General features: G+C 40.5%; 9 protein-coding genes, 2 long non-coding RNA genes and 1 other non-coding gene across 14 annotated transcripts; 3 read left to right on the top strand and 9 right to left on the bottom strand.

Moving 5' to 3' along the window:
- Nucleotides 1-6062: 6062 nt before the first annotated feature.
- Nucleotides 6063-28240, bottom strand: fndc4a (fibronectin type III domain containing 4a). The gene is made up of 6 exons (XM_085431714.1): nucleotides 27305-28240; nucleotides 20130-20245; nucleotides 17833-18037; nucleotides 11005-11094; nucleotides 8294-8427; nucleotides 6063-7090 (listed from the first exon to the last, which is right to left on the bottom strand). Exons 1-6 carry the CDS (start codon nucleotides 27378-27380, stop codon nucleotides 7049-7051), a joined length of 663 nt encoding a protein of 220 aa, XP_085287840.1. The 5' UTR covers nucleotides 27381-28240; the 3' UTR covers nucleotides 6063-7048.
- Nucleotides 28241-40378: 12138 nt separating this feature from the next.
- On the bottom strand, nucleotides 40379-50557 carry blk (BLK proto-oncogene, Src family tyrosine kinase). The gene is made up of 14 exons (XM_085431713.1): nucleotides 50461-50557; nucleotides 49420-49506; nucleotides 49150-49246; nucleotides 48994-49024; nucleotides 48550-48643; nucleotides 48354-48452; nucleotides 48119-48222; nucleotides 47855-48004; nucleotides 47205-47357; nucleotides 46933-47112; nucleotides 45143-45219; nucleotides 44233-44383; nucleotides 42602-42733; nucleotides 40379-42475 (listed from the first exon to the last, which is right to left on the bottom strand). The coding sequence occupies exons 3-14, from the start codon at nucleotides 49243-49245 to the stop codon at nucleotides 42273-42275; spliced, it is 1470 nt and encodes a 489-aa protein (XP_085287839.1). The 5' UTR covers nucleotide 49246; nucleotides 49420-49506; nucleotides 50461-50557; the 3' UTR covers nucleotides 40379-42272.
- Nucleotides 50558-60581: 10024 nt separating this feature from the next.
- rp1l1b (rp1 like 1b) lies at nucleotides 60582-76940 on the bottom strand. The gene is made up of 3 exons (XM_085431711.1): nucleotides 76425-76940; nucleotides 73743-73908; nucleotides 60582-73552 (listed from the first exon to the last, which is right to left on the bottom strand). The coding sequence occupies exons 1-3, from the start codon at nucleotides 76911-76913 to the stop codon at nucleotides 61584-61586; spliced, it is 12624 nt and encodes a 4207-aa protein (XP_085287837.1). The 5' UTR covers nucleotides 76914-76940; the 3' UTR covers nucleotides 60582-61583.
- Nucleotides 76941-84196: 7256 nt separating this feature from the next.
- On the bottom strand, nucleotides 84197-84279 carry trnal-cag (transfer RNA leucine (anticodon CAG)). Its single transcript has one exon. It is a non-coding gene; the product is annotated as a tRNA-Leu (tRNA).
- A 7808-nt stretch (nucleotides 84280-92087) lies between these two features.
- Nucleotides 92088-95280, bottom strand: sox7 (SRY-box transcription factor 7). Its single transcript, XM_085431710.1, has 2 exons — nucleotides 94780-95280; nucleotides 92088-93824 (listed from the first exon to the last, which is right to left on the bottom strand). Exons 1-2 carry the CDS (start codon nucleotides 95009-95011, stop codon nucleotides 92833-92835), a joined length of 1224 nt encoding a protein of 407 aa, XP_085287836.1. The 5' UTR covers nucleotides 95012-95280; the 3' UTR covers nucleotides 92088-92832.
- Nucleotides 95281-98729: 3449 nt separating this feature from the next.
- Nucleotides 98730-120083, bottom strand: pinx1 (PIN2 (TERF1) interacting telomerase inhibitor 1). The gene is made up of 7 exons (XM_085431709.1): nucleotides 120000-120083; nucleotides 119306-119415; nucleotides 119062-119154; nucleotides 118768-118849; nucleotides 117723-117812; nucleotides 112532-112614; nucleotides 98730-100368 (listed from the first exon to the last, which is right to left on the bottom strand). The coding sequence occupies exons 1-7, from the start codon at nucleotides 120016-120018 to the stop codon at nucleotides 99709-99711; spliced, it is 1137 nt and encodes a 378-aa protein (XP_085287835.1). The 5' UTR covers nucleotides 120019-120083; the 3' UTR covers nucleotides 98730-99708.
- Nucleotides 120084-126066: 5983 nt separating this feature from the next.
- tdh (L-threonine dehydrogenase) lies at nucleotides 126067-131893 on the bottom strand. 2 transcript variants are annotated; one of them, XM_085431707.1, is made up of 9 exons: nucleotides 131755-131893; nucleotides 130027-130221; nucleotides 129630-129672; nucleotides 129439-129509; nucleotides 128615-128764; nucleotides 128336-128508; nucleotides 128028-128118; nucleotides 127347-127616; nucleotides 126067-127231 (listed from the first exon to the last, which is right to left on the bottom strand). In XM_085431707.1, the coding sequence occupies exons 2-9, from the start codon at nucleotides 130211-130213 to the stop codon at nucleotides 127092-127094; spliced, it is 1125 nt and encodes a 374-aa protein (XP_085287833.1). In that variant the 5' UTR covers nucleotides 130214-130221; nucleotides 131755-131893; the 3' UTR covers nucleotides 126067-127091. The 2 variants fall into 2 exon arrangements, with proteins under 2 accessions (XP_085287833.1, XP_085287834.1); XM_085431708.1 differs by lacking the exon at nucleotides 131755-131893 and adding an exon at nucleotides 130878-131255.
- A 264-nt stretch (nucleotides 131894-132157) lies between these two features.
- On the top strand, nucleotides 132158-134255 carry LOC146691749 (uncharacterized). The gene is made up of 2 exons (XR_014915093.1): nucleotides 132158-132530; nucleotides 133140-134255. It is a non-coding gene; the product is annotated as an uncharacterized LOC146691749 (long non-coding RNA).
- An 840-nt stretch (nucleotides 134256-135095) lies between these two features.
- On the bottom strand, nucleotides 135096-149287 carry mtmr9 (myotubularin related protein 9). The gene is made up of 11 exons (XM_085431706.1): nucleotides 149211-149287; nucleotides 148635-148819; nucleotides 145297-145405; nucleotides 145018-145143; nucleotides 144746-144919; nucleotides 143083-143300; nucleotides 142021-142182; nucleotides 141784-141925; nucleotides 141457-141677; nucleotides 141060-141211; nucleotides 135096-137020 (listed from the first exon to the last, which is right to left on the bottom strand). Exons 2-11 carry the CDS (start codon nucleotides 148814-148816, stop codon nucleotides 136857-136859), a joined length of 1650 nt encoding a protein of 549 aa, XP_085287832.1. The 5' UTR covers nucleotides 148817-148819; nucleotides 149211-149287; the 3' UTR covers nucleotides 135096-136856.
- Nucleotides 149288-155112: 5825 nt separating this feature from the next.
- Nucleotides 155113-226783, top strand: xkr6b (XK, Kell blood group complex subunit-related family, member 6b). The gene is made up of 3 exons (XM_085431703.1): nucleotides 155113-156009; nucleotides 223428-223624; nucleotides 224377-226783. The coding sequence occupies exons 1-3, from the start codon at nucleotides 155447-155449 to the stop codon at nucleotides 225345-225347; spliced, it is 1731 nt and encodes a 576-aa protein (XP_085287829.1). The 5' UTR covers nucleotides 155113-155446; the 3' UTR covers nucleotides 225348-226783.
- On the bottom strand, nucleotides 214855-219795 carry LOC146691747 (uncharacterized). The gene is made up of 3 exons (XR_014915092.1): nucleotides 219734-219795; nucleotides 217342-217381; nucleotides 214855-215066 (listed from the first exon to the last, which is right to left on the bottom strand). It is a non-coding gene; the product is annotated as an uncharacterized LOC146691747 (long non-coding RNA).
- Nucleotides 226784-233104: 6321 nt separating the features above from the next.
- Nucleotides 233105-247219, top strand: ccm2 (CCM2 scaffold protein). Of its 2 annotated transcripts, XM_085431702.1 has the most exons (11): nucleotides 233105-233536; nucleotides 240457-240715; nucleotides 241342-241515; nucleotides 241719-241802; nucleotides 242657-242840; nucleotides 242989-243125; nucleotides 243457-243592; nucleotides 243798-243855; nucleotides 243965-244091; nucleotides 244221-244359; nucleotides 246473-247219. In XM_085431702.1, exons 2-11 carry the CDS (start codon nucleotides 240704-240706, stop codon nucleotides 246775-246777), a joined length of 1356 nt encoding a protein of 451 aa, XP_085287828.1. In that variant the 5' UTR covers nucleotides 233105-233536; nucleotides 240457-240703; the 3' UTR covers nucleotides 246778-247219. The 2 variants fall into 2 exon arrangements, with proteins under 2 accessions (XP_085287828.1, XP_085287827.1); XM_085431701.1 differs by lacking the exon at nucleotides 240457-240715 and having other exon boundaries at nucleotides 233106-233536.
- The last annotated feature ends 534 nt before the right edge of the window (nucleotides 247220-247753 follow it).

Here is a 247753-nt window from a genome sequence, read left to right as displayed (position 1 = left end):
CGATCTGGGGCTCCACGCAAGATCTCATCCCGTGGGGTCAAAATGATCATGAGAACGGTGAGCAAAGATCCCAGAACCACACGGGGGGACCTGGTGAATGACCTGCAGAGAGCTGGGACCAAAGTAACAAAGGTCACCATCAGTAACACACTACAACGGCAGGGAATCAAATCCCGCAGTGCCAGACGTGTTCCGCTGCTGAAGCCAGTGCATGTCCAGGCCCGTCTGAAGTTTGCCAGAGAGCACATGGATGATACAGCAGAGGATTGGGAGAATGTCATGTGGTCAGATGAAACCAAAGTAGAACTTAAGGGGTATAAACTCAACTCGTCGTGTTTGGAGGAAGAAGAATACCGAGTTGCATCCCAAGAACACCATACCTACTGTGAAGCATGGGGGTGGAAACATCATGCTATGGGGCTGTTTTTCTGCCAAGGGGACAGGACGACTGATCCGTGTTAAGGACAGAATGAATGGGGCCATGTATCGTGAGATTTTGAGCCAAAACCTCCTTCCATCAGTGAGAACTTTGAAGATGAAACGAGGCTGGGTCTTCCAACATGACAATGATCCAAAACACACCGCCTGGGCAACAAAGGAGTGGCTCCGTAAGAAGCATTTGAAGGTCCTGGGGTGGCCTAGCCAGTCTCCAGACCTCAACCCCATAGAAAATCTGTGGCGGGAGTTGAAAGTCCGTGTTGCTCGGCGACAGCCCCAAAACATCACTGCTCTCGAGAAGATCTGCATGGAGGAATGGGCCAAAATACCAGCTACTGTGTGTGCAAACCTGGTAAAGACCTATAGTAAACGTTTGACCTCTGTTATTGCCAACAAAGGTTATGTTACAAAGTATTGAGTTGTATTTTTGTTATTGACCAAATACTTATTTTCCACCCTGATTTACGAATAAATTCTTTACAAATCCTACCATGTGGATTCATGGATTTTTTTTTTCACATTCTGTCTCTCACAGTTGAAGTGTACCTCTGGTGCAAATTACTGACCTCTGTCATCATTTTAGGTGGGGGAACTTGCACAATCGGTGGCTGACTAAATACTTTTTTGCCCCACTGTAACTGTAAAACCTCACCTTCTATTGATGTTGCTGGTTTTGATACTGTGTTCACAGACCTCTGCAGCTCTTTCACCTTAAGTTGTGTTGGATTTATAGATTATATGTTCCAAAATTGACATGAAAGTCATTTAAAATATTGCACCATACCCAACATAACACAAATACGGTGCCACCTATGTTTGATTGTCAGTGATGATAACGCAATATACAACATTATAAACAAAATCAGGTGAACTGCAGCACAAATGCTGTGAAATGTTAATAAAAGTATAGATTAGTATAGTAGATTTTATAAATGTAAGTGTAAACAATAATATACACTCCTCATTTATTTGCACCAGAAAGGTGAATAACAAAGAGTTATGTCCTTAAAAAATCGGTGGGGAAAATACAGCAAAGATTTGACACAGGACCCGAGAGATGCATCTGACCCTTCAGTTGATCCTTCTGCTCTTTTGTCTCAGCATAAATGCTTTCATTGGAACAGTGGCTGTCAAGGAGAAATTCATAAAGGAAGGGAAACAAGAAGAAAATGCAGAAGTATGCCATATTGCACAAGAACTGCACTGAAAATCAGTGGACCTCAATGTTATTGAAGCAATGTGGGATTGTCTGGATAAGATAAGATAAACTTTATTAGTCCAACACGTGGGAAATTTGTTGGAAAATGGATGAATTGATGGAGAATGGAATGTCCTTGAGAAGTCTGGAGAACTATTCCTGAAGACTACTTAAAGAAATTACAAGAAAGTTTGTCTAAAAGAGCTCAGGCTGTGTTGATGAATAAGGGTAGTCATGCCAAATATTGACTTTCAAGTTTATTAGAATTGTTCAAACACTTTATGGATTATTTCCCTTTGTGTTTGCGTATTTCAATAAATATTTTCCTATCAAAATATATAGAAATGAGGAGGTGGCTCAAGGCTTTTGCACATTACTGCAGATTTTTAACAATTTATTTCTTTTAATTGAATGAAGAATGATCACACTTCTGAGAAAGCCTTTAAAGAATGAATATTTCTGTACAAGCTCATCTGAACAGTTCACTGAAGTGTCAAGGGCTTTTATCACACGTTTAAAAATCCCAATCTGATCAGCTCTGTGGGCTTGTGTTTCTGTCAGCTATCTGAGTGTTTGTTTAGACCAATTAATTATGGTTGGCAAATATTTTCATTTCCAAGGATGCATCGCAGTAGGGTGCCTCCAATCTCATTATCAGACTGTGTGCAGAAGTGGGAATGAGAATCAGCTCTGACACAAAGTGGTTTAAAAAAATATGTGTTTAAGATAATAATCAATCACGTTTCGGGATTAAAATATTAGAGATTCATGGCAGAAGCTCTGACTCAGCCCTGACTCATCTAGGCATGGACTCTGCTAAACCCCTGAAGCTGTGCTGTGGTACCAAGATGTTAGCAACAGATTCTTTAAGTTCTAAAAGTTGCAAGGTGGGCCTCCCATGGATTGTACTTGTCTGTCCAGCACATCCCACAGATGTTCAATTGTATTGTAATCGGGGGAATTTGGAGGTCAAATCAACACCTCAAACTCACCGTTTTGCTCCTAAAACCATTCCTGAACCATTTTGCTTTGTGTCAGGGCTCATTATCCTGCTGAAAGAGGCCACCGCTATCAGGAAATAGCATTTCCACGAAAGGGTTTACATGGTCTGCAGCAATCCTCCAGTAGATGGTATGTGTCAAAGTAATGTGTGGTGCCAGGTGTTTCGCAGGTAAGTGACCTACATGCATCTGGCCATGCATGTAATGCAAGAGAAGACATGATTCATCCGACCACACCACTTCCTTCCATTGGTCCGTGGTCCAGTTCTGTTGCTCATGTGCTCATTATTGGCGTTTTCAGTTATGGACATGGGTCGGGAATTGTCAATTGTGAATTTCAGCTTCAGTAGCTCGCCTGCTGGATCTGGAAGCAGCAGGCGAGCCTACCTTCGTTCCTCAAGTACAGTACATCAGTGAGCCTTGGCCACCCATGACCCCATCGTAGGTTCACCACTGTTACTTCCTTGGACCACTTTTAATAGATCCTGACTACTGCAGATCAGGAAGATGGGAAAATCCCATCCAGTCATCTGATCATCAAACATTAATCCTTATACCTGCCCATTTTTCCTGCTTCTAACAAATCAGCTTTGGGGACAAAATGTTCAATTGATCCCTAATATATCCCACCCACTAACAAGTGCAATGATGAAGAGCGAATCAGTGTTATTCACTTCCCCTGTCAGTGGTCAGAATGTTATGTTTGATCAGTGTATAGAGAACTGACTAATCAGATTCATGAGATCAAAGAAGGCCTGTCTTCTACTTTAGATCAGAAGAGTTAAACATTTCAGAGAAAACTTCACTATGATGAAAATGCTGTATGACAGACCTGTTGTGTGAGAGAAATCACTGACTCTGTGAACAAAGAGTGTGGAGTACCCGGCCCACCCTCAGAAAGAAGATCAGCTTGTCACAAGTAACAAAGAAAAGTGACAGAAAATCTCCACTTTGATGTTTTCAGAGAACTCACTAGAGACTAAAAAGGCACACTGTGTTATTTCATTGTATTGTCACACTGACAACAACAGCATTGTTAGTGTGCTGCTTCTGCTTCCATTACATATGTGTAAACTGGGGTTGATGCAGCACAGGCCTTGTTTTGTTGATTATACTGGAGTGCATAAATCTTTCCACTTAAACTGCTCTCAGCTCACTGCGTGACGAAGCAGAGCTCACCTGCATGTCATGTCAGCAAAGTCTGCAGCAGTCAATTAAACCCTAGTGCATGAAAAGAAATCGCAAGAGTAAGAATATTCAGTACCATCACCAGTTATTTTTTTATAGCAGCAATAAATAGCTTTGTCATTGTTTTGCTTCACGAGTGGTAATCCAAATCACCTCTGGACATAGACATTAAATTAAGGTCACGTATGATGGGGAAAGAAAAAGGCTTATTTTCATTTAGCTCCGCGGGACAAAATATTACACTTGACGTAGTTAAACAGTCATTCTAAATTTGAAATTACTGTTTAACTTTCGAGGGATATGTTGATTACCAATGTCATATTTGTCCTTTGTGTCCCGGGATATGGCAATGAACAGCTCATTTAGTATTCATAAGTGTGTAATTGATTGCTAATAGCCTATTTAACACAATTTTGTGATGGCTAATTAGTGACTGATAAGGTGCTCTGCCCTGCTCTAATGGCTTAATATTGTGTATGTAATAGTTGTACCATTTGATACTGAGACTCCGGAGAGACCAGCTTGTGGAGGTCAGATAGGCTGACACTTCACTGCAGTTGAGATTGTTATCATAGGGAGGGCCATAACCTGCATTTCATTTTTAGCACATTTACTGATGTAGTTATATATATATGGATGTGCCGGCTCTTCAGTGCCTGTGAACCATCAGTCTTTTCATATTCACGTATATGCATGTGGGGCCAATATGAATATATTTATAAAACTGGAATTTTAGAACACACAATATAAACTGTAATAACTTGCAGTGAGCTTGCAATAAATGTCTTTCTATATATCTTCATTGCCTATCTATTTTGGCTCCAATACTGACAGACAGGAGAAAGCTAATATTGGAAAGATGGGGCCAAGCAATACAATAATGAAGGTAGACTCCAATGCAACCCCCTTTTTTTTTTTATAGATTTTATTTATTTATAGCTTCACCATATCCCTGGATCTCTGAATCACATCTAAAATCTAACCACTTGGCCCTAACAGCCCATAAATCACCTGGACAACTAATACAAATTGTCTGCTGTGCTGCACGGACAGTGAGTTAAGAGGGAATACAATATTACCTATTAATCCCCAGGACACTGTAATCTCTTTCTATTTTAAGATGCGCTGTATTCTTAGATACTTTAGTGTAATTACATTTTTGATTAGGAACATTCTAGTTTAAAGGCTAGATCAAATGGCTCATTGTTCTCTAAAGCACCGCAGCAGACAGTCTCATAACTAAAGGCTCATTATAAATGAATGCAGCAGCTGCTGGTGCACTAACCAACTGTTCTGAGCTATTTTAACGTGTAAATATTGACCATTTTAAGCAAGTAGATTGTTTATTATTAGCAGCAAATATAGGTATTTATGTGCATTCAGATGTTTGTACCATAGATTGAACAGGGCAATCATTCATTCATTGGTTTAGAAGCCTGAATTTTGAAGCCTCAGCTTTAGTCCTATGAAGTGACCATATTTTGATATCAGCTAATTCTGGCTAGCTTGGTAAGAAAGTTGCATAGACTACATGGACGCATGGCACAGGTGCTTGCTGAAAAAGTTATAAGTGAAAAATACCATGTTGTTTATCAAATATTTGCTAATAAACTTACTCTGAAATCCACCAACACCACCAGAGTCCAAGAAAAATTTAAGTCTAGCAGAAGCTAGCCTCGCAGAAACAGTTGCATGTGTTAGCATCGACGTGTCAGTAAAAGTGGTCACAGTGCTATTTATTTATTGATTCTTTTTTTAATGTTTTTTGTATTTGTTTTACTTCTCCAGCATATTCCAAAAGTTAGTAAGTAAAATTAAGTAAGTAAAATTTATTTATGTAGCGTTTTGGTAAGAAACCAGCCACAAAGAGCTTTTATGTTGTATCAGAAAAACTGCTGTGACAAGATAGAAATTAATCTGTCAATTTTTAAGCATTGTGCACATTTTATACCTGGAAGTGAAGAAACCTAGTTTAGATTTTGGCCACCACATCATTAACAGGCTAATTTGTAGCTCTTGGAGAGTATTACTTGGATTAAAACACGTTTTTGTGAGGGGGCTTGCCAAGCAATTTGTGCATGAAATGCACTTTCCTGGTGTAAGTCTCACTCCTGCTTAATGTACACCATGCACTTTTGTAACATTTGACGTTCTTTTTATATGTCAGAGTGCAATTTGTGCAACGTTAAAGTGATTTATGCCTTTCGGTGAGAGAAAGTTTATTACATTAGCTGCAATTTAGTAATGGGAGTTTCAAAAGAAGCTTTATTTTACACTTTAGAAAATACAATTTGCAGAAGATGTACAAGATGTGAAATAAAACACTGGATGATAAATGACAGTGCCTTTTTCTAAAAGCAGATAAAATAGAAGAATAAAAACATTAAGAGCTTAATTGTACTGCAATCATGTTTATTTCCCTATTTTGGGGCATCTAGCTTAGAATGCACATTGAAGGCTATTCTACACGCAAATAACTTGCATGCAACTTTATTAGGAAATGGATGAAGTATGTACAGAGATATCTGTTTTACATGATGTATGAAGAAAAACATCCAGACCAGGGCAGTTCAACTGTAATATTAGGTTAAAAAACAACAACTAAGAAATGTAGCAAATTAATTTTAGATTAATGTATTTGCTTTCACGCCTTATTAGTCTACTGACTGTATTCAGAAAATAATATACATTAGTGACCAGGCAGTTTTTAATACTATTTGCACTTGTCTATAACGTGTGAACGTGGTGTCTAATTGCACATGCCAATATCAAAAATACACTGCGTATTTAAAGTCACTAAGACAGGCTTCCCAGAGATTATACGTCGTATTGTGTGTATTGTATTGCAATAATATACCAAGCACCTGGCAAAGACATCAATGTTAACTGCACCATGGGTTAACATTAATCTATGTACAATAAACCCGCAGGAGTAGAATTCTGTTGTACTTACTCTCTGGTGTTTCTGTGTGTAGGCATTTGTGGATTTCTATAGGATTACTGGATGGCATTCGGAGTGTGTCTGTCGGTTTGTGTTGCATTTTCCTACAAATACTGGGTGCATGCAGGTATTTTGTCAACACTTTTTTTTTCTTTGCTGATGACCAACAGAAGCCTTGTATATTTCTCTCCTTTTCTCTACTTTCATCCCCCTCGTCAGGGAGAAAGGGCGAAACGCTTTGATGGTAGAAGAGATGGGATTTTAAGTTTGGCTTTCTTCTTCTCAAACTTCAATGATGTTGATTGATGGCACAGAAGGGTGAAACTGCAAAAACAAAATACAAATAAGTATTAGTCACTGCTCACATGGATGCCTTGATCTCAGAATTTAACAGAGCCATTAAACGTGGAGTGTGAAAGCCTTACTGTGCTTTAGGTGTAGTGGTTAATACATTTGCCATCAGCTATGGCAACACCTTAGGAAATAAAGTAGCAGCCATGAGGCTAAACAAACTTTTTATTCAGCTCTATCTTTTGTTGAACTTGATACTTTTGATACTTTTGTATTTTGTTTGGACAGTGTTGGCTCATATGTTGCAAGCCACTGCTAGCTTACTCAAGTTGCACCGTCTTATACAAAACAACTAATTTTAATAATATATAGTTATAGCTCCAATGATTGATCAATATCAAGAAATGTCAAAATTTATTTTGCATGTAAAATACTTTAAACATGTACTTCCAAGTTACATCAGTTGATGAATTGTTAATTTTCTGCTTTTTCAAAGAAATGACAAAATGTGGCCCCACTCTGTCTTTAAGGAGCAAACTGTATGCTGTCACTGTCTCAGTAATAAATGATTTAAGACATTTATTGGGTTCAAGGTAAACCAAGTGTGCTAGTCACCAAATCTAAGAAGAGAAAACTGATCCAAGGTGTCTGACAACTACCTAATAAGGATGAGAGAACTCAGTGTCTAGCAATGTTACATTTTTGCTTGAGGTCAAAATTCTCAGTGTAAGTGACCTTGATAATTGATTGGTCGTGGGCTCTGCATTAATCTATCCACTCCAGTCTGATGCTTCTTTAAGGCTCTGCCGGTGCTTTATCTACGTATTGTTCAAGACAAGGGACTTAATCTGCACTTTTAATGACCAGTATAGTCTCAGGTTTGTACATTTTTATATGTGTAAATATTGGACAGTTGCCTACTGAAAAATGGATGATTTTGTTCCTCCAGTGGAAATTTATTAGATTGGTGTGACTCAGATCAGATTTGTGATAGCGTACAGTGTATTACTTCAGCCATCAACTCAGGGAAAGTTTCAGCTCAACTAGTATGTCAAGAGAGTGAGAGAAAATAAACTTTTGTCATAGCAGTGGAATATGAAATAGCAATACATATGGTGTGTATAGAGAGACTTTACTTGGATGTATATATACAGCTGTTTGAGGCTGGTGTGAAGCTTAACAAGAACCGAATTCAAATATTTCCGTCTCTGTGTGGCCTCAGTCCTGAGACTTCACCTTGCTCCTTAGCAGTCCTCCACTGTGGTGCTCTGGCGTGCTTCTTTCTGACGACGGCTTGGCCTTCTCCTTATTGTTGCTGGAGTCGTTGTCCTTAATGATGTCATACTGCCGGCAGAATAGGGCAATAACAGCTGCCAGGAGGTGAGACAGGGGCACATTTGCAACAAAACACAAAAGAGGATAGGAATTCAGTCGTGAGGCAGCTGTCAATCACTGTCATGTCACCAATTCCTCTAACAGCACATGCTGAAATGCCATGTGGATAATGGAATTTTGTTCCCACGGGAGGGTGACGGCTGCGCCTTTATCTCAAAGCTTGGAGGAGAGTCATTCACTATACTCTTTGCTTTCTTTCACTGCTAAATCTGCCAGATGCAGATTTGCCTCCAATTTGGATAAGTACTGTATATTCTCAATTATCTTCCTTGCTTCACTGAGGTCATGAATTTTTATGGGGGCGCTTTTATTAAATATTCAGAAAGTGATATACAGTCCTGGTAATGAGAGTTACAGAGCTGTTCTGAGACGCATTCGTTAAATTATTATTCATGCATCATGTAAGTCGTCTCCTGCATTGCAGCCACGTCATTCCCTCTGCAGAAAGGTACGAGTGGGTACTTCTGCATCTATCCTCATTGTTTTGTCGTAGAATTACAAAGGCGTTTGCGGAAGTGGAGAATGAGAGTATCCACAAAAACTTCAGCTACACAGCTTTGTATGTCTGATTGCTGTTTTCTTTACACTTTAAGTATGGTTTAGTCAGGACTAAGTTAGTACATTGAAATCTTAAACAGAATAGCAGAAAAGATTAGCACTATATTAAAAATCACTTAGTTATACCACACTGCTCCAAAAATTAAAGAAGCACTTGATCATCACAATATAAGACAGACAGTTAAATGTTAGAACATTAATTTCTCCTTAGTAAGTTTAAACTGTTATGAATCCATCTCAGCTGCTTCGGTGCAAATGAAAGTGACAACAGGTGCACTGGAGAGGAAACCCCAAGACAGCCCCTAAAAAGGTTTTGCAGGTGGTGGTCACAGACCATTGCTCTCTCCTTCTCCTTCTTGACTGATTTTTCTCTAGTTTTTCTTTTTGTTAGTGTGCTTGTCACTTCTGGTAGCATGAGACAATCCCAGAAGCCCATTCAGGGTTGCACAGGTAGTCCAGAATCTCTAGGATCACACACCTACACATGCTGTCACAAGAAGCTTTGCTGTGCCTCCCAGCAGTCTCAAAAGTGTGTGAATGAGTTATCAAAACATGGATAGTTACATAAAGATTGATGCCCTTCTACAGTTACAGCGCTGTGGAAGGGCATCAACCCAACAGTGGGACTTATATCTGCTCCTCTGTGCAAGGAGGAGCTGGAGGAGCACTGCCAGAGCGCTTCAAAATGATCTCATGTGCAGGAATTTGACCAAACTGTCACGAATAGACTCCCACTAAAGGGCCCAGTGTCCTTTAGTGACCTGTGCTCACTGACCAGCACCATCCAGCTCAACTGGCATAACTGCCACTAGAACCCAGCTCACTCCACGAGCAAAAAGCAAAGCTAGAGAAAGATTGGTCAGGTTATATATCTGTGAAGGTTCTCAGTCATCCAGGTCATCGTAGTCTAAGGAGCTTAGAAAGAAAAGCGTCTGGACTTCTTTAAGTTGCTTGAAGACGTTTCAGCTTTCATCCGAGAAGCTTCTTCGGTCAGGTTGGATTCACGATGGTTTCCGCTCCAAACTGCACTGATTGATATTCCTAAAGTGTAGCTGACTTTGTGTTACACTGACAGAATCAATTATTCCCTATTATTTGATTTGATTTCTTTGAGCAGTGTCTTAAGTTTTAACTCTAAATGAATAAATTCAAAGAGGATCAGGTAAATCCGACATTAAGCTTGACGGATAACAAATGTGGAGTCCATTATGAATATGCCAAACGGGTTGCTTCTTGTCTTTCACTCCCGCTCTTCACAGCTTCCGCGTTACCTTGGTTTCTCTCATTAGTATTATTTAACATCTCACTCTGGTCCTCGTGGGTGGGAAGCCCTGCTCCTAGCTGCCTGACAGATACGCCACTTCTCATTGTGCCTCAACACTTCATTAATCATCGCACTACTTCAAAGGAGAACCCCAGAAGACGAAAATGCTCAGAAAAGTGTGATGTTGGTTTGACACTGCTGCGCAGTCGTCAGATTTAGTTTACAGACAGACCCACTTGCATTTTTTTGTACTTTAGCTTAAACTTGATTGCTGTGCCGCAGGTTTTACCTACTGTGAAAAAACTGTCCCATTATAGTTCTGACTTTTTTTTTTGCAGAGCTTTCATTTAACTTAAAACAACTGCTGTAACATTTGCATTTTAGACAGTACTCAATCTCCTGTCAGACTAATGATACCTGAATATAAGAAGTAGTCTCATACTAAATCAGCTGATCCTGAATCTGATTCAGGATTCTTTGTTTTATGTTTTTTCTTACTTCATCAGTGTCCCGCCAGTTTTTACTGATGCTCTGTTTTGTATGGTGGGTGCAAGGAGGAGTGATGTTGCTGTCATCGTACAAAGCACACATTAGAATTATTATTGTGACTAAAGTGATCCTGAGTGAGCTTCACACTGAATATTTATTCCCCCCTCTTCCTGCTTATTGGTCCTTCTTTCTTTTCTTCATTCTTTCTTTTTTTTTAATTGAATGAAATCTACAAACTTACCTGCCCACATGACCAAGACCACGACAATTATGATCATCTCTCCAGTTTGTAGATGTCGAGACTTGTCCAGTCCCTGCACAGTGGGGTCATCTTGGAGAGAGGACAGACAGAGCACATCAGAACACTAAATATGAAATCTAAGAGGCACTGCGCATTTAAATACAATCCACTGGGACATTTTATGGAGTAGAAATAATAGTCTGGCACAGTCTGAGAGAGTCTGTCTGCTTTATAATATGAATCAAACTCACTTTGTGTCTGCACGGATTGACAAAAATGTATACTTTCTCTACCCTTCATGACAGTTATGCCATTTAACAGAACTACAGTAGTTTTGGTGGGCATTCCCACACATCAATCTTGTAACATTAATCCTCCTTTAAGTGGATTGACTAGAAACTTTCCAAACTGCCTCTCAGCTCGTATGGATGGAACTCTTCCAGAGCCCCACTCTTCCCAATTGCCTCTTTTATGGAATCAAGTTGTCAAGAAACTGGCTTCAAATGCCAGACACTCAGCTCTCTTCGCATAAAAACAGTCAGATAGTTGGGTCAATTGGAGTGTCACATTTTCCCCCATCTTGATAGTGTGAGGATGTCAGCGGCGAGAGGGCAGAAGTAGGAGTACATCATCAAAATCAACCACAAATTAAAGAGAAAAGCAGGATGCTAATTTGCCAAAAAGACTTGGAACTACATGTAAAATTACAGATGACTGGATATTTGAAGGGATTAAAGCAAAAATCATGATAAATTAACTTTTTCCCCTTTTTTTTCTTCTTTTTTTTTCTTAGCATCAACTTCCATCATTTTGTTCCCATGGATACCAATATCTTGTTAAGTTGTGGTGGAAAAACTGTCATAGCACCCAGGATTGCTGCCAGCTCTGGTTGTAAACCTATGCCACAAAAAACAAAAACACTCATTCAGCTTTATCCAAACTTTAGTATGAGTGAAATATCGAGTGTATGTCCAGTACTGAGGCCTGTGTTACGCCTCCTCAAGACTACCCAATCAGCAACCTCGTGAGTGTGATGGTCTTTTGCTGTGTGCTATGTGAGAGAGATAGGAGTTGCAGCTGATATCCCAATCTGATGAAAAAGTTCTGAACCTTACTTTGGACTCAACATTTATATGTAGGAAGGCTTGGTGTCTACACTGCAAGATACTTCTGAAAACGTAGCCGGGTCTGTGCGTAGAGAGACTTCTGGTGGAAGCGTTGGGTTGATGACGGTACATCAAAGACCGGCTTCAGAGATGAATGCAATCTGTGAGACTTCTTACTTCTCCACTGAACTTCTCGTTCCTTTTAGAAGTTTTTTAGTTGATCTAATGATCAAACTTCACTTGCAAGAGCACACTGGTACAGGCTGTATAGTGTGCATATACTACACTGATAAACCTAACCATTATAACCTTGTATGTCTCCTTCTTCTGCCACCAAAACAACTCAGGTTACTAATGTATCTGACACCAAGATATTGGCACCAGATCTTTTAAGTGTTGTAAAATAAGACTTGTTTATTTGTTCGATGTGAGTGGTCATTACCCTTTGGATCATTGGCTTATATATGCAGAAACATGATGCTGTAATAACACAAAGATCTGAATAACATTTCCATGTGTTGTTTCATAAATTTTTTATGTTGGTGGCAGACTCATATATGCTGTGTGAATTTGTGCTAAAGAGGAATGAGTAGATTTCGCTGCCTCCTGTACACCAAATAATTTGTGCAGAGATAATTAGTCGACCCTGCTTCTGCTCGCCCCCTAATCCCGAGATGTTGGCTGTGGCTGTGAACTGCGACAACACACCAGGGATTCTGTGCTGATGCCACAATGGTGCATCATTGAAGTCTTTCATAATGTTTACTTTAGAATGAGCAATTTTATTTTAGGCTGCATTGCTCCTTTAAAAGTTTTTCCACTGAAAAAGTTTGCTTCAAGATCGGACTTATTAACTGATTATCACAATGAAAGTAAATACAATTTTTGTTGCAGCCATGTTTCCCAAAAAGTTCAAAAGTTGAATTGTCCCGCTTGTAGTTTGGACGTGTTGCCCAAACACATGAACATTGTAATATAGCAAATGTGACAAAGGATGCCCCATGCCGTTGAGCAGCTGAGTTATAGAAAACAGCCTCTTCAGTTCGCAATAACAGATGTAACATAGTGATAAACAAGCTTGTGCCCCAGCTTTTGTCATGCATGTTGCCCCCATGAAAGTCATAATAAGCATATACTTATAATGCTTATACTTACATAGTAATAATAATAATAATAAGAGTATTTCTTTGCAGCTATTTTGGTTGCATAATATTCTAGAGTAATAGCCTTTAACCTTATATAAATCACTGAATGCAGATAGAGATAAGCCCAAGTATGAATCATAATGAAGCTATTAGACAGTGTGTGGCATGCCTTTGTCTCACTGCTGTTAGTAGGAGACCCTATAGGTGTAGCTTCTGACTCAGCAGAGACAGCTAAGCTCTGCTTTGAAGCATCATGCAGTAATTGTGTCTAAGGGGACCACCTGCCTAGTTAGGTTAGACTGCTCAAAGTCTTCATCCTTTGAAAATACTCTTCCTTTTTGTTACACCGTGTGAAGTGGATTGGAAGTTACTTGGTGTCAGCGGTTTCTTCTCAGTTGCTGTGCTACGGAATGATTTTTGTGTTTGAATCAAAACGTGTTAGTTTACCCAACTTTGTCTGAAAGTTTGAATCTTTTGCGAACCAAATTCATGTGACTGGAATTTAAACTAAGCTTATCTAACTAAAATTAATTCCATTCAAGTGCAAGTAATTTTTTTAAATTTGCAATTGCATATGCATGTATAGTACTGTGTAAAAATTTGAATCATTCCTCATTTCTTCATTTCTTCTTATATATATATATATATATATATATATATATATATATATATATACATATATATATATATCTTCTTGGTATAGTTGAAATTTGACTGAAAGGGGAATCAAGTGAAAGGCAGAACTACAGCTTACTTCTCTTGAAGGACAGGTGACACACATAAACATACACTCACACAAGCTTTCTGTGAAACTAATGAAGCTGAAATAGACTTTGGAAAGTGACATCGATGCTATAAAAGGAGTGCTGCAGTCTATTCCAATGTATTTATTGAATCTTGCCAGGAAATACTTCATAGAAAATGGGAGGATGCAGAGTCTGGCCAGCCCAGGTAAATAATATACACCAATATGTAATCACATTATTAATAAAATTGCTTTGTTCACAAAAAAGAGAGAAAAAAACCCTCCTATTGATTCATATGTATCATAGCTCTGACTCTGGGTTGTCTGGTGTATACCACAAATCAATTTAGTTTCAATAGAAGGCACTTGGCTGTGACAAAGGACCTCTGAAATGGCTCTGTGGTGCTGGAGCCAGCTAGGATAAAATGACTTTTATGGAACAACAGTCAGCAGGAAGATCTCCAACAAAAAATATCACATGAACTCAGTGCGCATTAAGATTTCAAAAAATTATAAATTAAAAACATAACAGACACTGCGTTTTCTGTTTGTTTGTTTGTTTGTTGTTAATATGCAGAAATTTAGGGGAGTCTTTTTTGTTATTGATATTGTGATAAATAATAAGCTAGCTGAGTCTGCTGTCTTTTCATCTGCTTGATCCCTTGTAGTGTTCAGATATTTTTATATGCGTATTTTAACATTAAGACATTCACTCCTGAATGTGGAAAACTTTTTTATAACCCAGTTGTGGGCTGTGACCACCAGACAGCCTAGTTCTGTTTTTAACATGTGGGTGAATGCTTAGTGAAAAATGGGTCACATTGGATTCCTGTAGCTCAACCTGCAGATCTTATTATAAGAGTTAAGCTGGGACAGGTTTTCATGGGTGAAATGTAAGAATGGATGCTGTCATTGATTGGAGAATCACAATACTCTACACCCTCAATTGGTGTATGATGGTTTGTGTGAGTCACACCACGTGTGAATGTAATTCAGTCTGAATTAGCTTTGACAAGAAAATTGAAATCATAAATACTGATACAGGGTCAAACAAGAAAAGAGAAGTTGAGTAATGCGGTTCACAAAAGTTGCACCTAGAAACTTGATGTGATTGGACTTTAAAGCTTGGGCGTGAGGAGTCAGCAGTGTCGGCATTAGATTTATGGAAAGCTGACATTGATGTCTTTTACGCACCAAAACAAAATCCTACAAATGAGGAGCATCACTGAATGGGCTGTTTCTCTGACCCAGTTGGATGACTCGAGAGGCTACAAATCCTGATTAATGTTGCATAATAAATCTTTTCCAAGCGTCTGCACCGGCCGTGTCTTTGCTCTTGCTCAGCAATTTATTGAGATATATTGATGGTTATTTAGCTTTCCGAGGTCAATTTTTTTACTTAAAGAAAACTTAAGTTAAAAACACAAGTGCCAAAAAAATAATTTCCTGGACACTTAATGTAAAGCAACAGGAAAGGAATGCAATGTCAGTTCCTGCATGAGAGCAGACTCGTGTGCTGAGCAGGAATTAGTTTCTTCCTCTTTGCTTTGGCCAGGCTTGCCAGCTTAACTAATGATACTCAACCTGAGTCAGCCGAACAGAAACATTTATGATTCCCTTGCATCAGCACTTCCGTATATTCACGACTTTGACAAGACTATAAAAATTACAAAACAGTTTTTGAAGCATCAGGCGTGTTTCTAGAGCAATGTTGCCGTTATTCTATGAGTTAATGCATTTGGCTCATCCCACAATCGTGGCTGAAGTACTGCGGAGAAGATTACCAGAGGACTTTGCTCTGAAGTATATAACAAGCAAATAGCCTTTTCCACATCTGAGCTGTATGAAATTGAGAGATACTAAACTTATTCTCTTTAGGTCACGGTCTTCATTTTTTCTCCTGCCCGCGAGCTGATCCGACACATGGAATATGAGCTGTTCTAGAGTTTGAACAGGAACACCCAGAGTGATATAGAGCTGCATAAATTCAGAGCAGTTTGGCAGCAGACCTGCTTGAAGCTTCTGTCAACAATGTGTTGGTTTCTAGGAGAAATAAAACCCCTCACCTTGAAACCCACTCCCCCCACCTGCAAGAGAGCTGCTCTGAGAGGAAGCTTCTGGTTACTTGCTCTTGTCTAACCTTTACTGCATTTCATTCTCAGTGTTAGGGTGCTTAAAAGCATTCAGGAGTAAGAAGAGGCTTTAGCGCAACAGCGGGAAGAGTGCCTGTAATGGGTTGCTTCTGCCTGTGCCTCGGGGAAGAGGCCCGTGGCAAACCGTGTAAAATTAAAAGCAAATGTGTTACATAATGCACAAAACTGGTGCTGTGGCTTCTTGTGAACTTATCAATTCTACTGCACTTAGACAAATTTGACAGCATCTTGCCCACCCTAACTGAATCGTTTATAACGATTGTTTAAGCCAATCGCAGGAATCTGGCACTTAATTAGACTTCCACATGTCTTATCTGATAGATTGGTAGATTGTTCACTCTTCCTGAATGTATTTTGTCAGGTTGAATGTGTGATTTCTTATGGCTGAGTTAAGATTGGGACTCAGAGCTCACTTCTGAATCGTGTCAATATGATTTTTTTGTTTTATTGTACTCTGTACACATTTATGCCACCATGTGTCACCAATTGCAAAAAAACCCCATAAATAAATAAATAAATCGATTAAAAATGGTAAAGCACAGTAGGTGTTGCATCGACAATTCTGACACAATCACCCAGTGTAAGGTTTATGCCATAGCTACCCAAAATTTTGGTAATTACAAAAATCACATTTTATGTTTAGGAATGGTTAATCCAGCAGTATGTACGGAGTCTTTATTCTGAATTATGTTTTTAATGCCAAAAAATAATTGTTGTTTCTCATCTGTAAACGTTCAATTTTTCAGTTTTACAAAAAAAATGTAAGAAAACATATTATTTTTTAAATTAAGATGCTAAATTACAGTTATTCATTGGAATTTCTGAACAGTAAAATGAGTTTTAGTGAATGTTGAATGTTGCGCTTGATTAAGTTGCGACTTCTCAGAGTCCGGTTGAGTGTGCCGCCTCACATTTGGGTGTAAAAACATGAATTCAGTTTGTTATTTTCCCAATAAATGAGAAATATAATTTTTAGCTTTAAACAAGTTTTTGACAGATTTTGTAATCTCCAAAGGGACTTATTGTACTGTTTCAAAGTTTGGTTGTCTTCCCTTCTACACATTCTAAACTTCTATTCAGTCTTGTGTCAGTTTTTCTCTGCATCCATCTCCAGATAGGATGGCTGCAGTCCTGTGGCCCTCAAACTTATTAATTAGATTTAATCTCTGGTTACAGGATTCAAGCTGCTTGGAGATGTATTGTAGTCTTCACCTTCATCATGCCTTGGAATCCTTTCTTTCTTATCTCCTCAGACAACTTGCTGCTTTTGTTTTTCGTTTTCGCTGTTCTGTGTGGAGCACACAATAATACCAAACACCTAGCCGCGTACTTCTCTGTTTAATTCGTTTAATGACTGATTAGAAGATTGAAGGCTCCTCGGACACTAAATGAAGAGCGTATTCAGTTTGAAACACAATAGCAATCCACATATTTATCTCATTTTGAGAATCATTTTGTTCTCTTTGCAGAACTGTCAAGAATTCTGCTCTTGCCACATTTTGTTTTTCTTTCCACAGCATGTCGAAGACATGCAGGTCTCAATGATTTGTAAGCGTAGCAGTAATCTTGATCATGTCTGCCTACAGCTTCAATGACTCATAGCATGTTGTGAGACTCCCCCCCCCCCCCCCCCCCCCTTTTTTTAGAGGAATTTTGCTCAAGGTCTCAGAGTACCATACCTTGGTTGGAGCTGTTGGAAGGAAAGCGGTCTGACTTCTTAAGGGTATGAAAATGGACCTTCTTGCTGGCTTGACTCTCGCCATAGAGGCCAATAGACTGGACCTGAATGATATAGTTTGTATCCTCCTCCAGGTCCCAAAGAACGCAAGAACGGCTGGTTGTGTTGACCTCCCGGATGAATCGCTGCATGTGTCCATCCTGCCTCTGAATATTTGAATAGAAGAAAAACAAAGCGATAGTGAATTGAATCCAGTTCTCTATTATTTGGCGTGAATTCACAACAAATGTTTACATAGTGTTTGTATTGTAACGCAAGCACTATAGAATGAAGTCTTGAGCTAAGCATTTAGGCTGGCACCTTCTTGGTTCTTTTAAACCAGACATTACAAATGAGGGGTGTCTCTGCTGCCCACTCACCTTTAACAATTTATCAAAAGTTAGGTCCACCCTAAAGCATAACCTGCTCTATGATCTGTTTTCCTTGCACTATCACTTACAAACCAAACATCATGTTGTGCAAAATAAGACCAGCAACCCATTTGCTGATGGTTAGAAAGAATGCAGATTTTAGGTCGTTTTTATGTCACTCCTTAATATACACTCTGTGGTAAAGACCCACCATACATATATTCTAGAGCGAAACACAGTAATTCTCTTTGAACAAGACCTTGAGATTAGGACCAAAAAAAAGTACAATCTTTTTTAAAATATTCACTGTTTAAAAAATGCATTGGATCACCAGTCATAAAAATAAGATACCACAAATGTTTTAGAAATCTGCCAAAAACTAAAAATCTTTTATTTACTAGGCACATAACCAAATGTGACTACTCTGACAAGTCAGAAATTAATCGAGTTTAACATTTAACCACTAAAACTCATTTTTCTGTTCAGGATTGCAGGTATATAAATGTAATTAGCATCTTAATCAAAACATAATGAATAATAATGCGCTTTACTATTTTTCCAGCTTTTTGATAAAACAAAAAATAAGAAAATTCATGGATAAACACAATAATCATATTAAAGCGTTAAAAATAGAATTTGGATTAAGGAACTTGCAAGTACTGGTAGAATAACCATTACAGAAACATTAAAAAATGATTTGGATATTTAGCAATATTGTTAATGCGTGAAATCGCAGGGTTAAACAGAAAGCAAAGAGCAGAGTAGATTCAGTGATAGCATAAATACAACCTCAAAATGGCTCTAAAGGTAAGACAGTCTTTGTTTCACCTCATGAGGTTTTTTCTTTATGCTAGTGCTATAGTCAACAATGTATTTCTCTCCAGTGTCATTAAAAAAACAATCAGGGAACCAATGTGAGGTAGAGGTGACCAACCAGAAAATATTCCAGGTTCTGGTGAAAGTCATGCTGAGTATTTTATCATATTAGCAGTTGGCACTTTATTTTCACCATATGGGGTCTCGACTAGGAATTGATGTCTGATTAAGTTAGACCACAAGTGCCGGGAGACAAGTTTTCACAATCTCAAACTTTATCTTTGACTTCTCCGAACGCTATTGGAGCAATCAGGACCTAAAGCAAAAAAGAATTACTCCTCCAGTAACATGCAGGGATCTCAGCGCTCACAAACAATCTGCACTTAGAGTGACGTCAGGCCAAATGTCTTCTTATTTATTTCTATGGCCGCGCTTGACAGAGAGATTTTATTGTTGGGGGGAGAGAAAAAAGTCATGTAGCTGTCTGTAAACAATGAATAATCTTCTGATTAAACTGCCATAGACACTGAAGGCGAATGCTGATGGTGTTCAAATGCAGCTGCTATACAGGAGGAAGAAGGAGAGTGGGTGTCGTGTTCAGCCCATCAGTCACACTGAATGAAAAACAAAGTAAATGGGTGCATAATGTTTTCAGCTGCGTAAAGCGTAAACATGATTACAGCAGCGTATTGCATTCTGTCATTCGTTGTTAGCATTTACTGGCTTTCCTATTTTAAGCCTGAAATTTTTTCATTATGAAAAAAAAAATGCACTTTTGGCAGCGTCACATACTTCTGTGCATTCATGTTTTCTCTCTGCAAATTGGGCATACCAGGTTTTATTCTAGCTTCACGCTAAGAGCCATGCTCCATTCAGCCAGTACCAATTTTATGCAGGTTATTATTATGCACCACTTCACCAGTCTATCTGCTGGCATGTTGGCACCAAAAACAGGAAATGATGAAAGCTTATTTACAAATCAAAAGGGCTAAAACAACAAAAAAGAAAGAAAGAAGGAAACTTTGAATTTAATTTTCTTTCCTTTTTTTGCATTTGAAGTTTTAAGAATTACCTGCTGTGAGATGGAGAAACCAATTATTATGTCCCCCTCTGGAACTTCCCATGATATAGTTGCAGAGTCGGCTCGCAGGTGCATGACAGACACATTGACAGGAGCTGGTGGCCGGTCTGGAGGAGAGTAAACAGCAAGAGAGAGATCTGTTAATCCAGCAGCTTTTCCAGATATTTGAGTAGACCCACGCCATCTGTGTTCATGAGGGGTCTCTAAAATCGTGCTGGTACTCTGAAGTCTAAGATTCAGAGAACCCACATACTCACTTCTTTCAGTCTTACTTGTAAAATGTAATGTACTGTACTCAGGTCAGGAATAGATCTATTTCTACAGGCATCCACAAACCGTTAGTACACTCTGGACTTATTTTAATTATTTGTAATGTGTGTTTTTGAAGGGACCAGTATTTCCCTGCCTCTTTTAACCCAAAAGTTACAATAAATGACAAATAAATTCATTTAAATAACCTGTGTACTTGCATTTTAAATGAACCTGCAAATATATTTGCACTAGTCCTGACAAGCTTCTGGGTCAGCCTGACTGACTAGCCTTATAGTTGTCTATATCATGTTCACCTCTCTAGACAGGGTTATGCTTCTTCAGCCTGTCACTTTGCAGCCATCTATCATGATTTGGTTGCCAGTACACATGCTGATTGCAAAGTGGGAACAAAAGCGGGGGCAAGCGAAGAGCAGGAGAATTACAGAGTGACGGGGGGAGGCCTGAACAGCGATAAGCAATCACTCAGGTCAGATGAATAGGTAAGATGGGACAGGCTCGACAGTTTGGAACCTGGACACTATCTGTGAGCCTTTTGTTGCTACCATTATTTCTAATGGCCTCTTGGTAGCTGGTGATATGTGGAAAATGTCACATGAGTGGAAATTTTCTGCAATGACATCAAAGAAGACCTTGTAAAACATATACAACTGGCCCCTTTAAGTAATGCTTGCTCTAACGATTCACCTCAAAGTGAGCATTAATTGACAGCTATGAAGTAAATTTGTATTTCAGTCACTTTTGTAAAGTCATGCAGCATGGATTTAATAATACATAACACAGCTGTCTTGAGATCACAGCATGTGCTGTGCATGGACCATAAAAGATATTGCTTGAAAAAGAAAGATGAAAGCCGAAATGATGAAATTGAGAGGTTTTTCAGATGATGTGCGGTTTCCTGGCTCAGTCGCGCTTATCTACATACGTCTGTCTCTCTTCTTTTTTTTCTTTTTTTTAAAATCTCTGGTACTCCTGCCTCCTATTTTATCTTTGAGAGAATCAGCAACAGTCGCTCTGTTCTGTGCAAAAGGTGACACTGAGGTGGATCCATGGAGCCCGGGTCAGACAAGGTTATCAGTCTCCCTGCCCTAGCTCCCATGGCACTACGTGGCACATGGGGGTCAGGGTCAATCACGAGCATGATGCTCGGTTTCTCTGGCTCATGACACGCTCGGATTGGTTTGTGGAAGGGAGTGAATGAGCTGAACAAGGGACCGGGCTAATTCTTGTGATGGAAAGTGCGAGAGGAAATTAATGTTCTGTGGAGATAGTCGGGGGGAGGACGGGGGAGGTGGGAGGAGGGGGGTAACACAGGCATTAAGAGGTTTGGAGGTTATATCTTCCTCATTTTGTCCATGTAATGAGAACAACTTTATGTAAGAAGGGGCTATGCAGTGTTAAGACTGACAGAAAGTCTTGTATAGTTTTTGATTTTCTTTGAACTTTGGAAATCCTTTAGGACATTGTAGATATATATATGTACAATCATGTACGACCTTCTGTTGTGACAGTGTTTAATTGTCTTCTGACTGCGAATATGTCATATTTATGCTCAAATCTTTCATCACTCAAATTAAATCCCAACATCCTGGGACTGACTGACAGTAATGGCGCCTTTTTAACAGAGCTCCACAGAAGCTTCAGTTGTTGTTGCAGCAGAGTTACCCGTGCTCGTTGTTTAGCGAGGTCACACTTGACTCCGCTGTTAACAGAGCGACAGACCATTAAGGCTTGATTGCCATCAGCACGTGCCCTAAAGTGAGCCTTCGCCAGAAGCAGGGGGCAGCATTCATCCCAGATGGGACGTGTTCATTTCTCTTTAGCTCATTGTCCTTTAGGTAACGAAGGTCACACGAAGTCGCGCATGGGTAAAGAAACAGCTCATATCCATGATGCTCTGTCTGCGGATCATTTGGTGATGATGGAGCACGTGACAGTAAAGGGCAATCGGGCCTTGAATCATTGCTAATGTAATGCACTACGTGAAGCCCGCTTCCTATAAGGTGCCGTATCCATTACTTGCAAATTTGACTGGGACGCGCATATTTAAACCTGAAGCATGAGGCATTATAAATGAAGGATTTGCTGAAATGCTTACATTTAAAACTGCTATTCAATCATATGAAAGACTAAATAAACAAAATAGGTGTTTACATTTATAAAACTGAATCACAGCTGGCTTATTAGACAGCATTGTGTTTAATGTGCAGCCCAGAAGTTCAAATGATCCCCTCTAGCTTCTTTGATGTTCTCCACTGCAGTAATGATTGTCATGGCAGAGACTTCAGTACTTGTTATCTGCCATGTGGCTGGGGTAAGCCCCACTCAACGGAATGCATTATGTAAGATCTGAAATAAAAAGGCAATAGGTACATCCCTCTCGGGATGTGGGAGCACTGCTAGGATGAATCATAGCTTATAGCCAAAGCAGAGCACATTAGCTAGTGCCCCATATAACCAGAGTGCACACACAGACATGGAGAAAAGGCTGGTGGATCTTTGAATGGCTGATAAGCCATGTGGAAATGAGCCCAGGTTGAGTTTATCGGAGCCAGATAAAGGGGCAGCATCTCTTATTTTGACCTCTATGTTTGCTTGCGAAGCAGAACTGCCTGTTTTCTTATTGGCTGCTCATGCTTTACACCATAAGACTAATTGGATATGTTTTATGGTCAGAAAATAAAAGTTCAGATTTACTGTATGAAGACAGCTTATGATGCTTTTTATCCCAGCAATGCATAAGCATGACACGATGGTTAAACAGGAATTTGGAAGTGGAAAATGAGAGATTATGCTTTTACTTAGTCAACTTTAAAAAACAAAAAACAAAACAGTTTGATCGCTGTGAAAAATGAAAATAAAAACAAAATTCAGTGATTTTGAAGTATTTTAAACTGCATCTTTATGTGAAATTAATACAAAGACAAAATATTAAATGTTGAAATTAAAACATTTTATAGTTCAAATCTATAAGATTTGAGTCTGTCAACACAAGACAATATTTGGAATACAGGAATTTTTAAGGCTGGGAATAAGACATTATCCTATTATGCCTTGAAAAGGGATTTCATCTCCTCAACAGCGTTTTGTAGGTCTGTCCCCAGTCAGACCCCAGACTGTCTTATCACAGCGCTGTGATTGAATGTGTGCAAAATGAGATTTGTTGTTGTTTTGCTGAAATAAGCAATGCTTTCCCTGGGGAAAAAAAGAGTTGTCTGGTTGTGTTGCTTTGTGCTGTGTTGCTTCAAAATCTTTTTGTGCCACTCAACATTAATGGTTCCTTCATTGATAACTTGAGCTTCAGTTAAGTTATGTATGGCATCAACACAGTCATGGATGCTATCTTACATACTTTCACTAGCTGGGCCTTATTTTAGGTTGGGCAGCGTTTTTTTAGTAGATAAAGGTGAATGGCTTAATCAAGAATAGAGCTGCCGTTTGGGGAAGACCTCGATGGGGACTGGAGGCGGCTCCCGGGCCTGGCAGATCCCCATGTACTAATGAGAAGTGAAGAAGTGAAGGGAGTGGAAAACCAGGAGAGAGGGTGGGGCACAAAAATGAGAACAAACAGCTTGGGGGGGGGGGGGAAAGACCCAGAGGGGGCGTGTTTGAAGGCGTGGTCCTCCAAGTGTTCTGATAAGACTGATGCTCTCTCCGCTTTAGCTCGAAGTAGAATGTAAACAAATTCAAACCTAGTTTCACCTAAATGTAAATGAGCTCCTACACTGGACCATTTTTCTGATCTTTTTTTATATCTGATTTTCTTCACACACAAGAGTTTTAACTTCCATTTTTTGATGAATAGATGAATTGGGTAGTGATCGCGTGTGTTTTTGGAAGTGTTTCTGTGCCCATGCAGTGATGTCCACTACAGAGTTATAACTGCTTTTAACACACTGTCTGAGTGCCTGAAGACCACTGCCGCTCATTGTAGATATTCAGCTTTGTTCCCCATGTGTAGAGATTTTCTAAATCTATTAATGTTATTTTGTAAAAGGTTCATGAAATGACCATATATAAAAAAAATCTGCTACAGCTGGATATCACAATATCTGACCTATTTTATGGTGGTTTTCCATTCTTCCCACATTTTTTTTAAATGAATTCAATTGAACTGTATTGATGTTTTCTGCAGTCTTTCTATGTAAACGTCTACACTGCTGCTGCTGCTACTTTAAAAGCTGCCTAACATGAATTTGTGTTTAGTTAAGAGGGCATAAACGGTCCAGGGGGACTGATCTGTTTACTGGTAAAAATACATTTAAAGGCAGAACAATGGCTTTTTTTTAATGTTCCTTTATTATTAGTCACATTTCAATTACCTCTAAGATAGTGACAGTTTGAAGGACTACTTATAGTTTAATCCTTATCTAATACTTATAATGTCAACCTCCCTCGTAAAATTAAACTCTTGCTGACATAAATAAAGGGAAGAACTGAGCCTCCGATTTTGACGTGTTGTCCAGTCAATCTTCAAATGGCTTCATCAGGACATATTTCAGAGTCAGTCATGGGAAGTCTAAATGTTCTCCTCTGCACAACAGGAGGTTGTCACACATCTGCTTGTAAATTGCTTGCTATCGAGCTTTTAAGCAGTGCTGTGCTGCTTTTATTTCCGCTGCAGCACCGTGCATCCCTGTATTACCTGCGAATGCCTTTTCCCTCTTGTTTCACTCTCAATCCTCTTCTTTCATACATGATGTCATGCGGGAGCAGTGATTTGATGTGATCTTAAGTCTCTCGCTTCAATCCACTTCTCTATTTAGTTTTGCCACAGCAGTCTGAAGTGGTTATGTGTGTAAGCGGGCCTGGCTAGCTCCTGCGTCTTTTCCTCCACAATTCAGATCCCCTTGACTGTAGGACCACTTAGCGCCCCTTTCTTTACTGTAGGTACCCTCTGTGTTATTACTCGCAGATCCAGAGGCTGTGAAATGGCAGTGAGACCAGATGGGACACGGCACCGCTCTAAGGTTAATATAATCACTGGCCCAACCTTGAGCCTTTTCAGTTTCAAGCGGACATCACTTTATCCGCCTCAAAGTGTAATGTGCACCAACAGTGGGTGTTTACTGGTTTCTGCAGACATCTGAACAAGACAAGAGTGACACACAAAAACACGCTGAAAATCTACCTTGCGTTTCCCCCTCGTTATGTGTGTGTGTCTGTTTAAAATAAATACTGTGTCACGGCAGATAATTATGACAAGATGGGCAAATATTGGCTTTCATACTAATGAATTCATCTGTAACTGAGAACATCTATTTGTCATGAATGTGTCACCAGGTTTATGAACAGCATATTGCCAATTTGAAGGATGATATGAGCCCGGCAAGCCAGTAAATCCAATAAGTTTTCATTTACATTTGTTTAGTGTCTGACGCTCACGTGGGATCTATTTCCTAATGTGCTTGCTTTTAGCTTGTGTGTGAATGTTAACGTAGGTACTAGTATTCAAGTCTTTTATATCACCTAGAATGACAGAAATTGAGTGTGGATGCTTGTACTGATTGATTTAAGGAAGAACTGCATCTCACTTTTGGTTTTGTCTGGAAAGTGCTGGAATTTTCTCAAAAATTGGAAGAGCAGTGATGAGTTTGATGCGTTACTTTCAAGACCGGTTTTTAACAAGCTGCAGAAAAAGCTTTTGGCCCAGATGAAATAAGACATGAAAATGAAGGAAAAATAAATTTCAGAGCCTTTGTATTACACTAACATTTGCCATAAATACACATTTTCATTTGGACTTCCAAGTGACTTGAAATGATCCTTTTCCATACCTTCACCATGCACCGAATTATCATAAAATTAAGTCACACCTTCTTCTAAATGACTGAATCCAGCACTCTCCTAGCTTAGTCTGGACTGGCGGTAATGAATCCAGCATTTATTTCAATTTACTTTAAACCTCAGAGCAGCCGCCACATTTGTATCTGTGAGTGTAACATTTATGTGTTCAGCAGTGACAAGCTTACGCTCTGGGCAAACTCCACAGAGATCAGAGATGCCTTTTTGCGTCACATGTCAGCCACAAAACATTCGAAAAAAAAAAAAGAAGCTCTGAATAGGTGTCTGAGGCAGACAGAGCACACCCACCCACAGAAACCGTGAAGTGCCAATCTGATTCTCTCAAGGCGCTATCACATGTAGGACTCAGTTCCCTTGAGAGGCGAGGGGGAAAGTGATAGAGGTAGACAGATAAAGAGACAGAGATACTGTAGATGCATGCACACAGAGGCTCAGGAGACTTCTGTGGCAGAAATAGCAAGGATTCATACATTTTAAGCCTGAAGCGGACCTCGCAATGGAAAGAATGCAAACAAACCACAGTTTATGCACTGGTGATCTGTCTCTTTGCTGCATTGAACTTAAGGCGCCATTGGCTCTGCAACTAGTGTTGTTGTAGTGAAATTAAATGTATGGATTTGGATGTCTAATTAAAACAGGCTAAACTGAATTGTCTTTAGTAGAATTGCACATAATATTACCTTTAAATTGAGTAGAGGGGAAACAAGAATGTGCTCTTTTGATAGACTTGTTAAAATAGTTTTTGGTTTGATTTTTGTTTATCTGTAATCAGGCTATTCAAAACACCAAAGGTATATTTAAAACACTGCAAACACTACATCTGGTTTTATTAGTGATTTAGAGATAGTAAATAAGGTAAGAATAGTGATAATGTAAGGCCCAGATCATACAGCAGGTTAAACAGGTGTTATAAGCTGGATGCAACGGCATAATCGTATTTTAGCACGTATTTGATGTATATGAATGAGTTGTGGGATTGAGGTGCGTAAACCCTTCCAAAGGGCTGTAATAGTTTGAGTAATGGCGCATTTTACAAGGCTACAAGAAGGCACAATAATTAATTTGAGTCTGCTTGAGAGGCTCATACTTACTTGCTCCCACCAAGAACACATCGCTGCCAAAAAGCAACAGGACCACGGAGTTGACAAAAACAAGAAGACGAGCCATGCCTTGGTGGATGTATTTGCTCTTCTTAGATTAATGTTAATATTTTTTTAATGTAAATCTCCTATTATTGAAGGGTTACTAAATTACAGCAGTTCATCTTTTTTGCAACGTGTTGGAATTCCTCTCATGAATGGAGGGATGAGTGACTGAGATCCTGCTCCTCCTGCTGCTTCTAGCGGAATCGGGCTCGATCTGCTCAGTAAACAGATAACCTGTGAAAGTACGTAGCGAGCCGCCTCCTCAGAGACATGTTGTCTTCATTCGGGCTTTTAATCCCACAAGTCCTTCATCCATGTTCCCGTGCGAACCGAGACCGAGTCTGCTGTCCTTCTAAACCTGCCGGTTGGAATCGTACACCATCACCACCGACCTCCGGATCATCGATCATCCGGTGAGCTCAGGTACGAGCAGGTCGCCGAACAATGTGATGCTTCACAGCGGGGTCGCCGGTCCCCCCACGGCCCAAGGGGACGGCGAGGGGCTATTCAAATTCAGCACCATGGACAGCGCCTAAGTTTTCCAGTTTCCGCCGAGCCCTTAAGCTCTAAGGTTTTTTTCCCCCCTTTTCTTCTTTTTCTTTTTTCCTTTCTTTTCTTTTCTTTTTCTTTTCTTTCTTCTTCTTCTTCTTCTTCTTCTTCTTTCTTTCTTTCTTTTTTTTTTTTTAAAACTGTTTACAGCTTCGGACCTGTACGTGTTTATTCACGCACGGCACGCGGGGCTGGTCATCCTGCGGACCTTTTTTTTTTTTTTTTTTTTTTAAAAAAGCCTCCCCCCACCTCTCGCTCTCTCCAAGTAGCCAATGAGACCAGCGATGTTCCTAACACTTAGCTATTCTGCCAAAGCGCGCGCATTGCACTGATTAATCCTCCACGTGTCATCAGAGGAGAGGAGCAGCTGCACGCCTACCTGTGCGCGCACACCCTCCTCCAGATGCTTTAATATTTCAGCAGCAGTGCCAGGGGCTAATGTTTACCGCAATAGGCTGGCCTGTGCTGTGAGGGAAGCAACAGGGGAGTGAGTGAATGGCAGTACAATGGGACAGACAGCCTGTCCTCCCGTTCTTTCACATGCACTAAACCGCTGATCATAAATACCGGATGATTAGCATTTCGTTCCACCATCCAGCTGCAGCAGGTCGATGTGCCTCTCACCCACCGCACACTGCACAGCGCCCTAAGACACGCCAAACAATCAGGAAGATGAATCACGTTGATAAGCTGAGTGCATTGCCTCATGGGACGAGCGTTTCAAGGCAGATTGCTTATCTACGGGGAATCTGCCAGCCGCACGCAGGGCTACTGCGGTCTTTATTCAGACAAGAGGAAAGAAGTCATCAAATATTTGGGTTCTTGTTACTGTAAAGCAGGGGACGGGTGGCAAATCTTTCAATTACTAGGAATAAAGAAGTAAAATAACACTTACTCACGTACCCTCTCGAAACTTAATCGTGCGTTTAATTCTTTTTCATAACTCTGCCAACTAAATTAGCGCTCTTAACCTTTTAGTGTCCAGTTTTCTGTGAGTCTGAGCAGACGGATGCGACGTTTTAGATATTAGATATGGAGTTGCCATGACAGCTGTCTATTTGTGGCCGACATTTCTATGGCATTTATCTTCATGAGAGCTCAGAAAAGTGGGTCTATTGTGGTTAGCACTCACTGTATTGACTGTATTCTTTTGTGAATGTTCCCTCAGCATGAAAGTCAATATAAATACAGATGTTTGATGGTAAAATTGAGGACTCTGTGATGAGGCAGACGTGTGCTGTTGTTTTTCTTTTTCAGCTTCTGCATCAAGCTTAACTTCTTTTCTCTATAGTGTAATAAAAAGGTTTTTTTTATAGATGTAAAGATTAGTTTATTCAGACCAGTTCTATCTACTATTACAACTTCAGTGTAAGACTGGAAGTCAGGATAGTTTTGCAGTGATTTGTAAACAATGTACTAAACCTCCTTTGGCAATATTTCTTAAATGAAAGAAGCAGGAGTGGGTCACAGATTTATTATGAGAGTCAAAAGACAGAGATTGACCAAAGATTATCCCAAGATCAATCTCGAGCCACTGCTCGAGTCCACTAAAATGGATCTCAAATAAAATGATAAAATCCAGAGTGACATTCCAGCACAAGCTTCACTTAGATTCACTTTTAAACATCTAAAAATAGCCGCTTGGCATCTTTCTTGGCCTTCAGACAACATTTCTGATGGCTAAAGATCCAAATGGGACAGGCAAAAAAAAAAAAAAAAAAAAAAAAAACCCATCTGAAAACAGGAGACAATGAATAAAAGGAATTAGATCCCAAACAGTTGAATGTTTAATACTTGGTGATTTGGATTTTATTTAATCTATGGCAGTAGCTTCCTGCCTTTAAAAAATGTTACTGTCTCCTGTAGTGACTTTAACCCATCACAGGTGAAATGAAATCATGCTTTGTGACTTGTTTTATGTAACCAGTGCCAACTTGTGCAAACTAAGCCTGTTTTTGTGCGACTTGGGCCCCATCTACAGATCATGCCACCAAAAATGTTCACACTTCACTGTCATACTGTCCTTCCACTGGTGTAAATTCATTTTTCAGATGAGCAGTGTCAGTCAGAAAGGTGAAAATCAAACTGTGTTTTCATTAATCACTGTGGATTTCTGAAATGTGCAAGTATGAGTTTGACTTGCCATTTTCCAGGCAGTCAATCGTCATGGTTTAACAAGTAAATGAGACTCTTGTTAACCACAAAATATTTTTATATTTTTTAAAAATTACTTTCAAATTAGTTGTTTAAAATTGCAATTCTGACTAGACTTCACTAATGTTGGACTTAATATATTAAGTGCTCTAAACTGTTTTTATCTTCTTGCTTAAACTTGAAAAATTCACTATGAGTGCATTGTACACATTTCCAATGTAAATTAGAATTTACATTATACTGTGAATGATTACATTAGGAGGTGAAGATCAGTTTTGGCAACTCAGTTGGTGGAATGTATGTGCTGTACAATGAAACCGTACTTTGTAGTGATGATTCTTTTGCTTATAGGTTACAATGAAGATGAAAAAAACCCCTACAAAATCAGACCCAGGCAACCATTTTAATACTATTTGAGCTTTAATAACTAACTTCACAGTTCATTTGTCTTGTTGATCGTCATTCACACTGACTGCTTCTTAGTGTATATTTTCAAACTCATTATGAACTGTTGACTGTTTTCTGTCTACTCTCCGAACTTGTGGTAAACTCACTGAGATTCATTCCTTATACTCTGAAGAAAGAAAAAAATGGCTTTTACAAACCTCTGGCAGTATTTTTGTACCTTCACGTAACCAAAACATCTTTTTATGCAGGTGGTGTCTTAAAAGGCTCATTTTAATAAATGCATGAAATGCAGAGAACCTTTTAAAGGTAGAAGGTCACTTCACACCTTGGCTCCCTTTTGAAACCTATTTATCTCTCTCTCCTCCTCTTTACTTTGAATTCTTCTCTGTGCTATTAGGTCTACATTTAGTTGAATAAAACTTTCAGGAAGCATCTCTTTAGCATCCCGGGGTTTAAAGTCCCTAAAGGAAAGCATCACTTGACACGAGGAAGACTTAAAGTGTTAATTGCTTGGTGTTCAGTGGCCAGTAAAAGGACTTTATGAGTAATGAGATATCAGGGACTTAACAAATGACAGCAGACATAGACTCTTTATTGCTCCGCCAGGTTATTTTCAGATACTTGAAGTGTAATATTAGAAATATTGCTATGCATTAAAAGTTTTTTGGCTTGGGTATGAAGCAGTTCTAAAGTTAATGGTTATTTTGTAAAAGGACATTATAAAACACTCTATGTAGCTGTGGTAGTAAATTGCTGAATGCTATTAATAATACTTAATAGGAACACAACCCATAAATATTGCATGCAATTTCCGTCTTGTTGTTTTTTTCTTCACATTATTAGAGTATGTTCTTTGGGACGCCAGTCAAAACCAATTACACTGCTAAAATAAAATAAAACAAAATAAAATAAAATAAAATAAAATAAAATAAAGGAACACTATAATCAGAGTATAGCATGTCTGTTAAACCTATGGGTTGATCAGTTTCAGCTGTTTTAGTGTTTATGAAATGAACACCAGGACTAGAGTGGCAACAATGAGACAACCTCCAAAACACGAATGGTTTTACAGGTGGAGGCTGCTGACATTTTTTCTCTCTGCATCTTTTCTGTTTTGTCTTTAGTTTTGCGTTTGGCTAGTGTCAGTGTGCCTAGTGGTAGCAGGAGCCGATACCTGAACCCTACAGAGGTTGCACAGGTAGTTCAACTCCTCCAGGATGGCACATCAGTTTCTGTAGGAAAGCTGCACGGGGCAGTGGAAGGTCCTTAACCAATCAAGAGGACTGGTACCTGCTTCTTTGTGCAAGGAGGAACAGGATGAGTCCTGCCAGAGTTCTACAGAATGGCTTCCAGCAGGCCACAGATTTGAATGTCTCAGACAAAACAATCAGAAACAGACTTCATAATGATGGCCTGAGGACCCAAAAACCTCTTGTGGGCCTTGTAGGGACTGTGGAGCCCAATTGGCCCTAGAATACCAGACTTGGCAGGTCCTCCACCGGCACCCTATGCTTTTCACAGATGACATGATGACAGCAGGTTCACCCTGAGCACATGTGACAGACATGAAAGGGTCTGGAAGAAGATGTGGAGATGTCTGCAACATCATTTAACATGACCTTTTTGGTAGTGGGTCAGTGATGGTGTGGGTAGGCATGTCCATGGAAATTCTGACCTCCACAGGCGATGGCACCTCAACTGCCATTAGGTTGGGGAAATCCTTGGGCTGACTCATTGTCAGACCCTACACTAGTGCAGTGGGTCCTGGGTTCCTCCTGGTGAGTGACAATACCTGGCATCATGTGACGAGATTATGCAGGCAGTTCCTGGAGGATGAAGGAACTGATGCCACTGATTGGAACCAATGATCACCTGACCTAAGTCTAATAGAAGGACATTATGTTTCAGTCCATCCAACACTTTCTAAGTGTTTCTTTATTTCATTTTATTTTATTTTTTGAGCTGTCTATATACACTCAACAAAAATATAAACGCAACACCTTTGTTACTGCTCCCATTCCCCATGGGATGGACGTAGAGACCTAAAATTCATTCCAGATACACAATATAACCATCCCTCCCAAACAGTGGTCACAAATCAGTCCAAATGTGTGGTAGTGGGCACATCTGCTATATTGAGATAATCCATCCCACCTCACAGGTGTGCCACATCAGGATGCTGATCTGACATCATGAGTAGTGCACAGGTGTACCTCAGACTGCCCACAACAAAAGGCCACCCTGGAATGTGCAGTTTTGTCTCACAGCAAAATGCCACAGATGCCACAAGCAATGAGGGAGCGTGCAATTGGCATGCTGACAGCAGGAATGTCAACCAGATCTGTCGCCCGTGCATTGAATGTTCATTTCTCAACCATAAGCCGTCTCCACAGGCGTTTCAGAGAATATGGCAGCACATCCAACCGGCCTCACAACCGCAGACCTCGTGTAACCACACCAGCCCAGGACCTCCACATCCAGCAGGTTCACCTCCAAGATCGTCTGAGACCAGCCACCCAGACAGCTGCTGGAACAATTGGTTTGCACAACCAAACAATTTCTGCACAAACTGTCAGAAACCGTCTCAGGGACGCTCAACTGCATGCCCGTCGTCCTCATCTGGGTCTTGACCTGACTCCAGCTCGTCTTCGTAACAGACTTGTGTGGGCAAATGCTCACATTCGATGGCGTCTGGCACGTTGGAGAGGTGTGCGCTTCACGGATGAATCATGGTTCACATTGTTCAGGGCAGATGGCAGCTGAGAATGTCCCAGTTCTTGCATGGCCAGCATACTCACCGGACATGTCACCCATTGAGCATGTTCGGGATGTGCTTGACCGGCGTATACGACAGCGTGTACCAGTTCCCACGAATATCCAACAACCTCGCACAGCCATTGAAGTGGAGTGGACCAACATTCCACAGGCCACAATTGACAATCTGATAGACTCCATGCGACGATGTGTTGCACTGCATGAGGCAAATGGTGGTCACACCAGATACTGACTGGTTCTGGGTCCCCAGACCCCCAATAGCGCAAAAAACTGCACATTCCAGGGTGGCCTTTTGTTGTAGGCAGTCTGAGGTACACCTGTGCACTACTCATGATGTCAGATCAGCATCCTGATGTGGCACACCTGTGAGGTGGGATGGATTATCTCAATATAGCAGATGTGCCCACTACCACACATTTGGACTGATTTGTGACCACTGTTTGGGAGGGATGGTTATATTGTGTATCTGGAATGAATTTTAGGTCTCTACGTCCATCCCATGGGGAATGGGAGCAGTAACAAAGGTGTTGCGTTTATATTTTTGTTGAGTGTACATAAATAAAAACCATGCAATCCTTAAAGAGAACAGATATGGTGACAGCAGGGGTTTAAAGATGAACACTGGCATTGCACTGTATTTTGAATAAATTAAGATGCCATGCATCACATTACATACTGTAAGTTGACAGCAATGTGAGTGTTTTACGTTCCAGTAAAATGTGTATGTGCTTATTAGGAGTTAATTATTCTATCGATGCTCCCAGTCATACCTTCCGAGGTGATCGGTCTCTAGAATAATGCTCCTGTACAGGCAGAAAGTCTGCGAGAACATTCAGTGGCTACATTTCAGGCCAACATTATCCAGCATGATCCTTTACTACTTTTTATTGCACCAGTGCACATATAGTTACATTTCCCTGTAGTTACTGGTGCCCTTGAACACGTCCACAGCGCAGTTACCAAATACGTCTGTACATTTGTGTGGGTGGGGTTATATTTTTGCGTCATGGTTTTACTGTTTCCTACAGTAAATTAATTGACACAGACTCATATATCAGGAAAAATAATAAATCTAGCAGATGGTTTCCTAAATCCGTCCCAGTCAATCCAAAGAAAGGAAGCAGACAGTCATAAATTTTACCCCCTGTGTGCCCATTTCTTTTGTTTTTGGCTTCATCAAAGAAAATTCCATTAACAGCAGTGGTCTGTGCATAAGCCTTTATTTGAGTCAGCTTGTTGTATAGATCTTTAAAGCACAAGCTGCTCTCTTTTCTTCTCCCAACCCCTTTATAAAAATGTTTTTTGGTGCCCGATACTAGCTTCCAATTTAGACAGAAAAGGTGGATTTTTCTTCTCCAGATCATTGAAAATAGGAATAGAGTCCTTCTCAAGGACACTGACATCAGCAATAACAGTCGTATATGCCACATGGTTTTACTGTGCATGAAAGCAATCTCACTCACTCAGACACTCTGAAAAATGTGACACTTTTAAAAACTATACTGGCCAAATGGACTTTCAGCAGAGTTCATCAGAGCTGTTACATAATATATCGATTGTCTAGGTCATGAACAGTGCAGAAGACTGCTCGAGTGACTGAAATGTAATGGAAATAATGTGCATTTATGAGTGGAAGACTTAGATCACTTGCCTAGAAGTCATTTATGTCGATGTTGCAATACATAGAGTTTCCTGTACCTTTGCAGTTTCACAGTTGCCACTGCTATGGTTCTTACTTTAGCATACAACCTTATCATTGTTTTTAAAAACATTTTTTCTATGAAAATAATATAAAATTGGATTCTAAGAAGACAATTCTTTTATGATAATAATACTTTATCAATAAAGTCAATACAAGGGATTCTTGTGTGGGTGCAGTTCAAGAAGCGATGCATCACTGTTTCATTTACACAGGCAAGTCATCCAGTTTCAGCTTATATTAATAAGCTAGTTATATTTATACATTTAGTTATATTTATATTTAGAACACTGTCACGAGATAACAGCTGTGAATTATATTAACTGACACCACTCTTGGTAAGTAGGTGCTTTCTTGGTAAACACCACAAACATTTCCTGTATCTTCTTTTGAAAAGTACAGCTCCAAAAAAAGATACAGGATATAGAAGCTATTTGTGATAATAGTTTCTGACAGTTTGTCTCGTTTCTGATGAAACAGGAATCATTTAGAACTGCCTTTGTCCTTCATGGCAGTTCCACAAGGTGCTAGAAGCATTCCTCAGAGACTTTGGTCCATGTTGATGTGAGAGAATCGCACAGGTGCTGCAGATTTGTTGGCTATGCATTCATGATGTGAATATCCCATCACAGCACAACACAAAGGTGCTCTGGTGGATTGAGATCTGGTGACTGTGGAGGCTATTAGAGTGTAATGACATGTTTACCACTTTGAGATGATTTGAGCTTTATGATATGGTGCCTTATTGTAATGGAGCAGCCATCTGAAGATGTCTGCACTGAAGGCATAAAGAGATAAACAGGATCAATAGGCATCAGTGGGCTGCGGCATTTAAATGATCACCAGTTGGTACTAAAGGGCCCAAAGTGTGTCATATCCACCACACTATTACACCACTAGAGGCAAGATTGACCCATAGTTTCATCTTGTTTATACCAAATTCAGTGGCTAGATTTTGGGTGCTACTTTATAGAATCTGTCCATGATTGATAAGATGACTGCTTACCATTTTAGGCTGGTAAACTGGTGAAAAAATCCACCAAGATGAGAGCCAGTGAGGAACTGCTAGAGGCTGAAGCAGTTGCATGCTGCTCTTCCTGGCGTTTCAAGTGCAGACTGTGCAGGCTGCTACCTGAGACATCTTTCTCGACATCTTTCTTGAGTGTGTCTCACCAGAAATAGTCTGAGAAAACACATTCTACTTACCCCAGGGTGACTGGCAAAGTAGCAGTGAGCCCCCAGTGGATAACAGTGGAAAAGGCTGTGGTAGGAACATAGCGATGGGGTGTCAGTCAGGGTCGTCTGACAGGGCACGCTGGATGGTCTCCTCCAAATCCTAGGTTAGAGCTCCAACAGTACAGGATGCCGGCAGGATTTGTCCAGCTGATCCAGCTGACTGCATTTTCTGAGAACTGGCATGAGAGAGCATCTGGCTTGATATATATTGAACCTGGGCGATAGGAGATTTTAAAGAAGAAAAAACAGAGACCAGCAAGCCTGCTGAGGTGAACGGCTCCTTCAATTTGTAAAAGGCCGCTTCGGAATCTGGGGACCAAACTACCTGACTGTAGTTCCAGATGCAGGAGCAGAAATTGGTGAATCCAAGGAAGCATTGTAGCTTTTTTTGTGAAGTCAGCATGAGCCATTCTGTGACTGCGTGTCTGTCTTCATCTGCCCCCCTGCTAAGATATAGAGCGAAAATGTGATGGATGGTGAGTGAAACTTGCACTTTTCATCTTTGACACAGAGTCAATTCTCCAGAAGCTGCGGTAATACAATGTAGTTGTGAACTTGGTGCTCCTGCAAGGTCTTAGAAAAAAATCACAATGTTGTCAAGATATACGACGACTTAACAAATGATTTACCAGTGCCTGAAATACCGCAAGAGCATCTGTAAGTCCAAAAGGCATGACCAGGTACTCAAAGTGTCAGAGAGGTGTATTAAAAACTGTTTTTCATTCATCACCCTCTTGGATGAGGACCAAATGTTCCATGGAGGGGTTCAAAAGTGGAGCTAATTAGAGTGGATATTTATTTTTTACTGTGATGTCATTGATCCCGCAAAAGTCTACATGGTCTGAGAGTCTTATTGTTTATCACCACAAAGAAAAGAACAGCTCCTACTGGGGAAGAGGATGGGAAGAAGAGGACAGGTGGACGATTCCTGCAGCCAACGATTTCTAGCCGTATTTCTCCATCCTGCTCCAACCATGACAGGTTGTATAAGCAGCTGGAGAGAGCAGGTCACCAGGAAGAAGGTTGATGGTGTAGTCATGGCCTACAGGAGGTATTCAGCAAAGACAAAGTGTCATCTTTGTCCCCTATGACAGCACCATCGACCTTCTTCCTGGTGACCTGCTCTCTTCAGCTGCTTATACAACCTGTCATGGTTGGAGCAGGATGGAGAAATACAGCTAGGAATTGTTGGCTCCAGGAATCATCTGCCCATCCTCTTCCACCTGTCCTCTAGGAGCTGGTTATTTCTTTCTGATGATAAAAGATAAGACTCTCAGACCATGTAGACCAGGGGTGCCCAATCCCAGTCCTCGAGAGCTACTATCCTGCAGCTTTTAGATGCATCCCTACTCCAACACAGCTGAATCAAATGGTTTGATTACCTCTTCAGCATGCCATCATGTTTGGCAAAGGCCTGATAACAAGCCATTCATTTGATTCGGGTGTGTGGGAACAAGGATGCATCTAAAAGCTGCAGGACGGTAGCTCTCGAGGACCGGGATTGGGCACCCCTGATGTAGACTCATGGCAATGGGAAAATCCCTGTAGGTCAGCAGTTTCTGAAATACCTGTCATATGATTGACTCATTAGGTACCAGTCGAACAGTTGCACCTAACAAAATGACTGGTGAGTGTTTGAGTGCTTTGATTAAGTATTGATTTAATAATTTGGGGGAAGAAATTAGAAAAGTCTTAACACAACACTTGCGATTACATGAAAATTTAGGGCGATATCTCTACAGCACATAAGACACAACTTAATTAGGAGAAAGAGAAGCAAGCGTGTAACACATCACTTCCTTTTAAAGCGGTGGTGGTGAGCGTGATACTGTAGCATAGACTATCATACGTTTCCACACATATACCTGATAGACACCATGTAGGTCGCAAATCAGACTTATCAATGTAACATCAGGGCAGAGAAGCTATTATTTACATATACGTATACATGACTGGCACAAATGTGTTGCCTTATGTTTAAATGACTGTTAGTTACAACAGTTTACCAAAGTAGTTGGAATTGAACAATTTGTTTTGTTTATTGTAATAATGCGACGATATCACAATGTACATGGAAACAGCATCAACCTTTGTAGGCCTGTGCGCTCGTCTGCTGTCATAACACCCCCAGTTTTTACTGGGGAAATATTGTCTGTATTTGAACCTGTTTTGGCTGGGGTGTCTTGCTGTATAATGTTGCAGTCCCTTTAAAGCTTTAGTCTGATTTTCACCTACTTGTGAGGGGAAATGTCTGATCCTGGTTCCTTTATGTTCAACAGCTAGTCCCAGGCTTTGTCTTTCTGCCTCTGTGCTGACAGTTGAGTTCTTTTATAAGCTTCTCGTTTGCTGCGGTTGTAGTCGGTCATCTTCTTGCTTTGGGTCTGAAAGCAAAATTAATGTGAAAGCAAACAGTGCTCTCCAGAACTGAGAGGCTTTTAAGTTAACAGTTCTTCGAGCAACTGTGTTTGCTGTACATGCAACGATTTGATGGATTTAACATTTAAAAATTAGCTGGATTTGTGAGAAAACACAAATCCGAGCATCTTCACCATTGAGTGATGTTACGTGAATAAGCTCTTGAAATTGAGCTTCTGAGTGTTGTAAAAGGCATCGCAGAGATATAGTATAACATTAGACATATTTTTCTTCTGCGTACACGAGAAAATGGCCTGTTTATCTCACTTCTTGACCTCGTGCACAGCAAGTTTTTACAGATTCATTTCATACCGCACGCATGAAAAGAGCTGGGCTTCTTTTTCAAAGTATTACACATTAGTTGTTAAACAGCCCATAAAATTAGGTAATGTTTCAGGAGAGAGATGCAAGTCATTATTTTTTCATAGGTTTAATCAGAGAACACAAAATAGCTGCTATTGTGAGAGCAATTTCAGTGAAATTCATGACTACATCCGTTCACCTCTTTCCTTATCTGCACTTTCTTATCTATTCTGGTAAAATGTTCTGGAAACATCGTCTGTCACGGGTTCAAGAGCCCTCAATTCTATTAGAGCGAACACATTTGATTGATGGACTCCATCATTTTAATGACATCAAAGCCCAAGAGAGAGACCAAGAGAAAACATGTTTATGAGGAGCATAATGCCAACTAAACACCACTGAAGACATTATTGGAAGATGAAAGCACATCTCTTTTCATCTGTGGTGATGTGCTTGTTTTTTGTTTGTTTTTTTGTCCCAGAGGGCCATGCAGGGTTATCGCTATCAAATGCTAATGATGTGTTGCCTTCTGGGGGGATCACTCATTAATCTGTGTGCGAGCCACTGTTTCCCTTCATTATTACTCTAAGCCAGCAGTCATGCACAGGAGGAGGAGCGAGGATGATTTGGCCTTTAAACCTCTACCCCTCGCGTCTTGTCATCTTGCGTTAACATGAAGCTCTTTTCAGGGTGATGTTTCTTATCAATCATTCTCCAGTGTGAGATTTTCTTAATGGCGATCCTTTCAGTTGATTGGCTGACAGACTGCTGTGTCGATGTTTGGCTTTGCCTCATAACTTAATACGCTCATCCTCAGTTGATGAGTTTATTTGGATGTTGAATAGATAATTCATTCACGGTAAAGAGCGAAATTAACATAAAAAACAGCCTAAATAAATGTGTGTGTGTGTGTGTGTGTTGCCGTGTAAATGTCTTTCAACACGGCCTTCAGATGCAAAGAAAGCCAATTAGAGCGACAGAGACTAAATACATACAGATGACTGTGATAGGATCAGTGCGTGACAGAATGGTTAGCTGTGTGGATTTCTGTGTAATTGCTCAGACTGATATGTGATTTATGAAGAATTTGTGAGCACAGCTGTGAACAAGGTGGAGAACATACAGCATTTGTGAGTATATTATTTTTTGGCCATAGGCAGAGCGGCATGTTGCCTTCTTTTTATTTTATGAAAACAGTTTAGGGGAAGTTGGGAGAAACTAGCAGTATGCAAATAAACCCTTTTTACTTTAAATGCAACTTAAGACTCAGTGTTGACATTTTGTTATTAAGTACTTTGATATACACTACTGTTTCCGGTGAGTTCACCAGGACTATTCTCAAATACCTCTATGAAAAATTTCCAGAATTTTCAAAGCTATCATGCATTATACTGTAGATACATTACAGAATGCTATACTGTGTAACACTGACATCTGCAGGATGATAGGAGTATAAAAGAACTGCGGCACTGTGCCCTGTGGCCTTTCAGTTTTTCACTTCCCACTTTAATTTTTTAAAAATACACATGTATTTGCATTTTCATATTTGATTTGCATTGTCCACAAGGTGAAAAGAGTAATCTAATTACAGAGAATAAATAATCTATATAATTGATTTCCAAGACACTGCTGGTATTAACCAGTATGAACTGAAATTAAACTACTATTAACACATTCATGCTTGCAATCATTAAAAAAAACAACAGCAAGAAAATCTAAAACACTGATACACTGTCGCTGATGCTGACATAGCACCTGCCATATCTGATATTAGTATGCATGGGACAGAATTCATGGATCATATGAGAGATTAAAAATGTTGAAACGTCTTTGGGTCTTCTGCGAGGTTAAAGATTAATTTGTATTTATAAGGAAAAAGTCCAGTGGTCAGGCATATTAAAAACATTTCAACTGGCTTTACAGGCTATTTTAAAACATATTCAGTTTTATATTACAAATGTCAACATAAAATCACCTGCCATATTTCTTTTAAACAGACATGGCAGACATTTTTAGATATAATGCATGTTTATTCTCATGTGCTCTTATTGAATAAGATTAATAATAATGTTTTATATATTTTAAGAATACTTGAAGTTGTTTTGGTTTTTATTTACCATCACTATTATGTTAAATGACAATTTCCCTCTCCCTCAAAATTCAGAGGCGCTCAATCAGCAATAACAACAAAAAGTAAATTTCAAACGGATGTATTTCAGGAGGAAAAATGTGAAGACAACTACTAACTTGGTATGCGAGACTGTTCTAGCTTTGTGGCATTTTAGGAATGCTGACGCACACTTCCTGTTTCCTGTCCATTCAGGAAATGGCAGAGTTTCACCCCTTGGCTAACACAGCCATTCCAGTCTCTTATCACTAACTGTCTGTGCTCCCCCTGGGAAGGCTCAGTTGAAGACTGCTGTAATTTAGTAGTTAGCTGCTTTTAAAGGCTTCCTATGGGTTGCCGTTCAAAATGGGGGGTATGTTCGGGTCAGTCACCCCTTTCATCATTTTAACATGATCGAAACTAGAGTTAGTAACTCAGTCTACACATTGCTGCCATTTGTTTTCACGAGGGAGGTGATGTACTTTAAAGTTCTTTTTATTTTTGTTTCATCCAGAGTGTTAGCTTTACTTTCACACTTAAGATGTCAAACGTCTTTTTTAAAAAACAAAACAAAACACAAACGCTGTTATTTTCTCTAATGATCGGTGAACTGAGACACATCCTCGTTGTCTCAAACACCAAACTGTAAAAAGTGATAGTCACCACTAAAGCCCTACATGAGAAATGCTTTTACAGCATTGTAATTTCAAATTTTTGATTTAAATACAAGAAATACAAGTTCTTATTTACAAAAGACATAAATGCAAGAATAACGTCTCTTTGCTAAGCACTTAAAAAAAATCTGCTGAATTACTTATTTTTTTTAGAAAAATAAAAAAAAGTGCAAAGTATTGTGCATGTAATCTCAGGGTTCTAGTTTCTGTACCATGCAAATGTTTAATCTGCAACTTTACCTGTGCTGACTTCTCTGGGTCCAGATGTTGCTTTACAACATGAGTGAACTGTATTTGTATATCCATCGTCCTAATACGCATCATACATCAGTTCTAAGAATGCAACCTTATGCTCCATCGAGAAAAGGCGCTGACATGAAGCCGCGTTGCATATCTGACTGATATCCGCTACAGACAGAAGAAGCCATGAATATCTTTAACATTCACTTAGAAGGCAGGTGTGAAAAACGTATCCATCACTCTATTTAAAAGAAAAAGTATCATCAAAAAGCTATGTGGTCCTTTATCCATTCAAGTCATGGTTTTTTAAGAGATTTCATTGTCCACAACGAAAAACATTCTCTTTTTCTGTCATCACGGCTGCATCTCATATTGTCCTTCCGTGGCAATAAAAAAGTCGTTGAGAGTGTTCTGAAGATATTCAAAAGTCGGTCGGTCGTCAGGCTTCTGCTTCCAGCACACCATCATGATATCATACAGTTCCTCTGGACAGCCGTCTGGACATGGCATCCTGTATGACCTGTCTAGACTCCTGATCACCTCTGGGTTCGTCATACCTGATGAAGAGAGAAAAAAAGCATGCACTTTGACAGATACTTTGTAACTTTTTTTTTTTCATAAGATAGCAAAGCAATATTTGAGCTGTTTTCTGTGAATATGAAGTTATTTCAAATAACCCATACCTGGGTATGGTATTCTTCCGTAGGTGACTATTTCTGTCAGGAGGATCCCAAAGGACCAGACATCCGATTTGATGCTGAACGTCCCAAAGTTGATGGCCTCTGGAGCCGTCCATTTAATGGGAAACTTAGCACCTGATTATTAGACAAAAGTAAAAGGAAAAAAATGGAAGGAAGTTGTGTTACTTGTTGTTCACTGTGAAGGATATGTAGGTGTGTTCGCATTTGTGTAAATGTTTATTTTCCTTTTAATGTGGGATGATTAATGGGCAGGAAATACTCTGAAATAATGAGAAAGCTTTCCATTAGAGAATTTACAGATCATTCTGTCGCTCTGATAAATCTGTGGGTTCTATTTTCTTGATTTTTTTACAAGATTTTCAATCACTGTGACAGATTTATACGTTTTTAATTCACAGAGTTAGACAAAATGTAAATACAATTCCAAATATATATTGATATTAGAATATACACTTGTATACACCTGATTGAAAATTATGGGCATTGTACTCACACTTTTATAACATACTTTAAAAACACAATATGCTGTTTTAAAAATAATTGAAGCAATCACTCTTTACTAATTTTGGTAGGGGAGGAGGGTGAGTTTCTGCTAACAGAGGAAATGACCTTCAGCTCAAAAAAGGATTTCGGCAGCTGCGCTTACATGTGAAGTGGTGATTGAATGCTATATGTGCTATATGTGCCTTTTTCAATTAAAGTTAAGCTCAGATGATTAAATGAAATCACATTTTTTCTATTTTACACATTCGCCCTCACACGCGCACACACCAAGCAGTATATCGCTCCCGACGAGCATCAACAAGAGTGCTTTGAAACAATTTCAAAAATCTTCCTTATAATGAACGACGCATCGTGCTGCGTGCACTCCTGTGTGTACCACCGCAGTCATAGTCACAAACCCCGTAACTCAGTTCAAACATGGTTTTACTGCTTTGCTTTTTTTGAAACAAAAGTAAATATAACAAAATCTCAGCAACTATAAGCTACGGAAACCTGCCCACCAAAAATCAGCACATACCAACCAACTCATTGCAATAGAGCATGCATGCTGCTGCAAATCCAGAACTTGCCCGACACAATGAAACGAACGCTACAGTATTAATGCACAAGTGCAGGCTAGGAGAAGGACGCAATAGAAATAAGTAATGTGAAATTACCAATTTTAAGTGATGGTTTCTTAATCTGTGAAACAAATCAAGTTATTAAAAAAGAAAATCAGTATCTTAAACAAAAAAGGTCAAAATTTCTGTGTAGACATTTTTTTTTAAAGTTTCCACTACTTAATATGATTTAATTATCTGTTAATTATTGAGCACTTTGGTTTAAAGTTAAGAATTGAATTCTATATTCTGCTGTATATTAACTAAAGGCCCTCTTGAGACATTTATCAGACACTATTGATTGTCGTCCTTAATGTTGAAAACTACAGAAAAATACATTATATAAAAACAACCTATATTACTAATAGAAGAAGGAAAACTTGGGTCATAAATTTCTAAAGGAGATGGAAATGTGTCTTCAGACAAGACATCAGCGTTTCTTTGTGACGCGAGTGTTTCTAAAATCCTGTTTGTGGCACCGGAGGCGCGTTTACGTCAAAACTACTGCACCTTCTTGAGCCGTGTATTCTGACTCGATGATTCTGGCCAGGCCAAAGTCTGCTATCTTGCAATGCAGCGTCTCGCTGACCAGTATGTTAGCTGCACGCAGATCACGGTGGATGTAGTTCTTCTTCTCAATGTACGCCATGCCTTCAGCTATCTGGTATATCCAAAGAAATAGCAGATTTGTTAGATCAAATGTCAATTCAAGAAATGTTGGTTTTCCATCGTAAAAACACACAAGACAACAGCACATCAGTTTGATAGGAATCTGAATGTCTTATAAAAGCCGAGCACATGCAATGAGGCCTCTACAGCGAGCTGTATGTGTTAATACTTATGTTCACATTGTAAAAAAAAATGACAGTAGAGTGGGTTTAACAGGATGTGCCAACTCTCAGGAAGTCAAAAGTTTTTTGGAGGGCCAAAAGAGTTCTGGGGGAGCTCACTGTGGATGGAAAAATAGCATGATTTCCTGTCCGGATGTTAATAATTGACGTAGGGTGAGGCTTTCAAATCAGACAAGCAAAAGCACCACCACAGAAACCACATAGCATCTGCTGACAGTTTCCGTGTGTGTGATGCCAAAGCGCATAGTATATGGTACTTTCAAAATGTTACTGTAGAGCAGCAAGAATGTAAAAATAGACATTGAGGTCAGCCAGATGGCTAGTGTATTTGTTTTTTAACAAAGCATACACTCATCTTTTAATTAAAGATTAAAGTCACGCTGACTATCACAGTCAGAAGCAGCAGAAGAGACACAAATGAAAGAATTATGGAAACACTCAGAGCAAAAAGAAATGTTTTGGCATTTACAAGATTACAGTATCAGTGACTGTTATCGCTGAAAATGTCATGCACACACGATAGTTAACTGAAATCATGTAACTGAATTTCTTTATTAGAAGTTTCCTACCTGTGCTGACATGTCGATCAGCTTATTTAGCTTTAGCTTTTTCCCTTCGTCTGTTTTTAGAAAGTCTAGAAGACATCCTGCAAATAAAAAAAGAGAAGCACATATTATCTGAAACTACTGTGGTTTAATTGAAACTTCTACCTACATATCTCCTAACAGAAAAGCTCTGTAATGTTCCAGTTGTTGTTGGGGGCTTTTGGATTGGTGCACATTTTGAAAAATGAGGATACGGCAGAGTGTTTAATTGTCTAGCCGTTAGCCATAATAAGAGCCGTCTGTTCAGTCTAAAGTGAGTCAGTACAACAAGCACCAGTCTAATCAAAACCCAAACCAAAGATTTTAATATTCATTTCCTGGTGAAGTCAGTAGGTGTGATATTTAAATTAGCTTGCCTTTACTACAGAATCTCATTTAGCACACCAATACACCGAACATTAAGGCCTTAAGCAATAGCCATATAATCAAACAGTTGCAAAAGACGAATATTAAAAGAGTCACAAATATTGTTGTTAATGTGTTTAGATAATACATTATATTCCTCAACTTTGGGATGAATATAAAAAAGAAAAAGTGTAACATATATCTCATGTCATCTTATGTTATCTTAATGTCCACGTGTATATATTTTTATATATATTTTGGCGTAACAACTCTGCGATCGGCCCTGGCGCAGATGTTTTTTTACGCCCCCACCTTGTTGTTACCGTAGCGGCTATGACTGTGAACTTCTCTATAACATTTGCCAAAAAATGGTTGCATAGTTGACGTCAACAGGTTCGCACACATTTCCGCAAATGATAAAAGCAAAGTCAGGAAGAACAAGTAATATGCTTCAAAGCATGTTTCCCACCAGTGATACGCTTCAGAAAAGGAACCAACTTTTAATCAGTTGCAATTGGGTAAAATTCAGTTCATAAGTTAAATGCTTTCTGCATGAGTAAAGTTAGGCCTTGGGTGACAAACATCTGTAACTTGTGCTATGGTTTATTTTATCAGCGATATCAACTGGGCGCCTCCCACCTTCCAGGCGCTGTGGCGCTGTGGTACACCACCAGCTGCATCGTTAGAAGGTTTGCATTTTTGCTAAATTTTGTATGTTATCAACACTCTTTTTGGTTTAGTACTAATTGGGAAATGTCAGGTATTACTGTTTTATTGAATGATACAAGTTAGTTGCCAGTTTATCAGTACTGGAATTTGTAATGACGACTGAAAATTTAAAATGTAAAGAAGAGAGGGGAGAAAACACCCTTCAGCAGAGAGCACTCTGCAACTTCCCTGTTGACAAAAAACAACAATAAGCTGATCCAATCAGAGTGAAGAGTGTAAATGATTAAATAAATAACAAGTGTTACGCAAATCTGTTTGTATTTCGTGTCTCTGGAAGAAAAACAATATTGGCTGATATGTTGGAATATCAGATTTACAAATCACCAAATGTTGGTGTTTGTATCAATCTTAAAAATCTTATATTTGGTTGGCCTATAGAATTAAGACTAACCAAAAAATCACTCTTTGCCCACAGTTTCGAACTGCTTCCAAAAAGATATTTTTGTTTATTGGAAACACTTGTGTTGTTCGGACAATCAAGACAGCCCTTAATGCCACTGCGACTATGTTCTTTAATATTTTCAAGTAAATTGTTTTAAAAAACAATCATGAAAATCAGTACCAGATTACTTCTGTTTTAATTTATTGGTGAAAGTCCAATTTGTACTACATTATATATATATATTGTAGTTAATATTTAATTATTAGCAACTCTTAAAACTCTTCTTTGTTTCACTTACCATTGATCATAAATTCGGTGACAATAAGAATGGGCTCCTTAGTGACAACAGCATGAAGTCGTACCAGTCGGTCATGCCTCAACTGCTTCATCAGGTTGGCCTCCTGAAGGAAGGCCTCAGGCGCCATTGTCCCCTCCTTTAAGGTCTTAATAGCAACCTTCTGGGTGTTCTTGTAGTAACCTGCCAAATAATTCAAACAGAATGCTTTATTGACTTTGCCGTCTTGGTTTATTAGGTGTCTTCAAACAGTTTGATCGGTGGCTTTCCCTTACCCATCCACACTTCCCCAAACTGTCCGGCCCCCAATTTCTTCACCATTTTCACTGTCTCTCGAGGAATCTCCCATTCATCATGGGCCCATGGCTGCTGAGGGGCCATAGGCTTACAGGGAGCATACAGTCGCTGACATAACCCATCTGCCGTGTCTGCACCCAAATACGATACATTCAGATATAACAAACAAAAATCTTTTCCATCTTTCTTTGCACAAGTGATAAATATAGTTACAGAAACTATAAATCTCATCTTTCATTAGATAATTCTAAAAGCATGTTTGTTCGTGCATTTCTTTTTCATAAGTTGATCTTTGAGACAACCTTTCTCAAGATCTGGCCTGCTTATCTTGTGGTTTAGTCGCAGGAGTGGAAAGACTATCACTCCTCTCACTCAGGAAATGCACAACACATCACAAGGGTCGAACTTCCCCCTTTAATTCAAAGTCACTGCAGATGTTTTAGAATTCAAAGCAGCAAGCTTAATATGAGTCCAATTAATGCAAGATGCAGGTTTTACAATTATAAATGCTGAATTGGAAACATGGAAACAGAAAATCCTGTGCATAGATATGGTTTCTTAAATTATACATCTCTGAAAATACAAACTTTTTGAGGGTGGAGATGTTGTATTTGTAGTTGTTACTTACGGGTATAGTATTGAACCAATTCCTGTAGGGTCGGGAACGTGTTGGAAGGGGAGATGTAGTAGCCACCTTTGTCCAAACAACGGATTTTGTAATGTTTTACTACATCTCCTCTTTCTCCTTCACAATCTTTGACTGACAGCGAGAATGACCCTGAGAGGGGAAAAAAGGACATTTGGGTTTATTGACCACAATGAAAATAAATAGAGGTAGCTGCTAAAAATGTGAGTTGTGGCATGATCTCGGAAAGATACTGATGGTGGTCACCTTTACAGGTCTCACTCTCTCGAATTAGAAAGGACCCTGGTTTATTTCCGGGTGCTAAAAGTAGCCTCTCGGTTTCTCTTCTGCCCAAATCCTTGAAAAACCATCTGCAAGAGAGAGCACCACAAAACCACAGAAGTCACTCTTCCTGAATATAATAATACAAAAACCCCGTATAACAGCATTAATCAATCAATAGATGTGTGCTACATTTCATTTCATAATATTTCAAGCTTACTTTTCCACTTCCAGCGTATCTGCTCTGGCTACATAATTCGATGGTATCAAGCCTTCTTGTCCAGTCGTCAGCAGTCGGGCCAGCCACCATTCTCCGGTTCTGTACACCAGACAAACATGCCGAATTCATTTTATTTCTCTGTGCGCTTTCTTTATTGTCACTTTCACTACTGTGGGAACCATAGAACAAGACTTACTCTTGCAATACTTTAAGTTTGTCTCCCTTTCTGAAAGGCAGATCACTGTCGTTGGTCGCTTTGAAGTCGTGTTGTGCAATAAATATAGTGTCATCTAAAGGAAAGAAGAGCACAGAGTTTCTTTAAAAGTGTATTTTTAATCTAATTTTTACCTGACGTGATCCTGTGTTCTAACATGCGCAATTTGTGGCGATATTGTTTTCATTCTCCGAGCAACCGCTGTGTTATTTTACATCTGTGACATTAACATTACTTTCATGTGTTTGCAATCTCATCTATTCCCCAGAAGAGAACAGAGGAAATTCAACCAAGATTTTGATCACAAAACTGTAGCTCTTATTACTGCCACTAATGTCTCTTAACGCAGCAGCAGTTGGGTCCGTGAATGCAGGCCTGTCACTTTCCACTATGATGGTTGATATATGCAAGGAAGTTTGTGATTACCATTATTTGTATAGGCGTTTCCACTTCGTCCCTTGAAAGAATTGGGAGGAAAAAAAGAAGACTTTGATTATGTCCAGTGTGTCAAGTAAACCTTTTGAGGTAATTAGAGTAAAATTAGTTTCACATCCGAGTAAATCTTTTTAGTGTTTTACTTACTATATGGTTTGATGACGGGGAGGCGTGTGATTTGTGTTTTCCTTTGCGGAATCCTTCTTCTTTTTCTTGTTTCTCGCCACTGCAAGTGCAGCCCATCCTGCGTGTTTGGTGGAAACCTCTTTTAGCTACGTTACATGACGCTAACATTTACTAAAATCACATATCTAATTACAGAATGCACTGTTTAGTGTAGTATCAGTAAACAATGATCCAATACGTTTCTGGAAAGAGACTCACATAGCTACAATGTGCTTATTACTTTGCTGTTACCTGATCAAACAGATGAGCTTTACTGCTGCTGTTTTTAGTCTCCACTCCTCCCACTGCAGGGCCTGCTCTTTGACTTCATGCCCGGTGCTGGAAAATGACATCTAATGACTCAAAATTGCTAAAATGTATTTAGTGAGCGTCTCTTTAGGTGTATCGCTTGGTAACAGGTGACCCAAGAAAAATAATAAAATTGAAACAAGAAAACAAAAAAACTAAAACTGGCTCTCAAAAGAGGAAGTGAAAATGTGTTTACAGCTCTTTACCATTGCATTAGCATGTACAGTTTACGGTGGGGCTTCATTGTCATGTTCCAGTTAAAAATAGAGGAAAAGAAAACGGCTAAAAATAGCTAAAAACACACTGGTGTAGAAATGTCACCAAACTAAGTGATGGTGTTAAACAAGAACTGTTGTTTATCTGAAGCAAGTTGTATGAGGTGTTAATGTTAAAAGTTAAAAGTGTTTTTTAGATCACAAAGTCAAATATAGTTGATGTAATGTGTATTACAGAAGCTAAAGATAATGACTGCACATGCAAATACACAACACTGATAAAATAATGATGTAGCAGATTTGGACTGTGTGTGTTTTATACTGTAAGCGTAAGTACCGTATTATGAATATCGATGGTTTAATTACGTCTTAAAATGGAAAATTACACCTAAAACAGCAAGAGCAGTGCTTTAATATTCAGTGGTTTGTAATAACAAAATGTCATGTGAAGAAATGCATGACTTTAGGGAGGCTTTACACAAACCGTTGACTTATGGATTTCACCCAAAAGAAAGTGATAATTGGAATGAAAATTAATAATAATAATTAGTCTTGATACTTTTGCCAATTTTCTATCGCACATATTTTATCATCCACGTTATGCGTTATGTTTTGTTTAATTTGTGATGTGTTTTACCAACATTGTACAACATTATTTAAATAAAATAATACTTACACTATTATGTTCACCACTACCTCACAATATCTAGAAATTCTCAGTCCCTGTCACTGCTCTATAACGTCATATTTTCATTCAGCAGATAAATACCTTTAGCTTGTCTTTGGCTCGTGTCTTCAGAAGTACTCCAGATGCAAAATGTCTTCAATTTCCTCATTGAAAACTGAGTGCTTGTCAGTGTGTCACTCTCACTCACTCATTTTGGTTTGGAAAGTTTCTCTCTCTCTTTTGCTCTGCTCTAATTTCTCTCTCTCTCTTGCTCTCGCTCTCTCTCTCTCTCTAACAGTGAAGACCAGGACCTCCCCTTGGGGGTTACATTCAGTTTACTGGAAACAGACAGCAGTTTGCTTTTTTATCTGCTCTCTTATATTTCTCCCTTGATTCTCAGGCAGATGATCTACCTACAGAGTGCAAAAATAATCTTCTGATTAAACTTCACTTGCAGTAGTTACTCCGCCCCAGTCCTGCAATTAGTCAGTGAGCACAACTGATAACTGTATTTCATCTATTAAAACTCACAAATGTATGGTCCTCAAAGTTATTGGTCAAGAAGGACTTTAGGTTAGTTATCAGTAGAGCTCGTTGTACTTCAGAATGTGTAGATGCGGTCAATGATTTGCAAAATTTGTGCCTGTGATCTTTTTTTAAAAAATGCAAATGACCTTTGGTATCAAATCAACAATGCGATGGAAAAAAGAAACGTCTGCACTGTTTTGTATTGTGTGTCTGGGTGATTGGTGTTAAATGTAGGTGTGGTGGAGTGTTGTCTGCTCAAGTGTATAAGATGCAAGATAAAGAAACAGGGCATGGTTTCCATGACACACATTTCAGTTCCTCTGCTGGCCTCTGCTACTCATATCTTTACCTTTCAGTGTCAAGAAACATGTTTACAGTAATACTGTAAAACAATACACAATTCGAGCCACAAGAGGGAGTGTTTAGCTACTAGTGGGATGTGCAACCACCCTGGTAATATACCCCTTTTATAAATTTTATGCAAGTTTTAATGTCAATAATTGATTGCTATTGTGTTAATTAATATTTTTATTGCAGTAACAATAGCAACAAATGAGGGCCTTGCAGCTCTTCTTTTGCCTATATTGCCTGATGACCACAGAAAACAGTAAAGTGTGAATGTGTATATCCAAAAAATGCACCCAGTTTCAGTCTGTTTCCATGTAATAACAGAGCAAGATTTCACAATTCCCATTTACTGATTTACTGATACTTTTTCATTATAAAGGCTGTATGCAATAAGTTCTATTACACAGGAAACCCCAAAATAGTTAAATATAGTCATATGAAAATGTTATGCCAGCACTCTGTGCAGTACTGTAAAAAACAAACAACACTCATACGGCTTCCATAGCAATAAAGAAGGTAAAGGTAACCCAAGAGCCACATCTGAGAATCTAAATGCCTCATTCAGTGCAGCATGTTTACAAAACAACTGAATAAGTATGGCCGGTTTGAAAAGGTCACAAAGGGGAAACGCTCTTCTCTCTAAAATGAGCATTTTAGGCTTGCAAAGATGGATCTGAATAAACCTAGACTACTTAAATACTGTCTTTTCAACCAACACGACCAGCATGAACATGTTTGGCCATGATGCTTTTGCCAAACAAACCAAAACCAAACACAGCATGTTATCACAAACGCCTCATACCACTGTCTAGTATGGCGGTTGGGTACCTTGCAGGTATCGACTCCACCATGAACTCACCGTTAAACCAAAGTATTTTAGAGTCAAATGTGAGGTCATCTGTCCAACAGCTAAAGTTTGGCTGAAACTGGATCTTGTACAATAATAGCTGGACAATGCACAGCAGCAAACCTACAAGAGTATGTCTGAAAAAATCAAGATGTTTTAGTGACCCAGTCAAAGTCCAGACCTCAAATGCTGTTACAGGATATTAAGAGAGCTGTGCATACACAAATACCTTAATTTCAATTTCAATTTCAATTTTATTTCTATAGCACATTTAAAAGTCACAGGTACAACAAAGTGCTTCACAGACGAGCCATACTTGCAGGTTTACAGCAAAAGAAAACAATCAACAACAAAAAATACAGTTATAGGATGGTACTATTGCAACAAGCATGAACCGGGAAGAAATTAAGCTAAGTAGTTTGAAAGGCAAGCTTAAACAAATGGGTTTTTAACCGTGATTTGAAAGATTGAATAGTTTCCGACGCACGGACATCAACCGGCAGGCTGTTCCACAGTTTTGGTGCAGCAAAAGCAAAGGCACGATCCCCCTTCGTCTTTAGTCGAGACATTGGTTCCATTAGGAGCCCCTGATTAGAGGATCTGAGTGCCCTTGTAGGGATATATAAATTAAGAAGGTCAATCAAATAACTGGGTGCCAAGTTATTTAAGATTTTAAAAGTGTATAGAAGAATTTTAAAAACAATACGGTACTTGACAGGAAGCCAATGGAGGTTAGCTAGAATAGGAGTGATATGATCCTGTCTTCTAGTGCCGCTTAAAAGGCGTGCTGCGGCATTCTGGACTAATTGTAGGCGTTGGATGAGGGAGAGTTGGAGGCCTAAGTAAAGAGAATTACAATAGTCCAGTCTAGAGGTTATGAAAGCATGAATGAGCCTTTCAAGGTCCTTGTGTCGTAGGTAAGGCATTGCCTTCGAAATTTGGCGTAGTTGGTAGAAGCTGGTTTTTACCACTGCAGCCACTTGCTTATCTAATTTGAGGGAACTGTCCAGCACTACTCCCAGATTTCTGACAGTAGACGATAGATGACTGGCATAAGAACCTAAGGTCCCTTAAGAAGCTAGTGTTAACTAGTGTTTTTCATATAAATATTGCAATGTATGAAATGAGTGTTATGACAATGTTCTTTTTCACACGACTGTGTGTTGCTTATAATGACTTCTCAATGCAATACCACCAAATACTTAATAAAGATACACTTTAGGTTAGTGAGTCGAGCATCGATAGGACATCTTTCTGCTGGTATATAAAATGGTTACTGGGCAAAAATGTGGCCATAATTTAATCTTATGTTAGTTAGCTTACTTTTAATGGTTCTGATACTATTGTTGTTTATAGCACTAGTCAAAAGGAGACTTAGGTTTGGCAGTATATATTTTCTTTGGTTTTGTTTTAATGTTGCCTGCAAATAGAAGGGCATACAAGGAATTAATAGGCAGTTCTGAAATACATATAATGTCTGTTTATTTATTGCTTCCCGATGTTCCCCAGTGTTGACACTAGAGGGTGTAACCAGACTTATTCTAATCCCAGATTGTCCTTACAGTAGGTCAGTTCAAAGTTGGGGAATCATTTGTGACTAATTCTTGGCGTTTCTATGTATATATGACCTTTACAATGACATCACCTATAGAAGCATAGTGTTGAACCGTTGTGGATTCCTCTGTGTGTTGTATGTGGTGCAGGTGTGCAGATGTGAAATCGAATGCAAACGTGACTTATCTGGGGCAAAAATTTAGCAAGATGGTGTGCGGTCAGTCTATCAAAGTACAACAATGCTTTGGTTTTTCACACCATACAAAACAGTTAACCAGGTCTTTCCTTTTTTCACCACACAATGCACTGCCAAGGGAATTCACCCCTCTTCTTCAGAGTGAGACAATAAACACAAAACAATATGTCCTTGAGTTATCTAGCAGTAATTATGACCCTTTCATGTCTCCCGTGCATGCTAAATTGCTATTAAATATTGAGAATAAATCAAAGAACCGTATAAGGAAGATATCAGTCACAGTATACTGTAACCTATAAGTGCACCGAACAATAAATCTTGCAACACCGGAAGTGTTTGTTTCCTATGGGGGGGTTTATACAACACACAACGTGGGGATATTACTCTCTGGGCAACACTTCACAGGTTTTTGTTTGGACCACCTGTGCTGTGTGTGGGGATTGTGCTATGCTGTAGTTCACTGAAGGAACAACCTTGCTTCACTGTACACACATGTACACACATTTACACAAAGCAACACACACACACAGGCTGCAGGTGCATGGTGAGTGTTATTGAGTGCGTCCTGGTTACTAACTGCCGTTTCTCTTTATACTCTTTTCTTCTAGTTTTCCATCAGCCCTTGTTTTCTTCCCAGGGCTTGGCGGATGCTCGTGTACAGCTCTGTTGGGGTCCCCAGACATTGCATCCTGCCTGCAGAAGGGTCATAAGTGGCCCCACAGGATAACCTGAACAACAGTGGGAAAGAAAGGGAGCGTGGGTCTCCTTTAGTAAATGCACTTCTGACCACCTCTGTGCCAAAAGTATACATGCTGCCAATAGATACTTTCAACTCCCATTATTAATGTGAGTGTGCACTGCGTGTGACTGCAAATGTGCGTGTTTTATAATTGTGTGTTAGTGGGGGTGGGGGTGTTTTCAGAAAAGCTCTACAGTGATTTCTGTGCAGCAAGCTAGTGTTGTTTCAAATCTTACCAAAGGTTTTATTTATTTAGATACACAGACAGACACACATCCACTCACACGTGTACTTTTTGTCCATTTTTGATTGTGGTCCCCACAAGATGAGTAATACCTAGATCACGCACATTCACACGCACGCACTTTCCTCAATTTTGATCCCCCTCCGCATCAGAAGTGGCCCCGCTTTGACTTCCTCTCAGTGTGGGAACCTTTTTTATCCTCTGTCACACATAGACTGAGAGAAGGTCTTTCTGTTACATTTGCCATAAAAAGACAAAGTGATTGTCAATAAAGAAGGAACAATTGAGCTCCCCCGATGTATTGAAAACCTTTTGCTGTACCTCCAGGATGTTCATGAGTTTTAGTTGAGCTTCAGTTTTCCTTGTACTATTTTCCCATATTATGCTCTTTGTACTGCAGACATAACACACCACTGGTTCAGCTGTATTATAGCTTCATTTGTCAAATTCACTGTAATAGCACTTTTAATCAGACAGTATACTGTATATAAGATAGCAGCTATAATTTGCTGAATTCAGCATGTTTATCTAGCAGTTATTTCTTCCTTTGCATATTTAAGGTGAAAATAATGCATGACTATAAGATTCTAAGTTACCAGTAGCTGCACTGCCCTTAATTAAAGGCTGCTTATGAAACTTTCAAAAAACACATGCAGTAGGATTTTGCATTAATGTACTTGGGAGCAAATCTGTGCAGCTGTTCCAGGGGCAAGTTGCTCTGAGGTAAACATAGCTGCGGGAAAACCCCTTATTATTGTGCTCCGGATGACGTTCCTCACTCTTCCAGTGTTTACTGTGGAAATTATCCTGTGCCAGCGGGCAGGTGTTTCCTCAAAAGGTCTTTGCTTTTCCAGAAGATTTGAGGATTCAGTTCATCTCAGCAAATCAAACACTCCTGCAACATTCTTGCCAGACAGTAACAAATATTTTTATTCGATAGGATTAGAATTAAATGCTGATGACATTTCGAATTGAAAACAGATTCTGCTTTCAGTGAAACTCATTTTGAAAAACAGTTGATCACATTTCCTCCTCTGTAAACAAACTGGGACTGCCCTTATCGCAGACAGCTTCCATCTGTAATCTGGAGCATGTTTAAACACATAACTATGATTTAAATGAGCTCGTTTATATAAGACTATGCTTTGCTACATATTTTAAGAAAGAGTTATTTAGTGGGCACATTGACATATAATGTAAAAGATCTCTATTCTCATCCCTGCTTACTAAATGGACAAAAAATACCTGTTGGTTGCTGGACTAGACTAATTTTTTTGACTGGTGTGGTGACATCGCACGCTTCTTACGGTTGGCATTATTTCTGCTGTTTGGTACAGCCAAAAGGCCCAAACAACACAAATGAATTGTTGAAACACAGTAAGTCAAATAAGCTCAGGTGAAGCCTAGCAAATAGCTAGCTACTTAGTCAGCACAACTGGCCACACCTCTAATAATAGAAACTTTAAGCCTTAACAGAACTTGAATGGGTGACGTATAATAAAAACCTCCATGTTCTCTGATACACACCCACGTTGGAACAGTGTCTCGTACCAGGTTAAACGTTTTTTAATTTCAGCTATAATGCTACAGTCATGCTAGGGAAAATGACAGCTAGAGACCACAGAACAACAAAACATTTTTCTTGATGTATTCAGTGAGTGTGCGATCTTTGAAAAGGTTTGAAAAGGGGACCTTGCAGACAATTGTCGCCTTCAAAGCATCTCCGGTGCATGAAGATTGCGAAAAAGTCAGTAAGACTGAAACAGTCTGCCCAGAGCAGCTCGGAGAGCGAATTTGTTACATTACTCCTTAGATTACTTTCATGTTATTCTGTAACATGACTTTAAATGAACTATCACATAATTATCAATTAAGAACAATAAAGCTTAAGCTAACATGCGGTCACAAATCCCTATGCTAATGAGGGCACGCACAATCTTTCTTTGAGGGTTTTTAAGTTTTAACTAGTGCTGTCAGCGTTGATCTCGTTAAAATGACGTTAACGCCCATAACCGTATTAACCCCGCAAATCTCCGTTAGCGAGTTAGCGCGGATTGCCCTGTGCGTGGGGCTACACGGCGTCAACGTGCTACCGCGGTTAGCGCGTTAACGTCATTTTAACGAGATTAACGCTGACAGCACTAATTTTAACATAGAGTCGACAACACAAAGCAAAGCTGAAAACTACCCCCAAAGACACATCAAGTTGATCGCCACAGTGATTTTACAGTAGTAACATGTACAGTTAGAAATTGAGGCTGCAAGCCTGACTGCTCATCAACACCTTTATTAGCTGTTGAAGTTGAGGCTCTGGTTGCTGGGCTGGGGTCAGCATACACTGAGCTTCTAACCTAACTTCACTCTAGGTTCCTTGCTAGCTTTGCGTTAGCATGCTGTCTGTCCTTGATGCAGTTTAACATCATACTCTTGTCCTTTCTTGTCCTTTTATTGAATAGAAATAAAAACATTAGGCCCCTAAGCAATTGTTCTCATCTCCACACATGAATTGAAATTTTCTGATTGTTAAACAAGAAGAGAATGCACGTTTGATGTTTGTTTTTCTTTCTATCCCCATAAACTGAAGAACCTTTGCAACCCGAGTAGTTACATCATTTTAAGTGTACACACATTATTGAAAAATAAAAATGTGATTATAGTTGCACTTCATACCCAACAGTATGGGGTGCTGTTTGCAAATTGAAACATGCTGAAATTAACAGCAACATTTTTCCACAATTTAGCTGAAAACATTGGAAGATCTGTTTTGTTGGCCATCCAAAGGTTCAGCAGTAGTTCACCCTTCAGCAGCTGCAGTCTCCACTTCACAATCGCCGCAGCATATGTGCAGCTAAATTGCTGGACATGCTGGTATGCAAGAAGTGAAGCAGCTCATGGTGTTGAGAAGTGACCAACAGGGAAGAGCAGGCACACAACCTAACCACTACCAGCACACTTTAGCCCTGGAGGTTTTTGTAAAGCTTTTATTTTGGTATTTCCAACATATACAATAAATGTGCATGTTAGCTAAATATTTAGTTTCCCATAACATTTAGATTTAACACAAAATTGTGTTTTAAATATAAAAAGCTAAATATTTTAGTAAATTTTGTAAAAAGTGACTTGAAAAATATGGTTTAGTAAGGTTTTGAGCTAAATGTGGAAAAATGTTGCTGTTAATTTCAGCTTCAGTTTCAGTTTGCAAACAGCGCCCCATACAACAGTGACCATCAATGTGCAATCAGTCTGCCATCAGATTGCATTTGAATGGAGTCAAGTTGTCAATTACATAAAAGCTGTTTGTGATACTCAGCGATTAATTGTGATAAAACACTGACCTTTCAGTTTGCGATTGACTGTGGTTACCCAGAGGTTGAAGGTGTTACCTTCTTGGCTGATCCAGATTAGCTTCATTTTTCAGCCCCAGAGGATGAGACTTTGTTTTAGCTTGTTTAATTTTAGCTTAGTTGTATATGATGCGTCCACAGACCAACTTTACCATGCCACTGGAGATATTAAATAGATATTTAACTCCCTAGCAGCTAGCTATTTAATAAATTTGGCACACTGGTAAACCACCGGGTAAGCAATATCCTTTATTAATCATTTATTAATCAATCAAAAAATGAAAACCCTCTTTTAGGTTCAGTGACACAGTCAAATTTGCTAGACTAACTAAATGACTCAGCAGTGTCCTGGATAGGCAGAAGCTGTGCCAGCTTGTTAGCGACATGCTACACACTTGTCTGCACACTTGCCTGTCTCACTAAGGATGTGGTAAGACATGCATTTTCATAACAGTCCTACGCAGTAACCAGACTACTTGTGCTGGTCCATATTCATATTCCAGACCAGAATGTGAAAACACCCAAACACAGAAGAATTTTAAAAAAGTTGTTAAGATTTTATATGCCTATTTTTATAGCAGCTAGCTTGCTGTTTTATCTATAAGAGTGTAAGCTAGTCATGGAGGGACTTTTATGTTGCACCCATGGTTTTGTATGCGTGTATGTTGCACCCATATACCCATAAAATGAAGTTCCATTTTCAATTTTTGCATACTCAGTTATTTCCCAAAGGGTCACCATAGCTGATTGATATGCATGACTTCGCAAAGATTCAACACTGAATGTCCTTACTGATGCAGTCATCCCATTTATTTGGGCTTGCAACCAGCACTAGTAGTAGTTAGCTTGAGTGGGGTAGTATCTGAGATCTTTTGCAAGCAAGATGAATGTGTTAACCACTACACCACAGAAGCCCTCGTGTCTGTGCAAAGATAGAGGGGGAAAAAGCAAACAAACTGCACTCCACATAACTGCACTTGTGAGTGTTGCTTTGTAGAGCAAGGAACTCTTGGACACAGATGGCACGTGCACCTGGAATGACTTAAGAGAGTACAAGCTATATTCTTATTTCAATTAGCTAGATGGAAAAGAGTGCTGCAAGTGACAGCAATGATCGACTGCAAATGGAAACACTGAGAGAGGCACATCCATCCGCTCTGTTTATCAGCTATTGCCAGTTACCAAAAGTTTATTCTGTTCATCTGGATGTAGCGTTTTCAGTGGGAGAAACGTTTCGTCACTCATCCAAGTGACTTCTTCAATCTCAGCTGACTGCAAGTTTCCCCAAGCTTAACACAGAGCCATTCCCCAACTCTCTGTGAATGGTACTCATGGTCATTGATCAGTGGGCTTTGATTAGTGGTTGTTGATGAATGGTCATGAGAATTTGCATAATTATGATTAAGGAACTGACCTCCTAGCCCATTGTTCCTTCAGTGGGCTGATTTCAGTCATGATGCAAATGTACTATATAGGGCTGGATCAAGTGACCATGTAACCCTTAGTTACTCAGCAGTAGGCCTAGACTGCTGGGGCTTCCCATGATGCACAGAGTGTTTCTTGTTCACTCAACTCTTTCACTCTCACTACTTTGCATTTAATCATTAGTTATTATTAATCTCTGGCTCTCCTTTACAGCGTGTCTTCTGTCCTGTTTTTCCCCTCAACTAATCACAGCAGATGGCTGCCCCTCCCTGAGCCTGGTCCTGCTAGAGGTTTCTTCCTGTTAAAAGGGCGTTTTTCCTTCCCGCTGTCACCAGATGTTTGCTGATAGGAAGTTATTGGTTGTTGGGGTTCTGCATTAGAAATAGTCTTAACTTTACAATATAAAGTGATTTTGTGATTTTGTGCTGTGTAAATAAAATTTTATTTAATTTTATTTAATTCACAGTAAATTGTGATGACTTATTAGTATAAAGTATTTCAAACTGTACCATGCTTTATAAAAAATAGTCATAGCAAACAATGTATATATATTAAAAAAATAATAATAATTTTAATCTATCATAGGTAGTTCCATAGTGTAGTGGTTAACACACACACTTGGCAAGTGAAAATTTCCTGGTTCCATTCCAGCCAGACACAAATCCCCTTTGGAATGTGTCAGGAGCGACATCCACCATAAAACTCTGACAAATTAAACATGCAGCCCCACACACTGTGGTGACCCCTTGTGGTAAGGGAGTAACTGAAAGTAGTTGCGATCTATTATAGGTAGCGTGCTTATTATGTAGTGGAGATTTTTTTTTAAGTTAAACATTTTATTTGGAAGCCTTAATTTGTTGTGTGAAATCTCAGCTTATAAAAGAACAATAAAATTACTTTCAAGTATGTTTAATATCAATATGTGCAGTACACTGAGCAAAGGTAATTCCCTGTACCACAGAAAATCACATAGATTCTTCATGTAATTACAGCTGAATCATCTAAAATACATAAGGGCAGGATGTTGTGATACATAAAACCCAGCTCTGGCTTTCATTACCATCTGCTTACACTGATGGCGATCATCTTCAAGTTTTGCTTTGTATATGCAACACTAGAGTACAAGAGTATATTACATACACAGCAGTACACCAAACACATAAATAAATATAATTCGTTTTTTCCAGGTTGCTGAGAAAACTTATTTTACAAGCTTTCTTTCCAAAAGAGTGTGGGTGCTGTATAAGACAGGTAGAAGCCAGAATCCATATATAATTGATTAGAAAAGGTTCAAAGACAAAATATATTGAACCTGAGAATTATATATTTCAAAAATCTGATAAATAAATAAAGATCTCAATTGATTTTTAAAGAACTTTTTATACACAGCACCCAAACAGTTTTGGGGTTATGGAAAATTACATATTTTTTTTGCATGCTTATAGTAGAATCAAAACCTATTTGGTTAAATAGGATACATTCAAAACACCCACAGTCCTGCAGAAGATGTTAAGCAGCAAAACATGTAAAAGAACTGCAGCAATTCTGACAAAAATTGCAGTATGTGTGTGCATGTGTGACATTTGTAAGTTGTTCACAGGAACGGGACCATACTGTCAAGTTTTGGAAAGCATAGCTCATAAACAGTGCCGTGTTCTGTCTAAGGCTCAGAATTGCAGGTGATATGTAATAAAATACTCTATGATTTAGTTTAGATATGCATTATATACATTCAAGTTTTTCATATTGTTGCATGAGCAGTTTGTGTTCTACAGATACTAGAATTTGCTGTAGTATCTCATCTTGTGTGCTTGTCATGTTTAGTACTTGTTAAGTAGAGCCTAATAGTGCTACTTAAGATTTAGGATAATCTACATCAATCCTTTTGCTTTTTTTCATTTAGGAGACCTAACCTAAAATATTAAGAATACCCCTCGTTTTTTTCTCCCATGTCTCACTCTCTATCAGTCACCTTCAGCTTTGGCAGAGTCACGGTCAATTCAAAACAACTTCTTTTTCACACTCTTTGTCTCAAGGCTTTTAATGTCATCTTGGCTGTTTATTTCAGGCTCTGAATCTTCAATGTCAGCGTAAGTGCCGTCCTCAGATTCTGCGGTCTTTTTGATCAAAGTATCAAGTGGCTTTAGTGCTTCCTTAGGTACTATGTTAGCTACATCTTGATTGTCTATCTTGCTGGTAACCAAAGGAAGCTGTATGTCACCACTTTCTTCCCCTGGTTCATCTGAGTCTTCCTCTGCTTCGTCTTCTCCATCAGCTGAATCTCCCTGTTTTTCACTCCAGTCTTCATTGGGTGTCTCGGTTTCCTTTTCAGAAGCATTGGAATCCTCTTCATTATTATCATGACTTCCATCTGGGATGTTAATACATTCACATTGTGTAACATCATCCTCTGGGTTGTTTTCTCTGATTTCTTCTTTGGTTTCTGATTTTTCCTCCATCTCCTCATCCTCTTCTGGTTTAAGCTCCACTACATCATTAGTATCTTCTTGACAAGTGACATCACTTTCTGGGCATCCACTCTCTGGTTTGTTGGAATTATCCTCTGATTCACTGACAGCATTCTGTCCTTCATCTTGCTCGGATTCATCTTCTGTATCGTCTGTAGATTCCACCTTTCCCGTTTGAGTTTCTTCAGCCTCCTCTCCTGCAGATGTACCTTCTGCTCCAGATTCTTCCCTGCTGTCACTTTCATCAGTCTCATTTTCTCCTGCTTCAGGCTGTCCTGAGTCTTCCTCTGTGGTTTCATGCTTTTCAGTCTCGCCCTCTGTTGTTAAAGCCTCTGTGCAATCTTCACAAGTCAATTCATTTTCACCAGATTCCACCGCTTCCTTTCCAGGTTCTTCCGATTCATCTCCAGTTGTTTCACCTTCTACTAGCTTCTTACTGTTATCTTCATCATTTTCTTCTTCTTTACATTCTTCATTAGCACTGCTTTCTCCGATCTTTTCAGACGACTCTGTCTTGTCTGACTCATCACTGGTTTCATCTGCTTCCTCTGCCATTTCATTTTCGCTTGTGGCAGCAATTTCCTTTTGCTCAGCAATCTCACCCTCACTTAGTTTTTCATCCGTTCCCTTCACGTCCGACTCATCTGAACTGGTGTCTTTGTTAAATTCGTGCTCGGCATCTGTCACATCTTCTGCTGCCTCTTCCTGAGCGACCTCAACAGCAGCTTTCGTCAGCTCATCTTCACTTGTGACAGCACTCTCTTTTGCTTCAGAAACCTCATCTTCTGACTCAGATTCACTTGCGCTGGCGGTGTTCACCGCCACTGCTGTGTCTGAGTCATGTTCAGTTGTTGCAGCCTCTTCTGCTGCACCATAATCTTCAGCTTCATTGTCACTTGTGGTTCCTTCCACGTTTTCTTCAGCAGCAGCGCCTCTGTTAGGTTCATTCTCGGTTGAAACAGCAATCTCTGTTTCGATCACCCGCTCATCTTCGGTTGTTTCTTCAGCTGGTTCTGTGGTGTCATCCTCCTCTGTTGTCTCATCTTCATTTGTGGTGGCATCTAGGTCCTCTCCTGAATCATTTTCAGTGACAGCACCAATCTCTTCACTATTGTCAGCATCTTCTGCTTTAACAGCTTCCTCATTGTCAGTTGCTTCCACTGCAGTTTCATCCTTTGAGTCACCTTTTCCTGCTGAAGAAATCTCTTCACTTACAGCTGTCTTGTCTTCAGCTGATGCTGCTCGATCTGGTTCTTCTGACAATTTGTTCGTGTGATTGTTTTCACCCTCAGACTCCTCTGCACTGATAGCAGGGATCTTCTCTTCATCAGTGACTGTTCCTTTTTCCACAACCTCGTCTTCCTCAGATTCACGCTCACTTGTGGCCACCATGCTGCTCTCGACAGCTACATTTTCATCTTCAGCTGTGGATGCTTCGTAAGTGCCTTCCGTAAGTTCATGCTCACTTGTAGCGGCTGTCTCTCTTTCTACAAGAAACTCATCTTCAGTTGTTGCTATTTCAGATGGTTCATTTGACAGATCGTTACTTGTGACATCATTTTCCTCTTCTTCTTCATTTGTGGTGGCATTTAAATCTTCGTCAGAGTCATCTTCGCTGGTAGCATCAGTCTCTTCTCCATCATCAACCTTCAGTGATTCCACAGCTTCCTCACTCTCTGATTCATGATCAGTTGAGGATACCATAGCAGTATCTTTGTTTTCAATCTCATCTTCAGCATTTTCATGCTTTGATTCTGCTTTTCTTGTGAGACCAGTCTCTTTTTCTGCAGCTGTCTCATCCTCAGCTGTTGCCGGGTCACCTGGTTCTTCTGTAGATTCGTCACCTGTAGCTGTGTCAGTGCTTTCATCTGCAGACTCGTCTTCACTAACGGTAGACATTTTCTCTTCTTCAGGGAGTATTTTTTCTTCCCAGACTTCATCTTTCCCTTCTGTGGTGGCTTCTACTGCTGTATTTTCATCTTCAGTAGTAGTATCTTCAGCAGACTCCTCATCTGACTCATCTTCACTCAAACTGGCAGTCTCATTTTCTGCAGTAAGTTTACCTTTACACCATGCTTCTTCTTCTTCTTTTAAAAATTCATCAACTATAGCTAAGTCTTCATTCACTGCTTCCTCCTGCATCATATGCACTCTCTTCTTTACCTTAAACCTCCCTGATTTACTTTCTTCTGGCATCGGATTTTGTTCAGCTGTTGCTCCTGCAACGTGTGTGTCTTCATCTTGAACCATGGTACCTTCAGCAACATCTTCCTTAGACTTATCTTCACTTGAGGCTTCAGTGTCTTCACTTTCATCTTCTTCTGTTGGTCCATTTAGCGGTTCATCAGCTGTTGCATCACTTCCATCTGCTTTCATCAGCTGGTCTTTCCGAATTCTCATTTGCATGATCATCTGCATTGATGGCAGCAATGTATTCTTTACGGTTAACCATTCCTTCTTTGCTGCTTCTGCCTCAGGTTCATGTTTAGCATCAGATGTCAGAGTAGTCTCTTCTGTTGAAGTCTCTACTGTGTCTTCCTTAGGGTCATCTTCACTCGTAACCACAATATGTTTTATTAGAGCACTCTTATTATAATATACACCATCTTCTTGTTTTGGGAGTTCATCATTTGACCTGATAGCTTCAGCAAATTCTTCTCCATTTGTGGATACAATTTGCACAATTTTTCCTGATTCTTTTGGTTCATGTAACAATTCATCAGCTGTGGCATCCTTTTCATTAGCCCTCATCTTCTGCATGATCAGCTGCATTGATGGCAGTATTATGTTCTTTGCTATCAAACATTTATTCTTTGCTCCTCCTTTGTCATATTCCTGTTTAGCTGTTGATGCCAAAAACGACTCTTCCACTGACATTTCTTTCTGAGTCTTATCTTCGCTTGTTTTATCACCTTTTTGTTTTCGCAGTTCATCACCTATGTCATTGGCATCATTCTCCTCCTTATTTTCTTCAGCAACAGTTTTTTCAGGCATTTCTTTGGCAACATGTTCTTTTGCGTCATTCTTTTCAGAAACCTCATCACGAACTGCATCTTGACTCATATCATCTGCTTCCTTTTCATCTGCTGCAAATTCAGAGATATCTTCAGGGCCTGGATGTACTTCTCGCACTTCCCTTAAAGCTTTAACAATAACTTTTTCCACAAGGGTTTCTGCCGCTTGAGTTTCATGAATATTTCCAGGGTGAGATGCACACTTGATTGCCGTGGCAGCAGGTACAGGTGTCATCGAATCTCCCTGAAGAGGTGTCCTACACGTCATTTTTTTCTTAATGCACGATTCGCATTGACAGCATTCATCGCCGTTTTCACTGCGCTGGTCACTATAAGACGTTCCTGTTGCTGAATCGTCACTTTTTTCTGCATGTGAATCAGTCGATGGTTTGAGGTTGACCTTCAGTTTCCGTCTTCTCTCTTCTGCTTGTGTCGTTGAAACACGGGATTTTGTCTCTCTTGGAGGTCTCGGTTGGCCTTTTTGGGCTTGAATTTTCCACAGTTCTCTGTCAATACTTGCTTGGATTCTTTTGTGAACCTCAGCTCTAAGTTCATTAATCGTACTGTCAAGTTGCTCACTATCTCCCAGGTTCCATCGAGTTTTGAACTCATTCATCGCTTTGATATAATGAGTCATGAACTGTTTTTCAATTTTATTTAATAAGGTTAAGACCCAAGCAGGATCATCTTGTGAAATCATTTTAGCTAGCTCTTCTCTTTCTATGAGGAGAAGGCTCTCAGAGTTGCTGTTCTCTGAAGAATCGGTTTCAGCTTCTGGAAGTTTTTGGCCCTCGCTGAAATTTCTTGCACTCTCGTTTGAGGAATGTGGTGTTTCAGATTGTTCTCTTGGACTATCACTGCTTGCTGGATAATCTTCCTTTTGCTCATCTTCACACATTCCTTCTGCCTTTCTTACTGATGTGCTCTGAACATCTGCATCTGTTTCAACTTCACACCCTTGTTGTACCTTCTTAAACATATCCACAGTGGCGTGAGGCTCAGAAACATCACCATTCACGTCATTGCCACTCTTTACACCATCACTGCTGTTCCCGGAGCCTGTGGAGCCACTGTTGACATCCACGCCAGACGATGACGTAGGATTGAAATCATCATCTGCAAAATGGTGATCATCTTTCCGTAATGCATGTTCATTTTCAGGAGGATCACAAAGCCAAAGGGACTGAAGAATACCCATGAGTTCTTGATACCTTTCATTTTTTTCATTGGCATTTTTTGGATCATGGTCTATTAGCTGCAGCTTCACAAGGCAATCCAAAAAACCTCTAGCTGAGGAGCTCAGTTTACGTCCATAAGCTGGAGAAATTTCTGGTAAACTGTTGCATCTGTCTAGCTTCGGATTTAAAAGGACTTTCATCACTTGTATGGAAGAGTTAAATACTGTTGAGGCATTGTCTGCATCAGTAGAGGCGTTATCTTCCTTTGGTGTTTCTTTGCTTGTTTCGCAGTCATTATTAGGAAGACATTTCTTTGCCTCCCCTTCTACTGGGCCTTTTGAATTCTCAGTTGGATTGTTAACAGTATCCGCTGTGTTAATTTCTTCTGTTGTGGGGACAGTTTTTGGTCCATCGCAGTTTTCATTAAATTCCTCTACGTCCTCTAATTCACCCTCTGCTGGCAGTGATTTCAGCCATTCGTTTACAACCTCAGTAGGGGATGCGTTGGGTAGGCTGGATGGGACCAGGTCAAAATCATCAACTTCGGTGCTCTTATGCAGATATTTGCTGCTTCTGTCAGTTTTCTTGTCAGTGACACTTCCACCACTTTCCTTAGTATCCAGGTCACCATTTATCTTGTGAGGAACATTACGTTTTGAGTGACTGTGTGCTGGAGACTCACACATCTCTTTGATGATATCTGAACTAGACAGAGTTTGTGACAAGTTACTTTCATTTGACTCTGTGTGAGATATGACATGTTGTTCATTTTCTTTCTGCTGCTTTGCTCTCTGACTTGTTTCTGACATTGCTGAATGTCTTCCAGAGTTTGATTTGGCAGTAGATCGGCTCTTTTCCTTTGGCTTCATTACTTCTAAATTTAGTGGAGAAACACTGGTCCGCTCAGAAGAGACATCTGTAGTTGTGGCACTTTTCTTTCCACTGATCTCAGATGTTTTGGACTTTTTTGAAGATGATGAAGCCTTGGACTTCGTTGACATGGCTGTAGGTGCTCTGGTTTCATTTTCCCCAACGGTCACGATGGGGACATCTGATTTGCTTAAAATGTCAGATTTTGTTGATTTTACTGACCTTTTTGATTTTGCTGACACAGCACTCTGTGCTTTCTCAGATATCTCTTCAGTATTCTCTTCATTAGGATGGCCAGAACTGTTTGTAGTAGTGATTTCTGGACCTTGTAATTTATTTGACTTTGATGAACTAACTGATTTGGTTGACATGGCACTGTCATCAGCTTCTTCTTCATGTCCAACCGTTTCAGTGGTGGTTGTTCCAGATATATTTGATTTTTTTGTTCTTCCTGAGGTGTTTGACTTCACTGATAAAACACTTGGACTCCTCTGTGCTGGATCTGCCTTATCAGCTACCTGCTCCAGCACTTTTGATTTCCCTGATTTTTGAGAAGTTCTTGTTTTTGCAGATACTGATGTTGCATTTGACTCGGTAGACATTGAGGTCATTGCTCTGTTCTCTGAGTCTTCTGCTGTATTTTCATCAGTGTCATTTAAACAATTTTCAGTAGATATAATGGAGGGACCAGTTGTTTCTTTCTCCACATTGGCTTCATGATTTTCTTTGCCTACAGAGGGTTTTGACTTAGCAGTTTTTGAAGAAATGTTGGATTGCAGTGATTTGGTGGATCGGGCTGATTTTGCTGACAAGGAGCTTAGAGATCTCTGTACAGTCTCCAAATCATTGGCATTGTTGTATTCTGAAGATATTTCACAAGTTGTCGAGCTCCTTGATGACACAGAAACATTTGAATTGTTTAATTTGGCCGACACGCTGCTTGGTGACCTCTCCTCAGTTTCTTCTTCAGCATGTTCCTCGGCAGAATTTCCAGCAAAAGCTCGAGATCCTTTTGCAGATCTCCTTGAACCACTTGACTTTGCTGACATAGAACTTTGTGCTCGCTCTACATTTTCTTTGTTAGCTGATGTACAACTTGTTGTTGTCTTTGCGCTTTCTTCGTCAGCACTTCCTTCACCTGGAAATGTGCCTTTTGATTTCGTAGATCGTGTTGAGGCATGCGACTTTGCAGATCCAGCTGAAATGGCACTAACTGCTCTCACTACATCTTCTGCCACATGCTCTTCAGCAGACACATCAGTGACTTCATCAACGTCTTCAGTAATATCAGAGGCATTGGATCTTTCTGTAACATGGGAAATATTTGATTTGACTGACATTACACTTGGAGATCTTTCTTCAGTTTGTGATTTGTCATTATCTTCATTGGAGGTCTCACAATTTGGTACATGAGAACATTTTGACTTTTTGGATTTTGAAGAAATATTTGACCTTATCGTTTGTGTTGACAATGAGCTCGCTCTTCCCTCAGACTCTGCATCAGCAATCTCAGTGCTGTGTTCAGAAGGGATAGTAGTAGCTTTTGATTTCTTAGATTTCACAGAAACATTTGACTTGGTGGATTTTGCTGATCTCTGTGATTTACTGCTTACAGGTCTTTCAGTATGATCAGAATCATGAGATATTTCTTCTACTGGGGCAGCCAATAATTTTGACTTATTGGATTTGGCAGAAATAGAGGATTTTGCTGACATTGCACTTTCTGCTCTGTTTTGAGGTTCATCCTCATCATTTCCTTGCGCTGGTAATTTATGCTGTGAAGCAACTTTTGAAGCTTTAGATTTTAGAGATATAGTAGATACATGGGATTTAGGTGTGGCAACTCTCTCTTCAGCTGGAGGCTCTGCTGAACATTTTGATATACCTGATATTTCAGAAAAATTTGAATCAGCCGAATGGAGTGACATTGAACTCACTGATCTGCTTTCAGTGTGCTCCTCTTTATTTTCCTTTTCTGCAATGCGATCACATTGAATGGCAGAAGATTTAGATTTTTTTGAAACTTCTGAAGTCTTTGACTTTGCTGATTTTGCTGAGCTGGCAGACATATTGCTTGGAGACCGATCTTCATGGTCCTCCAGATCACAGATATCGTTTTCATCTGGACAATGAAATACTTTTGACACTGAGGATTTTTCAGAAATAGCTGACTTTTCAGTTTTGGTTGACACTGCACTCGGTGCTCTTTCCTCAGTTTCATCTTTAGGGTCTCCTACATCAGCAGTATGCGCAACTGTGCCAGACTGATCTTCAGAAGCATTTGATTTGACCGATATTACAGAAGCATGCGATTGAGTGGATTTAACTGACAAAACACTGGGTGATCTCTCTGCAGAATTTTTAGATCTCTCAGAAACATGTGACTTAACTGACTTGACTGATAAGCTGCTTTGTGCTCTTTCTTCCCTTTCATCATAGATCTTTCTGTCCTCTTTAATTGGAGCATCAACAGATCGTTTTGACTTATTTGATCTTGCAGAAATATTTGACTGGACAGACAATGAGCTCATTGCCCTCTCTTCAGTTTCACCCTTAACATCCTCTGTATTGTCAATGCAGTCTCCTAAAAGAGCTTCAGATATATCTGATGTTCCAGATGTTGCAGAGACATTTGACTTTGCTGATTTTCCTGATCTAACTGACAGATTGCTTGGAGCTCTCTCTGTGGGTTCCTCATGATCAACTTTATTTTCTTCCATTCTTGTTGATCTACTAGATTTTCCAGAAACTGTTGATTTTTCAGTTCTGGCTGAAATTGCGCTCTGTGATCTCTCTTGAGTTTGATCTTTGCCATCTATTTCATCAGTACCACTACACAGAACTTCAGAAATATTTGATTTCACAGATTTGTTTGAAGTATGTGACCTTGCTGATTTAGCTGATAAAGCACTGGGTGATCTGTCTGCAGACTTTTTAGATCTACCAGAAACATGTGACTTAACTGATTTGGCTGATAAGCTGCTTTGTGCTCTTTGTTCCGTTTGCTCTTTGTTATTTTCTTCATCAGCACTCTCTGACTTTTCTTTAGTTGATGCATCAGCAGACTGGTTTGACCTATTTGATCTGGCAGAAATATCTGACTGCGCAGATGCTGATCTCATTGTGCCATCTTCACTCTCACCTTCAATAATTCTTTCGTCAGAAGGGTCAACATTGTCTTCTAAGACAGCTACAGAAACATTTGATCTCTTTGATGCTGAAGAAACATTCGACTTTGCTGATCTTTCTGATCTGACCGACAGATTGCTTGGAGCTCTCTCTGTGTGTTCCCTAACTATATTATCTTCCAATATCGTTGATCTACTAGATTTTGCAGAAACTGTTGATTTTTCAGTTCTGGATGAAATTGTACTCTGTGGTCTCTCTTGAGTTTGATCTTCACCATCTATTTTATCAGTATCACTACACAGAACTTCAGAAATATTTGATTTCACAGATTTGTTTGAAGTATGTGACTTTGCTGATTTAGATGACAAAGCACTGGGTGATCTATCTGCAGACCTTTTAGATCTGTCGGAAATATGTGACTGACCTGATTTGGCTGATAGGCTACTTTGTGCTCTTTGTTCTGTTTGCTCTTTGTCATTTTCTTCATTAGAGTTCTCTGAGTTTTCGCTACCTGGACCATTAACAGAATGATTTGTTCTGTTTGATCTGGCAGAAATATCTGACTTAGCTGACTTGGAAGACATAGCACTCACTGCTCTCACTTCACTCTCACCTTCAACGATTCTTTCCTCGGGATGGTCAGCAAAGTCTTCCAAGCAAATTTCAGAAACCTTTGATCTTTTAGATGCTGCAGAAGCATTTGACTTTCCTGATTTTCCTGATCTGACTGACAGATTGCTTGGAGCTCTCTCTTCATTTTCCATATGAAGAGATATATTTTCCTCTTCGTGATCTTTTGACTTGGGAGATTTTGCAGAATTAGTTGACTTTCCAGATCTGTTTGATACTTCACTCTGTGCTCTTTCCTGAGTTTCCTCTTCGCCATATCTTTCATTGGCTTGGCAAGCACAAACTTCACAGGGTTTTGGTTTATTAGATGTGTTAGAAGCACGTGACTTTGCTGATTTAGCTGACAAAGCACTTGGTACTCGCTCTGCAGATATTTCAGAAACATGTGACTGAAGTGATTTAGCTGATAAGCAGCTTGGTGGTCTTTGTTCAGTTTCCTCTTCATCATTTGCTTCTTGAAGCATCTCAGTGCCTTCGTCTTTTGATTTAAACGATGTTGCAGAAATATCTGATGTAATTGACAATGAGCTCACTGATTCTCCTTCAGTCTCACCTTCAATATTAGTTTCTTCAGAAACATCACCACAGCTTTCAGGAGTAACTGCAGAAGCATTTGATTTTAAAGATTTAGCAGATGTGGTTGATGTATTGCTTGGAGGTCTTTCTTCATATTCATCATTAACTGCAGCCTGTTCTTCAGCTTCAATATCGGTGGGCACGGACATATTAGATTTGGCTGAAGTGTTTGACCCTTTTGATTTTCCTGACACATTGGACTGAACTGATTTTACTGACAAAGAACTTGGTCCCCTCTCCTCTCCCTGTTCTCCGTGTTTGGATCTGCTGGATTTTGCAGAAACACTGGACTTTACAGACTTTGCTGATTTGACTGACAGTATGCTTTGTGGTCTCTCTCCGCTTTGCTCTTCAGTATTTATGTCATCTGATGAACCAACACATTCAGTTGCATCAGGAGGATCGGGCCTCTTGGATCCTTTAGATCTTGCTGATGAATTAGAGTTAGCTGACATGGCATCAGTTGCCTCCCTTGTCTCTTCTGTCTCAACGTTTAACTTTCTAGATGTTGCAGATTCATTTGACTCGACAGACCTAGCTGACATTACACTTACTGTTCTTTCAGATCTTTCCTCTGCATTTCCTGTATGTGGATCTTCAGGTGCGCTTGACTCTGTAGATGTTGCTGAAGTGTTTGAATTCCCAGACATGGTGCTTTGTGTTCTCAGTTCAGTTTCATTCTCAGCTGGCTTTTGAATGCTTTTTTCTGCAGATGCCTCAGGTGACTCTACAGAAGAATCTGAAGCAGCTGATGTGACACTAGGTGTCCTCGGCTGAGCTTCCTCCTTTGTTTCTTTTTCACCTAGGAAAGAAGATGCCCTCGATCCTCTGGATTTAATAGACATCTCTGACTTTGCTGAGATGGGACTTATTGGTTTTTCTTCTTCAACATCTTCCTCTGATTTATGTTGTTGATGCTCAGACTTCACAGATTTTTCAGATTTGGAGGATTTAACAGACATGCTGCTCAGTGGTCTTTTGTGTGTTCCATTGTCATCACATGCTTGAGATCCTCCAACTGCAACATCCAAAACATCCGATTTGGATTTTGTCGAGGCATTTGAATGAACTGACATGGCACTTTTAGACCTGTTCTCCTCTTCATCCTTTGTCTCTGGGTCCTGTATTTTGCCAGACACAGTTGATCTGCAAGAGACATTAGATTTTAAAGACATGGCACTTGAACAATCTCTTTGTATTTTGCCTTCCTCTTCAGCTCGGGTGTAGATTTGTCCTTTTGTATTTTCTTCAGATACTCCACAATGACAAGCGTGTGAGGGTTTAGATTTTTTTGACTTGCTAGATTGTCCTGAAGCATTGGATGTTGTATCTTGAGGACTCTGGGGTTGATTTTGCCTAGTAATGGATCTTGTTTGTTCTGATTTCTCATTTAGACAGTTATACAAAGTGGAAGATTGCACGTTGCACTTTGGTGAGCAAGCCTCACTCCCGATGGTGCAATACTCTACAGTTTCAGCTGCCTCAATAGTCTGCTTCACACAAGTCTCTGTCTCCACCACTTGTTCAGTAAGCTCTTCGCTTGATCTAGATACTACTGTCTTTCTAGAGACCACTGTATGTGAAGATGCACTTGAGCTAGATGTTTGAATGCGGCGACTCGCCCCATGTGTTCTTGGTACATTTTTCCAGATTTCATAATCCTGGCAGTGACTGCAGCAGTGAGGACAATGAGGTTCTTCTTGATGTCTCTGATAGTGCTGACTCATGAAATGGTCATCTGGCTGAACAGCAGAGATGTTTTCAGATTCAAGATAGCTCGGAAAGTGTGGGTTATTGTTTCCTTGGTGGTAGTCACAGGTCCTGCCTGTGGTCTTTCTTACTTCCGTGGACCAGTGCACTGTTTCATCATTTTGCAGTCTAAAGCGCACTTTCATCTCCATTGATAAACTGCCATCTTTATTAACACGTACACATTTCTCTATATCATCTTCCCTCACCCCATCACCAGTGGGTGGGCAAGAGTTGACATTGTCTGGTGAATCAGTTCCATCTGGGCCTGACTTGTCAGATGACACTGACTGCCTGATAACTTTGTTTCCAGATTCCAGGTTTGGATGGATGACACTTTTCTTTGAAGGGAGTCCTTGATTTTTCATGCAGCAGTTAAAGAAAAAAGACAAATATTTCAAATTAGGCCTTTTGTTAAAGGTGTACGTTAACAAAAGTCATTTAATTTAGATGCTAGAGAACCATCCATAGCATATCTTTCAGTACTTCTACTTTGTAGTTACTACTTGTAAGAATGTAATTATCACTTTAAGAGTTTTTCCTACTCTCATGTCCGTCAGTGCAGCCACCGGAGCGTGACCTCACACTCAGCTTTGGAAGTTTATCGTCGGATGTTTTCCGAAAGTTCTCCACAATCGATGGGTGAGAAGGCTCCCGGCCGACACAGACAAGAACGCAGGGGCACTGCAGAAGACTCTGAACGCTGTCGATCTGAAACCAAATAACGAATACGTTTGTTTACAGTTTGCTGTTATCTTTAAAGGAACACAGGGAAGATGATTTAAAAAGAATGCCATCGTTAATTACAATTAATCAGCAAAAGTAAGAATTTAATGCCATCTGAAGAGTGAAATTAAGTTACCCTTATCAGTGTTGTCAGATTCTGATTGATCTCTAGCTGCCATTGTTTTGATCCAAAACAATCTAATAGCTTCTCGCTATATACTGTAGGGGAAACATCATTTCCCCCTTTAACAATCTGATCTGGCACACTAATTAGAGTCCCATATTTCAATCAGGACCAGTTAAAAGTTATACCTTTGGTTTTTGGGCTCTTTCTCACCTTCCCATCCGCACAGAAAGCTTAAGGTGAAGAGGACAATGATCAACTAATTTAATTTAAATTAAATCTAATTTAGAAACAGTATAACAGTGATGAGGTGAGATGAAGGTGGGCTATAGAGCGCCTTGCATCACCTGCAGAAACTCTAGGAAGGCTAAAATTACTTAAATAGCGCTCCCTGTACAAGACCTGGCGAAAGGATACCCAGATGGGCCGTGAGCTGAGCCATCAGCGGATGAGACCTGGATTTGACAGCAGCTGATGTACATATTGGGGTTACATAACAACATATTTGTGAAAATGGATGTCATACTAAGAATGGAAAATACTGCATGTTTTTGTTTCCTAACATTATGAATACATTTTAAAATATTTCAGTGTTATTTTGTTACGGTGATTTTAGTCAGGTGGGGTCTTTCTTTTATTGAGTAATGATGATAATAATAAATATCTTCATTGTGTCAGGACACTGCCACCTCTCGAGCACAGCGGCAGAGTTCTAAATCCCTGCCAAAGAAGGGTGTGAATCATGCAGTGAGTCAAGACAAAGCATCTATCCTAATCCCGGATGATCTCTGTGAAATGACGGTGCATTCGTGCGATGATGAACTGCCATTGTGAGCAGCATCAGCGTGGCTCAGCAGTACTGGCAGCTTGCTGAGTGTGCAAAAGAGTTTGACTAAATGTCTGCGTAATTCATCTATATTAATAAAGCTCAGACACAAAGATTTAGTTAGTTTTAGGGTACCTCCAGCTATTATCAAAAGTTTGATAATAAAACTGGACATCATGCAAGCTAATTATCAGCATTAGGATGACTTGTCTCCTGCGTCAGAGATGATTAACCTGAAACAATTCATATTAATCTCAGGGTACAGAGTGTGTACTAACCTTTCAAACAAAGGCCTAGCAGGAGTAACCTTCTTGGTTAATATATGTTTGTTGTTTGTGATCCTTTTTTTCAGATTTCAGAGAATGCAATCTTTTAAGGTTTAAGGACTTATTTTGTTAAGCATTAATAAATGAATTAATTAAATCCTCTTATAGGCATGTTAAATATGTCTATAACAGAATTAAATGACCAAAACACTCTTAGAATATTATGAATCTGTAATATTGTTCTTTCTATGTTTTTAATATTAAATACTCATGTTCTCTACTGTCAGTCATAAAATGCTGTGAAAGCATGTAGCCCCGAAGTATTGAGTGTTTTGTTGATTTTTATCTGGCTCGTGTATGGCTCGTTGTGATGACAGTGCAGTTCTGAATTTTAAAGCCACTGCTGTTAAAGGCAGATGAATGGCTTCATCTGTGGTCACACGAAGCCCAGGTGAAGATAATTAATTGCCATGGTGGAAGACACATTTCTGAGACACCTCTGGTATCAAAGTAGGGGAGTTTCAACGTTGACCTGTTTCTTCTCTCTCAAAAATAGCACTGATATGATCAAGATTAATGGGTTTTGGAGCAATCTCTACAATCTGAATGCATGGGTGAGGGAATATCCCCATTTCATTCCCTCACACCCTCATAGTATCTTATCTGGGATTATAACTATTTGCAAAGTTGATGAAATGATGCTATTTATTTATTGACTTATTATGAATGTGCCTGTTGTACAATAAAGAGGCTTATAGAGCAATTAAACACCAAGTAAAAATAGAAAATCTTGTAGATTTGAATGTATTAGTGTGCAGATTCCTGTTTTTACTGAAATGCTTTGTTGGAGGAGCAAAAAAATCTCCTGCAAGCGTTCGCTTCTTTTGAGATCTAATGGTTTTTATAATGTTTTATTATAGGAAAATCAATGCATGGCTTTGCAGGATTCACAAGCTTCGTGTGTACTGTGGACCAAAGAATTAGATTATATGCAAAAGAGTCTTGGTTTAAGACACGAATACAGTGTCAGGGATCACAATGGTCCCGGTTCCAAGTCAGGATAAACCAGAGGGTTTCATCAGGATAATCGACATGCAGTGTAAAAATTTGTGCCTAATTAACATATGGTCCTTGGTCCTAACCAAAACTTCTTCCTGAAAGTAGTAGGAAACCATTCCTGTCTAAAATCTTATCTAACTCCTTTTATTCAGAAGGTTTGTGAGAGAAAATCAGGAAACCAAAACTTAATATGTGAATTTCTAGCTCCAGCTGTTTATGACCTCACCTTGTGCCCGCCCACAGTGTACAGCTTCCTGATGTGGTACTGCATGAGCTCGGAAACCTCCTCTAAGAAAAGCCCCAAACTGCGTAGACCCCTGCGGTGCAAGATGATGGTCTTTCTGAATGAGGGGTCACTGTTCTTCACCAACACCAGCTTCTTACTGTATCGGTGATGATGACGTTCGTGGCCCAGAGGTGTTTCTTCAGGCCTGCTCGGCCCACTGAGAACATAGTGGTGTGGATTGTGGTGGTGACATGACGGGTGAGTGTGATAGAAAGGTGACAACTGAGTCTCTACTGCTTCCAAGGCATGGGCGTGTCTACACTCTGAGCAAACATAGCATTCGGCTGTGGGTTCATGATGGGCCACCATGCCATGCTGGGGGATTCTGGGTAAGCGGGTGCTGTGGCTCTTAAAAGGAATAGAAGACCTGTGGGTGCCTTCGCCTCCTACAGCGTCAAAACAGTGAAAGTGGCGTCTGTGGGAAGACATTTTGGACTGTGGTGACGTTGATGATTGGGTTTGTGCTCAGAATGGAGGAAGGATGAGCTCAGGTGAGCAGAAGAAGGGGCCAGGTCAGCTTTGGCAAACAGTCCTGAAAGGTTGCCATGTTTTTCTGCAGCTGCCTAGGGTGAGGTGTTGCACCGCACATCTGCATAACCTCCGCTCACTAGAAACAATGTGGAAAAAATACATGAAAATGCATGCGTTGAAAGGAGATTACATTAGAAACATCTTACAAACCAGTTTTTCTGTTTTCCATTTGATCAATCACATTTGAGCAAGTAAACAGCTGGTGTGGAGGGAAAAAAGGGCCACATTTGTTGAATCTAATTTAAATCCACTGACTACTGTCTGATGATGAAATATGAAAATCTGTTAGTACAGCGGTCCCCAACCCCCGGGCCGTGAGTCGAGAGTTGAGGCTCAGGTGTGAAATGTATGGTTTTCAGGGTTTTTATCGTTTTTCAGCGTTATTTTGTTATCGTTTTTATCGTTAACTCGGTTTTCCTGGGTCTTTTCACGTGTGTTATGAATAAATCTTCTTTTTTTCGGTACCATTACTAGTTTTATTTTGTTGTATTTATCCGCGACACCTTAAAGGCCGGTCCGTGAAAATATTGTCGGGCATAAACCGGTCCGTGGAGCAAAAAAGGTTGGGGACCGCTGTGTTAGTGTAATAAGTTTGATACTGCTCTACATTTATCTTGTCTTATTTGTAAAAAAAAATTAAAAATAGCTGTTGTGTCATTTTATCCTTTAATATGTTTAGCCAATGTTCCAGTAAGGCTTTCATTTCAGTATTTCTACATGTCCACATTTATGACTGAAAAACACAGACAAACATATTCCAGTTAAAATCGGATTCATTAAGAGATTTACACCCAAATCAATTACGCCCAAACAAAAAATGTGACATTCTATATTGTGACACACGCAGCATGCATGTGCCATATATACAGGCTGCTTTGAAGATCAAAGAGTGCATAAAGGCAGGGATAATGAGGCTACAGCCACAAATAAATCCTTAAGTGACTTTAAATAACAAGCTTAAGTCTCTGCTCACAGTCGAAGTGGACATTACCTCAGCGACTGCGCCTGTCACTGACAAAAATAGACTCTCGAACAGCTTCTCCTGCAATTAAAATTCAAGGATTACCTAAAAAAAGCAGAAATATCTGCAATAGGCACAATGCAGCCTTACTGTGACAATACTTGGACGTAAAGTCAATTCATTGTTGCCGGATGGAAAAGGGATGCATGCCCACTATGAAATGCACATAAAAATGCCACAGATTTTTTTTTTTAAATGGTAAAATAGGCTAAGCTTGACTGACACCTATAAAGAACAGGCTTGGCTGTTATCCTTGTTCTTGTATTAGTAATTTTTTTAGTCAAACAGCAAGTGTTTCCTGAAGCTGAACATTTCCAAAGAGAAGAAGAGCCAGTTATTTTGTATTCTCACATGTCATGTTGCCATTTTTAGTCGTTTAACTTTTAAGTCGTTTAACGTTTAAATATCCATTTATATCCCCCAAAAGGTTTTTGATTATTGAAGCCAAAACATGAGTCGAAAAGGGGTTTTTTGTTGCCCACAATCAGGATTATGAATGTCCATTTCACTTAGTTTATGTGTAAATGTTTATTTTGATTCTTTTATAAATGTATTTAATCTTAATTATATCGTCTGTGTTCTATACTAATAAGTACCTCAGTGTCCTGTTATGTGTGACACTGAATGCTGCCACTGTTTCGTGTCACACATTACAGGTGTCTCCTCTATCAGTGTGAACTGATAGTTTATATGTGCTTGTATAAACTGGATGGTTTATGGAAATAAACAATTTCCAAACATAATGCACATAATATTTTATTTTTAAAAATGCCTCAGTGTAATATTCAATTTAATAAATTAAATACCAGTTATCTACCCTACAAAATTTGTTTCTTTTTCACCAAACTGCAATATATAGAAGAGTTCGTGTATGCAGATGGGTCCACTGAGGTTGATACGTAATGTTACAACATGAAAAATAAAATTACCCAGCATATCTTAAATACTTAATGTGATCTCACACAACTGAAACTGCATTTCATCGTTGTGGTCATTGCATTTCTGCTGTGGAAATTATATTAATTTACCAGCAAGTTTAAGTGCAGCAGCTCAATCAAAATGTGTAGTAACTACAGTCAAAAGCATACACATAATCAGAGGCAGTATACTCACATGATCCACAGTTATAGTCCAGGCAATTAAAACAACTCCCAAAACTATAGAATGTGAGATGCAAACTCCCAGAGAAGCACCATGGCTATTGCAAGGAAAGAAAAGAGAAACCAATGAAAAGTCCTCCCTGAGGAAGCGGGCCTACCTGCTAATCAGATACATGGGATGCTAAGGATAGACTGAAAAGCCTTGCTAATCACCCTGAGATTGGACTGAAATCTGCTGAAGCTTTGGACACATGACTTGGACTTCACCATTGCATAAAGGGTGTTAAACACCCTAAGTTAAACACTTAGAAAGCAACTCCTGGCTCAGTAAAATTCAATGACTAAGCACGATACCCTGTTTTACCTTCATAGCAAACCCTTGTTTTCACTCAAGATAGGGACTGCACACACACACGTGTGTGTGTGTGTGTGTGTGTGTGTGTGTGTGTGTATAGAGGAAGAGAGAGAGCGATAGATAGATATATGAGCTGAATTGGCTCATGACAGAGCTCTGAAGCATTTTTCTATTTTGTTTTTCATCTTCCTTTTCCTCTTATTGCTTCCTTAATGCCCAGAATAGCTTTCAACGACATTGCCTGGTCTTGTTACTCAGGTTTTCTTATTATTTGTCACAGTGACAGTGGAGACAAGAAAAACCATCTCAGACCCATCACTGTCAAAACCAAATTTTTGGTCTTTTATATAATCGGGTCCATGGCAGATGAGAAACAACACATCCTGTCATTACGTATGTAACAAAAATACTGAAGCAGCGTGTGAAAAACAAAGTCCACCCATACTGCTTCCATAGGGGTTAGGAGGGTAAGTAGCAACTACACGTTCATGATAGCTCAATTAACTGATCATCAGCAAGCATGAGCGCCTCTTTTTGTCTTTCTCAGGAGCACAAAACCTGCCTGTTTATCTTTTCATGTTTCAGTCTTTATTGTAGTCTGCTGTGCTCACAATTTAAATATACAGTCTCGGCAAAAAGAAAGTACATGATCATCATCAATTCTAAGGTTTTAAATATCACAGATTAACAATGCAATAAAAAATATACAAAACACGACATATTACACCGAGTCCATTTTTTTTTTTAAACAAAATTCCATGAAAAAGCAGAAGCAGTGAGTGAAATGCTAAGTCTACCTTTTGATTCAGTCGCTTATAGAACCGCCTTGAGAGGTATTAACTTGTATTGATTGTTTTCTGTTTGACTTTATCTCTCACATTGTTGTCGAGGAGTTTTGGCCCACCCCTCTTTACAACATCACTTCAGAGGTCTTTAAACGTCAGTTTATGCAGAGCTGTCTTACGGCCACACCACAAGCACATTGTGGGCTGGATTTTGATTGGGTCACTGCAACACCTGGATTCTTGTCTTTTTCAGCCGTCCTGTTGTAGATTTGTGTCTTTGGAATCATTGTCCTGTTGCATGACTCAGTTTGCTGTCTGACAGATGGCCTTACATTTGACTCTAGTACGCTAATACTTTAGTTTTACAGATGAGTTCATAGTCTGATACAATTTCTTAATATACCTTAGTATATATGGCTGTGTAAAAAACAATGAAAAAAATATTATTATATTCAACCCTTTCTTGTAGTGCTTTGAAAGTAATTTTGTTACTGTAACAGAACTAAAGATAGACCTCCAAAAAGATGATTTGATTGGACTTGTAACTTAATCTCACTGTGATTTAGTTTGAAGTCAGCCTATTATTAGCTTCAGATTCTTATTATGAGAATCTGAAGCATTTATTTGTTGGGTTTTTGTACCTTATGACTAAACATCTCCACTTTGGTTTCATCCACCCATTTTTTTAAATTATCTCTGAGTACTGCGTTGTCTGACCTTGGGATGAATGCCAGGAAGTTCACTCCTGGGAAGACTGGCAGCTCTGTTTTTGTTTTCAATCTGTTAATAATCTTTCTCACTGTTTGGACTTGAATTTTTTTTTTTTGGACATATCGGACATATCCTTATAATCCTTCCCAGTTTGATGGTCACCAACAATTGCTTCTGTAAAATCATTGCTGATGTGTCTCCTCTTTAGCATCGTATTAGCAAACAGCTGAATGTTCCTTATATGTAAAACCTTATAATTTAAAGAGGGTGTTTACCTTTACCATGACTGTATCGCTCTGACATATTGTTTAAAATATGTAAGGATATCCACCAGGTTTTGCAGGTTTTCAAATGATTTACTGGCTGAACATCACCTGTTTCACACCTACTCTTCTAATTGCTGTCTCATGATATGTATTCATTGGTACCTCCCTACAAAGCAATTAAGACATGATGGCCAGCAGAAAGAATTGTCTCATGGGTCGTGTCATTGTAAATGGCAGCATTTAAATTTCCCATTTATTTTCTGGGGCCATGTCATAGAAATACTACAGGAACTGCCCCCCTAATTAGCCTACTTCATCCCAGACTGGCAGGCTGGCACAGTCTCCTCTGACAGATTGCTGTGGCGGTGCATGTAAAACAGTCACAAGGCTCAAAACATTTCAGCATATGTTCCACCTTGTTGTATGTGCTCCACAGCGTGTGACGCTAATTTAAAAAAAATGCACCTTTCTAGTCTAAATATCCTTCTGGGTCAGATCAATCTTTTCAAGGACAAGGAAACCGCCACAGGATGCACGGCAGTCTCTCCTTATCAGGGGCTCACAGACGGCATACCAGTCCCTCCCTGTCCTTATGATGTGGGGAGAATCAAGAAGTGCTTAGTCACATGAGCACCTGTGAAGACTACACGCACATCCACGGGGTGACCCTTTACACCATCTGCTCTTAGTCTTAACAAGCTTGACAGCTCACAGTGGGGTGGAGGTGACCATTTCATTATATCCTGACTCACAGAAGAAAATAAGAGAAAGACCTCCCCTCCACATCCCCTACTGAGTCATGAGGGGAAGGAGTGACTCAGAAGCTAACTGAGGCTAATATTTTAATCGTGGGCTTTCCTAGGGAGAGTCCTCTCCTTAATCAACTTCTGTCAGGCATGCTCTGCCAGCCTGATGGAGGTTTCTAAGAACTTTTAGTCCACATTAAATGGACTTTAAAATGACTCAAATTAGGTTTGCAGCCCCCACTGCATGCGGACGTAGTGTGGATCATAGTCACAGCAGGACTCCCCGAAGCACATCATCCTTCAAGCTTGCACGTGTGCAGTGATGCTCAGGCTTAGCACTCCCCCCCTCCTGGCTGCAGTTAAAATGTCAGGCCTAATTAGTGTGCAACCTGCTGTGCACCAGGACTCCTGCTATATTAAGTCACAGTCTTATTAATGAAGCATACGTAGAGGAAGGTGAAGCACCGATACATGGCTCCAGTTAAAGGGTGAGGCTTAGACGTTTAAATCAAAGGTTGCCTATAAGATGGGATAAACACTCTCACTTAAAAGGTACATCAGTGGTCACACATGGTCACACTGTCAAGAAACTGGATTCATTTTGGATTCACTGATTCTTCTGGCTTATAGAGTGGAAAAGCCAACAATCCATACAGCAACCACAAATGCTGGCAACTTAAATACTACTAGATTTAGAATGGTGTTTCTAAGGCAAACCAACCAACCAGTTTGCATGTCTATACTATCTTAACTTAAAAACACAAATGGAAAATCTTTCCACATGCTAATATAAAAGCTGCCCAACAACCTCTGCCTTCAACCTGTGAAAGTACTGGAAGACGCCCTAAATCGCCCTAAATCCCTGTTTAAGTCACCTGACCTGACCTTGCACATTAACCCTACGAGCTCTCTCCAGGTGTAAATGTTAAGATAAGCAAAATATTCATTTGCCTAAGTCCTAAGTCCTAAGTCCTAAGGGTATAAAACAATAATGATGATGGATTTGCTTTTACATGAAATGTTTAATATGTAGTTCATTGTATTTACATGTGCTGTATTGTGCAGTGAAACACTGAAGTGGTGTATAAGCGTGCTTATATGTTTGTGTCACTGTGTTGGGATTCATGTGCAGCAAATGTCCTCACATAACATTTCTATTTGGAGCAAAAAGGGGGAAAAAGTCACTATTTTTAGAGCAGTCGGCCTGTTAGGAATGAATCCTATTAGTGACAGCTAAAAGTACTCAAACACCTTCTTCTTTTTGCATGATTAAACCAAGCTGTGGCCCTATCTTTTTATTTGCTAAGCAATTTAGCCTTTTAGGATAAACTGAATATCTACTACTTTGTCTTAAGGGTACAAGACCTGCTCCTTTATTAACCATAAATTGTTGAGCCAAATGACCATATGCTACAAATCAATCAGTGGTTCTAATAGCTTTTGGATTCATGAAAGAAAAAGTTAAAGCCAATGATAACCCTCCTTTGTGTGCTATTGCATTTATAGCAATATACACACTTTGATATCTGGAATTACAAACTTACAAGAAAAAGTAAGTCAGCAAAAATCTCACAAAGGAATAGACAATCTATTTAAATATTAATTGAATTTTAAGAGGAGGAATCCTTCAGTAAGATTCATAGAAAGCCATACCTGTTCCTATACCGAGTTACCTCTAAAACAACCCCATTGTGGCATTAATGTGCGATTGCACAGCCTGTTGAGTAACAATTTTAAAAACCCTCGGTCCACGAAGGGCCTTCCCTTAAACCCTGGATCCTCATGTTAAACCCAGGATTTAAAATTTGTACCAAAGGTTGTGTGAAAACTCACTTCACTATTAAATATGCTGTATTACCGCATATGAACCCAGATACAAGCATAAATAACAGGTTTAGCACGTTGAGCCTGCCTTCTATTGAATGTTGGATTCCATACACAGGAAATGTAATCCCCACTACTTTCCTAATCTAAACTTTGACTGTTTTTAAAAAAAAAAATACATAACACTGTTTTGAGAATAGTTACAAATATGGTTGTTCAGCTTTTCTAATTTAAAGCTATACTGTGATGAAAAACCATGTTACACTGTGCTAAAAGGTTAGTGTGAAAAACTCAGACCACAGAGACTGGGAGGAGAAAATACCCTACCTTGTTTTTAACATTGTAGGGCACGAAGTTTGCGAAAAAGGAATGATGTCAGAAGTGGGATTCGAACCCACGCCTCCAGGGGAGACTGCGACCTGAACGCAGCGCCTTAGACCGCTCGGCCATCCTGACAACTACGTGCTGTACACTCGCAGTCTCATATGAATCATAAAAGCATACTGCCTAATGCCACAACTTTCAGTTATAAATGTTTGAATGTTAACACAAAACGCGTAATATGAATCTAACAATGGCGGGAGCGTTGATGATTTACCTCTCTTGCTTTATAAGATGATTAGGGCAGACGCAGCTACAGGAAACTGACGTCTCCTCTAAAATAACGCTGTTCTTGTGTAAGCAAACCTAAACACAAACCCGTTGTTCTCCCGAACAAGGGAATATAATCTACCATAAACGAATATAAACTGCAGCATAACCCACAGGATAGACATAAACACACGTAGCCGGGGCTTCGTAGTGCTGGGATGAGCAAATGGCTTAAGCCTGCAGTACCTCACATGTCCGCTAGAGGCTGACGCCGACAAAACTACACTTCGATTGGACGCCTAAACGTCTCTGTAAATTAGCAGGTAGGTCGTTTTTTATTTGGATTTCCTCAATGGGAAGGACAGAAGCTAAGCAGATAGAAGGTTGCTATTTGTTTCAAAAGAAGGGCAATTTATTTTTCACAAGGGGGAGTGTGCTGTGGTCCAACTCGCTGCAATGCAAACAATTAGCATTAAAACTGAAGAGCCACTAAATTGGTAGAGGGGGAAAATGAACTGAGTTTTGTATTCGCTGGCTGTGTTGGATGAATATAATGCAATGACATGACAGTAGCTGGGCAGAAAAGGTAACCGTTATTAATAGCCGCCTCATCCATTTAGCTGTTACTCACCGTAATTTGTGCACTCTCGTTATTTTTGTCTGCAAAACTATGGTCCAACTAATTTGTAAATTAATTTATTTAAGATTGCCATGGGCTACAATTATTTAGTCCTTTTAATCAAAGCTCCTAACCCTTTGGGAATTCTGCCCCTTCTGAGTGTAAATGGTGTGATATTAAAGTGTGTGCAATGTGCATAAAAGAGCTGTGATTCTGCAAAAACTAGATATAAATATTTGCAAACGTTTGTTGCTTTTCTGTGTTGTTAAGGAACTGAGAAACATTTTAAGTGTCCAAGGAGCCTGCTGCCAGTTTGCATGCCAAGCTCGGTAACAGAGTTACTTCTGCATTGGAAAAAACAAAACAAAAAACTGAACTATAGTGTAAGTTACTGTAAGACTATTAGCCTTAATGGTTTGTGACTTCCAGTCCAGCCTTTGTGTGGGCACTTGTAGCTCATAGTGGGTACGTGACTCTAGCTGCTTAATTTGCTTATCAGAGCTTTCAGCTATCACTGCTCTTTAAGTATTCTGCCATCTGTAATAAACATAGACCCATCCAGCTCATATCCTGTTTTGAACCTGTCAACATGGTACTTTAGCTCAAGTGTCTGAACTCCTGGGACAACTGTGTGACTCATTTCCATGTGTGTCATTTTTGATGTTGAGTCTTTAAGGAAACAGGGCCGAGCATCCAGCAGGAAGGGATTCCTTCAAGCTCAGACATCAACAACATCCCGAATATTAAAGCCATAGAGTAAAGTCAGAGGAATGGGAGCGAGGATGGAAATTATGCCAGACTTACCCTCTGCCAAGGTCAGTCACAAGCAGTCTTACCCAGAAATTTTGAGCGTAAACAGCACACATCAAGGCACGGGAAATGCTGTGTGTCAGAAATGACGTACTTCATCTCTGAATAAGCAGCGATACAGCGATGCTTGTTGTTCCTGTGTACAGGAACTTGCATCATTGATCAGCCACGCGAGACAAAGCTTTCCAGGCCTTGGGCGAAGGAGACTTTAAATATGATTCCAGAGATGTAGATTTGGCACATTTTATGATTTCGATGATAGTAAAGAATATTATAGATGTAACTGACCAGTTTTGGGGGGTTTTTTTGCTACTGAAAATTTTAATCCATTTAATCCAGAATCATCAAGTCCATAGGTTGTGCTGCAGGGTTGCAAACTATTTCTCTTGAATGCAAAATGTATGTGCTTGATAGAGCTTTAGACACATGAAATACACAAGTTTCTTGATTAATTTTAAAGAGTAAGAACTCTTTTTTGTGGTAGTGCATTGACAGTGATTTATACTGTTGAGTACTTATATCCTAATCCAGTGTGGGAATCTGGGAAGTCTGATGGCGATAGTGGAACTTCTTTATAGGATTATCCTGGTAGTTTTAAACATGGCTTTTATTTTTAATATTTTGTGGTGTCTTCCTTTTGTTGGAAAATAAGCCCAGACTTAACAGAATAATTACAAGACCCTCACCAGATACCATATTTTACTTCTTTTTTTTTTTACTATATTTTCTTTTTTTGCACACATTCATCATTAAAACAGCGCAAAATGCCTTTAAATTTTTTGATTGTTACATTGTAACCACTGCTATAATGTAACTGCATGCATCTTATGAATGATAAGTGCTGAAACATCAAACCTTAATGGCTGTCCTCGTGTCTCACTAGCTGTCATCAGACAGCCTGCTGGTTTGCTTTGTCTAGCCTCTCCAGTAGCTGTTAAAAGGGGCTCTCTCACACTGCTGAACTTATAACATCACTCATCTAAATCATTACTGCGTCTGCTTTTCAGGATGCATGCTGAGTAAACTCTGTTAGCGCAAGAGAACACAACCAAAGCTACAAATGGAGTATGTGGGCCTCCTAAAATGGAAAAGATGGGGCATGATTTAAGCTCAAAGGCATGCTGCCCTTTCACTTAAAAAGAGCTATGTTCCTATGTTTGGACAGCCCTTTATATTATTGTATATATATATATTTTTTACATAACTGTGTATAAAGGGAAAACAGAACCATAAAAATATATGCAACCAATTTCTAGGGTTTCCAAATTAGAAATTAGCCATTTACCTGGATATCACGAGTATCAATTAAGAATAGCTGTCAAAAAATTAAGCATTGCAATCCATATTGTAACTAGCACAATGAAAACATGGATCAGCACAGGTAACGTCGCCCCGTTTATTCCCACACACGGTTTCAGTTCACACACACAACAGATAAGTACCGTATGTTCTATCTCTTAAATGGAACAACCACATTGCAATTAGGAAGCACAATAGGAACATCCTCCTCCACATTTAGGTGAAGAGTTATACCACCCCAGGGAAAATCTGCAGCAGTCAAAAACAAGCCAGATAGCGCTGCAGCATACGTGCTATAGACCAGTGCAAGCCATGCTAGTAGAGAGAGAGGCACCAATGCAGGCCAGGCTGCAAAAATAGGACACGCTCTGCATTTTTGCAAACCTCATGTTAGGAAAAAAAAAATCCATCTGTAGTAGTATACATAAGTTTTCATACCTTTTTATTTCTCTGTGCTGTTTCTGCTTTGAGATATTAAATAAACATTTTGAAAGCGCTCATAAAAGTTTACTGAAATGCACAGAGGAGAAAAAAACGATTTTTCAGTCCCTTTTTTGTACATTCTGCAGTAGCGCGCAAGCTTTACCGCCTGTGCTGATTTGGTAATCAGGCCATGCTTATGGGTAAATGGAAATCTAGCCTTCTCCTTCCCCGGGTTGGCAGCCATGTGCTGGCCTCCCTCTGTGCTTTTGCTGGTCGTCTGTATCTGCTTAGAACAGGTGCCGGATCCCGTTCAGCTGCAGCATTCACAGCACAGGTACGGGTGGGAGGCCCTTGGCTGCTCGTTCAGTCCCCCAAGTTTTCCAGGGGTCCCCATCTGTGTCCCCGCACATCCTCTGCCACATGGCACCTGTCCCTCGACGAGTCTGGTCCATTCTTCGTCCGGCGACGTACACGCCTGCCTGCCACCCCACACTCTGCCTGTTGTTGAGCCACAATGAGATGAAGAATAGCTGCACCCATAATCCCTTGCTGTGAGATGTGTGTGTGTGTTTGTGTGTTTTCCCTTCTTTTTCCTCCTTTGGCCAGATCCGGGGCCAAGTACAAATTGTAAACAGGTTATAATGCTGCTGTAACACACTCCAACTGGAAATGCACTCCAACAACATTTAGCGTTTGCTGATGTAAATGTGTCTTTATCCGTCACATAGAGTAGTTTAATTTGGTGGAAAGTTCAGTGCATTTACCGCTGACGATGACGACAGCGTTGTAATGTGTTTGCTGTTTTGTGTGCTCGCAAAGCTTTGCGGGAAAATTCCATCAGAATTGCTCGGAACAATAAGTTTGCTCCATTGAGCAGCAAAAGCGAAATCTATTTTAAGGAGAGGTCAGTTGTGATCACACAGCATTCAGCAGGAGCAGCTAGATAATTCAAATGCACTATATTTTTGCACTATATTTTTACACAGGACGTAGGTTTAAACAGCGTCTTAGTCTCCATGGTATGCCTTAGTCACGTAAAACAAATCAGCCACATCCTCTTGGCCTATAGTTAATGCTAACAACGTCATATAGCGCAAATGTTCATCATCCAAATATGACGATACTGGACGCTCCCTCTCTAGCTACACTTTAGTCCAACCAGACAGACAGCCTCCTCAGTTCCTCCAGAGGACACAATATCCAAAGTGATCACTGATCACCTCGGTCCCAGCAGATGGATAATACTTTACACAGCTGCGAAAGCTCTGGGCTCCGTCCACCCACACCAAGCTTTTCTGTTACCTTGACAGTTAGTGTTGCATTGGACCAGTGAGTTGTTTGTTTGCCTAGGGAAGTGACATGACGGCAGAGGAGGAAATAGGAAACATAACAGACTACCTGACAGACTCATTCCATGGGCTTGACCTGAGACTGGAGCTGAGCCAGCCAGCAATCAGAGAGAAAAAACAAGAGGAGCCTTTTTTGTTTGTTCAGTCTGTATCCTTAAAATCATTGAAATTGTAAATTTGTGATCCTGCACATGTGTCAAAAATAAAATTAACCAAATTAAAGGTATTATTAAACTCAGCCGGGGTGGAGAAATCAGCTGTAAGAGAAAAAACTTAACTGCGCATGTGTGCATTAAATCTAAAATTTACATGGTTCACCACCGCTGGTTGACACGTCATTTTGTCTTTCCGTTCTTGATGACTTATTGCAGTTGGGAAAACAGCAATGGCCGTCTTTGGATTTCAGCAGATGGCTCTGACTAAAGGTTTAGAGTGCTGATGAGTCAACTTCGAGCAAGGACAAAAATTGAAGATGACAAACTGAGTGTTTCCCGTAACTTCCCAGAGCCTTAAAATCGCAGAATCCACAAATCTCAGCAAACAATCCAAATTATGTAGCTCCTGTGGGCATTTCACAGGAGTGACGCTGGCATGCCAATCACTTCATTATCAATGCAAAATTCAAACCAATTGGTGTGCAATAGTTTGGCGGTGGAGATGAGTTTAAGATTAAAAAAAATTGCTATTTATTACCTGGCTGCATGCGTTAGTCAAAAACAGCATGGCTTGGAATGTAATTTTAGCACGGTTATTTGCATATGTGTGGAGTTTGAACTTGTTGGTTTAAACCACTTTCATAAATGGAAGCTATGTATCTCTCAATTTATGAAAATTCAAATAAGCTGAACCTATAAATTAGGGGTGTCAAACATAAGGCCTGGGGCCCAGAATTGGCCCACCGAAGACACCAAACTGGTCCACTGGACAGTTCTGGAAATTTTGAAGGAGGGAATATATTTTAGACTTTATCTGTGTCTGCTTTGATACCTCTTTTATTTCCACTCGTCCTACTCCAAAGTGAAAGTAACAGATAATCAATTAAATGATGGGGAGTTCATGTTTTTTTCACCATTTACTATAGAAATGTATTATTTATGCAGTGGGTTCACAAGAAAAAAAACCCCAAAAAGGGCACATTCTGTCAAATAAAAAACAGTTTTTGTTTTATAACTGCTGGAGAGTAATTTTACACATGTATTTCTTACAAGTTAAGCCCAAAGCAGCACTTCTTTATCATGTGGAAAAAGACAGATGTTTTTCTTGAAATTGTTGTTCTTTTTCTTGAATTAAAATACCTCAATGATTAAACGTTTAGTTAAACTTCTCTGCACTGACAGAAACAGGAGTTTTACTGCTCTGGCTCACTTAAGATCAAAGTTGGCTGTACATGACCTACAATGTAAAATGAGTTTGACATTCCTGTTTTAAATGATAACAGCTAAATAAACTATTGAGAAAAAAATATTAATTAGAAAAATGTATTGTATAATAATAAAAAGCCAGGACTGTGTCTGTAATTTAGGAAAACTACTTCATGTATATTTATGTGTGTATATTATTAGGCCCTTTAGCTGTTGCTGAAATCTACTACCACTGAAAAAAAACAGCCTCCTTCATTCTGAACAAACTTCTGCTTTGTTCTGTAATTTATGTCAGATGATACTCGGTTGATGCTTGCATTTTTGTCCTTGTCACGGCGTCCTACCCTGAGGTGGTGGATTTGATTGTTGAGACATTGCTGGTCATCTTTACCAAGGGAGTCTGCACTAGCACCCTGAGCTGACCTTGACACTTGTGAGGCTGATGCCCCATCAGCGATTCCCTTCTCACCTTAAATGCCTGGGGCACCACCCGTCCGACAATCAGAATATGGTTGCGTGCATATTGACCCTCCACAGAGTTTTAAACCCTGCAGCTACAGAGGGTAATGATGTAACCTCAGAGAAATGAACACCAATACCAGCTGGCTGCAAAGACGAGTATATGATGAATGTTGTCATTCTGGCGCGTTTTATCACATCTGCCATGAGCTGTGTCAGAAAATACACAATTGTGGTTGACTGTGGGTAACTATAGGGGTCAGAGTTAGTGTGTGTGCTCACTACAACTGTTGTTTCAGGATAACAAGCCTGCTTTAAGCTCATTATTGTGTATGTTTGTGTGATGTGTCTTTATATTTGTGGTCAAGGTACAATAGGCCAGGTTGACAGAGACTTTCCCCGAAAAATAGTGGATAAGTAAAGACGGGTAAGTAAGATGCTAATCAACACGGCACCGTTTCCTCCCGCTGCTGAACAGCGGGTTCCCTTCCCTCACTCTGACTCTTTAATGCAGGGCCCAGCCAGGCCCAAACATCCTGACGGAGAGAGGCTTTTCCCTTATCAGTCAGGAAACACCGCTCCTCCGCCACATCCTCTTTACAAGAAGCACGACTCAACCATTCCCAAAAAATGCAGGAAGACCAGCCAGACTCCAGGATTTGTCAAAAGCCCCCTGAATTCCTTTTATCGAAAAAAGAAAAATTCAAGAGAACAGAGAGGTTGAGAAGGGGAGGAATGGAGAGTTTGGAGGTGGGGGGGAGGTAAAACAGTAATTTTTTTAACTTATTTTTTCCACAGATTACGAAAGGTCTGCATCAGCAAGATATAACGTGGGGTGAGGGGGTGGGTGTAGAAGGGGGGGGGGGTCCAGCGTGCCGAAGAATGGCACCCAGAATAAGACTATAGGAAAACAAAGGATGGTTGAGATGGAGGCGGGCGCCGACGAATGTGCCTGTTTTACACTAATCCTCTGAACCGGGATGAAATGAAAGCGAGAGGAGACGGATGGAGAAAGATGATGTAGGGTGGAAAAAGCCAGCAGGGGAGTGGGTGTGTAGAATGGGCCTCTCACAGCTAGACAGAGCCTGAAATAGAAGAATACACGGTGTGACACTCAATTCAAAGATGGATGTGATCTTTCTCCCCCCGCCTCCCCGATTTGTTCATGGAGACTAGCAGGACTCCTGCTATCCTCAGTTTTTATTTTATTTAGAAATCTAAATGTATTTATTAGGACTTAACTAGCACTGCCTGAACTTACCTTCCCCAGGTCAGATATGAATCTCCTGTTTATAAGAGATGCTCAAAATTGTGCCTTTTAAAAATCTGCAGGCTCATTATCCAAGCAGCAAATGCCTTAATATAAAAATTGACCTTTATTTTTAAATTATTGTCTTTCACAAACCTAAATCAGCATACAGTTACAGTTAGCATTATTATTTTTCATTGTAGAGGTCGATTATATATTATTAAGTACTTGAGAAGAAGTATAAACGCCTTTCTGTCATCATCATATACATCACTTTGTTAAATTGCATAAGAAATGTCCAAACTAAAACCTCATTCAATTACAACTACTGAGGTAAGACTCCCAAACTAATGAGAGCAGGAACATGATACAAACATTCGAATGGAAAGCGCTGATAAGAGCATTACAGTTAGCATTTATGCAAAACATCAAAGGACTTAAATTAGCTTCTAAATAGCATCTGTACATGACTCGCTGGCAACAGTAACTGGTGACATTTACAAGTGGACAAACAAGTCTTTTGTCTTTCTTTTTTTTCCGACTGTTTTACTGGTTTAGAGATTTCATGACAACTGGAGGTGGCATACTGTAAGTGTTTTGTGTCTGCATCCCTGAGGTGTCCATCTCCTTCTCTTCACAGTCCTCCAATTGCTCTTTGTTCTTTCCCTGGCTCCAGACAATCATATTGCTCTGTAATCAGTTCAGTTTTTAATCATGGTTGGATTCATTTGCCCTTAGATGCTAAGGGTTTCCCTTTTATCAGCACCCAAGTGCAACATCGTCCTAAATTTCTTCAACCTTTGTAGTGTCTTTGATCAGTCACACATTCAATAGGAGTTGTGACCACGCTTACGAGATGCCATAGTTGTTGTAGTAGGCCGCCGTCGCGTCTGCTAGCACGGAAATGAGGCTGGTTTCTGTGGAGCTGCTGGGACACGTAGTGGCAGAAGTGGTGGCGGCAGATGCCACCTGGATGTGTCCTGTAACGGTCATGCCGCTGCCCTGCTCCGGGTGGAAGCCGCTCGCGGTAGAGTTCAGGTACTGGTCAAACTCATTGCGGTCCACTTCACCGAGAAGCTCAGCTTGGCTCAGCTGGTCTAGAGTCTCCAGGTGACCTTGTGTCTCTGGTGGGGGGGACAGCTGACCCAGGTGGCCCTGGTGGACCCCGTGGTGAATCTGGGGGAAAGGTGGGGAGCTGTAAAAAGACAGGGGTGGGCCAGGGATCAGTCCACTGCCACCACCAGTTTGGGACATGTGAGAGATGTGACCTAAGTGTGAGCCCCCACAGTGAATCTGGGCGTGAGTGTAATCAGAGTGGTAAGGGGGCGGGCTGCCCATGTGTGTCTGATTCTGGTGGTGCTCGTCTGGACAGGAGACTGAGGAAGAACAGGAAACAGAGGAGCTACTAGATGTTGAGTAATAAGAGGGGGGTATTTGCTCGTGGTCCACCGCATCTAACGGGGACATCTCAGGAGGGGTGGGCAGGCCATAAGGGTAGGTGTCGAAGCTGCTGTTGGAGCCAGCCGGGTCTCTGAAGCTTCTGACGCTGGGCAGAGCAGGGCTGGAGCTGGAAAAGCTGGTGACGGCTCCATTAGGGCTGCCCTCGTCTTTGTCGAAGGGGTGGCAGAGGGCTCGTTGATCTGGCAGAGTGCTGTGGTCAGGAGCCAGCCCGCTCAGGAGGAACCCGGGGTCTACTCGCTTGCAGATGCGTTTCAGCTGTTTCTTCCGGCGAGGCCGGTACTTGTAGTTGGGGTAGTCCTGCATGTGCTGCACCCGAAGCCTCTCTGCTTCCTCAACATAGGGCCTCTTCTGAGGGGGAGTGAGGGCCTTCCATGACTTGCCTGAATGCAGAGGAAGAAGAAAAAAAATCTCAATCTGAATATGGTTCAACAAGTTATAAAATGCAATATATATGCACTAGTTTAGCAGTCTTTATTATTATAAAATAAATCAGCATCTTTTAACTTACAAACAATTTATAAATAACTGCAAAAAAATTATTTTTAAGTTACAGAATCACATTTCTTTTAATTCACAAGCAAAATATCCAGTTCTGAAAATAAGGCAATTAGAAACGTTGGCAGGCTACGGAAAAATTAAACCTCATTGTTTAGAAATCGCAGTCTAAATTAACGTCTCAGGTTTGTGATCATAAACAAGAAATAAAATCAGTGTTTAATTTCACCGCAACTTTCTGCGTCTTTTGTAGCTCTGAATTACATTTAAGAAACTTACCAACACGCATTAAATGTCCGCTTTCAAGCCGAACGTCAGTTTTTAAAGATAAATACAAAAATAGACACATGTGGGCCTCACAGATTATTTCCGATTTCCGCAAGTGCCAGATTTAAAGTTTAACCTTTACCAATAATCTAAGAAGCTGTTAAGAAGCAGAATAAAACGCTAATTTTTCTCCGCTTCTGTCTTCTGCCTCTTAACGAATTTACTGCAAACTAAACTAAACTAAATACACGCGGATTCTGGCGATGCGCTTTTGAAGGCAGCTCTAACTGCGGCGCAGTTTCATTTACTTTAAGAAAGACAATGGGCAATTTATTCCAATTAAATTTTAAAAAAGTTTTAACACGTTTTTTTTTATGTCATTTTAAATAAAGCAGCTCATTTGGCACTGCCGGATACGTGTATTAAAACGTGTTTTACTACAACCGAGGCCTAAGAGAGGAAAAGTAAGTAGAAGTGAAGTGTGTAATAAGTAGCTTAAAAATAATAATTATAATGATGATGATAATAATAATAATAACAAAACTCGTAACTTTAAATAACTTTTTTCCTCACCCAACATTTTGCTGAGCTCGGCATTGTGCAGGTCAGGATTTTGAATCGCCAGCCGTTTGCGCTCATCTTTGGCCCAAACCATGAACGCGTTCATGGGTCGTCTGATCCGCGGCTCCGGCGCCTTTTCCCCGGCATTCCTGTGAGGACCATGCCCGTCGGCTCCGTCTCCGTCTCCCGGAGGACACTCGAAGGACTCCGGCCACGACGAGTACGCGCTGATGAGAGCAGCCATCTGCGCGCTCTCCTCTGCAAACTTGCGATGCGCGTCTCTCAGAGAAGTTGTGTTCTCACTGTCGGCTAATTAAGCGACCGAGAAACTACACAGACATGCTTAAGTGATGATAATAATAATGAGAATAATAGTACAATTAAAACTCCACGGCTGCTTGACTCACTCACTGGATCGCTACGGATTTGGGAGAAAGCACAGATGTGCTCAGGCAGCGGCTCCTCTTCTGAGTTATGGTTCAGTCTTTCCTGGTGGATGGGAGGAAGCGCTTTATATTTGACTAGCAGGTTCCAAGAAAAAAAACCCGCAGGACTCTCGGCTCCTCCTTGATTGTAAGTTGCGCCCCGTGGAAGGGAAGAGAGAGAGAGAGAGCAACATTTCAACACTACCAACTCTTTAAACTCGCCTCTCTACAAAACAGCACTTTCATCCTCTGACAGATATCCCATTTAAGAGATAGGTCAACTCATAAAAGTAATTCATGATTCTTTCGAGCTATTGATCACCGTTTGATCATCATCAGCTGGATTTTCACACAGGAAAATAAATACTTTGTAAACCTCATTGTTGTTTCCTGTTACAGGTGCATTAATGCTCACGTGTAATGATGAAAAAGAGGGTTTTGCAATTTTAGAGTTTTTACGAGTTGACAAGGAAACCTTCATAGAAAACACACCTAACCTGCTTTTGCAGTCTACGCAAGGCTTTACTCACCAGACTAAACTGGTTAACTGGTGTTTCCAGATTTCCACTGGACTCCAAGAGCAAGCAGCGTGACAAGTAAAACGAACACATACCTTTTAAAACTGAGGGAGGACGAAAACAAAACAATTTTATTTAAATTACTGTACCTTGAAAAGTAATTTGGTCATGTTTTTGTAGTCCTTAATAGTTTTGAGTGATTTTTTCACAATTAATCTTCTCATGCTCCCACAAAGAATCGTGATGAGTCTTTTTCTGAAGTTGGGGCTGTAGATTAATTTCTGGAACCTGTAAAGAGACCACGTCACACACACACACACACACTACAAACAAATCAGTTTCCTCCTGTGGCAAGAAGCGGCTGCATATCAAATCCTGGAGTTCCTGTTGACAGGATACTCTTGGGCTGCAGCCATGGAGCAGCTCCCACTCTCTCACAAACACACTTGTCAAGTCCGGACGCTGATCACAGGTCAGATAGCGTCTTGATCTATATCACGCATGCAGACTACACACTGGAGGAACACTTCTTTTTTCCTTGCAGGTTGAGTTCACAGGCATCAATGTTAAGTTGCAATATGCATCTTTCGGTTGGGTGGCTGTGTCTGCTCCTTACACATCAAACTGAAGTGTCAGCTTTGTGTGAAACTTGCAGTGCACAGGAACAGGATACGGCACCTGAAGCCACAGATTGTGTGTGGAGCAGGCACATCGGTGATATATAGCGCCACACTTCCTCTTGCCTGTCTGACAGGGGTCACACATTGATGTGTAGTCAAAGTGCCAGTGAAAGTCAGCATGGAAGGAAAGTGAACGTGCGAGATCAAGAGCTAAACATCACATTTGCAATTTGGAATTAAAACACATGAGCGCTCAAAGTTGAGGGATACTGAAATGACTAATAGCTCCTGGTATTAACCGCTGTGTGGGTGAGAGCTGTATCAGCCTGCTGTTCACCCTCTAGAAGACATGTGGCTACTGAATACCTGGCGGGGTCTGCCTCCATACCAGACGACTGCATGTTTTTAAATCGAGCCTATATCCAAACCTATTTATTAATAGACTATTGTGTTATTATAAAAGTAAAAGCTTTGTCACCTGTCATGCATGGCCTACTGCTACACGTCCCAAGATCATCCTTTTACTTTCAAAATAAGTGAGGAAACGGAGGTAAGTGGACAATTGCATGGCATATTCTGTTAATGTTAAATAGTTTGTTTTTAATGAACACCTCCGTGCCCTTGCTGAAATTTAGGAGGAATAAAAATCTACGTTTCTAAAACCATTTACTCTTTGATAGTTTTATTTTGTATCTATCCACAAACTCATTGTGGTTTCTGTGTGTGGTAACTAACTGAATTGCATAATCCACAGCTATTGATTGCAGAGGAAAAGATACCCGGGACGTCTTTTCGTCACAGGATGACCAATCACCATCTTCACTTTCAGAAGTTTCCGTAAAACCTAAAATAGAGACGAGGAATACTACAGTGTTTTCATGTGCAAGACTGGACGTCTTAGTTTCCCTTTTCCTCCTTTGACTCATACCAGACGACTGCTGAACAAGACAGACTAGTTGTTAAGCTGTCATATTCGGAAGATTTCATAACATTGTGCGTCACATTTGAAGTGGAAAAGGTGAATCTTCCAGAAACCACCTGTGTTTGAATATACGTGTGTGAATTTCTTTTTACTTTTTGAAATCTCTACAACCAAGCAGATTTTTTACCTCATCTCTTTCTTAATGTTTTTTTTTAAGTGCTCTTACAGTGTGCCGTGCAAAAATCTTGACCCATCTGGCGTTTTAATCCCACATTGCTTCAATGATGTTGAGCCCTGGGGAGGCCAATCCATGAATGATAGAGTTCCACTGTGTGTTTTCTATCCAGTTATGCTTTTACTGCATTGGCAGTGGGTTTGCGATCATTGTCGTGCTGAAAAAATGAAGCTGTTGCCTCTAATACAGTGGTGTCCAAACCAGGCCTCAAGGGCCAGTGTCCTGCAGGTTTGAGACATGTCCTTGATCCATTACAGCTGATTTAAATGGCTAAATTACCTCCTCAACATTTCTTGAAGTTCTCCAGAAGCCTGGTAATTAACTAATCATTTGATTCAGGTGTGCAGAACTAGGGTGAGCTCTAAAACCTGCAGGACACCAGCCCTCGAAGCCTGGAGCCGGCCAAGCCTGCTCTAATAGGTTTTACACTCACTCTCTCCTGACCTCCTCCATAGATTAGTTGATTTTGATGACCAAAATTTTCTAATTTGGATTCATCATTCCCTAAGTTGCAGTTGATCTTCAGTCCAGTTCTTGGGTTTACTTCAGCCGCTTCCAGTAAAACCATTTCAACTTCAGTGTGGATCAAATGAAGGGCCAGATGCATCTTTCAGGTCTTTACTGTTTATCTGTTGTTCCTTCTTTTCTTTTCTTTTTTAAAGACTTCTTGTCCAGTTTTCTCACATGTTGAAGGACAGACTGCACACCATGCTCAGATATGTCAGGTTTTCAGGGAATCACCTTGTTGGTACAAAACTATTACTTTATGCTTGTCAAACAGTGTCATTTTTCATTAGATTCCACTAAAGAAATGGGAACAAAGTATGTTCTTACCACAAGCTGCCGGTAATCATCCAATTCAAAATTGGTTCTTTATCAAGTTATATCTTATGTGTAGAAGCTCTGGTTCACCATGCAAGTTTTTTTTTTATGGCTGAGTGATTCATAGGTCAGTAATAAGTGGTTAATAAATGGCCAGGGGAGGGGGTGAATTTACATACACATTATACATACACTAATAAATACAATCCTCTGAAAATGGTCAGGTACAAGTATTGGACTGAAACCAAGTGGAAGAGCAGCCAAAGAAAAGCTTTGCCTGGAGGACTATTGCTCAAGAGCACTTAAAAAAGTAAGAAGAAAAGAGTTTAACTCATTGGAAGCAAAACAAAGAAATCAGAGGTGTCTCAATACTTTTGCACAACATTTCTCTTGACCTATGGAGAAAAAAAAAGGGACACATTCAAAGGGTGATGGACATTTGGATTTATTTAAAAAAAAAAAAAAAAAAAAAAACTTCTGTAGAACTCAATAGTCAAGAATTCTTTCATATATCTGCCAAAGCATTATCAAAGTACATCAGCCATGTGACATCAAAGAGAAAACATGTTTCCGTTTCATTTTGTAAAGCTGACAGAAGCTGTCTGAGTCACTTTAATAAAATAAAGGGGCATCAAAAGTGGTGGGAAAAAAATAAACCACTGTGAAAATGGGCAAATAGTAATGCATTTACATATAAGATGGTAATATACAAAATTATATTTTCCAAAAAATGCATTTTTATCATAGGAAATGTGGGCGATTCTACTCATTTTAATTCATTGGGCAAGAGAATTCATAGAATGAAGCACGTGTATCATCTAAATATTATTTTTATTTTAAAAAGGGATTAGACGACAGTCATGTCAACTTCTCTCTATATTAAATACATTTTTAAACATAGCTGTATGTCTATCCCACTTTAATATCTGAGCAGTAAATATGAGGCTAACTTTGCTAAAGATTGGAAACAGGAAAATGGCTAGTCCAGGTGTACCCTTCTGACTTGAACACTGGTGGTAAAACATGTTGGGGGTTTTATGGGAAGCTCCAGACCTTTTTCCTAGTTTGTATTTCCTGTTGAGCCATGATAGTGGTGTTTTTATTCTCATCTCACTGTCAGCAAGATGTCCATACCATCTCCTCCTACAGCAGTGTGTTCCAGAGGCCACCAGTGCAAGGTTGAGGCTTTTTATAGGCTGCTTCAAGGTTTTTTCCAGTGACAAACACTCCCTATCAGTTTTTTCTACAGTCACTATCTAAAGAATAATAATAAGAAAAAACCAGCATCAATGGATGCTTTAACAGATTATTATGGTGTGTATATACAAGGCATTTAATTTCATAATACAAGTACCCCCTTAGGAGTCAGGAGAATAGTGCAGTACTGAGTCACCCTGCCCTAATGTAAACCCTGCTCTTGATGCTTCCTTTTCTTTTTCTTTTTGGATTTCTTTTCCACCAGCTCTTCCTTCCCGTCTTCTGTTGCTACACTGTCCACCTCATCTCTGCGCTTCTTCTTCTTTTTCTGCACTGTATTTAAATCTAGCGTTTCATCCTCTGCGGGCTCGTGTCCATTTAGTAGCTCACTTTGCTCACTGTGTTTTTTAAGCTTTTTCTTCTTGGTTTGTAATTCTTCACACTCAGTGCTACAGGTGGAGCTACAGTTTTCATTTACTACTTCTTCACTTTCTGCCATTTTTCTCTTTTTCTTTGAACGTTCTTTCTCTTGATCCTCTTTGTCCACTACTGCAGCGGGTGTGCTACACTGCTCTTCTGCAGCCTTTTTCTTCTTCTTCTTCTTCTTCTTCTTTTTGGGCTCTTCTGTATCATCATTGCTGTTGTGGTTGAGACCGACTTCCTCAGATGCATTTGATGTCTCAGGAGTATCTGCATTCTGGGCCCCACGAGCCTTTTTCAGCTGAGCCATACGCTGTGCAAAGTACTCCTGCATAGTGAGAGTACTCGTGACAGTCTTAGTGATGGCTTCTGGGTCCTGGTCAGAAGGATCAGGATTCACGCCATCCTCCGCCTCACCCTGCGAGTCACTGCTGTTGCTCTCCTAAACCACAAAGACACGAGTAAGAAGGCAGAGTCAGGCTTTGATGCATCACTTTGAGAATCTACACAGATAAAGACAACAACCAATGGTAGAGCGAGGGGGGGCTTAAGTGGTCGTCAATCAACATGTAAAAATTACCACGGCAGACTTCAGTGAGTGAAAAGAAAGAGCACACAACAGGATGCTAATTTAACAATAGTTGTTAAAGCCTTAAAATAAGCACTGAACCACATTTATCACCCAGTCATTAATAATCTTCATAAATCCATCAATCCAGCTGTGGGTGTTTGTCACAGTTAGCTTCTTAAACAGTCACCCATCATTGATGGCTCACAATAAAGAATTTCAGGTACTTCCATTATTTTCTAGTATGTTTCTAAATTCAACAGTCCAAAAATCATCTTCTATTTTGTAATTGTTGCATAATTTCCCTCCTAACATTGATCCTTTGCTCATACTGAGGCTGCGAGCTCGTGGCTGGCTCTGCGTAGCTTTAGCCACTTTCTCTTTGTTCGTTTCTTTAAAATGTCACTGATCGGCTGGCTGAGGGTGATTTAAGTGTCTGTTTAGGTTTATTGTTACAAATGTTTTCCTGGTGGTCTCCAGTGGTCTACTTTGACAAACTTTGTCTTTTCACTCACAATGTAACACTTCCACGCTAACAAAATGTTTGTGTGTTGCACAAGTGTGTACAAAGCTCTTTGTCAGCATCATGCGTGTTGCACACTTATTAATGCACAGAATAACTCATGCTTTGCGTTATTATTATTAACCTTTGTTTTACAAGTAAAGACTTTAAAAATTCTAGACCTTATACCCAATTAAGCCAACAATGCCAGCATATGATAAATATTTTTTTAAATCGCTGTATTGTGGTGTTGGAAAAACTGTCGATAAGAAGACTAAGTGAATGTAGATTTTTGCGTTTACTAAATGTCACAGTGGTATTTCAAAAAGATTCAAACAACTTCAGCCGACTCATTGGCGATGTAGTGCACCTGTATGTGCCTGCCACTAAGATGCATCATTAGTTTAATTCTGAAATTAAGTGAGAGGTGCTCGCATCAGTCATCGTCCCCACGTTGATCGGAAAGGTTAAAAAGTAGGACAGTTAAGACTCATTCTGCCGACCTTTAGGCTCCACATTAAAAGAGGACAACTTTACAACTGTGAGGAACAACTACACTCCAGATTTTAACTCCACAGCATGAACAATTTGTCACCTCACCCCTGTGAGCCATTTGTCTTCATTTTCCTAATGGCCTACTCAATGCATAATGATTTGTTCAGAAGAATACAGAAGCTCCTCTTGAGGATCACACCAAACAATATAGCCTTTCCATATTACCTCGGAGATGGTGAATTATTAGATGGCATTTTTCAAACCCTACAGATTAGAGATAAATTGAAAACACTGTTGTGTCGAGTCACCTCGTGGTTTTGGCCTTTAAGCTTTTACATTATGATTACACTACTCTGACCCTCGGCAGTGATTCAGGCAGATATGCTAACTAATGTTCGGGTAAAACAATGCATGTATGTTCTGGGACTTAAAAAGGCCTTTAATGTAGAGTGAAGTTACTAGATGTGGCTTTGGTCTTGTGTAGGGATGATGTGCTGTATGTTACTGCATGTAAAAGTGTTTTTTTTCCCCCCTTTCTTTAAACCAGTCACCAAGGACTTCAGTGAGCCCCTAAAAGCAATTAGTCTTAGCCAACTAAAAGGCTTTTCATAGTCAATATAGTTTCATCAAGGGAAACGCTATTGTCTTTGTGGTCTGATACACCGATTCATGTGGTAAAAAATGTCTGAAGAGCAAGAAAGGCTGCAACTTATGAACAAGATTTTTATCAGAACGAGAATGTTTTGCTGTGAGGATATCAGAGTGTTACATAACACAATCGCATCTACAAAACAACAAAATCAGATGATATGAAAAAACGTGACTGAGGCTAAATGACAACGCAGGTGTTCAAATGGACAAAGTTTTCCACCCTGACTACAAAGAACTTCTAACAAGGGGAATGAGGCCCTTCAGGTGAGGTGCCATTATACAAAACTTTTCAACTTCCCTGAGAAAATCTATACTCCCCGTTACTGCACAATGGCATCCTCTCTGCTTGGGAGAGTGGAGATGGAGCTTTGAGCTGACATCGCCAAACAACATGTAACTGGGATTTGGGAAGATGGCTGGGGGCCACTTTAGAACTGCCTGTGAAATTACTCTCAGGAGGGAGAGGGAGGGTGAAAGAGCTGGGAAGAATGAGGGGAGAGTGACTGAGCGAAGAACATCTTCATCATCAGGGAAAGGTGGCTTGAGCTTGGTATGTGGTTCATCCTCACTGCCTGGGGATCTCCATTAGACGCTCATCTGACAGGAGCAGAAGTGCTGTGCTGAGCACAGGCTGGACACACATACAGTATGGGGATAAACCTACAGCTCCAGTCAGCATTACTAGCAGCCCTGGAGATTTTTCTTGGCGTGGAGTGTTGAGGGCAACATGTTACTAAGAAACTACTCTGCAGTAATGTTTGGGATCTTGTTTCCCCATATCCAGGTGTGTCTTCTATTCGTTAGTAATTTCTTCTGCTTTACGGCATATGGTACAGACCCAAAACTACAAAAAAGCTGCTTCTTCTTTTTTAAAAAAAATGAAAATTAAAAAAATTAGGATTTCACAGTACACTGTAAACCTTGTTGTTGCAATAAGATTAATGGTATACTAGCAGCAAGAATGGTGGCTGCTTCGTGAGTTATTATGGTAAAGCTTCCCATATTTAGTGGCAGAAGTTGACAAAATTCCAGCGACGATGACGGAACTTGAAAAGAAAGCCTTGCGAAAAAGAACATAAAAAAAGCACAATATAGACAATTTTTAAAAAAACAAAAACTTAATCTTTTAAAGGCATCTTTTCCTTCATTTACACAGATATAAAAGCTGTATTATACGGTACCAAGTATCACATAATCACTGTATTGTGGGAGTTTTTGTCACATGAAATGTATTGTCATAGCATTGTGAGCTACTCCATGATTCTCCTTTTTATATCATTTTATCTGTCTCTACATTTTAAAATACTGTCATTAAAAAAAAAAAAAAACCTAAAATGTTTATTTTTAAATGAGAATACACTGAATACTTACGGCCAATTATTCCACTGGTATAGAAGGGAGGAAAATAGGACGCATCATGTAACTTAACAATTTGATTTAATTTTACTGGCCACAACACCTGCAATAGTGAAAATTGAGAGCATATAACTTTTTCACTAAGGCTACAAGTTATAAATGTGTATGCATAAAATGATTTATTAAAATCATCCAAAAGAGAATGTCATTTCTTTTTGATATTTTTCCTTTTGACAGTGGTTAGTTTAGATTCACCAATAAACACGAATAATGTTTTTTACTTAGCATATACATACTAAGCTATCCTTTGCATAAGGATGTACCAAATGTACAAATTTATAATTGCTGGGACTAGAAGAATGACTTAAATAAATAAACAAATAAATAAGCCTGTGCTGTAGAACACACCTATATCAAGCCATGTCTACTCCTTCTCCTCCTCTTCTCCCAGATGCAGAACCCCAGGAAAAGGATGCACTCAATGCACTGTGTGCAGTTCTGAGATAAGGCTCCTTCAGCAGAGGAGCGGCCTGGCTGGCTATCGGGCCCTTCCTGCTCCGCTCTCTCCTCTGGCGGGGGCTGGGCAGGGAACACAGGGAGGGTCCACAGAGGGTCCCAGAGAAAAGGAGAGGGTGGGAAGACATTCAACAGGCCGTCTCCTTCAAGACACTCCAGTTCTATCTCTTCTTGGTAATGTAGTCACTGGAAAGCCGATGGTAAGACATGTGGCAGAGGTGCCAGGATACCGAGGCCAACACATTCAGTGGGAGAGTCAATCAAGCCAGCAGAGAGATGATGGAAAGGGTTCACCAGAGTGCATGCAAAACTTTTCTCCCCAGCAAAATGTAGCAAAAAGAAACAGAACGATGTTCAGTTCATTTATTACTAATTTGCTCTAACGGCTTTGCAGAGCAAGCTGGGTTACTTTATGTCTGCCTACTTCTAAAGAGAAACCAAAAGTTCCAGGACAACAGCTCAAGTAACATCTTAAATTAAGGATTTTTGCCAAGTGCAAGATATGTTAGGTAGTAAGTGATCGATTGGTTGTAATAGTCACCTTGTTGAATGTAGGGAAAATGTTCAGGTGTAAAAATCTGATCAAACTTTAAAATGAGCCAGATTTTACAGGCAGTCAACCAGATCAAAGGATCTCAGTAACTATAGGACTTGAGGGTGCTAGCAGTCAGGAGTAGAGTAAAGGTCATTACACAGAGAGTGTGTTGCAAAAAAAATCAACATGAAATTCAGAATTTTCTGGATCTAAACTTGCCATGTAATGTGTACACACGAACGCGGTGCATTTTTGTGGAAAAAAAGAGAAATACTGCAAATCCATCTACTCAAATTCAAACACAGGTCTAGTAAATATATGTAATAACTAGAGCAGGGCGATATGGCCAAAAATATTTATCACGATATACATTTGAAAATTTGCGATAACGATATAACTGACGATATAATTGATGCGAGACAAAATACTCCACAACATTACTAGCGCAAAAAGACAACCTTCCATTAATTTTCACTTAAACAAGAAGCTGGTTTTTATGTACAATAAAGCTTTATAAAAATGTAACAGTGCAAATGCAAATTCCTTGCTGAAAGTTTAACCAAAAGGCATTTCCAGTAGAAATGGGCTGACATATCCTGAGCATAACCATGTATAATATCCACTGAAGTTAAAAAGAGGTGCTTTGCAACATTAAACTGCAGTGTGCAGTACGTATTTTTTGGACCATAAGGCACATTGAGCTAAACAAAGCAGTCAGATAAATCAAACTTTATTAAACTCATTCTTCTTGCTTCCTCCACTTCTGTACCATTGATTCATTGATGTTGAATTCTCTGGCAGCTGCTCTATTCTGTCTTGTCTTAATGTTGGTTTAAAATGGAGCACTGTAACAAAAAATAATTTCCCCCAGGGATCAATAAAGTATTCTGATTCTGATTCTGATTATTCCCATGTTGTTGCAGTATATTAATGACTAGCCTTGTATTGTGGATGGATTATCTCAGTTGTTCTCCTGACTGACGTTTGGTCCGTTTACAGCATCCTGCCATGCGATTGCATTTGTCTCTAACCATGAGGAACCTTAGTGTTCATCCTCCAGCTTCACTGTTTATGTTATGCTAACATAGCTGTCTCGCTAGCGATCACGTAGCACATCATTATATACCAGCTAGCCCAACTTCAGTAACCCTACAAACGTCACTGCTGTTTAGTTTCCTGCCTTCATTTATGTTGGAAGTGATAGCAGAGCTGTACGTTTGAATTTTTTCAGAAATCTCTCCGTCAGAACATGCTATATCATGCTTAGGTAACTAGCGAAACTAGCGAGCTAACTTCCGCTAGCTTCCTGCTAACTTCTAACTCCGTTAAATGTAATAAATTTTGTTTTCATGGATGCCTGGAAGTTAAACTGAATTGTTACACCTGGTAAAGCAGCAATGCTGATCGTTTTATTAAAGATGAAAGAATTTAGACAGTTAACTCTCAGTGATGCTGCAGTGTTTGTTTGACCTGAAGTGTACTGAGTTTAGGACCCAGATTACTCCCAGATTTAAGAGCATCTTAGTCCGACAAATACGACAATAACGACGGCCGCTTGCATGTTCTGCAAAAAAATGTGCTTTGTTGTGTATCTGACGGACAAACACCAAACCAGTTCCACATCACTGAAGTTGCACCATTTTTACAAACCAATTCTGGTTCATCTGTTTCACTCAACAATCGGCCATGTGCGTATGAAAACAAAGGCACTGCGCATGCGCGTTTTACTCATATTCTATCGCGATATTTCATTTTCCTATCGTTGCCTAACATTATACCGGTATTACCGTGAACGGTATAATATGGCCCAGCCCTAGTAATAACAGAACCACAGTTTCTTTAAAAAATAAAAATAAAAAAAAAAGTTTAGAAAATGCATATACCAACATGCACGTTAAACCTGGGGGAAGTTACAAAGTTTACCTGTATTTGATTTCTAAAAGTCATTAAAAACCGGGTGAATGTGAATAGTTTTGCAGACACAACACGCCTTCCAACTCATGTTAATTAGGATTTGACAATGCTCCAGTTGCTCATTTATTTTCCTAAAAAATAAATAAATAATAAAAAAAAAAAACTGCCTGTTTGCATTACTTGCTTTTTTTTTTCTTCAATAAATTTCTAGCCAATATTGGTCGGGTCTGTAATTGCACGAGTGTGCCCTCATTGTTCTGCCACAATAATAAATTTGGTGATACTCAAGGTCTATGGATCAGGCCCTGATTAGCCAGCTGTCTCTCCCTGATGAACACGCAAGTCCAGCAGCCCCATCCTTCATGAGCCTGATGTGGGCGGACACGGGAAAAGGGGAAAAAAATAGATTGATACTTTATTTCCTGGGAAATAGGTAAATGTTTCAGTTGGCCACTTTAAGTACTGATGCTGCCTTCAGTGTCATTCTTTCATGAATCCTTGTTCTGTATAAATGTGGCCTACACAAAGTAAATTTTAAAACAACAAAAAAAGAAAGTAAATAAAATGATGAAGTGTACACACATCAAATGCCACACACGGTATGAAGCTTCCACAAAGCAATACTTTGCTTAACGCATAGCCTCAGTGTGCAGTTGAGGCAAAACGCATTAAAATGGGTTTGAAAAATTACACTTTGTGCCTGGTGCGAGAACGTTTATCATAAGTAACAAATGAAGACAACATTATGCATGCAGCATGACTGCCCTGTGCTTGTTTAACATTGCAAACGCTTGCTGACAATGCCCCCATCACGAACATTGGGGTACTCCCGCCCCCATCCCAATCCCAAGCCGGGGGAGAGAACAGACCGTGATTATTTTTCCCAGCTGTGATTTATTAGATTAAAGAGTCAGTGATTAAACGGTAGTCTGCGGCTGTAAACAGCCGAGAGAGCTGGAAATCTTTGGGCGGTTAGCTTTACCAGGCGGTAATTACCCTGCTCTCATGTATTCTAGCTTGGGCTGTAACTAAGAGACAGACACCCTCTTTTCTTTTCCTTTTTTTTTTGTGTCCCACGCTAATCTGCAAGTGTCAGCGAGCTGGCATGAGAGCAATCCACACAACTGCCAGGGAGGTAAAGTGGCAAATGCGATGTGTGTGTGTCTTTTAGGGAGTTTGGGGGGGGGGGGGGGGGGGGGGGGGATTTGGCGGGCCTTGATATTTTCGGCGGTCGTGTAAAAGGGCCTGTCAACAAAAATGCTCAAGAAAGGCAATGCTTTGCTCGAAGCAATTAGATGTTATCTGAGAATGTATTAGAGCTCTCCAGCTTCACAATGAGCCCTGCAGCCTGCGCGAATGCACCGCCCTGTTTAAAACTGCGGCAAACACACTGCGACAATGCACGTTTACACCGGCATCCCCTTTCAACATTTGAGTTCTGCATATTAATGAAAAAAACTTGACTTTTGGGGTTGTATTTCTATTTACAATGTCATTTTTACAATACAATGGCCTATACATAGTCTCTTTAAATTACATGATATGAAAGATAACTTCTCAGTTTGCTTACATGCCGTAAGTACAGCTGGTACTCTGGCTTTTTCTATGACCAAGCATCCACATTTCCTGGTCATTTTTAACTCACTTTACTCTCCACTGGCCTCAGTACCAAGCTGTAAAGCATAATAGATTTATATTTTAAAATAAAATAAAAAAAGGTCCTGAAAAGAAATCCTGCTTCTGCGCCATCAGCAAAGTTTCGTCCGACCCCCCTGGCACTTCGGCATCGCATCTTCCAAATGCTCAAGAGCCACCCGTGTCACCCCTGCCCCATATTCCTTAACACGGCAGTATCGGGGGAGCCCCTGCTGAAGCGCGATCCTTCATGTGGACAACGCGTGGGCAGGAAACACTTGCAACAGGTGCCGCCCGATGACGCTCGATCCTCGGCCCTTTGTGCCGGAGCACGAGTGGGAGTGGGAGAGGCCGCAGGGGTCGCGCTGACCCAAGAACAGGGCGCACCATGCCTACTGTCTGACTGGAGAGTCAGACGTCAAAACAAGGATCGCACTAAATTATTCGCCACCATTTTTCTTCCCTGACACTTTTAGGGAGTACAGAACTAATGAATGGATTGATGTTGGAACAACTGTCATGTCTGTAGTGGTCATAACGGTTAATATAAAACCGTAATCTTTAGATGTTTCTTTTTTCTTATGACTACCAGCCAAGCTTTTAGTTTTCAAAACTGGTAAATTGAAAACTCAAGCACCAAACTTTTCCATCATGCTGCGCGTCTTAACTTTAGTATATGAAAGATTAAAATACTAAAAAAATAATAATGATAATAAATCTCATTCCCTTTAATTTTAAACTAGTAGTGGTTTTAAAAATGCATCAAATCATAACTATTATTATTATTGTTATTACTACTACTACTACCGCCACCACCCACTCCCTTAAAAAGAGAAAGGAAGAAGGAAATGTAGGTGGAAAAATAAAACTATGGCTTGTTTCCACCTTTCAACTGAGCTGGCGGCTTTAAAAAATGACTAACTTTTGTTGATGTATGAATCGGCGGGGAGTCTATTTATCAGCAGGCCCTCTGCGGTCGCCCGCTTGGGTCCCTCAAGTCACAAGCCGCGTCGCTCCCCTTTGACTGATTAATTAGCCAATCAGAGGACATTTTTCACTGGGCGGCAGAATGGTTTATTTCAGCTAATGCCGGGGTTTCGAGTTGAGGCCCGTTGGAGCCTCGTTGGCTCTTTCGGCCTGCCTGAGTGGCTGGGCAGAGGGGCAAGGGAGATAAATCAAGCTGGGCTGGCCCTCCATGTGGCTCCCCTAACTAAACCCCCAGAGGAGGGCACAGAGAGCAGGGGTGGTGGAGAAGGAGGGGGGAGGAAGGAGAGCGGGACGCAAGACGGCCAGGGGCACTGCTTGCCTGCCGATAAGAACGGGGAGCAGGGCGCTGCCAAAGTGCCTTCATTTAAAAGTGGCCGGGGCTTTTTTGATATCTCGGCAGAGAGCGCCTGTCATTTGTCATGCGGTGAGTAATTGTACCGAGGGGCACAAGGAGGAGGCAGGAGATGGAGGCGGGTTGCTAGCGTGGGATGGGTGATGGATAACCGAGAGGTAAGTAGATAGACAGGTGCTACGCCGCAACCCTCACAGTAAGGCAGAGTAAATAAGGTTGTTTTGTTTTTTTAAGCACATATTTTCATGTGGCTACATAAAAACTGGTTATGGATGACATGGGAGATTCTCTAAGAACACGATCTTAGGAAATACTCTTGCACGAATAAAATTAGGTTACAATCATGCTCAACTACATGTTTGTACATGCAATTAAAAGAAAAAAAAAAAATCAAACAGTGCTTCTAATCCCTGCTCTATCATACACTGTAAGAAAGGAGGGAGGAATGTGCATTTCACTATGATATCCCATCTGTCAGCATACTTAATCACAGATAATCACTTGTCAGTTAATTAAAGTTGACACAAAAATGCTTGTTTAATCACGGTCTGATCAAATATCTGCTGAACTATGCCAGGAAACAGGGTCAGTATGAGTTTCCTTTAAGCTTTCATGTGCATTTCTCATTTTTTTTTAAATATCAAAAATAACAGTAAAAAAAATTGCAAAAGAAAAAAAAAAATGATGCAGATTTTTCATTATGTACAGCTTTAAAATAAATACATTCTTAACCTGGAAGATAAATTTTTACCTTAAACAGAGCTCTACCCTCTGAACAAGATATTTACATTTAATATTAACACTAAAGGAATAGAGCTACTGCTCCCTGTAAATAACCAATTAAAATATTCTCATATACTGTTTCCAATACATTCTCATCTTTGATGAATAGAGGCATCTGGGACAGCTGAATGTGTACACACTGTGTGTGTGTGTGTGTGTCTGCGTGTTTGTGCGTGTGCGCATGCGCTTGTCTGCACTTCAGGGAGGGTTGTGAGCCGCGATAAGAGGTGAGCAGGAAGCACATCACTGCAAAGGAAGGAAAACACCAGCAGTGAGGAACTGGTGGAAAGGAGGCCGGAGAGACAGCAGTGGGTGTGATTGTGCTGGAAGATTCATGAGGGGGAAGGAGGGCAGGTCTGGAGAAGCCGATCCAGATTTGGTCAAAGTCTCTTGGCCTCACCTTGTCACGATGCAGATATGTGATATAATGCGACCGGTGGCAGTGGCTTCTGCAAGCCACTACAAATCAACTACACCATCAAGCCAAAGCTCGTCGCTACTAAGGGTTACAACTCCATGGGGCATTGAGATTACTGCAAGCATATATTATACTTTTGCAGCAACAGCAGTTAAATGTAAGCACAGATCAGTGTGAGCTGAGGGTCACTGGCAGCATCGCCTTCACTCTCGCAGGAGATTCGGCAAAATGCCTAGAGCTCGATTGGTCCATCACCCTCTTTGCCTCTTTTCCAGCAACCTCAGATGTTGCTGGGTTTCAACACAAGGCCTCATGGGAAAGCATTGTAATTGTGTTGAGTGTTTTCGATATGGTCAATGGTGTCCCTCCTGGCTGTAAAATAACAACCCATAACCAAATGTTTAGAGAGGGAAAAAATATGGTGTGTATTGCTTGCATTTCCAGTGTTAATCAGTTGGGGAGCAGCTGCCATTGTGATGCTATGGCTCAGCACCTGCTGGGGGAATAGGGCAGGGTGGATTTTGTACAATTTATGGATATTTAAGATGCCAATTTCTTCAAGCCAAATGCTCGAGATAAACACAAGAAGCCAGCAAGAGGCTTTTTCTGGGCCTTGGAGTCCAAAAGCTAGATATGTTATTGTTCTTCTGGCCCTCTACTGGGCCAGTAAAAGTTCTAAGAACAACAAAAAAAAGTTTTTATTGCACATTTTTAAATGTGTTATTTTTTTCATAATAAAATAATAAAAAGTACAAGTTATGTGGGTGCTTAATAATTTCCAGTTCTTCTGTGCATGTAAATCTGTTCTATTAATCAGCTTAGATCATTTTTAATAGCATCTTTTATGTACATGTATTTTTAACTATATAATTCACTCATCTGTCTTTCATTTCAATAAATGACATCTTTGATGTGAGTTTGAATAAGTACGGCTTCATATAACTCCACAGATAAACACTTGAGCTGATTTTCTGATTAAAACAGCTTGACAACTTATTTAAAAATCAATAGAAAGATGATGCAGGCAAATTTCATAAATAACATTTTGCTTTTGATATGTAAGCTAAAGGTTCTTACTGGATTCGAAATACAACTCTGACCCGCAGGAGCCTGTAAGCCATGTTCCAAAAGCATGAGACCTACCATAACGCCAAATGGCAAAGTGACGTTTGAAGTGATGGGCCCACCAATGCCAAGAGCAAAAAAGAAACTTTTTTTGCAAGCGTCATCATTTCAGATTTCTGCACACCTCACTGCAATTTTGATGTTCCTTTAATAATGCCCGCTGGCACTCTTAACTAGCTGATGTGACGCTTCGAGACAGAAGTACAGCAAAGCAGGAGTGCGAGGGAGAGGAGTAGGGGGTAAGAGTGCAAATCCCTTAACTGGATTTAGGCGCTCTTGCTGCCATCGGTGGCCTGTTAGAGGTGTTAAAGCTGCATGCTGTGACACGGCTAATCTAGGGCCACGGGCTGCTCAAGGAGCCGTACCCCGCAGAAGCAGAAGGACCAGATGATACCAGAGTTACCGATGGAAGGAAGCATCAGCAACCAATAATCATTTGGAATTACCAAGGAGACACAGATAAGTGCAAGCCAGCTGGGCCAGTGGTGCAGCATCTCCTGCTGGACTGCACGCTTGACTTTGACGGGGTTAAGGAAGATCAGAGTCCTGTGCCCTTGCACTAATATTTTAGGAACGCACCCACTGGATTAGAATTACTATCTACAAAGCTTTTGTGCGAAGCCACAGGACAGTTTGTTTTTAACTTGTTAAACTAAGTGGATTTGATTAATAAAAATAAAAACTAATGTTTTTATAAATTATAATATTGAAGTCTCAAAACAACTTTTTTTCTAATTCTGAATGATGTAAATAGGTGTAATCTCTTACCTGATCTTGGACTTTTGCTGATTTAGCCCTCTTCCCAAAGATACAGTTAAGATCTGTTTCACTACGACTGGATAGATCCTTTCCTGAAAGAGTAATAAGCAGAAAAGAATATGTACAAATCATTAACACCAGGCTGGAAAACTTTTGTGCTGCGACTCGGAATAAAAAGACCACCTTATGAATTAAAAGGTGATAAAAATTGATTCACAGTCCCATTTTCAACAACATGCACGCTTTTTTTTTTCTTAAAGAACATTGTTTATTGTTTCTCTTTTTTCCAGGCAAACCTTTAAATATTGCAGCTGAGTACCTTATGTGTGTTTGTGTGTTGGGGGTGAGCAGAAGGTGGTCACTGAGTAAATAAAAGAAACAGGGTAGGGGTGGTGGGGGGCTGTATTCTTTTTGCAGGGATAAAACGGTAAAGAAAAATAAACTGGACGAAAAGGTCTGCTACGCCACGCCTCCGGATTCCCCTTTTCAAGCGGGTCCTCAAAGACTCCTGAAGCACACAGTGGCTTGTCTCAAGCCTGGGTCCTGTTCATGCAGCTGCATCCTCTTCCTTCAGCGGGGCTCTGATAACATTTGGTTATTTATTGCTTTTAAACCTCTATCTCCCCTGCCCTTGGCTTTGAAAGTCCCTGCACATACAAGGTCTAAGCAGCAAAACCAAGAAAGTCCGATGAAAAGTAAAATAAATGGAAAGGACGGTGGGGGTGGGTGGGGTGGGGGGGTGTTTGCTGTGGTGGTTGTCATCTAGTGAACTCCGGTCAGACAAAAATTATATCCAATTTGACCTTTCTACTGTTTGGATGAGGAAGTGCCTGTCAAAATTGTCAGGCTTTCAGGTGAAAGTGCAAATAACAACGTTCTGATTAAAAAAAGAAAAATCCTAGTTTTTCCCACTATGCGTTTAAAGTTGGATGAATACACTTAAATGGGATGAAGCGTGGGTACTGCCCACATGCAGTGGAAAAGGTTTGCGGTTTCCAAGGTCACAGATGAAACGACAATTATCAGTAGAGACTTACAGAAGCGCCAGTGAACAGAAAACACTGTCAGTGAAATTAGAACGGGAGGTCCTCAGCATATATACATGCAATTCACACGGTCTGTTAGGCTCCATCAATTCACTTTGGCCGTGATGCAAAAACATGTTTAATTAAAAGCCCAAAAGCTGGAACGAAGCCAACACAGAGTAGCCGATGGAGAGCTGTAGTTAAATTCCGCATCAACCACCCTTGCTGCCCTGACAGGTGATAGATGGAGGTAGCAATTAAAACTGGGTTACTGGTTTATGCTGTGGGCCCTGGACCTAAGCAGTGGAGATTTTGGTGCCTTTCCCCACAAACAAAGGCCATCAATCCTCAGCGCTGGCAGAGAGAGAACCAGCATGAACAGGATATCAATATAAAAAAAAAAAAAAAAAAAAAAAAAAAGGAAAAAAAGAAAGGGAGAGTCGGGAGGAGACCTGCACTAAAAGGGAGAGGTACTGATGATGCTGTGGCCACAATCTTTTTACAGCAGTACTGCAGGAATGCACTGAGCTCAGTGTCTGGTTATAGACCAAACCAAGCCAATTCTCAAGAATGGGGCAATTCGGCAGAAGTGAGAGGGGAAGACCCGGGAAGAATTTTAACTTAAACTTGCTTTTGAATCAAAATGTGAGTACAAAAAAAGTTAAGCAGTACAAACTGAGAGCCAAAAAGAAAACATAGATGATTGAAATAATGATCATAATGGAAAAATGTTTAATTATGGCTAACAAGCATTAGATAAGAGTACGGATAAACTATTAGATCCGTTTGTTGGAAAGAGGAGATAAGCTGTTATAATAGTTATAAGTAACTGAATCTTTATCTAGGAGTTTTTTCAAAGGCATAATCAATTAGTGACTAAATGGAATCAATAGCTGTTAAATGGAGTGCACCAGTGTTTTGAAATGGTGGGCCAAAAGTTGCAGATAAATGGTTTAAACCAATGATGTCAAACGTATTTTACACTGAGGGCCAGAAAATAACAGAAAAGATCCATTTTTTTTGGCTATTTAATTGTTTATCTGTTACTTAATTACTTTGGTGTCGTTTGAATGCCCATGAGGGAGGTCTTTGTAGGCAAGACAAACTTATGAAAATACAGATAAAAGTCCAAAATTTATGCCCTCTTTCATATTTTCCAAAGCTGTCCAATGGTCTGGAATCTAGGCTTTGCCAGGCCAATTCTGGCTCCTGGGCTTTATGTTTGACACCCCTGACTTAAACAATTCACAAGCATAACTGCTCTAAACAGAGCTAAAAGTAGTCCAATCTTAGAATAAAATTAATTCAACTGAAGCTGCGCGGTGGTGAAGTGTTTTAGATGCAAAAAACTACTGGACTAAATAAACAATGTACTTTAAAATGGCTCAAATGAGGTTGGAATATTCAACCAGAGAAACTATCACGAAAAGGCTGACAGTCAATGACAGAGCTATTACCTGATCTTTTCAACCTCTCATGTAACAAGCTTAACAACTCTAAATCCAAGCCTCAACTTGGCAACAGCTTCACAGAGAGGAGAGCGGTCGGTGGAAACTTGCAAACAGCCGTGACAGGTTATATGTTGCCAGGTAACTCTTTGGTTTTAATCTGCGCCATAAACTGAAAACAAAATGATGATCTGTCAAGAGGAAGTGCCCAATACATAAAATACTGTCACCTGCCACTTAGAGAGAACAATAAATATGTTCTCAATTTAAAAAGGTCAAAAATGACAGTTCTCTAGTTCAAAGTGCACTGACCATAAACGCCTATCAGACCACTGAGAACTGGGAGTCTCAAGTTTCCAATTAAATTATAAGTTGCGTACAGTCAAACATGAAATACCAGCCTCCTTTATTGTTGCGTGACAACGGTTGCCACCTCTTTGTATAGCAACATGTTAAAACGGTGTTATATTCCCAAAGACAGTTGAAGGTCTACGGTCAACAGAGCTGCACTCTCCTTCAAGAGTCCAGCTACAATAATTGCACCTGCAATCCCCCTAAACGGTTTCCTTCTCAACATGCCAAATGCAATGAACTGCAAATTTTCTCTTTAGTTTCCTCTGAAATTTTATAAACATCTGGTGGGAATAAGAGTAGCATTTCAGCAGGTTCACTAGAAACATGTAGAAGACACATTTAACAAGAAACTGGTGTGAAACAGTTCAGACTAATGAGACAAAATTAAACTTAAATTTTCAACAACAGAGACCACTATAGAGACGGCCGGGGCATGCATTTATGCCAATGGAACTTGCACACAAGACACACTACGATAAATCAGAGATTTAAAAAAATGTCCAGAGCAGTCAAACAAGCCCAGGGTTCAACAAAGGCTCCGGTCCACTGGACAGTTTAAAAAAAAATAAAAAATAAAAAATGTGGAGGACCTCACCCATGGCTATTCAAACTACACCAAACTAACCGAGTTGTGGATTTCTGTATTTTACACATTTAATTCTTACAATTTAAGCACAAAGACTCGTGCTGACAGCATTTTTCGTCTTTTTCCTTCAATGATGGTTTCTCCTTTATTACACATGTAGTTAAATTTCTCTACACTTACAGAGAGGGGACCTTCACTGTATGTGGCCCATGATGTAAAACGAGTTTGACATCTCAGTGCGATTCCAATTATGTGTTAACAGTCATCCTCTCCCATACAGATGTTGATGTAAACCTACTCAAATTAAATCTAAGCTTCAGCACAGTATTTTATAAAATAACTGTCCAGAACCAGATTGGACTAAATTTTATCTTGTACACTCATGAGGCCTAATAACATATAAGAAACTTAGTTGGCCATATTTCACATTTCAAAAGCAGATGTGGTTAAAAAGGCAGTGCGCTGTATATAACAATGTAAAGCGATCAGGAAGCAGGCGGAAACAGAATGAGCCAAAGGTGCTTCTGGGTGAGTCACAAAGGTTTCAATCTAAACTAAACTTCACACAAGGCTGTACGAGCACTCAGCATCTAACTCTGATCTGTAGTGAACCAAGAAAAACTGAGCATCAGCATCATCATCATCATCCCGCCAAGTCCACACTTTATGCTTTGCGTGTCTCTTGTATAGGTGAATCTCATCTGTCAGGAAACACTCACGCAAAAAAAAAAAAAAAAAAAAAAAAAAAAGGGGTCCGTTTTTGGCTCCTGCTAAATTAAGACTACAAAAACAGGGCAAGAGGGTCTGGGGGAGAGACCGAGGCAGTGTTTTATCAGGATGGGTCATCTAATAGGTCACGGGAGGTTGTTGTTTTTGGGGGGCCAGTAAATGGAGATGCCAGATGCCCCAAACAGGAAGCAGGAAGCTGCTATTGAATGACGTAAAGTGTAGAAGGCTCTTCCAGGTGAGGCAAAAGTTGAGGTATTTTGTTTTTGCAGAGCATGCTGACTTGATGAGGTAGATTTTAAGCTAGTGACAAATAATTATTGTTATTGTATTATTATTTAGACATGTTTACAATCAATGAGTGCACTAACATACAAAACAAAAATAGTATCTGTATCAGCTACATAATCCAAGTACAAAATAACACACGGTTTCATCATTTCACTAAAGAAGGTAGGTGTGTGATCGTGAAACTATGCTGCAAGCCCAAATGCAGCGACTCAGCAGTAAAATATGGGCTAGCAGTTACCCATTTTGGTCCAGAACACAAAAGTCCTCCTTACGCCTATCAGTGTTCTGGCCTTGACCAGCAAATCTTAACTTCCTGACGTGTAAAAGAGCAATGAAAGGAGAGGGGAGAGTTATAAATAACCTCCCCTAGTGCTCACACCAGGCCAGCTGACCCAGGACAGGCTGACGGAGCTCTGATCAGAGCCTGTGGTCTGAGACGAGCACAAAGCTTAACGAGGGTCAAAGAGGTTGTCTGTCCGTCTCCCTGAGTAGATGGTATGCAGGTGTATATTGGCATCAAAATAAGAAAGCAGGGGGGATTATTTTTGCTTGCAGTTAGAATGAACTAATTATCCTCAATGCGTTTCTAACTTTCTGCTGTGTTAAGAATATAATCAGGCCTCCTGGCTGACATTTTAATTGTTTTTTAAATAGGATATAGTTTGACAGGTAATTGCTGCAGAGAGCAAGAAAACTGTGTTTAGCATCGTATATCTTAGCACATTTATTCCTGTTCATCTCGCTCCATTGCCGCCTCATGATAAACCCACCTTTAGTGAATTTCATGTAGTGGACCCTCTTTTTGGATGTCTTGGATTTTTCTTCCAAACTGAAGCCTTTCTGCTCATTTGGTGGAGTTTCTACAGAAGAAGAAAATTGAAGATAAAAGTTGAAATATGACCCAGATTGAGTTAGAAAATTAGAAGAATGTTATTTAGTATCATCATCCGGTAGTGTAAACATGTTTTTGTCAGCACTGAGGATAATGGTTACTGTGAATATAGCCTTGCCTTTAAGTAACTAAATGTTGCACTGTAGCACCCTCTACTGTCCAACGGGCTGATTGATCAAAACAGACTTTTTTTCTTTTTTTGCAGTTTTGTGTTGCTTGATAACAGATAAAAGTTTTCACTTGTTTTGGAAATGTTACTATTGAATATGAGTTTGTTTTGCATTTCTTTTAACACCAGCATGCACCAACACTACATGCTTTACAATATAACATTCAGTACTGTGCAGAACTCTTGAACCATTCCTAATTTCTTTACATTTTGCTTCCAAGGAGCCACACCGTCTTATAATCAAGTGCTCTTGACCAATAGTTCTAAAGGATTTCTGGAGAATTTTAAAGAAATGACAAGAAAACGGCTCAAGCGAGTTGAACGATAAAGGTGGTCATACTAAATATTGACTTTAAAAGTCAGAATTCTATAAACTCTGTTGTTGAATTTTATACTGTATTTCCATGCATATTTGAACATTTCAATAAATGAATGCATCTATTTCCCATTTTCCTAGTAAAATATATGACTCAAGACTTTTGCATAGTACTCTACATAGTTGATCAATGGCAGAATGAACTATAAAACTAACCAAATATAATTATGAACATGTAGGAAGTCACTATATCCTGGCCATCCAGGATATCATCGTATACTTGACATGCTGCTATGTTGTGCTATGACACAAGACAAGCAGCCTTCATTAGTTTTCATTAGTTTGTCTTATTAAGATATGATCGCCTTTATTAGTCCCACAGCTCAGAAATTTAGTTGTATAAAGTTGATAAAGGTTTATCGGGCTTCGTGTACATACCACTGCTGCTGTTTTGACCATGGCAGCTGTTCAGTTGAGCAAGCAGCTCATTAAAATCATCTTGGTGAGCAATCCACTTATCCTGTGGAAAAATCATACACGGCAACACAATGTGACTAAAAAACGACAGGTTAAAATGACAACTTAAATAATTAATGAGGATTTGTAAAAGTCGAAAAATCTCAAATTACACCATGCAAAACAAAATGACGTAGTTAGGGTCAACACAGATGTGACTTTTTAAAAGCCTTCATTTGATTCAAACGTGAAACTGGGCTTTAAACGTTTGCTTACCTCACAGCTGGCATTTGCTCCAAGCCCATAGCTGTCATTTTTAACTTTCACTTTGATATGGTCAGTTGAGCCTTGCTCACTCCTCCCCAGACCCTTAATTCAGATTTGAAAAAGAAAGGGAAGAAAAAAAAAAAAAGGGGGGGGGGGGGAGAGACATGAGACATGCTCACCAGTTCTTCCAATGTACAGTCTCTGAGGAAAAAACCCCCCAAAAAAACCAATATTAACCGCTTTCATTACTTACCTTTCCCTTGGACCACCCCATTCGCTCAAGCATCTTCTGGCCAAATTTGGAGTCATCATTACTCCAGGCGCTGTTCCTGGGGTCGACAGACCACTTAAGCTTCCTACGAGCTGAACATACAACAGCAGCAACAGTGTTACATAACAGGAAACCAGAACAAGTCAGTCACATCGTCTCCTACTTTAAATGGTCTATACGCCTGACTGACACTGGGTTTATGGAGCCAACGCACATATGATTAACAACGATAAAAACAAAGACGGGATGCATTATGCGTGTGTTCATGACAGGAGCTAACCTGACAGTTATGAGAGATCACAATTGAAGTTTTACACTCCAACCATGCTTCCAGCGAGCTTTCTGCCACAACTTACGATTAAAGAGTTAACAGAGTGCATGTTTTAATAAACTTCTGCATCCCCAGAGCAAAACCTAACTACAAATGAGTGAGTTACTGTCGTTAGGAAGCAGTCAAAAGAAAAAACACGTGTCCACAGACAGCTGTTAAAAATGCTAATGCTAACTACCGGAATACTTTAATACACAATTCTACAAACTAATGAGCGTTTTCAGGAGGAAACTATGTGACATATTTTGTAGACCGGGGGTGCGAAAATAACCACCTAAACGTAGCGTCATGCGACGTCAGAAAAAATAAATATATATTTTAAAAAAGTGAAACAAGTATACATACGGTCAGCGAGCATGGACATCCTGAGGTCCTTTAACAGCTTGACGAAGGTCCAATAGGGTTCTCAAAATATGCCTGCGCAAAATACACGACTACGGCGGTATCGGAGGTGAATATCGCCTCACGGAAGCAAATGTTGTGTGCCTCATTCATTATGAATGACACTATACTATATGAATTTTTATATTATTTTATCGTGTCATATTATCTTTACTTTATTTGTTAACGTTACAGGTGAATATTTTTCGCAGACAGAGGGCGCTACAGCCAAACAGTCAGTCATTGGTCAGGACAGTTTGCTGCACGTGGCAGCTCACGCGTGTTTAAACAGCCAATCAGAGTTATTCTGGGTTTCTGAATTTAACACTGCTATAATGCTAAATATACAAATACATGTAGAGCCCACCTATAGACAATAATTGTTAGACACAAAACTAAAATGGGTTGGTGGTGTAAGTGACATCATAGCAGAAATTAATTAATACAAACAGTTTATATTCCAGCACACATCACAAGACCACTTGGCCAATGTATGTGCAGTGATCCAATTCAGCTGATATCAGCTCCCAGATCTTTCAGTCAAGTTCCACCCAAACTATTCTGTGCCCAGGTCAAACAAAGCACTGCCTAATTTCCTTCCCATACATGCAGCGGAGAAAACAATATCACAGGTGCATTTGACAAAATGACCTTTGACTATGCAGCAACACATTTAAAGAGGTTTTTATATAAAGAGGATTTGTGAACCAGAAGAACTATAAAAATATCAAATGATTAAGGAAATCTCAGTGCAGACCTGCTGTGGAAAGATTGTTGTCTGTTTTTCTTTTTGTTTTGTTAAAGTTTCTTAACTCATGGGAGCAAGGAAGCAAACCTGAATCATCTCTCCTCTCTCACTTAATGCCCGATATCACTTTTCACCTTTAGAAATCCTGTTGAAAGGTCTCTCACTAAAAGAAGAAGCACTTGAACTCTGAAAAAGAAGCCTGCTAGCTGCCTTTGAATTCGGCAGCTTTACCCACAGCAGAATAAACAGTAAATGCACATGGGCCAACTGAAGTTCACACAAAATACTGTAGTCATGCTTATGTAACTTAGCACAAACCTAAATAAAGACACAGCAATAGTATCAACAGATGCAGTGGTGGACTCTTTAATAGTGACTTTCACTTTGATCATTGGCATGCTAAAAAATTAAGCTTAGAGCATGGTAGATCAAAATCTGACATTTCAACACTCACAGCTGCATCAGTTTTGATGAAATCTCCAACAACACTGATTGAATTGCAGCCCCAACCCATGACAGAGTCTCCACCATGTTTTTCATATGGCTGTAGACACTCAGTATTGGACCTCTTTCATGACCTCCTCCTACAGCCGTTTCTCCCTGTTTACCATCATTAAGAACGACTTCTAGACAGCCACCCTTCCACTGAAACAATTTCTGATGATGCTTCAGTGAACATTAGATGGATAAAGGTTCAGATGGCTCCTATGGGTCCTGTGTTAGGTCTTTGCTGGGGTTTTGTGCATTTTTTGACATGCTGCTGGTAGCAAAATGCCTAAAGATATGACTTAAAATTGCTCAATACCCATTAAAACAAGTCACAAAAATCTGGCTCCTTGGAAACAAAATGTAAAGGAATGAGGGTTGACTCAAGACTTTGTACAGTGCTGTAGATTTGTGACGTTTACTCTAAATAATCTCGATATTCAGATTAGTATGAGCATATTTTAAGGTACTGGGATTTTTGATTTAGCATCTCTCAGCATTTTAAGCTTTACTGAATGAAGGGATATTATCATGTATTTCACCTGCTGATAGCAACCTTAAAAAATCCAAGCGCACATGGCTCAATATGTTTGTTAGAGATCACTGATCTGCTTTAAAATATATGCAAATTAATTCCTTTAAAACATAGCAGCTCTAATATTGTTTAACAAGCAGGAAAGAGTTGTTTTCTCAGGATTGATGTGTTCACACTCGCTTTATCTGTAACTAAGAGAACAGTCTGTACAAAAGTTTTTGGCATGGCAAGCTGCCCTCCTCAAGCCCGAGCACAACAGCTTTCTCCTGTGGTGTGCGAGTCTTGAATTTGCTGGAGGTCAACAAACCAATGATTAAATAAAAGGTGTAGAAAGTTTTAATTGTGCAAAAGAACAGGCAGAGCCTAATGAGGCTTTCAAGCACAGAAAACAAACTTCAGAGATCATTTTACACAAACACAGACACCTAATATTGTTGCAGCAGTACATTGCAGGGTCCTAGCTTTGCAGGCAAAAGTGTTAGGATGGAGTAAGTGTTTGTAGAAGCTTTCTGGGAATATTTATCAGACTTCTTAGAAGAAAACCTGAAGAGTAAAACTCTTATTCTTGATATGTTATCCTGGGTCACCTTCACATTTGTTTATGTAGAAAGAGCAAGAGCAGGAGTTGTTACTACTAAGCCATTTACTTTTCAATTGAATTCTTGAACAGTGATTCCAAATGAAGATTTCACATAGGATGTTGATTATTGTCTGATATGCAGCTGTTTTGTTCATTCATTGTGTTTTAAGTCACTAAGATGATCACTCAAACTGAACAGTTTTGGTTTCCATGTTTTCTGTGCCAAAGACTGAAGCTTGTCTGACAGCCCAGAATAAATATGTCACTAACTGCTACATAGACTCTGTAAATAGGCTGGCATAAAGGTGAAACCCAGCCTACACTGTACACCGACATGTTTGTATGCCACGGAGTCTAGTCCTGAAAGCACAGATTTACTCAGATTAGAAGGAGCGACTCTCATTTTATCTGCTGGTCCAGTGTCAGGTATCACTTGGGGTTTCTAACGGTCAAAACTCTATCAAGGGAACATATAATCTGACCTGAACTGTGGCTGGGGTTAACACCTCAAGCAGGGAATTAGGTTGCGTAACCAAAGCCATGAAAGGATCAGGAGAACAAAGTGTGCTCATCTTAACTCACAAGACAGCAGAACCTACACTTAATCAATCATCATTCATTTTTTCATGAATCTTGAAAGAGTGCTTTGCGTGTTACAGCAACGAAGCGGGTTATATAAAATGCTAAAAGTGCTTTTCTAAGCATGTGCACACCGTGTACTTGAGGTGAAAAGGTCAGATCAGGTCTAAACATCATCAAATTAAAAACGTGGAGCTAAATTTAGAGATAGTTTAACCACGCAGTGCATCAAGGGGAACATAACCCCGCAGTAAAAATTGATTTTACGACAGCTGTAAATATAGCCCAGTTCCAGACGACTGAACCAGTGAAAAATACATTGAGAGATTTGTAACCAACAATATTTCATATTCTTTATTGCCCTATGGGATGAAGCGCTTTCTGCAAACTCATGTAGTGTAAATAAATGTTTTTTTTATTTTTATGAATGCTTCCATCACCCATGCCTGTGTGTAACTGTGTAATGGTTTCACAGAGCTGAGAATCCCCAGTGATCGCACTCATAGGGAGGCCTATACCGTACAGCAAAGGCCTCTACTGTTTTCTGCTGATGGCGGAGGGTGTTATATGAAGGCTTGTGGTCTTGGGTCCTTGGTGCTGGTGGTGTTAGGAGAGTGCCTTGGCCTGCATCCCCATGGCAACAAGCCTCCATGTAGACTAACAGCTGGCTGTGGAACAGAGGCTGTGGTGTCTTCGGCTGACTGCGCCAGTGTAACATAATCTCCTGAACACTGTGAGAATCTCTTTACACGATGACGACCAGAGCAGCGGGGACCGAGCAACAAGAGAAGCTCTCTGACTGGCTGGTGGAAGGCAGCGCCCAGGGAGATGTCTTACATAAGAGGCTGAGTTCCACTTACAAGAAGGGGAACAGAAGTAGTAAAAACAAGAGAGCCTCTCTGTTTCCTGCACTACCCTTTAATGCCCCTCCTCCTTGTCACAGACATGTTCACTCGCATTCAGATACAGTCATCCATAGCTGAGTTTCTCTGGGAGAAAACTGCCTCTGAGAACTTAACCTGCAGCCAGACCAAACTGTTGTATGCCTCTGTAGTGCATGCCTGCACACGAGTGTAAGTTAGCTGCGAATCCTACAGGTTTTACGTAGCTTTTTTGTTTGTCTTTTTAGTCCAGAATAAGCTTTGCTTTTAATTCACAACAACAGAGAGTGAAAATGGTGCAAATATTGATTTTTATTTTCAAGCCCATAAAGCACAAGACTGCAAGCACACCTGGTGTTATTCAGGAGAGTAGAAATCACATAAAACTCCCATTTTAAAAGGATTTGTACAAGGTAAGGTGGAGGTGGGACTAGTTTGAAATCCCACAGTTTTAAAAGCTTCCCCGATAGTTTGTTGAGATTTTCAAATAAAAAATAAGAAACCTCTCAGCTTGGAGGTATACCTGCAGTTTTGCTGACAGATATTAAGACTGAACAGGTGATCATTAGTGATGAGAGCTCATGAGAGTAAGATAAAAGGCAGCGCCCCTTCTTTCACTTCACTGATATAAACTCCCCGTCTGTGCTCTTTCTCGTGAAGCACAAACTGCAAACAAAGCAAAGCGAGGTCACCTGGAACAGCTACAGCAGTACTGACACAGAGAAATATGAGACAGGCTGTTGAATGTGTGGAGGACATTGCTGTCCTCAGGGTTACAGTTTATGATCCCGTTTGTAAGGAAAATCCAGCAGCTCTGGTTTATTGATGAGGAGGACACTTTTCTTTGGGAGGTTTATTTCCTCTTTCTTATTCTTCTGTGGGAGAACATCATTGACTATGCAAACTGGGTCAGTGTTTTGCATTTTACAAGTTTTTGGTTGCTAATTAATTTCAATTTCTCTCAAATAATCAAGCAGAGAAGTAGTTTGGTGTGTCTCAAATTTCAGACTGCATTACTGTTTGAGATAAAAATTTGTTCTGTCAAGATGATCCAACATTGCTTCAATAATGTTGAGGTCTGGGCTTTGGGGAGGCCAATCCATGACTGATAGTGTTCCACGGTGTTTTTCTATATGGTATGCATTTACTGCATTGGTAGAGTTTTTCATAGAATCAGCTAAAGGAATATTAAATATACAATTTTTCAGATACTGTTCATCTGCTGGTGATGCTTTTTCTAATTTTGTCCTTCATTTGTCCAGTTTCCTCAAATTCTTAAAGGCACACTGCACACCATGCTGAGATATACTAGGGTTTCAGCTAGTGACTCTTTGTTATTAAACACCTATTTGGTGAAAAAAATACAATTTAATTCCTGTCAAAATGTTTTATATTAGATTCAGTTAAAGAAGTGGGAACAAATTGTGTTTTTTGACTGGCTGCTAGTGCTAGTTATGTGTAGACATTGCATTGGTTCTTGCTTTGAGGTATGTGCCTTTTTTATGTCTTAAAAATTAATAGGTCAGTGTTAAGTGGCTTAAACAAAAACAACATTCCTCTGAAAATGGTGAGGTACAAGGACTTGACTAAAAATGAGTGAGAAAGCAGCCAGTGTCCAAAGAAAAGCTTTGAAAGACCTTCAGAAAGCTGGAGAACTGTTGATCAAAACCTCTTTAAAAACAAGAACAAGAAAGTCTGGCTTCTTGGAAGCAAGATACAGTTGCCGAGAAGTTACTCGAAGTTTGGACATTTCCACTATGTAATCTTTATATTCAGATCAGTAAAGAACATATTTGACTGTAATCTGATTGTCAGTTCTACATCTATCAACAGGTTAAGCTTTGAGCAACCATTAAGGCCAGTAAATGCATACTATAGCACACTTAACTCTGCTGTCAGTAACTATATTATCCAAGTTCTGATCAACAACATGCACAGCTCACAGCCCAATATGTGTGCTAGAGATCACTGATCTGCTTTAAAACAAATGCAAATGAATTCCTTTAAAACGTAACAGCTCTAACATTCTTTACAGAGAAGGAAAGAGTTGTGTTCTCAGGACTGATGTGTTCACACTTCCTTTATCTGTGGGAGAACAGTCTGTACAAACGTTTTTGGTATGGCAAGCTGCCCTCCTCGAGCCCGGGTTTTGAACTCACTACAGGTCAACAAACTGATGGTTAAATAAAAGGTGTAGAAAGTTACTGGAAAAGGACTCACAGTTATGCGATTTCTCTTTTTATTGTCAAAGCTTGCTGTTTGAATGAACAGGCAAAACCTGCTAAGACATTCACATAGAAGACAATCAGAGTTCCTTTTACACAAATACAGTCTCCTCTAAACTCTCATTTCTCTTTCATGTGAAAATAATCAAAGACCTAATGTTAAAAATGAAGTAACAAACATGGACAGCAACATGTGGAAATAAAAGAGAAAGAGAGTGCTAAGAAGTGCTCCCGCATATTAAAACACCAACAGAATAAATAATTTGTCATGGAATACAAAGAAAAAACAATTCTTAACAATCCCTGCACCACACTGCTTGAAAAAAAAAAAATGGATACAATGTATCAGGTATTCATCCCTGTAGGTGATTAGGCTCCTTTATTTGTGAGAGGTTTTAAGATCCAACTGTCTAAAGTGCAACAAAGGATACACCTTGTGTACGAGTATACCTCTTGCTTGAGTTTGGCCCAAAAGCTTTAGGCCTAAAATTCCCAGATTATGGAAATTTAGCAGGAAAACCCCCCCCCCCAAAAAAACCTTACCATTTGGGTTTTCAAAAGAAAAACATAGAAATGCTTTCAGTTGTACAATGCAACATTCCCCATTTGTTAACTAGATTCATCAGAAAATATTGCAAAAATTTGCACAATTCTTCAGCATGCAAGTTACCCTTTGTTTCATCTAAACGCAGCTTCAGGTTGATAATGTTGACACCAATTCAACTCATTGACTGCCCCTCACCCAAATCTCTAAATAGAAAAGGGATAAAAGAGAGCAAAGCAGAGGTGGAGAAACTAGATTCCAGGGATGGGGGTGAGGATCTTCTAGTCCTCATTGACCATTACATTTGAGACAAGCCCGGTCGGTGGCAAGCAAGAAGGACCCTGCTGATGTTACACAGAGAAGTGAGAGGATGATGATGACTTACAGGCCATGTTTCTCTGTTCTCTTTGGTCAGTGTTTTACATTATGTACAAAAAAAACATTTTAAAAAAAATACTACGATTGATGCCGCGTTGCCTCAGTTAAAACGAGCCATGCGTGTTTCTGAGCCAAAGAAGTTGAGCATCGTCTGAACGAGTTCTGGGAGATCATAATCGTGTTTCCAGGCCCAGTCATTCCGTGCATTGGAGTCATCAAAGTTCATCGGCCAGCTGTCAGCTGAAAAGGAACAGATTTAAAGCATGTGTCAGTTTATCTTATAGGATTTTCACCATCAAAAAATATCAAAGATTAATGAGAAGTTTCTCCTTTAAGAAATCAAAGCCTTGCTTACCAATTGCCTGTCGTACAGGGTCAACCTCATATGTGACCTCCAGCTCAGGCATCTGCTTCTGGAGTTCCTGGGCCAGTTCCTCGGGGGTGAAGCTCATGGCGTTGATGTTGTACGTCCTCATGCTTAGTGTCTCAGCCGGTGCTTCCATCACCTCCAGTGTGGCACGCAGGCAGTCGTCGATGTACATCATGGGCAGCCTTGTGTCAGGTCTCAGGTTGCACTCAAACTTGCCAGTTTTGATTGCGTCGTGGAAAATCTGGACGGCGTAGTCTGGTCAGAGATGGGGGGAAAAAAAACAAAAACAAAAAGAGCCTTGTTACAGAAATGCTGAAAAATCTAAACTCTGTTATGCACTTAAAGAAAGTAACAAATGCAGCAGAAACAGAAAGTATACCAAGTAAAATATTTGAGGAACATGCGATTATGAAAAGCTAAACTGTAATTAAAAATCTAACTGATAAGAGGATTTGGGTGTGGTGGCTGAGCAAACAAGTGAAAATATGGAGACACCGGATCAAGTTATGCGATGGCATGAAAAAAAAAAAAAAAAAAAAAAATGCAACAAGTCATAACAACACTCTGAAATAGATCAGTTGCATAACAAAGTTGACACTTGATAGCAGCACAGGAATAAGAAACCGTTAAAAGTGTAACCTTATCTGTAGTCTGAATCCACCCTACCTGTTGTGCCACCACCGGGCATGGAATCAGCAGAGATGATTCCAGGATAGCGTAGACAGCGGAAGTCCAGCCCATAACGGTGGTGGTAGTACTGTTAAAGAACAGAAAGAACTCCGCTATTTAGAACAAGCAGCTTCTCAGATGAACTTAGATTTAACAGTCATCAATTGATGATAGATGAAAACAAAAGAAAAAAAACAAAAACAAAAACAGGCACATGCACTGAGGATCATCAGTTTTCAGGACATTCTATGGTTTTGATATCAAGTTTGCCCATTAAGAGTTTAGATTAAACTCTGAGCTCTCACCTCTCCCATCAACTCAGCATGTACTTTGGAAACACCGTAGATAGTGCGGGGTCTCTGCACACACAGATCTGGCGTAGGGTTGCGAGGGGATGTGGGACCAAAGGCACCAATGGTGCTGGGGACAAAGAGACGCAAGCCGTGCTCTGCTGCAATGTCCAGGATGTTGTGAAGCCCTGAAAAACAGACAGCTAAACGCTCAGCAAGTGCCCCATGAAAAACAAGAGCATCATCCTACATCGTTATGCCCACATGAGACAGATTGGTTACAAATTCACTTACCGGTGATGTTAACAGAGCGTGCCAAGGCCACGTTAGCCTCTCCAACAGCACTGAGGAGGGCGCTGTAGTGAACCAGCCAAGTGATGCGGTTGTTCACCACAATTTCCCGCAGGTTCTTGTAGTCCAGGATGTCTGAGTAGATGAAGGGGCCTGATGGCGACAGATGGATAAGCATTGTAAAGAGTTTTGTTTCACCTTCACTGTGACTGCGCTTGTTTGTCAAGGATGCTCCCTAGCCTTCAGTACAGGCTGCCAATAGGACACTTCGGAATTTGTATGTTCTCCATGTTCATAAGCAACTTCTGATCATTACTAAATGTTAGCAAAGTAACTTAAGAAGTTTCAATTCAAATGTTGATTTAGAGAAATTTATTAACACCCCCCCACACACACACACACACGCACAGGGAAAGGATAAATCAATATTAAAGCAAGAGGCTTTATTTGCAGACACTTTACTATTCAAATGTGTCCATTTCAGTCTGACGCAATATGCTGTGATTTATTTCAAAAGCGTAACAACCTGTATTGCCAAATCCCTGACTTTTTTTTGTAAGGCTGGCATTAGTCAGCAATACACCCAAAAGAGGATCATCATACTGAAAAAAAGACTGTCTGCACACTCTACAAATATTACAGTTGGACATGGCTTTTTCAGTAACACCTGGGCTTATAGAGAGAGAAAAAGTTAAAGAAAAGGGCAAAAAATGTCTCGTATGTACTTGTATATGCTATGCAACGTAATCATTAAACACCGCTAATATAGTATCTTTTGTGTATCTGAACTGTATACATTTTTATATAGCATATGTGAGTATACTCACCACTGTGGAAAATGCTGTTTTGAGGTTTCCGGATGTCAGATAGAATGACGTTGTTCTTTCCGTACCTCTTCCTGCGAAGGAACCAATGTTACAAAGTTTGCCTTATAATAAACTGTTTAACTGCAGTGTTACAATTACTAATCAACACAAAACTTGTCATTTATTATATTCGGACAAATTAAAATCCTTACCTCAACAATTTGGCCAGGCCTACACCGAGCTGTCCCAGGCCACCTGCAGAGGTTGGAGGGAGGTGGAAATATTATGAGTGATCTGAGGACACCATACACAAATCAGATGCGCAGCAGCTAATAAGTACCAGCGCTTAGTTTCCATGGAGACTGAAGTACCTCAGGAGGAGAGTGGCCATAAGAAAAAAAGGTCACAGCACTGGACGCCCACGTTTTATTTTTTAATGGCATCCCTCTCAGCTCTCATTGCCAAACTTGTCAGAAACCCCGCTGATCTCAAAGTCCCAGAACAGCATATTTTCTAACCCTCGTGCATTTTAAAACGGCCTTTTTTTGTTAAAGCATTAGACTAAACTGCATGGCTGCAAAAGACCAAAACCTGATGCTTCGTACGTACCTGTGATGAGCACCTTGGGGTGGTCTGTTTCTGAGAAGGACACAGAATGGAAGCTGGCATCAGAGGTCACCTGTCGAGGGGAGAAGCTGATGTTGCGTACAGCCACCGTTAAGGGCTGGCAGCCACAGCCTGGGGTACTGAGTAACGCCTGCTTGGCCACCTTGCTGAAGATCCTCACGACAGGCATGTTGGTACCTGGAGGAAGGGAACAATGTGTCTGTTTACTTTTAGGTGACACTTTGGTTGGTAAATTCCAATGAAAAAAAGAAGTCTAGCAGAGCTCTACAAATCTAATGAAAGCCAATTTGCATTTATATTTAATTAGACTCTGGCATCATTTGGTGGCCTCACTTCGCAACATTTTTGTCATGAGGTTTTCGGCTCATTTCCAAGCCTCAAGCTCCGAGAGGTGGACAAACAAGTTTTAAACGACAAAAGTGGCACTCGGAAACTTTTTATTTTAATTCCCTTAAAGGGCAGATTGATCAAACGCATCTGAAAACACTGAGATGAGAGAAAACATACCAAAAGCGAAAACACGTGGATTGCAACAAATGACATGCTAATGACATGATGCAGAGAAAATGAGTGCAATGGAAGAATCAAAGCGCATAAAAACACCAAAACAGTCAAAGTTGAGCAAAACTTTAACGCAACATGACTCTAACTCTATCTATCTAAAAACATTATAAAATACGAACACCACATATCTTTAGAAAGGTACAGAACTGCAGAAAATTAAGCATACTGAGCTACTACTTCATGCAAAAATAGCGCAATAAAACTAAATTTGTCGTTCATTACGGGACGTCTAGACTTTTACGCAACGCATCACTTCAGAAAAGACTTACCGAGGGTTCAAAGAGCTTCCTAGTAAAAGAATGAACGGAGTTACTTTGGAGTATATATGTACTGCCCTGCCTTCAACGAGAGCCAATCAAGGAGAGGGGGCGTACAGCGGCATACAGTAGCCTTGGAAAACGGTGCCAAGATCAGGGTGGCATGGACTCAGAGTCGGAATGTGCTTTCATTTTGTTTGCCTTCATTTTCTTACAAATATATATTGAACCATAAAATTATTAATAACAGAGATCATGGATTAAGCATGAAAACATTACTTTTGCACAAAAGCACGCTCTCCCGCTCCATCATGCTTGTGGCCTATCCCCTTCTGAGAGCATGTGCTGTTCAATATTGAGCCAACATCGTTTAAGGTACTCATCATATAAGCCCCCTGTTTAATATGGGCAGCGCGCCACAGCTCGCCAAGACTCCTTTCTATGGGACATGCCGATCGTTTAATTCCTTAACGTCAGCGTAACTGATCTCCATACCCTCCAATGTGCAGCTGCTTTTCCACGAAGGCAAAACTGCTGCTGGTGGACGAAATTCTGAATGAGAGCAACCACTATTTTAGATCCTAAATATTTTCTCTGTCTGAGCTCAGCACGTCATTGTGACTTAGCAACCGGCTGCACTTCAGAAGAGGACTTTGCTTTGGTTTAAAAAAAAAAAAAAAAAAAAAAGAGAGCGAGAGAGAGATGGTTTGATCGGGATAGAAAGGTTAAACACACGTGATTCAAAAAAAGAAAAAAAAAAGAGTGGAAGCACGAAGCGCATAATTTCCCTAAAATTAAATTTTAAATTTCCCTAGAAAAGAGGACTAATTAAAAAACGGCCGGGTTCTTAAATGTAAAAGAAATCAAATATCGGGATCGGTGCACTCACCAGATAATCTGCAGTTAACACAGCCACACACAGAAAGAAAGCTCCTCTGCGATTTGCGTCTTTTTGAGAATGGGATGTTCGTGTTATCTCCGTTCAGTGTTGCATCAGCTCAGCTGCGCCTTCAAGCTATATATCAACGACCATCTGCTTAAGGGGAAGCCGGCTTTCTCTCGGATTGGCGGAGACCCGGAGGTGCGGTCTTCCCTCGCAGACCACTCCCTCCCGTGGCGTCACCGACGCCCGGTCAATCTTTGTGCATCCACGTAATCTGAGGCCACGCGGTTTATGCATTACTTAAAAATACCATCCCCTGCACATTGGCAGGGGATGGTGTGATCGTGTCAAACGTGCAAATACTGTTGCAAATACACGTTTACCATGACAGTCGCATTCACATGATGAACGTGGGCTCAAAGTCCAGCTTCAGATCAAGAGTGTCCACTCTAAATCGCAGGAAAAGTTTAGGATATAAGGCCCTCGCCTTTTCAGGCGACCAAAGAAAGGGGGCAGTTGACGTGAAAGGCCGTGAGGTGCTATTCTTCATCAGTTAAGTGGGTAAAAAGAGGAGTGGAGTGGGTTTAAAATGTGATTTTCAATTTCCTTTTGGAAGTTGTGGCTGTGAATCTGCAACATGCAGTCAAATGAGGTGAAAGTTAAAGTGCCTAAAAAACTGTGAGCTCAGCAACATAAAAGGGACTGAACTTCAACAAAGGGCAACAGTGGGGTAGATCATCACAACATCCGAGTTGTGCATCCAAGAGAGCACTCTCCAGCAGGTAAGCGTCTTCATAAGTGAAGATAAGTATAAGAAATACTTTATTAATCCCCGAGTTGGGAAAAAACTCTGTCTCAGCAGTTATCCTAGTTGTTTCTATTGAGAAAAACAGAGAGAAAATACAGACTGTTTAGCACAAGGTGCAAACAAGTCATCAGTCACAAGAACAAAAAGGTCACATTAGATTTATGCCAAAACATTCAAAAGTCAAAAAAGCTCTGCAAGATCAATCACATCAACCACAGCTGCTACATGGGAATATGTACCAGTGTAGTAAAACACATTTCGCTATACTGAAAGCAAACAGTTCGAATGCGCTCATGTCTTTATGGATATGAATGGTGCACAATTTAGAAGTAGCAGACGTCTACGTAAAGCAAAACAAGGTGTTGAGCCCGATGCAGCCCTGCAATCAAAGAAATTGGACGATTACAGGATGGACTTTAAAAGCCATTTAACACCAAATCCTTGGCTTCACTGGAGTTTTTGTGACCTGGCAAAATTTAAAAAAAAAAAAAAAAATAGAAGCTCTCCAGCCTCATTGATTTGAATCTAGATGTTCATCAGTGAACGATATGATGAATGCACACACTTTCTGTTTGACTTTCAGGTTTGTTTGCAGGAGATAGAGCCGAGTCAGAACGACTGATGACGTTGCTGAATGGAGCAAGCAAAGGGTGGGCTTAAGGCCTGCACTGGAATATGAGTGGAGCATGCGAGCACACCCCCATGCCTGTCATGACTGAGAAAGAAACAGCTACCTGAAAAACAAGTTGACCTGATCTTTGGCAAGAAAAACAAGATGTAATTTTTTCTCGAAAGAAAAAAGAAATCGTAAATATATTTTTCCTTTCAACCGCAAACTGGGATAATCTTCTAAGTAACCTGCAATTCCAGGAAATGTGAGACAAACATGACACTTGATAGCTGTGAGGTTACATAGCTCAGTGTCACTACTAAAAATGGGAATCAAAGTCTCTTATAAACCAAGCTATAGTTTCTATCTAAAATCTTACTTGATAATGCACAAAATCCTTCCTTGCTTCAAGAGAATTTTAAGGGTTCCCTTGTGAGTAATAAACATGAAATTAGGGTATTGATAGACACAAAGACTTAATGATACAGACAGAAGAGTTGTGGCTGACCAGCAGCACTGTAAACACTTACTGCAACATGGATATCTCTCCCTATGAAGCAGCTGACCCTTGGCTATTTTTTGCCCCAGTCGCCGCATCAGATGATTGTGTCGTCACAGCAATGCGAACACATTTTATCAGGGTGCTGTTTACTAATCTTCGGACAGACTGTCAAGGACAGGGTACATAACGTGGATATTTTCTAGGACTTCTTTCTGGTATTTGGAACCTTTGGAAGGGGGAAAAAAATAAATAATACTGATATATTTAAAGCAGATTTTTGTCCACATGAAAATAATGGAACAATGACCCAGACATGTTTACATTAAAAAGTTGTCCTGTTGAGAGACAGTCAACAGTTGGCCTGTTGACTGTATATAAAAGATGGACACAGCCTCCAAGTCAACGTGTCAGTCAATGAGGAAATGCCTTATAGTGGAAATATTTCTAATGGCCAGCAGGGGGCGATGTTTTTTCCTGCAAAAGAAAGTCAGACTGTAAAAAAAAAAAGAAAAAGAAAAGAGTATGTTTAAAAACAAATGTACTATTCTCTTCATCTCTGAATTCAACAATAAACACCTCCCTTCTGATTTTATTGTTTTTATTATACAACACTAAATGTGTACTCATTACCTGGTTGTGATTGGTTACTGGAGGTTACTGGCAGTTGCTGTGAAATTACTGACGTTGCACTCGCGCAGGCCTACTGACCGACCAGCCTGGAAACCCCCGTTCACTGCAGAAAAACATGTATTCTGCATGTGGTAGCTGGTAGTCAGTAGCGTGAAATTGTTCACAAATAAGTATAAGACGCTGCACTGAAAAGCCCTCTGTGATTGCTTTGGTTCTTTCAGCTTGCTGCAGTCAGTAGGAATTTGCATGGAAGACGCTGATTTGTCTGCAAAAGCGGAAAATGTGAGAAGTGCAACACAAACTGTAAACAGAGCACGTTGACCTTCAAAGTAAAAGTTGAGCCTTTTGATATGTGTCGGTTGCACAAGTAAGGTCCAACTTTTACTTTGAAGGTGAATGTTCTCAGTATACCGTTTGTGTCGCATCTTCTTTCAGACTCATCTCAGACAAGTCAGTGTCTTCCACCTTCCATGGCAGTGAGATCCACCACCAAGTCATCTCATATAGTTTGAAAATACAGAGTTGGAGATGAAGCCGAGGCTTTGAAAAAGGTCTTCAAATACCAAGGGCTAACATTAGGGTAGCCCTTGGTATGGGTAGGATAGGTATATTTTATTGCTAAATGCTCAATTTACAGCCAACTAGGTGGCTTTCACTTTGTTTTCTTAAAACAAAAAACAAAAAACCCTAAAAACTAGCTTAATGAGACTGGTGACACTGAATCACGGAAAACTGAATGATGCACAGACTGTGTGGTGATTAAAGAACTGAAACGCTTCCTTTGTTGTAATACAGATTTTTAATGGCGTGAAAACTTAAAAAAAAATCACAACAACAAATTTTAATCAATATTAGATTTTTCAAGCATTCTGATCAGCAGCGACAAATATGTACACATAATTTTGAATCTGGATTTTACAGTAAGGCATTGCACAAAGTACAACAGACACGATTATTTATCTACTGTGTGACATTACATTTTTGAATTTTGTCAACTTTCTGACAAAGCGAAAATCACTTAGGCATCACACAACTATAAGAAATGTTCTATCCATGCACACATGAAATATACACGTAAACTTTCTCTTTGTCAAAGCATTTCAAAGTAGTGGAAGTAAGTTAAGCTTAGTGTGATTATTAGCATTAGTATTGAGCAGACATCGAGATAAATCATAGATCATTTACTTTGTTACAGGCAATCAAACAAAACTGGCCAAAGATGGCTGCAGTGCATTTAATTTTTAATCCCAGACCATAATAACAAAAAAATATATTTATATTTACAACGCTAGATGATGTTTTTCTAATGGTACTACCAAAGAGTGCACTGAAAGATGAAAGAACTAAGGTCTATAAGCAAAGAGCGCTGCGGGTTTCAGCTTGCCATAATGACACAGACAGCTTTACTGACCGCTGAAGTTTAGGATAATTCCTATGTTCGTGAGATAAGTATGAGCTTGGATGTGAGAAGCTGACAATTAAGTACATTTTCCAGAAGAGACACGAGTTTTGGAGTGTAACATGTGTGTAGGTTAGTTGGATACATATTGTCCTGTTTGATATTTGGACATTTGTCATCTATTATGGCAAAAACTGATGAGAGATCGTTTTCAAAGTGGGAGTAAAATTGATTTGCGTATACGTACATACAGATAAAGAAATGCTTTTGACACAAAGTGCATCAGTTCTGAATGTTAAACTCAAGAAGTCAGAGATGCTCAGCAACCGATCTAGTCGTTAGATTATTGTTATACGTGGTTACATCAAATCGTTTGTGCAAATTCTGGCTGTGATACTGGAATGTCAAGCATTGATCTGATATTTTACATATTATACAAACCTCCCTCCTCACTGGCCTGACCCTACCTACGCTTAGTATGTCATCTCAATGTGCAGCAAAAGCACATGCTCCCTTACAGCACCCTATATGTTGCCATAGTTACTCTGCAGCGGTCTAATGGTGTACACATTCAGCAGAACTTTTACGAAATATGTGAACCCTGTAGCAACTGAGACACTTTTTTTCTCCAGCTGTCCTTAAAATGCCCCTTTAATCCTCTACTACACAAGATCAGTGCTGAGAAGCACAAAAGGGTCCACAATGTCATTTTTACACATCACGTATATAGAAATGGAAGCCAGCAAGTACGAGTGTGGGTGTTTGAAGAGGTTTGGCAACAGTGAAATCAGCCGCCCAGTCACAGCACAATCTATAGAAATGAGCAGTAGGCATGTGCAGGTCTGGCTGTACACTGATATTAGACCACAGTGTGATAAGGGAGGTTTAGCTTTTATCTGCACTCTGAGAAATGGCTAATAAGGACGGCGCTTTTGTTTCTGAATTTTTTCCTCTTACTCGAGTGTAGTTTGCAATGAGTCACCATGATAAAAATGTTTTTCATTAAAGCATCAAAACTGAAGTTCATTTAGTCGCGTTCACAATAACTTGACAATAATGTTGTTTTCTTACATTATGTTTTAAAAAGGGGAAGCTAAAGCTGGGATGTCTGTGATTTTTGAATGTACCATCTCAATTACTTTTAGAGGTCTCTCTCTCTTTATGGCGTATGCAGCAGAGGATCTTCAGTTTCAAGCTGGGCCAGCTGCCTGCGCAGGCTGTTTACTTTGGTCTGAAGCTCCTTGTTGTACTCTATTATATGAACCATTTCCTCATAGGCCTCATCCAGACACTTGGAGGAGCGGTTCCAACGAAGGAACACTCCTGTCACAGAAGAGCAGGACCAATCAGAAAACAACAATTCACAAACTGGTTTCTTCCAGTTCTGGTTTCTTCTAAACACTGCAGTCTCACAACCTTGATAGAGGTTATGTAAGCGTTGCGTGTGCAGTCACTGTACACTAACGGGAAAGCATGCACCTTTCTTATGAGAACACATACTTACACATACACATACACACATAATTGTGATAAAGAAAACAAACAGCTAACAGATAAAGTGTATTATCGTGCTGGATGTGGTTCTTTGTGGAGCTTTGAGTTGGAGTACAAATACAAGATTCTGACATGTCTAAAACTTAAAGCAGTCTCGAAAAACAGTTCACACAGTTTGTGCTGAGCGCAAAAAAACCAAACCACTGGATCTTAATGGTGGTTGGAGGCTGTTGGCAGAGAAACAGGTGTAAACACAGAGGAGCTGTATGACTGGAATGAACCATCGCTTTACTTGTCAGTCATAAGGAAAGCCAGTGTGTCAACAAACTGAGGTTTCTGAACCCAGTAACACGTCTGTAGATAGCACTACTCAATAAGATCTCAGTTATTTTAGTTCTTTTTAAGTTTGGGTCATTGATAACAAAATACTTGTGAAATGTATGGTGGCTGCGGAAGGATGTGCATATGCATCCCTATGTTTACGCAATATTTGGAACAATTAATTAACTGCAGCCAACTTGGACCTGTACTCCAAATGCCCATTGATATATTTTATTTACTGCTATTTAGACACACTTGCCTCTGATCCCTCAGTGAATTTCTTGTTGTTTAGCTGACATTAAAGCCTTGCTTTTACCCAATTTCCTCACCTTTAATGAAAAATAAAAATCTTGTCTTTTGCCTGATCCCTTTAGGGGCTCACCACAGTGGATCCTCCTTCACTGCATCTATGAATCTTCTTCGTGGTCTTCCTCTTTCCTTCCTGCATGGTAACTCTATTATCAACATCCTTTGTCCAATATACCCACTATCCCTTCTCTGCACATGTCCAACCCATCTCAGCCTTACTGCTTTTACTTTGTCTCTATATTGCTCACTGTGAGCAATATTTCCAGTATTTCTTTGCATCTTAGGTCGTTGGCATCATATTGTAAATTTCATGTTTTGGGGAAAAAAAACAAAAAAAACCCTGTCATTTTTTACTCTTCTTTTAAATAAGCTTTACTGATGATGTTTTAAGACACTTAGCTGTGTCATCAGTGACTGTCAGAAAAGAAGGACGGAAAAGCCCTTCGTTTAGTTTGTGCTGATAAATAAATCCTTCTACCCACAAGTTGCAATCACCGTGAAAAACCCTATGCACAATTTTTTTCCCTCTATATTATCAGAAATTATTATCATAAATTTCCTTGAAATACCATTACATAGTTTTGAGGCTTTATCGCCCAACCAAGAACCAAGAACATGCAAACTCCGCACAGAAAAGCCCAAGATGGCTAATTGACATTTCACCAGTCCTGGATTTTATTACACAGTTATAGCCGTGTAATTCAGAAATAATCCTGAAATCCTTTTGCTCATTAACTTTTTGGAATTATATTGAATTTATAACATTTGTGTCTTTTGTGAATAGTGTTGACTGCTTTCCATTTCTTTCCTTTGTATTTGTAAAGTCTTTTTCTAACTGGATTTTAAAATGTTTAAAAGTCATGTTTATCAGTGTTTTAACTCTTACATGTCTTTTAGCTATTTTTTTAAAATTTAATTTCAACAGTTTAAAGTCGGCTGTTCTTAAATGTGCGACACAAATAAAATGACTAAAACCTCCACATTTTTACTCAACACCTTTAAAGTGATCAAACTGCAGTCCAATTAAAAACAACAACATTATTTTAGTGCATTTTTTGTTTTTTCAATTAAACCATTATTTTTATTCAATATTATTTCGCTAAGAATTACACAGAACTTTTGGGATGTAAAGATTTTACACACGCCATCAGTTTCTTTTAGTGTCCACATCAGCAGCTAGAGTTCAGGACTTCCATTGGGTCTTTTAAGGTGGGCTGAGGAGTGTGCGTCACTTTCTATGAAAGAGCTGCATATCACGTGCTCCACTCAGTTCTTATGCATTCCACTTCATATAGCGTGAACGGCTTTAGGCAGTAAGAGAGGCCCCATGCACGAAATGCATGAACCTAATGACCTCTAGTTGGTCTGGATTCCCCCTCCCCCAACTTTTCTTTATGAATGGTCTAACACAGATCTCCCCAGGGCTTTGTTGTACTTGTTGCACTATGCTGAACCCACTGACATTAAGACAACCATAGTTAAGAATAAGAATAACCACCATTATTAAAGTTGTGGGGGAAAAAAAACCCTCATCAATTAAGAGTTTCACTGCAGTCACTCAAATTCACAATTTAGACAAATTCAGACTTACATATTCATTCTGAATTTGTTAAAATCAAATTAGTACACTGTCATTTCAATAAAATTGAATTGAATTGAATTGTCAGTGGTTTAAAAAGTGTGAAAAATGTGAAAAAAGTAATAATTTTAAACCAAAAACAATGATGATATAATGCTAACATTGGTAAAGCTGGTTTTATCTGGCAATTTAAATAAAAACGATCATGTAAAATGATCAAATAATTTTAATTTAAAAAGATTTAGGATCACATTTATATACACTGATATTCTGATATAACTTCCACTGATACATGATGTTTGTGTTTAATGCCAAAAGGCACTTGTGAAAAAAACAGCACTTTAAATTACCCACAACAGATTTTGTGGTTGTATGCCTGTATCAGTGCTTCTTTATTTAGCACCATTTTGCTACTCATGCTTTACCATAATATCATCACACTGCCTCTCAGTGAGGAAACTGTTTGTAAAAAGACACACAGGCAGGCTGAACATGTCACGGACACACCTCAGGAGCATTTTGAACAATTTCCCAAATGCCAAAGTGTGTTCTACCTCTTCTTGTAAAATGATTCATAATGCTAGCTATACCGGAAACTTCTGCACAAGTACCACCTCTCCACCAAGTTACATGAAATTCAGCTGAGTCATCTAGCTGAGTTTCAGGTGGCAGGTCAGACAGCACTGATCACATACCTCACCTGTCATGTAGCTGTACACAACATGACAAAGCTGCAACCAACAGTTTGTTCACTATTGGATAATCATGGGACTGAATGCTTATCTTTACTAAAGATCAAAGGTGACTGTAAAAAGAATAAATTGACGTGCAACATTTTGTTTATTTATCTAAAATTATTTGCTGATAATATTTTTTAAAAATCCTGTATAATGTATGTATACTTGTCTTCATGCTTGTAACCTTGGAAAGCACAAATAGCTGGTCCTCGGGTCCCAGTGGCTGTCAGGGTCATTCAGGGTTCAAATGCTCAAATCAATGCTGCCCCCTACTGGTGAGATTTCAGAACGTATGAGTGAGCAAATGTGTATTTGTAATTGTGAGTACGCCCAATTTCTAATCGTGTACCTGCGGCTACAACAGCAGTTTTATCACCTGATCCTCATGGTGGGTTTTTAGATATTAACCTACTCCATCTTCAGACTGAGAATAAACTTAAAGCATGAGTCAAAACTGCAAAATATGTACAGCATGTGGTCTCACTGGACTGCTTTCAATGAAGAATATTAACATTTGCCATTTAATTGCTTTCGTGTTGTAAATGAGACACTCAGTGTAACAGTTGGATTTAATGTATGTATAAAAAATACATAAATACAGCTGAAACTTAAATAAAGATTAAATTTAAAAAAAAAATACTCCCAGCTATAAATGTTCCCTTAAAACCTGCAAACAAAACTTTATGTGTACTTTATTATTTTAAAACTTAAAATTATCCAGCACGTTTCCTTTTTTTTCACTTTAGGAAACTTTCTTTTATAAAAAAGGAAACAAGGTCTGAAAATGAAATTTGCTGATTTTTCTATCTATCCATCTATTATGGATCACAGAGGCAGATGTCTTTTGTACAGACACCCAGACCTCCCTTCTACCTCCTCTCCCTCTTCTTAAGAGATACCTACGAATATATTTGTTTCTTACCTTCCCACAGCAGCAGACTCTGAGGGGCCACAGATGGCCAGATCACAAGACTGTTGGGCTCGTAAAGTGGGTTGGTCAGACGCTCCAGCTCCTGCGGCCGATTCACCCATGACCAAAGGGACACAGTCTTTTCAGGCAAGCACAGTCTGGCTCTGTGAAAAGACAGAAATGTGTCAGACTGACCAACAGGAAAACTGGTTCACGGCTGTTTTATCAGAGGTGGTTCACAGCTGCAGGGAGAGCATCGTGATTTTTGCATGACCTAACTATCAGCAACACAACAAATAATAACAAATGATGTATTCTTAAACTACGTAGGGTGACACCCACATCACACAGCTGAAAGCATAGCCCTGACATAAACTGAAGGTCTTACATCAGCCAACTCCTATCTTACCTCTCAGCTGCACTGTTGCCCAAGAATGTCCCAAACTGAGATGCGTAGGCGTGTTCGAAAAGCAGTACCAAGAAACTCTCGTTGAATTCAAAGGAGCAGGGAAATTGGCGAAGGATCTGCCACACACAGTCCAGGAAGAGAAGAAAGACAGGGGCCTCATGGCGAGGTTTGCTGTTGGAGAAGGCAGACTGGGCACAGCGCTGCTGGAAAGGGTGACCAGCCTGTGTAAGCAGTCAAAGAGGTGAAATGAGTGGAAACACTCACACTGTGGAGGAGAAGGTGAAAGAAAAGACAACATTTGGCTCTAAACAGTGCATCTAAGCTCACCTGGAGCCACTCCCGCTCTACCAGGCTTTGAAAGCCTTTAACGGTCCTGCACCCGGGATCCAGGATGATCTGAGCCAAGGAGGTGACCTGCAGGGTGGAGTCTGTCCCTTCTGTACCGTGAACAAGCACTGACGCTCCCTCCCTGAGATAAACACACAAGCCCACAGTCTGTCACTGCTCGCTGCTTTTCGAGTTTATGTTTACTGGGACATGAGGACAACCAAATGAAAAACAGACCTGTCAATACACTGGGCAGCCAAGCAGGCCGTGGTGAGGATCTCTTTGACATTAGTTTGCCAGTTGGAAGCCTCCAACTTGCTTAACCAGCGGTCCATGCTGTGGGACTGGTCGTTACATGCCTCCACCAACTTAATCAGGCTCTCCTGAAGGACATTATACCTGCAAAAAACAGATTTATTTAGATCATTTAAAGTATGAGATGCATTTCAATCAGTTTCCACTTTATCTAGTCTTCTCAGTAATACTTTACAATACAGCCCACAACTAAGGGTGTGATTCCCTTTTCATTAAATTAAAAGTTAATGTATTTTATTTGAAAATACATTGTCATTATATTTACCTGAAAATAATTAAAAGTAGGGGTAACGAGTCATCTTTTTACAGGGAATTTAAACACAAGTAAATTTAAGCTGTACAATTTCTTGGTAATTTTGCAGAAAAACACAAGTTGCACTTTTCAGTGCCATATTATGGAGTGGGTTAATCATGCTTTTTACATCTTTGTTTTTTTTAATATTCTTTATGTTGATGTGCATGATGGACGTTCTATTATTCAAATGTCCTTAAGACGTGATCTCCCTTATCAGCTTACAAGAAAAAACAAATACCTTCAAAATCTGCTTGTCTATCTAACTGTATAATGATGAATGATGAAGCCAAGTATTTTTTTCTTTCACACTCACTTTTCAAGCAAAACTTTCAAAAGGAGTGTACAGTAAAAAGAGTGTCTCTGTTCCTGTTAGGCAGTTAGTTAGGCAAGGTTAAGCAACTCCATAATCCAACCCAAGCTGCTTTCTTGCAAAACTGCCAGAATTCAGGCACTACTTAAATGTACTTACAGTATAATTATTCCTTTGTTTCCTGTATAAAGGTGAGTTGTTACCCCGTATTCTAGCGAACCCACCTTTAAGCATTTATAGGCAATTATAATGACATTTTAATTTCTAATAAAATAGATTGAAATTCCATTTAATCACGAGGGAATTGCAATGCAACAGACTCTAAACAGGTCGTATTATAAAGTGTTACTGTCTTCTTAATATCTAAGTGTCCAATCACCTTTCAATGGCCTTGTGGATCCTCCTCCATTGTGGGTAGTTGGCCTCCAACTCAAACCCTCCACCTCGGGCTTTGGCCTGCTGAGCAACATTGATAGCACGTGTATCAATGATGTAACCACGCTTTCCTGGCCGCAGAGTGGCGTTGATCAGCTTCTCGTCCTCCTTACACCGTCGCCCATTGGTGCCCGTCAGTGGCTGTCCTGCTCGCATCATCACCTGGAAGTGGAAGTGATTTGTCAGCCCCTATAATTAGAGATGGCTACTTTTTTATGTCCGATACGATATCATGAATTTGGATATCTGTCGATACTGATATGAATCCAATATACTCTATTTTATGATCAATAAAAACTGTTTGTTTTTTTTAAATATCTTGCTGCATTTTGTATATGTCTAGCAGTTTTATTACAGAAGCTCCTTCATTCTAGTCTAAACAACAGTGTCTCAGTAACTTTCCACTAGAGATGGTCCCCTCTTATCTGCATTTTCCCAGCATGAGCGAGAGTCTGCAGCTTTCTACTCCCCAAGGACACATGGTCTAATGCTTTTATTTTCAGGGCTGTGTCCACTTAATACTACACTATATAACTTTATAACACTTACTAATAAAAAAGCATAGCATTATTGAGGCAGTGAAAAATTATTTATTCCCAACAGTTCATACTCAAATTTAAAAAGACAAAACACTAAAGCTATTCTATTACACTTGCAAAAAATATCCCGCTTCCAAAATATTTTGCATTTCAGCAATACTTATCTTTTTATTTAAACCTTCAGCAGATCTGTAAATCTAAGTATTTAAAGTAATTTAAAATGCAGTTTTATGCAAATTTCAAAAACTCTTTGGTTCTGAAAAAAGGAAGTGCAATATCAGCACAAAATAATGTTTATATTCAACAACAACAAAAAAAACGGGTTGTAGAATGGACCCTTTTATACTTAAAGCTTAGCATAAATAGACATCCAGAGTGGAAAGCAGTGCAAATGAATGCAAACACGCCTTCATGACACTCATGTTTTATCAAGATGGATGTCAGTGTAAGCTGTTTCAATCACATTTAACCTGAGATTGATTTTTGTGTAATTTCTATACAAAACATAAGTATGAAAAAAAATGTTTTTTCATAGTTTTTTGGGAACCATGGAACTGTTTTGCCTGCAACACAGGTTTTTTTTTCCCAAAGTAAAGCTCCATATATCGGTTGTTAAGCTTAACATAAAAATGCTTTACAAACATTCAGAGATGAACTTACACAATTGCTTTACTTATCTGGGACAGCTTGCTCAGAGGTGAAATACTGGTTTGGCAGCACGTAGCGAGGCTCCAGATGCTTTCAGTGACAAACAACTCCAGACCACCGACAGGTCTCCCACGCAACAGCCGCACTATCACGTGACGCATACTGCTCCCACGTGCTAAAGTCACTACCTGGGTTAAGCCATTTTGCAAGTTTCGTGAGGTGCTTTTGTTATATTTAATGGATCGGGTTACATTTTTTATTTCTCCCTAATATCCGATCCAGTAATTTAGGTCAGGATCGGACCAATACCGGTATTGTATATTGGATCAGTCCATCCCTAGCTATAATGTTCAAAAACACAAACGATGAGAAGCAAAAGAGACGGTCAAAGGCAGAGTAATTATTTTTCCTTGCGCTTACCATGCCGTTCTTCTTGTGGTAGTAGCTAAGTACTGGAAAACGGCCACCGTGACGGAAAGTAGCTACTTTCTTCAGCGTTTCATCATCAAAATCTTTGGGTACTGCCACTAGTGGGGGGTATGACGGACACAAGCTGAAGTCTTTGTTGACCTCACTCAGCCTCCACTCATCTGTCTGCAAAGTGCGGTAGAGGGGATGGAGAAAACAAAACAAAAAAAGGTCCAATAACCCTGATTCAAATTGAATTACTCTGTAATGTCACCTAAACGTACCATGGACTCCAAATCTTTAAAGGCATTCTGGGGAAGAAATGAATTCCATCCATCCTCTATGACTTCAAACATTGGCCGGTAGAAGAAAGGGTACATCAGGGAGACTAAATCAAGAGTGGACAGAGCCTTGAGAGGAATGAAAACATTGACTTGTTATTCACAATATTAATCACATGCAGAATTTAACTTGACATGACAAAAACAAAGAGAGCCTGAGAGAAAAATATAGCGTAGCTAAAAATAATCACTCTCTTTCCGACGGGGAGCCTTTGTTCTTACCTCGATAGAGCTGGCAATGTTGAGACACTCCTCCATACCAGTGATCTCAAGCTGAATCACTCTCAAGTCTTTGCATTTGACAGTGATGTGCCCCAAAGACCCCACAAATCTAAAATTTAAAAGGTGAGCACAATAAAGAGGATGAATGTCATGAACAAACACAGAGTATCAGTGAACTACTCTGAGCCCTACAGCTCGGCTTTCTGTGTGTAATTTCTATGTTATCGTCATGTTGGGTTTCTGGAAGAATCGTTGAAACGACTTTTAGTTTGACTGTAGATTCAGTGATTGTTATTAAAGGCAGTATCAGTACTCAGTGCTCAGTACGTAAGCTCTAAGCAGCAACGTGCCCCAGCTACAGATGAAAGAGTGGATTGGCCAGTATCCAAGTACAATGAGCTGCATAAATCCATTCTTAATGGATTAATGTGAAGGCATCTGCATGAAGTTCAGTCAGAAAGGCAGGAGGATTTATGAGTCATTTGCTTTACAATGAAAGAGACAATACAGTGCTGTGAAAATGTATTTGCCTGCTTCGTTTTTTTGTTTGGTTTTTCTGCATATTTGTCACACTTTAATGTTTCAGATCAAATATTTTTTAATATTAGACAAAGACAACCTGAGTAAATGCAAAATGCCATTTTAAAATGATGTAATTTATTAAAGGAAATGGATATCCAAACCTACCTGGCACCATCTAAAAAAACCTAATAACGTTTTGCCACCCTTGGCAGCAAGAACTGCAATCAAGTGTTTGTGATAACTGGCAATGAGTCTTTCAGAACACTTGTGTGTTTCAGACCAATGTCCTGGTGCATAACCAAAGTGTGCTTGAGTTTCAGGGCATGAACTGATGATTGAACATTTTCCTTCAGGATTTTTGGGTAGTGGGGAATTTATTAAATAAATTTGAAAATTGAAATTGAAATTTTTATTTCAGTCAACAACAACAACAGATTATAATTTTACATAAAAGTACTCAAACAGTAACCGAAAAAGGAATAGGCTGAAGCTAGAGCTGGGCGATATGAGATTTTTTCATATCACGATATGTTTTTTTCATTTCAGGCGATAACGATATCTATCACGATATAAGCCAAATAACTATATTTGTAAGATTTAAATGTGCCGTTGCTCACAAGTAAAATGTGAAATAATCAGCAGCTTGTTTTTATTTAAATATTTATTTCCCATAATAAGTTCAACAGGGTAGATGTACTTAAGGAACATGAGACTTTTTCAGATAAATAAAAGGCAAATATTGCAAACTACACAAAAGGCAGCCGCTAAAGCGTTTAAGTTTCAAAATAGAACAAACGAAACAGACTAAATTGTCAATTCCACTTAGAAACAAAATATTAATTCTAAAAATAAATCTTAGTTTGTTTTACAGAAGAACAGACAAAACTGACTAACTTTTGTCAATATCAAATAAACTGAGAACTAAAAGGAAATTCTCAATCTCTCCTTGTTGTATAGCTTAGCTTTTCAAACAGTTTTAACAGTTACTTTAGTCTGACAAAAGCCGAATGACGAATTAGCGCTTCCAGTCAGAGACTGAGGCTACGTCCACACGTACACGGGTATTTTTGAAAACGGAGATTTTCCGTTTTCGTTTTAAAAAACTAATCCCGTCCACACATAAAGGCAGAAATGAAGGAAAACGCTGCTATGAACATGCCAAAGCAGCAGGTGGCGCTAGATTCCTAACCGTGCAGAAATGTTGGCCAATCAGAAGTCTAGAAGCCTCGGTGGGAAAAAGTAAACAAAGCTGCGGCATAGAAGCAGAACCGAGTCGTCTGTGTGGAGGGACAGTAACTGTGTGTATATGTAAGCATTTAAACACTGCAGAGAGTAGAATTAACAGTATTGTAGAAATTCATTTCACCGAAACAATAACGTGGCGCACAGTGTGACGCATGCACCAGTTTATTGTATTTCCAGACTTGCTTTCGGCACAATTTACAGTGCACGCTACTCTGTTTTTTGTCAGACTTGAAATAGCCGAAATACCTTCACACTACGGAACTTCTTTGGCTCTTCTGTTCGACAATCTCTCCGGCATTGGAACCATCATCTGTTTTCTCTTCGGTCACGCTCGGTTGATTTTTCTAGTCGGCACACTCATTTCCTCCATTACGCGCTGGCTCCATTACCCGCTGGCTGCTTCCCAAACAAACACACGTGCGGCTTGGCACTTGTGCTGTACGTAACAAGTCACGCGACGTGACGCTGCGGCTGTGATTGGTTCGGCTCTGCGCTACCTAATTTGGATTGGCTGACCTTCTTTTTTTTTTTTTTTTTTTTTAAGAGGACAAGAGCGGCGAGGTCTATCGCGATAGCTTAATTTCTCTATCGAGTAAAAGTTATATCGCGATACATATCGTTATCGTTCTATCGCCCAGCTCTAGCTGAAGCCTTATGGCTTATACTTATCCTATCCCTACAGCAAGCCATCCAGATTCCGAAGCAGCAATGCAGCTCAGACCATCACACTAACACCACCGTGTTTGACTGTTGGTATGACTTTGTTTTTTAAATAAAATGCCATGTTACCAAAAGGTTCAACTTCTGTCTCGTTAGTCCATTGAGTATTTTTCCAAAAGTCTTGGGGATCATCAAGATATCTTTTATAAAATGTGAGACAAGCCCTTTGCGTTCTTTTTGGTCAGCAGTGATTTTTCACCTTGGAACTCTCCCATGGATGCCATTTTTGCACAGCATCTTTCTTATTGTTAAATCATGAACACTGGCTTTAACTGAGGCCTTCAGTTCTTTAAAGGTTGATCTTGTGTCTATTCAGACCTCCTGGATGTGTCAGTGTTGGTCGGCTAGGCACTCTTGGGAAGGTTTACCACTGTTCCAAGTTATCCTCCATTTAGAAAGCCCATACCAAAACCTAAAATTAAACCTTAAGGTAGTCTGCAGGTTATTAGGCCAATACTGTAATAGAAACTGACAGTTAAGTACTAGGCAAACCTCCTGAGGCTTGTGTGTCCAACCTGATTTTGTGTCCAACATAAAATGTTTAAAAACGGTACAATTACCAGAAATGGCAGTGAAGAAAAACAAATTCTTTGCCACTACAAGCCCCGTGTCTTTAACCAGTTAATGTTAGTTTCTCTAACCAGTTTAACTATAAGCAAGTTATGCATATGGACACTATTAATAAATAATAATCGGATCTGCAGCATGCACTAAAAAACAGGCGGAACTCAAACGGATTTTAACAAATGCATGCCCTACTGACCTGCATCTATTTAGGGTAGGTGATGTACCATTTTCACAAAGAGATTACATAACAGTCATTTAGAAAAACAATAACACAACGCTGTCACCTCTTCTCTATCGAGTCAATGTTTGAATGAAGCAGCCACAGCTCCTCCGTATTGTCCTGTCTGGAGGAGAGAATCAGGTGATGACCAGTCAAACACAGAGTCCCCTCCACAGTAGGCATGAAAGGCCTGTGTAGGACAACCCCGTCCACCCTGGGTGTCTTTATCAGCTCTGCAAACTCCATAATCTGACCAGACAGAACGAAAACAGCCGCGGTGATTTTAAAGCATAAATACAACGCTATTGGTTAGGTCATGCTACTATTATTGTAAAGACAGGCCAGCGCAACCTCTGTCGACATATATGAGACATATATTGTGTACGTCCATGTCGGTTAACAGTAAAGATGAAAAAGTACTGCAAAAATCGGTCATCTTGATAAAGTTATTCTATTCCGGAAATTAAACCGCTAACGTCAGCTAGCAGGCTAATCGTGACAGAAAGGAGGACAATTTGCCATAAAAAACGGCCGACATTTCGAAACTCAAGCCAAAGCACAAACATCACGTGTAATATAAATATTAAAAACAACAAGGAGCGTTTTTCATCAATACTAAAAAGATTTATCGTACAACTACCTGACACTGTTTTCTTTTATTTGGTCGCAGGTCGATGCTGGTACGTTAAGAAAAACACGCCGACTAGAAACAACCGACTTTTCTCGGCTCAGTTTTGCATCCCAAATTCCGCAATTTTCATCTAAAACGGGAAGTGACTCTGTGCTCTCCTGTTTTTTAACATTAGCGTTATACTTTAAATCTGTAAAGTCCCCGAAGAACTTATAATGTCCATATATTATATATAAGTATGTTTAAACATACATACAGCAACATAGTGAATGAGTTTAGAGTTTAGTGGTTTGGAGGCAGCGTCAGATCAGTGGTTCATCCACAAGGCTTCTGAAAATCCGTGAAAGGCTGTTTCATTTTAGTGTCTGTGTGTTTGGGGTCTACCGAGAATATCAAAAAAGGTCACTAGGTGGTGACATTGGAGTACGTTTGAGAGATTTCTGGCTTTCAGAAGTCTAAACAGTATTGCCCTGATTTCACCGGGTACATAATGTACCGGTGAAATAATGTGCTGTGAGTCATGTTATACATTTAGACATGTTATTTAAGATTAAGCTTAAAACTTTCCTTTTCGATAAAACTTAGAGTTAGTGCTGGATCAGGTGACCCTGAGCCATCTCTTTGTAATGCTGTAATAGGCTTAGACTGCTGGGAAGCTTCCCATGATGCACTGAATCACGTACCTCTTTTCACTTCCTGCGGGTTTACACACACTACTCAATTTAATTATTGGCAATTATTAAACTCTGGCTCTCTCTCTCCTGTCTAATTGAGTCTGTTTCCATTGGAGATTTCTCCTGTTAACAGAGAGATTGTCATTCCCTCAGTTTCCAACTGCTTCCTTATAGGAGCTCATCTGGTAATAGAAGTTTCTTTCTAATATTGTAGGTTCTTTACCTTACAACATGAAGCAACTTGGTGTGACTGTTGTTGACAATTGTTGCTATAGACTGTAAAAAAAAATTGGAATTACACTAAATTATTGATCCAGCCTGGTGGTGGAGGCCTGATAATACCACTGATCACAGATAGGTATGCAAGGTAAGACTGCAGTAAGTCAGGGAAACGCACAAGCTGTAAACTACAATGTAAATGTATCAAGACAACTTAGACAACAACAAAAAGAAAAAATAAGTGGACAACAATGACCTGCTGAGTCCGGTATACAATTGAAAAAATAGGAGTTAAAGTGAACTGAAGACAGAGTTTTAACAGTTAATATTAAGTCCAATGATTCAAGGCCCCAAAGGAAAAAAAGTCTAGTGTTGGGTCTTTGTGTAGTTCCAAGTACAGTTTTACAGGCCGGTGTAGCAAAGTTTAACAAGGAGAGCAAAGAGAAGTCATATCTGGCCTGAGGAGGAGGAGGAGGAGGAAGAAGAGGAGAGAGAGAGAGGGGGGGGGGGGGGGGGGTAGAGAAGGAGGAGCCAGTAGGCAGCTGGCAGGGGCAGAACTGACACAGGAGACTTCAGTACCCTTAAACACAAATGACAGAGGAGGAGGGGACCTACTGACAAGGCTAAGCATGAGCTCAAACTAAACTGCACTTTTCTGCTTTATGGATGCTGATTAAATAATCAGGAGATTAAAAAGCTGCACACACTCATACTCATTAGAGATAATGACATTTTGAGTCGGGCTTTAAAGATCATGTGTGCGCTGCATTAGCTGAAGGCGGCTGGGGAGTTTATTCTAAAGAAAGGGCGTGCAGCAGAAGAAACGTTGCCTGAGGTTTTTGTCTTAGCTCGCTGAATAGCGAGGACAACTGCCTGCTGAGATCTTAAAGCATATGAAGGAACACACAAGGAGTCTGAACGGCAGACTCCCTAAAGAGGTGAACGCTTTTAGAAAGAGAAGAAGAATAGCAGATAGCTTGGCAGAGGCTACTGTGGACCATTTTGTTTTAGACATTCTGAGCATTGTGTGGGTGTGTGTGTGTGTCTGTGATGTATTGCAAATCAGCACGGTATTTGCTTCACTTGCAGCCTGTCCAAGCTTCACAATAGATGGTTTTCTCTGGGCCTTCCCAGCCCACATCATAGGGAGCGCTGTATAGACGCCAGGGCTAAATTGAATGTGAAACCCAGCATTGCATTACAAACCAAATAACTGCTCTTCTTCTGGGGAGAAGATGCTTTGCTGTCACGAGATGAACTGATAAAAAATAACTTTCAAACCAAACATGCACTTCACAGAATACAACAGACTAACTTAACCTCTATCTTTTTTTTAAGAGGATGCTCTGAGAAATGTGAAGCTGATTTAGTTTAGCATCTGTTATAAAAGATCCACAACCTACAAAAAAGAAGAAGTTATAAATATAAAAGTGGGTGAAGCATAATGACTGTAACTCCGTGGAACGTGGGAAATCACTGCATGTAACTCTTGCCAAAGACGTACCCACATTTCCCATTAAAGGTGCACTGACAGGCTCCCAGTTAACGTCAAACTGTGATCTGTTAAGTGTCCAAATTTGTCGCGAGGGAACTGAATGCTCACTCCCACACTTCCCACAGAGCAATTTTTTGACATTTATTGAGGAGTTCCGAACATGCTGGAACATCGTCTGGCAAATCTTAGGGGCTGGATAATTAGTACCCACACCAACACCAATTACTCACCCGGGCTCTTCATTCATCTTCTGATGAAGACAATCTCATCCATGATTCATTCCTTCACTTTAACCTTCTGTTCTGAATGGTTCTTGTTTGTGTGATGTTATTTTGGGCATGTCCAGTGAATCAGAGCTGTCTGTCAAGGCAGATAATGACTTCGATGTAGTTGCGGAGTCTAACACCAGAATCTGTTGTGATTTTTCACTGTGACAAATGTCTGGATTTGCACTTCTGTGCTCCATCAGTAGGCTTATTGCCTCTGATCAAGTTGATTAAGCTCCTTCAATGAATAGTGATAGAGCTCAGTGTTTCTTTTTTGCAATTGATTAGAACTTCTTTTTCTCTCATTCTCTCATGGTTTATATACATTTACATACACACACAAACAAAAACAAAGCATGAGCTGCCTTCTTAGATTCATACATTGATATTCTGGGGATAATTATTCACATCAGTAGAAGTGACCCATGGTAAAATTTAACATAAGCCAGATAGATGTTATTTACAGCATCACTAATACTCATCCAAAGTAGAGGAGAATCCCACAGTCTTGTTATTAGCTTCTCATTGCCACTTGTATTGATTTAACCTCTGAAATCATAACACAGCCTTGCCTACAGTGCATCATTGATTTGTTCAACCTGAACATATTATTCACAGGATGCCACATTTACATTTGAAGTAAAGCCACACTGCTTCGCGGATTCCTTGTACTTGGATGGGGATCACACACATACTGCCTGAATAATTTTGCGTATGCCACCCTTAGAAAATCGTCACCCCAGACCTACTCCTCAAAAAAGCCTTATTGTTCCTGCTTTGTATTCTTTCAGCCCTCTGAGTCCATCTGATCCCATGCTTTCTGGATGTGTCGATTTTTGTATGTTTAAAATGTTCTCCCACCAATTAAAAGAAAATGTTCTTGCAAATTAGAAATAAAAATATTTGAATTGATGCACGTAACAGCTATTTACATTGCTTTTTCTAACAAATAAGTATTTATTTGTTTATCTCTCAAAATGTTGGGATTTAGGACCAGGTTTGGGGTCATCACTGACCTCACAGGGTTAAAGGTAACTCATCTCTGATCCAAACCACTACTGTAGGTTTGTGTTTTGCTTTTTTGTGTGTAAAATTATTGTTATTACAAGAAAACAGTTTTGTTTTTTAATTGTTATTGCTCTGAGGCCTTTTTTTCACTGCCTACCCCAGGCCATTAGACCTGAGTGTGCATCCAGAGTGCTGATCACAAGGCACTGTTTAGAGACCTGAGGTACTAACGAAGTTATACCTGCTACTCTGAGCCAAATAACTGGTGGACCCTGGTTAGAAACACTCCTCAGAGATTTTGTTTGACATGAGGATCACAAAGTTGCTGCAGTTGGCTGCATATCCTTGATTTAAATCCCAAAGATGCACTATTGGATTGAGCTCTGGTTCCTGAGCTTACTGAAGTAGTGTCACTTGGTGTGGTCTGGTGTGGCTTAAGATTTGATGTGCTGTGCATTCAGAGATGCTCTTATGCCTTCCTTGGTTGTAACAAGTGCTTATTTTAGTTGCTGTTGCCTGTTGCTGAAGCAGTCTGACCTTCTCCTCTGACCCCTGCTTCAGCAAAGTATTTTCACCCGGAGAACAGCTGCTCACTTCATATTTTCTCTTTTTCAGCCCATTCTCTGTAAACCCTTGAGATGGTTGTGTGGGGAAAATCCCAGCAGATCATCAGTTTCTGAAATATTCAGACCAGCTCGTCTGGCACCAACAACCATCCAATGCTCAAAATCACTTAAACCGCCATTCTTTCACATTCTGATGCTCAGCTTGAACATAAACTAGTTAGGCCTGACCCCTAAATGTAAAGGAGTTGCTGCCATGTAATTGGCTGATTCGATACTACTAATAATAATAAGATGATGACTTGATGTACCTAATGAAGTGGCCAGTGAGTGTAAATATTTAGGGATGCTTTTGTTAGTTGAGTACCAGACATGTTATAGTTTTGTGTCCTCCAATTAGTTTTCATTTTAATTTCATTTTGACTGTTTGATTTAGTTTTATTTAGTTAGGGCTTTTTTTGTATTTATTTATTTTTTTTGCATTTCCGTTTAGTTTTTCATTAGTTTTAGTGTTTTTATTTAATATTGTATGAAGGAACATGCCAGAGGCAAGATATAGGAAAATCAGCATAAGTAGCACAATACAAAACAGAGCTTTTTAAAAGTAGTTAACTCACAGTTTTGTAGAAATGCTAAGTCTCAGTACAAACTAAAGCCTCATCAGGCAAGCTGTGATAATACATTTTGCCAGACTGACAAGGAGTAAACCTAAGGATGTTTTCTTTATAGTTTGAGTTTATTTGAGTTAGTTGTTCACAAAATCATTTCAGTTCATTTTTATTTTCTTTCCCTACAAAAAATATTTTAGCAAACAAACTAAAATTGTATATTTCACCTTAATTTTCAGTTTCAGTTTACTTACAGCAACCTTGTTAGATAGATAACTAGTTCAGACGAAGCGTTCTCAATTAGGCCCTTTGGGAATAAAGACAGAGCTGTCGAGGATTCAGCACTAGACAGCTCCCATCAAGTCCGCACAGGCAGAGCTGAGCAGACAGCGGGGGTGAAGCGGACATGATCCAATCAATCTCACATTGGATATGACCCTGCGTGGCAGCTCAGTGTGCACATTCTAATCACAGTTGTTGAGCCTGCAGCGGACTCACCAGCCCTTTGTTCCCACATGTAACCCGAGGGTGGGGTGGGGGTGCTTTTCAGTATACGCTTAACCCCTCTGATTCCCACTGAAACAAACCCCATCTTATATTTTGTATAGAAGTTACCCATATCGCTCTTTTTGTATTAAAAGTCTAAACATTTACGAGAGAAAATAACCTCATATGCGCTCACACGCATAGCGAAAACCACAGCAGTTCACGTAAACTCTCGGGAGCTGACGTCTTGGGGTTTTTTTGTTTTTTTTCGTAAGCGGAGGAGCTTCTGTTTGCATCCCACAAACAGTGACTCCAAACTGTGTCAGTGTGATTGATTCAAACACTCAAGTCATCACCAAATCACCATCTACATTATGCAGTCGGCCCACTCCTGCATATTTTGGGGCTTCAAATGAGACACTAGATGGCAACCACGTTGGCAGTGAGTCTGTGTGTGTGTGTGTGTGTGTGTGTGTGTGTGTGTGTGTGTGAGAGAGAGAGAGAGAGAGGGGGGGGGGGGGGTGAGTTACGTCGGCGTGGGACAGTGGAGGGACCGTCTGCTCATTGCACTCCGCTTGCAGCTGGAGGCGAGCTGCAGAGATGGGAAACAGCAGGAAATGAGATTAATGCGCAGGTAAAAATTGTTGGATCGCAGTCGGACGCATGAGTTGCCAATTAAATTGTTTGAACTCGCAGATTAGATTGTTGTTGCCAGGTGGGAGTAGATCTGCAGTGGAGGGAAAGCAGGGGAAAATGTGCCGCGTCTGTTGCGCCACCGGTGCGCTTTCTGGGGACGGAGCGAGCGACGGCGACGCGCTGACACCCCGCTTTTAGATGGCTCCAACATTTGGGGTGCAAAACAGGTGTCAGGGAAGTGTCGTCACGAACCCCGGAAGCCGGAGGAGGTGGGAACATCAGAGGGAAAGATGGCAGCGAAATCCGATGGTCGCGGGGTCGTCACCGGTTTCGCCCAGCTGCACAATCTGGACGAGGTGGTGGGGACGGGAGAGGACGACACTCGGGACGGCAGCTCATTCCACATCTGTCACTGCTGCAACACCTCGTCGTGCTACTGGGGCTGCCGGAGCGCCTGCCTGCATTACCTCCGGGGGAAGGGGAAGGGAAGAGATGCAGCGCGACCACCGCAGGAGGAACGCCTCTGGCTGGACTGCCTGTGGATCATCCTGGCACTGCTGGTGTTCTTCTGGGACGTGGGGACCGATTTGTGGCTGGCCGTCGACTATTATCACAAACAGGACTTCCTGTGGTCAGGCCTGACCCTGTTCTTCGTGCTGGTGCCCTCGGTTCTGGTTCAGATCCTGAGCTTCAGGTGGTTTGTCCAGGATTACACGGGGGGAGGACTGGGCTCCGTGGAGGGGCTGAGTAGTCGTAGAGCTACAGCCAGTTTGCAAAGAGACAGGTGCTGCCGCCTCTCCGTCTGGGTCTGGCAGACCCTTATACACATCTTTCAGATGGGACAAGTGTGGAGGTAAGACAAACTTTTAAGTTTGGGCCTCAAAAGAATCGGTTAAGCTCCTAAAAGCGCAGTGTTTCCAGCTCCTCTCCTCTATCCACTCAGCCAGCCTTCTAACCTCTTCTTGACTGTCACCTGGTATAACCCGATCTTGTGTACATGGCTGGGGTAAAAAAAAAAAAACATCAGCACCACTGTGATGCCGTTACGCTCGGCTCTCAGCCTCATTGTGGCTCACATGTATGCCTTTACATTTTAGCTTATTTCGACATTCAGTCACACCACGCGCGTTTTAGTTGCGCAAATGTGTCCACATCTGCACAGAAATCGCACCGCTGTGCGTGCACCACAGTGCGCCATTGCGCTTTTGTGGGGAGGGAAGAGAGCTATTTGCTCAGACGGAGCAGGTAGTAACCTAAAGCTCGTGTGTGTGTGTGTGTGTGTGTGTGTGTGTGTGTGTGTGTGTGTGTGTGTGTCGCTCACATCACAGTGCACAGTCGCCTCAATGCACCCGCTTTCCCCTCCCCGCATCAGATACTCCAACCAGAGGCCAGACGAGCATCTGTTTTCACGGCTCGCAAAAACTACATCTTCCCCCCACAGACATGATGTCATCGATTCCTCTGCGACGCTCGACAGATTTTGGTCACCAAAATCCGCTTTTTTTGGCCATGCAAATTGATGAGCCGGGGGGACTACGGAGATGCTTAAATGTGTAGATCTCAGCGCGCAATCTGTGACATCTAGAGTCTATAGTAGTAAATGTGACACCGGTGCGCATAGCTCTCCTACTATGTGGGCTGTTTAGTCGGAGCTTCTGGCCGACGAGTTGTTGTTGTTGTTTTTTTTTTTTTGGTGCAGACAGACGCAGTGGCTGGCATTTAATGGGGGTAAAAGTAACGCATGACGGCTGCCCAGAGAGAAGTGGGGAAAATGTAAAGCAGTACACCGTGGGAACCGGCGGAAGGGTCCACCTCATTCTTTTACGGTGTTTGTGTTTGAGAGCAGCCTTTTTGCTCCTCATCGGACAAATGGATTTTTTTCCTAAGCCGTGACTTAGTGTGATGCACAGTAACATCTGTGCTACGGGCTAAATTACTCACACGCGTAAGAGTAAAATGTGAACTAAAACTCACTGACCTTTATGGAAAAAATGGCACGGGCAATTAAATTAGATATCTTCTCGTGCCATTTTTCCAATTTTGAGCCTTGCAGTTTAGTGTAAAGAAAAAAAGCCCAATGTCCTTTTTATGTTCTTGAAAAAAAAAACAAAAAACAAAAAAAAAAACAACCTCACTACTGCACTAAAGTTAAATTTAGTGCTTGCTGGTGGGTCTCCAGTAGTTTTCCCCCATCCAACCCGTTTTGAGGTACACCTATAGGCTGTTAGACTGATTAGCTGCAGTTGCATTGGCTCATGTTTATTTACTCTAGTGTGATTCGATTGATTATTTTTGCTCATGTCTGTAGTGGGTTGAGGGCATGGAGAGTGCTGTTAGCAGGCACCCAGTCAAAGACACTGCTTGTGTTGATGGTGAAAGTGGTTGGTCATATGCATCCTAAGTAAAAATGTACAAAAATGGAGAGAACCCTAATTTGCCTAACCTCATTGTTGCACACTCTGTTTTAGAGAAATACCAACGAGCATTTGCTGAAACACATTAGATATTTGCTTCTCTTCAGATATTCAGCATGTAAGGAAAAACACTGATGTAAACAATATAATTGATTATGGCTGTATTAATTACACCAGGGTCCTGGTAGACATGCTGGCTCAGTGGCTTGGCTTACAGAGATTTGTAGATGGAAGTGAGCCATCAGTAGTGTTATTAGTCTGATATGACTGTGTGCATCTTTGTTTAGGTGCCTACGAACTCCAGTAAACCCATTATATAACAGCAGCTGGAAAATAGGTATTTTATCCTGTTCTATTGCCATATTTAAATGAGCTCAGTGCCACACTTGAACTATTTTAAAAAATCTTTTTAAATATATCAACTTCCACATGCAGCTGGCTTGCTTAGCTAAGCTCAAAGATGGAAATGGGGGACCCCAGCCTGACTCTTCCTGTATAATCTCCTCTGGTTGCCTGGTAACTGTTCCCCTGATCCCAGCTGCATAAGCGTAAAATAGCAAAGTTAAGTTTATACCAAACAACTTCAACTTTGCATGAACATGAAAAGTAAGAATTTGCACAAGAGAAATCCAAGATGGTTAAAGTACAACAACAGACCGGAGTGATTAAACGTTGCTTATGAGGAACTCAAGGAAACATAATGTGTTGTTGTGTATGTTGTGACAGCACAAAACCTGGGGGCAGGGGATCATTGTCAGGCCACTTTCTCCCTTTGGACATGATCCGCCTGGCTGCTGGTTTGGAGTGGAGGGTCAGAAGCTGCTCTTGTCAGCTTAGTGAGAGTTCATAACCTGAGCCCCACAGGGATAACAGTTGATATGGAGATTATTAGACGCTGCAAGATGCCACCCTGCCAATAAGCAGCATATGTTGTCATACTGCGCTGCATCATGTGGCGTGCGTATATATTAAACTGTTCTCTACCTAGTTCACTTTGTTGCATTTCATCAGCTGTGTCTAAACTTTGAGAAGCATGTCTTTTGTTTCTTTTATGGGTGATGTTGTTGTTTTTTCATGACTGGATTTCAAATGACCAATAATGGCCATTCTCAGGCAAGCTGCTGCAGTATCAGTTTGTGAAATGTTTTGCCATCATTAATACGAGGAAACAACCTGAAGTGCTGACAGGAGTCAAAAACGCTGCTTCATCATGTCTCATTACTGAGTTCTACTTTCAAATCTACATTCAATTAGCTCCTTTCTTTCCCCCCTCTCCTTCTTTGTGTACCTGAGGACCGAGCCGATGACAGAATCGCCGAGCTTGTTTTGCAGTTATCTGCTTGTTAATTGTTGACAGAGTGGGGAGGATTCCTCTCCCATCTGTAATCCCACTATGACACCGGCTGTCCGTAGCTCTTTCATGTCCTCTCTCCCCGTGAGTCGCCAGCACCGCTGATGGTGTCTCCTTGAGCTTTAGAGATTCTCCTCACATACGCTTAGCGGATCGCACATACACAGCGGTCTCCTGGCAGCACGATGAACAGCTTAATCAGTGTAAGCCCAAATTAGTGCCTGGCTGAAAGAGAACTGCATCCATCCGCACCTCATTGCAGGAATCCATACAGAAATTTCAGAGGGTTTCAGGAGGTTGGGAATTCCCCGCAGAACTGGGGCGGGGCATAGTCTACCCCTTCTCTTTTTTAATTCTAATAGCTGTGTAAAAGTGGCAAGCTCCTGTGCTGTTCCGCCAAAGTGAGCAACACTTGTGCAGCAGCGATTGCTAACCACTAAAAAGTGAACGCATTAACATCACATTGCTTCTTCAGCCACAGATACTGGTATTTGGCAAAACATTTTTAAAGATTGTTCTAACACGACTGAAGCGTTTATTGGTTTAAACAAGCAATCCAGATGTTAGGCAAAACATTCGGTTTACATGTCCCTACACATCTGTCTTCTGTCTTGTGTGGTTGTTGGCTGAAGGTGAAAGTGTGCATCACAGGTTAAAGAAGTGGAAGTCGTGGGCATATTTAAGAGGTTGGAACCATCCAGTATTGTCGTTTTTTAAACCAACCTTAACAATTAAGGTCAGAATATTTCACATTCTTCTGCATTAACTTTGGCCATTCTTGTTTTGTTTTGTTTTTTTAAGCTGTTTCTCGTCAGCTCCCCGACTAAGGGCACATTAAGAAAATATGCATCAGAGCAACAAGTGGCTAGTCTGAGACATCCATTCCCATTCAGCGTTTTAAACATTGTAAATGGTAAATGGCCTGTATTTGTATAGCGCTTTTCTAGTCCCTAAGGACCCCAAAGCGCTTTACACAACCTGTCATCCACCCATTCACACACACATTCACACACTGGTGATGGCAAGCTACATTGTAGCCACAGCCACCCTGGGGCGCACTGACAGAGGCGAGGCTGCCGAACACTGGCGCCACCGGGCCCTCTGACCACCACCAGTAGGCAACGGGTGAAGTGTCTTGCCCAAGGACACAACGACCGAGACTGTCCGAGCCGGGGCTCGAACCAGCAACCTTCCGATTACAAGGCGAGCCACGAGTCTCGTTCAGCCCTGGATAAAAGACTGTACGTGGTATATTATGAATGACTATTAAAAGTTTCATGTTGGTGCTTTTATAAGTCCAGTAGGTGGGTTGTTTGAAAAAACAAAATCCTTCTGGAAGGGGTTGTTTTTCTTTTAAAGGTTTTGGTGATCACAACTGGCATTTGAGAAGTAATCTGAAAGATGGTGATAATTTGTCAGAATATAAGAAAAAGGCTGGGGAGCTGTGCCTCTGTGAAACGACTGCTCTGCTGGTGTCAGTGCTGAAATTCTACCTCGAGCACCAAGAAAGTTTCAGCGCCTCATCTTGGTATTTTTAACCTTATGAGGTCCTGGTTTCAGATTACACTCAGTGAATATTAAAGGGTGCTTGTATATGGGACTGTGTATTGATTTTTTCCTGTCTCCCAGGCATATGCAGCTCTGTTTTTTCACAGTGTTGTAACCACAGTGATGAAGGGGTCATCTGGGAACTGCGTACCGTGTTTGGATATGATCAAATTTGCTTGTCTTATTTTGTATTTGGTGCACATTTTGAGTCCTTCCTCTCGCACACTTTAAACCTTCACTCGGTTCTTGACAGTTTGTCAGCACACAAGGGAAAACTTTGAAAGTATTATGAGTTTATGTATATTTTTCATTTTGCCATGTCCATCTGAATCAATAGAGTAGGCTGAAAGGTTTCAATCTGGTTAGCGAGAAAGTAGTATTTTAAATATGGTGTCTAAGATCATCGCTGTGTGTGGGATGTATTACTGCTTTTTTTTCTACTCTTATAAATTCTCTTTCCAACTCAGTGCAAGAAAATGAAAAGAAAAAAACAAAAAAACAAAAAACACATCTACAGTGTATATGGAGAATTGCCAGTGAGATTGCTACTCAGACCGGTTAACATATAGCGTCACTCAAATCCTACGATCATCTTGGTTTTTAAGGAATTCTCCAGCTGAACAGAAGCCAACAGCGTGGGGATCCCCCCCCTCCCCCTCCACCAATTCCTCACACCCCCTTACTGCAGCAAGCAATGTTTAAACACTGCAAAATCTGGTTGGTTGGATTATGCTTTAATCCAAAAAACAAGAACGGGCTTACCACCAAGCAACACGAAGGAATCGCCTCATGGTCGATGTCTGCCTGTGTTTCTGTCACGGTCTGACTGGGGCAGACCGTATGTGTTGCAGAGGAGGACTCAAACGCAGACCAAAATGTGGTGTGGATTAACAAAACAAGCCGTTTATTGAGGTTAGCAACGAGGGTACAAAATAATAGGGCATCGGTGAAAACTAAACAATAACCTAAACTGGGTGAACTAATAACAAAACATGAAAAACCTTAACCATAGTGAACTGACATGGGTACCTGGAGATGAGACATGGATGAGCAGACGACCTGACAATGGCATGAAGAAAACAAAAGGCTTAAATACAGACATGAGGTGATCAGGGGAAGTGGCGACACATGGGGGAAAACAGCTGACAGACATAAACCTAATGACAGGACCAGGAGAGGAAAGCTAAATACAATAAACAAAGAACACATGAGAATAAAACAGGAAATACTAAAACATGACAACACAACTTAACAGACCTAATATGTGATGAATAAATACAAAACCCCAAAACATAGAAAACCCAGGAACAATAACTGCCTAAACTAAAGGCAGATAGGAAATAACACAAACTAAATCACATAACAAAATGAGACAAATACAAACATGAACTCAGAGCGCTGGGTCAGAGACCCAGCCTGTGACAGAGCCCCCCCCCTCAAGGGCGGATTCCAGACGCCCAAAACCACGAAAAACAAAACCAAAAACAACCCACCAAGGGCGGGCGGTGGGGGTCCAGGACGGAGGGCCAGAAACAAGGCCAAAAAAAACAAAATGTCCATCAAAAATCACAGGAGCGCAGGGAACAGTTCATGACTCCTCAGGGGGCCGACCCGGAGGGTGACGGTCCAGAAAATCATAGTTCAAGTGATCAGGGGGCCGGCCCGGAGGCCGACGGCACAGAAGTCCATGGTCGAACAGTTCCGGGGGCCGTCCGTGCGGACGGCAACGGCGTAGAAACAGTTCAGGCGGCCGACCTCGACGGCGGTGACGTCCAGCAGGTGGCCGAAGATTCCCAGGTGCAGAGCGAGGCTTGGGCGGCGGCATAACAGCCGTAGGACCAGGCGACGCTGAAGCAGAGGCTGGACCAGGCGTAGCAGAGGCCGGACCAGGCGAGGCAGAAGCAGAAGCCGAGGAAGACTCGGATGAGGCCGGACCAGGCGTAGCAGAGGCCGGACCAGGCGAGGCAGAAGCAGAAGCCGAGGAAGACTCGGATGAGGCCGGACCAGGCGAGGCAGAAGCAGAAGCCGAGGAAGACTCGGATGAGGCCGAACCAGGCGAGGCAGGAGCAGAGGCCGGACCAGGCGTAGACGAAGGCTCTGACGAAGCCGGACCAGGCGTAGCACAGGCCGGACCAGGCGAAGACGAAGGCTCTGACGAAGCCGCACCAGGCGAAGACGAAGGCTCTGACGAAGCCGCACCAGGCGAAGACGAAGGCTCTGACGAAGCCGCACCAGGCGAAGCACAGGCTGAAGCCGCAGCAGGCGAAGCACAGGCTGGAGCTGCAGCAGGCGAAGCACAGGCTGGAGCTGCAGCAGGCGAAGCACAGGCTGGAGCTGCAGCAGGCGAAACAGAAGCAGAATCTGAAGGAGGCTGGACGGGCTCCTCGGGCCCTCCAGCTGACGTGGCTTGAGGCTGGACGGGCTCCTCGGGCCCTCCAGCTGACGTGGCTTGAGGCTGGACGGGCTCCTCGGGCCCTCCAGCTGACGTGGCTTGAGGCTGGTGCGGTTCTCCTGAACCCCCAGCTGACGTGGCATGAGGCTGGTGCGGTTCTCCTGAACCCCCAGCTGACGTGGCATGAGGCTGGACGGGCTCCTCGGGCCCCCCAGCAGACGAGGCATGAGGCTGGACGGGCTCCTCGGGCCCCCCAGCAGACGAGGCATGAGGCTGGACAGGCTCCTCGGGCCCTCCAGCAGACGAGGCATGAGGCTGGACGGGCTCCTCGGGCCCTCCAGCAGACGAGGCATGAGGCTGGACGGGCTCCTCGGGCCCTCCAGCAGACGAGGCATGAGGCTGGACGGGCTCCTCGGGCCCTCCAGCAGAAGCAGTGGCAGGACCAGTAGGTGCCGAGACTACTGGCTGAACAAAAGGCTGAGCAGGTGATTGAGCAAATAACTGAGCTGAACAATGGGGAGCTGGCTGAGCTGCACAGTGGGCTAAGGGCTGAGCTAACGGAAACACAGGAAAATGAACTATTGACTGGGCTGCTAACAGAGCTAATGACTGAGCTATAGACTGAAAAGCATGCAGTAGTGATGGTGGTGTTGGTTGCGGACTGAATTCTCCTGAGCCTTCAGTAGAAACAGGAACGGGTGCAGGCACCTGCTGGACACTAGCCACTCCCACCCGAGGAGTAGGTACGGGTGCGGAGACGGGCTGTATCCTGGCTGACCTCACCCTGGGGACCGGCATGGGTGCAGGGGTGGACTGGTTCACAGCCCCCCTCACCCCGGAAGCCGGGACAGGCACCGGCAACGGCTGGGCAACTGCCCTTCCCACCCGAGGAGCTGGTACGGGTGCAGAAACGGACAGAGCCTCAGCTGGCCTGGAAACCAGAGCAGGGACCAGCTGGGCCTCAGACTCCCTCACCCGAGGAACTGGTACGGGTGCAGGGGTACGCTGGGCCCGAGCTGCCCTGGCAGCAGAAACACGAACAGGCAAAGGAGCAGGCTCAGAAAAAACAGTCTTAGAAACGGCAGGCTTAGGGTTAATATGTATTGGGTCGACAAAAACAGACCTAGCAAAAATGAATCCGCCGTCCACTTCATGTTTAGCAGTCTTAGTATTAGCAGTCCTTGGGTTAACGGTCTTAGAGTGAGCTGACTTGGGGATGATTGAACCAGACTTAACAAAACCTGAACTGAGTGTTGTAGACCTGGTAGAAGTGTTAACAGTTTTTCCTTTAACCGCATGTGCAGACTTAAGCGAGCGGGAATTGTCTTTCATCCCTCCCTGCGTAGAGGGAGTAAAACAAAACGGATCCTCCCAGTCCACGTCGTCATCCATAAGGGAAATTCCCCATGGATCGGAAGTGAGCCGATTGTTGTTAATGTCAGACGGGACGTGAGAATAAAAGTCATTTTCACTCACCACCGTGAGCTGCTCAGCGATGTCCGGTTTATGGCGGCGTGCGCGCCGCTTCCTGCGAACAGAGGAAACTGGCGGAGCGAGCGACTGAGCCCCTGGTGCACAGAATGGTGACACCGAGGCTGGAGCGTGAGCGCCTGAAGCCACACGGAGGACTCCCACCTGAAGCGAGCGAGGCTTAGATGCAGGCAGCGCAACAGGCGGGGACTTTCGGCAGCTCTTGGGACCTCCGAGAGCTAGCCGAGTCCCGTGGAAAATGCGCTCGTAGTCGGGGGTACGCCACGGCTTCCAGCGGAGCTCCTCCTCCAGCTGGGCGAAGGCTGCCTCCCGACGCTCGTAAAGCTCGCAGTCTGCTGAGTCCATAGTGGTCAGGTCGTACTGTCGCGGTCTGACTGGGGCAGACCGTATGTGTTGCAGAGGAGGACTCAAACGCAGACCAAAATGTGGTGTGGATTAACAAAACAAGCCGTTTATTGAGGTTGGCAACGAGGGTACAAAATAATAGGGCATCGGTGAAAACTAAACAATAACCTAAACTGGGTGAACTAATAACAAAACATGAAAAACCTTAACCATAGTGAACTGACATGGGTACCTGGAGATGAGACATGGATGAGCAGACGACCTGACAATGGCATGAAGAAAACAAAAGGCTTAAATACAGACATGAGGTGATCAGGGGAAGTGGCGACACATGGGGGAAAACAGCTGACAGACATAAACCTAATGACAGGACCAGGAGAGGAAAGCTAAATACAATAAACAAAGAACACATGAGAATAAAACAGGAAATACTAAAACATGACAACACAACTTAACAGACCTAATATGTGATGAATAAATACAAAACCCCAAAACATAGAAAACCCAGGAACAATAACTGCCTAAACTAAAGGCAGATAGGAAATAACACAAACTAAATCACATAACAAAATGAGACAAATACAAACATGAACTCAGAGCGCTGGGTCAGAGACCCAGCCTGTGACAGTTTCAGAGCCTGGTAAATATTAATACAGTCTGCGAAGGAGTCAACAAAAGCCTCCCTTGGCTGGCTGGGCTGCTTGTAGTTGCCAAAAAAGGTTTGTAGACGCAGTGAAGCAAGACACTGAGATGATTCAATGCAACCAGCTGCCATGTCAATGCAAAAAAAACACAAGAAAGACAAAAAAAAAAAAAAAAAACAGCCGAGAGGGTGAAAGAAGGGAACGATGAAGGCTTGGATGGATTGGTGATTGGCAATTACATATTGAGAGTTTAAAGCGGTGAAAGATGGGAACATCTTGTTCCCTCCGCCGTGGAGGCACTGGAGTATTTTTGGAATGAAGGGAAGGAGCGATCGATGCCTGGGGTCTTATTGGACTGCTTATTCTCTTTGCTGGTAGCAAAGACAGGGAATCTCCTTTAAAATAAGATATATAAAACATATTATGTATTTATATTTACATGCTAAAGACATCAAAATACATCAGCTAGCAAACCTTTTTTTTTAAATTCAGGTGCACATCTACCTCTGTTGTGTGTTATTTACAGGCAGCACATTACATTCCAATTGGTGGATCACATCAGTGTAACGCTGCTCATTTTCTCATTAGCAGTGATAACAGGGAACAAACCTTTAAAGCCAGCTCTCCAAGACAGCCCCCAATTATGTGACAGAGGAGCCCATCAAAATACAAGAAAAGCCGGCTTTCTTGGGAATGCGCCGCAGCCGGGGGTAAAGAGACAGAAAGCCATAAATGGCAGAGAAATATTTGCCTTAGTCATTTGAGAAGCGGAGATGAGGGGGAGAGAGCTGAAAAAGAGAACTCAATTGCTGTTTTGGTTCCATTTCTTCATGACTTTGGTTGAGGCTGGAGCATTGCTGGAAAACGTTTCATTCAGTGGGTATTCAAATCCAGATGTTTCACCTCTTAATAAACAGATGGGTGATTAAACTGGGTCTTGTAAAAGACTCAACAAGCTTTAGTGGAGGGTTTTGACAACACATGGGTACGTAAGGGTAACCCTGTAAATAAATGAGTAGCTAACATGTTGGTTCATTCCAGTCTTGTTTCTACAGGCGGTAACGCCAGCTGTTACTGTAGAAGGCTCTTAAGTTCAGTGCAGGGCAAATGAATACGGATAAAAAGCATGTGATCATGCTTGATTTAACCGCCTCAGGCTGGCCTCCTAAGCAAAACAATATTTTGTCGTAGACGCCTGAAGGCCCTGATGCTAAATTCTTTCTGCCTCTCCACGCTGTTCAAAAGACAGAGGCAGGCTCATGACTGAATATCAAGCACACGGGGGGCAGATGGGTTACCAGACAGAGATCTGTATGCGGATCACACAAACACACACACACACACACGCACATACGTGTGTACGTGAACCTCAAGGGAGTAGGGAGAAGCTGTTTTTTTATACACCTCTTTATATGCAGTCTCACGTCACAGCATCTTGCTCTCTTACAGGAACCACACACCTTGAGAATAACACATTTCCAGGTCCTGTTTCGCGCTTTGATCAGAGAGTGGTGAGTCAGCTGGCAGTGAACTCCTCCTGTCCTCCCGTGGCTCTCTCCTTTTGCCTAAAGTCATCTCCTTCACTCTCTTCCTTAGAGAGTACAGTCTGCCTTTTGTTGCTGATTGAGTCAAGCGTGTTTGTGACGCTGGTGACATTTGGAGCATTTTTAATCAGACTACATGACAAATAATGCGGCTTGTCTGTGTTTCAGTTTTGGTGACTGGAGGTGTAGCACCAGATAGCAAGGATTTGTTTCTGTGGGATGGATTCATATACAATCTCTGAAAGCAGGCGTGCTGACCATGTTAAGAACCTAAAGTGTGATTTAAATCACTGCTGGCATTAAAATGAGGATGACATCACAAGGGCTATGTCCATCTTTTATGTACAGTTTATTGGCAGTAATATCAAACGACTCCTTAAACTGTCCAGCTCCTTTTGTTTGTCGTTTTGTTTGTGATTGTTGTACGAAACCATACATTTATTAATGATTCTAAAGTAAACATGTCTTTAAAAGGCACCAGTGGGCTTGTGAGTGCCTCAAACAGGGTAAAAATGTCCCGAGAACGGGGCTAACATGGGTGTTTTCATTCAAACCCAGCCTTATCTTTACATTTGATTAGACAAATACTCGCCAGATTCAGAGTATTGTTCAATTTGCCTTTGTGTATGCTAACATGTTTACACTCGTCTTTGCTGCTCGCTACAGTTGTAGCTTGCCAGCTTGTGGAAATTGGCTTGTGACGATGTAGGATTTATTGACTCTGAAGTCTCTTGTTTGCTCAGCGTGGCGTGCGGCTGGTTTTATTGGCTGCATCATTTCGGTTCCCGGTCCTCCCTACAACTGTCTGCTAATCCCATTCTCCTCTAAACAAAACCCTAAATCGGCCCTTTTTGCCACTTTCCCCTTTGAAGCCTTCACAACAGCACGTGTGATGTATATTCCCCCATTACCCAACTGCATATTCTACTCAGAGAAAATCATTACGTGGGCCCATGGGCTATCCAGTGTGAGCTGAAATACTCACATACAAAAGCTATTTTTCATCTAGAGTCCCTTGCCTAATAGCTGCATCTCTAATATATATTTATGCCCCTTTTTCTCCTGGAATAGGTGAGGCCCACATTCCCAGATGGACCATTTGAGTTCATCATGTGTCCTCCCCGTATAGTCTCTCTATCCATTAGTGCTTCATAAGCTCTGTCTACCCTAACATATGTTTTTATTTTTATCCCTCTCTCTCACTTACATCTATTAATGTTCTCAGCCTCCTTATAAACCCCATTACTCCCCCCTTCATCTATCCTGGAAGTAGACACCACACAGTCTTATCCTCCCCTGCTGTAGTTAGAAAGATGGGGGCTCTCTACACGGTGTGCAGTGTCCCTTACCACTAGTTAAAGTCATGATGCTGCCTCCCTCCCCTCTATATTTCTCTCTATGTCTGTGCTTCTCTCTCTCTCACTGTTGCCCTCACATAAAGCTGCATTTGACCTCCATTTCTGTCAAGGAAACTGGAGCATCTGGCTCCTGCCCCATTACAACACAGCGCCTCTTCCCTCCCTGCCTTCCTTATCCTGCCATACCACCCATCTTATGCTCCCTGCAGAGCCCATTTTCAGATCTCCCACGTTCCGTTCCTCATTTCCACCCTGACAAAACGTCTCGTTCCTGCAGGAAACTGTTACACCTCGGATCAAGAGTCCACCTGTGGCGTAATGGCTCTGTTCTCGCAGCTCATGGCATTCCTTTAGATTCACAGCTTTTCACATGGCCACTTATTTATGCTCTGCTGAAAAGACCGCACGCAACAGAGCAAGTCATAGTTCACGTTGTAAAAAAAGGGAGAGCGCACAGTCTTTCATTGTAAAATCTGAAACGTCTTCGAAGGTGCGTTGAATGAGATTTCGATGCTAGGGCAGAAAAACAGGTTTAAAAAGGTTTGCTGGTATTGCAAATCCCACTGAGAATCAACACCCGGCCGTGCAGTGCGTGTGTGTGTGTGTGCGGTGCAGCTTATGGCCACTTTTCAACTCAAGGCAAAATAATGTTAGTTCAGAGAAGCTGCAGGCAGCCCACGAGATCACACCAGCTGACTGTACACAAGCTGTTCAGTGTGAAGTGGAGAAAAACAAGCAACAGGTGAAGGAAGGCAAACATCAAGCCAAACAGAAAGCAGTCTTTCTCTCAGTAATTGAACCGATAAATCGAGTAGAACATATAACATTAGAGTGAATAATAATGCAAAGTATGCAAGTGTTTTGCTGATCGAAATAAAAACTCACTAACAAGTGATTCCAACAGGACGGACGGCATATTCTGCTTCTGCAGGTTGTGTAAGGAGCTGGAAGAATCTGGTTTGATATAAGCAAGAATATTTTCTGCAAGTGGGTAAAAGTTGTTTTATTGCCACTTTAAAGAAGATATTTCAACAGACTCTTACATAACAATGTGAACAAACAGGTTCAAAAGGCTTTTAAAGACTTTACAGCCTGAGCATATATCATCCCAAAGGAGCTCAGGTGACTATGGAGGCCATTTGAGTGCAGTGAACTCACTGTGATGTTCAAGAAACCAGTTTCAGGTGATTTGAGTTTTAGGACATGCTGTGTGCTTCCTGCTGGAAGCAGCCATCAGAAGGTTGGCATGCTGTGGTCAAGGATGGACACCATCAGCAGCAATAATCAGGTAGACCATCGTATTTAAACAATGCGTATTTTGTGCAAAGAGATGCAAAGTTTGTCAAGAAAACATCCCCCACACCATTAAACCACCAACAGCAGCCTGATAGAAGGCAGGACGGAGCCATGATTTCATGTTGTTTACACCGAATTCTGAACCTGCCCTGTGAATGTTGCAGCACAAGTCGAGTATCGTCAGACCAGGCAGCATTTTTCCAATCTTTTATTGTTAAATTTTGGTGATCCAGTGTGAATTATAACCTCAGTTTCCTGTTCTTAGCTGACAGCGGCAGTGCCTTGTGTGGTTTTCTCCCCTCTGTAGCCCATCTACTCCAAGGTTCAATTTGTTGTGTGTTCAGAGATGCTCTTCTACATGCCTTGGCTGTAACAAGCACTTATTTGTGTTACTGTTGCCTGTTATTGAAGCAGTGCACCCATTCTCCTAAGACCTCTGGGATTAACAAGGACGTTTTCACCCAGAGAACCACTGCTCGCTGGATATTTTCACTTTTTCATACTATTGTCTGTAAAACCCAGACCCTGGCTGGTTGTGGGGAAAAACCCCAGTATATCAGCAGTTGATCTGATGATTGGTTTGAACTTTTGCGACCATTTCTACAAGCCTCAGTGCACTGAGTTGCATTTGGTTCGCTAATTAGATATTTGCATTAACCACCAGCTGAAAAGGTGCATCTAACACATTACAGTATGCTACAGTCGAGGTCTAAGCAGTTAATTTTTCAACAACTATTAGTTTCCACATGAAGTATTCATAAGAGGTGCATAAATGATGACTGGATATTTTACAACGTAATAATCCATTCTTAACAGTGTGAAAACCAACACTGAAAAACTATTTATGCACACAAGCACATATACACACACATATTCACTCACACACACTTTGATGCTGTCTGCGCTTTATTCATATCTAGTCTGTGTCTTGAAAGCTGGCTCAGCAGTGTTCAGTGAAGACCACCATTGTTTGAGTCTAATCATGGCCGACGCTCCAGGCGTCAGTTTGATAAACAGACAATCTCTGCTTATAAATAATTGAACAGCCCCGTTAGTTCTCATGCTCTCTCAGTGTCACACTTGCAGTGTTTCACACTCTTCTCTTCTCATTCTCATATTTGCATGGTGATACCCTGCTTAGTGAGTTGTTACACTCACTGAGAAATTGGGAATGTGACGATAGAAAGTCAAAAAGCGCGCACGCACTTTAAAAAACCCCCAAAACAACGTGATGTTGTGCGGAGCGTGCACGCCGTCTCAGCTAGCTATGCCTGGATTTACCCTCTGAGACAGTTTTATCTAGTCTTTTGCTGAGGTACTGTAACACTTCCCTCATTCTGGCTTTCTTGCAAACAGACGCTCATGAAAGCGATCCTTTTCTCCAGATCCCAACAAGGAACCAAAAAAGGGCACATTTCTTTACAGTATGTGTAAACCCACATGCTTGAATTCATCTTGGGCTTTCACGCATGACATTTACTGTAAGAAAAACATCTGTTCTGTCCTACATAATGTTAGTGGCCTGCTCGTATTTAGAACAGCCTGTATTCAGGCCTCTTGCTCAGTAGTCCATCGCTGTCCTTCTTGTGTCCTTCTTTTCTTCTTTATGATTGCGGCTGGATGGATTTTTCCTTTATTCTGGTGGCTGTGGTGAGGCAGAAGAGCTAAATTGGGTTCTTGTGGAGGGCTGAGAGCATCATAGGAGAGAGGTCATCTGCTCAAGAGACCAACAGTGATCAGTTAGATGTCATACATCACCACCACTTCAGGACTAGCAGGGAAGGGGGTTCATTAAAAGTGCATTTCATATGTTGGGACTATTTTCTCTGTTTACCAGTCATTTTTTCTCTCTCTCTCTCTCTCCTCTGACTCTTGCCCCTCCTCATATCCTTCTGTCTTTGTTTCTATTTGTGTCTGCTCTTTGCACTTCCTGCTTCCCCTCCCACTCTTCGCCTTCATCCCTCTGTTTTTCAGCTCTTATCTCATGTCTGTTTGTCCTCAGAGCAAATTACATATTAACAGGAGTCTGAATGCTTTGTGCTCAGCAGGCCATTTAAATGCATTGTGGTCAATATGCCTGGCAGCAAAAGCAGCAATGCCCAAACAAGTTCCTATAGATCGAAACGGTTGCCTTTGCAAAGGTTTTTTAAGAACTGTAGAATATGCAGACTTTTCCCTTTTTCTGCAACAAAAGCAGCAAGACTGACTTTATACTTAAGTCGGCTCTTACTCATATCTAAATCTGTTTGTTTCCAGCTACGTGTGCAAACGTGTGAACAGGGATACATGCATAGGCGGCGTGAATGTTCTTTTGCCTTATGTTTCGATGAGTGTTCAGAAGCACTCGGCTCATCTCATATGGTATAGTGTAAAACATCAGATTATATGCTGTGAAGTTTTGCTCTGCGGCAGCACAACAACACTTCTTATGTCAGATTCAGACCTATATGAAAAAAGAAAACATAAATCCAAAGGTTCTGAGAGAAGAACGACAGAAAGGGAAATACGTAAGACGACAGACATCGCACAAAATAAAAGTTAAGCTATATATGTGCGCACCGGGCTGATTCTTTGCAGTGTTTGTAGTCAAGATGACTGAGCAGTCTGAGCGCTGAATTCAGGTCAATTTCCCCCAGAGACAAGGGTTTCAATGCCACTTCTTAGGAACATACATACACATACACTTGTGTACAGTTTAATATATATATAGTATTATGAACATGGAATTCTAGTATATAAGGAATAATTATATACAGTATGGACATGGATTATGGGCCCAATATGTCAGTGAACATTGCTCCATTTGGTTCTTCCCCTGCAGTGTTTTGAGGATGAAATGGAGTCAGTGAGATATTTTCAGCCGCCGTAACTGAGTGGATTAGTCCACTATTCCTTGAAGGGACATAACAGTGTAAAACTGCCACTGTGACTCCCCTGCCTCTATACGGATTACAGGTTCAGAAGAAACAACAAGAAGCGTGCTATGAACATCTCATATGCAGTATATCCTATACAATACTGTCCAAGAGATTTAGATGGAGACGTTTCAGATGGAACACGTGTGATTGCTCCCAAATGTGTTCATTCAGCACACGAATGCACCCGCAAACATACAGTCACAATCTGAGTGAGTAGCAACAAGAAGAACAGGGAGTTGCACAGCAATTGCTTTGGTTCTGGCCTTGATTTTAACTTTACAGTCATATTTTGCAGAGGAGCCTTGACAAGTCCATCCAAGTGCCCAAAAAATATACCTGCAAAGATTCTTGAAGAATGTGTGCAAGTATTAAAAGGTGTTAGATTCTGATATATTTTGGCATTTGGTTTCTGCTTAATCAGCAGATTACCAAGAATCTGATGTGAGGGCACACAAATGGATGCTTTGTTCATCTCTCTGCAGCTTTGGTGCTTGCAACATGTTTATCTTTTTATTTATATCAAGAAACTTTCATGCAGCACATTTCCACCAAGGTGTTACGTCCTTTCTTGTGTTTGGTGTACAACCAGGTGTAATAAAATCCATCCAAGAAGGAGTTTTAGCAAACTGTCAATTTCTGGATGGCATGAAAATATTACACACCAACCATTTTTTTTCTTTTCTTTTCTTTTTTTTTTTTTTTTTTAGAAATTCAGCAATCCAAGCCATATGGCCAATTTACACATTTTTAACCTTGATGAGCAGTGACGAGCAAACACATTTCCAAATGCTCCACGTCTTTATGGTTGCCATTTTCACCCTGAAAATTGTTAGCAACCCCACTTTCTGTTTGCCTTCCCTCACATTTTGCAGTAAATGGATTTATGCTCTGTGGATTTTTATGTAGAACGCGCCAAGATTAGCAGGACGTTTAATCATGGAGCCTTTTGAAATAAGCTTAACATTTATCCGAGTGCAAGGCTGGGAAAAAAAATAGCATGGGAATTCTTTTTCGTCTGCTCTCAGGAGAAAAGTCCTTGGGAATGGAGAAAAAAAGAAAAAAAAAAATCAAGCAACGCTATCAAATATGTGGGTGTCTTTTTATTGATTTATTCGAGACTATTTTGATGCAGAATTTCTGTGGAAGACTTTGAGGCTTTTCCCACACTATTTTCATCCAAGCGAGAGAAGGTTGCTTATTTGATCATTTATTTTTGTCCACTTTGGCATTTTCCCTCTCACTGCCACAAGAGATTGCTGACTGGGTTTTGTCTTTTTGGGCAAGGCTGAGCTTTCCGCTCCACTCTCTCTCACACACACACAAACTTCCCCAGTGGGCACAAAGCTCTCTTTTGAAGACGAGTCAGTGTAACAAAACATGGAGCAATATAGATAGTAGTAGAGCATTTCAAATATGTTTTCACAGATAATCGCGTTTTCATACCTGATTTTCTCAAACGCTTTACTTGAAAACCTCTCAAAGTGGTGTCTGTGAACCTGTGTGTTACTAAAAACAAAATGCTCTCCTATTATTACCGTAAAACCGTGTCATGTAGAAACTTATTATGATTTATGAACATATTTTTATCTTACTCATGTAGAACAGTGACACAAACAATACTACTTTAAACATAAGTTGTACATTAATTTAGCTCATGATTTAAATTAAATATAGCATTAGCTGTTAGTTATCTATATTTACTATTAATGCAATATTTAGTTACATGTAATTCATTCATCACTTTTAAATTATTAATTTTAAATAACAATTTTCTTGAGCTGGTTCTTTCTGACTGAATAACAAAACATTTTTAATCTTTGCATTTGCAGTTTGGTTTATTAAGATCAAAATCACACATACCTGGAGACTAGCTGGTGCCCCCCTGGCTACCATGGGTCACTAAGGGAAAAATGGTTGGTGGCTGGTCGCTGGCAAATGGACGGTGACATTGGTCATAATTGCACACACAACCTCCTTACGATTGCTTTGGTCACTATCAGAAAGTGTGAAAAGTACAATGTAAACTGTGAATGGAGACTGTTCTCCTTAAAAGTAAATGTTATACTTACCATCTTGATGGATGCTCAATCATCCAGGTAAGTAAATCTCCAAAACTTGATTCTGTTTATCTGGACGTAGCGTTTTCAGTGGGAGAAACGTTTTGTCACTCATCCAAGTGACTTCTTCAGTCTCAGTGGTTGTTGATCAATGGTCATGAGAATTTGCATAATTATGATTAAGGAATTGACCTCCCAGCCCATTGTTCCTTCAGTGGGCTGGTTTCAGTCATTATGCAAATATACTGTTTATAATATTGAGGAAACCTGCAGTCAGCTGAAACTGAAGAAGTCACCTGGATGAGTGACGAGACGTTTCTCCCACTGAAAACGCTACGTCCAGATGAACAGAATGAACTTTTGGAGAGTTATCCTTACCACTGCAACCAACACATTTTAAAAGCCACAGCTCTTTTTTGAAGGAGAATCTCTGTTTTTGGAGGAGTCACAGTTTATACTTTGCACTCAGCGAGTAGTGGGCCACAGCTTGCAGATGCGATGGCATCTTTCATGCAAACTGCCAGCAACCATGGTATTCAGTGGACGAAGCAAGGGAGGTTTTTGGTGCAGCATCCTCTTTGCAACTGATTTCACGCAGTAATTGGCAGCAACCGCTCGCCAACCAGTTGGGGAATACACACTTTTGTGAGTTTTCAATTTTCTAGGCCTGCATGATTGAGGCCTAACGTGCACATACACGTCCCATGACATGGAAAACATTTTGAAATATTAGCAGACATTTAAGACAACTTGCAGTTACATCATTGTATTACTGTCATGAAATGTGAAGAGGACTGAAGTGCAGCTTGCAAACAAACTAACGAATCCTTCAACTAACAAGAGCAAAGACGCCCCAAAGTCTAAAATATACATACATCCAAAAAAAGGAAGCACACAGCTGATACCGGGGAAAGACAAAAGTCCAAATAATACACGACTTGGAAAAAAAATGACAAGGCAAAAATCCAGGCAAACAGAATGATGAATTTAGTAAGAAACATCAGAGGAAATTCAACAGTGGGATCTGACAAACAGAGAGAAGGTGAAAAAATAATTAAAAACTAGTTTCGGGAGAGTTTCAAAGGAAGGAAATAAAATTACCATAAGACAAGAAGGAAAACTATCCTACAAAGTACAATAGGAAAAAGCAAAATGAAAAGATAACCAACACTGAAGATTAACCTAAACATTATTACAGACAGGGTAGCATTGAAGGCTCACCAACCCATTTGCTGCAAGGCTATTTTAAAGGCCTGAGTTTGATTTTACTTGGGTCATTTGCTTCTTCTCCTGCTCTTCTACTCTTACTCCCACTTTTCCTGTGCACTCCTGAAGCCTGTCCTATCATAATAAAAGCTAAAAATCCCCATAAAGTATGAAAAAAAGCACAAAAGGTGAAAGCAAATGAACGAGACAGAGGAAACACTGAAAGTGAAGGTTAGACTATTAAAAAGAATGAGACCAGAAGAATTTAACAAGATCTAAGGCTTGGAATCTAAACTTTGTCATGAAATGGAAATAAAAACTGAAATGAAGCTAAATATGACCATAATAATTGACTCAAAACAGGAAATCAAACTAACCAATAATAGACAAGAACCCAAATTTCAAAAGCCACACCAAGCTCTTGGATCATGAAAATTACATCAGACTGTATTTGATTACCAACTGAGAAGGAGGCCACCATGCCCAGGGATATCCTTTGCTATTCACCCAATGTCAGCAGGGATTGGTTCCAGCCTCCCCATCCGCACTCAAGGGTAAGAGGATGTATGTATAGCACTGCACAGCTACCAATGACAACTTGTAATAGGTCTTCTGAGAGGTTTTGCACGGTATAAATCTACACTTTTACCTATAATTATATTACATTTTTATACCAAGCCAAATGCTGTTAATGCTGTACAGTGAGTTTGACACTTCAGATGACTTTGTGTGTTTGTGTGTTTGTGTGCATGCGTGCGCACATTCTGGCTTGTGTTGTTGTGTGTTTCGCACCTGGATGTGGACTGTTGATGACGATTTGATGTGTCAGGTTTCATTTACACCTGTCCTTGCCAGAGACACTGTGAAATTAACTGAGCCAAAACACAAAGTTGCCTAAGGTTTGTCCAAATGTCTAATCAGTCATTAACATGCCTTACCTCAAAGTTGCACGTCTATGTGCAACAGAGAGGAAATGAGAGGAAAGAGCAGAGCAGATTATCTGTGCTATGTGTGTACTTAAGTGTGATTGAAGGAGAGAAAGACTAAGAAGGAGACTGGAAAAAGAGAATATAGGAACATGCTACAGTAGACACTGATTATGAGATTGTAAAAATGCTCTGCCTGCTGAGGGAGATTTCCCAAACTCATTTGTTCTTTAGTGAGAATTATTAAATAGATCATCTGGCAGTACAGTAATAATGCAATTAATTATTCACTGCTGAATCCCCAGTACAGTTTTAATTAGCTCTTTGCACAGCATCTGCCCATCAGAATTATAAAAAAACAAAAAAAAGTGACACTTCCCACTAAACATTGGGTGTCAGATAGACGTGAAGATCTTGACAATATTAGGTCTGTCGGTCCATGACCAAATCTGGACATCTATATGACGTCCAGACTAGGTCCAGAATTTGGACACCGAACAGCGACCCAAGCTGGACATGAATACGACGGGGTTTTCTGGACATCATGTGGACATCTATGACAGGTGCAGGAAATTTACATGAGCAATACATGTAATAGATTTTTATTTACAAATATCAACATTGTTATCAACATGATACATGAATACAGATTATTTAAAAACAAACAGAATTTATTGCGTGTTAACCTACTGATTTATTCAAGCATTATAACGACATCTAAAATGAGTCATTTTTGACATTTTTGTTTGAGTTGTTTTTTAAGTTTGACATTAAAAAGACATCCATAGCGACCACGTTTGGACTATAAATAGCCTGTACATGGAGGTCCTACAGACACGAACACTAGACGTTCAGTAGATATTGAAAAAAAAGACACCTGGTGTTACAAAACAACCTCTTCAGTGGACCAGAATTCTACATCCATGTGACAAAGTAGGTGAGAAGACCATTTGTCTATATTCTTAGTTAACATTCTTGTTTTGATTTAACCATATTTCACATGTAATCTGCAATAGGCAAACATCTACTATCCCGGGTTTGTTTATGTTTTGCACTTTTACAGATTATATAATATAACATTTTGGTTTAAATCAATTCATACAAGTTTGTTAAGTTAACATGTTATTTATTTCAACTGTTAATTTGTATTGTTTAGAACTTACCTTACCTACCTGTCTTCCAGAAACAAAAGGAGGAAATGTAGTTTTACTTCCTGCTTTATACCTTCTGGGTTCATCTGAGGTCACAGGAAGAGACCAAGTGCAGAAGGGGAAGAACTCTTATAATTTAATAAAGTTGATTTTAGAGGGTTTATGAAGAAATAGATTTATTGTTGTAATATGTATTGATTACACCGCAGAGTTTATGTTGCCAGTAAAGAGGAGTAGTAGAGGTTTGAACATAATCATGTTCATCTTACCTACATACTGAATGGAATAGTCCAGAGGAGAAATTGTTTGGTTAAGTGGACTATTTAAGCAGAAGAACTCAGGTGTTTCGAGAGAGAAAGGTTCAGGTCAATGTAGCTGTGTGCAGTTTGGCCTTAATTTCCGTTGATTTAAGTTCAGTTATGTTTATTTGAACTGAGTTAATAATTATAGAGTTGAGTTTCTTATTTGTTTCTTTGTAAATATTGTTTGGTTCACAAAATGGTGAATAAATCACTTGCTACACTGGACAGCATCAGTCTCCTGCACTTCTTTGACCGCTTAAGTCGAGTCCTACCACAATCCAAAAATGACATATAAAATACATTGGCGCAGTGGGTTCACTTAACCAGAGTTAGGAGAGTTGGAGAACTTTTCATAGTGTTGTTGTTGGAGAACACTATGAAAAGTCTATCCATCCATCTATTTTCTTATCCAAGGATGGGTTGTGGGGGGAGAATCCTAAAGACAGAAACCCAGACCTCCAGCTCCCCAGCTACCTAAATTAATCTTATCTGGGGTAGGAGTCATCCTAGTCAGATCACCGAACCACCTGCAGTGGCTCCTTTCAAAGTGGAGTAGTAGCGGTTCTGCTCCGAGCCCCTCTCAAATGACGGAACTCCTCGCTCTATCACTAAAGGAGAGGCCACTCTTCAGAGAAAAGCTTTTTTTCTGCTGTTTGTATCCACAATTTCATTCTTTCAGTCTCTACCCACAGTTCGTGGCCATAGGTGAGGGTGGGAATGTAGGTTGACCGCTAAATCAAAAGCTTTACATTTATGCTCAGCTCCCTCTGCACCACAACAGGCCAGTGCCATATCCACATCACTGCATTACCCTATCCGTCTGTCAATCTCCCTCTCCTGTCTTTTCCTTTTGTTTAATTTTTAGAAATGGTCTTGAACAATAAGTTTTTCTTTGGACACTGGCTGGTTGTCACTCATTTTCAGTCCAGTCCTTGTACCCGAACATTTTCAGAGAAATGTTCTTTTGTTTTTAAACCACTCAACACTGACATATGAATCATTTAAGCGTTCAATAAGGCATCTAACGCAAGGGATGATCCAGTGTTGTATCCACACATAATCAATAACTTAGCAAATAACTAATTTTAAATGGTATCTTTAAAAGCTGTGTTACTAACAGCCTGTCACAAAAACACATGATTTGCTCTCATTCCTGTAGTTGAATCTGCTTACATCTACCCTTCAATTAAAAAAATGAATGCAACTCTGGATGGAAATAAATGTTCTGACATAGCATGTGCTTACTGAAGTAATGCCACAGTGAATGTGTGTCATCATCAAAGCTAAAGGTAGCCCAATGAAATATTCGAGAATGTGACTGTGTTTTGGTCGGGCAGTTTGAATGATATTTGTGCTTTCTTATTAGTTTGTATGAAAGTTTCTACATGAAAAGAAAAGGAATCTGTATTTAGGTGAAAATATATAAACAAAATTATTTACTCAATGTAGTGAAAGATGATAAAGATTCTGTTGCCGAGATATCAGCTGACAGTAATGAAAAATTTAAATTATTTACTGTAACGTGGCCATATAACATAGGTTATTACAAAGGTTTGCTTAGGGTAAGTGGAAATTGTGACTAAAGCAAATGAACATAAAGAACTATTTTTGAGAACCCATCAATTCATCTGCCTTGTGAAGTTTCCCTCTGTACATTTTTTCTTTTACTATCTAGATGCCTTGTAGCCAGAGAGCTAAAATGTAGACGCGTGTATTGAGAACTGTTAATTAGGTAATGCCCTGCTGCAAACTGTGACCTAGATTCATAGCAGAGCCCTACACTGACCAGTCAGACCGGCGCTGCCGTACAGTGGCAGTGCTCTGTTTTCATTAAAAGCACACTCAGCTTCAACCATGCGTAGAAAAATGAAGAACAAAAAGCACAAACCCTCTCTTGCTCACTCTGTGTCTCTTCTTCTCTCTGCCTGTATGTTTCAACAAAATGTGCTCAATAAGAGAAAATGGATTTGAAGTATTTATTTGGGTATGAAATTCCACTCCGATTTCACTCTATCATGAGACAAAATATTCATCAAGCATTGGCCATATAAAAAAGGAACAAAAGAGAGGTTTGTAGTGAATTTAGATGTTGAAATAAGAAGTGGAGGAAAGCCTATATTTGGCTGAAAGATCCGAAAGCCACTTAGAAAGGGGAGGTTAGCAATACTTATTCAAGTCAGATGGAGCATACACTTTTTCAGCTATCATGATCCTGTCATTCTGTCTTTCAGACCTATTGAGCAACCCAGTACCTCCACATAACAAGGTCACCTCCAAGATGTTAAGGCAGATTAATTTTAATGCCTCTGAGGATACCAATGAAAAATAGCTTACTTAAAAAAAACAAAAAACAAAAAACACAAGTCATCTGTCACCCACCTACTGTCTCTATCTATCCAGCATTTCAATGCAGAAATGTTTGGCTTGCATTGTCTCAATTTTGATTTATTATTTTGAAATTAGCATGATGTTGCAGTAAGTTTTGTGCATTTTTCCTGTTTACCATAACTATCACATCAAGCTACCGTAATGCTTCAGGGGATCTTTGAGAGGCATTTCATGGTATGATTTCAGTCCTCTTGTCCCCTTAGACAGAAGAAACACCAAAAAACATTATAAAGTTTGTTCAGAGTGAGCAACCACATTTATTGTGTGATCAAACATGTCTACCCTGGTGGGAGTGGTCTTTCATAGGACGATAGCGTCTCCATCCTTAGGGCACCACATAAAGGAATATCTTTTAAAAAATGGTCTCTAGTAGAGTTTCAAAGACTTGTAGATTCAGTGATAGATAATCTGAAGAAGTTCTGATGGTATGTGGTAGATCAACACCTTATGAAGATACTTTTTATTGTATTTTTCCAAAGTTGTCGCCCATCGGCAGTGTTGAGTAGCGATACTTTTAAAGTATCTTGTCATATTACTTTAATGATTATAACCCCTCTCCGTGAATCGCTACCTTATCGTGGTGGAGGGGTTTGTGTGTCCCAGGGACCCCAGGGGCTATGTTGTCTGGGGGATTTTGCTCCCTGGTAGGGTCTCCCATGGCAAATTGGTCCTGGGTGAGGGACCAGACAAAGAGCGATTCAGAAGACCCTTATGAAGAAAACATCGAGGGAACAGTTTATCCTGCCCGGGATAGGGTTACCAGGGCCCCGCCCTGGAGCCAGGCCCGGGGAGGGTGCCCGAGGGCGAGCGTCTGGTGGCCAGGCCTTAGTCCATGGGGCCCGGCCAGGCACAGCCCGAAAAGGGGACATGGGCCCATCCTCCCGCAGGCCCACCACCCGCAGGAGGCGCCATAGGGGTCGGGTGCATTGTGTGCCGGGCGGCGGCCAGGAGTGGAGGCCCTGGCGGACTGATCCCCGGCTGCCAAGACTGGCAATTGGGACATGGAATGTCACCTCTCTGGTGGGAAAGGAGCCTGAGTTAGTGCGTGAGGTTGAGAGGTACCGGCTAGATATAGTCGGGCTCACCTCTACGCATGGCTTGGGCTCTGGAACCAGTCTCCTGGAGAGGGGCTGGACTCTGTCTCAGTCTGGAGTTGCCCCTGGTGAGAGGCGGCGGGCTGGGTTTTTCCCGGTGGATGAGAGGGTTTGTTGACTGCGCCTTAGGGTCGGGGAACGGGTCCTGACTGTCATCTGCGCTTATGCACCGAGTGGCAGTTCAGAGTACCCAGCCTTCTTAGAGTCCCTGGGTGGGGTGCTGGAAGGTGCTCCACCTGGAGACTGGGGACATTGAGTCCGAATGGACCATGTTCAGCATCTCCATTGCCGAAGCTGCTGCATTGAGCTGTAGCCGCAAGGTGGATGGTGCCTGCCGTGGTGGTAATCCCCGAACCATATGGTGGACAACAGAGGTGAGGGGAGCCACCAGGCTGAAGAAGGAGTCCTGTCGGGCTTGGTTAGCCTGTGGGACTCCAGAGGCAGCCGACAGGTATCGACAGGCCAAGCAGAATGCGGCTCGGGCAGTGGCTGAAGCAAAAACTCGGGTGTGGGAGGAGTTCGGAGAGGCCATGGAAAAAGACTTTCGGACTGCCTCGAAGAGATTCTGGCAAACTGTCAGGCGTCTCAGGAGGGGAAAGCGGTGCTCTACCTACACTGTGTATAGTGCTGGCGGAGCACTGCTGACTTCGACTGAGGAAATTGTCAGGTGGTGGAAGGAATATTTCGAGGACCTCCTTAATCCCACTGACACGTCTTCCGAGGAGGAAGCAGAGTCTTGGGATGAGGGGAATGACCCGCCAATTTCCGGAGGCGAGGTCACTGAGGCAGCTAAACAACTCCTTGGTGGCAGAGCCCCTGGTGTTGAATGAGGTCCGCCCCGAGTTCCTGAAGGCTCTGGACGTTGTAGGGCTGTCCTGGTTGACACGCCTCTACAATGTTGCGTGGAGATCAGGGGCAGTACCCCTGGACTGGCAGACCGGGGTGGTGGTCCCCATCTTTAAGAAGGGGGACCAGAGGGTGTGTTCCAACTACAGGGGGATCACACTCCTCAGCATCCCTGGGAAAGTCTATGCCAGGGTGCTGGAAAGGAGAGTTCGTTCGCTAGTCGAACCTTGGCTACAGGAGGAACAATGCGGTTTTCGTCCTGGTCGCGGAACACTGGACCAGCTCTTTATCCTCTCAAGGATACTTGAGGGTGCATGGGAGTTTGCCCAACCAGTCTACATGTGTTTTGTGGACTTGGAGAAGGCATTCGACCGTGTCCCTCGGGGTGTCCTGTGGGAGGTGCTACGGGAGTATGGGGTGTCTGGCCCATTGCTACAGGCCATTCAGTCCCTATACAACCGTTGCAAGAGCTTGGTTCGCATTGCCGGCAATAAGTCGGACTCATTCCCGGTGGGTGATGGGCTCCGCCAGGGCTGTCCTTTGTCACCGATTCTGTTCATAATTTTTATGGACAGGATTTCTAGGTGTAGCAAAGTGGCGGAGGACTTTCACTTCGGTGGCCTCAGAATCTCATCTCTGCTTTTCGCGGATAATGTGGTTCTGTTGGCTTCATCGGGTGAAGGCCTCCAGCTTGCACTGGAACGGTTCACAGCCGAGTGTGAAGCAGTGGGAATGAGGATTAGCACCATTTATATTTTGCTTGCTCTTGTTGGGTTACAATTCTAGACAGCGTGTGTGAAACTTTGCCTAACAGCACAGTAGGGATGTCACGTTACCAGAAATTTAGTATTCAGTACCAAAACCAGTTGAATTACACAATTCTCAATACTAAATTCGATACTAAAAAAATGACAATCTCATCTACAGTACTTGAATATAAACTCTATCATTAAAAACTTGATATACCAACACTTTAGCAATCCATTTATTTAAGATTATAAAATGATATCCTGTTTACAAGACACAAACTAAAATGTTAGGATGTTTGCTGAGTAGCTGACTAATACTACATTATGTTAACATTAGCCACTGCAAACAGTTCAGCCTATGGAACAAAAGTTGATTTCACAATTGCAGAGCCATCTGTCTCACAAAAAAATATAATGTCCATTTCAAGATAAAGTAAAAAGCTTTGGATGTTTTTACTGTGATTGAGTAATAGAATAATCGACTGAAATTCTTTGAAAAGTTCTGGAGGCTGATGTCACTAAATTGGAAGCATTTCCTCCATTGGTCTGAAAAACATGACAACATGGTTTGCATACTGCCTTATTAATGAAGCACATAAGGCTAGACTAGTACACTTGTTGCTGTATGCCCTTTTCCAAAGCACTTGCCACCTCAGTACATATACTGCATGTTACCAATGGTAGCAAAGAGCAACAAGTACTGTTGCATTCTCAGAATTTTGGTATAGGGCTTTGGAGTTGACGTCACGCCGCAATGCATTGTGGGAGCGCAGCTCCATTTTCGGGGTCTACGAATCAAAACAAACACACTGTGTTGGAACGACGACGACAAGAAACACGCTTAAAAGCAGCTCAAAAGAAAACGGACGGTATAGAGACCGATTGCGTCCAGAGGCGAAGCAGCGGTACTTGAAAAAAAATAGAGTGCATCGCAAATCTGGACCCATATGAAATACGGCAGTGGAGTAAAGACCCAGACGACTTACCGCCACTGTCCTACCCCGATATCTTCACGTATCTTGTTTGTGGAGTAAGCGCTTACACAGCGAACCAGTTTCGTAATTACAAGTCACTGGAGGCGCACATCCAATTTACAAATGGCTGGGTGCAAGATTTGGCTATTTTCAAGCCGCTAAACTCTGAGTACGTCGTCATTCATACCAAAGTAAGTCAGCTGGAGTGCATCGAGTGAAATAGCCATTTTCCACCCCCCACCATAATTAATGTTCAACCCGTTCTCACTCCCAAAGCGTAACATTTTACGCTAGGTGACAAATCGTCACCATATTACGTTTTCGGCTACCCACCACGTTCCTAAATGACGACCTCGGAAAAAGAGGAAATATGAGAACCGTCTGGACTGAACCTACACATGTTCGCTCTTTTTCTTCAAATCGCTTAGAAACACGCTATTTAACATCATTAAAGTCCTGGTTAAGGTCAGGAATAAGGTTATGGTCAGGGCTAGGGATAAGGTTAGGTTTAGGGCTGGAATACAGGGCTGGAACGTCTACTACCGCGGGAGCGTCATTGCACTGGATTCCAGCAATAACCCGCCGCGTACCATAAGAACGCCGAAGGTCTCCTTTCGCGTTCCTCAGGAACGCCGCGGGACGTGACAAAACGTCGACATGTTACGCCTCGGGAGTGAGAACGCTCTGTAATGTTATACATTTATCATTGAACTGCTAAAATATCGTTATCATATTATATGCCCATAATTGTAAAGTACATGTAAATTAACACATTGATAATCGGGTCAATTATTAACGCCAATTTGTGTCCTTCCTGTCTCATTTCATTTATTGTCTTTATATCAACCAATCAAGTCACTCCATTCTATGTTTGATCGCAATTTCTATAACTTCCGAGACCACCAACGATGATATTATTCAGCTATAAAGTGTGATGTGAACATATTTAGAACTTACCGGAATGAAAATGTCTTGAGCACACCAACTGATATCTGGAGACGTAACAGAACTGGATATCAGCTCGTCTCACGGCTGCTATCCAGGCTAGACGCCTTCGTTTGGTAATATCCGATACATGAGCTCCTTCATGTTACTTCCAGGTTGGGAAAGCATAAAAAGACAATCGAAACTTATTCCCGTGCCGGTCGTAAGATCGAACATTGCAGCCGACCACACAGCAAGTACGAACCATGGCTATGCTTTCGCTCCTTACTTAGACCCCCAAAATGGCGGATCGGGCCAAAATCCTTTCCACGCCCACCCCTGTGACATCACGCTCCAAAGCCCTATTAAATAGTAGCCTAAGCTCTGGTGACGTTTCTATTTCATAATGAGGTGCACATTTAACCACTTACAAGCTTGTTAATTTTACCTCAGCACTACAAATTGAACCGAACTAACAGCTAGCTGGTGCTGTTTTGGAGTACCACAATTACCCTCACCTCCATGCTTCATCTAAATGTTAAGTAGAATGCTTTGGCCTTATCACTTCATTAGCACAAAATAATATGAATATGGTAAGATAGTCCTCTCTTCCGTCAAACTAGCTAACGTGAGTGATACAACTATAGGATACATTTTTGCTAGTATGCAGCTGCTAACCAAGCAGTTTGAGTCTTAACGCCTTTATGCACTGGACACGTAAAATATATATGTAAATATTTTGTTTCACCTATTCTTAATGCAGCCATTCACATTGACCACATAATTCCACATAAGCGTTTTTATTTTATTTTTCTTATGCAAATAAACAGACCTGCCTTCTCTTGAGAGATGGGCAAACCCAGTGTCATTTTTGTCACAGTGCAGTTTTTGACAAAAAAATCTTCTAATGCATGCTTTCATGCATACATTGCACAACAAGTTCGTATCCCAAAGAATTTTAATTTTGTGACACTATTTTGCAAAGCACTTGGTGTGTACTGGCCTTCAGGGAAGAAGAAAGAGTCCAAAAAAAGTATTTCGTAATTATATACTCATTACAACAAACAATCAACACGTAATGTTGCACTTTGTAATGCCATACACTCAACAATGCCCGTCTGTAGTTGAATATGCACATGTGCATAGCAGTACTATGTGCACCCTGTTGTGTCCGGTGAGGTGGAAATCATTGTGTGTTCAGAGGAATCCACCTTTTGACCTGCTGACCATGATGCTACAAAGTGCAGCCTTGTCACGGGACGACCTCGGTGACTCACCATAGCCTGAGCAGTCTGGCTAAGCGGCCCACTCTTCTCTTCCTCACCCACTGACATAAGTTCTGTCTCACTGAGCTTGTCTGCCGTCCTTCTGTTTGCTCTGCAATCTCGCATTTGTACTCCTCTCTCTCTCCTACATGCTCTTGCCGCCTTCTCTCATGAATCTGCTCACATGCGCCTCTGGTTCTTTCTCCCTCTGTCTCTCATTCCTCTGTTGCTTTTCCCAGACCTACCCTGGTGGGCCTTGGCGGGCAGCAGGCGATGACAGTTGTATTAGCAGTCGATTTCGAGGTCACTTTCGCTCAGCTCCACTGAGACTGAGTAACAGTCGCTGAGCCGCAGAGACAAAGAGGGAAGAAGCTGGAGCAAGTCGTACATGGAAAATATTGAATGACAGAAAGACAGAATGTTTGTGTATGTTTGTATGTATGTGTAATAAGGATCAAATAAAATACAAAATAGTATTTGAGGTAAAATGAGGTGAGCATATACTTTTCAAGTGCACTGAATTTGCTAAAGAAAAACAATCCTTTTGACATCAGGCTTGGATAATTTTCATGACACAATCAGTGAACTCCACCTACATATATTTATGTTTGTTTGCTGTAGTCGTTTTAGCTCAAATAAGGCAAGTGTGAGACCTAGTGCCTGTGCATGTGGGTGTAAAATCCAATGTTGAGAGCCCCGCCATCTCTTGATTGACATTTAATCACCATGGCAACAAGTGGGCTGCAAGTGACTGCTCCCCTGAGAGCTTTTAGTCACCAGGTTGCAAGAAATAAGGAAGAATTTCTGATTGAGCTCATATTCCACAGCTCCTTTTAAAGTAGACCAAACCCATATAGATGTTTACCCCCTCTCCCTTACTGTCTCCTGTCCCCCCAAACAAGCTGTTGGCCCAGTAATCAAATACAGCAGCTACAATGATTTAGACGACAATCTCCACATGCTCGTTGGATTTTGGTGGCTTTGGTTGTGGCAGCGTTTTGGGTGCTAAGCACCATCACTAATCGTTTCCTCTCTCTGCAGGATGTCGGCTTTCAGCAGCACTGTTGATTACTGGTTTTGTGGTAGATTTCAGGTTGAGGGGAAGAAAATGATGATGGTGATGCTCTCAGCCTTCCAGACAGCATTCGTCTCTGCATTGTGGTTTGCCTCTCTACGCTGTTGACTTATCCCATTGTCTCCAACTGCCTGTACCCCTGTCTTCCCCACCTGTCTCTGTCTCTGTTTTTTCTCTCTGCTCGCAGACACTTGTCCCCTAAGCTTTGCACAAGGTGTGGAATCGGTATGAACTGTTGAGCAAGTTATATGAGAAATTGCTCCGACATTTGTGCACAGAATGCTGAAGGAAGGAGAAAGGCGAGAAAGACAGGTGGTGGGAGGAGGGGAATCCCTCAGAATCTGTAGTGCAGGAAAGTGTTTGTTTTCTAGCTTCTCAGCATCTTTCTGTCTCTGTCTCACAGACGCACACACTCCAACTCCACTTCTATTTCACATCCAGGTATAGTTGCATAAGGATGTTTAAAAAAAACTCACATAAGAGGCTAATCTAGTTACCATAGCATCCCCTTCTGTAAGCACAAAGACCCCTGCTGAGGTCCAAGTGTGGGGGCGTTTTGAGCCCTCTGCAGATGGTGTCATTCCAATGCACCACCCAGCAGGGGTCCACTCAACTTATTGAAGAGTCAGGGTCGGCAGAAATGTCACTTAGCGCTTTGCACAAGATGCTTCATCTTACTCTGCTTATTATGCTAGTTGATCAGAGGCATGTGTGTCCCACAGACCTTCTCTGTACACTGCTTATGGTTTCATATCTCCTCTGGACACTATTTCTATGTTTCGATATACTACAAAGTATGTCTTTGTAATATGCATCATACTGACTGCATATTTTTTTTTACTAATACTACGTTCATTTATATTAGTTCTGCAAGATGCATTTTTCAAACTTCTAAACCCAATGGATTCAGTTGTACAGGTCTGTGTCGTAAGGTTTACAGTTATAATTGCCAGCCTGGGAAGACCTGCTCAGAAAGGTCAGCAGAAATATTGCAAAGAGTCATAAGGCGACAAAGAAGCTGCACAGGATGTACCTGATATTTTGTCTCCAATAGTTTGCACCCCACCCCAGGTTGTAATACTAGATAATAATGCTGTTCTGGGAATTAAAAAAAGTATAAATCATAAGATTATCAAATCTACTTCTAAACAGGGGGAATTTTTGACAGGGTGAAGCAAAGCACAAACAATGAAAAGCAGTTTTTAGAGATGTAGTACTTTATAGTAGTAATATATAACATGTGTCACAGACTGTACGGACAATATTTAAACTTGAAGTCTCATGAGTCCATCACCTTCACTCATCACAATCTAGCTTGTGAATGAGAGGTGAGAGGAGTAGACCAAAAAAATGTAATCAAGAAAAGGTACTTGTAGTTAGTAACAGCAAATATCACATTCCTGTAGAATTCAAAGTAGTCATCCAAATAATGCTGGAGAGAGTAAAATGGTATCTACTCAAAAGCAAAGTAAAAGCAAAGATCTTCCTTAGTAAATAATTCAATAATTTTTCCTACTTTCATTAGTCTAATGTAAAGTAAACCTCAGGAAAGGTTTTTCTGTAGTTATGATTTACAAATGTCCTTTAAACACTTCGAGTGCAGGCAATCAGTAGATGTGAAAAGGTAACAGAAAACCACTTTTAGCCAAATGTGAAAACGGCTCAAACTCAACACTGCATATCCTTGCATCCCTATGCACCCGCCAAGTGTGAAGCAAATCTGCTAAAATGATACATAGAAAAAAACTACCACGAACACAGACACACACAGCCTGTTCCAGTTCAAAGCATGGTTGTGCACCAAATTAAGAGCGACTGCTGTAGCTGAACTAAACACTAGCTGTTGCTGATTCAGTTACAGCGCTGGCATCCATCTCTTCTTCAAAGTGCCTCACCACCAGCGTTTTAGAGTTGTTCTTCTTTAAATTTAAAATAGAGCTCTTGACAGCTGACAAAGACTTCTGAGTCAGGAATAATTTGCATTTCACTATTTTGTTCTTCTTGTGTGTTTTACACACAAATTCCAAACATTTCCATGGCACTCTAGCCATCTCAACATCTGGAGTCGACTTCTAATGTGTCATCATGAAATGAACATTTGTTTTTTTTGTGTGAAATAACTTTTTTACAATAACGCTTGTTATAATGAAATTGTCGTTCATACATTTGGATTTTCATATTTGCATGCTCTTCTTGCCACTGGAGGTCAGACTTGCTGTCCTGGACCAATGATATTGCTGTTTGGTTAAGAGATAAATCAAAACTCAGCTGTTTTACACTTTTGAAAACCGTTTACACACACTGCTGCCATCTTGGATTGTTAACTCTGGGTTGTTGGGATGGCACCAACTTTAGGAGTAGGAAATATGACTTCAGGGGGTGTTCCATTTTAAAATTCCGAACACAGAACTTCCGACTTCAAATGGAGCAAACCATCCGTCTTGATGTGTTAGTCCTTTTGATGCAGTTGTGACCTATTGCATCAGTAGGATAAGTATTTAACAAAATGGATGAAGGGTTGGATGGATGAAGAGTCCCCTTAAAATAGAATAATTTTGCAATTCCATCAGCCTCAGCCATGCCTTGCTTAACATGCCAACACAGTGTGCGGTCGAATAGTTACATTTGCTTAGCAAGATATCGAGATGAGTAAAGGGACTTGGAAAAATGCACACAACAGCCATATTAAGAGCTGGTCAAGTCCAGGTATAGGGTATTTCTTCTTTAAAAATAAAAGCCTTTGCAGTGAAATATTTTTCATTGGTGGTTCACATGTATATGTCCTGCTAGAAACAACATAATAAGAACACATAAGGTAAAGTAAGATGTGAAGTGCCTTTCAAATCTCTGCTGGCAACTAAAGTTAATTGTTAATTTTAGTAGTCTTTAAACTACTTGAACTAGGTGAATAGTGAAATATGCAATAATGTGAAGTATGCAGTTCCTATAGCATGGGTTACGTTTTTAGTTAATTCACCTACAGGGAGTACCCACCGATGAACAGGGAAAATAATACAAAAGCAGCTTTCGGTGGGAATACCCGGTGTCCTTGTAATGAATCAATGAATGTAGGTTACAAATGGGCAAAACTTGAAACAGTCATTATCAGATCTGAACTATCTGTATTGTCACATCATTGCCACACTAATGCTGTTTCAGGGTCATTTAATGAATTGGCTAACTGCAATACTAGAAAGTGTTTAATCTCTATTAAACTGGCATAACTGTACACTTAAATCAAGCGTCAGTTCCTTGGCTAAAATACCTTTGGGTTGAACGGCCTACAAACACATTGGCTTTGAGCACAGTAATATCTTATGTGGCTGCCAAAAGTAAGGAGGGGAAAGAAGCCAATGCATCACACTATGGTTAGGAAAAAAAAACCTTTACATGTCTCCTATTGTTCCTCTATTCAATTTTAATTTACTATAGGTAGGATCCTCTTATGTCTGAAGAGCTAATTAATACTGATTCAGCTGTGGGAGAAAGTGCCATTGTTTATAGAAATTGGAAAATGTATGAAAGATATTCCCACAGTGACTTAAAAAAATGGCGTTACCACTGGTTATAGTAGAAGTCCAATGTTAAAAGATTCTTTAGAAAATAAGGCACAATACTAACCTAGTTCTAATCTCCTGAAATATATGTACACTAGTCAGCCACATGCCTAATACTGTGTGACCTCCAATAAACTGGCTCAGCAAAACTTGGGAAGGTACACTTGAGCAGCAGATGAATTAAGTTGTGTTATTTCTAATTTGGGACCTCAATAGATCCAATGTTTGTACCATATCTATATGGATAGACAAGGAGACTGGGATCTTGGAAATTCAGAGACCAAGTCAACTCCTTGCAGCCATGAACGGGCGTGGTCTATAGCAGCATTAAGGCTGTACAAAGGAACCGCCACATGAATGGCAGGATCAAAGCTTTGCCACCAAAACATTTTCCATATCATCAAAATGACTAAGGTGGCTTGGATTCTTCCCAAAATCCTATACTTCTGTGCTCTCTTCCCACATGCAAACAGCACATTCAGTGTCTGCATCACTGAAACCACATTCTTTCATTGTTCCATGGTCCAGTTATGATGCTTCATATGTTTCTCACATTAACAGAGCTTAGCACTCATCTTCAGTCACGAAGATCCCAGCATGCCGTGCATGCTCGGACAACTTTCTGCGGTAGACAACATTAACATTTTCAGCATTTAGTAAACAGGAGCTCTTACATGGGATTGGACCACAGGGGCTACCTCTTGCTTCTCACACAGATAGATAGCCTTAAACACTCATGATTCTCTGTCTGGTTGAACTATTTTTGTTCTTGGTAGGTACTAACCTAAGGATCTAGAGCTAAATGAAAGGTTGGTGGCTCGATCCTTAGTTCCTCTATTGTCTACATGTTGAAGTATTCTTGTTCAAGAGTTTTGACCCCGAATTCATGCATCCATTCAAGTGTGAGTGTGTGAATGTTAAAAGTGTGTGAGTAAGCGAACAAGGCTTGTAGTAAGAAAACGCTTTGAGTGCTCAAATAGAGTAGAAAAGCGGTATATAAGTACCAGTATATAAGTACCATTTACATAACATTTACACTCCAAAAGACCTGCCACTTTGGAGATGCTCTAAACCAGTCATTCAGCCATCGAAATCTGGCCCTTGTCAGAGTTACTCAGCTCCTAATATTTGCCTATTTTTCCTTCTTCCAACACATCACATTCTGTGCCTAACCGCTTTAACAAGATATTCATTATTCAGTACATTGTTCAGCTCACCTGTTAGTTTTAACGGTGTGGAAGTGTATAAGGCAGCTGCCTCCCCATTCCTTTGGCCCATGAAATGTTTAAATAACTGTTAAAGACCTCACATTGTTCTTTTGAATCACTGTTCACACTTTCATTATAAAATGTACTGCCTTTCTATTCTTTTTACAGAAAAATGTGCATGCTCTTGCCACTTTTACAGCATTAAAACACCAAAGATGAGCAGTTTGTCATCACAGTAGCAGTTTTTGCATTTCTCTCATTGAGCTTTTTCATAATTGGGTAAAATCGCTGGAAGAGAAAAAGGTGAGAAATGCAGAGGAAGAGGTAGAAACACACATGGTAAAACAAAAAAGAAAATCTGGGAAGGATGACTAAAAGTGGAAAGGAAAGTAATAAGGAGTTGAAGTTAAAAAGACAGACGGGTTCAGTGTGGGTTATAGTGAGAAGAGCCATGAAAGAGACTTTCTGAAGCCTCTGTGCACAGTGCATACAGGTTTTGATCTCAGTCTCCAGCCCTCATGAATGACTGATCTTGCTGCGAGTTTTTACTTTTAAATTCTGCTATCACATCTTTTTACAATGTCTACACAGTTCAACTTGACCCGGTTGAAGCTATTCCTGTCTTGGTTGTAGTATAAGATTTTTTATTTATTTATGAATTTTCTAAGCTTCTACACAGCACCTAATTTCTAATTTCTAAGCTTCGAATTATACACAAATAGGACTTCCACAGGGGCATGTAGTTTTCTAAGATTATATAATACACTTTAGCACTGTGTCAGTGATTTCAGATGTACCAATGGTGTTGATCTTCATGAGTTTTTATTGATTGACCTACTTAGGGAGAAAGTATGGAGCCCCGCAGGGGACATGGGAGAAAAAAAAAATTAAGACGGACTTTTGCGAGATCTCGCAAAACAAACTCGAGATCTCGCAAAAGTTTTGCGAGATCTTAAAAGTGTATTTTGTGACCCAGAAAGAGTAATATTACAACTAAGTAGCTGCCGCCATTGTTGGAATTCGACTTTTGCGAGATCTCGCAAACATTTTGCGAGATCCCGAGTTTGTTTTGCGAGATCTCACAAAAGTTTTGCGAGATCCCGAGTTAGTTTTGCAAAAAGTCTGTCTTAATTATTTTTTCTCCCATGTCCTCTGCAGGGCTCCGTAAGAAAGTACATGGAGCTCCCAGAGTTTAGTTTTGATAACACTCTTGTGTCTATTCAATAAATATGAAGCTGCAGCTAGCAATAACATGTCAAACTCTTTTTTCATTGTGGGCCACCTACAGTCTGCTTTGATCTTAAGTGGGCCAGACCAGTGAAACTCCAGTTTCTGTCAGTGCAAAGAAGTCTAACAACACATATAGTCCCAGAGATATTTTAATATAAAGAAAAGAAGTGAAATTTCAGCATTACATCTCAGTTTTTCTACATGTTAAAGAAATGCTGCTTGGACTTAAATTGCAAGAAATAAACATAATAAAAAGATAAATTATAAACTTCCCACACTGTCTTTATTAAATTACAATGTTTTGGTTCCTCCGACCTTCATCAAGTACATAACATTGTAAGACAGTGTGCAGAAGACATAATTGATGTTATTTTAAAAAAGAGGAAGAAAAGCCTCCTACGCACCTGTTGTTCACTCACTTTTATGAAATTTAGACAAGTTGTAAGAAATGAATGTGTAAAATTACATAAAATGTTCTGATAGCTCATTGTCCATTTGTTTGTTTGTTTTTTACTGTGAACCCACTGTAAAAATCATAATTTTCTATAATATTGAAAACACAGGAATTTTCTAGCATTTGATTGTTTATTTATTTATTAATTACTTCAGTGTAGTATGAATGGCCTTGGGGGAGGTCTTTATCAATAGAAAAATGGTCTCAAACCTGTGAAAATACAATAAAAGTCTAAACTTTATGCTCTCCTTCACTTTTTCCAAAGCTGTCTTATATTTGATTCATATGTTTTCAACCCCACTTTATATCTTAGAAACAGGGAAAGCAGCTAGGCTGTCTCTATCTAAAGTTAGCCAGCATGAGATTTCTTCTTTTTATGTGCAGCGGTCTGTTGGCTGTGTACTCTATCTACATTAGAATCAGAATACTTTCTTAATCCTAGAGGAAATTATGTAATATATACATAAAGTGACTTCACCCACAAGCTAAGTGTCACTATATATCACACTACTAGTGTGCAGTGATATGGCCTCAAAATGATATCACAATATTTCAGTAAAATTTGCAATAACAGTATTTCTGATGGTTTAGGAAAAAAACACTGAATAATGTTTTATTGATGCTTGCATCTTACAGGCAGCAGCATTTATAAGTGTATGTAAATAAAAGGTGTTTTCCTATCCTTCTTTTTCAATGAGCTACTGTCACTGATGACACACTACCTAATTCAATGTGTGAATGTTTGTGCCTTTAGCGTTAGCAGTTTTCTTGCATATTTTACAAAGTGCTGTGTTTTCGTGCAGGTTTTATAAGTAGCTAATTTTTTAGATACTAAATCGCCTTCAGATGCTGACACGAGACTCTTGGTTTCAGACTCTTGGTTGTATCCTTTTTTATACACTAGAGGACATAAGCGCATGGCTTTGCTATAGCAATGATACTGCTATATGACCTTTTTATATCATGTAGAAATTAAGATTTCCATTATTTCACCAATTGGCAGTTTTAAAATTTGGTTTCAGAAGGTAATAGACAGCTCTTCAGCTTACCTTTAAAGGCACTTCTCATTTATCCTTTGGATCTCTGTGAGATGAAGGCATGTGCAAGGAGGTACTCTGGCGGTCCCCAGTCAGACTCTGGGTCAGCGCACAGCCTCACAAGGTGAGCAACTGCCATTGAAGCCTCAACTAATGACTTATTGACTGGGTACCACTGAGCATGCTCAATCCAGGGTGTTTCAAAGATAAAGCTGAAGGGGCTGTAACATGTTTTTCATTGAACAAGACTGTTTGAAGTCAACTCTGCCTTGTTTTTCACTCTGGCACAGACACAAACTGTTTAGAATAAAGTGAAAAACAGCGAAATCTAAGAAAGTGAAGGTCAGTCCTGTTATAAAGGTTTGAAAAAAGCCCTATAATTTTGGGTCCTTGTGTTGCCTATCTAAATGTGCAGACCAGAATATGCATATATATATATATATATATATATATATATATATATATATATATATATATATATATATATATATATATATATATAGCATATATAGCATATATACATGCTGAATACAGCAATGTGTGCTTCTTTAAAAAAAAATTGGTTCCATTCACAGTAGTATTTATGTGTGTGTGCATGTGTGTGTGTGTGTGTATGTGCATGCGTGTGTGCTTCTAGTGCTGTATATACTCAGCGCTGCTTTAGGAATGCAACCCGACCGTAACATATTGAGCCTTTCTAAAAAGATTTCTCTCTCTTGTGTGCTGCTTTTGATGAAAGTGTGTCACAGAGTTGAGATGCAGCCGTTTGATCTGGTCTGATGTGAATTGGAGAGGTGACCTGGTTGCAAACAGAAACAACCATGCACATACACACCAGCTAATTATCCTCTCCTAGATGTTTAGTTTTGGGATACACTGTGACCGTGACACAGAGGGAATCCATATGAAGGAACACAAGCGACAAAGGTCTGCACAATCAGCTTATTTATAAACTGAATTTTTTTTTTAAAATAAGCAAATAAGATAGATGCTGACAGAGAGAAAAGAGCTGGCATACAAGCTGGCTCTCAGGCCAGATTAACTTCCTACATCGTGGCCCCCTTAAATCATGGATGCTATGTCCTTTCAGACTAAAGAAGAAAGGGACCATCTGGCATTTTCTTATAGCACAGTTTAAAAGCCATCAGTTATGGTATGTTGAGAGGCACTACTGCTGTTTTCCTTCTCTCCTCTGCTCTCTGTCACTATTGTAGAGAAAGATCATATTGAAATAGAGAGCAGAGGAGATTAACAAAACAGTAGCACTGATCTAAAATTAAAAAACACACATTTTTATTTAATTATTTAATTGATTTGTTTTTTCTGAATGCATTGGACTGCACTGCACACCATCTTACTTTTACTTTCATTCATCTCTTTACAAATGCTGGGATAACCAGCACTGAGTTGGTAAATGACCAGCACCTGGGCATGACTGTATAGTTTGGATGTATTTTTCATTTTGTTTGAAAAAATAGTCATATTAAAAATGCACTGGCTTCAAACTCTGTGCTTAACCAATTTCACCTTCAAGATCCTTTTCACTCTATAAGCTAGGCTTAAAGTTTTATAGCATATTCACTGTGCCTCTTGGGTGAATACAGCTACCAACACAACATGGCTTAGCTCTCCTCCTTAGATATAGATCGGCATTCGCTTGTCACAGACAAGCACCTTAGCCCATAGTGAGGGAGAAAAAGATGTCAGTGTGTCCTTTCTATATCGTCTTGTCTTTCTGTTTCTCCGCGTGTCACTGTCTGTCACTTTGTCTCTTTTAGGTTCTGTGTGCTTCCAGGGATATTGACAGCTTTTTTTTTCTACAAAGTGCTGAGATTTTGAGAGACTGTCGCTTCCTATTTGCTATTTAATATTTCAGTGTGAGGTACTTCTGTGTGTTGTTGCTGCAGGGTTTGCTACAGTAAATGGGCTTTGGTGACTTGCTTGAAAAACAATGTGCATTTCAGAGGCTAATGTGCAAAACTTTGAATGAAAAAGTTTTTTTTATGATAGTTTGAATGCAATGCCTTGTTACCAAAAAACTCTAAAGTACAACCTTTATAGCATTTCCTATGTCATTTCAAAACAAAAATTTGAAATGAAATTGATGAAATTAGTTGATGCCACATTTACCTTCTGATGTGGCAAGACAGGGATGCCTAATAAGTTTGGGCCCACAGGCTTGTATCCTTGACAATACAAGCCTGAACAATCTAGCTAATGGGGCTAAAGTGGAACCTTACCCATAACCAGTGAAGGTATGTGTTAGTTGTTATGCTTGTTACTAGAACAATATATATTGGTACCTAAAGAGCAAATTTCAATTGTTGTAGTTGTTACCAGTTGTCTGTGACTATGCTGCATGTGGTCCACAGAGAATGTTAACAATGGCTAACATGAACCTGCTAGGCTAATGTAGTGGTCTGCTGGCTAGTGATACCGTTGTTTAGCAACATTATCTGTTAGCACACTGAATGTGCAGCATTGATCCATGGTATTAAACCTACTATGACTGTCGAAATGTTGAGTGTACTGGTGTTATGATCAAGGGCACTTACTGTAGGAGTTAGTGGTTATCTAGCTAACATTCATCGTGGGCGTGAATGTCATGGGCTTTTAATGATTTTGTTGAACTGCTCGTGCTGCCCGTGATGAGTGTGTGTAAACATCTGACCACATATGTCGTTCTTTGGGCTCAGATTTATAAAAACAACACGATATACTGCACTGCAGCATTTTAAAGATGATAGCCTCAGCTAATGCTGTACAGGCTCGGATCCAGAAACTGTATTTTTGGAAGGTCGATACGTCACCCCTTAACAAGCGGACAGCCCCATGCACACTGCTCTGGCAAGCTGGGAAAACTGTAAAACTTAACAGGCTTACTGTGAGGGATTTAGCCAACAGACAGTTAAGGCTTATGGCTAAAAATACAGTCCAAAGGAGTGAACTTCATAGTAGGCTTTGCCTTGACCACTTTTCATCTGCCGATAAGTTGTACTAAATTATTTAAAGGTATGGCAATATTGACACAACTAAGCTGAAGAGAATCCTGTTTCAACATCTGATTTTTTTCAAAGGTTTTGTGCTGTTTCTAACAGCAGCCTGTGTGTTTTTGATTTCCCTCTTCGATGTTAAAGCACAAGTAGGATTTTTTGCTTTCACTTCATGTGAGAGTGCTGGACTAATAGCAGCTGCTCAGTCCAGATTAGAGACACCATCGTTCCACAGCCGAGCCCACCCATCTTTGTCCTACTTTCTCTGCCTGTCTTTTTCCTCCTGATCTTCCTCTTTCCCCCCAGCACACCACCAGCTCCAAAAGTCATGCTCCAACTACAAGACTCGGAATCACATTTAACAGGAACTTTTTCCTTATTAATATCCCTATGCTTTTAGCTTTTGTTTGTGTTTTTCTACCCCTGCTGGTTGACCACCCAACCATTACTTCTTATGCTGTGAAGTGTGTAAATGGAAAATATACACATATATCCAGATTTTAAGTATTTAGACAGCTCCATGATTCCCTTTGATTTAAAGTAACATAAAACATATTAAATAAACGTACCCAGAGTCCTCTGTAATTTGAGGAGATTTGCATTATGATGCCATGAACTCTGTGGGAGACATGCCCTTTTTTTTAAAGCACACTGCGTCCAAACTTTGAAGTCTCCGACCCATATAGATAACTAGAGGTTTATTTTCCCTGGTGATGCTCTCTCAGGCTTTCACTGCAAACACTTTTAGCTCTTTAATCAGGTATTCTGCTACAAGATTGAGATCTGCTGGCTCGGGTTATTCCAAAACTTTACCCTGAAAGGCCCATTGGTTGCCCTGATGAATGATGAAACGTCCATTGAGTTTTGATGCATTTGGTGTAATCCAAGCACAGAATGCTTCAGTATACCTTTGCACCCATCCATGTGCTCTTATCAGCAGTGAAATCATCAATAAAGAGCAACATTAGAGTGTGTCACTTCCATTCGCAGCCATATATAGCCAAATCACCATCATTTTCCCCTTGGACTGTTTCTTTGTTTCTCCTTTTTCATTAGTTCACAGAACTTTGTCTCTAAGACACAGCTAGTTGGTATACAGTCATGGTAAAAAAAAAAAAAAAAGGAAAAAAAAGAGTACACCCTCTTTTAGATCTAAGGTTATATATTTAAATACATCATGTGAACTACAAAACATTGGACAGCAAATAAAATATAAAGTGTAAGAGTTTGTTGTGCTTTTACTGGAGAGTTGCTCCACATGGTTTACAAAGCGTCCTGTTTTCCTTGACATCGAATGCAAAATGTGTCTCTATGTCTGCTCTTCTTTTCCTCCAACCAAAGCAATGACATTTTCTTGCGTTTTAATGCGAAAAAGGGAGCATGGGAGCTAGTTGTAACACCCCAAAAAGAGGCAAATCAAATCCAACCTCACTTTAAAGTGAGATTACTTCTGATTGAATCATTTGTTATCATTAGTTATCATTGGCTCCCTTCTTACCATACTTGCATCTCTTTTATTCACTGACAAAAGTGTCAATACATTTCCTCATGCATTCATTTTTATTTAGTTATCATCTTCTTTTCATCAGAAGAAAATGTTAGCTATGACATGGTGTACTCTGGAGCAGACCATCTCTTGTTGTGTGCTGTATGAAGGAAGACACTGACACTGTCTGGACTGTCTGGCAGATTTTTCCTTGTTATTATCTTCTTCTCCACTTGAATCATCATTTTAAATTTGACATCTTACAATAACTACGTCTCACAGTCTTTCAATATTGATCTAAAGCTGCGGGTTGTATAATTTCAAATTTAATATGTCGCAGCACAGATTCTGGATTCTGTATGTGTGTAGACACAAAGGCCCAAATGCATGATCTAAGAAATGTGTTTTCTTAAACTATACTCCTACACATAGACACCTACAGGCACGTACGTGAACACAACAGTCACTGAGTTGGTGAGTCAAAGCAAATGCATCAACCCTGGGTGGCTATCAATAAATAACAAACATGCACTAAAGTGTGTTAAATTTGTAGCTCCAGCCTCTTTTATGATACAGAGTATGGGTAAAAAACTAAACTGCTTAAGTTAAATTGCTGATCATTCGGCATATCATTTTTGTGTAATCTGGGGGGTTTTCTTTTAAAATGATGACCAGACTAACTGGAGCGGCTCCTCTGACTCAAATTACCCGAGGGTCGGGTCAGTTGAGCAGCCTCATGTCAGATGGAGGCTTTTTATGAAAAAGTAAAACCACATTTTTCCATTTTGAAGAGTCTACTGTAATTTTAGAAGGACGCAATGTTGGCACACAGGCCCCAGTAATTTGGTTCGGTTAATTACAGCAGCTACATTACCCTGATAGTACAAGCGTGTAGGTGATATACTGTGTTCAGATGCAGATGCATGAAGATGTAGTTGGTCCCATGCCAAATGAGTCATTTTAGACTTGAAAAACAAGTTAGTAAAACCAGCCAGGGATTCTCAAAGCAGCATCCTTGTTGGCCATGTGGACAGATCCAAAGAAATGTTGATTAATGAGGTAACATTTTAGTATGTCCTGTAAGACATTTTAGGAAACAACTAGTGGGGAATTTGGAAAGTGCATCTTCCAGCAAGACCAAAACCATATTATGCAATAAAAAACCAAAACACAACAAAACAACACAACTCTTTCCATGAAGTGTCAGTCCTAACAGCACTAATCGCTTACCTATAGTTCAGCTTTTGAAAAGTAGGGTGAAAAAAACAAAGGTGGAAAGAAAGCAAATAATAGGTAGGTGGAGTGAGAGCTTTCTTCCCTTTTTCCCCTGGGCTAAGTAAGAACAGATTGTTCAGCCTAAGGCTGCACATGCTCAGGGGTTTTGTGAATGAAATGGACGCCTTGGCATGATGCCTGTACATTACACAGGCAGGTTTTCATCCTGCCTGCCTTCTTGTCATCCCTCTTCCACAGTCTTCTCTTCCTCCTATTCATCAGCAGATTTCCCAGACTGCAACATGTTGGAATCCAGTTACCACCACTTAGCAACTCCCAAGAGTCATCAGCTCTACCCAATGTTCCCCCACACTCTCTCTCGGTTCTTCATCATATTTCTGTTCATAACTAAGTTTAAAATATTGTTAAAATATATACTGTTTCAATATCTATACCGCTTATGTGTACAGTGAGTGAAAACACCCTGGAATTAAATGTTTATTGTGCAGTTATAAAAGGAAAACAAAAGCAACTACGGCTGTAATATTATAAGGAGCCTATAAAATGGCATAAAATTCAATAAATATTGAGCTTTTATGTATCATCTAAGAAATCATCATCCTGACGTTTTGTCACGTCCTGCAGCGTTCCTGAGGAAGGCGAAAGGTGACCTTCCGCATTGTTATGGTACGTGGCGGGTTATGGAAAAGTAATTGCCCTCTTCCTGATTCCTTTGTTTTTTTGCATATTTGCTACATGAGGGTTTGCTGACTTGTTTCAGATGAGCAAGCAAATTTTAATAATAAACTAAGGTAACATGAAAAAAATAATTTCTTCCCCCTCACCCTTTTTAAATCATGAATTACCTGTGATTAACCAAATTTTAATTTCACTAGCTACACCCAGGCCTGATTACTGTCAGACATGTTGAGTCAAGTGTCTAGTGTTGAATCACTAGAACCTGTATGACAAAGTGAAGTAGGCTGAAAGATCTCAAAAAGCAACACATCATGTCACGATTGAAAGAAACAACTGAGAAACAAATTAATTGACATCTATCATTGTGGAAAGGCTTTGGGACTTCAACAGAGCATAAATGGAGAAAACTTAAAACAGTGGAGAACTAGTAGCAGGACCTACCAAATTACTCCAAGAGTGCATCAAAGACTCATCTAGTAAGAGCCACAAAGCATCTTGATGATTCCCAAAACATTCTGTCCACTGGCAAGATAAAAACTGTCCTGTTACAGCAACACTGAAACATGGTGGTGGTAGCCAAGTGGTCTATGGCTGCTGCTTTGCTGCTTCAGGACCTGGATGACCATAGTAAGTGATGGAACCATGAACTCTGCTCTTTAACAGAAAATCCTGAAGGAGAAAGTCCAGCCATCAATTTGTGCCCCGAAACTCAAGTGCACTTCAGTTATGTAGCAAGACAATGATCCAAAACAAATCCAGACTATAAAGCACCAACAACCGGTATGACGAACGCGGCCGTGACTCTGGCAGACGAGCTGAACACTTTCTATGCTCACTTCGAGGCTGAAGCTAAGGACTCCAACAATGCTAGTGCCAGCGGCGCTAACGGCTGCAGACAGGAAGATACTGCCAGCACCGGAAACGTGCTCGTCATCTCCGAGCATGAAGTAAGGAGAGCCTTCAAGAGAGTGAACACCAGGAAAGCAGCAGGACCAGACGGCATCCCAGGTCGTATCCTAAGAGACTGCGCATACCAGCTAGCTCCTGTGTTCACTAAGATATTCAACATCTCTTTATCTCAGTCGGTGATCCCCACATGCTTCAAAGAGTCCATCATTGTTCCTGTCCCGAAGAAACCCCACCCTGCTTCTCTCAATGACTATTGCCCTGTAGCCCTCACCTCAGTAGTGATGAAGTGCTTTGAACGCCTGGTCAGAGACTTCATCATTTCTTCACTACCAGACACACTGGACCCACTACAGTTTGCTTACCGTCCAAATCGTTCCACAGACGATGCCATCTCTCATCTCCTCCACACATCACTCACTTACTTGGACACTAGAAGGGGGAATTATGTTAAAATGCTCTTCATAGACTACAGCTCTGCATTTAACACCATAATTCCCTCCACACTCACCACCAAGCTGGAGCATCTGGGACTCAGCTCATCTATGTGTCAGTGGATCTCCAACTTCCTAACTGGGAGACCACAGGCAGTAAGGATGGGCGGACATGTCTCAGCCTCCACCACTCTCAGCACTGGAGCCCCCCAGGGGTGTGTTCTGAGCCCCCTGCTGTACTCTTTGTACACATATGACTGTGTGGCCACTACCAGCTCCACCACCATCATCAAGTTTGCTGACGACACCGTCGTGGTGGGCCTGATCTCTGATAACAACGAGACGGCCTACCTGAAGGAGATTAGGAATCTGGAGAATTGGTGCCAGCGGAACAACCTCCTTCTAAACGTCAGTAAGACAAAGGAGCTGATAGTGGACTTCAGCACTAAGCAGGAGAGGAACTACCAGACCCCCGTCATCAACGAGTGCCCAGTGGAGAGAGTGGACACCTTCAAATACCTCGGAGTTCACATCACGCAGGACCTGTCATGGTCCTGTCACATCAACACCATGGTGAAAAAGGCCCGTCAGCGTCTCTACCACTTCAGACGCTTGAGAGACTTCCAACTGCCCTCCAAGGTGCTCAGGAACTTTTACTCCTGCACCATAGAGAGCATCCTGACGGGAAACATCTTAACCTGGTTCGGGAACAGCACCATGCAGGACAGACGAGCTCTACAGAGGGTTGTGCGGTCAGCTGAGCGCACCATCCGCTCCGAGCTCCCTGACCTGCACTCAATCTACAGCAGGCGGTGCTGGACCAAGGCCAGGAAGATCGTGAAGGACCTCAGCCATCCCAACAACAGACTGTTCTCTCTGTTGAGGTCAGGAAAGCGATTCCGCTCCCTGAAGACCAACACAGAGAGACTGAGGAGGAGCATCTTCCCGCAGGCGATACGGTCTCTCAATCACACCACCACACAATACTGACCCACACATATAGTTCCGACACACACACTGGACATTCTGGACATTGTTTTCACTTCATCACTTAAATCACTTTAAGCATATTTGCACTGCACAAGACATAATGTGGATTGCACAACACTGGACATTATATTCTTCATTTCCAGTTAATACTTGTACAGCTGCTGTTATTGTGTATATATTTATTTATATTTCTTCATACATTCTTATATAGTTCTATATTGTGTATTTTGTTGTACAGTTATTTTATTTTCAACTTTAATTTATATATTTTATCTTAAATTTGAATTTGAATTTGAATTTGAAACAACACTTTCAAGTCTTCAAGTCCACCTGTGTGTGGCTCAAAGGGAACAAAATGAAGGTTTGAGTGGCCTAGTCAAAGTCTGGACTTAAATCTGATTGAGATACTTAAACAGGCCGTTCATACTCAAAATCCCTCCAGTAAGGCCGAATTAAAACAATTCTGCATAGGAGAGTGGGCCAAAAATCCCCCACAGACTCATTGCCAGTTATCGCAAACACTTGATTGCAGTTCTTGTTGCCAAGGGTGGCACAACCAGTTATTAGGTTTAGGGGGCAATCACTTTTTCCCACAGGGCCATGTAGGTTTGGATAGCTGTTGTTTCCTTAAGAAATGACATCATTGTTTTTAAATGCCATTTTTTATTTACTCAGGTTGTATTTGTTAAATATTAAATTTTGTTTGATGATCTGAAACATGTAAATGTGACAAATATGCAAAAAAGATAAGAAATCAGGAAAGGAGCAAATCCTTTTTTACAGCTGTGCATTAGTTGTTTTATACTGTGAAGTGTTTTATGCAAGAATAAATCTGATAGATAGTCTTTTACTTAAACCATATGTCCAATTTTAATGAATCAGAAAAAAACTGACAATAATGTAATTTTTTTAAGCTAAAAAGTAGCTCCATCTTAGATGTACCAATCACATTCTGGCAATTAATTACTGCTTCTTCTTGTTATTCGTTTTCTTGGACATACACACACACACACACACACACACACAACCTCATCCAAACAACCGCAGACCCTCTCCTCTTTCATCCAAGCTCTATCTGTCCACTCACTGAACTTAAAGTGCTCTGCAGCGGTAATGGCCAACCTGTGTTTCACATGACATGGAACAAGCTTTAATGGAGGGAAACATGGTTCCATTGAGGTTTATCAGTTTTTTTCAGGTAAGAGAAGCAATCTGTATGATTGGAGTGTGGACATAAAAACTTCCCTGATAAGTGTTGTGGCACACACTGTGATGTAACATAATAGCTGAACAATATGTCCCGCTTCCTTTTGAGCTTCTCAAGAGAGATGTGGGGGAGCAGGATACATGTGCAATATAAGCCCAGATTCAGTTTTTAGCAGCTGACCTGTGAGACATGTAAACAACCAAACATTATTTACCCTTAGATCCAGACCACTGGTCCTGTAACCAAGGTCAGCTATTTGATAGAGGAAAAGGAAATAATCCGATGCACAGCCAGCTGTGGGCAGCAAACATGACATGATTAGAGCTACTAATTACACCGGATGTATTAATCATACATGTGTACTGGAAATAGATTTCATATCTAGGCAGTGTCATTTGTGATGTTAGAGAGAGTATATGTGTGGGTGGCGTTGACAAAACCAAGCAAACGTAGATTTTTTACATGCACTATATATACTACACACACACACACACACACACACACACACACACACACACACACACACATATATATATATATATACAGTATGTATGTACACAGGTTATGTTCATTTATATATAGTAGCACATTTAAGCACAGCAAACATTAACCATAGGGCTGCACAACAATCAATAAAACAATTGTAAAGATGAAATTACAAAACAATAAGAGAACATAATTAAAAGCATGATTATAAATAATCAAAAACAGCAGCCTGCACTGCTCAAAGGGTGACACAGTTGAAAATTTTAATGAAAATGAAGAGGCTACAGAGAAGAGTTATGATTTGAAAACTGTTAGTGAAACAGACTGTCTGATCTGCAGAGGGAGGCTGTTCCAGAGTTTTTGAACTGCTGTACAAACCAGCAGCTGGTGTTAGGAATGACAAACTGCTCCTGCTCAGCTGACCTAAGCATTCAACAAGGAATATAAAACTGAAGGATCTCTGAGAAATACTTTATTATAGTATTTATAGGTGAACAAAATGATTTTAAAATGAATTCTAAACCGCGCAGGTGGCCAGTGTTCATGTTGTCATTTAGCAGTCAGGAGTCTAACAGCAGCAGATTTTGCTAACTGAAATCACGATAACAGTGCCTTTCCCAATCTGGCATACAAAGAATTACAGTGATGAAAGCATGGATCACCTTCTCAGGGTCATTAAAAGAAAGAAACTATTTAACTTTAGCTAAAAGTTTTAATTGAATTATCTAGCTTTGACAACAAATTTCATCTCCAAATCTAATTTCATAGCAGAATGAAAAAATATAACAAACGTTTTTCCCGGATGTTACACTATGAACCCAGAGAACCGAGATATGAACTAATACTTCGGAAATAAGCTTCCTGACAGTGCGCAGTTTGATTCCTATTACGGGAATGTATACTGAAAAGAGGATAGGGCCCAAAATAGACCCCTGTGGTATGCCACAGGTCATAGTCTGACAAAAGCATGGCTTTGAATGAATGCTGATAAACAGAATAATTATAACAGCAAAAAAAAAAAAAAAATTAATCCCAGTTTAAGCGAAGTATTGACAAATAGCAGAGCTTACAGTTATGTTTATATATTTGGACACTGACACAAGTTTTGGGTTTGTTTCACCTGTTTACTGAAACATATTGCAATTACTGGAAATAACTGACATAATGTGTAGACTCTCAACTTTCATTTAAGGGTATTCACATTCAAATTGGATGAAAGATTTAGGAGTTTCAGCTCCTTAACCTGTGCCACCCTCTTCTTAAAGGGACCAAAATTAATTGGACAATTGACTTCTGCAGGTGAAACAAGCCATCCTTAATCTGTTAAAAACCCATCTAAGAAATTGCTACATTATTAGGAGTGGCAAAATCTAAATCCTCAGAAACAAAGAAAGCTCTGGTGCACTCAGCTTTGGACAGAAAGGCCCCAATCAAACAGCAACTGAAAGCTGCTGCACTAAAGATCTGGAAGAGCATTAAAAAGGAGGAAACCCAGCATCTGGTGATGTCCACGAGTCTAAGACTTCAGGCTGTCATTGCCTGCAAAGGTTTTTCAATCAAGTATTAGAAATGAATGTTTTCTTTTTTTCAGTTATTAAGTTTGTCCAATTACGTTTGGGCCCCTGAAATGAAGGGATTGTGTTAAAAGTGCTCAGTTCCTCACGTTTTTACACAATGTTTTTGTTCAACCCACTGAATTAAAACTGAAAGTCTGCACGTCAACTGCGTCTCAATTGTTCATTTAAAATTCCTTGTGGTAATGTGCAGAACCAACATTAGAAAAAGGTCTTCTCTGTCCAAATAATTATGGATCCAACTGTAAATACTTCAACAATCTTTCAAGGTTGCGACCAAAAAATCTGCAAAAACTCATTGACCTTCACTTACACAGATGCCATGTTACCGGTGTAATTTGAATAATGATCTTTTTCAAGGTGGTGTTTATAGGTTTATTAAACATCCGTTGTAAAATGAAACCTCGAATAAAAGGTCGAGCAGTGTACAGAATACTCGGCTCCAACTCAAACACACCTTGATAGTCAACCAGCTCACAGCTGTGTTGCATGTTTTATTCTACAAATGTCCAAACATTTTACTTGTCAGAATTTGTTTTTTATATCCCGGTGAAGTTAAACCACTGTTATCAAGCTACTGTACCCAATTAAAAAAAACACACACAGATCATTCTTGTCATATCATCAACGCATCGGCGAAGCTTCACTATTTGTGCACGATTTTCATCACAGTGTGTGTGTCTTATCGCACATCTCAGCCCTTTTTAGCTCTGAGGCAGAGACAAGCAGATACAGCTGCAATCACAGACACTGCTTTTATTGACTGCAAGGGATGTTTGCATCTCCTCAAACGGCCAATCAGTAACTCCAGTGCACTGATGAAAAGAACCTTAGATGGGGATGAGGCCTCGCTCTAGTGTCTGGAGGTGGCTTTGTCCTGTCAGCATCCACTCTCCCCTGCATAGATTCATTGAGGAAAGGATGGGTTCTCAGGATACCACTATCGATTTTGGCCCATCCCCCCCACCACACACACACATCTTTTTCCTCCTATCATCCATCTACATCCCCCAATAGCCCAGAAATGCAAAGGCACCCAGGAGTTCCCAATCTCAGCTGTACATGCGTGTTATGACTGCCTCCCTGTGTGTGTTTGTGTGCAAGCGTTTTTAAGAGCTGGAAAAGCTGACACCATGAATCTAGTCCACTGTCTCAGAGGATTTATATCATATTGTGTTAGAAACATTTTGGGTGATGGGAGGAAGCTGTTTATGAGGGGAGAAAATGCTGCAAAAGGCAGGAGAGATTTTTTTTCCCCACTGCAGCTCTGTGGGAACTGTGATGACTTTTAATTTTTTCCTCATTGTCAGTAGCTATTTGCATCGCAGTCTGCTGTGCCCAACTGCAATAGTACCTACTGGTAACCTGAAAGCGCTCCAGTATGACTAAAACACCTTTTTTGTTTTGATGACAATGTAATATGCTTTCTCTTTCACTTTCTCTCTCTCTGTCTGTCTGTCTTTTTCCCTGCACCTGCAAGGCAGATATTTTGATCTGTCACAACAAGTTATACTCAATGGGCCTGTCACAGAGTAGCAGTTGAGGCTAACACATATGCTTTGTGTCACCAGATCCCCTCAGGTTAGCAATGGGGCTCAGGGCTTTCCCATAGTGGCGCTGTGTGATGGTGTGAAGCCTGGTGTAAAAATCTGATCGCGTGTGAACGTGTGTTACTGTGTCTGTGTGTGTACGTTTGGGCTTTTTATTGCTTGAAAGTAAGGATGGTAGCTGTGCAAGTATTTAGGTGGCTTTTTAAGGGTTTAATTACATGTTTCAGGGAAGGATATGCGGATCTGTGCCGAAGTTGAAGTTGAATTTGTCTGAATATGAACGCGTTTTTTTGTGCATTTGTCTGCGAAACAGACAATGTCTACATTTTGTTGCGTTATGATAAACATTATACCTGTATGGCTGTGTGTCCCTGTGTGCCTCAGCAGTGTGAGAGCAGTTTCATTTGTGATGAATGAGGTGACATAGTGCATGTCAATAATGAGTTGCTCTTTCCTCACACATTTACACCTTTCTCCTTGAGAAAGCATTCCTATCTCTCAAATTAACACGTTATATGACTAATATTGCTTTTCATCCCGCGCGACTTTGAAAAAAAGGCAGGTTTGAGACTGCTGTGAGCGGGAGCTTTCTGCATTTTCTCTGGGTTATTTCCACATAAATGGAAGATTAATATATAAATGGATGACTTGATTATAGTTAAGCATTCATATGAGCTGGTATGTGTGTGCCTGTGTGCGTGTGTGTGTGTTTGTGAGTGGGAGCATGTGCGCGGTTCTATGGAGCTGCCTGCTGTATTTGCATGTCTGGAGTGAACATCTATCATCATCATCAAGGCGCTGCAAAACAGTGAGGCAGGCAGCCGCCCGCCGCCGCTCTCGGGAGAGAGACTCGAGACACTTTAAACCTTTACTGCTGCGATATCAAACGTTTCCTAAATTCCTTCGCCTGGGGGAAAACACACTCTACGCACACACATGCACAGATGCTGTTTTACATCATTTTTTTCCCTTCTCCTGTTGTTGTATTTTCCACAATCACTCGATTTATCACAAACAAGCCGTATCACAGAAAGAAGAAAACAGCCCTCACCTAAAAACCCCCCAAACCTTATTTAGCACTAAATAATACATTTTGCCATTTAAACATGATACAGAATCACCCAAGTCGCTCCATTAGAAGCCCCTCTTCCTTCATCCACAGCATATTTTTTGAAATGCTGATGGCCAGAGTGGATCAATCCATTTTTGGGAGCCAAAGGGAATTACAGAGCGGTACTACAGAAGAGAGAGGGGAGGGGGGACAGTGAAATGGTACAGCCTGATAGATAGAGGAGCGAGAGACAGCGTGTGTGAGCGGAATAGTAAAAAGAGCCCCCGAGATGAGGGGGGGGGGGGGGGGGGGGTGCATGGTGGGAGGGAGTGCAAAGGAGGGAGGAGTATGACGGGGTGGAGGCACAGAGCCAGAAAATTGCATTGCGTGCTCAGTGATTAGTTTACCTCCTGGGTCTCATTCTCTCTCACTCCTCTCCTCTCACTGTCCTCTCACTCCCCAGGTTCTTTTCTACCTCATGTAGCTTTTCCTTGTGTCTTTGTCTTGCCACTTTGGCTGCTGCTCGCCTTCTTGCACTTCCTCTGTCACTACATCACACTGTCACTTCTCTCTATCCTCTCCCTTCCTCTTGGCCGCTCTCTTTCCATTCGCTCGGTGTTATCTCCACGGCCTCAGCCCCCGTGTCCACCCCTCTTTTCCTCTTTGCATGCTGACTTGACTCTCGCCTTCATTCTTGCATTATCTTTGGGGCTCGAAAAATGCAAAATGCCACCTAAACTGCAAGCAAGCCCAGAATAATAATAAAAAAAAAAATTTAATAATTTTTTTTTAAAAACTGCTGTGAAGTCTATTTCTTGAGTATGGGATAGTACTGGTAGATTTACATGGGGAACTCTCAATCAGTCAGTAAGTCAAGGAAGCATTTAAACACCATAAGCCAGCCCTGCTAATTATAGTCTTAAGAGCAATACACGTGAACTTCAAGTGTCAGAGGCACAGGTGCTGAATGAAAGCCAGCCTCCACATGGGCCTTTTTTGGGTCCCTGAAAAGCAAGTGGGACAGGCCTTTCTTCTTAATCCGTACATAATCTCGCTTGTCCTCTAGTTGTAGATCAGCCACAAGAACAGTGCAGGAGGGGCGAGGAGACTGAAATACAGACCGCGGGAAAGGGAGAGTAAAGCGGGATTTCGCTTTAAGCTGTCAGGGTGCTTCCCACTAAAAAGGCAGTTTGAGGTAGGAAAATGATACAGAGTAACAAACTACTGTACTCAAAGAACTCCCTGTCCTACTATTTAAGCTCCTAACATCAAAATTGTCATCAGTTGATGTGGATCTCATATAGCAACACGTGTGAGTGTGTGTGCGCCTTATTTTAAAATTCAACAGGACCTTTGACATGAAGAGCTGTGATATCAGCTGCAATTTGTAATGAGTTTGAGGTCTTTCTGAAATATCCCTGCAGCTCACGCTTTCATCTTTAAGAGGTCAAAAACAAATGAAAAAGCAACTATGGATGAGCTAAATGGTTTTGCTAGGGGTAAAAATGCAAAATTTTGTATTTGTTGCTATTTTAAGGCAGTACTGGAAAAAAAATCCCAATGATTCACTAATTAATAGTGAGCATTCATGTCTATTTCTTTATTTATCTTTTAACAGCTTGTGTGGCAGCTTTTGGACCGATTATCACCATGTTTCTGAGGAATTATGGATAAATTATAGAACTTCTAGATTTGGCACTTCACGCTGCTTCAAGGATGCACATTTGTTGTACGCTTTTAGTCTTTTTCTAATCTGCATTGGATAATTTTTAAAGCTGAAATATGTAGTTTTGATTGAATTAACTAATTGATTTAATTAAGCCTTCCTTTCATTTGATCAACCATCTGAATGCTGAAGAGCCCCGGTGCTGTTGATGGATGCTGAAGCAATCAGTAGCTGAATCTGCACATCCTTATCCTTGTCATGCTTTCGTCCATTACTGACCTCAAATTATCACTCTGAATCTCTGGCTGGCATCCATCCTGAAGGCAAGGTGACCAAATCTCTTTCTCTTCTCTTACCTTTCCTCCTCTTATCTCTCCTATTGCTCCTTTTTCGCCTCCTCGTCTGCCAAACATGGTCACCTTATAACCCTTTGTCTTGTTTCTTATTTTACCCCCTTCTCTCTGCTTTCCTTTAATCTAAGTGGCTGCACCATGTCACATGATCACAGCTTATTGGGTTGGGGTACCTGAGGACTGTTGCTAATGGTGACAAATGACTGGCTGCACAGAAAGGAAAAGAGAATGTGTATAGCAGAGGGGAACGCTAATATACATGATTAAAGTCAGCGCAAAGTTGGTTTTGTTCCAAGGGTTTAACGTTGTAAGAAAGATTTTTCTTCACATTTTAGTGTTTGTTTAGAAGATTTGCAGCCAGTTCTTAAAGCTAGAATAAACCAAGCATCCCCTGGTTTCATATTTCAGATGGTGTCTAACTTTTAGCACAGAAAGTAATGTAGACATCTAAGACAGTATGGGAAAGATAGAAGGGGGAGGGCTGGTGAAACATTCATATCTTATCATGTGGCATATGATGAATTTATTCGTACACCCGCGATACTGTCACCATGTAACAACTGTACTTCTGTGTTTCTAATAGAAGTCTGTGCTGGGTTACATCTGAGCAATGCTAACTACCTCTATTTCTGTTGTGGAGGATGCCTAAGAGACAACAGAAAGAAGATTTTTCACCTTGTAAACTATATCTGGTAAATCACTCTACTACTAAAGGATCCAATGTGGTTTTATAGTGGTCACCTACAAACAGCTGTACGGACCAACATTTCAATCCAGTGTCACGTCAAAATGTGTAATAGACATGCCAGTCCACCTTGTCTGTTTCATGCTTTGCCTCTCCAAAGCATGAAATGGACATTCATGCAGACGTTGCATTATCAGAAGGGGGAGCTATTATATTAAGCCAAGAAGTTCTTAATTGGTTGAACATTTACATGTTTTTGCTTTTTATTGTCACCAGGGGGCAGTGTCACAAACAGGTGGTTTGTGGGACATTCTTGTGGTGTTGTTGATCCATCGGCAAAGCCAGGGAGAATGGCGAACTTATGGACCCTGTGCACGAGAAAATGCTAACTTCCTGGTTTGAGACCGGATGTGGGGTTGTACATTTCCGGTAGCTTTACTTTGCGGTCAATCACTACTGCGAAGATATACTCCAAAATCATGTCCAAAACTCGAAAACGGAAAGATCGCGTTAAGTTACAAAGAGGAGAAGGTGGGAACACTCGCCAATGTTGTGTCATAAAAAATCTAATGATCAGTTTTGACGTTTAAAGAGTTTAGATCGATCAGTTGTTTACATCACTCAACACAAGCAGAACTGTATCACTGCATGCAGAAGACACATCGTCCACATTCAGAAGCACATCTCTGTATAGTGACAGTTATTATGATTTAAACAAGCAAATGTTCAGCATTCAAACTACAGGTGAAGAATAGTCAAACCAGATGTTTCCCCGTTATGTCGATATCAGCTAGTCAAGTACACACCTACACAGCATGTTAACAAACCGTGAAAAAAAGCCACACAAAAAATGAACGATTGCTGGTTTCTGTACATTAGTATTTATGAAGCGTATGTTGTGACTTACCTTCAAAATTACAGCGGTCCCTCGCTATAACGCGGTTCACCTTTCACCTCGCTGTTTCGTGGATTTTTTAGTGCAAGTTTGCATGCTTTTTTTTTTTTTACATCACATTGTGTCCTGCGTCCTGATTGCTGCAGACGATCTCTTCCGTGACGTCTCTCCTGTACACTATACAGTACAGAATTGCTGCATCGATCGCTAGCAGTGTGACTCTGAAATGCAGTGCTGTATGTCCACGATGTCCACGAAACGTTTTGCACCGTCAAAAAATAAAATTGGCTACTTGATTTCACCTATCGCTGGTTATTTTTAGAACATAACACCCGCAATAAACGAGGGACCGCTGTTTACAGATACTGAGAAATATAACATTTGAATCCCTTTTCTCTTTTGCTCTGAGGCACGGGGGAAAATATCGACAAGTCGATGAACATCATTTACAGATATATTGGGTAAATGCCCGAGACATCTATAGAAATGTGAATTGCCGCTTGATTCATTCATTTGCTTAACTTGTTTTGGACCGTAAACAGGGCGCGAATAGGACACCGGAAAAAAAGCTCCCCACATGAGTTTCCGCACCGGAAGTAGCATATGCTAACGTGCACATAGTCTATAATGTGGAAAGAGCTGAAATGAGACTGAGTAGGTTTATCTTCCATTGTTAGAAACAAATAAAAACATTCAGTGCAGCAACCATCTGTACCTTTAGGCTATATGTTTTTATCTTCGATGTTTTTCCATGCGTCTCCCATTTGTGATGTTCGGTTGACCTCTGCATAGCAAAATCCACGTCAACCTTAGCATTAGCTGCATGCCCCCTCCAAACCTACGCAAAATGGCACAAAGGTACCACCAAAAAATAGCAAAGCTCTGATGGTTAAACGTAACAATTAGTGTTTATGATGTGCAGAATTGCTTGCTCATTAGGTTGATTAAAACATATAAATTATAAAGTTAACGGACTAAACTTGAGCTGCAGTAGATAATATGCTTATCTGACCAATTTTTTATTTATTTATTTTATGTATATCTCTGGTACATCACCTTAGGCTTCCTCAGTTGTCAGATGGCATCATGACAAAATAGAACTTACGTCTTACTAAGAGGACCAGAAGATGCAGATTTTTTTTATTTTGGACTCACAACTGGAAAACAAGTAAAGAACCACAATATAATACATTTTCATTAATAGTTTTGAGGGTGCTAAGTTTCAGTTTGGGTTTTTATAGCAATACCAATTTATTACAGAACAAGGGCAGGTTAATGAGCTGGAGTCATTAGCTACATGAATGCTAACAAGCTAACTAGAAACTGGAAACTTACATCCTATGTCTTTAATGTAGTCCTAGAATCTAGGACTAAAACCTAAGCAAAAATACTGACTTTCTCATTTAAAAGACTGTCATTAACACAAATGAAAATCTGATTAATTATAATATATAGTAAATATTTAGAAATTATAATGATTAAATAATTTTAATTTATTTTACTTTTTATTCTCTCAGCTGCTCACTCATTAGTGTTTAACAGTCTAAAAGTAAAGATTAAATATAAAAACTGTATTCAAATATACACTTTTGTGAATATTCATGTTTGTGTTATCATATGTTTGTGTGCAAATATGATATAAGCTCAACAAGTACAGTGTACATGTCCTGTTTAATGTTTATAGAACAATAATATTGTTGTAAAATAGTTTGGAGCTAATAGGAAAAGTATATATATTTATTACTGATGGTTATCAGGGAAAGACAAAGACATAAGTCGCTATTTAAAAACTTCACGCCCAGAGGTCCAAGGGATGATCCAGGAATGGATGGTATGGTATCCATGGATGAATGGTAATGGTATTTTCTTGAGCACTTATTGGTCAGTAGGTGGTGATTTAGTGCTGACCTCTAATCTGGAACTAGGTTTGTAGCATTAGTTACCATGGCGATGCATCTCATTAAAAAGTGAGCTACCTGTGCAGTATAGAAAACCCAGAGTTAACCGTGAGGCTACATGCCATAATTGTAAAACACAAACCTTCTGTAATTTACAACAAGTAACTGTATTGTTAAATATTTTGTTGGCTAATTAATCCAGATACAAAGACAAAGAGCTCAAACTGATTATATTACTGCTGGAACTGGACTTTATGTAGCCGTCACGTAAAGTTTGTTGAGAATTTATTGCCAGGTTTCAATACTTGTAATAATGAATGACAGATATGATGGTGGTGGCCAATTGCTGGATGCTGAACATTTGCTCTCACTGGACTGAAAAAACAGTAAGAATGATTTGTTGTGAGCATCCGCTGTTTTTGTCTTCAGTTTCATGACTAAACTCAGACAACTAAAGCCAGTTTTGATCCAACAAAATGAATTCAAAAATCAAAGAAATTCCTCGTAAATCACAAACGGACCACATGAAACATTGTGTGTGTGTGAGACGTGTTACAATTACAGCGATAACATTTAGTCGAAACGTCAGAGCTGGTTAACCATTAGAAACTCTAAGAACTGACAAGCCGGAGCAGAGTTGACAAAGCGTCTCGCATCTCAGCCTGCCGCTCCCCGTCGCTTTCAGCTTGCATCATGTCAACCTGGTCTCCATTCAAAATTCCAGCACCTCTCAGTGTCAGAATCACCCGAAGACACTGGTCACACATCGGTGTGTGTTTGTATGTAAGTGTATCTGACTCGCTTGTGGGACTCATCTCTACTCAACTCTACCAGCTTTTCATCCAGGGCTATTCTTCACCCTAAGGAGGATAAATACATATCTGATATAGGATCAGTGTATGCTGTAAAGTTGAGCCGCACTGAACCACAAAGTGTTTCTGGAAAGTGCAAAAATCCTATAAGTGCTGGAAATGTTAACATTTAAAAAACAACAACATTTTGACCCCTTTTCTTTTTTCCCTACTGGAAGCTAAAATGTTGACTGGAAGAGATGTTTGCTGTAACAGTTTTCACTGGCATGCTACAAATTGGTAACTGATGAATAACACAACACTGACATCACTGTTAAGCTCCTGCCAGAGTTGTGACACTTCCATTGACTGGAAAGGGCAAAAAGAAAAAGAAAACTGACTGATTCAGAAGACAGCCTCCTTAAATGTCCTTGAGCAACGAGCAGACCCGTACTGACCTAACTGGTAGAGTGAAAGCATAATGTTTTCCTTCAGAAGTCAAGCATTACTTCTGATGCTTGACTAGAAGTAATGCTAATGCTATGTAGCCAATCATACATAGACAGCTATCTGTTTGTTGCCCCTGCTGACATCTCCGTGAGATGTTGTGCAAGACAGAAGCATCCATCCCTGTGCTCACATACGGTATGCGACTGTGGTAAAGAAGAGATTGTGTGTGTGTTACATCACTTTGTGCATTCCCAAAACTATTTTTCTGGAGTTAGTGTTGGTATATGTGTTCATAATGAGGCCCACAATTTTTTTTGCACACACATACATATACAAACACACACACGAGAAAATTCTGTGAAAGTCTGAGTGTGCCTTTGAGTCATCAGTTACAATATTCAGTTTTCTGTATGATAGGAAAGGTTGTCCAGTAAAGTTAGAAAGGCCAGAAGGATGTACAAGCTGAAAGAGATAAACTGAACAAAAAAATAAATTGTTATGTTATAGTTCATCGAAAGGAGCCAGCTGAGGTGATTCGGGCATCTGACAAGGATGCCTCCTGGGCGCCTCCTGGGTGAGGTGTTCCGGGCATGTCCCAATGGGAGGAGGCCCCGGGGCAGACCCAGGACACGCTGGAGAGATTATATCTCCCGGCTGGCCTGGGAACACCTTGGTGTTCCCCCGGATAAGCTAGAGGAGGTGGCTGGGGAGAGGCAGATCTGGGCTTCTCTGCTTAGGCTGCTGCCCCCGTGTCCCGGCCCCGGATAAAGCGGAAGAAGATGGATGGATGGATGGATGGATGGATGGATGTTATAGTACTTTTTTATCTAACAGTAAACAACATCACCATCATCCAAAACCAAGTTTTAGTCTAAAGCCCCCTTGTTTTTTGTTTCTTTGTTTGTTTAAGGGCTTTGAATCTATGTGGACCTTTCTTTCTTTGCATGTTCTCTCTCTGCCTGTGTGGGTTCTCTGCAGGTACTTTCAGGTTAATTGGTGATTCTAAGTTGGCTGTAGGTGTGAATGTGAGTGACAGTGGCTGTCTGTCTCTCTGTAGTAGTGGTGTGACAGGCTGGTGACCTGGGTGTACCAGGGTGTACAGTGCCTCTCACCCTATAACAGCTGGGATTACCTCCAGCACCTTCTGCAAGCCTGAAATGGAAAAAGAGAAAAAAAAATCAGTAAATCTTCCTTTCAAAAAACTGCAATGTCTGGCATCTTTTTCTTTTTGTTGTTGTTGTTTTTTTAAAGACCATTTTTATCTAATAATAATTGGTCAGTACAGTGATTAGGCTTTGTTCATTTTCTGTCAGTCGGCTAATTAATAGATTAATTATTAAATAATTGTTGCAAGTGCTATTTGAGAGTTTTACTGAGGTTGTTATAACAGGTCTCAACATACACTGAATTTTCAAGGTTGTGGTAATATTGTGAAAGTATGGACTCGCAATGGGACGTTTTCTACAGTTAAATTCATGAAGGCTGGTGCTGGAAGAAGTAGTACGTGTTATAACCACTTTGCCTAGAACAGAAGAAAACTTAATCCCATCCCAGAAGAAAGTGTATAAGTGTTCTGAAAAGAGATAAAGGCATAAAAAGTAAAGATATTAAGCAAGAGGAATAGAGGTGTAAAACTCTCTGATAAAGGAGGTTTAAGCCTCATTGAGAGTCGATGTGTGGCCCCATGGAGTGACTCAGGGTGTGACTCATTGCAGCTGGCATTGCCTCCACTTTAGACACACACACACACATGCACACACACACGCACACACACACACACACTTTTTTATATACCCACAGACTTTGCGTATGTTACATGTCCCCTGTGCTTAGTGTTCTGCAAGAATCCCACCTGTTTCAGCTGATGCATGAGCTCTGCTTCATGCTGCTTGTGATTGTCTTATGAATCAGCCTATGACAAGATATGAATACAGCCTGAGCTGCTGAGCCTTCCCACGAGCATGACTGAGAAGACAGATGCTGGCAAGGTGCGTGTGTGTTTGTGTGTGATCCTTTTAACCGCACTCTCGAGAGATTAGTGTAAGGGTGGTTGGATGACTCAGTGGTCAATGACTTTGGAGGAGAAGGAGGAAAAACGCAGCCAAGTCTTCCACATGGTGTGGGTTTGTCATTCCACCCATCTCTTACAGCAGCTCATGCTCTGATCTCAAGATGTCATACAAATAATACAGTTCAGTGTCTGGATTTGTCCTTTAGCGCTCCCGTCTTGGTTTGGTTAGTATATTTAAAAGGTAGAAAGACCTCGTGGTTGTGATTGTATACATGGGTGCAACGTGCCATGGTGATGGGAGCTTTTAATGGCTGCCTGCACTCTGACAGCAATAGCAGACAGCTGGTCTTGGAACATGACCCCGGCTTCGCATTGAGCTGTTAGGCCATGCGTACGCTGCCTAACGAGCCATGAGTGATCGCTATGATCTCACCACAAATAATTCATGAGGAGCCCTGTAGAGGAGCTATGGACCTAAAAGGGAAAGGAGGGGAGAGGAAAACGCATCAGGGACTCGAGGAGTACCCCAGCGTAAGTGGAGAGAGGGTCAGGAAGGGAAGGGGACGAGGAGAGAGGGGCAGAGATAGATCCGTCTGACAAATGTGCCTGGAAAAAGAAAGGAAATCCCCCCCTATTACCTACCGTGCTGACAAGTACGTGTGCGCAATCATGTATCCATCTTTGTGTGTATGCGCACGCTTTTTTCTCAGAAGACGTTTGTGTGTTACTACATCTGAAAAGGCACAGTGGGAGTGTTAACAGTATGCATCACAATCGCAGGATGTGTGTGAGATTGTAGGAAGGGAACGTGCTATGTGTTTGTGTGTGTGTGTGTGTGTTGGATACATGATGAAGTGAGCTTGGATTTTTATGACAGCCCTGAAACCCAAAGTGTTTAACTCTACAAGTTTTTTTGCTGAATCCGAGGCAGTATGAGTTTATTCTGAGAAACGAAAACAGCAGACGAGAGTAAATGACAGATGTGGTTTAGTTTTGTGTCCTTAGACGTGCTGAAGCAGTCTAAAAATAAATTAAGGGCTAAAATATTGTCATTTAGTTTCTTTTTAGTTCCTGTCCCATTATTGTAGTTTTTCTTCCATTTCTTTGTTTCCTACACATCCTGTCTGTGGCTTTTTATAGGTCCAATCTTTAATTTTTATTGTCACTTAGTTTAGTTAGATAATCACTTTCTTTTAACATTTTTGCTTCCAATTTTGCTTTGTTTTCTCACCCCTGTGAGTGTCTGCTCTAAGTGATTATTTCTACCTGTACTTTGTCACCTGTCAACTGTTGTCCTTGGGCATTAAAATGTGTCATACTTTTTTTTTTTTTAACCTTTTTATTAAATATTTTCTTTGACATGTTTTGTTTTGTTGACCCAGATTTTCCTCAGTTTTGGTCATTTTTCAAAAACTGAAGCTCAACTAGCATGCGTAATTAAGCTGTTTCTCAGGGACTGGAGTTTTGACCTCCATTTTTAGCCAGGAACTTACCCAAGCTCTCACAGTGCAAGATGTGGGGTACACAGTGGACGGTTGGCAGTCCATTGCAGGGCTAAAACAGAGAGACAGACAAGCACTCAAACATATTGTCCATTTAGAATCGCTAGTTAACATAATATGCATGTCTTTGGACTGTAGGAGGAAGCCAGGTCACCTGGAGAGAACCCACGCAGACAAGTAAACCCAACACAGGGAGGCTCCAGCGGAGTCTTGCTGATAGTGTTAATCACTGCACCACTGTGGTGCCACAATATGTCTCACAGAAAAAAGGAAAACCACAACCTTAATGACTAGTGCCACTAGTATTAAAGTGCCAATGCTAAATTGTGATGGTGACCCTGTTTAGCATCAGCCTGCTAGCATTATTTCACTCATGTTAGCATGCTGGCAGTAGCATTTAGCTAAAACACTGCTGTGGCTAACCACAGCTGCTCATTTCTAGATTTTTTTAAGTGCACAAGCTATGAAGGCCATGAAGATTACTGTTTCTGATGGTGGCACTACAAACTAGTGAGACGTATCTATGGAACACAGGCTAATGGAAACTGGGGGATGGAGACAAAGGGCCTGTGTAGGTCTCTGTGGCATGTCATTAGTGAGGGAGTGGGGTTGACTTGTTCCATCTGACATTTACCAGTCTCACAGAAAATGTCACGGAATGCCAGCCTTTACCTCTGAATATAATGGTGCCTCTTGCAGCCCAGAGCTATTGATGCCAAAAAACTTGCCCATTTTGCCCCTCTGTTGTTCCTCTTATCCACTGTCCTGAGAAAAACCTTCATCCCTGTGCTCCTAATTTCCTTGCCAAGCCAGATCTAGCTCTGCTTTACTCCATTACTCCATGCAATCCCACTGCATGGAAGGGCTTTATATAACAACTTTAAGAACAGAACAGATCTATTACAGTAAGTTCAAAAACTTTATACTGTATGCGTATTTCATGGTTATGTATGTTTTATGCCATTTTTATTCTATTTATCAACCACATTTTCAATTCTGCTAATGACAGTATGAGCTACCTATAGAAACCTACTGTTGAACCATGAACATGTACCTCATTATACAGCTAGTGTCTAAAGTCTGCAGATTAAGATTTTCTGTCCTGCGCTGTCAGTTATGTTTTAGCCAAAGTGAAAATGCATCATTAATATATCATTAAAAGTTTTGTTTATTGGGGTATAAATTACAAAATATAATTAAATATTCCTAATATTTTCATTTTTAAAAGACCAAAAATAGCAGAAAAAGCAGACATTTTTAATGTTTCTCATACATTTCTCATACACTGGTTTTAATATGCATAATATGCATACTGAACTCCTCCTTATCTCCTCTTTGCAGATTAAATAGTGTAGCATTATTAGCTGTCTAATGTCATGTACATATGTCAGATTTATAAAGTGGAATAAGGTAATATAACAAAGTACTGGCCATACAATTGCAGCACAATTTGGGATGGCCTACAGTAAGACAGTGATTATGCTGTGTTAAAACAGCAAGACCTGAAAAAAAAAATGGAAACTGTGTCATGTAGTGAAAGAGCGAGTCAAGACGTCCACTAAGAAGTCAGGTTTTACTAAAGGAATGTTAAAATATTGCTACATTGCTACATTTGATGGGCCAAAGACCCCTATCCTGAGATATAAAGTTGTGTATCTACACCCTCATTTTGCTACACAGATCCTTATGCTGGAGGATAATCATATTGTCATTTCGGGGAAACAAAGCATATATAGAGGTCATCAATTATAGCTTGAGCACAAGTAATTATGTACCATATGTATATTAAGTGTTCTCACATTTAACTGAAAGTCTTGTCTCTTAATTGGAGTTTTATGGTAAGGAGGAATCGCCTTCAAAACAGTGACCAAAATCAGTCAGACTCTATTTGACAAACGCATTCTTTACAGTGCACTGTTCTCAGCCGCATTTCAAATTAAACAGCAATCTCTTACCCAGTACCCAAATGCAAAAGCTAATTATGCTGAAAACCACTCATAAGCATTTTCTGGTTGTGTTTGTTACGCTGCAGTGAATTTGGGTCTCACTTTTAGGAGCTACATTTAGATCCTTTGGTTCTCTGTTTGTTTGGGGGAGTGCTACTGTCTAGTCTATTTCTGTCCTTGCTACACTATTGTCCTCGGTTGACTGCCTTCACATCAAGTGCTGGATTTATCTGGCCACTCTGCCAGCTCAGGCAGATAGACCCTGCAGCTACCACCCAATATGCAATAGAGGAAGTGACTGTTAAGATAACTATAAACCACTATAACTGTCAAAGTCATTTATGATAACAGTTTTTTCTAGAAAGAAGAAACAGCCCTGCTTTGATTTTGTTGTTTTACATTTTTTTTGTTCTGTTGGGTGGATTGATATTTCCACAGAGGATTTTTAAGCATGTTGTGAGACGTTCCTGACCACAGTAGGGATGTCAGTGAGCTCATACAAGGCTGAACTTGGAAAACTTTCTGAAATCTCATTATAATTTGAACGTGGCATGGTATGATTGCACCAGAAGTGAGATTCAGTTACCTTCCACATCTCAGCTGCATTACCTAATTCTCCGGCTTCATCAGAGTCACTTCACTATTATGAAACCCCTTCAGTCATGAAAGTAGCCACTGCACCAGCTGACAATATGAGTCATGTGCAGACATAGAATTATTATTATTATTGCCTTGCTTACTATCCTGTCCTACTTTCATAACAAGTTCGATCACCGCACCATTGAAGGCCAGAGAGATGATCATGCGTTTTCAATGCGATCATACTAGTGGTGTGTTTTTCTGCTTTAGACAGGGCTCCATCTATGCTACAAATCATTCTTTTTGTTCGATTATTTGTTTTATCACAATTTTATCACTGAAAATTCACAAGGTTTTGCAAGATCCATTAAATATTTGAACCATTAAAGTCTACTTAATCTGTTAGCAATCTGAAAATCGAATTTTCCACATTAAGAGCTGATTATGTGATTACACAGTTGGATATACAGCATAGTCACCCAAAAATGTATTTAGATGCACCTGTGATTCTATTTTTTGCTGTAATTGTCAAAAAGTGATAATGTTACTTTGTTCATTATTAGATCACAGCGAGCGGTTCTTACCTGCATTATCTTTAAATGTGTTTGTGATATTGGGTCCACCCCATTAACATATTCTCTGTGTAATATAAATATAAACCCAATATGACCTCAATAATAAAAAACAAACTATCATATCTACAAAAACTGAAATTGAAGGAACTTCATAAAGTTGTATTAATGTTGTATTGGATTGTGGTGTATTAGATTTAACAGTTGTGCCTAATAAAATAAGCAATGAATTTCTTAGACTGTTAGGATAGGTTACCATGGTTATTTTCCTTCTTTTTTTCTGTTTTATCAGTTTTAACTCTACAGCGCACTGCTCTGAGAAAGACTAGCAAAAGTTAGCTTGAGGCACAGAACTCATCAATATATTGCTGGTAAAGCATGTAGATATGTTTCCCTTTTTTAGTGCTGCTAAGAATGCCCTCTAGTGTTGACAAAAAAAGTGATTTCATACTTACATTTTTGCCTGTTTTGCATAAATAATGTAAAGTATTTATTATTGTGTAAACCGTAAAAGACTTGAACGCTGGAACTGTCTAATTCTTCACCTCCTCCACCTCTCTCTCTGTCTCTCTCTCTCTCTCTCTGCAGATACATCCGCACGATGTACCTCGGCATTCAAAGCCACCGGCAGAAGGAGAACCAGCGGCGTTTTTACTGGGCTATGATGTACGAGTATGCCGATGTCAACATATTGCGGCTGCTGGAGACTTTCTTAGAAAGCGCCCCTCAGCTGGTGCTGCAGCTCTGCATCATGATCCAGAGCAACAAGACTGAGTGGCTGCAGTGTAAGGGCTTCTCTAAGGCTGTGCATGAGGAACATTTGATTCTGATATTTTGCTGACAGTTCAAGACATTTTCTTTTTTTGTGTGTAATGCATCAAACACGTACCGAGGTCGTCACATGCCTCCATAATCTCCAAGCGACAGTCCATTTTTTGTGGAGTTCACATATCAGCTTATTTAGTGTTACCAGCAGTCTTCACCACTTGTATCAGGTTTCCAACACTCACCACTCTTGTTACTGAAACCTCTTTTGCAATTCTAGTTTTCTCTTGGAATACAGTTCCCCAAGGAAGGCAATTCAATCATAACCGCTGGGGTGTCTTTAGAAACGCCATCAATACATTTGCAGAGAGGCAGTATGTTTCTGCTCTGCAGATAATACTCTATCATTTTTCATGCAGCAGGTTACTGCTCCGACATATCTGCTGTCTGTACAATTATATGTCTTAAGGAAACTGAATTGGTGCACTAAACGGAGACTGTGTTGACTGGATGACGTGGGATCATCCTGGTAATAATATGCCTTTGAAAAAATGTGATGGATTGCTTTGGATGTAATAAAACATACTGTTTGCTAGGAACAGCAGCAAGTCCAGGATAAAACCATAAATCTTCAGGTTATGATTCATGCTTAAAGATGAAACTGGAAACTTCTCTCGGATGTTTTTAGAACCATCTGTCGGTAGGTGTCAGTATCTTTTTAATTCTTAGCTTTCCTCTGCTTTTGTTTCCTCTCTCCTTTCATTTTCTCTAGGTCTTTCTGCCGTGTCCTCCCTCCTGTCCCTGGCATGGGTGCTAGCTTCTTACCACAAGCTTCTGCGTGATTCACGTGACGACAAGAAGAGCATGAGTTACAGAGGTGCCCTGGTGCATCTGTTCTGGCGCCTTTTTACCATCTCTTCACGGGTGCTCTCCTTTGCCCTCTTTGCCTCTGTTTTCCACATCTACTTTGGCATTTTTGTGGTGCTCCATTGGTGTGCCATGGCTTTCTGGGTCATCCATGGCGGCACTGATTTCTGCATGTCCAAGTGGGAGGAGGTACTGTTCAACATGGTGGTGGCCGTGGTCTATGTCTTCTGTTGGTTCAATGTACGAGAGGGCCGGACACGGTACAGAATGGTGGCCTATTACACAGTAGTACTGTTAGAAAATGCCATCCTCAGCTCCCTTTGGTATGCGTATCGCGACCCAGCCACCACTGACGCCTATGCCTCTTTTGCCCTCTGCGGCGTCTTCCTGTGCTTTGCCTCAGGTGTGGCCTGTATGGTTCTCTACTACGGGGTCCTACACCCCATGGGCCCCCGACTGAGGGTGCTGGCCAGCTCCTGCTGTGCTGAGCTGTTGTGGGGCCTTCCGTTACCCCCTGAAGCTGAGCCAATGGCTCCCACACCAGGGCCCCGTGGCTCCCAGGCCACTCCAACACGGGGTCTGGCAGGGGAACATGTGGACTCAGACGAAACAGCCACAGACACCTGCCTTCCAGTTTTCCAGGTGAGGTCCACAGAGCCTGTGGATGCAGCTGGTAGGCCCATCCGACCTGAGGGTCCACTCATCAAGATAGACATGCCCAGAAAACGTTACCCAGCCTGGGATGCGCACTTTGTGGATCGGCGCCTGCGCAGGACCATAAATGTGCTTCAGTATGTCAGCCCTAATGCGGTGGGCATCAGGTACAGGGACGGTCCACTTCTTTATGAACTCCTGCAGTATGAATCCTCCCTCTGAAGGCTTCTCCCACAGCTCTGTCATCCCCTCATCCACAATATGATAAACATGCTCTTATTTTCTTTCACTTCTCCCCTTTCCTTCTCTCCAGATATGATCTCTTTCCATCCCGCATTTCGACTCTTTCCTTCTCTCATCTGTGGTCACTCAATTTCCTGCAGGAGATGTGTGTTTTGTCAACCGGAAATCTGTTAAGACAGTCTAAACACACAGTCATGATTTATTTTTGGAAATAAACATACAGTACAGAGAGAAAATTATGAACCTAAAATATGTTATGTGATATAAACAAATCCCTCTGCACTGATAGAGGGGGATTATGTATGAGAGTGTAGATAACATATGAATGTTTCATTATGAAATGTGTTTAATGCATTATACTGTATTGGTGATTGAACCTGTGAATACTTGTGAAGGGCATACTGTATGTCCCCGGGACTTGCGCAAAGCCTGCTGGGAATGATGGAGGAGAGGGGGCAGGTCTTTGCATATGCCCACATTTACCACCATTCTTTATGTAACTCATTGAACTATATGATAATGTTTACGAAGTCCTCAGCCTAAAATTCCTTTAATGATTCTGTAAATTCTAACAATGCACACAATCACAAATTTTTCCAAAAGACACAGTTCTGAATATATCTCCCTTCGGCAAGCTTATATGGCACAAGAGCGTCCCAGCTATGCCACTTTTGTTACAAATTTCAAATCAAAACTACAGCCTGCGTGGAAGAAAAAAAAAAAGCACACTGACCTTCAATCAGTTTTACCCACACAATCCATTTTTATAGTACAGACTGCCCTCCAGTGGAGGCAAGCTCCAACAGCATGCCTTAACTTATAATTGTATTTTTTTCTCCATATGGTTGTGACAGCACTTGAGATAACAAAACACAATGAAGGGACTGTAGTAGAAATGAGCACAACGTTTTCTAAATTTGTGAGGAAGTAGAAAATCATATGAAAAACATTCCAAACACAAAAAAGATTAGAGGTGTTTAACAAAGACTGAAGGAGCAAAGTGCAGAGACAGCCTTCAAGGAATCCTCCACCATTCCCTTTTGAATCCTTTTTCAACCTCCCTATGTTGTTTTTATATTTAAAAAAAATGGTTTAGGTAATACACACTTATTGGCTGCAAAGCCCTGTAATAGGTTATTGGGGGGAAAAAAGAGGTCTGAGAAGATATTTCTGTGCTATTATACTTCAGTGCATATTTGTGTCCACATTGATAGTTACTGACATAGCTTTATATTTTGCCACACACACTTTTTTAACATCGCCATGTTTAAAGGTATATTCTCCTCAACATCAGTGTGCCCTAAAAGAGATGATGCTCTTATATGGGTGTACAGGGCAACTGTGCTGACACCTGCTATATCGCAGTTGAAACAAAGCCAAATCGTATCTTACAGTACTGTCTTTCCAATTTATTCTGCCCTGAACCAGTTGAATGAGTCTGTGCGAAACGTGTGCCATCTAAAGGCCTGCTGTACAGCAATTATACACTTAAATACATCTCCTGCTGAATCTGCAGGAGCTCTCCAAAACCGATACCCAAGGGAAGACACTGAATTCACTTGAAGAAGTGAACGCAGTGATCCTTCGAAGTCAAAGGAGCTCGACTAACATTTCTAGAGAGGGCTACAATTCATGAGAAAAAAAAAAAGAATGCTTTTCATACTTCAATTGTATCTATTTACTCGATGACTCATCTGAATACGTATATAATGTGTGTTTTTTACATTGTAGTGTTTGGCATGACTTTAGTATGAGGCATTAGTACAAATGCACCCAACAAGGGATGCCCAAGAGCTCTACGCAACACAGAGATTCCTTTTCCCCCTGGCTCACTGGCTTTCTGCTTTGCTGTGGCCTCACGTGCCTGCTAACATCGTACTGTAAAAGGCAGACACCATGTGACTCAGGGCTAAAGGTGAAAGAGGGTTTTTGCCAGGGTTGGAAAAGAACACGAGGGCAGATCGTGGCAAAGGGCCTGATTGAAGTTACGTATGATTCCTTGAATGATCGTGTGAAAAGGTGAATGTTTGGCCCGGCGTGTGCTGAAGTGTTATCAAGTATGCTTGAACGGTTCTGGGTGCATGTGTGTGTCCTCAGCCCTTTCCCACGATTCTGTTCTCCTGCCGATTGTTCGGCTCCATCCTCGGTTGCTGCTTCGCCCTCTTCCCCGTCTCTGCGGTGCTGGGCCTTGGTGCGCTCCCGTGAAAACACTCTCACACTCTCTGGTAACTGAACAGCGTAGTTGAGGCTGAAACAAACTGAGATCCTGACATGAGAACATGCAATGAGGTACACTGCCATGACCAAGAGCTTCAACATCCAGGGTCTGCTACCCTTCAGCGTAAAAGCGATGTTCAGCCCTGAGTAATTGAGAGCTGTTGGGTCAGCTAGGCTGGAGCAAACATCCGACACACCATATGTATAGATATACATGTGTATGCAAATAACCAACTTGTTCACTGTTTACCACAGTAGCCAGAGTATAGTTCCTCTATGTTGTAGTGAATGAACAGCCATGTTAATAGTTCATTAATAAGTAAATAATGAATAATAAGTATTGTTAAACTAAAAAAAATCTAAAAAACAATTAAAAAAACACTTAAAACAGCCAATACAGGGGTTCCTCAGGACCAAAAAAACAAGACCACTGAACCAGCTGACTCAGGGGTGTCTCAATGCAGTTCTCATCTCCAGGCATGTCCTCAAGGGTCTCCATTTTTTTTCCTTAACATACTGCATCCTAGACGACTCCTCGGCTGGGACTGTACCACTAAATTATGGTTTGCACATTTTTATTTATTCATTTCCTTCGTGGGAATGATTATTCATTGTGATTAACGGGCGTAGGGGCAGTTTTTTGTGGTAGTTGGCTGCCTGGCATATAGTGCATCCTTTCTAAACACTGCTGACCTTTTCCAGAAGTGGACACATGTCCAAATCAGGTGCAAATACACTGTGACTCATTCATTTTTGTGTGCATGTGTGGTTGTGTGTGGAATGACAGTATTGTATAGATTCAAAAACAAGATTATGTACAACTGGGCTGCATTTCATTTAGTGGTGCTTGACACGTGACGCAGAATATTTACGCCTGCGTAACCGTGTCATTAAAATAAGCATAATAATGGCTAGGGATGCACTGATCGTTAATGCCGATACCAATGTTTTCCATGTTGTTGTTATTTATTATCACTTTTACGCCAGAGAGTCAAAGATATCTATACTTACAATTTATTTTCACTTAGTCATCACAGAACAGGTGAATATTGACCACTCCAACTGGTAAAGATAATTCTTTTTGCAGATATGCCGATATTAGTTGCTACTGATACCAGTGTTCATTACGTTGGTGCATCCCTAGTAATGACAGTTAAAGTAATTACAAAGAGTCTATATGTACAATTCTGGATTTTTATAGAACATGCAGTATATTTTAAATATTTCTACAGAGCAATCACCACTTTCTCGCAATCTGTAACTAGTAACAATGATTAGCTAGAAGCCAGATAATAAGCGGATTTTACGTTTTATGTATTTTTCTTGTGTTCTTTAAATTATACACGGGTTTCAAGAGCTAAGCTACACACAGGTTTAAGCGGGAGTAGGAAGTATACTATTTCGTGTAGCATTCAGGCTGCCACACTTTATACCATAAACAAGGTCACAGAGAAATCCCTCGCACAGGACAGTTTCTGTTAGGTTACCTTCCAAACACCACATCGTCCGAGAGCCACAAAACACAGCAAGAGGATTTGAACAGCAAAGCTTGCTCTTCTCAGTCCTTGTTGTGCCTTGTTACTTTGGGTGCTTCGAACCAGCCATGGCAGCCAGGTCCGCAAACAAATGCCAATGTCTTTCTTTACTTGTTTCATGTGCCAGCACACCCACCAAGATGATAACACCAAACAATATTCTTCCTGTCTGTGACCCCTTTCCCACCCTAAACCAGATCAAGCCAGGTTCTCAATTCTGTGAGCTAACACCTCCGTTGACAGTGCTATTTAGTCTTACAGTTTCATCTAAGATGTCATCTCGAGGACTGCGCTGTTTCCTCATTATGGTGTTACATCTGGACTTTACTGTGTGACAGAATCAAGTGATGGGTATTGTGTGAAACCCAGTAATTGGTTATGTCAAAGACATAGGAGAAAAAGTACGGCAATACTGAACATCTTCTGTACTTGAACCCAGGGTTCCTCATCTTTTCGAGTATGACGCCAACCCCAGCTGATTCGGCGAGTAACAATATAACAGTTAATAGTCCGTTTAAAAGCGTTAGTTCTGAAGTGTTTGATGGAGAGTCACGGTCGCAGATAACCAGCCAAGTTACCGAAAGATTTGGCCAATGATTGTTTTTGTACTTTCGTCTATGCCTTTACATCTTCTTCTGTCTTGCAGTTATGAATGATTTGTAGTGCTAAGGCGTAAACTTTCTGTGTCGTTTTCTGTGTCTTGTGTGAACAATACGTCCTCTAGCCAAAACAAAAATGCCTGCGTTTAGAATACAACATGGAAGAAACTGACGACAAAAAGCGCAAAAAATCAGTTGTTACGTCTTCTTACTGTGGAATGATCACGAAACAGGCCCAATCACTGCTTCTCTTTTGAATAACCTCATTTTCTGGATTTTCTACCACCTCCCAGCATGCCTTTATGACTCATCGTGAGGTGACCCTCAGCATTTAGCATGCAAGTGCTCTCGACTGCACAAGAAACCCTCTGATTTTTGCATTAATGTGTAGCAACAGGCCATTGTAGTGTTTGACCTGGTTCGAGTCTATACCTTTGTGTCATGACCATCCGTTTGACCACAGGGGCAGAATGTTCAGATGTTAAAAAACGGTGCATTTTTGTTTTCTTTTTTTTTTTTTTTTTTAAACTTTTATTCCTTCTTTACGTTTTTGTTCATAACCTGGTGCTGAATAAATACATTTAAAAAGGTGCTACCGCTGTGGACTAAGAGTCCACTCTTTGGCTTTAGCCTTCCAGTTGACTGAGAGATCCTGCATACCACAAACGTGCAATCTCAAAATGCTCTACAGCCAGCACCTCAAATCCACACAGTTTACAGCAGAACTCAGCTCTCAGTGGTGCCATTTTGATTTCCCAGTCTGCACAAAAAAAAACAAAAAAACCCAATAGTTACTCTACTGCTCATATAAGATTTATTCTACTGGGTTCCGCATACGGTACGTTTTTGTTTTACTATAATTCAGTCTGCACTAGGATTTTTTCTTTTCGGACAGAATGAAAATGGCAGATGACAAAATGCATCTTTTTAGCAAATACACAGGAGCACAAATGTACTTCTGCTAATGGAATTTGGGTAAAATATATATATATATAGAACGTGATTGCTGTGTTGTAAATTCCTGTCATCTATATGTCCTTAATCTGTGTGTATCTAATTTTGTTGTTATTGTAGAATTGGCTGTAATATTTTGTTTGAAAATGGATTTGATATTCCAACGAAGCGACTATGGTTGTCATATTAATTGCTGCTGATTTTTTGGAATCGTTATCAAAGGTGTTGGGAAATATTGCTTTGTTTATATTCAATCAATTTATAGGTTGTGTTAGCTTGTTGGTGTATTTCACAAATCTATCAGGATACTCCGTAGGCTATATGGTATATCCGGGGTATTCCAAAAGTTGGCACAATGTTAGTACTCAAAAATTGCTACAAATGTAGCATGTTTATGAAAGTGGACCCGTACGACCCATGTTGTGATTGAGTACATATAAGGAATGATTTCTTTGTTGTTGTTAAATATAAAATGTAAGTAAATTGTTTCATGGAATCCCCATTCTTTAAAAAAAAACAAAAGAAGCAAAACTGATGTCCAGTATTGTACCTACGCCCTATTTTTGGGAACAATATGAATATTATTAATAACATATGGTGCTAAAGTTTTTTTTGTATGTTTTGGTTTTTAGATGAAAAGAGAAATATTATGCTGAAAATGTAATGTTAAGCCTTACTGTAGATTCATATATCAGACTGTTCATCCCAGAAGAGAAAAATAAATATAGTATTTGAAAGTGCACTATATATCTGTAATGTCTTCACATGCATGTCTCACATTTTTGTCAGATGACTGTGACTGCAGTCGGACTTTTTTACCAGCTGGGGTAAGAAGGGAAAAGCTGTTTCTGAATGTGACCCATATAGGTTGGGATTAGTAAGTAAAAGTAAGCACAACTGTATGTTCGAGAAATGCTTCACAATAGAAATGTACATCCTTTAGTTGAGCTTGTTTAAACCCTGCACACACATGCACACACATACACATTGGCTCTCCAGAATACAAGACAAAATGCAATAGTTTTGCAGATCCACTGCAACTGAATTAAGTAAGTGTATTTTCATATTTGAACATAGACTGCTAAAGACAACTGGTAAAAAAAATAGAGAGAGGGAGCGGAAGTGGAATTTGTAAGTTAGCTCACTTATAAATGAGTGAACAGTCTCTAATTTTTAAGGAGATACACAAAATATCAACTAACACTCCAGAAAAAAAAAAAACACATTACAAAAAAGTTAAAAATTGATTTGTATGTTATTGAGTTAAATAAGTATTTGATCCCCAAGCAATTCAATTCCATTTTATTTATATTGTGCAAAATCACATCAACCTTGAGTTTCCCTTAAGGAGCTAAGCAAAACATGGCTTACTTGGTGGGGAAACCCTTTTTGGGAAGGATGGCGGTAAGACATTTCTTGTATAGCTGGTCACTCAGGGGGAATTCTGGCCCACTCCTCTTCACAGAAACTCTCTAAATCCTCTAGGTTTCTAAATAAATTCAGTAATTTTTAAATGTTTCATTTTAAAAACCCCAAAATCGATCAATATGTAAATATTAAACTACTGGAGCCAAGACGTTTCCTACATGAATGACAGCCCATTCACAGACACTTGCGTAAGTTGCCTTTAGCATGAAGTCATAGCTCATGCACAGGTTTAACTCGGTGCACACAGAAATGTTTGATTTACAATTGTTTAACACTCTTAATACATACATAATTCTGCACAGTGAGGGTCAAAGAGAAGAAACAGCTGAAAATTTAATTAGAGAAACAAATCACTGATGACCAGTTCCTCATAGTGTGAAATAACATACAGCAAAGAATAGCCATCACCTGCTTTATTCACGTGTTTGGGAAAACAGAGCCTAAGTACCACCATTGAGCTGTCCCTCTGTTACAATCCTTTCTAATCCTGCTCCTCCTCATCACTCACAGCAAAAACTTTAGCATCTTTAACTTTGCAACCTACACCTCTGCCTCTGTAAACGATGCATCATAGCTGGTCTTAAGGCTGCGTGACAAATCACCCCTGACACTCACCTCCACCCCATGTCCGCACTCTCATTTTCGGATAACTAAAAGCTCTCAGAGTCATCAGCTGTTAGTCAATCTAATCTCTGATGACTTCACGTCAGTGGGCTATTGTTTAAAAATCCAGTGAGATTTGTTTTTGACAAAGAAGGCTCAAACTCGATTTTAAATAATTTAATAAATCCCGGGCAAAGAGGAGTACTATATGAAGCAGTAAACGTAAAGCATTAAAACAATGAAGAAACCTACCAGTTATATAAAACGCAAACACCCTCTAAGCTGAGCTGAGATCATGTTTCCATAATTCATTTTTCACTGCAGTTAATAGCAAATTACTCCGTTCATGAAGTTGGTTTCTCCCATCAGCCGGCAGCATTGACAGCTGTAAAGCACAACAACTGCCCTGTTTTGGTTTGTGCAAAGCAAAGCAAGGCATGCTGGGCCTGGATTACAGTTAAACGCCCAAAATGGCGGCACGGTTGAAAAGTTTTGACTGTTTTGTTGGAGTTTGTCTTCTTCACAAACTATTTCTTTGACTGTTTAAACTGTACGGAATCGGCTTCATTTTTTCCACAATGGTGGAGCACCGGGATTTTTTCTAATGGTTGAAGAGTTACACAAGAATTAGCATGGCGTTTTGGTATCAGCTCAAAATCGGGCATCACTTTGCCAATGCTAGGCTTGGCTAAGCTAGGCTAGCAAGCTAACTGGTCTTAGATGAGTGCTTGGCTAAAACCTTCACGTCTCACCTGCGTCTATAAGCTGAAGTGAATATGAAGATGAAATTCTTCCCATAGAAATGGAGGATGATGTGAAAAAAGTAAAAAAGGTAAGTTGGACAATTTGCGCACTTTTATAGCAGGTTGACTACCTGCTACCTTATTACCTAAGCTAGCTGAGCTGGTAACTGGCTAAGATAAGTAGCAAACTATCAAGTAAAGTTTAGCTTACGTTAGCTGGCCAGCGGACCCGGGAATCAATCCCAATACGACTCGGACTGATAGACTGTGCTTCCAATCAGCCGGCGTCACTTATAAAAGAATAGAATGTGCAACGTACCGAAAGGATTATAGTAAGAAACAAGTAAAGTTTGGGAAGTTGTAAAGGATTTGTTCGCTTTATATTTTCGTGCGCTTAAATGTAGTGGATGTTCGCTATGGAAAATATGGTGTATTAACAATTAGGCGAATATATTATTGGATATTGGGCTTTAAACAGCGAGCTTGATGCTGGTATACCTCAGTGATATTGTTCACCAAAAAGCTAACGAAAGCACAACCGAGTTTCCCAAAGCAATAGCTCGTTGATATGGCAGGCATGGGTCTGCTGTCAAAGGCAGCTGTTATCAGTGTCAGTCATTCTAAAAGGAAGAAGCACCACTTGGTCGTGCCAACAAACCTGCCCTCACACAGTGATACACTGATACAGTACATGCTCCCGTTTGATATGGAGGCAGGTCGTTACAGTAAACACACGCAGCAGATAGTTGTTTGGGAGACACTCCTTTTATCCTGTTCATTAGAGCAGACACAGGGAGGGCTTTTGCTCCTGTTCTGTTGGCTGGAACAGGAAGAAACGGGATGGCAGGACATGAAAAAGAAGTATAATGAAAACTGAGATGTCTGACGCTTTGTTATGATTGTGTTAGTCATTCAGCCGTTTTTTCCACGAAAGGGACACTAATGCATCTTCCTATCTAATTCAGCTTCCTCTTGATGTAAGGGGAAATTTGGGAAGAAATCCAGTGTTGACCTAGATGGTTTGTTTTCTCAAGGACATGGTTTTCCAGCAATGATAACATACCAGAATGTGCACATAGCCCGATAAGACATAATTTCCACTGAACCTTACACCCAAAATATCTGATCACTAATGATTGTCCAGACTCCAGTAGGATGCTTTTTAACCACAATTTTGGATTGTCATTATGTGGAAGTTCCTTTTACTTCTCATTGCAAATCTGCATTATGAGTGGACAGTGTTCAAACAGCTGATCACCTATTTACCATGTGGTGCAATGTTACTAGGGTTTAAAAATTTAAACATGAGTTGTGCAGTTCCTGTTTGTACCACTTGGTGCTGACTGTGGATTACATTTGGCTGAGATTTATTTTATGGAAAAGCTCAGTTGCCTAAATCGATAAAGTGTTGCTATTATTCTTCTGACTGATTCATTAATGGATCCTCCTTGTTAGTATATTTGTCAGATAGTGAGGCATTAAGGCAGGTATTCTGCAAGCAAAGTCTTGGTTAAAAATTACCGGTATGTCCCTTAGAGGAACATTATAGTGTGACTATGCATTGTTTTGAGTTTCTGTCATCCCTGATTGGATGAACTGCTGTTTCATCCCCTTAGAATTATACGTTTTTTTTATGGATTCTGACCAGTTTTGAGATATTATGTTTTCAGGTTTTTGCAGTCCACATCGCAAAAATTACATGTGGAATAAGTCTTACTCCCATATGATTATGACACACACCCTATATGTCTTTTAAATCTATAGTCTTGAACCCTGTCAAGTGTATAGCTTTTGAACAAGTGAAATGCAGATAAACCTTTTAATTCTACAAACTTATTTTTCTTTGGAAACATTAGGTTCGTTTTACAAAATGTGAAATCAGATTTTCAAGTAATTATAAATGGTTAACTTATAATTAAGTTAACCATTTAAAACCATAATTATAATTAGTTTTAAAATATACAATTAGTAATGTAACTGTCTCCACAAGTATGATTAAATCAAATGTAATGCATTCTGTGACAAGACGATGCTTAAAAGAGTGGCATCTTTTCAATAAATAAATGAATGATTGAATACAAATTGTAAAAAAAATTTTAAAAAATGGCACATTTCAATACCCTCATGCTAGCCAACTGAGCACCAGACTCATTTCGTTTCCTTTCTGGTTTCTTTTTATTTTTATTTTTTTGCCTGTCCCGTTTGGCTCTTTTGCCATCAGAATTATTGTCTAAAGGCGAAGAAAGATGCTCAATGGATTTACTTTACCAAATTGACCATCCCAGCCTTGCCGTAATGGTCCATTTGATTCACCTTTTATTGTTTATTTTATTTTCACTTGCTGAATACGGGACAGACTTGACTGGAGGAAAGAAGGGGAGAAAGAAAGAGGGAAAGAGAAACAGCTTTTCCATAACGAATATGACAGTAAATACTAAATATTAAACATTATTGTGCAGCACATAAGATCAACAGAACACAGTGTGCTTTGAGGTAGGAGCCAAAAAGGGTGTAGTTTGTGGGTGTGATCACCTGTGTGTACACCTGTGAGCATGGACGCGCTTGTTTTTTTTTTTTTAAAAGGTTCCTTCACGTAATGATCTGCTAGAGGGTGTGGGGGGGCCACTGCCCCGTCCTCCAGGGCATGAAGCAGGTATGGAGGAGATCAAAACTCCAGACATCCAGAGGCCCCCAGAACACAAGAGACCAAGGAAGACTAACAGAGGGGCAGCCGCGCCACTGTCCCAGAAAGAGCTGAGGAGAGTCCCAGATGAGGGTTCACTCAGCAGCCGCAGAGCAGAAGTCAGGGAGAGTTGCAGTGACGCGCCTGTGAGCTCCGCCGGCAGCCAGCTGTGCCTGAGTGACCGAGCCCCAGGCCGAGAGGCCGGGGGCACCCCACCTCCGAAGTGGCCCGAGCGAGCCCCAGGCTCCAGGCCCCGATAAGCGGCCGCCAAGGAGTGAGCCGGTGTGTACCTGGACGCCCATCCCCAGACACAAAGAACCACCAACGCACCGATGTCTGAGGGAGTCCGCCACTGGCAGGGGAAGTGGTGGTGGGTGGAGATAGGCCTCCAAACCTTGGAGGGCCTGAGATGTCCCCAGGGAGGTGGCGTCTGATACCAAACCTGACATATAGACACAGACATACAGGCACACACAGACACAAACATCCATTCCCACCCTCATGCTCTCATATGCACTTACTCCACACTCAACCAACGTGGAGACAGACATAAAGAGACGCTGTAAACACGATCACACTCCCCAAGCGTACTCTACGAACCGGGACTAGGTACCCTTGCCCCTGGAGGGGGGAACTGCACCCAGACCCAGGTGGTGTTACCCTTTTCCCTGCGGTGGGGAGAGGCAGACCGCCCCGACTCCGCAGCAGCAGGGAGGCTTCCTTTCTGGTTTCAACATGTCATCAAGTTCTTATTGGCTCATAGATGGCACCTTTTAATGCAAAGTTAAAGAATCCTTATGGAGAGACTTTTTTTTCCAAAGGTGCAATTGAAAAGTTAAAAATGAAATACTTGCATTATTTTTAAGTTGTCAGGGAATAAGAATATTAGAATAAGTCAAGTTTGACAGAAGTATCAGATTGGACCTTATGATTCTAAAGGGGACACGATGAAGATTACACCTTTTATGAATATTTCATGCAGAAATTCTAGTAAACCTCAAGGGTCCTCGAACTTTTTCCTACAACTGTATATGGTAATGTTCTTGAATACTTTACTGTGAATGATTATTTGTAGGATTTAATTGTTATTCTTAGGCCGCGTTTCTGAATAGGTCTCAGTGAATTGAGAATGCTGGCTTCTCTTACAGCTGGTCTAGGTTTTCTTGCATTGTTTTGAAGTAAATGTGAAAGTCTTATCTATACTCATTATTGTCACACCCCACAGAAACTATGCAGTTTCTTCATTTATATGTATTTTATGAATAAAAAACACACATCAGCTTGTGGCCATTTACTGGGGTCAACTATAGTCTCACATTTCACAAGTAAAGGCCATAAAATGTTAATGTACTTCAATAGTTGCATACTATTAAATAATGCAGTGGGTGATGGAGCTCAAGTTCTATAGTGACTGAAGGCTAAGAAATATCAGCACGTAAGAAACAACATACATTAACACACACACACACACACACACACGTATGTGTGTCTGAGTGAATGTATGGCTTTTAAATTTGCATTTAGTTTGTCTCTTATGTGCTGATATTTCTTAGCATAGATATAAAAAAAAAAAGCCAGGTTTGTAACATGAGTTTTTGAGTGGCACAGTTGGGAGTGGGTGAGATGGCATCAAAATATTGTTATAATATTTCAAGAAAATTTGTGATGATATTTCTGATTATATAGAAAACAAGATGCTGAATAACATTGAATCAGTGACTGCAGCTCACCGGTAGCAGCATTTATTTATTGCTGCAAACAAAATCAAGGGGATTTCCATCCTTTTCAAGTGTCACCGATGACAGACTAACCCTTTCAAAGTGTGACTGTTATTACCACAAGTCACCAGCAGCAGCATTAAAGTGCAAGAATACAAACAGCATAAGTCAATGGTAAAGCATAAACGTAGCCTAGGTAGTGTGTTCCTTGGAGATTTTCAGTAAAAAGATAACATAACTGCTTAATGCTTAACTATAGAGATTGACAGACCACGCGACTTTCGCGCATTGCATGTTGGGTACGAGCATTTTCAGATCTAATAGAAATCAAATGAGTGTTTCGTAATTCATTCAATTCATTGTCTTTATTTATAACTGGCATTATTGTCTCATTCTATTATAGAATCTTACAGGAAAGACGCAAAATTGTATTCCATTATGCTTTATTAGCTGCTTCGGTAAAAAAACAAATCAACAATGCAAAAAAACCCCAAAAAACATTGCAAAACAACATACTGGAAAACAGTTATTCATCACTTGAGTGCTTCAGTACAACCCTTGGGCACATATATACAGGACGTTTCGTGGCTGTAATGATATCACGCTCTCTTAACTGATCAAATCTCGCTGTGGTAGTAGCTTTAAACTCAGTATGACCCCGGTTGATAGAGGGTGCCCAGTCTGGATCGCATTCTAACATTTTGTAGACTGGTTTTCCTACAAAACACAACAAACATTAGCCCGCAAAGCCACAGTGAACAAAGCAGCATAGCGCAACGAATTCAATTCAAATCAATATAAGACTTATTTGTAACCTACATCAACAATTATGTTATGATAAATTACGTAATAACTACAACAGAAGACTTACCTTTGTGGAAATGCTTGGAGCAGACTAACATATGAGCTGGAGTGTTCTGGAACATTATATTTGGTCTTCGAATGGCTGCAATCCAGGCCATCCGTCGGCTCTTTGTTACTTCGGAAACACTGCTTGAACAATTTCTCTTCCACGACGTAATCCGATAAAAACCGATCTCTTTACCCATTGGCTTCCTGTGGCTGTCATTCAACCGGCTATTGCAGTTAATAATACAACAGCTTCTTGCCATTTTTTGTGTTTCTTTTTATTGCTGTGTGACTGTTTTCATGTGAAAGCCCGCGTGCACTAGTACCGCTTGACACTCGTTCCCAGAATTCTTTGCGGTTTTACCCCGGAATGACGTCACATTTTCAATCTCTATAATAATAACTAGCCTTGTAACTTAATCTGAGCCTGCACAATATTGTCAAATATGAAACTGAAAATTATATTTTACCTGGAATGTTGTTTCTTGGGTCAGCCTTCTTAATAGGGTTGGGCGATATGTAAAAATTTTCCAACAATCATCAGTCCATTAATGGACGTTGGGCGACATTCGCACATGCGCAGACTTTTTGATGGGTGGAGCAATGTAGCATGGACTGATTTGCATGTTTATAACACAACATGTTGTGGGCGAACTAATTTCCCCCCCAAAAAATTAAGGCTGTCAGTGTTAATGCAGCTCCATTAAAAAGCATTTGGGCACATTCTGAGGCTCGGAGATGAAAAAGCATGTTGCTAAAACAGTGCTATTATTATTATTATTTTCTGTTGACTGCTTCTGTTAGCTCCATCATTATTAGCAAACTTAGTCATGGGCAAATGAATAAATAAATCGCCCTTGTAAAAACGATCGCTGATGGGCTCAGTCTATCGTCAATAGTCGATATATTCGTCCAATTGCCCAACCCTACTTCTTAACCAGTTCTTTAAAGTCCTCCTTTACCAGCATGTAACTGACTCTGTAATAGATTTTTCCTTTAATTACTTATTTCTGCCAGAGACTATGGCAAAAATGCTTAACTTCAATTAGCAAAGACATACATACACTCACATACCTCCATACATACACACACACTCTCACACAGGGTGTGGCTGTCACAGGGACATATGACGAAAAAAACACAACTGTCACTGTCACTGAAATTCTCCAAAAGCAATAAACTAATATAATGAAATTAATGACATTATCTTCTCAGATCACGAGAAAAGATATAGAAATCTGTTTTAAAAAATTCTAGCTACAAATTTGGGAACTACAAATGACTAAAGTAGTCCTTCTGTTGTAGATGGTGTTTGCAAACTTCTAAATGTCTGCTCTTGATTTGCTTTTATTGTTGCAGAGAAAAGTTTTTACTATTTATAATTTGCCTGTTTAATTAAAAAAATGAACATCTGTCTTTAGATTGCCTGCACTTTTCACCTTCTGAAATCTGCACTGTTAACAGCGTTGCAGATGTCATAGCTGTGGTTAGCTGAGGAGAAAGAGACAAAGTTGTCTAATTCTGTGGTTTAGCAGCAGTATGTATAAATGTGCTTTCAGAGTCTTGCAGAGTCCTGTGACTGTGATAGAAACAAGCAATCGCATTGAAATGTTATTAGTTTTGAGGTAAAAGTGTACCTTTGAATCACATTTACTAAAATTGCATTCAGCATCTGCCAAACAGTTCTCAAAACTACATGACAAGTTTCCTGCAGAGAAGTGTCTAAATATTCAAAGCATCAATACACGTGTCATTGCAGGAAGCTGTGGTTGCTCTCCTTCCTGTTCTTGTGCTTGAGTATAAAGTCAGAGACACTTCCCTTCCTTTGTGGGGAACACACCCCTGACATCTATACCCCGTGTGCTATACTGAGTGTCTCTCGCCAGTTGGCAGCTGTCATTGCATGTGAGTGGAGGCATCAGGTGATCTTTAGTTTAGGCAGTGTCTGAGCATTTGTGGCCAGGCTGCGAGCTTGTTGCATAGGCGTATCCCCAAAGTGCGGGTTCATGGAGAACGAGGTATGATTTTATTATTATTATTTTTACACGCTTTATCTTTTTTATGCTTTTGAAACATTTTCCAAAGTCGGAGTTAGTTATGTTATGTTAAGTAACTGTTTTTGGGTTTCAAACATATACGAGATCAACACTGGTGTGTAATGTTGTACTACCTATATGCAGACAAAGGAATGAAGTGAAATAAACAGACTTAAAAACAAAGATGTTTGAGAGAGAATGCATGCTCCAGTTAGGGAAACCTGAAAAAGGTCATCAAAATCACAAAACGTATTGTTTACATATGCTTTTGTTAGTATTGTAGCATAACGTATTGCACAACATTGAGGTTTGTAATTCTGTGGTGTCTTATTTTGGAACTAGCAGAACAGTGAGGGGAAATGGGCTCAGCAGAAATTATAGGCCAGGCGAGAAGAACTGTCAACAAAATTTAACGTAGCTTCCCTTTTTCATACTGAACTCGTAATTCCACTTGCAAGTGTTAGATTGTCACACATGTATTTTTTTCTTATATGGTCTTATAGGGAATTACTACTTGTATTTACTCAAACTTAAAAGGCGAGTTCAAGTTACTGTTACACAGACTGCTGTCCTCTTACTTCACTCACCTTTCTTTCTTTATTCAATAGCCTGGTATCTCTCCGTTCAAGCGAGTCTTCCTGAAAGGAGAGAAGGGGAGGGACAAGAAAGCCCAGGAGAAGGCCACAGAGCGCAGGGCCCTACACACCTTCTCACTCTCTCAGCCTGACCACCGCATCGACCCAGACATCCTGCTCAATGACTACATTGAGAAGGAAGTCAAAGTGAGTGTGATAAGGATGTTTTCTTTGAAGCTCTAGTCGTTTTGTTCACTTATATCAGGTTTGGTCTTTTTGGGGGGGGGGTTTTTTTTGGTTTTTTCTTGGGGGGTTTTTTGCTTTTAAATAATGATTATTATTTTTTTTAATTTAGATTTTGGTGCAACTTTCTCTAATATGAAGTGTTTTTTTTCCTCTATCATTTTCAGTACTTGGGGCAGCTGACATCAGTTCCAGGATACTTGAACCCATCAAGTAGGACAGAGGTCCTGCAGCTAATTGACAATGCGAGAGTAAGTACCTGAGTAAGAGGATTTATCGGAATCTTTAAATGCGATTACTCCCCCCGTCTCATGATTTTTCTTTCAAAACTGTTGAAGAGTTATTCCTACATAACTCGCATATACTCAGTGGACAATATATTAAGTACACCTTGCAAGAATTGGATTGGACTCCTTTTTGCCTTTTGAACTACTTTAATTGTTCAAGGCATAGATTCATCAAGGTGCTGAAAACATTCCTCAGAGATTTTGATCCATTTTGACATGACAGCACACAGTTGGTGCATAATGCAAATCTTCTGTGCTCTATTGGACTGAGATCTGGTGATTTTTGGAGGCCATTTAAGTAGAATATGTTACAATATGTTGTGTGTGAATTCTAGCCTCAGTTTCCCGTTCTTAGCTGATATGAGTGGTATCCAATGTGGTCCTCTGCTGTTGTAGCCCAACTTCTTCAAGGTTTGTTGTGCATTCAAAGATGCTCTTCTGCGTACCGTGGTTTTAACACGTGCTTATTTGAGTTACTGTTCCCTTCCAAGAACTCAAAGCAGGCAGAACATTTTCCACTTGACATCAACAAAGCATTTGTCATACAGAGAAGTGCCAGATTTTAGACCATTCTCTGTAAATCCTAAAGATGGTTGTGTGGAAAAATCCCAGTAAGTCAACAGTTTCTGGAAAACTCGGGTTACATTTAGTCACTTATATCGCCTTTCTTCCCCATTCTAATGCTCTGTTTGAACTTCAGCAGGCTTGTCTGCATATCTAACATGAGATGTTTGTGCTAACTGGGTGGTGAATAGTTGTATATCACAAAGTGACAAATGAAAGCATATTTCTTAAATATTTCTCTCCCGGTATTTCAGAAGTCACATCAGTTGGTAGGCCAGCTGACATCAGAGCAGGATGCAGTCGTGAGCTTGTCAGCATACAACATCAAGCTGGTACGGCGAGATGGAGAAGACATCATTTTAAGAGTGCCCATCCATGATATTGCTGCTGTCTCCTACATCAGGGATGACTCATTACACCTTGTAGTGATAAAAACAGGTAAAAACAAAGCTTTTCAGGTTTGACTTTTGCTAAAAGTATTATGGCTATTAAGGATCAGAATCCATGCATAAAAACTGAATAAGTAAAGTTTTGACTATATGTTCATTTTAAATGTGGGTTGTTTTTTTTGTTTGTTTGTTTTCAGCCCAGGAGTCAGGGGGCTCGCCCTGTCCCAGTTCATGTCCTGATCTCAATAAGTCTCAAACTCGGAGCTCCTTGTCAGAAAGTGGAACTGTGCTTGTTGAAGTCTGCTGTCTGCTTGTGCTGGCAGTTGATAATAAGGTAACATTTTGCATGTGAGGCAAACTGCAGACTCCTTTTGAAATGCTAGACAGGGTTTAAAGATCTAAATTGAAGTGTTGGCTTCGAGCCACCTGCAGCACTGTTGAACCTGAATGGGAACCAGCAAAAACCCTGTTTGTTTTTTTTTGTTTGTTTTGTTTTTTTAATCCTGGTAATTTAAAAAGATGAAACAAGTGTATGTTAATCTACAAACTGTAATTTTTTTTATGATGCATTCATCAATCTCTAAGAGATCATTTTAGTTTTGATGTGTTTTGCATGATAAAAACTGTTTACTAACTGTATTATTCTTTCGTTTTCTTTTTTTTAGGCAGCAGCTGAGGAGTTGTGTCTTTTGCTTAGCCAAGTTTTCCAGATTGTTTACACAGAATCAACCATCGACTTCTTAGACAGAGCCATTTTTGATGGCGCAACTACACCAACCAGACACCTTTCTCAGTACAGTGGTAAAGCAGAAAATTGTTTTCCATATGGACAAAAGTGATGGGAAAATTAACAGACTTTTAAATATTTGGTTTACTTGATAAGAAGCTTAAAAATGTTTTTTATAACATGTAGGTTGGTGCTGTTTTGTAGCTTTTTAAGCTAATGAAATTTAAGATTTTCCATCAATTGTTAGTCTGTTAATATTTACTTTTGTTAACCTTAAAGATGACTCTTCGAGCAAAGTAGATGTTAAAGACTCTTTTGAAGAGGAACCCAGCCCACTGTGAGTACACAGCTCAGTCCAGCTACAGTGCAGTTCCATTTTTCTTTTCAAAGTTTTGTCACATCTGTGAAAGTTTTGCTCATCACTTAAGTGTGTTGCGGTCTCTCAGTCAGTTCCTGGTTACAGAAGGAAGCTCTCCATCTGCTTCCACTCCTGCATCTCCTCAGACCAAAACTGCAAGCGAAGGCGAGCTGAGCACCACAGCTGCAGAGCTGCTGCAGGACTACATGACCACAGTATGGCTTTCACTTCACTCTTTTCTTTGTCCAATTCTGTTTGTGAGAATAAGAATATTGAAAGCTATGTTGATACGAAACTGTAATCATTCTTGTTTTTATTTTTTAATTTCCCCCCTCCCTTTCTAGCTGCGGACAAAGCTCTCATCACAGGAGATCCAGCAGTTTGCTACTTTGCTCCATGAATACCGTAACGGTGCCTCCATTCATGAGTTCTGCATTAATTTGCGACAACTTTATGGGGACAGCAGGAAATTTCTTCTGCTCGGTAAGCCCACACTACAACTGAAGATTCAATTACATTTGATGATATGAAGTTTAAAATAAAGTGTTAGCAGTTAGCTTTTGTACTTTTGCTGAAGTCTTAGTTTGCTATGTGTTATTCTTTTTAGGTGTCTGTGCGATTAATATAGTAGTCACAGTTTATGTAACAGTAGTTACATCCACTGATCTAATTACAGCAATATTTTAAATGGTACATCTTGGAGAAGAGCACAGAAAATATCCTAAAAAGTAAAATACCAACTTCAAGCAACAAAATTTTTATGGTACTCTAATATTGATGGTATGAACGTACATATATACTTGTAAAAAGAAAAAAGTAGTTTGTGGTTTTAAGTATCCCCGTTCCTGATTTCTCATCTTTTTTTTTTTTTTTTTTTTCATATTTGTCACACTTTGATGTTTCAGATCATCAAACATTTTTAATAGACAAAAATAGCTCTGGTGTAAAAATAACGTCATACCAACAGTCAAACATGGTTGTGTGATGGCCTGGGGCTGCTTTGCTGCTTCAAGACCTCAATGACTTGCAGTAATCGATGGAACCCTCTCTACTAGAAAATCCTGAAGGAGATCACGTGGGTTTTGCAGCAGGACATACCAGAAAAGCTACCTCTGAATGGCTAACCCATGGCTAATTGTCTTAATTAAAACAATTCTGCAAAGGATCAAGATTCTGAAGTGATGTGAAAGACTTGCCAGTTATCATAAAAGCTTGATTGCAGTTCTTGTTGCCAGAGGTTGCACAACCAGTTATTAGGTTTAAGGGGAAAGTGTGACATGAAAAAAAAGAAATGAGATCTTTAATGGAAGGACTGCCTCCTGTGGGCATGTATCAAACAGTCACCTGTGTTCACATAGACTGCAAGTATCAGGATTTTCTTTTTTTTCTTTCCACTCCTGGAGGACAGCCTGCAGCTTTGTTGGCTAAGGACAGGGAGCTGCTACATGAATTGAACAAGCACTTATTAGAGTGCTCATCTTAGTACCTGTTTCTGGTGAGATTTTCACCAAGATCAGTCAGATCACAGATGGTGCGCTTATGTAAGGCTACAGCAACACCTCAGACATACACGCCAATAGACTGGTCTCAGGGCATGGTGGGACTGAAGGTAGGTGTGTGTGTGTGTGTGTGTGTGTGTGTGTGTGTGTGTGTGTGTGTGTGTGTGTGTGTGTGTGTGTGTGTGTGTCTGTCCTAAGACGGGTGTAACAGATCTTGTGTATTCAATTCAATTTTCAATACAGTTTTATTTAGACAGCATCAAATCACAACAACAGTCACCTCAAGGTGCTTTATATTGTAAGGTAGACCCTACAATAATACAACAGAGTAAAGCCAACAATCATACAACCCCCTATGAGCAAGCACTTTGGCGATAGTGGGATGGAAAAACTCCCTTTTAACAGGAAGAAACCTCCAACAGAACCAGGCTCAGGGAGGGGCGGCCATTAGTCGCAACTGGTTGGGGTGAGAGAAGGAAGACAGGATAAAAAAAACATGCTGTAGAAGAGAACCAGATATTAATAACAAGTAATGATTCAATGCAGAGAGGTCTATTAATACATAGTGAGTGAGAACAGGGACTGAAGAAGAAATACTCCTCCCCTGCATCATGGGAATCCCCCAGTAGCCTACGCCTATTGCAGCATAACTAAGGGAGGCTTCAGGGTCACCTGATCCAGCCCCAACTATATGCTTTAGCAAAAGGGAAAGTTTTAAGCCTGAGCTTAAAAGTAAAGACTGTGTCTGTCTGCCGAATCCAAATTTCAAGCTGGTTCCACAGAAGAGGGGCCTGAAAACTGAAGGCTCTGCCTCTCATTCTACTTTTAAATACTCTAGGAACCACAAGTAAGCACACAGTCCAAGAGCTCTGATGGGGCAATACCAGTGGCTGTACTATGAGGTCATTAAGATGGAGCCTAATTATTCAAGTTCAAGGATTTTTGAATTCAATTCTGGATTTAACAGAGCAAATGAAGAGAAGCCAATATAAAGAACTATGGTCTCTCTTTCTAGTCCCTGTCAGTGTTTTAAAGTAACTTAAATGCTTCACGTAATAAAATGTGCAGTAATTCAGAGCTTTTTCTTCCTCTTGCAGGCCTGCGGCCCTTCATACCAGAGAAGGACAGCCAACACTTTGAGAACTTCCTTGAGACCATCGGTGTGAAGGACGGCCGAGGCATCATCACTGACAGCTTTGGTCGTTACAAGCGCACAGCAAGCTCTGCCTCAGATTCCACCACCAATGGCAACGGAGCAGCAGGAGGAAGTGGTGACAGTGTTGCCTCGGACGAAGGCCACGAGCCCTCTGAGGGGGATGAATGGGACCGTATGATCACCGATATCAGCAATGACATTGAAGCTCTCGGCTGTAGTATGGACCAGGATCCAGTGACACCTTGACATGGGGAACAGAGGGGGGTAGTTTGGGGAGCTGTGGACATGAACTGATGGCCAGCAGGCATGATGTGAGTGGATGAGATGAAGGTGGTTGTTCAGCACTGACCTAAGATTTGATTTATTGTATTTTCCTCTAATTGTCAAGAGGACGTTCCATAGTCCCTACACACTCAAGGAAAGCCTTAAGTTGTTACTATTAAGTCAACAAATGCACTTATGCAGACCCTGTAGATGAAACGCAGTGGGTTGGATTGTTGGTTTTATAGACTGATTTATTTTAAAATTTTTACTTTGTGCTCATTTATTGGCAGTATCTGCCACTGCTATGAGCAATGTAGCGAATATCTTCAGTCTTTGAAATCTGTAATTTTGAAAATTGTGGATAATCCATCAGAGGACTGTGTACACATTTTAGAAGGTGAAGCATGGGGCTGTTTTGTGTTTGCTATAGTCAGCTTCATCCACAAAGAGAACTTTGGTTTTCTTCATTCACATTGTGTGTTACGGTGTGTGTAACATTTTGCGCCATTTTTTTCCAGTAAGGTTTGTGTACTGCTTTGTTTTACACTATCATTTGTTATCATTGTTTACTTATTTACATATTTTTGCCTTACTCAAACTGACCGATGAAATGCTGTAAAAACAAATTCTCATTCATTTAGTGAGTGAGGACTGTATTTGACAAAGCCAGTTAGTTGATGGCTGATGTAAATTTATAACGTTTAAAGTCGTTCTTCACATGCAGGTCATCTTGTTATGTTGTGCCTTCACACTGCAGTACTGCTGCCTGCTGTCTGTCACTCACAGACAGATAATTATGAACTGTAACTACAGTTGTTCAGCAAAACATGGTTATTAAATAACAGCTATTTTACACTGATTGTATCTTATTGCAAAATTTACACGCATCTTGATGTTGCATAAAAACAATATAGTATTATCCCTTACCACCTGTCTGCTGCGTTATCAATGTTCACTA

This window comes from Copadichromis virginalis, linkage group LG15 (genome assembly GCF_057382275.1).
Source record: "Copadichromis virginalis isolate Kocher_CV1m ecotype Utaka linkage group LG15, C_Virginalis_male_GT1.1, whole genome shotgun sequence".
Lineage (NCBI taxonomy): Eukaryota > Metazoa > Chordata > Actinopteri > Cichliformes > Cichlidae > Copadichromis > Copadichromis virginalis.
The sequence above is the reverse complement of the archived record's forward strand: the minus strand, read 5'-3'. Positions and strand labels throughout refer to the sequence as shown.

Bases quoted from the DNA above. Each gene is read 5' to 3' on its own strand.
- pinx1 (XM_085431709.1), bottom strand. The intron at 119,155-119,305 runs GTAAGTAATGAA...ATCTGAATTAAG, and splicing joins TGGGGTGGTCCAAGGGAAAG to GGTCTGGGGAGGAGTGAGCA. The intron at 117,813-118,767 runs GTATGTACACGA...CTTCTTCTGTAG, and splicing joins TGGTCAAAACAGCAGCAGTG to AAACTCCACCAAATGAGCAG.
- ccm2 (XM_085431701.1), top strand. From the start codon at position 233,507: ATGGAGGATGATGTGAAAAAAGTAAAAAAG. The intron at 243,856-243,964 runs GTGAGTACACAG...GCGGTCTCTCAG, and splicing joins GAAGAGGAACCCAGCCCACT to TCAGTTCCTGGTTACAGAAG. The intron at 244,092-244,220 runs GTATGGCTTTCA...CTCCCTTTCTAG, and splicing joins TGCAGGACTACATGACCACA to CTGCGGACAAAGCTCTCATC.
- xkr6b (XM_085431703.1), top strand. From the start codon at position 155,447: ATGGCAGCGAAATCCGATGGTCGCGGGGTCGTCACCGGTTTCGCCCAG. The intron at 156,010-223,427 runs GTAAGACAAACT...CTCTCTCTGCAG, and splicing joins CAGATGGGACAAGTGTGGAG to ATACATCCGCACGATGTACC. The intron at 223,625-224,376 runs GTAAGGGCTTCT...CATTTTCTCTAG, and splicing joins CAAGACTGAGTGGCTGCAGT to GTCTTTCTGCCGTGTCCTCC.
- tdh (XM_085431707.1), bottom strand. From the start codon at position 130,213: ATGCCTGTCGTGAGGATCTTCAGCAAGGTGGCCAAGCAGGCGTTACTC. The intron at 128,765-129,438 runs GTGAGTATACTC...TGTCGCCATCAG, and splicing joins AAACAGCATTTTCCACAGTG to GCCCCTTCATCTACTCAGAC. The intron at 128,119-128,335 runs GTGAGAGCTCAG...GTTCTTTAACAG, and splicing joins ATGCTGAGTTGATGGGAGAG to TACTACCACCACCGTTATGG.
- mtmr9 (XM_085431706.1), bottom strand. From the start codon at position 148,816: ATGGAGTTTGCAGAGCTGATAAAGACACCCAGGGTGGACGGGGTTGTC. The intron at 144,920-145,017 runs GTACGTTTAGGT...CGCACTTTGCAG, and splicing joins TTAAAGATTTGGAGTCCATG to ACAGATGAGTGGAGGCTGAG. The intron at 143,301-144,745 runs GTAAGCGCAAGG...TTCCACTTCCAG, and splicing joins ACCACAAGAAGAACGGCATG to GTGATGATGCGAGCAGGACA.
- sox7 (XM_085431710.1), bottom strand. From the start codon at position 95,011: ATGGCTGCTCTCATCAGCGCGTACTCGTCGTGGCCGGAGTCCTTCGAG. The intron at 93,825-94,779 runs GTGAGGAAAAAA...CTCTGCATTCAG, and splicing joins CGAGCTCAGCAAAATGTTGG to GCAAGTCATGGAAGGCCCTC.
- fndc4a (XM_085431714.1), bottom strand. From the start codon at position 27,380: ATGGCTCGTCTTCTTGTTTTTGTCAACTCCGTGGTCCTGTTGCTTTTT. The intron at 20,246-27,304 runs GTAAGTATGAGC...ACTCTCCTCCAG, and splicing joins TGTGTTCTTGGTGGGAGCAA to ACCGGCCACCAGCTCCTGTC. The intron at 8,428-11,004 runs GTAAGTTTGTAG...ACCTCCTGGCAG, and splicing joins GGTCTTGGTCATGTGGGCAG to CTGTTATTGCCCTATTCTGC.
- rp1l1b (XM_085431711.1), bottom strand. From the start codon at position 76,913: ATGTCTTCCCACAGACGCCACTTTCACTGTTTTGACGCTGTAGGAGGC. The intron at 73,909-76,424 runs GTGAGGTCATAA...ATTTGGTTTCAG, and splicing joins ACACTGTGGGCGGGCACAAG to ATCGACAGCGTTCAGAGTCT. The intron at 73,553-73,742 runs GTAGGAAAAACT...TGAAAAATCAAG, and splicing joins CTGCACTGACGGACATGAGA to GACTCCCTTCAAAGAAAAGT.
- blk (XM_085431713.1), bottom strand. From the start codon at position 49,245: ATGGGCTGCACTTGCAGTGGCGAGAAACAAGAAAAAGAAGAAGGATTC. The intron at 47,358-47,854 runs GTAAGTAACAAC...ATTTGGGTGCAG, and splicing joins ATTGGTTCAATACTATACCC to ACACGGCAGATGGGTTATGT. The intron at 44,384-45,142 runs GTAGGAAACTTC...TGGATATACCAG, and splicing joins TGATCGACATGTCAGCACAG to ATAGCTGAAGGCATGGCGTA.